Below are 255737 nucleotides of genomic sequence, written 5' to 3' on the forward strand. Positions count from 1 at the left end.
CAACTGCAAAGAAACTTTTGCTCTTGCCTAGGTCCTGCATGGAGCAGACCCACCCTCACCCCAGCAATAAGTCAAAATGCATGTATCCAGTCACAACTCCCAAGGTGTAAGGGGTCCACCTAGTGCAGTTAGAGCAGTACTGCCAGAAATGCAGGCACAGCAAGCCACACATGCAAGCTTCCCTTGCTTCCCATCAGCCCAGCAATGCTGCTGGTGACACTGGTGGGGACCCAAAGTCTCATCCTCTGTACAGACCCTGGGACGGAGGGGCAGATTCTCTGAAAGGGGCAGCACTCCACATGGACAGCACTTGCTTGATTTACTTCATCAGTGCAGAGCGAAGGCAGGTGGCCCCTTTTTAGGTTGTTCAGACATGGCACATTTACATTTAGTAAGAACAATAACCCAAGATGAAGGCTGCATGCTTACAGGGGCTGAAGGCAGACTTTAGTTTAGGGAAAAAAAAGCCTTGGTAGCTGCTGGTTTGCTTCTTCTTCCCCAGCACCATTGCTGCACTTTCCCATACAAGATCCCAAAAGAGACTTGACCAAGGTCAGACTGTATGAAACAGGACCAAGAATGGGATCTGTACTTCCCGGTTCAGAAAGCAATTCCTTCTGCAAACTTTCTTTGCTGTTATCCCAGACAAAAGAACTTGAGTTTATCTATCTGATGTCTTCTACCTACACAAGCTTTTAGGTCTTACAATTTCCAAAGGCACTTCTGGCTGATGTCACATTCAAGACCTGGGAGCTTAAGGATAGGGCCAAGACATTCTGCAGGGGTTTAGACAAGTATTTTCATCATATCCTTTTCTCTGCCTTTTACAAAGTGGGACAGTGCTACATCCTGCTCCCTCCAATATAAACGTCACTAGGCAGAATTTGTTGACTGCAGGAAACCGAAATGGAAAAGGCTAGACCAAAAGAGCTGCTGCTCCAAATCTCATCCATATTTCCCATGTGACAAAGTCACAGCAGTTCACACATAACTCCTGTAATATCCACAGGTGAAACTGAAATTAAGTTGGCTATCAACTGTCTGAGTGATAGAAATCAATAGGCAAAGCAGTGCTGTAAATATGCACTGCCGTTTAGAAAGGCATTTAGGAAGCTCAACAACAAAAATGCCTGTGGCATGGAGTCTTAAAAAGCTTATGGTTTCTCATAAGCAGTTTCCTTGAGACCAGAGTCATGCAGTGGTCCCACACTCACTCGAGTGAAAGACTTGAGTCTTAGACAATTTGGTTATGATCAGATAAAACATAAGAGAGAGAACAAAAATAGCTTCCCTGTCTCTCCTTTCACCCGAAGCAGGTGAACCACTTCAATTTAAAAGACATTTAGTAGCAGATAAAAAGCTACAGAAAACAACTAATCAAAAGGATGCTATTCTGGAAACCTGCAGATTTCCCATTTTATGGGAGTGTCAGAAAGGAAAGGAGTTATTTCATTTTTTCATAAAACCAGGCACAAGGTCAACAGAGATTAAACGGTGAAGCAAGTTATGGAAGAGATTCCGAGACAACTAAGCCAAAAGTACTTGAGGACCCTTAAGTAGTACTCCAGATCCTCCTCTGCATGCGTCACCTGAACTTCCCTTCCTGCTGGCAAGGGAAGGCGGCAGACACACGATGAAACCCGAGAGTTTGTATAACCTAAAATTCCAAGTCAGGTTTAGGAACAGCCTAAAATAGCACTGGGGGATGGAGGGCAAGGTATTTTCATACATATATATATATATACACACACACTCTTTTTTATATATATATACACATATATATGTATATATACACACACACACTCTTTATTTTTTAAATAAAAGAAATAAGTTATTAATTCTTCCTTCCTCAATATCTTCACTTCACTCCATCAATATGTTCGCTTACTCTGAACAAGTAAAAACTTTCATCCCAGGGACTGACAGCAAAACTATTGTAAGTTCCTGGGACCAAGACAAGCCCGCTGGGTAGAGAACAGTGAAGTATCTGAAAAAGCCCACTGTGATTTGGGGAATGGAGAACCAGTATAACTGGGAGGTCTACAGGAGAGAGACCCTAAGTCCCATCCAGCTGGAAGATAAAGGATAAGCAACAGTAGCCTGAAAGAACCCAGATTCTATCCACACAGGAATGCATGAGCAATACCAAACAATCTCAAAGACTTTTTTTTAGTAAGAACTTTCAATAAACACACACGCATATATACAGCCATCTCTCGCAAAGACAAGCAGTTAAGTGGTTCCACATTCAGGACAGGGTAGGTGAGTCAGCACCACCTGGCCGGTGGTTCACAAGGCGCTGAAGATGCTCCCGTGTGCGTTCTCACGGCTACTTCATGTTTCTGAAGGGAAGGCCAACAAGTCTTGGAGACAGCCTCAGTGCAGGCACACACAGCTGGAGTCATGTGTAACAGCTGTGTTACTGTGTGAGGGAGATGAGAGGGAGCAGCTGGGAAAAGAACAAGCAAAAACCCTCTAAAGACTGCCATGAAGGGTCTGCAGACAGTGTCCATCCACAGGAAGTCCAGTCAGAACTTGACTGAGAAAGAAGTCCCACATGAGCAACCCTTCTCTGCCTGGGGGTTGCTCACCACCTGGAAAGAGCTGCGAATCAGCTCCTGGCTGAAGTCCACCATGGAGCCTTTCACAAAGGCGAAGCTGTCCACATCCACGACCACACGGGCGCCACCTTGTTCAAACACCCTGCAGAAAAGCAGCATATTTCAGCATTAACTGTGCTGCAGACATGACAAAGAAGCACAGCCTGAGCGCTTCCCTTATCTCACAGGCTTCCCCCATTCAAAGCAAGATACTATCATGTCACTGTCCTGGTTTCAGCTGGGATAGGGTTAATTTTCTTTCTATTAGCTGCTGTGTTTTGGATTTAGTATGAGAATAATGCTGATAATACCTATTGTTTTAACTGTTGCTAAATGATGTTTACATTAGTCAAGGACGACTTCTGCTTCCCATAGAAGTCGAGAAGAAGCACAGACAGGACAAGCTGACCAAAAGAATACTCCAAACCATAGACGTCATGCTCATTATATAAATGGGGGCTGAGCAGGAATGCATGATCACTGCTTGGGATGGGCTGGGCAACCAATCAGCGGGTGGCGAGAGCGACTTGTTTTATATCACTTTATTTTGTATATTATTTTACCATTATTATTATTTTCCTTTTCCATTACTGTTCTATTAAACTGTCTTTATTTCATCCCATTAGATTTTTTCCTTTCCTCTTATTTTTTATGTCTTCTCTCTACCCTACAGGTGGGGGAGCGAGTGAATGGCTGTGTGATCCTAGCTGCTGGCTGGGATTAAACCACAACAGTCACGCACACCCTTCTTGTCACCTTTGTAAAGAACAGTAACACCTGACCACCACTACACCCCTTTGTCCTTGCCTGTCATCGGGATTGATAACTGTGTCCAAGGAAAACTTGTACTGGAATCCAGAGCAGCCACCTCCTTCCACCTGCAGCCTGAGAAACTCTGAACCTTCTGTGATCTCCAGCAGCCTCTGCAAAGAAGAAAAGGAAGAGGATGAGAAGACCTGCTGAACAAACTAGCAAACACTCAAATGCCTCCCCTATGGGCCTAGGGCAGGCCAGGCAGCTTCGAAGTCCCTCCCAGAGGCACCGGAGCTGCCTCCCGGGGTCCCTACCTTGACGCAGCTCTCGCTGAGGAAGACCTGTCCTTCACTGGGGTCGTTCTCCGTCGGGCCTGGCTGGGAGAAGGACGATGCCCACCGCAGCGGGCGGCCCACTGTGCAGGCAGAGCCCGGCGGGGGCGCGGGCAGCGCTCGTCCTCGGCACAGGGGAGCGGGACAGCAGCTGTGGGAGAGGAGAGGAAAGGGGGAGCCTCAGAGGGGTCCCAGTCGAGGGCAGCCGGCCCGACCCCGCAGCCACCACCCTCTGCCGCAGAGCGGCGACACACGGGGACACTCGGCACCTCCGACGGGTCAAGGGGACGGAGCGGGGCCGCCGCCACCGCAGAGCGGTACCTCATCCGGGTGCTCAGCGCCAACCTCCACCATCTCCTCAGCGACCCCGGCGCCGCCATGTTGCCCCTCACGCCCGCCTCAGCACCGCCCCCCCTCCTCGCCTCCGCCCGCCCATTGGCTGCCCAGCTCCGCCGCTTCCGGCGAGGGCCGCCATGGCGCCCGCCGAGGCGGAAGTGCTGAGGCGGCGAGGGTTGCTAGGCAACGCGCTGCCCGCCCACCGGGCCGGGGCCGGCGGCAGTGGCGTCTCCATCGGCCGGGCCGGCCCGACCTGACCTGACGTGTCCCCGGAGACGGCAGAGCTCGGCTGCTGGCTCTGTAAAGCCAGCAGAGCCGCTGGAGCTTTGCACAAGGTCATGAAGCTGCCGCTCGGCCTTGGGGATGTTTGTTTCCATAAGTGGTGACACTCATGGAAGGACATACACAGCAATAAAACAGTAAAGAGTAATAAAATAACTAACGCGGTGCTCTCTAGCGGGGCATGTTTGCCCTGGAATTAGCTGTGAGGGTTGTTAATACCATGCAGCACCCAGAGACCCTGAGAGGGATCAAGGCGCCGGCCCAGGGGGGTTTGACAAGCTGAGGGGCAAGCACGGGGCCAAGCCGAAAGGGGTTTTAATTTTTTCCCCTGATCCTGGCTTTTCTGGTTTGCTGTCCTTTATCAGGCGGGGGCTCAGCTCAGAAATCCCCACGGAGGCCAGTTTTCCTCCAAGGGGGTGCTTGGCCTCCCGCACACCCCCACCGTCCCTCCCTCCGGCTCCTTGCTTCCCTCCTGCTGGAGCAGGGACCGCGGTTTGGGCAACACTTCTCTCGGTGGTTTCACCTTCTCCTTGGTACCTCTCCAGAGCCATCTCTGCTACGATCTGCTCCCTCCTAGGGACTTAGTGGCTCTGCATCATTGACTCTTCACAGTCAAAATGCCAAGCAAACAAGGAACTCGGGCGCAATAAAAGGTTACATGCCTTTTGTTCAAGGTGCTTTTCCTCTTGGAAAACTTGTCTCTAGAGAGTTGCTGTGGATGTGTCTTCTCTTACCCGGTTGAGTCCTGAGGCTGGCTGGCAGCCCTAAGCAGAGCAGCCCTAAGCTGAGCAGCCCTGCGTAATTTCTCTCTTAAGCCTGATGATCTGACATGTGACAGCATGTCTGGCTGGTTGCTCAAAGGTGCGTCACGGTTAAAAGAGCCTTTATCTCTTTCTTCCTCGTGTGCTTCTGGGGGAGGAATCCTGTTCCTCACCCCCGGCCAGCCCTGTGGAGAGTCACACAGTGGGATGGCAGAGGAAAACCAGTCATCCCAGCAGAAGGGGGTGATTTAACATCAGGGGACCTTGGGCCCTGGTGGTTTGCTTTCTCACTGTTCCACTCTAAGCAAGGCGATGATTTTGCAACCATGTGCTTTTGCTAGTTTGTCCCACCCTGAGCATGTAAATAAAGACTGGTCTGAGCTGTTTACTTTTGCTTCTTTTGGGTTAACTCCAATGATGTTAGGATAAAGCCAGAAAAGTATCACAGGCAGGGTCCCAGGTGGGCTGGTATTAATGTAGGTACCTGCAATGGTAGATGAATCCTCAATCAGGCATATTGGAACACTTAATGTTTAAAAAAAAAAACCATATTGGGGTGTTTCTCCAGTTATTATCAATGTGGTGTCCCTAAAGCAGATGACTTGGGAGAAGCAAATTAAGAACTCCTGGGAGAAAAGGCGGGGGATCATCATGCCTCCTTTCCACATCGCAGTGGCTTTCCTGCTCTCTCCTGCAGGGTGTATTAGACCTATCCCACTGCATTTCCCCGTGTTGTGACTGTATTCACCGTGAACACCTTTTGGAGAATGGATATAGCCCCAAAACCAGATACTCTTACTTTATAATTGCCTTCATTTTTACCAATGTTAAGTATCAAAAGTGTGACAAGTACCTTCCAGGCACTTGGGGATGTTGCTCAGATGGTTAATGCAGACCAAAAGAATGAGAAAGAGGCTAGCTGGCCCCTCTCAGAGTTAATTTAATCTAATTAATAATCCACTGTGCTGAGGAGTGACTCAGGTGTTGGGTGCAAATTTTTGGAGTAGCGAGGAGAGGTGGGTGTAACTGAGGAGAACAGCTATTTTTTAGCACCTCTTTCTTATTGCTGGCTGTTTTTTCATTCTGCTGGCTATGTGGTATGGCGGTGATTTTCTCTTGCACAGAGTTACAGTCTATGTTTTCTTCCTTCCTGGGCTGTGATTTTGTTGGCCATCTTGTTCCTGACAGCTTGATGTAATCTGTTTTTAGGTTTGGTTGTGTTTTGTTTCCCCTTCTTATTCTGGTCTGTGGCATCTGGGTTTGGGGAGTTCCTTTAGCTCCCTTTAAGCACACTGTATTGAAGAGATTTGTCTGCGAGTTGAATTCTCTAGATGTTTCGCTCTATTCTCCTCTGCAATGTGTGTGCTTAAATCATCTTGTGTCTGTTTTGGTGGAAAACTGAGCTTGTTTCAGCGATTCGGGAACTGGCAATAATAAAACCTCTGGTGTGGCATTGAATGTGACAGCGGCTTGCGATGCATTTCAACGTGAATTCTGATGATTTGTAGCAAAAGGAGCATGTTCTGGCTGAAAGAACAGTCAAATTGATTAGTGTCTGTATGTGGATTTTCCCGAGAACCTGATTTGTGTATTCAGTGCTGCTGTAGTGCTTGCAGGTGCATCTTAAACTACCGAGCTGCAAATGCAATGCTGCTGGAGGGATTTGGATTCATTTGGTGTAGCTAGCTCATAAAGTGGAACCGGAGACTTTTTCCTCATATAATAGGGTTGGTTGGATTATGGAAATGAAGAACTCATCTATCAGTCTTGCTGGAAAGAATTTATCTGTTGGCTTTCTTGGCCTTTTCTCCTGGTGTTTCTGCACCTTAACACAAGCTCCCCGTGATGTCGGTAATCTAGGAGGAGTTCTGTCCCCCTGTCTGTCTGTAAAATAATGAGACCAGCCTAAAGTTGCATTGACTGTTTCTGAAGTATTTTGGTGAAATGTTGTGCTCCAAGGTGACCTGGAGGCCCATGTCTTGTATCAGATGTCAAAAGGGGCATTTACCTAAAAGCAAGGTCTGTCAGGCTGATGACGGTTATGCTGCCCTGGGGAATTTAGTGCTTTAGTGCTGTTATTGCAAAACTGGCACGATGGTAATGTGTGATACCAGCTAAAAACCTTGGGCAGAAGGTTTCTGCTTCTTTCTTGTCTAAAGGCCTTGGCTGTAGTTTTACAAACAGGCTTGTTAGGCTTTTTATTAATCCAGTTCTGGGGGGGATAGATGTGTTAATTCTGTTCCTAGATTCAACAGTCATTAGTCCAAAGCCTTTGAAATAGGCATAGTGTTGTACATAAATAGTTGCTGTTATTGCACAAAAGCGTCTGGGAAGCTAAGGCAGCTGGAGACCCGTTTGATGGGGAGGCATCCTCAGTTAATGTATTGTGGAATTTGCTCCCAAGCATGACACTGCTTATCCTGCGAATGTGTGGCGGTAGTTTACGGTGTTGCTCTGACCCGACGGCACTCCCGTTCCCGGCGGTCACATAGCCAGCTTTGTTTATCATCTGTAGGACTTGAAGGATGGGGAGAAGGAAAGCCTTTCTAAGGGCACGCGTTCCCATGCGCAAGGAAAAGACTTTATGTGGGTCGGTTACGAAGAGTGCTAGGTGGGCTTAAATATGTGACTTAGTCTCAGCAGGGCCTTTTGGGGTTGTATTGTTTTGATAGGGCTGCTGTAAGCACCCTGGCCTTGCTTGCTTGAGGCCTCTGTAAACTGAATGCTTATTCAGAATCTTTAAAAAAGTTAATAAAATAAAAGCCCCACCCAGCGAAGGAAGGGATTTTTTTTTTTTTTTGCTGAAGTGCTCAGCAGAGAGATGCGGAAGAGCAAGTCCCACTAACACCTCTGGGGTTTCTGGTGCCACATCCTTTGCGGAAAGCCTGAGCAAAGTGTGGGGGGTTTGCCTCTGAGTCACTTGGCAGCACAGCTGAGGCGGAGCAGGCAGACACCTTACTGGGACAGAGGTCTGAAGGGGAGAAGCTGTGTCAGCTCTGCCGCGTTCCTGCCAAATCAGCGCTCGCGTGCCTTTATCTCCGTTGTGTTCCTGACATGACCCTGTTAAGGGAAACACTTGCTACCACGTGAAATCAGTGAGAAGCCTTAAGGTTTAGCTTGGGTCAAACGCTTGCTGAAGCGTCTTGGACATCCTCTGGTTTGTCTCGGCATCAGCAGGACAAAGCTGGGAGTCTCCAGCGTTGCAAAAGTAGGACTAATGTGTATGTGCTGTGAAAGGCAGCAACCGCAGTGATTACTTAGTACATGTAAGTCTTGGCACTAGCGTTACACAGAGAGTTTTCAACACGCAGAACACGAGGTGCGGGATAAGTAATGAATAAGGATACCAGCCCGTCTACTAGCTTCTTGAGTGTTTTTTTCCCCCTTTCAGTAGAGGCAGCGAAAGAGCTCCCGGCTCATTGCACAGGCTGCGTGAGCACGTCGCAGAATCGCCTAGGCTGGAAGCAGCCTTTAAGATCATCAAGTCCAACCATCAACCTAACACTGCCAACACCACCACTAAGCCATGTCCCTCAGCACCGCATCTATGTGTTTTTTAGATACCTCCAGGGATGGTGATTCCACCACTTCCCGGGGCAGCCTGTTCCAATGCTTGATAACCCTCCTGGTGAAGAAATTTTTCCTCATATCTGATCTAAACCTCCCCCGGTGCAACTGGAGGCCTTTTCCTCTTGTCCTATCGCTTGTGACTGGGGAGAAGAGACCGACCCCCACCTCGCTACACCCTCCTTTCGGGTAGCTGTAGAGAGCGATAACGCTCCCCCTCAGCCTCCCTTTCTCCAGGCTAAACCCAGCTGCTGCCCAGTGCGGCCCAGCACCGCGGGTACTGGAGGGGGCGTCCGTCTGTCCCGGCGCTGCAGTTCCAGCACAGCCCGTCCCGTCCTTCGGTGTCGGTGTCACCGCCGCGTATCCGCTGCCCTTTTCCAAGCTCCGGCCCCCCCCGCCCCGCGGGACGAGGACACGGCTGCTCCCTCCCCCGCCGCTACGGTCCCGCCCCCGGGGCGGGGCGCGCCCCCGCGGAAGGGGCGGGCGGGGCCGCCGCGCTCATGTGACGCCGCCGGGGAGCAGCAGCCGCTGCCGTCGTTCCCGCCGCCGCCGCCATGGTGCCGTCGCCGCTCGCCCTGCTGCTGGCGCTGGGTGCCGCCGCCACCGCCCTGGCCGAGCCCCTCCGCTTCGTGGACTGCGGTGAGCAGCCCGGGCGGTGCGGAGGGTCGGGAAGGGGGGAGTCGGGGGTCAGCAGGGGGAGAGGGCCCGGTAAACCCGGCTGTTCCTTGCAGGTTCCAAAGACGGCAGCATCCAGGAGGTGAACGTGAGCCCCTGCCCCACGCAGCCCTGCCAGCTCCACAAGGGGACATCCTACAGCATCAACGTCACCTTCGCCAGCAGTAAGAATCGCTTCCCCAAGCTGGGTGGCCGGGGGCTTGGGGAGGTCACCTCTGCGTCCCACTGCTTGGGTGGGGGGGAGAGGGGGGATCACTTCTGCATCCCACTCCTTGGAGAGGAGGGGGGAAGCTGGGTGGGAGCGATCACCTCTGTGTCCCACTCCTTGGAGAGGAGTGGGGAAGCTGGGGGGGGGCGATCACCTCTGTGTCCCACTCCTTGGAGAGGAGTGGGGAAGGGTGGCTGGAGAGAGGTCTAGGTGGAAAGAAGTGGCTGGGGAGGAAGAGCGTCACTTAGTTGTGTTCTTACAGGGTACGTCAAGGGAAGGGGGGGTGTAAGGTAGAAACATGTTCCCTGCTCTGGTGCCTTGCTTACGCTTCTCTGTTTTCTGCAGAGATCGAGAGCCAGGGCAGCAAAGCGAGGGTGTACGGCGAGATGCTGCACGTGGACATCCCCTTTCCTATTCCTGAGCCTGATGGATGCAAGTCCGGGATCCAGTGCCCCATTCAGAAGGGCCATTCCTACAGCTACCTGAATAAACTCCCTGTGAAGAGCGAGTACCCCAGTGTAAGTAAGCAGGCAGCTGGTCTGCTCCTCAGGGCTACTGCCCTTCCTGGGGCAGTCTCACCACCTGCCTTTAGAGACACCTTGTCCTGTGGTGGTGGTGAAGAGGTTAGAAGCCTCCTCAGACTATCTGGTGGCACTTCTGCAATGAGTGTGACTCAGTCTCAAAGTCTCAAGTTCCCACTTTGGGACAGACCCAGCGGAGGAAGCAGCTGCTAAGTGGCCTCAGCTGCCCAGGTATCTGCCCGTTCTGTTCTAGGCTTGTATGTAGCCCACTGCAGAGCCTGCTGCGTTCAGCCAAATGCTCCCAAACTGGGGGTGCTTGGCTCCAGGCTGCGGTTCAGCTGGGGGGCCGCAGGGTGTTTCCACTCTCTTGCTTACTCAGAGAGTGGGGATCCGAGTACAGTCGGTAGAGGTCTCCTGTGTCGCACAGCTGAACCCTCCATCCGTGGAAGATACTCCAGGGGTCACCCCATGAGCGTGGCCCATCTGCTGCAGCGGGGGCAATGCCCCAGCTCTGTCCTCTTTGCGCAGAGCTCCCAGGACCTCCTGCCTCCACACAAGTGATAACTTCCCGTGTTCTTGCCGTACAGTTTCGTGAACACTCTCATTTCCCTCTGCTTTTCTCTCTCTTTCAGATTAAACTGATCGTGAAGTGGGAGCTGGTGGATGACCAGGACCAGATGTTGTTCTGCTGGAAGATACCAGTGCAGATCACCAGCTGAGGAGCCCTGCCAGTTGCAGGGCTTGGGGAGGGGAAAAACAGAAGACAAGACAGGCCAAATTCTTTTATATAAAAAGCATTTCTTACTGCTTCCTTCAGAGCTCTGCAGCCTCTGAGCAACCAGTACTGTGTTCCTGCAAGGTCAGCTGCGGGCAGAGGGCTCTTGCCCCATTAGAGCCCTCTGGGGTGTTCTCACAGCAGCTCGAGGGGGAGCAGTGTCTGCTGCAGGAGTGACTGAGCATCGTCCTCCGGCTGCTCTGCGGAGGCGCTTTAGTTGTTTGAAATGGAGCTGTCTGTCCTCACAAAGGAGTTTCTCTGCAATGAACCTGGCTGGTGTTTGAGCTGCTACCTGGTAACCCTTCAGTGCCTCTTCTAGAATGCTGGCTGCATCCACCCTCCTGTGCTTCTCCTGCGCTGGGAGACCCCGGTGTGACCGGGATGCCCCTGGCACCTGCGTTTGCCATCCATGCAGCTGAAGGAGAGGGAGGGAGCCTTTCCTTGAGCCTGCTCTGTCCTGGGCCCCTGCGCGAGCCAGCAGGACTGTAGCTGGGAAAACTTCCTTTTTGTGGATGCAAAGCCAAATGACGTTCATCTCTGCAGGGATGATTCTTTCTCTAACCAATGTTTTGCACTACTACTAACTTGGAGCTGCTGGGAGCTCCTGAACCTCTTTTTATAACTTTCCTTTTAATAAAGGCTAGACAAAATCTGCTTGGGTTGTCTTCTGTGAGTGGAGAGGTGCAGGAGGAAAAGCAGAGTGGCTGGGCATCTTCTAGTTGGGGTTGGGCTGGTCTTCTCCGCTGAAGGCGTGGATGGAGGTGGTATGCTGGCCTGAGTGTGCGTGACCTGTGAGCAGCCAGGTGTCTCTGCTGCTGGCTAGCAGGGTGTCCAACTGGCACTGTCTGGCTGCGCTCCTGCCTTGCTGGTCCTGTGCTGGCCTGAAATTGTTGCAAAGTCTCCCTGAGGAGGTGGTGGTGTAGAACGTGACCTTGCTTGCTGTGGCATAGGTAAAGGCCTTTCTAGTGAGGGCTCTCGGTCTGGAAAAGCAGCTCCCAGACCTGCTTGAGGGCTCTTGCCAACTGCAGAAACCTACGTGCTCTCACGCTTCAACTGCAGCCCACCCGCCTGTGAACAAGGCAGGGTGTGAGCAGCCGCAACCGCTGTGCTGTCTGGGGGCGGGACTGGAGTTGGTTCCTCTGGCTGGTGCTGGGCTGGGGAGATAAGCAAGTATTTGGCCTGGCAAGGGTCTCTGCTCTGGCTCGGGAGAAGGAAGAGGCTGGGTGCCAGCGTGAGAGGGGTAAGAATTGGCTTATGAGGCTGGGGTGGCCTTGCCAGGCTGGCAAGGGAGGGAGGCATCCACAGGGAGGATGTGGCTCTGGTACCCCTTAGCAGAGGCAAGACAAGCACAGTTCTGACCAGCCCCAGTGTCTTGAGCCACAGGGGCCCAAAATAAATGTTTTATTTAACAACATGAGAGAAGTTTCCAGCAGACTCGGTTAAAAAAAAAAAAAAAGTCACCAACAACTTTACAGAAAGGAAGCTGGACCTGTCCCCCTGCCCAGCCAGCGCGGGGCACGAAGGCAAAGTGCAGGGCTAAGGGATGCGCCTGGGCTGGCTGCAGGGAGAGCTGGCCCCGGGGCCCCTCCGGCCTCTCCACCACAACCCAAGGTTAGGCAGCAGCTTTAGAAAGAAGCTGGGGCTGACACCCCTCACTTAAAGCTCCAGCCTGGGGGCTGGATGCTTCCCGAGGAGCGGGGCCAGCACCTGCAGCGTGGGTGAGGCTTGTCGCTACGTCAGTGCAGCGGTGGCAGGGAGATGAACCCCCTTTCTCGGTAGAGCGAAGGGGGCAGAGGCTGGGGCTGGGTGGCAGGGGAACATGTCCCGTGCATCTCCACGGCACGGGGCGATGCGACAGCTGCTGGGGGCCGGGGTGGGCTCTGCTGTGGCAGGAGCAGGGGCTGGCAGGGTGGAGGGTGGGTGCGGAGGCTGGGAGGTGGCAGGGAAGTTGTGCGCTTCGGAGGAGAAGGAGCGAAGAGCCTCGAAGCACCCGCAGTCCTGGGGGGTGGGGATGGTCCTTTCTGTGTGCTCCCAGCTCCTGGGTGCCAGTCACGCGCTGGAGGGGAGCACCCTCAGCCCCCTCACCCCTGCTCCCTTAGAGCTACGCTGCCGCTGGGCGCTGGGCTGTCTGGGGCACGCAGTGGTGGGGCTGGGCCAGGGCCACGTAGCCTGGCAAGCAGTGGCAGCGGTAGGAGCCCTCCGTGTTCTCACAGGTGCTGCCCTGGCACAGGGGCTCAGGGCCACCCACCTCCTCGCATTCGTTGATGTCTGCAAGGAGGAGAAGGACTGGGGTGAGCTGGTGGCACAGCGAGCAGTCCCAGACCACAGCCAGCACCTCCTTGTGCCCCTGCCACCCAGCCAGCCCTCCCCCACAGGTGCCCCATGCCCTCTCCCAGCACCTCCAGGATGCCCACTGCGACCCCACCAGCCTCCCACACCCCTCAGCACATCCACAGAGACCCCTCAGTCCCCAGGGGTGACATCCCCAGCATTTGGCATTCCCCAGCACAGGAGGGAGTCCCTCCCAGCAATATACACCAGATAAGCCCCCCTCCCCGCCCTCCCATGCTCTGCAGCTGGTGACACCCCCGGGTTAGCAGCTTCCGGCTAATAAGTTGTGCTAGCATAAGATCTGGGAGAAAGGCCACCTCCGGCCTTGGAAAATGCCTTTTCCTGATCGGACAAGACCGAGGAGGCAGATGATGGTGGCCCTGAGAGGCTGATTATCACCTCCAGGAGCAGAACACAGAGGGACCTTGCGCTGTGCAAACAAGGACTTGTTTTATTAACCTGCAAACTGTGCCAAAGGGCTCCCTTGGCCGGCTCGCTGCTGGGCTAAAACGTGCAGCTGCCCTGCTGTGATGGACACCCTGCCTGACACTCCAAATTGTGGTGGGGCCATCAGCTGGGCAGAGCATCCCTGTGCACCCCAGAGCCCTTGTTTGCAACCACAGGACCTCCAGAGCCCAAATCGGCACCTGCCAAGGCAGGTCCGAGCCCTCTGACCACAAACTCCATCCTCAGCCCCCCGTGACTGGCAGGTAGTGGGAGTGGGGAGGAGCTGATGGGTTCAGATGGCCACCCAAGGGAGAGCGAAGGCCCCAGCAGTGACCAATGGATCCCACCAGGGATGAAGAGCTTTGCCACCCTGGGGATCTCATGGTATCCCTAGCACAGGTGGAGGGGGCCATCTGGCAAAGAAAGGGAAGTGCAACCCCAGAGAAGGAAGCTGGAAGCAAAAACTCCAGGTGCGGTAGGAGGAAGCACAGCAGCCACGTGAGGAAGAAGGAGGAAAAGGGAAACCTGAGATGAGAGAGCTTGAGGAACAAGTCAGCCTTCATACACAGCCAAAGCAATGGTTGAACAGGCACTGCAGACTTCGGCTAAACCTCAGGACCAGAACTTCGCCGTGGAAGGGATGGGCTTGCTCAGAAGCCCAAGGAGGAAATGTTAGCCAGCACATAAAGGAAGATGTGCTCGGCAGCCTGGGAAGCCCAGGGAGGCAACCTTGCTGGGAGCTCCAGGGAAAGGTAAAAGCAGGAAGGGCAGACCTTCCACCGAATTGAGAGAAGTAAACCAAGCCTACTTTAGCCCAGAAGCACCTGAAAACCAGAAGCAGTAGAGTCACACCAGCAGTGCACATCAAGCTCTGGAGCCTGCCCGCTCAGGCAAGGGTGGGGGCAGACAGCCAGGGCAAGCTTGTCCCCATAGGCAGGTGAGAGGGGAAGCAGTGCAGCAGCTGCAGAAGTACCCTAAAGGCATCAAGTCAGCAAGGTAAAAACATGGGGGTGACTGAACACCATGTAGGAGAACTGAAGGGGAAAAAATTGAGACAGGCTCCAGTGTAAAATGCGTGCTAGTTAGTCCAGGACACGAAAGGCAACAAGCAAAGGCTCCGTAAATACATTAGCAGGAAACAATGGGGAATGTCGGTCTGGTCCTTATCGACAGAGGAAACAAAAGCCAGCCGAGCTGGCTGGAGCAGCTAATGTGGGCTTTGTTCCAGCCATCATAAAAATGCTCGTGGTGACTAGACAGGGCGCAGACCATGTTTGAAGCGTTTAAACGAGGATGCAGGAGTACAGGGAGGGAAAGGCTATGCTGTGATGGAGAGGTTCGACACTCAGATAAAGTAGCTACAGCCAGATTGCTAAAGGCTTGCTGCAACTCATCTTCACATGCTTAATGCTCCCGCAGCCCCTGAAAAGTTAGCAGTTTTCTCTGAGACGGAGGATAACGGAGGTCTGAGAGACCCGAGGAAGAATAAATCTGGTAAGTATCTTCAAAAACAGAGCAGGGAGAATCCAGAACTACAGACTACTCACCCCCATTCCCTTAGGCAGGCCAGGTTTGTGAGTGATTAGGTGATAACCCTCCAAAGCATAACAGGGTCATTAAATAGCTGGTGCAGCTCTGTTAAGGCCTGATTATGTTAAGCCAATCTGGTTCCCTTCGCTGACCTGATAACTGGTGTGTCAGATAAGGGAGAAGCGGCGGGTATGATGTGCCTTGGCCACGGCGAGGATTTCAACACGCTCTCACATGACACACTCAAGCCGACTGAGAAAATACAGTCTAGATGAAACCGCAGCAATTGCACAACAGGCTGCAAAGCCGCACTCCAAAGATAATTAGCAATACCTGGCTGTTACAATAAAAGCCATTTAAAGCATCGCCTGTCCTCACCCCTACTCCATTCAGTGTTGTCATTAAGGTGGACAAAAGAAGAATCCCCACGATTATGAAACGTATGTGTGTGATGCCAGCACTCGGGGTGGGGGTGGGTGTTCAGACTCATTCTGAGCAAGCAGAGAAGCGGTCCAAAAATCAACCAGACAGCATTCACTGAAGGCAAGTGCAAAGCACTGTGGCCAAGGACACTGAGTGCACAAACGCAGAAGGAGAAATAACAGCTCAGGCAGCCATTCTGCCCAGCAGCATTTGGGGAGGCAGAGACCATGGGTTCTGTAGGAAGAAGCTGCATGATCGTGTCGTGCAATAAGGATGCTGAGAGCTGGAGTTAGTGCCGTGCCTAAGGAAGGAGGGGGTTCATCTGCTCTGTTGAGTGCCCGGGGCCTCAGCTGGTTTGGGGAGCTGCACCGTGTGAAGGATGGAGACATGGCATAGGGATGCAGAGGAGATGGAGAGAGAAGCTTCAGAGACCGTGTTTCATCGGGCAGGGTGGAAAGTGAGGAATTTCACCAGGGCAGAGGTGAACGTAGAGGAAAGTAAGCAGGGAGAGAGTAACAGTGGCTGGTGGCGTACAAGAACGTTGTGCGAAGAATGGGGTGATCAGCTGCTCCCCGCGACGCCCTGAGGTAGCTGCCAGCAGAAAGTGGCAGGCTGAACCTCCAGGACGGTCCTCCCAGCTCTGTGGGACGGAAGCAGTCGGAGAACGGGATAATCCTCTGGCAGCTGTCCCGGCCACCACCGCCAGAGAGCGGCAGCCGCCAAGGGATGGATGCCGGGACCGGGTTGCAGCCCCCGACACCCCCCGGGCTGGCCCCGGCCACCACTCACCCACGCAGGCCATGCGGGTCATGTCCAGCTGGAAGCCATCAAAGCAGTCGCAGGTGTAGCCCTCCCGCACACGCACGCAGCGCCCGTTCTCACAGCCGTTGAGGATCCCGCACTCCTCAGCCTGCAGCCCCTCAAAGCCCTCGTAGAGGCCTGGAAGGTGGCAAGACGGTGTCAGAGCAGGGTGACCCTCTGCCCAGATGCCCAGGGGACATCAGGCACGTGGCAAGACAGTGCTGGTGAGGCCAGGAGCGACTCAGAGCAGCCAGGAACAGAGCTCGTTCCAAGCCTGAAGCAATCTGGCCAGGGTGGGATCTGCCACGCAGTCCCAGTGGACTACCTGGGTGGGAAAGTACATCTTTGTGTCTCCCAGTACTCACCAGTTTGGCTGGGCAGGTAGCGGGGCGAGGACCGCCCTGGGCCATGGTGGAGAGGGCTGCCACGAAACTCACTGATGGGTTCCCTCCGAGGGAAACCAGAATCGGGGTTTCCGTATTCAGACTCCAGGTAATTGTAGTAGGGGCCTATATCTGGACCGGGAAGGCCATAGTGGGGGTCCTCCAAGCCTGGTCCATACTCATACCTAGGTCTTTCTCGGAGCTCAGCCCCTCTCTCACTGTCTTCACTGGCCCCATTACACAGGAAAGCAAAATCAGCTGGAAATGGTGAGAGAAAAGGAAGGGTCAGTGCAGCCTGGCTCAAGAGAAGTAGGTCGGCTACAGCCAGAGAGGGTATATCCACACTGGGCCAGCTTGGCCAAGCCTGCGTTCAGTGGCCTCCAAAGCTGCAGCTCTGTATTTTGCCGATAGCACCCCATCTTCGAGAAGACCAGCTCCTGTCTAGGGCCAGCAAGTCCTTGAGCAGTGAGAACCCTGATTCCCAGTGTGCTCCCATGTTGGACTACCACTGCCTCACCTCTCCTAAGCTAAGCAGAAGCAGCAGGATGCACAGAGGAACTCTCCCCTCAGTCACCTTGGACTCACTGCAAACCAGTTTCAGGTACATCCTACCCTCTGGTGCAGCTCAACTCTGGAGAAGGGGAGGGTTCACCCACTCCTTGGGCTGGCTTTGGGGAATGCAGACAACAAGAGGAGCCCTCACTGCAGCCATATGTGGCCAACTCTGCACGACCGGCAGCAGCCCAGCCCATCCCCACCGCTGCCAGTGTGATGCTGGCCCATGCTGGACCACTCACCAGAGGACCTGTGCGGACAGAGCGCGCAGTTCTGTCCCCAGGCTTCGCCTAGCCGGCAGCAGCACTCGGTGTACGTGGTCTGCTCGCCATGCAGCAGGTCTTGGCAGATGTAGTCGGCGACGGTCTGCCAGCAGACATCCAGGTGGATTTCATACTCCTCCAAGGCATCTGTGAGTGCCATGAGCAAAGTATGCCATAAAAATCACCCAGAAGAGTGCTACCCCCTTTGTCCCGAGAGGGATGACCGTGTGGCCCAGCTCCTGTCCCCCTGCCTTGGCTGCACGCTTTGCTGGCACTGGCACCCCTCAGCCCAGCACTGAGCCCCCACCCACTGCTCCCTCCTGGGAGATCCAGCTGCGGGGTGGGATGTGCGGGGTGAAGGTGTGCTGCAGCAGGGGCTCGGGCTCACCTGCCCTGCTGGAGAGGTTCACACACCGGTTGCCGGTGGCATCCAGCACGAGAGGGAGGCTGCAGAAGCAGTGGTAGGAGCCGTCCGTGTTCAGACACTCGCCGTTGATGCAGTACACTTCGTTCTGACACTCGTCCTGGTCTGCCCACGCACAAGGACAGAGCAATGTTTCAGGCTGGCAGACATGGGCAATGCGACCCTTTCCCTGCCACCTCTTCTTTCGTTCCCCGGGAGAGTCCCAGGAAGCCTGTCACCCGGAGCTGGCCCTGTGGCATGGGCAGCAGGGACAACTCTGGGTGCAGCAGCACCGCTGTCCCTCTGCAGACGGTAGGAGCCCCCGCTGCTCTTTGAGGCCATCTTACCAACACACTCAAGCTTGCTGGAGTCATAGAAGTAGCCTGTACGGCAGAAGCACTTGTAGCCCGGCACTGTGTTCAAACACTGTCCGTTGCGGCAGAACTCAGAGCCAAATATCTCACACTCGTCCATGTCTGAGGGAGGGAGGGAGAGGGAGAGCGAGAGCATCTCAGGGAGCAAAGCCATAAAAGCTGGTGGCTTAGTGCTGTGCCCGCAGAAAGCCAGCATGGCACCTTGGCCTGGACTGGCACGTCCCAGAGTGAGCCCCCCGCCTTTCCCACCGGCCACATTCCTGGGAGCAGAGGGGGAAGCACCCACAGGCAGAGCAGGACGAGGGATGACAGGGAACAGGAAACTTTCACAAATAGGAAACTCATGTGTGTTTCTGGAAGGTTGAGAACACAACCCCCTGAAGGTGAAGCCAGCCGGCCACTGGGACATCTATCTGTAACCCAAGGGTTGTGTCTTACTGGACCCCATTCCTGGTTCGATATGGGCATGGGAGGTTTGCACCGAGGACAGAGTCACTGCCAGCAGTGAGGCAGGACTGGAGGAAAGGGCACTTCCAGCTCGGTGATACGGGCAATCTGGGATTTCTCTGGACAGAGGAAAGCAGTAGCAGGATGTTAGCTTCCACCACCACAGCCCCAGCCAGATATTCCTGAGGATGCATCTCTGTGCAGGGCTTTGCACAGCACCTTCTCTATTCCCCCCGGAAGAAATGAGAGAAAATGGTGCTAGTACCTGTGAAAGAGATTTTTCCTGAGAGCAGATCTTCCTGGGGAACATAGCCTTTCCCAAGAGGGCAGATCTCTTGGTACTCCACTGGCCAGGAGCCAGATGCCAAGGCGAGATGGGAAGAAAAGAAACAGCTCGTTAGTGCAACCAAGGTGGAGCTGGTGGGCAGAGCACTGTCCTTGCCCAGTGTGCTGGGTCCACAGTCCTACCTGTGCCCGGGATGGGGCAGGGGTAAGTCTCACAGTTGTCACCCCAGGCTGCCCCCACCGTACAGCAGCACTCCTCCTTGGTGATGTTCTTGGCCAGGACACTGTCACACAGGCGAACGTCACTGATGTGGTAGTAGCACTGCTTGCGCTCTGCGCTGTCAGAGAGGTGGGCTGCGTGTGTCTCAGGGCCCTCTAGAAGACAGCAGGGCAGGGACGGGATGGAGTCCTTGGCACCCCAACGCAGCATCCCACACCTACGAGGTCCCAGAGCACACCCATCACCGGCAGCGTGACCTTCCCAGGTCCCCACTTCCAGGCTCCTCAGCTCCTCCCAGACGAAAGCTTGCCCATGCCTGAGTGGGCTTGTGGAGTCCTGGCAACTCCTCAGCTTTATCTCACCCCAGCCAGGACTACCATGCTCCTGCTCTAGCTGCCACCCATGCTTTTGTCCCAGCTGCCCACTCACCCATGGCTGCTCGGGGCTGGCACTGCCCTGTCTCTGTGTCGTATTCCTCGTGGTCGCTGGGGCAGAGGCAGAGGAAGGATCCCTCCACATTCTCGCAGAGCGCAGTCCCACACACGGCGACCATCAGCTCGCACTCATTCACATCTGCAAAGCAAGGGGCAGCGGTGGCAGCTGGAGCCCTTCCTCTGCATGGGCAGCCTGTGCATGGTCTGCAGCATGGAGTCACTCTTCAGCAGGGAGATGGAAGCTGCTAGGGACGAGCTGAGAGCTCTGTTCAACACGAGTCTGGCAAGAGCTTCCTGCCCTGCTCTCAGTTGATTCAAGGAGCCTGAACTCCAGCTTGCAGTGAGTCACTGGATCACAGGATCATTCAGATTTGAAGGGACCGCTGGAGGTCTCTAGTTCAAACCCCTGCTCAAAGCAGGGTCAGTTTGGGATCCCACCGTGCTGCTCAGGGCTTTCTCTTATTGAGTCTTTAAAACCTCCAAAGGTGGCAACTGCACAGCCATCTGGGGCATCTGTTCCACTGCCTGCCTGTCTTCATGGTGAAAACGTTTTTCCTTGTATTACACCCTGTCTATTCTCTCCAGGCACCCATTAAAGTACCTCTCTAGCACATTCAGTGCCTGCAGCCCCCAAGCACCTCCTTTCCACCTGCACAGAGAAGGGCTCCATGTTCACTGGGAGCCACTCGCCTTTTCATAGAGCCCTGCTCCTTTGCAGTCCTGAGGATCTGCTGTGCTAAGGGGAGGGGTTTTGCCTCCATGAGCTGCCCTGTCCGTGTCTGGGATTCCCCATGCATAGATGCAGTCCCCATCCATGCCCCAGGAGCCATCACACAGCGGGGACACCAGCCTGGCATTGCCGATGGCTCTCCCTCACTGACTGGCAGAGCGACCGCAGGAGACTCACCAACGCAGTAGTGTCCGGAGGGTGAGCTCTCATAGCCACGATCGCAGAGGCAGCGGAAGGAGCCGTCTGAGTTCTCACAGAAGCCGTGGCTCCCGCACAGTGTCTCGTTGGCGCACTCGTCTATGTCTGCAGCAGAACAGAGAGCAGGAATTGCCTCAGACTCCACCTCTCCCAATCGTCTCCCCCTTCTCCTCTGACTCCAGGACACAGGGATGGGGCAAGCATTCCCTTGATGTGAGGGACTGGGACTGGCTGCCCCACTCACTCCCCTGCTATGAATGTGCATGTTAATAGACGCTTCCTGCAACATCCGAAGATGCAAAGAGGCCACATGGACAGAGCGACAGGAGCAGGGTGGGAATGGGAAATGGATGGGAAGCGTGGGAGGAGGCTGGCAGGGAATACTGAGGGTAGCACAGGTCCCTGCAGAGGCATAAAGGCACACAGAGACTCTGGAATCACATCGGCAGGAGATACAAGGGTGCAACTGAAGTGTGGGGGGCAAGTGCAGGCAGATCTAGGATGATACCCTCCTGCACTGTTCTTCTTGACCTAGTCTTTCTCCAACTGCTACAGTGCTAGGGAGTAACCTCTGCCTTGCCCCAGCCCAGTGGGGTTGGACAATCACAACTGGGTCCTCTGCCTATGGAGGGCAGGTTTACAGCCCTGCTGGCTGCATCCCGCTCCCCTCCTAGCTGCACAGGGCAGATTTATTTCCCTGGAGTAGGCAGAGCAGCTGCGTGCCCACAGCCCACTGCTCCCAAGGCCAGGAGCAGCTCCACATGCTAAGTCTGAGTCCTAGCACAGCCCAGAGCGGCTGGCAGCAGCTCCTCCTTGCTGCAGCCTCCCCTAAGCCGGGGGGAGCCTCAAAAACTGCAGAAACCCCTTTGCTCTTTCCTCTTTGCTGGAGCCTAAACTTCAAACCCAGACTCCCCAGCCCAGCACACAGTGGTACCAGCAGCCTTTCCCCTCACCCAGCCCTGCCAGGCAGGTGACTGGCACGGGCAGCAGCCCCAGCAAGCACAGCTTACAAGGGAGCTGTGGTCCAGCCCCAAGCCTGGAATGGCTGTAACCTGCCCAGGACTCTCCCCAAGCGGAAAGCAGTACAATGCGGTGTCTGTTCCAGATGCCAGGAAGAGAGAAGTCTAGACACAAGCAGGCAGCTCAGCCAAGAAAACAAACTCTCAGCATTATCTGCCTCTCCACCAGCCACATGCTTCCTCCTCCTTCTCCCCCCGCGCCCCTGGCAGACACGTCCCACAGCCACCCTGTCCCTGCCAGGAGGAGGGACAGGGACACCCAGGGCTGTACTCACCAATGCAGTCACCCAAGGGGGTCCAGTGGAAGCCGGGCTGGCAGCCCATGATACAACGGTAGGAGCCCAGGCTATTCTGGCACCGCCACGTGCCGCAGATGGCATCCCCATACTCTTTACACTCATCCACGTCTGCAGGGAGGAGGGCAAAGGAATGAGGATGGTTAGATGGGGACCCTGCTTGCTCTACGGCAGCACCTGGGTCAAGTTCAGTTGGCCAGAGACCCTGAGCCACTGCTAGTCCTCCTTACAAGTCTCCAGCAACTTTGGGTGCTGTGAGGAGAACTGTCCTCCCCCCCAGCACTGGCTGTCCATCCCCCCCCAGACCCCAGGGGACTGATCTCCCCAGCGATGAGCTCTCACCCACGCAGTCATCAGTCTCCTGGGAGTGTTTGAATCCATTTTCACACAGACACCTGTAGGAGCCCTCTGTGTTCAGGCACTGGCCTTGCGAGCACCGGGACTTGTCTGCGCATTCATCCACATCTGCAAAATCAGGCCAAAATCGTCAACCCGGATCTCACAGCAGGGGAGGCAGCAGAGGGCAGGTCCCGATGTGTGTCCCTGCCATCCTCCAGCTCACCTTGGCAGCTGACTCCACCAGCCGTGTTCGAGAACCCAGGAGCACAAATGCAGAAGTAGGATCCGTGACTGTTGAGACACTCGCCATTGGGGCTGCAGATCTCGCTGTTCAGGCACTCGTTCACATCTGCAGAGGGAGCAGAGTCAGGGCCATACACCCAGCTCTAGGGAACATCCTTCACCTAAGCCACATGGATTCCCTCTCCCCCTTCTCTTACAGGCAGCCCTTGCAGGGCTCCTGAGCCCTGGTTTTCCTGCCATGGAGACAGAGATCTTCCCTCTCCAAGGTTATCCTGCAGTTGGCTACAACCTTATGGGTGTGCCATGCATGGTGGCATCACCTGCCAAGAAAGAAGGAGGATCTATAGGGAGGCTGTTTGTCCTAGACCCAGAGGGCTGCAGGGATGGGGTTCGTACCTTCGCACATGGTGCCATTGATGAGCTCGAAGCCAGCCTGGCAGTGGCACTCGTAGGAGCCCAGGGTGTTCCTGCACTCTCCCCCCAGGCACTGAACAGCAGGGTCCTCACACTCATCCATATCTGTCAAGCAGAAGGGCACAGCACAGTGAGGCCCCAGCTCTTGCTGTCACTGGAGAAGACCCCCACCCAGAGAAGCCATCACTCAGCTGTTGGCCTGCAAGGTGGGTTTGAGCTGCCCTCCCAGACCATCCCGTCACAGTGAGATGAGGGCAGAGTCTCCCTGTTACTGGGGTGTGAGGAGTCACCCCAGACCCTTCACTCCCCTCCATCACAGGGACCAGGATAAACTGGATCCCAGCACCAAGTCAATGGTGCTCAGTGACAGGACCAGTGGCGATTGGCACAAACTGAAACACAGGAGGTCCCATCTGAAAATCAGGAAACACTTTTTTACTGTGAGGGTTGCTGAGCACTGGCACAAATTGCCCAAAGAGGTTGTGGAGTCTCCCTCCTTGGAGATAAAGACAATTGGGCATGGTCCTGGGCAACCAGCTCTAGGTGGCCCTGCTTGAGCAGGAGGGCTGGACAAGAAGATCTCTAGAGGTCCCTTCCAACCTCAGCCATTCTGTGATTCTGTGAGCACAGGGATACTGCTAACCCCAGTGTCCTGGGGAGCTCTGCACTGGGTACCACAACCACCATGAGGCCAGCGCAGAGACACAGTTGCTGACAAACTGCAAACACCAGGGAAGTATCCCAGCACCAGCCACACCTTCTGTGGCTCTGCTTTCCTACGTGCCAGACTTGCCTACAGTGTCCTTCTCCCGGCAAAGCTGGCTGGGGCCCTACATCAGTTCTTACCCAGCTCCAAAGGTCCACACAAACCCTCTCCCACCCAACTCCCTCAGGCCTTGGCCAGAGCCTGCTGGCACTCTGGGGGTTTTGCTGACAGCAGAGAGAATGGTGCCTTCCCGCTAACAGGGGGCTGTGACATGCCAGCAGGCTGCTGTTGCCTGCAGGCGCATGAGGCAGAGGGAAGCATTGGAGGATGCTGCTAATCAGAAGGATGGGCTGGTGTGCAGGCAGCAGAAGGCATGCTAGTGGAGAAGGTCCTGCTGTACTCCTCTCCCCTGCCAGGAGCTAAAGCCCTGAGACTGGCAGCTCCTGGGGGCAAGGCAGGGACCTTCTCTTCCCCTTCGCAGAGCATTTGAGCAGGACACAGGCATAAATGAGCATTGATCCCTACCACCTTGGGGCAGGATTCCCAGCTGTTCAGCCTCAAAGGGTTGCAAGTAGCAAAATTCTTGAATCCTTCTGGAGATGAACCATAACCTAGTTTACTTATCACAAAACTATCTCAAAACCCTTATCATTTTTCAAATATGAAACACAGATCTACAGACAAGGCCACCAGCCAAGGCAGGGAGGAACGTGCCATCCTGCCATCGGGTCAGCGTGACGCAAACAGTATCGAATCCTGATAAGGTGCCCTCGTGACATGACTGGGGCAAGGTGGCTGAGAAGGGTCTCACATGGAGTCTTGGGAAAGGGGGAGGGCAGACGGAAGTCATCAAATCATGGTTCTTCCATTGCACCCAAAAATCAGATGGAAAATAAGCTCATTTCATGCTGGCTTTCTCAGACACCAAAACAGAGGAGAAGAGAGGGAGGAAAGCCTCCCTCTCCTCCCCCACTGGAGGCCCCCATGCGGGGGGGGGGTCTTCTGAGAGTCACATCAAAGGCAAGATCTTCTGTTTGCCAGCTTTGTGCAGGTTGCAGAGCTCTGCAGTGCTCCAGAGAGAAATCTGCAGCACAGGGCCAATCTTTAAACAAATACCTTTGCTAGCTCTGCCCCCTCCCTTCCCTTGCCCCAAACAGGGAATTTGCAACAAGCCACCTCAAGCCATCTCAAGCCCAGGATGTCCCCTAGGGGCAGCCACCAGGGAGGGAGTTTCCCTGCCTGCGCCGGGGCAGTCAGGCTGTGAGGCTGGGACAGGGCGCTCTCACGTCCTGAGCAAAGCAACCAACACAGACCCATGCTGGCATTAACTCTCTGCCACGCATACCTGCCACAGCAGAGCCCTTGAACTACTCTCTCCTTTTTAAACATGTCCAAGTTACACTAAGGGCTGGGGAAAAAAGAGGACCCCAGGGTGCCCACAGTCTCTCCACTGGCTGTGGACCCAAAATTTCTCCCCGAGGACCTACAGTCGGGGCACATGCTTCCAGACACACAGTTCTGAACTAAACCACACATGGCTCCTCTCTGTCCATGTTTCCAGGCCTCCTGTACTCCTCTGGCCTTTGTCAGCATCCTCCAGGTCACCATTAGTCCAGGAGTCTCATCAATGAGTCCTTGCCCCCATCCCTTTCCTGGGTGAGGAAGATCACCTTCCTGCTGCTCTAGGTGACATCTGCTTGCAGCCCCTCCCTCCACTATCTGCAGATCGAAGAGCTAAAGAGCTGGAGAAGGATCCTGAAGCTGAAGAAGTCCCTGGGCCCCACCAATAACCCAGCTGTGGCAAGGTCTCCTCCCTCATTCCCTCCAGCACCTGATCCTCTGTCCCTGGGAAAGTGGTACCTTCACACGTGCTGCCATCTCTGGACACGGCGTAGCCCGTGTCACAAGCCATGCAGGAGTAGGACCCCTCGGTGTTGAGGCAGAGTCCAGAGGGACAGGCACCCGGGGCAGTGCACTCGTCGATGTCTGCATAAGCACACAAGGGAGAGTGGGATGAGTGGGAAGGATGCAGAGGAACCATGACGAGGGGCAGACGTGTTGAGGGAACCAGCCAACACGGTGGCCAGGACTTGGGCAGATCCAAGTGCTCAGGAAGAGTCCAGAGAAACATCTGGACTGGGTGCATGACACTTCAAAGGGTCTGGACTCAGGGCTCCCCGATACCTTGGCAGCTCTTCCCATCAGGTGCCACCTCGTAGCCTCGGTAGCAGGAACAGCGGAAGGAGCCGTCCAGGTTGACACACTGCCCGTGAGCACAGGTCCCCTCCGCAAGACACTCATCCACATCTGCACGACACAGCAAAGAGCAATATGGAATGGGAGGGTGCTCAGGGCCTTCCCTGCCACCCAAATTGCGAGGGCACTGTGCCCTGGCCACACAGGCTGGCTGCCCGCGGGAGGAGCATGCTGCCCATGACCCTGCTCCTTCTGAGGTTTGCAGGGAGCACTGCCGTGGGGGGCATGGGTGCCACCCAGAGACAGCCCACGTTCCTCACCAATACATCTCCCATTCCTGGGCTGGTAGCCATCCCCACAGCTGACACACTTGTAGGAGCCTAGTGTATTGACACAGTTTCCGTGGGGGCAAGGGCTGGGATCCACGCACTCGTTGATATCTGCCAAGAAACAAACTCCTTTCAGGCTCCCAAAGGCAAATAGTGAAGCCTTCTCCAGGATGTCCCCTCCAGCTGGATCCTCAGAATTCCCCTCTGGGGGACAGCAATGCCCAAGAGCAGGTGAGATGAGTTTTCCAGGGCTTGGGCAACACTTCTTATAGTCCCATTTATCACTCAGGATCCTACACCCACACCCGAGGGCTGACATAATCCAGCAGCGAAACCCGCTGCCGCAGGATGTTGCCAAGGCCAGGAATGTGCATGGGCAGAGAAAGGGATCAGAGAACATCTGTGCAGGGCTGTTTCATCAGGGACTTTCATAACTATGATTAGGATGCAGCCTCCAGCTCAGGAAGTCCTTAAGGCAAGTGCTTTCTGGAGGCCAAGCCGGGGGAGCAGCATTCTGTGCATGCCCTGCTTCCCGTACTGCCTCCTAAAATAGTCTCCAGCTCTCTGCTGTAGATGAGCTACCAAGAAAGGGGGATCTTTGAGCAGGCACATTGTATGTTTACAAGGTCGAACACTCTGAAGGGCCCAGGCCACGCCACATGAGCGGGATGCTGTGGGGACAGGTGTCCTGATTTTCTGCAGCCTGCTCTCCCTGGATTCCACTTGCCAGCACAAGGGTCTGGTGACAGAGCCAAGCTGGCATGAAAATGCATGGGCATCTCCTCCCAGGATAGGAAGTAGGCATGGGCTGGTCATAGGGGATCTCCCTGGGGAGGTGGGAGAGGATCTCAGGAGAACTCCCCTCTCCCATCCCAGGAAAGCCTGTCCCTCCTGCAGCAAAGGACAGGCAGCCCTCAAGGGGAGACACAGGGCAGACAAACGGGGCGGGGGGTCTCCTCCCTTGCAGGAGGATACACATGAAGTGGTGAGAAAAGGAGGTGTTCAGGCCTGCACAGGGTGAGTTGGAGGGCCAGGGGAACAGGGATTAGTGAGCTTCACCTTCACACTGTCCTCTGGGGCCCATGGCAAAGCCCTGCTTGCACTCGCAGCGGTAGGAGCCAGGAGTGTTGATGCATCGCTGTCCCCGGCATGTAGAGGGCTGTTCACATTCATCTCGATCTGGCAACACACAGGGAGACAGTCCCGGAGTCTTCCCCCTCCAGTGTGGAGAAGGCTGGGTGCAGGAGAGGAGCTGCTCCACCTGCAGCAGGCTTTTCCCAAGGGACCCATGCCAGGGCTCTCCTCCATCCCCCATCTGTCCTTGCACCCCCCTTGCCATGAAGTAGTGATCAGAGCTGGCATTACAGATCTCCATGGGCAAGATCCTGCCCCTGAGCGAGCAGAAGAGGGTGATCCCCATGGATCAGGCTGTCCATGGGCAGGCCTGCAGAGAGGGAGGGTGTGCGGGTGTGCATGCGTGTGTGCAGGGGTGTGTGCACTGTGCAGGTGTGTGTACACATGCATGAGAGAGCATGAGGGCGGGAGGCTGGGGAGACCCTGGGGAGGTGGCATCCCTGCGCCAGGCGGACACGACTTACCCTGACAACTCTGCTTGCCCTCCAAGACAGCCAGGGTGTACCCAGAGTAGCAGACGCACAAATAGGAGCCCACGTTGTTGATGCAGCGACCTTTTCCAGCACAAGGACCTTTCAGGCACTCATCTTCATCTGTGCCCAGGCAAGGAAGGAAGCCAGGCAGTCACCACAGCAGCCTCCTGCCAGCCCCCTACCACCCTCCTGCCAGCCTCATGGAGCAGCGGGTGGGCAGGGGCTCAGCAGACCTGCCAGAAAACCTTCCCCCAGGAACCTGGAGGACCAAATGGTCCATGGAGGCCCAGCAGGCAGAGGAGGTGCCAACTTACCAATGCAGCGGAGGTGGCTGGGGTCCAGCGTGTAGCCAGGGTGGCACACGCAGCTGTATCCCTCCGAGGTGAGCACGCAAGCGCCAGCTCCACAGGAGAGGGGTGAAGAGGCACAGTTGCTGACCCCTGGGAGAAGAGAGCACAGGGTTGGGGGCAGCAGTCCAGGGTCTGCCTTGTGTCTCCAGCACCACACTGGGGAGGCTGCTTTTTTCCTTGGAGAGAGATGGAGCAGGCTCAGCTCGCTCCTCTACATCTTCAGGCAGCCAGTGCCCACAGGGATGCAAGGAGGACACTGCAGACCCTGCCACCGCCTCCAGCCCGAGGCCAGCTGGGACCTCTCAGTCCCCTGCACTGCCCCAAAAGGGTGGTGAGGAAGCCAACCAGCCCCACACCTCAGAGGAGGGCTGTCGGCAGAGCCTGGCACCTGTGAGGGGGCTCCTTTTGGAGTGACAGCAGGGAACACCCCTGCCACTGCCCTGCTAAGTGGGGCACAGGCAGCAGTGGGGGGGCAGTGGGGCACTGCATGCCCCTCGGCACTGAGCCGGCTAGGGGGGGCCAGCCCAACCCCAAACAAAAGGCTATTGAGGAAGACGCATTCCTCAGCAAGGTGCCTCTGCCAGGCCTGCTCCCCAAGGTGCTCCAGCCCCCGGCGGAGGGTAGAGGCCGCGCTCCCAGACACTTGAGCAACCCTGGAACAAGAGCGTCCTTGTTTCCGGCACAGTAAACAAGCCGCCCCGGGAGCCACACGCCTCCCCTCGCGCTCCCACTTCCCGATGACTCAGCTCGCGCCGCGGGGGGAACGGGGCCAAAGCCACCAGAGCGGGCGCGTGATCCCCCTCACCCGGCAGCCACCACTGCACCGTGCAAGCAAGCTGCAGGGAGGGAAAGATCTGGGGAGCCAAACACTTTGCTTCCCATATGGGATCACTCTCGTGCTCCACCACAGCCAGCCGGCTTTTCACTGGCAGGCTGGGACAACACCCCAGGGTGGTAGGGCAGGAACTTTTTTTTGGGAAGTTGTGGGGCATGTGGGAAGGTAGGCAGGCTGGGGAAGGGAGAGAGCCCCTGGGCAGAGCTTAGGGCAAAACTTCCCCATAGCACCAGGCAAGGAGAGGAGGGAAGTCCCTGAGAGCAGTGGACACACACCTGAGCCCTGTGCTGGCAGCTGTGTTGGAGCAGCAGCATCCCAGGTGCTGGTGTGGCCAGGCTGGGGAGGACCACGCCAGGACTCCTCTTCCTCTGCTGAGGAAGAAGAGGAAAGGTGAGGCCCAGCCCCTGATCCCAGGCAGAGGTACAGACACAAGGTTTACCCGTGCTGGGTGTCCCTGCACTGACAGCCCCAAGAGAGCACGTGGGAAGGGGCCACGGGGTGGCTGCGGAAACCCCATCATCTTGTTATTTAACACAGCCTCCTCCACCTCACTGGAGAACCACCACCTCCCTGCATGCCTACAGCCCCACATCAGCCACTGCGGTGTGGCAGTGGTCCCCCATGCCACCCTGCAGCCAGCCCAGACAGGAGCCTGTCCTGCCCAGCACTGGGGGCTGCTGTGCAGCGGAGGCAGCTCCCAACCTCCCCGCTCTCCTCCCTCCTCACTGCCCCATCCTCTTCCCCATGGCCACCCTGACCTCCTATCAGCCAGGCACTCACCTCTGCGTGTGACAGGCTCTGCAGTGGTATCATCAGCACCCTGAGGGACAGAAACATAGGACTGCCTCTATCCACGTGCATGTAGCTGGGACGCAGCACCCCTGAGACATTTTCCCACCCACCTTCCAATTCATCTTGCTCCCTGAGACACTGTGCTGGGAGGAGAAACTGCCATGGCTAGGTGCAGCTGGCAAGGCCACGCTGTCCTGAGTACATTGTTCAGAGCAAAACACAGCTCCTGGCCTGCCCAGGGGCTACCTGCAGAGGGGCAGTGGCAGCACGCCATGTGTGTGAGACCCAGGGCACTGCCATGGGGCAGGCGTCTCCACAAGGCAGCCAGGAAGAGCAGTCGGGCACAGTAAATACTGCCACTGTCACTGGTGGCTCTGGAGGGCCGAGGACAGCCACTGCTTCAACCTGTCTCAGAGTGTGACCTACAAGAAGGGTGCTTGGTGCTCAACACTCTTTCTCAGCATCCCCTCCTGGCAAATCCATGGCTGCCAAAGGAGATGTTGGAGCACAACCTGGGTCTCCGCTCTGAGAAACTTTCTGCAACAGATGAAGAAAACAGGCAGCTGAGCAACACAAGTCCCAGCCTAGCTTTGCTTCAGATTTGGAAGCTTTGGTTCAAGTCTCTGCCCTCATGTGTCCTTGGGCAAGTCACTTCATGTCTATGAAGCAGGACAATGGGAGTGCTGTCCCTTCTCTCAGAGGAGCTGCAAGTACGTTCTGAGGGCTGGGCTGCTACAGCAAGGGGGCACAGAGATGATCAGGAAAGATATGGCCCAACTTCTCCTGACAGCAGGGATCAAGAGACACACATTTTTCAAGTGAGACTCATAATAAAGAAGGCCAGTCCTGGGAGAGCCCAGCAGAGAATCGGTCCCCAGGCTACTCCTATCCAGACAGGGTGAGTTCATGCAGCCAGTGTGGGAGAACCCTGCCCCAACTGCTCTAGAGGGGTTTCTGTTGTCCCCATGCCAACATGGGGAGACCTGTCTGCAAGCTGGGCTTAACCATGACACCGGTCTCTGCAAGAGGAGCGCTCCTTGAGCTGTCTGCAGCGGTTCCTCTTCCCCTGCTGCCCACAGACAGGCCAGGCTGACAGCAGCCTGGGCTCCTACCCCAGCCCCAGCGAACGCCAGCTGGAGTCAAGGCTAACCATGAACTAGTGCGGCAGAGCTCCCAGCTCCTGTTGGCGTGAGCTAATGGCCTCTTAGCAAGAGCTGAGCAGGTACGAGGCACAGTGCCTTCAGCCACGGCAACTCGGCCAGCGTGGTAGGGTTTGCAGTTCATACACTGTTCCCTCTGGCAGCAGCTACTTGCTCTCTTCAGCACTCTCTCTGACCACGTTTCACACCTCCCTGTCACCTACTTGCATGACATCCCCCTTCCTGCCCAACAAGCTACCATGGATGCACCCAGACAAACCTTACTCACCTGCACAGCAGGGGAAGCTTCACCTGGAAAATGAAACAGTGCATGGTGAGCAGAGCCAAGGCAGGCAGGCCTCATCCTCAAACCCTGGCTGCCCTGATTTCACCCCACCTCTAAGACACTGACGCTCAGTCTCTTACGCTCCTCTGCAAGAACCATAGAACCATAGAATGTGTTGGGTTGGAAGGGACCTTTAAAGGCCATCTAGTTCAACCCCCCTGCAGTAAGGAGGGACACCTTTAACTAGATCAGGTTGCTCAGAGCCTCATCAAGCCTGGCCTTGAATGTCTCCAGGGATGGGGCCTTCACCACCTCTCTGCGCAACCTGTGCCAGTGTCTCACCACCCTCATTGTAAAGAACTTCTTCCTCATGTCTGATCTAAACCTACCCTGCTCTAGTTTAAAACCATTGCCCCTTGTCCTATCGCTACATGCCCTTGCAAACAGCCCCTCCCCAGCTTTCTTACAGGCCCCCTTCAGGGCCTGTTTGTTCCCTGGGCTTGTTCCCAAAGCCACCACACCCAGGCTCCTCTCCTGGCATGGCACAGACCCCAGGAGCTTCCACTCCAGCAGGTGCTGGCACAAGCAGTCGGTCACATTTCCCTCCAGCTGGGCTGGACAAAAGCCCAAGGACTGCAGTGCCAGGGCTGCCACATAGACCTGAGGTCCGGGTGGAGGCAGCCTGGCCAGCCAGCACCAACTGCAAAGCTGTGGTTGCAGGAACCTGAAACACTCAACCTCGTCTCCAAAGGCTTGAAGACGTGGTGTCTCATACCCCAGGAACACTAGTAGGGCTGAAGAACACCTTGTATATTCATACAGATGTAGAAAGCCCTTATCAGCTAGAAGTCCATCCATGGGGGCATGGCAGGACCTGGGAATTTGCCCACCCTTGCTAGGGGCCCAGATGGAGCAGCTTTAAGCAGCAAACCCCACACTACCCTCACCTGCTGAGGCACCAGGGTGGGGGAATGCCTCCAGGATGCTCCCATGCAGGCTGTCCTGCAGCCGATGTCTTCTTGCTGCCCAGTCCAATGTCCAGTTGCTGCTTTCCCCTTGCTCTTCCAAACTGAGTGGCAGCTCTTCTGCCTCTGCCTTCCTCATCGAGAGGCGGATATCAGAGCTGGAGTAGGTGTAGCCATGTCCTGCTGGGCAAATCTCCTTGAAGGCCTCTGTGAGGGAAAATCAAATCAAAGCTTTAGAGCGTAGAGGTTGGAAGGAAGAGGCTGGTGCAGGAATCACCTGGTTTACCACACCCAGACATGATGGTGGGACCATTGGAAGAAAGAAGTGAAGACGGACAAGCATGTATGTGAATGCAGGTACCAGTTTCTCACATCCTATCATTTTCTGGAGATTTCTAAGGGTTAAATCCTCATAGAAACACATATGGGCTTCAGTGTGTGGATGCTTTGAGTGGAAGGAATCTGCTCACAGGGCAGGGTAGATTTCTAACAGCCACTGGCTGGTACTCCCAGACACCAAACACTAAATCCCTCCCCTGGGTCAGTACTGATAGGAAGGGATCTTGCCACAGGAAGGTCCAAGCCGAGCAAGGGAGCAGATAAAAACAAACCCCTGGTACATGGGCACTGAGCGCTTTGCACATCACTCATGATACTCTGCACAAACCACCTGAAGATTTTTCCCAGCCCTGAGGATTTTGGTGCTTTCCCCTCCACCCTACCCCATGCTGAGATATGCCAAACTGATCCTCACCTGGCTTTCATCCCAGCAGAAGATGTACGAGAGACAAAAGGGCTGTCAAGCAAAGCCAGACACAGACATGGCTGTGCTCTCCCTCTGGTACAGAGTGGTTTCCTATCAGGGATTTCTCTGTCTTCCCAGTATTGTCCAGGTCTGCTCCCTGGGCTGCTGTACCCATCTCACAGGCCAGCATTTGCATCACTCAGCTCTGGGTCCTGCAGTCGTCTGCGTGGTGGCAAGTCCAGGCAAGCCCAGGCAAGCCCAAGCCCCAGTCTAACCAGAGCAGGCAAAGCCGAAGCGGGCACGTCTCACCTGAGCCGGGCACGGGGCACTCCTCGCAATTCTTCCCCCAGCCCTTGCCGACGCGACTGCAGCAGCAGATCTGCTGGGTGATGCGATGGGAAAGGGGAAAGGAGCACACGCCTCCGGCTGCCGAGCGGTAACACAGCCCCTGCTCCATCGACACCGCTTTGTCCGCTGAAACACAACGGCAGGGTCAGTTCCAGAGGTCAAGCTCTACGCTCACCAGCGAGAGAAATGAGGACACTCAGCCTCTCCCCCTCGGGCCTTTCTTTGCCTTTGCCTCCCAGCCTGTCCCGAGGGCTGCCCCATCTTCTCCCCAGAACAATCCCTGGCCTTCAGCCATCGGGCCATTTCCCCAACAGTGACAACCCCAACCAAATCCAGCTCCTGTGGGAGCTCTGTCAACCCAGGAGGCTGCATCCTCTGCTGCTGCACTGCAGGCACGTCCCCTTTGGGCTCCGCAGTGAACAGCAGCAAGGGCCATGAGAGGTCCATGGAGAAGAATGATGGATGAAGAGGGCCTGAGGGATGGGGTCCCATCCTGCACACAAGTGCAGGACAGCACAGCAGGCACGCAGCTGCACTTGCAGGAGGTGTGAAGCACACTGCAGCCTCCACTCAGCCATGGGGACCTGCTCAGGCCCCTTTCCCAAACCGAGCGGTTCCCTGGAGCACTTACAGATGCAATGGCTACGGGATGGGTCCAGCATGGTGCCAGGCTTGCAGGTGCAGCGGAAGCTACCGCGGGTGTTCACACACTCAGCATCTTTGCACAGGCCCTGCATCAAGCACTCGTTGATATCTGTGGGGAGGAGAGAGCCCAGTGAGACGTGGGGAAGCTGAGGGTGAACTGAACTCCCTACCCATTGTCTCCCATTCAGGTGCCACAGACTGAGGGCGTCTCAGCTGGGCTGGTGTCTGAGGCAGCCTCTGCACTGAGCAGCATGGTGGGGACCTCCGTGGCGACAGCAGTCCTACATCTGCAGCGCAGAGCTCACTCGCTACAGCTGCAGGGATGGCTCGTGAATGACTGCTCTGCTCCTCAGTCCTCGTGGAAAGCAGATGTAGCTCCTCCGAAGAGCTGCCCGGGCAGGATCACTCTTATGGCCGTCATGGTCATTGTTTGCAACCCTGCACTGGCAAGTCCTGTCCTCTCACCTGACTCCTGGTCCTGCTCACATGGAGCCATCATCCATGGAGGATCCTTGCTGAGAAACTCAGTGCCAGCACACAGGGAGGACAATGACTGATCCCTGCACACAGAGACCAGTGCTTGGTGGAGGGATGGTGGGCCAAGCTCTGACTTGTTGCTGTAGTGTCTTCTTCTGGGAACTGTTTGAGCAAGCAGGGAGATGCCAAGCTCAAGCTCTGCCTCGAGCTCTGCCTCTGCCCCTGACTCAGCACACAACATCAGACGCAGTCTTCAGGAAGGGAGCTGGGATTATCCCAGGGAAACACCATCAGTCTCATCCATCTGGCCTGCAGCACCTGCCTTTCCTACAGCACCACACAGGAATGTATGAGCTAAGTCGGAGAAGACAGGGATTGGCAAAAGGTCCGTAAGGGGGAGGTGAGGGAAGCTTTCAGAGTGGAGAGTGAGGAGGAAGCCCTCCTCATGGATTGACGTAGCTTTATATCTTCACTAAAGTGCTTGGCACCAGGAAAGTATGCGTGCTGACGAAATGTGCTGTGTCAGGAAGCACCAGCAGTGCAGGAAGAGCTGGATGGGAGCATGGAGCAGTAGGATGAACCTCAGCATCACTCTGGGACAAATCACAGGAACATATGCTACAAGCTAAGAGGTGGGAGCAGACAAAGCTAAGAGGTGGGAGCAGACAGTGGGAGCGACGTGGGCACACTCACTGCTTGCAAGACAGCTGCGAGCGGCCAAGAACAAGAAATGCCAACATGATGCTAGGCAGCATCATGCCAAACACTTTCCAAAGACACAGGGCAGTCCTAATGCCAGTGTACAAGGCCCTGGTGAGAGCGCAGGCACCCTGAGGGCATCCAGTGTTGCTCTAGAGACTGTCTTAAGGTGGAAGTGGTGCAGAGGCGGGCTGCTGGGACACTTGGAAGAACGGAGACAGTGAAAGAGCCTGACTGAGAGCAGCTATGCTCAGGGATGGCTTTCCTGGCACTACCTTATTCCTTGGAGCTGAAGCATCACTGCTTGATGGAAGGGGTGGTATTGCACAGCCAGCTATGACAGCTGGAGTTCAGAGTGAATGACCTGAGAGGTCCTCCCCAGTCTTGTGCTTTAAGAGCTCCTCCATTCACATACTGGCTGCCCTATCCATGGTTGAGACACACAGGGGCCGTCAAGACCAGGCCATGATGTTCAGTCAGTTGGAGGTACCAACTCTACAGGGATGTCCAGCGGGCCACGGAGAAGTAAGGGTTTGCCTGTGTAATGTAATGTTTTCCTGCTCTGTGCCAAGCACAGGGCAGAGTTCATGAGAAAAAACAGTGGCCAGACCCCAAATGTGCTGGGAAGCCCACTCAGAGAAGAGGCTTGGGCTCTCCAGAAGAGCCTCAGGGCTCATCCCTGTCACTCCTGGGCATGGTCGGGGCACTGTGTCATTCCAACACGCCAACTGGATGAAGTGTTTGGCCTCCGCATGAGCAAAGGGATTGAAGGGATTAGAGTAATGAGAGCACAAAACAAACAAGCACCAAGGGCTGGGCTTTACGAGCTTAATATAAAACAGGGCTACACCCTGGCCTCAGTCCAGCCCCCTCTATTCCACTGGCAGCAGAGGACCCACCCGCGGTGGAAATCCCCACGAGGAACAGAAGCAGGCAAGTACGCTCGGGGCCACGCACTCCTACCCCCTGCAGCATGCCAGGGGCAGGGATGGCCCACAAAAAGAGGCCTCAGGGACTGCAAAACCAAGATCTGTAAACTGCCCCAGCTGCTTCCTCCCACCCCATGCAAGCCTGCTACTGCTCCTCAGAAAGAGCCACAGGTCAGGCAGACTGTGGTGGAAAGGCGCAGGCTGGTTTACACTGGTGCTTGGTGAGCAGAAAGGACCTGGGTCAGCAGAGGACACCAAGGATATATGGGCACTAAGGTGCCAGTATGTGTCCTGTGCAGTGACCCCTGTGCACGCATACCTCCCTACCACTGTCTCCAGGCACCCCAGCCTGCAGCCTCCACGACAATCTTTGCCTCATGTCTAGCAACCACATTATCCCTTCCAGTGCCATCCTTCTTGCTGGTCTCAGCAGCACCGGGAGGTTTCCTGACTGGGTCTGCCAGGCACTCTCAACTCAGACTCAGTGCAGCCTGGTTCCTGGTCGAGGGTTTCAGGAAGGAATGGAGAGGAGAGGAGAGGAGAGGAGAGGAGAGGAGAGGAGAGGAGAGGAGAGGAGAGGAGAGGAGAGGAGAGGAGAGGAGAGGAGAGGAGAGGAGAGGAGAGGAGAGGAGAGGAGAGGAGAGGAGAGGAGATCTTGCACAGATAAGCCATTTGTTCCTCTGCTGGAAGGCACCAGAGACAACCCTTTCTGTCCATACAGAACAGGGAAAAATGGGCTGTTGCCAGGGCCCTCCTGCAGTCACTCATCTGTGCTTTGACGACAGCCTGCAAAGCCAGAGCTCAGCTTCTTCCCAGCTCAGCTCCTCTCCTACAGCCAATGACCTCAGGAACCATCAGCTGCTGTACAGTCCCTTGGCTTACCTCCTACCTGGGCTGGCAAGAGAAGGCCCCGTGCAGCCTCTCCCACAGCCTATCAGCCAAATTGCTCACTCTGGACCCTAAGTGAGGTGGCTAGGCTTCCTGACACACATCCCGCTGCAAGAGCAGGGATGGGAAAAGCACCTCAAGGCAACAGACTGTCTGCAGAACAGAACTTCTCCAGCCCGGCTTACAAAGGAGCACACAGAGGCACAAATCTCTAGTTCATTGTTCATGTGCAAAAACTTCTTCCTAGACAACTCCACATCGCTATCTCCCTCTGCTCCTCAGAGCGCTGAGCCTCTCCCTGCTGCAGAGGGGACACAAATGCAGAGAAGGTGCCGCAGGTCTCTGCTCGCTGACATGAGTCCCTCAGCTGCTCTGCTCCTCCGACACCAATGTCTTGGGGTAGCTCCTCATACCCACAGCACTGTCTGTGGCTGCATAAGGGATGAGATCTGAGCACCAAGGAGACAAGAAGCTGTTGCCTTGTTGAAAGTTCTCCCTGAGGACAATATGGGGAGGCTGAATCATTAATTAAGTAAGCATGATGGAAAGTCCCAGCTAAAAGAGATGAGTCATTGGGTTGCCAGCCCTGGGTTTGCATGGCCGGGGCCCAGGCTCCCTGCTGCATCTTCGAGATGACACCTCTCAGCTTATCATGAATCACGAGAAGGGAACCATAAAATTCCACTTCAGTCACAGCACGGAAAAATGCAAGCCCTGTGGGCCAAGCGATGCCAAATAAACATGAACGGGAGAGAAAGGCAGAGAGATGGTGACTTCTTCATACAGAGCTGGGGGACCACGAGAGTGAGAAACAGATAGATAGATCCCAGCAGTGTGGGGCAAGCAAGCCACATGCTTGGAACAGAAGGACTCACTTTTATGGCACTCTCCCACTTGAAAATGAACAAATGAACAAGCCGACAACCTTCCCAACTGTTTTCAGGCAACAGAATTTCTGATTCCTCAGACGATGGGAGAAGTGTTCTTACATTCACACATAGCGGAGTAGCAACATAGGTCTTTACTGTGGCAGTAGGACTTGGTAGGTGAGTTTTCTTGTGCTGGCCCAACTATGCGCTGACTATGCTTATCAGCTGAGTCATGTAGTCCAGTGTTACCTGGTTTTTTTCATGCTTGATGAAAGCACAGGGATTTTTATCAGTCACGTTCTTTGTAGATCTGTATCAGGGAGTTAGATAACTGTATTTTACTTGTGTAGATAATTACAGCTCTGACAGTGGATGTGGAAAGCAAAGAGAGAGAGAGAGATGAAAGCAGCATGCTTACCTTGGCAGTGGCTCCGGTTCAGCCTCTTGTATCCTTGGGGACACTCCACCTGCCCATTCTCAATCACAGGGTGCGCTGGGAAGAAAGCGAACAGTGTGGGACACCAGCAGTAGAGCCAGCCACCAGCATCCCACCTTCTTTCTGCCCTCCTTGCGTAGGGGAAAGGGTCCCTAGGTCTGCCTTGGATGCACCTCTGATGAGAGGGAAAGGTGGGAGCAGCCACATTTCCCAAGCGGCGTCCTCTGCTGCTTGGCAGGTGCCAAAATAGTGACCCAGAGGTGCTGCCTGTGCTTCATATCTACCATTGTGTCACCTGGGCTCCTGCCAGGCCTGCTTGGATAACCAAATGGCACATGACAAGGGGGATCAGCGTGAAAGCAATGGCAGAGGTCCTTGACAAGATGCTGAAATAACAGCCCAGGGCCTGCTTTTTACATTTCCCCCCTTTTTTACTGCATGTGATTTCCTGCCCTGATCACTCTCATCAGAGAATTTCAAATCACTGCTTAAAATAGTTTTGTGAGTTTCAAAATGGCCTATAATCCGCACAATTGAATCTTTCCAAATTATTTAAAGGCAAGTTAAATGTGGCCCGTAAATTCCAAGGAGATCAAATTTAGGCACCACATTTTGGAGCAAGGGAAAGGGAATCCGGGAGGTGATGGGTTGGGAAGTGAGTAAGCACAGGGTGCGGTCGGAAGAAGGGTGCTTTGCCTAAGGATGGGATTTTCCCAGGGTGGGGTTTCTTGTTTCTTTTTAATTTTCTGGACGGTATGCTTGGAAACAAGAAGTGCGTGCAACAGCTAAGTGACGGTCCAGCCGTATTCCCACCACTTGAATTCCTTCTGCCTGGCATCAGTAACTCACACCCTGGTGTCGCACATGGAAAGCCCTCCATGTCAATAGCTGTACTGAGGATCTGGCAGATTCTTAACGCACTGCAGCTTTCGAGAACCAGGGACAAATTGAGACCATCCTTGCGGCCAGAGATGGTCAGAAAGAGCCTGCAAAGGTTAAGAACACAAACAATGCACTGGGGGCAGAGAACAGGTGTGTCCATAACTCTTTGTCCTGAACACTTTGACCCCAAAATGCAGTTTAAAGCCATTCTAGCACACTTCTTGAAATGTAAAAGTTAGGGACCAGCCTCCTAGGATAAAGGCGCTTGGGAGATAAAAGACAGGAGAACAAGCCATTCACCAGCCTGTACCAGAAAGGAGAATAGAAAGTCTGGTTACCCCAGGTATATTAAATGAAGCTACAAGGATTTCCAGGTGCAGAGAGATCCTCAGCATCTGGATGAATGACTAAGATGAAAAATCTATTCACCCCCTTCAACAATTCAGTCGTGAATTGTAAGCAGGAGGTGCTTACAAACATCTGGATGTTAGGGGAGAGGGGGTTGCTGGTGATACTGGGAATTGCTGGGTACATTTCCAACCTTCTGTGAAGGGAAAAACAACCTCTGGCTCACGGGTTCCAGGCTCAGCGCCCCAGTGGGATTCCAGGTCCTCCCACACCACAGCCTCTGGGCTCAGGGCTGCTGACAGGCATTAACTGTGCTTGGAAGCATCTGTCAGCCTCAGCACGATGTGATAACAGACGCTCAAATGAAGCAGCATCGTTATGGGCGAGCCCTCCGACGGGGAGCCAAGCACGCCAGAGATCAAACAGCGATGACATGCGTCGTAGCCCCGCTCCCTCTCCGAAAAGCCTTTGTGGAGAAACAGATCCTGCAGCGTCCCTCTGCCAGATGCTGCTGGGGAGAGGGCAAGGCAGAAAATACCACTGATGGGGGGTGATCATGCAGATGTTGTGCCACCTCAGCACTCGTACGACTCCAGTCTGCAGAAACCTGCGGCTTGTTACTGCAGCAAATCACTCGTGAGGCTGCGGACAAATGTTTTAATTTTGCAAAGAAATTCGCATTCCCTGGAAAGAACAACTGTAATGTAATGTGAGCAGATCCCCGTACCAAGGGGAACCAAGACAGTTTCTGTACTGGATGGAGGCTGCTCTCTTTCTGCCAGGACCTGGCCGCAAGGGAAGACAGCATGTGGCTGCAGGAGGATGTAAGCTATTAACTCTCAGCTTTGTACTTGGTTACTCGAGCAGAGGACCATTTCCTTACACGAGCTCTGATGTTGCCGAACTACAGCAGAGACAGCCAAAAAACCCCTGAAAAAACGGCTTAGGACACCTGAGTTTCCTGCAAAGGGGATCAGCATCCACCCCTCTCCCATGCGGCTGGTAGGAGTGGGAGTCCATTCCTCTCAAGCCCAGCAAAGGGCAATGCCTGGGAAAAAGCCAATCAGATGATTGCAGAAATCCGTCAGCGCCCACAGCCAGAGGGGTCCCAGCCTCCTGTGTCTGTCTGTCTGTCTACACTCTCTCCAGGAAGGGGTGCTCCTAGAGCCTGAGGCTGGGGACAGAGCAGCTGAGCCGTGTCTGTCAGGCAGAGGGATTTCAGGCTTGCTGAGGGTGTGATTTTGGAGCCTCATCTCCCAGGCACCTCAGCCCCACGGGTGCTGCACTGAAGCGATGTGCTCACTGGGTGCACTGAAGCGATGTGCACACCAGGATTCCCCCTCGGCTCTCCTCATCGTTCCCTCCAGCTCTGCTTCATCCCACCACCCAGTGCTGCTTTCTGCAAACTCTGCAGCCACCAGGCATTCCCGGTGTGATCAGGCTCTCACAGAGGAGCATGTGTGCAATAATTCCACAGATCCAGAAAGGAGGAGGTGAGGACAAAGCAGCCACAGCCCAGGACTCCCAACCAGTACCTTTGTCCCCAGCTAGAACAATACTGGAGCGCAGCAGAATGAGAAGGGAAATGAATGCACAGAAACCAGGCAGAGGGGTTTTGCAGCCTAGCAGGATGATCTTTAAGCAGCCAGGCACACTTCAGAAGTTGTCCATCGCTTTCCAGGAGAAGACACCTTACCCTAGAGCCCTTGCTCCCCAAATGTTGTCTGAAGACGGGATAAAGAAGCTCTGGCTGATGGTGAAGTGGAAAGAAACCACTTCTAGTGGTGGTAGCCACAAGGGCCTGAGAGAGGCAAGGTTTGTAGGGTGAGATAATATATTGCCTGAGGCCAGCCAATATCGCTCAGTTAAAAGGGGAAGAGGCAAGCCTGCGGTCAGATCAGAAGTGACGAAATGCTTGGCTGCTGAAAGCTAGCCCATTTCTTTCAACTCTTTCCATTTATCACACAAAAGGCACTATCCCTCTGAGAAACCTTGCCTTGCTGAACTCCTTTGCCACTTTCAGGACTTACAGACATTTCCGGAGACCCTGGACCAGCTCCACAGAAGAACCCCAGCTCCAGATGGACCCTGGGCATCTTTGCATGCCCGCAGTGGGCACAGAGTGTGCAGTCGTGAGGGTGGCTGTGGTGTCTCTGCTTACTCTGGGTTTTCCGGCATGTGGGAGATGAAAGGAGCCAGAGCGCATCACCTTGTGGCATCTGGAGTGCTGGGGGCGGTGGACCCAGTCAAACCTCAGCTTGGTTTAGTGTGAAGCAGAGAAGATCAGCCTCCACTGCAGAGAAGACCTCAGCTGCCAAACTCGCTGGCAGAAGAGCAGAGCAGCTCCGACCCCACAGCAGCTTCCAGAGAGAAAACGTATTGAAGATGCCAGACCAAGAAGTAGGCTGGGGATAAGCTGAGGTCCCAGGCAGAATAGACAAGAGGGAAAGGACATGAATCCTTCAGTTCAGATATGTCATGACTACCCTCCTCTCCTCCAGGTGCTCTGTGGTAGGCAGGCTCCCTCAAGACTTTCTCCAACGCCCCAACAAAGGCAGGGGTGAGGAGGGCATGCACCAGTGCTGTTGTGTGATACGAAACTAAGCCCTCTGCTCTACTCATGGTCAATACAGATCTTCAAGGTGAAAAAGATACTTGAAGGAAAAAAGACTCTTGTAATTACTGTTGGCTTTCGGGGTCATTTCAACAGTGACAACCTCATTCTGCTCCCACAGAAGCTTCCAGCTGGGACAAGGTACCTCTGTACCTAAAAAAAAACACTTCTGCAACACTGTGCTGCTGTGTGCCGAGACCACGATGCTGCACATGAATGATGGGCAAAACAAGCACTCTGAAGAACAAGGCAATCATTGAAAATGCTGCCCTTCCCCAGGTGTTGCTCTCTGTGCTTCTGCCACAATTTTGCAGAGGTTTCAGCTTCTTTCCCCACTTCCAGCCCTTCTTTACTGTCTCGGACAGACTCCCTGTGGCACATGGTGTAGCAGTGATAGAACCAGCCCCCTCCGTAGCCTCCTTCCTACATTTGCAGATTTTTTTTTTTACCTGTGTCCTTCCCTGATCTGATCCCAACAAGAGCAGACCAGGGAGTTGATTTTCAAGGGGCTTCCTGCGGCCGTTTGAATGCCTGCAGGCACAGCACAGGGGAGTGTGCAGCTTTGCGGAGCCGCTCGGTGTTTCTGACGAGGACGGCTCCATGGGTGAGCTGCCACCCCTCTCACGGTGGGAGGTCTGTTTGGGGAGTGCTACGGACGCCAAACCAGACATTACAAGATCCAACTTTCCAGTGAAATTCAGACTTTTCTCTAGGACAAAAAACTTGAAAAAACACGGGGAGTGGGAATAAAAACAAAACAATAGCCTTCAAAGACTTGTTTCTTAATGCAGTTAAAACCCATAGGCAGGAGGAGAGAAAGCAGCCCGGGAAGATCTGCAGTGAGCACAAGCGGTGGGTGCGCAGCCCAGCCCACGCTCAGGCTGACTTCAGCCTGAAAGAAGGGACAGCAGGCAGCAAAAAACCAGGACCTTGAAGATGCAGGTTTACTGCTGCAGCCAGAAAGTCCCCCAAGCCCCTGCAGAAAGCTCCTGTGCAGTAGAGGAGAGGGTATCCATCACCGGTGTGGGATTCTCCTGGAGCGCTGCTGGTCGCAGAGCTGTGTGGTCTCAGGGACAGGGAGGAGGTGGAAGAGGAGGGCTGTGAACCCCTCTGGGCGGATCGCCTCGCCTTGCCTTCAGAAAAAAACTCTCCGCTACCAGCTTCCTTTATCCCCATGTGCCTGAGGAGGGCCAAGGCTCCAGGAAAACCAGTGTCCAAATCCACACCCTCCGTGGGGTCTGCGTCGACCTGCAGCTTGGGTCTTGTTGGTTTTCATTTACACAGACCATCTCTTGACCTTGTTCCAGCATGTTCTTCTCCACAGACCACTGTATACGCAAAACCAGTATCTGGTCTGGCAGGTAAGGGGGAGCAGCTCTGCCCAGAAGCGTGCCCGCTGCTAGCCCTGCACCCTGAGCTTGCCATGGGACATGACATTGCTTCAGTGCAGCTTCCTTACCAGCACTGCTCCAACACCCTGCTGGTCCTTAGGCTTCCTCCCATCCACATCCAAATGTGTCGACATCCAAATGTGTTGGAGGCTGCTCCTCAGCCTCCAATTCCCTTCTCCCTCTATCAGGGAAACTTCTCTGAGTTTAACCTTCCAGTTCCCATGTCCTCTTACCTCTCTGTTCTAGCCTTTCAGTGCGTGCTCCAGCACCTCCTCCAAGTACTAAAGACCCAGGAGGGTCATTGGATGTCTCCAGCTGATTTATCCTGTCTTGCAGTGCAGTACATTTCATCCAGCCATCTCCAGCCGGAGCTGAAGAACTGCAGCTGCACGACAGCATGCAGGTGTCCTGCCACTCTCCAGGGCCCTGGCTCTGGCTCATCTCTTTCTTTCACGGGTTGGGTGACAGCCTTTGCCCCAACAACTCAGGGAGCAAGGTCTCGGCTCTCCCTTTTCTCCCAGGGCTGTCTCTGACATATCTGGGGGATCCCATCTTCAGCTCTCACTTACATGAGCAACAGCAAACTCCCAGTGACTTCTACTATAGCCTGCCTGAATACTCATCTCTGTGCCAACTCCTCTGAAGGGGCCTAACAATATACACCCTCCCAGCAGCAAACCAGACAGCCAAAAGCCAGAGCAGAGTCTAAGGAAACCTCTGAGGCTAATGTAACACCCACTACAGAGTCCTGGCCAGGTCAACCCCACCTCTACCTTAATTCTGAACTCAGCTTTTAACACAATCTCCTTCGGATGCAGACAAAGCATTCAAGTGTCTTGGCTTTTCTGATGCTGGGCAAAACATAAAAAATCGCAGGGATTCGTCATGGCAGGTTCACTCAGACAGATGCCTGCCTCCGATTCTTCTTCTCTGATGTCTTTCCGCACACAAACATGTACCAAACATGAAAGCTGCAGTCGACGGAGACATCCGGACATATCCAGACTCTACTAACAATCAGTGTCTCGGGCAGACAGTCAATCCAAACAAGTTCTCCATTTGTCTGGCTCTTGCCTGGCTGCACTTCTGTACATTTGTAAGTGTTTACACTGAACTAGCTTCTGCCATTTCTGTCTCTGGTTGCTGGAATTAAATTCCCAGTGCTGTCAAGTCTGCTCTGGTGCACGCCTTCCCGAGATGTACGAGTGTAAGGAGAAGTTCTCTCCGAAGACCACAGTGCCAAGAAGAAAGCTGGAAACATCCACTGGACATGTTATCTCTGTGCACGAGACACCAGGTCACTGAACTACAGCCCAGTGACTTTGAGTGAGCACAACACAGACCAGCAAGACTGGGAGACAGAAGGGACGTGAGTGTGGGATGTGGTGTACAGACAGGAACGATGTGGAGCGATGCCTTCACACTGGAAAGGCACGGACCTGGGAGCCCTGGCAGAAGGGACACAGGGCAATGCGAGGTCACAGGGCTCGGTGGCTCCGTTAGAGCAGTGAGACTACAAAGAAAGGACTGTTTCCCTGGCTCCACTCTGGGGTGAGATCTCTTGTCTGTGAAGACAGCATAGCAGAGAAAAGCATGCCAGCGCCTGGGCTTCCCACTTCACAACAGCCAGGCTCTCTTAGGCTGCCTCCATTGAGTGTCTGCCTTACAGCTCCCTTCCCTTGCACTGTGTGGTCTCCTGCATGTGGGGCTGGTTACGGGACAGTCAATCAGAGGTAGCCAAAGGAGGAAGATACTTGCACACGATTAAAGAGGATGAAAACGGCCCCTTCAACTAGCCTGAACTCCTGCCAAAATCAACAAGAGCCATTTGGTCTCCAAGGGGAAACTTTATCACCCAAAGCCAGAGGGACTGAGAATGGGATTTTCTTGCGGCACAGGAAGACAGAAGACCCACAGGGATACATTTTTCATATCCCCATGGAATTACTCTGAAAAAAAGCCAGACAAGCATCTGTCCACTCAATGAAGACCAGCAGTGACAACCTCCCTTGAGTTTCAGCTGCTGCTGGGACACAGGGCATGCTCTGCGCTGTGAAAGTGGGACCTGCTGGCAGCTAGGAGGCATTTCTTAAGTGCATTTGCTTTACTGGCTGGCTGACTGCAAGGAGCACATGGGGGTATTTCGTGCCTGTTTTCATGTCTTGGAAGCCTCTGATTAGAGACACATTTTGAAGCCTGAAGACCTAAGTCCAGCAGAGCAATTGCTGCTGCAGCTCTGGCTGCTGAGTGATACCTAGCATCCTGGCATGGAGAAACAGAAAGGAGGTGCAGAGATTTTGCAGCCATCTGCAGCCTATCTGAAGTGTTAATTGTCCCCCCTGCTTCCTGACGGGGGGATCACAGAGCAACAGGGCAAGTAACAGGGGGACTGCTGTGAGATGGGGAGGAGAAAGCCGTGACTGGGGATGCAAAGGCTGGGGACGAAGAGGAGGGGGCTGAGGTCCATGTGGGGCATTTTCTTGTTTGTGCTGAACCTGGAGACCCTGTGGTCACCCACACACTGCGTGTGCCCAAGGCTCCCTTGGGGCTGGCACATGGACGAGAGCAGGCAAGCAGCAGCGTGGCCCAGAGCCACAGCAGAGCCGTGCAGAGCAGGAAGATGACAGCAATCAGAGCTCCTCAGATCTGAGCTGGGTTCCAGGATGCTGACAACCTCGTCTGTGATTGCGAGGAATTTGGCTCCAGTCATGCCTACCCCTGGCTGAGGAGGAACTGAATCAAGGGAGGACAACCAGACGCAAACAGCTCTTGGGAGCATGCATGTGAGTGAGCGGGACAGCCTCAGAGCTAGAAGGCACCAACACCACATTTGCTTGCACAAAAACCTGCTGCCTTGGACACCACCACTCTCCTCAGGGGTCGAAGTCTCCTGGACCATAGGGTCTGTTTATTTTAGTCCTTCGATCCAGTGAAGGCATGCGAACGAGCAGCCAGGCTGTGATGAAAGGGGCAGGCAGGCGGGCAGGGGAGAGCTGAGCAGCTCCCTGCCCATGTTTCCCTGGACATGTGCACCTTGCCCTGCAATGGACATGGTGAGCGCTGGCCTGCCTCCCTCCAGCCAGGAGCCCTTCAGCACAGCCTCTCCACCGCAGCGTGGGAGGGGGGCTGCGGCACAAGGGGCCATACCCGTCATGGAGCACCCCGAGCAAAGCAGCTGAGGAATCCCCGTCTACAGCTGGATCAGCCCGTCCGGCCCCCAAGTGCAGCAGAAACAGGGCTGGACGCCCGTGCCCCTGGAACGGACCCCGGGTGCGCTCCTGCCAATTGTTTGATGTAGTGTTATTTCCAGAGCCCCTGCCAAGCCCGTGTCGGCCCCAGAGCAAGCCCGTAACTCTATAGGGCCGAGTCTGCAGCCTCCTCCACCGATCTAGGACTGCACCTCCTAAAACCACGGCCGCTCTTTTCCTGTTTCTCCCTCCGAGCGGGGCTGGCATGGCAGGAACCACTGGCTGCACCAGGGTTTTGCAGGGGCTGTTTGGGGAGAAAGCGCTGAGCCTGGGGCCAGCACCCGAACCAGAACACTCCTCGGGGCAGCAGCGGAGCAGGCATGGCCCCATGTGCCGCCCTGGACACACTGCCTGTCCCCAGGGGCCTTGGGCAAAGGAGAGCCACACGGCAGGGGACCTGTGGCTCTGCTCCATGCTTCCTCAGCTGTGCAAAGCAGCCCGACCACTTTTGCTTGCTGAGCGTGCTGTACCCCATGTCGCGCCATCCCCGCCAGTGGCAGCACTCACCTGGCCGGGGGGGACAGGCCAGACACCGGTCCACACCCCAGAAGAGCCCCACGCTGCCGCAGCAGTCCTCCAGCTTGGTCAGCCCTGGCAGGGGGTTGGTGCACTGCAGAGGGAGGACCAGAGGATCAGGCTTCTGTGGGACAGGGAGGGGACACGTGCCCACCCACCCCAGCCGGCTGGCATGGTGGCAGCATAGGTGGCACAGGGGACAAGGGTTTGGGACCAGAGGCTGGCATGGCCTTCCTGGCACAGCTCCTCACCGGGACACAGCGGGACCGGGGATGCAGTTAAAGACAGTAAATAGTTGTGCAGACAGAAAAACACGAGACTCCCTCGACTGCACCCCTTGGAGGGGAAGGGGACATCAAACGGAGCAGGAGACGAACCAGAGATGATATCACCGGGCAAAGCCCTCGGATCAGCCCCGTGCCTGGCTGATTAGCCAGCGAAATGGGTGCACCACTCCAGCCCGGCGGGGAGCTTGCGGTCAGGCACTTTCCTCTGCTTAATGAGTCTCTCTTTCCCACCCCGTTCGCCCCCCCCCCAGCAAGGCCCTCTGGATTACAGGCTTCCCCATTAGAGCGGAGCCGCCGCGGCCCACGGGCCGGAGCTGGCCCTTCTCCAGGCATGCGTGGCCGCCTGCCCAGCGCTCGCATACCGATCGGCTCGGCTGCGGCTGAGCGGGGAGAGGTGAGAGCTCCCCGCCGGGCTCCTCGCCCTCTCCCGGGCATGGCATCACCCCGGCTGGGTGAGGTGCGAGCACAGCAAGGGTACCCCCTGCTATTCCCCCTGCCTCCCTCAGAGCATCTCCCACAGCTTCTCTGGGCATCCACGAGCATCTCCGTGCATCATCATTTGCTCCCAGGTGCAGAGAGCCCCCACCTCCCCACGGAGGAGTGGGGCTTTTCCAACCCCAGGGTTTGATCTCATTTATTTTTGTGCTAAGGGAATGGCCGAAAACATATTCCGGCAGGATGGGAGTGACTGAACTGGGAGCAGCCCCCCGGAAAGGGCTGGGGAGCAGTGGGGAGGGGGCTGATCCCCAGGCTACCCAGCCAGGGGTCTCGCTGAGCGTGAGCTGCTCTGGGGGAGCTCACAGGTGTTCCTGTGGGTGCCAAAAGCCTTCAATGCTTTTCCAGTGACGCAAGAGAAACATATGGGGAAAAGACAAAATAAGAAATTACGATGACTGCGGGACAGGGGTGAGAAAGCCCCTCACGTGCGTTTGCTTCCCAAGGCTTGACTGAGCTGCCCGGGAAGGCGTCGTTCCATGGAAATCAGACTTTCATTTATTGTCTGAGAGGGAAAGGAATTTTCCTATGTTTTATACGTTTCCTACAATAATCGCAGAGCGTGGCTGTAAATGTTGCTATAAATAGGGCACCCTTTTTAAACGAGACTGTGTGTGAAAGCCATCACGTCTGGGCTGTGCTGCCCCAGGGCACAGCCTGGTCAGGGCAAGGCAGTAAGTTCTCCCCAATGGGTCAAAACAAGGGATTTTCATCCCAAGTACTAACGCATTGCTGCCTGTGCCCACAGCACCTGGGTGATGCCCACGCTGATGCTGAAGAGCTTCACACAGTGAAAGGCCATCCTCCCTGCCCCATAAGCCAATGCACCCGTACCCCAGAACAAGAAACGTATCTCCACACACATGGTCTAACGCTTGACGGGTGACTCCTTACCTGTCCATGGAGAGCCTCCCGAAAGCACCTCCCGAGCAGCCCCGGGGCTCTCTGCTGCTGCTGGCCGCTCTCTGTGGCAATGCTGTTGCCGTTCCCGTGTGCGTAGGTGTACCAGGGCACGGCAGCCAGCTGAGGTACCAGGACTGCCTCCACGCTGTTCTCCTCTGACACCTCCATGTCACCCCGCACCCTGGACACCTGGTGAATCTGCACGGTGGCTTCTGGAGGGTGGTTGATGTGGACGTTCACCAGGGAAGGGTTTAGGGAAGCTGGAAGATGAGTTTATACCACAGTTGTGACAATCTGGCAACAATTTGGCACCTGAGGGGCATCTTGTCATCAACAAAGTCACAAGGGAGGAGAGGCAGACTGACCCCACCAGGAAATCTAGAGGAAGACTGCATCTAAGAGAAAATACTTCTCTGTCCCAAAACCAGGACAAACCTGCCAAAAACTTTCCCCAGCAACCTGAGCCCTTCAGGAAACTAAGGAAACCACTTTTCTAACAACCTGGCCCAAAAAGGCAAGCATAAGGAGGTAGTAGCCTCCTCAGGCCTGTTAATGAAGATCTGAGGAGCACTCAAGTAGAAGGACTCAGAAGTATGAGGGAAATGCAGGGTCTGGAGCCCCCGGCCACACTCACCCAGATGGTTGGACAAGGGCAGGGTATAGGTGGACTGCCTCATGGAGCCACCGGCCGGGGTCTTTGGTGCTCTCCCTCCTTGCTTCTTTTCCAGAGAGGGAGCTGGCAGGTGGCAAAACTTCCCCGTGGAGTTGGAGGGGCACCAGCACTCGTCTCGGCCCACGCAGCGCCCTCCGTTCAGGCAGGGGATCTGGCAGAAGTCTGCAAGGCAAAGAGAGGTCTGCTTAGTGGAGAAACTGAGCCACTATCTCTAGCAAAGGGGTGGCTGGGGGAGGCCAGGCAACTGGATCTGGGCCAGCACTAGCCCCGTGGTGCCCAAAGAGCAGACCCAGCACCGGGCTGGGGTCAGCACTTGCGGCCTGGAGGCAGCCCAGGGTCCCTGCTGTGCACCACCATCCAGCAGGCAGCATGCAGAGAAGCCAGGGTCCTCCCTGAGCTCTGCTCAGGGTTGGAGTTATGGGTTGAAGACGATGAGCCCTTCCTTGGGCTCTGGGGCCACGGCCAGCCTGGGGCACCCATGACCTGTGAGGCAACCCACCAGGGCCAAGGTGGTGTTGCTGGCACAACAGGATGCCTCGGAATGGTGCAGGAGCTACAAGAGCCACATGCGGCCAAGTCAGCACAATTCCTTCTCTTCCACATTGCCCCCTCCCCACTTGGCAGGGTTTTTACTCCCAGCCCAGAAGGGAGCTCAGTGGGGATGGGAGAGGCAGAAGGAAAGAACGGGCAGAGAGCCACATCCTCAGAGCCTGTCTCCCGGCCAGCCCTGGCCCTGCCAGCAGCTCAAGTGGGAGAAGCTTGGAGTGGGACAAAAGAATCGGGAGCAATTCGTCTGCACAAGCTCGGAAAAAGCATCCATAGATGAAACCGAAGTCATGTCATTTCTGGCCTCATCAAGATGCTTGGAGCAACCCAGAGCATTTCTCAGTGTGAGCGACACTCAGGCAAGGCACGGGATTTCCTGACAGATCATCCTGACTCATTTTAGCATGAGATGAGACGCTGCTGCTGCACATCCCAGGATGGCTTGTTGGGTTCATCCCAGGGGATGAGCTCCCACCCTGCACCGCGTTCATTTGCTCAACCCCAGCAACCAGTTTTGGAGGGAGGAGACACATCTTTGGACTGGGATCTAGGCAGAAATTCCCATGAACCCTGTATCAGTTGGTGTCCACAACAGCCAGACTTTGTACTCTCTCACTGTTTGAAGAACTTGAGAGTTACAGAGGCTTTCAGAGGACAAGTCCCATCAGGTCCTGCAGGCTGCTCCCACCAATTAGCTCCAAGAGGATGTGCCCAACCCACAGCTGGGTATCCCAGTGACCTGACAAGCAATCCCAGCAGCTCTGAAAGGCGAGCAGAGGTTTCAGCAGCCCTGTTTATAGGAACAGCTTGCAACCTGCAGCCAGCTCTCCTGGCTGCCACGTGAGCGAAAGGAGAGAACAGGAGGAAATTAGGTGATGAAAGGCAGCCCCAAGACTGGATGCCAACAAAAGCAGTGAGCTGGCTCTGAGAAGGAGGGGGTGGCGAGGCTTGGCTGCAGGCCTGACTCAAACATACGCGTCCCCCCTACCTGGGGTGGGATGGAAACAGAAGTTGCTTGCCCAGGAAAGAGAGCAATGAGGCAAGGTCTGTCTTCCTCCCCCAGAGAGAGAGATGGAGTAAGCCCCAAAGATCCCAGGAGACATCTTCCAAGGCACTGGGAGAGGCCATCTCCTCCCATCCCTATAGCAGCCCAAGCCCTCAGTCTGTAGAGGCGGGAGAGGCAGGAGAAGAGTGGGAGAGCAGGCAAGAAGATGGGCTGGGGGCCTTGGGGTGCTCACAGATGCGGAAGCCAGACTTGGGATCGTGGTCGTGCCCCCCTTGGCTATAGAGAGTGGTGGTGTCTCCTTTCTCGCAGCTGTTGTAGCAGCGCCCGCTCCGGCATGTCTGTTTGCAGATGGTGGGTGTGAAGACGATTTTTATCTTCCTAATCTTCTCTGTCAGGTTGGCCCCTATGAAAGAAAAGGACAGTGTTAAGTGGAAACAGCATCTCCAGGCCAGGGGGCTGATAATCTGCAGCTCAAGCTCCAAAGCATTCTCAGAGCAAGGAGGGGTCTGTGTCTCTCCCCGGGGCAGTGTCTCTCCTTGCTCCTCACTCACGCCAGCCTGCTCTCTGCTCCAGCATCAGTAAGGGCTTGTCAACACATGAAAAATGGCCAGCAAGATGCTCTGCCTGGCCAGCTGTATGCCATAACTCCCTACTGACTCCAGTATAAAGAGTGTTTTTCTGCTTTAGACAATATTCCTTCTCAAGCCATGTCAGTAGCCAGCAGACTGGCTGCCCTTAAACCACTAGAAGGCTTCCCACTTGAATTGCCACACTGGTATTCATCAAAGAGAGCATCAGGACTTGGAAAACCAATGTCTCCCTCCAAGCGCCCCCTGACCTCTTGCAGTTACCTGTGGTCCCCTCCTGGTCCCTCACCATCCTCACATTAGATACGGGAGGGTAAATGGCACTCAGAGCTCTTGGGGGCTCATGGAAAATGGACAACAGGCAGAACTATTGTGTAACCATGAACCAGCTGGTTTGACACCATAGCCCTCCATCCCTGCCCAGCGAGACAGCTGTTTCTGTGGGTGCCTCCCCTGGTGTGCTTACTCCCATTTCAATCCCCACTTTCAGATTACAGCTTCAATCAGGCTCGCAGCCGTACTCATACGGGCTGAGATGCCACATAGTGCCTCCTTGTGGAAGAAAGGCTTCAGGGGTAGCCAAGCTACAGAAGACAACTTGCATCTGTCCTAGCTGGGGAAGCTGCTGAGGCTCTGCTGCACGTCTCAGCAGTCTGGCCTGATCCTTGCTCATGTCAGAAGGCACCAAGGGGACAGCCAAAGAGAAGAACTAGACACTGGTTGCACAATCTGACCTTGAGAGCTGCTCAGACTGAGGAGGAAGTTGGGAGACACCATTCCTACAGACTGAGGTAATCTCCTTTCAGGGCAGCAGTGCTAGGGTGATGTTCAACACCTCTGTGAGGCATCTGTCACATCCCCCCTGGCTCCTCTCCCTTGCTGTCAGCATTTTGCTGCCCTGATTTGTCCTCCTTCGGTAGGGTCTTTTTCTCCACCAAGCCCCCAACAACGCTCATGCTGACCTTCCCTTTCCATCCCACCCAGTGCCACAGTCCTGGGAGTCCTGGGTTTCTTGGGGATCCTCAGTCACACCCCAGGACACCCCAAGAAGCCCCAAAAGAGTGACAGCCCTGGAGGCCTTACCCCTTGCTGACAAGGTATGCTCCTGGGAAACGCTGTGTGGCCCAGAGCTGCTCTGCTCATGTCCATTCCCATTGGGGAGTGCATTCGAGGTGAGTTGGCCATTGCTGGCTGGGTAGCGCCGGACAGTCCGTGATGGCCCTGTGTGCTGGGGGGAGACAGGAGAGCCAATTCTGCTCTGAGTCCTGTGGAAGCAAAAAATGAATCAATACTTCTCACGAGTAACTGCGTTGACCCACAGTGCCCGTCCACCAGGATGCCCTGTGGCAACCTTCACTGCCCAGCTCCCTGAGCCACCACCTGGACACAGAGCTCTGCCTATCTGAGCAGGGTCCCACTCCTCACCTGCTTTCAGTCATCACGATGGCACTGTTTCACTCTAGGGACTGTGCCCAATGCCCTGAGCCTGGCAGGGAATAGTGTTCACTGAGATACCCTCCCTGTACCGTCACGTCAGGCTGCCCCAACAAAACTTGGCCCACGAGAGTCACAAACAAGAGAAAATGACCAAGAACTCCCTCCTGCAAATGCAGTTACAACGTTCTGCAGTAACTGCATTTATGGCTTTTGGTGTTTTCTGGGGACTACGCATGGAGAAGCCACCCAGCTCACAAGGTCACACTTCTTACGCTCCATGATAAAGCCATATAGACTGCTAGGCAGAGCTCTTCGCATTAAACTGACAGAACAGCACGTCTTGCTCTACTGCACTTGCTCCCATTCCTTCTTACTGACTGGCAGCACTAAGCCTCCAAGAGGGTGCTCTGTGCTTACCAGTAAATGTCTCCCTCACTCTCACCTGCACCACCTGCAAGGAAAAGGCTTTAGTACACCAGGGGACAAAATAGGTTGGATGCCCATATGCCCCTGGAATTTCTTTGGAAGTCCATGCCTTGGATTCCTCTGCAACTGAACTTAAGTACTGACAGGTCTTCTGCATACCCTGTCCAACACCTCCATCTCTGACCAAATGGCTGGGGCAAACTAGCTCTGTCCTGCCAAAGTGCCCAGAGAGGTCCATCCCACTTTATGGTTGTCACCATTTTCCCTGTCATAGCACAGGGGAGGTGTATCTAAACCCAGCAGGACTGGATGATCCAACGAGAGTTGGCTGACAGCAGCTCTGGCTCACTGACATTGCTGGCTTAGATAGCTTGGAATAATGGTAAGATCTGGGGAGATGGAAAGGGAGCGAATGCTGCGCTGGTATTCCAACAGGTCAAGCGCAATACACAAGGTAACCATCAGCCAGAGAGCTCGAAATCAGCCCTGAACAACAGAATGGAAAAGATGATGAACAGGTCAATGAATTGGGAACTAAAGGAAAGGAATATAGAAGTGAGGTCAAGTCAACAGGTCTATGGAGAACCGCTCTTGTCAAAGGAGTCTGTTTTCATCATTCGCTAGAATTACGCACACACACACCGACAGGCTGAGAGCCCATGCTATTCTGATAAAAAAAATAAACAGGGCAGTACGATGTCAATCAGGCACATGTGAAATGAATAACAAACTGGCTGTGTGACAGAACACAAGAAGCAGTTGTCGCTGGGGAGGGAATTAGATGGGTTCCAGGGTGATCAGTACGAGGCCTGGCACGATTCAAGGATTTCATATGGAAATAAATATTTTTATTTCGAAATAAACATACGATCGACATTGATAATGTGTGCTGCTGACACAAAAATTTGCAATGTGGTGTATCGTGATGAGAACAGAGCAATCACAGAGAGCAGTTTGGATCACTGTGGAGGGCAAATCCATCCAAGCAATATGGGATTTTAATAGAGCCAAATGCAGAATTACACTTCTAGGAAGAAGGAATGCAGGCAGCAGCTGCAGATAGGAGACGATCCTGGAAACCAGCAATGCTGAAAAGATTTCGCGGGTAATGACAAGCAATTAAATATGAACTGTCAATTCAATGCCCTGACACCAGGGCAGTGAAACACTGCAGGAACAGGGAGGTATTTTTGCCTCCCTACACATCCTCACCACAGCGGGGAGTATGTATGCTAAAATATCACATCTAGTTCTGATGTGAAATATGTCACATCTTCTGAGGGATGTTGAAAAACTGGAGAGGATACAAGAAAAAACATGACAAAAGTAATTTGAGGGCTGGTGAAAAAGCCTTTCTGTAAGAAACCTAATGTATTCAATCTCTTCAGGTTAGCAAAAAGAAGATTAAGAGGTGCTCTGATTACAGGGCACAGGTTTGGCCACAGGAACAAAACGCCAGATGTGAAGAGCCTTGTAATTTAACCAAGACAGACAAACCATGAAACAACATCTGCAAACCGAAGCCAAATGATTCCCTAGTAGAAATCATGCCCACACGCAGCAGTATAGCTGTTTTCCTTCTGCAAAAAACACACCAGTAGTGGATTCCCCAACTCCCGATAACCATCGCTTCAGGAGAAGAACGTGTGCTGCTGGGAGATATCACTGGAACAGTGTCAATATAACTAAATAAAGATGCATAACCTGTGCTGCCGTGAAGGCAATTTTAGATTATCTATTGATCTATCGATCATTTCTGGTCTTGAGCTTAAGAATCCAAGAATGAACGATTTTAATGCTAGAGACAGAAGTCCCCTGTCCATATACTCATTACCTAACTGTTTCTAATGCAGGAAAACCTTGAAAATGGGTGGCTGAGCTGCTGAGAGGAGGCATAAACAGGAGACCTGAGAAGAAGCGGCGCAGGTAATCTGTGCTGGAGTCTGGCTGCAGGCCATTCAGCGATGGAGATAGAGCGAATGGGACTGGTCAAAGAGCACAGATGGATAACAAAATTATCACCTGCTGATAAAAATATTTGTTGTCTTGCTAAAATCAAGATCTAAACTGAGATGAGGACAGCAAACAGTGCTTGTTTTTCAATAATCAGCCAAGGCCAACCAGAATAACTGCAGAGAACCGAACTTTATTCCAGTTCTACCTCAGTCCCTACCAGCCCCTTTCAGAAGCTCTCCTGAGATTCTGCAGAGTACCACCTACCCCTGACGGTCATGGGGGCCAGGCATGACCTGCCCACACATTTCTGAGCTACTCATCCATCCCTGCTGCCAGCGAAGGAACTTCTGGTGCTTGTTACCTACTGCTTTGTTAACTGGTGTGCTGCTGCTGGTTTTGTTAGTGACAGAGGAAAAGCTGCATGGAGCTCTAAGGAGACTCCAAGCATAGTCCTATGGGTGAACATGGTTGGGTTTCCAAAGTCTTTTACTGCATAGACGGAAGCACCCCAGGGAAAAGAGGTGAGAGTTCCCCAGCTCAACAACGCTCAGTGTCCTAGTGCTGATCACTTGAGGGCAACTTGAGCCCTGAGTTTTGAAGAATTGCTGGGTGAAGGTGACGGGTGGCATAAGACAGGGAAATATCAGCTCTTGTGCTTGAAAAGACTCACATCACATCTATCCTTGAGGAAGGGAGTATGTTACACACAAGTGGCAGGGCTTGGCTGGGCGTTACCCATTGCCTGCCTGAAGGAATTCCACCCCTTGACTTTATGGACAACTCCTGTCATTCCCAGGATCATCAGATTTTGTAAAAAAACAAAAAACAAACAAACAAACAAAAAAACCCCAAAAAACCAAAAAAACAACATATGAAGGGCTTTAAATAAAATAACCATTAGCATTTCAGTTACAAAGAGAAGTGGAAATTATATGCGCTTACTGTGAGGGGCAGTGCCAACTTCACAAAGGGAAAACGGAGGAGGAACATTACTCCATCGCTTGCAACACTTGAGGAAAAGCTGTGGGGATCCTGTTGGCAAAGCATTCCAGTGTGTGTCGCAGCAGGGGGAGGCAGATTTGCTTTGAATTAATTTGTTTATTTGGTTCTATTCTAGGCAGATGAGCTCTGGGATTTGTAGACTGAGTTGAGTAACACCATCCTTCCCTGGGCCACAGAAATCAATGGTAAAGGGTGTCTTTCCATCTCAGTTTGTCAGTCCCAATACATCCCCAAGTCACGCCAAGTGGCTGGATCATGGTCAGGGAATACAAAACACAGCTTCTCCCTTCCAAACCTTCAGAATCAGTCCATGCTGGGCAGACGGGGACTGGCTTGTTTGAAGGGTCTCAGGGAACGGACCTGAGCACACCACATCAGTACAGACCTAGCCAGAAACCATTAGCAACCCCTAACCATCTGGTGGATCTTAATGTATACGGCCAGAGCTTGTCCACTTCCCAGGAATCTGCATTGCCCTAAGTTCTCTCCCTGGTGTGGCTGTCCTGAGGGTAAGAGCAAGGATGGAAAACAGATGGGGCAGCTCCAGATCAGCAGAGCAGGCGGCTTGGGCTACCACTTTCCATGTCTCCACCGGTTGAGGGAAGAGGCATTGAAGAGGTCGAGAAGGCTGAGACCTCAAGGACTATGTTCTGGGACATTTAAAGTCCCAGGGCTTCACATTCATTCAGCCTCCCCCCATGCAGTATTACTCACTGCCACTCCTCCAGCCAGGCACTTGGCCAGCACAGATCTCTGCAAAGAGGCAGTGGTCTCTTCCTTTAGAGACAACCGCCTGCCAAGCAGCTGGTTTCCCTGCTCTTCATCCGTCAGAGCTGCTGACAGCTTTCTCTGTGTCAGGCACAGCCTGTGGGGCAGAAACAGCGTGCAGACTCCTAGCACACCTCTCCTTCTGGGATGTCCTGGGACGCTCACCTCTGCGGCGTGCAGCTATCAGCAGCAGCAGTCCAGGGGAAACACGGGTCTAGGAGGGAAGGTAGAGGGAGCAGCGTTCTCCTTCCAGGAGCATGGATGTGTGTGTTCCTGCTGATCTTTACCAGGCAGATGGCTGAAAGGTCACTGGCTGAGAGACCTCAGTCACCAGCACATGGAAAGTTACACTCCTGTAAGTATTAGGTGCTAATCAAAATTAAAAGAGATTCAGGATGGGAGGGAGCTGTGCAGACAGAGTGACTCACATCTACAACAGGTCAAAACTACCCAACAAGTACTTGTAGCTGCCCCCTTCTGAGGTGTGGGTCGAGGACCTGAACTCCCCATAAGCCCCTGAGGACACATGCCAGTAGTCAGGAGAACCAAAGGAGACCTGGGCCCTTATGTTCTAGTGCTACAGATCCCTGCAGGATCCAAATGACACCTGTATGATATCCAGCAAGGGAACTGCACACCTACCACTGCACCTTTGCCTGTGTATAAACGCTTCATTTTAAACAGGTTTTGTTACTGGTTATACTCTGCTCTATATTTACTTAGAGACAGCAGGCTAGAGAAGGTACAAAAATGTTGTATTCCCCGCATAGGATGGCTCTCCTGCCCAGTCCCAGATGAACCTGTTCCCTGCCCAGAGGAGGTGAGTGGTATCTCTCACCCTGCTGGGGACAGTGAGCAGAAGACTGAGCTGACAGGCTCCTGGCAACCACACACATGATCATGAGAACCGCGGTTTTTTGAATCAATCACAGGTTTTTTCAAAAGCCTGCAATTTCAAGACTAGGTACACAGAATCACAATAACCAAGTCTAATAACCAATCACAGTAACCAAGTCTGATTCTCTGGCTAAGCAAAAGCCACAGGCAATCCAGGGGGTATCCAGCTGTGGCTTCACCTAATGACCTAAGGCCAGGCATCCTCCTTGGGGCTGGAAGCAAAGGTGGCAAACTCTTCAAAGCACTTCCCTCTCCCCAGCAGCAACACCTCAGTCTTTCCTGGATATAGCTTCTATCGGCCACTCTTCATCCAACTGTTGACTTTGGCCAGATCGCTAGCGAGCTGGGAAATGGTGTTTTTTGCGTTTGCGTAAAGGAAATGCAGAGCCAAGTGCCACAGGAGTATTACTGGCTTTTCATCCAGCCTGCCTCGCCCTCTCCCCAGCCAAAGCCTGGCTGACCACAGCAGGGTGGATGGCCCAAGGCACTATGAAGACAGTGAATCCTGGACAGTGCGGTCAGCAGGGAGGGGTGTTAACTCCAGACAAGGCAAGGGCTGGCCAGATGAGAATCGGAAAGTCACTCTTCCAGCTGGAAACAAATTTTCACCCTGCTGAGCATCAGGGAGAGATGATAGAGACCATAGAACCCTAAGGAACAATTCCCAGGAGGGCAACAACAGAGTGGGACAGCACTGGCCAAAACAAAACTGAAGATAAGAAACCCTCAGAGAAGCAACCATCTTCCCAGAGTCCAGGAACCCCCACCCCAGGGTCCGAGCTCAACAAGCTCCATCTCTCCAGGTACAACCAGCCTGTTGCCTGGGAAGCAACTGCTGCCTCCAGCCACTGAGCCACTCCAGAGGCAGCGGGCTGCCCACGGGGCTGGGAGCAGTGTCCCATGGAGGGGAGCCGCTGCAGCATTGCTAAGTCCACCCCAGCTCCTCCAGCCTGCAGCCTGCGCACATAGATCCAAGGCGAGAAGGCTCAGCCAGGACGGGGGCTGAGTCATGCTCAGCCCCTGATAACCTGCCAGGACAACAGGCGGGTTCTCCCCTGGTTTTTAAACACCGAACAATATACTTGGTGTCTGTCTTGTCCGTCCGCCTGTCCCTTTGGCTAGATGCCCTCCCCGCTTGGGGCCACGGGGACCAAAATCAGTGATTCACTTCCCCCTTTGTAATGCTCGGCAGTTGCTGATTTTCCACTAAAGCATCGCAGAAGAATGGGCAGCCTCAACACCAGCGTCTGTGTCTACAGGGGGAGAGAGAAGCAGCCAGCCTTGGAAAGCAGCAAATTGACCGCAGACCAGAAACTTCCCCTTTCTTGGACTCCGAACAGGTTCCTCAGCAGGCAGACGGGATTCATGGCTCAGGCTCCGGGCCCTGGAGCACAGGGGAGACATTGCTTAGAGAGCACTCAAGTTTATTATCAATTAGCTCACAAACATGCTGACAAGGAAGACAGCTCTTTTAGGTCTCGGGGAGGAGGGGGGAAACCGCACCATACGAGGCACCTGACTTCAAGCCCACCCACATTATGTCCATAAATCCTGGCTCAGTTTATTATCCCCGCGAGCAGCAGAGATAGCTCTGAAACCTGCCCGCTTCAGGCTGCCCACTGTCCCTCCTGCGGCTGCCTGATACCCCCTGTGCAAGTGAGGGAGACACTGAAGCTCAAAGCCCCCTGCTCCCCAGGGTTTGGTGGAAGGCAAGGGAAGTTCTCCTGGCCAGGAGAAGCAGACACCAGCCTCCCTCAGGCAGGAGACCTTCCTGGCTGAGCCAAGCGGGACCTGTGTGCCATGAAGGCCACATGAATGACCATCTGGGTGCCTTTGTGCCTGATTCACAGTCACCTGCAGCCAGTTTTCATGACAGATGGCACACCAGACACAGGCACCTGGACTGTCACGGAGACGGCAAGGCGAGTGGCTTACCACAACAGGTCTCAGCTGCCAGGGTTTCCCCTTGCATGTTCACCTGCCACCACATAGTGCCACAGGCACAGCTCAGGGGGAGAGAGAAGGGGGAGAGACCAGGCAGGTCATCAGGCAAGCAGGAAGGGTGTCACCCAAATCTTCCCTCCCCTGCAAGACCTCGAGACCTCCTGTGGGCAGAGGTGCCACTGACAATGCCCTTTGCCTTGGGCACAAAGAGCACTGCTGAAGCAGGGCTGCAGGGGCAGGAATGAGGGTCAGGCTCCCTGCCCCACACACACACTCAATACCGTTGGCATATGCCCAGTCCAACACCCAGATGCCACCACAATCCCTCACCGCGGCTAGCAAGGGGCTGTCACAGAGTCCTCATGGCTCTCATTTTGGGCTCTCTCCTGTGCCATCTTGCAGTGGTAACTCCAGATCCCTGACGTATGTCCCAGTGGCTGGTCGAGATTTCTCTGAATCTCTCACTACAAACGGCAGCAACAGATGTGCAGGTCCACGGGACGGCAAAGGCACCAGGTGTCTGCCTCACGTCCCTCCTCTGTCCCTCCAACCTCTGCCCCTCCACCACCACCACCCTGGCATCTTCCTTCCTCTGTCCCCCAAAGCGGTCCCGGTGCTGTAGAGCCACCCGAGCTGGCTCCCAGCCCACCGTGTGGTGCATGAGAACAAAGAGGGAGAAAGAGATGGGCTGTGAATGCTATTTTTATCTGCTCAGGAGTTGCCAGACACCGCTTTAGTGATCCTCTATAAGCACATAGACAGTGAACAGGTTCTCTTTAACCAGTCTCTGGGGGTCTAATTTGCTCCTTAGCCAAAGTGGCTGCTCACACGTCTCCACACAGCTCTCTGGTGACATTAAATGCCCTTCCCTTGCCACACGTGCCACCTGCCACTCTGCAAGTGCTCTTCTTTGCTCTCGTGTATTAGGGAGTGAGCAACTGACTCCCTGGAAGCAGTCCAGCTCTCCAAGCATGGGAACAGCACCTGCCTGGCCCAGCAAGGCTGCAGAAACATGCCCTGCACAAGGGCACGGCACTGGGCTGTCACCAGGAGCAGTAGATCAGGCTCCTGGTTGGATCCATCAGATCTTAGGGCTGACCCGTAAAGTGGCCAGAACCACGATCTCCAAGTGCCAGAGCTGAAGTGCAGGCCAATGCCTCCCAGAAAAATCAAAACACAGCCTGCAACCTCTCTGAGCTTCAAGGGGAGCCAGCAGAGGAACCAGGCCAGGCCACTTGATTACAAATGCCACTTCTGGGCCAAACCTTGCACACTCCATAGACTAAAACAGGGATTTAGAGGGAGAGGGAGGCCAGGCGAGCTACCACCCCTCTGGCAGAGCTGCCCAAGCTGGCCTGCGGCTCATGTGGTGAGTGGCAAGTGAGATGGGCGGCTGTGCAGCCCTCCTCTCTGCAGCTTGGCTGCATGCTGCTTTGGGCTGAAGTGGTGAGAAAGCTGCTCCAGTTGGCCCCCCTGCCTGCGTGCAGGGGCTGGTGTCGGGCAGCACAATCAATGGGCACGGCACTGCTGCCAGAGGCAGTCGCGCAGCTGTTCTCACACCCTGGTGAAAAGACACCCACCCACAAGTGTCCTAATAGTCATCACATTAAGGTCTCCATCAATGCCACCATCTCACTGCAGACATCACCCCATGGCCACAGCTTTTGCACCACTACAAAATCAGGCATAAGATGCTGGCACAGTTGGAGAGCTGGGTTGTCTGCCGCGCAACATGACCACCCCACAGAGGGTTCAAGCCACCACCACCAGCCACAGCAATGCCTCCACTGCCCCTCTCCTCCTCCTTCTGCCCGCCAGTATAGTGAGCAGCAGGGTCCTGCCTGGCAAGGGGAGGACCTGAATCTAGGGCAGAGGGACACAAGAGGACAATACATCAACCTGCCCTTGTGCCCACAAGCACACCAAGATTTCCAGCCTAAAGGGGCCTCTGTCTCCACAAGACACAACAGCTGTGAGCTGAGGACCAGCCTCCGTCTAATGAAACCTGCTGCAGAGGCGTTCGCCAGAGAAAAGGTCACCACCGGCCATAGGGAGGTCACTCATCTCCCCCACGTAGCAGGGAGAAAACAAGCACTCTGGAGTTTCATTTCCATCTTGTTGACTAGCAACACTCACCCCCTCCACCAGGCTGCCAACTTCAAAGCCCTGAAAAAACACTTTAGCTTATTCATCCTCACACCCACACGCACCCCGGGGAGTGGGGGGAGCCAGCTGCCTGCCCCCTGCTTTACATGGGACACAGAGAGGGCAAGCAAAGCCTCTCTCATCCCGGGCGTGTGAGTGGGGTGAAGAGCTTGCGGCTGCACACACACACACACAGAGGGCATGAGAGCAAGAAGGTGGAGATGTGTGTGTAGTCCTCTCATCTGGAGAAAGGGAGGCCCTTCATCTACAGCAGGAGGTGCTGGGAAGTTTCCCACTCATCCTGGGAACACTGTGGATCTAAGACATATTTTAATCTAAAATAATAGTTGAACACCCAGCAGGATGCCTGGCCTTTGGTTCTACTAGCTCGATGTAGTCAGGTCTCCTCACAGCTCTTCATCCCCTGCCACACACAGGATTCCCTCACCTGCAGCACTCCAGCCATGAGAGCTGTGTTGGGATGTGACACTCTGCTGCCCACTCTCGAAGTCCTGGCCCTGCCAGGGATTGGGAAACGAGCAACCTGGTGATTTTATTCTGTACTGTTCTATGCTGTCTCCATCCCTCCAGCTGCTCAGTAGCCAGAAGACCAGAGCCTGGCTCGGCACCAGGAGCACTCCTTGCCATGTATGCATGATGCTTGGTGGCAAAGCCAGTGCTTCCAGGGGTACCGTGATCACGAATCTGCTCTCACACCTCTCCCATGTGGCCGTCGATATCCACACCAAGGAGCAGCAGGGAGGAGAAAGTTTCATGGCATCCCTGGTGGGAAGGGGTCTGGAGCAGGCAGAGAGGCTGCGCCTGCCTTGGCAGCACCTGGGCTCCAGCTCCTCAGCGGAGCAGCTCCAAAGCGATGGAGAAGGCAGAGCTCCAGCGTCGTTATCAACCTGTCATTACATCCCTGGAAGTTTGGCACTTTGCTGCTGTAGAAAGCCCCGTAGCTGAAAAATTAGCACGGCCACCCTGCCAAGGCTACAGGCAACCTAATACACCCTGTCTGCCCCCTCCAGATAGCCTCAGCCTCCGAGTATGCTCCCCATCCTCCAAGGCCAGCGTTTGGCTCAGTTTTGCAGACGTGGGTCTGTTAACCATTCCCCTCGGCTCCCTCCCTCCTTGCTTTTGTAGTTCTCAGAATTCCTTCCAATTTGTCAAGATCTTTTCTGGCAATAAAGAATCCCTTGACTCAGTGCAGGACCCCAGGGCGTGCAGGAAAAAAGTCCGTGCGACTCGGGTCTTTTGTCTCCAAAGTCCAAGCACTGCTGGTCTCTCATACATGGCCACGCTGCGTTACTCTCTGCTGTCTAATTTGCTGTTCACTCCTACTCTGCAAAATCTCAGCCTCTCCTTCTTCCAGATTTCTTCCTCCCATGGAGGATTTTTTTCCTTCAGCTGTAACAGATAATATTTTTCCAGCCTGAATCTCTTCTTAGTTCCTGCCTGTATGTTTAGTTTCTGAAGAGAGCCTCCACGCAAGTGAGACAAAAATGGGTTGGTGTGGAGAGCTGGGTACCAATCCCATCCAGCACCAGGCACACAGGGCAGCACTTCTCGGGGTGATTCTGATGAAAGGAGAGTGAACGAGCATATTTTAGATGCTCTACATCTCCATTTCAACCGCTCCCTGTACCAAATCAGCTTCAATTCATCCATTGTGTCCTGCCAGCACTTGGTGATTTATGGGAAACACTCGAAACCAAAGAGAACAGCTTTGATTTTGCTTAAGTACCAGCTTAAACCAAATAAGGCAGCAGACGATCAGGTATGAGAAACTGCAGCGTAATCCATATGCACAAGGGAGCTGAAAGCAAGCTGGACGACAATCCTAATTCAGGCATTAGGGAAAAAACTCTCCAGCATTTGATCATGTGGCCTTAGTGCTCTTCTAACATCTTTCTTTTTTATACAACTGCTATATAAATTGTATTGTCATAAACGTCCCAAATGATATATGTATAGTATATAAAATAGGCTATAAACTGGATTTTCTGTACTACCTCACCTACCACATGTACAATGCATTTGCCCTGCACCCTGCTCTCTTGCATGGAGTCTCAGACTAAGCTGACAGTAGCAGCATTTTTTCTTCCAGTTAGAAGGAAAAGTGCATCTGAACATTTTCTCCCAAAGCCTAGAGGCTGAATTAAGCTGTAGGAATGGCTCCCAAGGAGGTGCAGAAGAACCAGGCCTAATGTAAAGACCATATTTGGAGTTTAAAAGGAGCCTGAAAAGCCAGCTATCCTCCTGCTGCTCTGAAGCATATGCAACCCCCTAGAAAGTAAATACATAAAACACATAAACCAGAATGGTGCTGACAGCTTTAAAACACTAGAAAGTAGAGCAACTGTATCTGGTGCCAGGCTAAAGAAGGTATATCATGTAATTTAAAAATAGAAGTATTTTTATGTAAGAAAAATGACATTTACACTCCTCTTGGGTAGCTTGAGTTTTTCCTTTAGGCTTCCCAGCCAGCTTGCCAAGGGCTTTCAACTGTGTCAAAGCAGGAGAGGGGCCGAGAGCTGGAGCTTATGGAGATCTCATTGCCCTGAGTGGAGTCTCTTTTCGCATATTCTCACACAGACTGGCACTGGCTTTTTAGTTTCAGTTTTTTAACAAGGTTTCAGATATCTACTGAAGTTGGCTCCAGGTCAAGGAACGTAAGTGCTTGGCCACCTTGCGAAAACTATATTGCCAAAGGGAAGCACCTTAGAAAGATGCAATTAGGGCTTATCTGCACTGGGAAAATATGCATAAATACGGTGCAGTGGTGGAAGGCAAGGTTGGCAACAGGGTTTTACCCCAGAAATTCAATGTCACACGCCACGGATGTCCTGAGCTGATCCCATTCCAAGCAAAGTAGGAAACCTGCCACAGCCCATGCCACAGGAATGCACTTATACAGGGGGGCTTCTCAGCCAGGGTCAGTTTTTATTTTCTCTGCTATTTGGGTATTAATAAATTGTAACCCTCATAAATGTAAAGTGAGTGACAGTCATAAGTGAGCAGAAGAGCAGGAGGTGTGATCAGTAGGTTTGTGGCTAGTACAGACCACCTCCTGGAACTATACTTATTGTGGAAAAACAGCCCTGGACGCTCAGCAGCAACCCAAGTAAGGCAGTAAGAAAGCTCCACTTCTCCTCATAGACATGGAAAGTTCAAAGCTGGCAACACAGGAGGCTCCAGATCCTGCTTAAACAATTAGGACAAATCTGTCTCTGTTTGGAGCAGCATCTTTAAAAAGCAAGTGATCTTGCAATGAACTCTCGTTTTATCTGCTAGTCCTCGATAACAACAAGCTAATCGAGATGATTTTGCCAAGCCACAGTTCTCAACATCATGTTTCGCGTGGCCACCCCAGGGTGGAGAGCTTTACATCCACCCATGGGCTCCGCGCTCCTCTGCAAAGGACCATGCTAGACATTTGATTGCCACCAGAACGGGAGCTGGTTTCCGCTAATTTTCAAAACGGGGAAAATACACTTCCTCCACCCGGCAACCTCTGCTGCACACCCAAGATGCTGCCTTCTGCTTGCTCCCTGCTGCTCTCATCCTTCGCTTCCAGGAGAGGGAACAGAGATTTTGGCAGAGCATCCCTGCTGGCATCAGGCTCCCGGTGTCCCCAGGCCAGGAACACTTGCCACAACTCCTCAAGGGCTGCATATAGCCCTTCCTCTCATCAGGAAGGGAGGAGGTGTCTCCTCCAAGGCGCTGGAGAGGAGGCTCTGAGATCAGCAGTCAGTGGGACGGGCATGTTGCAACTCAGCCTTCTTCCTTTCCCATCCCGAAAACACCAGGCAACTCCCAGCAACTGCCTTGCCTAAACAGAGCGCTCTCAGAGGAAGCTCCCTGCCCTCAAGAGCTTAGCCGCATTAAGCTGTCTGCACAGTGTCTCAGCACCTTATACCACAGCTATGTCCTTTTCCCTTGCCTTTTTTGCTGGTAAAATGCTTTGCAGGTCCCAGTCATCTCTTCTTTTCCGTGAAGAGGAAGGATGCCTTGCTTCCCAGGCAGCCCTCATCCAGCACACACACCCCATCTGGGCAGCACAGCTCCCTCATGCAGATGCTGGTTACAGATTTATGCCCTGCAGGAGGGACCCTTTTGGGTGGCAGCAGAGGACCCTCCTCGCACACTGCCCAGAGTCAGAGGCAGCTGGCCGTCCATCCCAACAGCGAGGGGCAGGGGCGCAAGCCCTTTCCACTCCCTGCTAAATAAACAGGAATTCTGCTGGTACTCCAGCCTTAGGAAAACAAAGCTGTTTCCATTTAGCTCGGCTTCTGAGCTGAGGTGCAGCTCCACCCGCACAATCATCCGTCGGGGCTTTGCTTCTCCGGGCAGGGATTCAGGCTGAGATCAAGAAGAGGGAGGATTTGCAGCTAGTCCATGCCGGGAGGGCCTCTAACACCCCCAGGATTTTGGTCTCCAGAGCACTCCCTGTTCCAAGCAGCGCAATGCTGAGGCCTCCCAGCTTCTGCAGCAGCTAGCAAGTCCCCACAGGCTCTCTCAGATGCCCGGCTCTGAACCTCCGCTGAGCCATGGCCTGCTGAAGGGACTTGGGAAGTGGTACTCGGCCTGTATTTTAAGGGATGAAAGCTTGAGCATCACCAGCTCTGGTGTCAGCAAAGTAAACCCAGAGCTGCCCTTCTTCTAGCCATGTCTTCCCCTGGGCAAGTGCTGAGCTCAGATAAGGCTGGATATGTCTTCTTTAGTCCCAGGAAGAAAAGATAATGTGCACCATACGGACAAGTGAAAGATGCAGTGATTCTTCCCCAGTACCCCTCCAAACAAAGGCACTGATGGCTACATGCAATATGGCAGCACTGACACCTGTGCTCAGCACAATGCTCAGGCTGACATCCATGTCCCCATCTTCCCAGGACTGCCAGCGTGCCCAGAAATGAATCTATGACAGCTACACTGGGAACGCCCACAGATCCATTTGCTAACCTTCACATCAGCCAGGTGCGAATACAAACCAACCAGTACAACCAGTTGTGTATGACCAGTACAATCCTGTTGGTCAAGGAGCTGCTACCTCTCACCAAGGCTGAGGGCAGAAGTCTGACAGTAACTTATCTCCTGCTGTCACAGTTGTGCTTCCTGGGCTCTTCTGTCAGGGAAGCTGCAGAGGGCATCACTGTTTCTGCTTCCAGGCATGAACTCTGGAGAGCCTGAGCACATCTGCCAGAAACAGGGCCATGGAAACAGGCAGGTGCCTCTTCGTGCTTTTCACCAAGGCTTTAAAGGCTCCTCCAAATCCCCAAAGACTTCCTACCTTCAGACCAGGCTACTCTCCACAGTGAAGTGGCAGTCATCATAAGCAGCAAGTCCAACTAGCAGAGGATAAGAATTCATTCTAAAGCAGCCCCAACCACTCGGGCAAGTGAGGAATATTTTGGTCCAGGTCACTCCTGAAAAACCCAGGAGGCTGGTCTCCTAACTCTCTCTGAATACTCTCTTCAGAACACACTGAAATCAAAATCAACCCCATGCCTGCTTAGCGAGCAGATCCTTGGGGAGGATTCATGGGTTTTGTTGCATGTTTATATGGCATCTAATACAACATTGTTGTAGTGCACAACTTCAGAGCTTCTGATTGCTACCTCCGTACAAACAAACACAAGCAAGGCCAAAACACACACAAATAAACTAAAGGAGAAAGCAAATTCGCTCATGTGAGGATTGATTTCCTGTCTTGGCACAGCAAGATGAGGCTTAGAGGTCTATAAACTCCAACTCTTGCGCAACTTGTCCTTGTTAGCAATGCGAATGTGCAGGGAGGTGGGGGATTGGTCATTTGTCCTGGATCTCATAGTCTTCTCACAACCACTGACCTGGAACTACCAGTGTCCTCTGTCCACTGAGAAACCCAAGAGCTTCTTCCTACCTCACCCTTATCAACAAATCAGACAAGCAAGCCAGCTGCCGAGGGAGCATGGTAGGCTCACTAGAAAAAGTGTCCCACCAGCACAACTCATCCTTATCCAGGATGAGACCAAGGACTAGAAAACACAAGCTGTTCCTCTCAGACTTGATAGTGAACTGAACTCCAGTGAAGGTAACCCTGAATTTGCAGTGCCTAAGAACTGACCCTTGTAATTGCAAATATGAGCAAGATCTACCTAGTTCTGGGAAGGCCAATATGCTTCTTGCTTTTGCTGCAATTGTATGCAGCCCAATTGTATGGAGAAAGCCCAACACAGAAGCACAGAAAGTAGTTCAGTGGTAGCACAGAAACAGGTGATGTTGTAAGTGCAAGAAGCAGGCTCCAAGCCCAGACAAGTCTGAGAGCAGGGTTTCATGAGACAAATGATCTACCGAATGAGCGGCTTCCCTCAAAAGGGGAGTCCACCCCTTTCCTCCTCCCCACTGCTAGCCTTGCACTTCTGTCTAGTCCTTCTGGTCCTGATGTAATATTTCAATAAGCCAATTTAGCCCACTGGAGTGGCAGAAAATTATCCTTAATTTTGCTGTGTTATTTTTTTGCTGGTTTGTTGAACTGAGTCAACTTAACTTACCCAGGGGCCAGAGGAGCACAAACGCCAGCGCAAAGGAAGCAGCGGGAGGGCACAGCCAGGTGCAATGGCAGCAAGAGCGCACCTTTGGCTGCAGATGCTCACTCTTACAGTGCTCCACAGCTAGCCCAGAAGTTGGCAGGCTGAAGGGGACACTCAAAAATATTTAGGAAACAACCCGTCTAACAGTAGCAAGACTTTCAGGTGATGCTAATTGTATGCCACGTGTTATATGTTCCACAGACAAAACCCAAGCAACTGAATTGTACGGGAAAATGCCCAGGGGCTGAAGTGAGGTGTTTCGATGTAGAACGGTGACAGAGTGCAGGCGGCCCCACACCTGCCTGCACGGCATCGCTGTGCATCGCCCAAGAAGGGAAGGCACAGCACAGGATGCCTCCAGAAGGCAATCAGTGGTGGCCATGTACTGGGGACCTACCTGCAGCCATCACAAATGACGGACGTCAAATGTTCTTGCTGAATCTTGTGGGATAAGGCGACGTCCTATGGCCTCCGTGGGGAGGGAAGGAGAAAAGGCACGGCATGGTCCTTAATGGAGTCCTATTACCTTGGGACAGTGCCAGAGGATTTAAGGTACGGCAGGCAGCTGGGCATTCAGCAATCCCAGCTCAGCGACCGCGAGCCGCTCTGTCTCACTGTATGGACAAGGAATGCTCTGCCAGTGCCTGCACAGCCCCCCGTCCTCTGCGCAGAGCCTGAGGTCATGTTCCTTACTGGGAAAGCCTTCAACAGGTGCTGTATCTCCAAGGGCACTGCTCTCCCTCCCCTCCAGTCCTTGTGCACAGAGCGGTGGCATGGAGGGGTAGGAGGAGGTCATCGCTGCAGGGAAACTCGTCAGCAATGACCAGGATTGCAGGCACGTGAGAGGGCTGCGTGCTCGCTCGGGCACCGAGCCTCGCTCGGGGCAGCGATGACAGGGGCTTGGCCACCTCTCCCTGCCAGCATCACCTCTGCCTTGCCTGAATTTGGTTCCCATCAGATAGTCTTTCATTTGGCCACCAAGATATGCCTGCTTCAGTGAATTACTTCATGTCAGTCAATTCCTCGTCAGTCATTTGAGCCCCTCCAAAGCTGTAGATGGCTGAGCGTAAGTGTCTAGAAATGCCTCCAGCCCATGCATTGCCTCTACTTCAGAAGAGACGGAAAGGCAACAGCTACTTTGAGTGCAATAGACACTTTATAAACAACCTGCAGAAATACAGGAGAACAAAGGATGACCTGCCCTCTGCTCTGGCAGCTCGAAGTGATGCTGACAGAGAAAGTTAAGACAGCTCAGAGAAGAAAAGGAGAAACTGAAGTTACCCCCTCGTGAGGCACCTGTAATTTGCTGACTACAACTGAGGGACTTCTGCTAGAAGCCACATGCAAATTCTCTGCTGTGGTGGCTACCAACAAAACCAGTCTTTCTGTCCCAGCAACTGGGTGAGTAGCAGCAAGAACACCACTGGCCTTTAGAAGTGGTACAGTCTAGACACTTTGCTCCAATGTCCATGGACTCTTACAGAAAAGCAGAGGTAATTTTTTTAAAACACAAACATGTGGGTTGTTGTATAGAAAGCAGTCACCATTCCCATCTCTCCATCCCCACTAGCTGCCAGCACCACGGAGGTGCTTGTCAGGGAAAGGCCCCTTTCCTGCCTTTACTGCCTCCTTCAACCGAAAACCCACAGCTCCAGGGGGACTTTACAAAGCATGAAGTGTGGAGGAGTTCGAGCTCGGGTATAAGAGCACCTCAGCACTGATTTGAGGCAGATGGGCTGAAGCCGTAAACTCTTCCTCACCCAAAAGGACCGGACAATGCCACAGTGGTCATTCCAAGCTCAACACACTCCTCACAGAGTCTCTCCGGCACAGACCTCTGTGAGCTCCAACAGCTGCATCTTTGCTTCCGTACCCGATATACGGGCGCCTGCCTGGGTACCAAAATGACCCACTCCACAGCAGGGTGACAAAGAAATATGGAAGAAATGGCTCAATAATGGCTACAGTCTGCCAGGAGATATCTCCAAGTATCATCACTTTGCTCATACCGGCATTTAATAGCACACCTCATATCTGTGTACTCTCCTGTGGACACTACCTGGACATACTGCTCTAGACACACCGTCTTGGGAAGGAGATTCAGCCCCGACTCCTCCACCCACCCTGCTGCTACCACTACTGCTGCTCACCAACTGGACAAGGGCAAACTGCTGAGCTTTATGGGACGGCCGCTAGCCTGTCCCATTCTTGCATGTGCCTGGGGACCGTGACACAGTGCTGGGGCCAAAATGAGTCCTTGGGAGGGACAGCAGGGCCTGACCCCCTTCCCACAGCCCAGGCAGAAGCCTCCACTGCGTGTCGAGCTGCCCGGTCTCACGAAGCAGAGGTTCTGGCCCAACTGAGCATGGCGTTATCTGCCTGTGGGTTTGGGGAAGTGTCCTGCTGGGAACTGGGTTTGACTTACACAGACGGGACATGCCGTGGAACAGGCGCCTGAGCACCTCTCAGGGAGGCATCCCGCCCTGCCGTGCTGGTCCTCCTCCGGAGGGAGCTTGCAGGGGGCTGGAAGGCGGCAGCGGCACCAGGCGGGTGGTACTCCTGCTCGGGAACGACCTCTTCACACCGGGAGCCCTGGAAGCCCGAGCGACAGGTACAGACCTGGGGTCGGCTGCAGGAGCCCTTGTTCTGGCACGGTGGGTCACAGACAGCTGCGGAGACACAGAAAGGTTGTTAGCGGACACGGGGCTCCTGGCAGCGTGCTCATCCCAACAGTGATGGCACCCAGCTGGGCCAGCACAATCGGGGTAGCCCCATCTCTTCTCTGCAGGCAGGTGGCCTTCAAAGTCTCAGTGTTACTGCTGCTGTGGGTCCCTAACACAGAATCACAGAATCACAGAATTGTAGGGGTTGGAAGGGACCTTCAGAGATCATCTAGTCCAAGCTCCCTGCCAAAGCAGGATCATCTAGAGCAGGCTGGACAGGAATGCATCCAGGCGGGTTTTGGTCACTGCCATCAGAGACTTGTTTCTGTTCCCACTTCTTCCCACTGATCTCCGTGAAGCTCTCCTCCAGCAGCACTCACTTCAGAAAGCTCATAAATGAGCAGTATGGTCTGCAGAGTGTACAGCCTCCAGCACTTGCCCATAGCTCTCTGAGCTCCAGGAGTAGGATCTCAATCCCAGAGCAAGGGAAGGCAATGACTGCCGGACGAGAAGCCAGACAACCATGCACAACAACAGCCTCTTGGGAGTAGTTTGCGTGTTACCTTCCTGTTTTAATCTGTTTTGGGGTCTGATTTGCATGGTCCCCCCAGCTGTCCCCTCCAGAGCTTTCCAGCTCTCCCTCCGCAGCTGATTTTGGAGTCACTGTGCTCAAATTCCTCCGCAGCTATGGGGACTTACAGTTCATTAACTTCATGCCCAAATCACCCTCTGAGCCTGTGTGTGTTCCTAATTACAGCACATCAGCTTCAGTTTGCACCCCAGGAGGAAAGTGCTATTAATTATACGCCAGACCCTAACACTTCCCGAGTCAACAGATGCCAAATCGGGTTTACAGCCCAGCCAGCGAGAGCCAGGAAACCACAGCTTGCTCAGGTAGGACTGGGCTCGTTGTTTTGGGCAAGAGTAATTGAAAAGGCGCTGGAAACAGTGTTGTCCCTCAAAGAGGGAAAGGGCCAGCTGGCCAAAAGGCAATGAAACCTTGTCTGACAACACAAGGTGGACATTAACCTCCAGCCACATGGGAACCCTGTGGATGGGTTGAGGGCCCCTTCCCCAGGATTGTTCCAGGGAGGCTGCAGGAGCATCTGATATCCCACCACCTTCACACGCAGCTGCTGGGCTTTCATAAGCACATCCCTCCCTCTCTGGCTGTGCTCTCCATACCCATAAGATTCAAGCTGCTTCTGGGCAACCAACACAGAGAGCTCTAGCCTCGTGTGCCATCCACACTTCAGCCCACTGTTGCCAAGCGAGAAAAGTCCTTGTACAGGCTCTGAGGTCCTTTCACAGCAGTACAGCCCCCATAACCCTTCCCTCACCCCAAAACTGGACTGCCATCAGCTTTTCCTAACTAGATCAGGGATATCTTGGCTGGAATGCTTCATTTGACCTCTATTACCATATTAACACTCAGGAAGAGAGGGAGACCGCAAGGAAATGGAGAACCCAAGTCACGTAGGGCTGTATAGGTTAAAGCCAGAGGTTTTGATTAAATCCCCCAGTAAAATAAATCAGCCACCACAGCAGACTCTGGAATGGAGACAGGGTCCTAGTCAGGCAGGAATTAACCGTCTCTGGGAAGTCTGGCACTCCAGAAGTTGATGTAATTTATAATATAAAACTCAGCTGTGATTTAAATCAGCTGCCAGTCCCTACCGTTATCTCCCAATAAATGCCTGGTTTAACAAACACCACCAGGCCAGGAAGCCTGCCATTGAAAACAACTGCTTCACGTGCTGAAATACTGCAGAGCTGCGATGCTGGGATGTGGGATCAGAGTGGTTCTCACAACCTCTCGCACTAACAATGTTCATAGTCAAGTTAGACTGTGCCCTTCAAGCAGGAAAGCAGTGATAAGCAACCAGGCATTCTAAAAAGCCCCTAAGGCAGCTGATATAGAGAAGAGGAAGAAGGGAACGGGATTAGTCTTCTGGTCCTTTCACGCAGAATGGATGGGGAGCTGCCCTAGCTGAAATATTCCAGCTCTAGGATTACTCCCCTTCCTGGTTGCCTTTGCAGACTCAGGAAGAACTTGCAAGAGCTTTAAAAAGTCACTGGTTTTCACTCCGTCCAGCTATGCGATGTAGGGAGAGCAGATTGTTCAGCAGAAGTACTGGCAATGCCAAGTGTGTGAAACCACGAATCAGGCCCCCAAAACCATAACATTGGCAGAAGAAACAAGATGGTTAAAAATATACAGGTATTTGGAACCTCTCTCTTTGCTTTCTGGTTTCTGAGTGCAGGGGTTACTCGGACCTGTCTCTCCCCAGCTGCGGGGGCTATAAACAGTTTCTATTAAGATGACAGCCACTCATTTCTTCTCATTGTAGTCTCATGTAATGACCTGCTCCAGGAGCTGGGGCTTTAGGGAAAGCAAAAAGAGTCATCTTAAAACTCTTAATTAAAAGATGAGCTTTGGAGCACTGACGAAGTATCATTAGTAGCAATGTTAATTTGTTCAAGAGCATCTAGCGGTGCTCTCACGGATCAAGTTTGGTGCTGTCTGGTCTTCAGTGCCTGAGGTAAGTCCTCCCGGCAAGGTCACACTGCAGGGGTGACTGCGGTGTGACTCTGACCACCCACCTAGACCAGGCAGGCAGGACCGTCAGAAGGGAAGGTCACCAAATCCAATCTCCCATCACTTTGCAGGCACACCCGGCCCAGGAGTGAGCAATGACATTGCAAGGTGACATTCAATTACTGTGTCCCTCCTGCTCTGCACGTGCTTCAGGTCTAGGAGAATGGTGTAGATCTTCACTGTAAGCAGCTCCTGCTCAGTCCCATTTAAACGTGGGGGAACCTGTCCATCCAGCTAGGCATCCACAGGGAAACTGGGAAGATGCTGAAGGACTTGTACCACTGGGGTGATTTCGTCCACTTTCTCATGGATAAGTTTGCTTATTGATGCAGAGCAATATGTAATCTCAGTTCTAAGGTAAAGCTCTGACTGTGTTAGTAAAGCCAGAAGGGACGGACAATTCAACACAAGCAAGAGCTCTGTGCAGGCTGGCGGGCAGGCAGATCAACAGCAAGGCAGCAATAACAGAGAGGGAAAACAGAACTTCAATGAAAAACAGTCTGGGCTCAAAAAACCCTACAGTCACTGTACAGAAGAGAGACAATAGGAGAGAGCATGTGAATGTCATCTCCATTTTGCAGATGTGGAAAAGCCCCAGGTGCTAATGCGACTGTCTGAAGACACACTGTGAGACCGCAGCAGAGCCAGCGACTCATCCCGGAATCCCTGCGCCTTCATCCAGTATCTTAACCGCAAGACCATCTGTACAAGATTAGAAAGTGCATGAATTTATTTAGTCCTTCCCAACATGATGATTAAAAATGTTTCTTTTAAGCTTTAAAATATCCGTGTCAGAAAAAAACTCACCCTGCATTACCAGCCCAGCCCAGGCTGCTATCTTGGGAAGCAGCAGAGAACCATAGTAAATAATGCTGATGAAAGGGGAGGTTGATGAACTAATGTTGGGAGGCTGAGCAAGAGGATTCCCCTGCTCTGAAGCAGAGGGGAGGGATGATGAGCTAACAGGCAGCAGCTAAATTATTGACAAGTGCGCACTGCAGCGCCTGAGATATGGGCAGTGTAAGGCAGCTTCTGGCCAGCCCGTGTGTACAGGTTTCTTCTCCAACAAAGCCCCCTTTGTTGGGGACATAAGCCCCCAAGTCCTACCCTGGGTTGAAGTTAAACAGGCAAGAGGTTGGATGAACTCCTCGGGCCCAAGTTCAGATGTAGCTCAATATCCCTAATGTCCCCCACTCTGGGAAGACCTCTGGAGCCCCACAGGATGGTTCAGTGTGGTGACCTGGCAGCATGCAGGTAGAAACCAAGCCCATTGCAAGCAGGTGAGATCTTCCTCCTAAGGTCTCTTAGCTCACTTCCACTTTCCCAGGCAACATTGGTGTCCCAAAGAGAGAGATTTCTCTTTTTCATCTTCCCAGTCTGAAAACTCTCTGAGTCCTCACTGCACTTTGGTCCTCGAAGATGGAACAAACCAAAGGGCTATAGAAACCTGCCCATGTCTTGAGCTCATTCCTATGCAGAGACTTTGCAAGAGGAAAGTCCCTGGAAAAGCATGGGTGGAGAAGGAAGAAATCACCCTGCTGGGTAGATGATAGGGCATAGATGAAAGCAACAATTTGGCCTATCCTCTCTCCTGCACCCAGGCTCAGACCCATCAAAACCAAGGTCCTGCCCAAGACCCAAATGCCAACTTCTTTGCTGCTTCATCGCACTAAGAGGTTCCCTCCGGCTGCATTTCTACCCCACCAACTTCCCTGAAACATTCCATATCAAAGACCATGGGATCAGACATTAAACAGTATTACAGTGCAGAAACTAACTGGGACGGGCTGTCCAGCGTGCCTTGGCAGCCTTAAAAACAGCTGAACGTCCCCAGCAGCTTGAAGTCCAGCAGAAAAGCCCAGCGAGGGAGGTAGCTGGGAACGAAATGATGTTTACACATCACCGGTCTCCACCTAAGACCTGCCTGAGATTTACCATCCCCGGTCGCGGGGACACTGTCAGGCCCGATCATGTTGACAGTGTCCATTTAATGAATCCTTGGGACCCAGGGGCCAGCACCTGAGCAATCGCTAGACAGCCTGCGTGGCTGCGAGCCCAGATCGACGGCTTCTACGAAAATCCCTAATGAGAGAAAGATGCTGCCATGGCTGGCCCCGCGCTGTGTTTACAGACGCTGTCTGGCAGCACAGCACGCTCTCTACCGTTTGGCTTCTGTCGGCGGGGGGGGGGGAGAGGGAGCAGGGAGGTGAGTCAGCCCTTGGCCCCCTGCTCCCGAACAGCGATCGCTAATGCAATTATCCCAGCGCGGCCGAAGCATCATGAGATCCCACGGCAAACAAAGATGAGCCTCTTTCCCTGTGAAACATCTGGGCAGCTGCTGCCACTCGAGTAAAGGCAGATGCTCTTGGGTTTTCTGGGCAGGGCGTTCCCGTCCGGAAAGCCGACCCCGGTGCCTGTGTGCTCCCTGCCCCCCAAACTGCCCGGGCCCACGGGTGGGCTGGGTGGTGTAACCCTGTCGTTTAGGGACAGGGATCGTGGCAGGGGCCGGGCTGTGATTGTGGAGCTGCTGAGGATGGAGACGACAGTGCAGCTGCCTCTGGTTATGTGTTGCGCTGGTGCCTGCCCAAACCCCTTCCCTTCCAGGGCTGGGTTGGAGAGCCCAAAATGATCTCAGCCCCCAGGGCTGTGGCAGGGTCCTTCGGAGGAGCAGAGCCCTTATTAACCCCACCGGGGGCAGGCAGGAGGGCCCTGGTCGGGTAGTTTCCGCACTGCAGGAGCACCCTGCAGCCTCCCGCCTTTGTACATGTCCCATGCACCGCACCACGCTCCAGCCCCACCCGTCCCAGCCCTTGCGCCAACTCCATTAATTGCTTTCCTTAATAGCACTCAGATAATTTGCAGCCCTGACTTCCCCCTCAGCGCCAGCAGCGCTCGCCCACGTGAGCGCAGCCCCGCTCTGCCGGTTCCCACCTGCTGGGACTTTCACAGACCTGCCCTTCGCTCCAAGCAGGATGATGAGAGCCCAGGGCTCAAAACTCACCCATAAATGTGCTGTTACAATGCCCTGCCCCAACAAGACCCTGCTCGGGATGGACACTAATAACAATAATAAAGGAAAGCCATAATTATTCAGCGTGCTCAGGCTTAGCCGGCAGGCGGGGGGAGCTGACCCACAGCCCAGCAGCCCCACGGGGAGGCTGTGGCGCTGCTTCCGGGGACCTCATGGTCCATCTCCTGCCCTGGCACAACGTAGGGGACACATGTGGGGTCACAGCAGTACTCAAGTGCTTTTTAGGGGTGCATCACGAGACCTGTGCCCACTGAGACTGTCATACTCACGTTTGATGCAGCGGTTTGTGCCAGGAGCCGTGGTCCATCCTGGGCAACACTGTCTGCCGCAGACATTTGGCCTAAGCAGAGAGACAAAGCAGCGCGGTTAGAAGAAGGGAAGCTGAGGTCTCTCTGCAGCCAGCACCTCTGAGTCACCCGTAAAATTATTTCCTGCAGCATCTGATATTTCCTTCCAGATGGACCAGCAGCTGAGATCAAAACCAATGGGACAAGGGCTGAGTTGTTTAAGTGCTTGGAAAAGAAACCCCTGAGGACTATGTGAATACCGCAGTGTGAGCGACCCCTCAGGGAGTATCTCCCTTTTGAACTGGCATTACCCTGGGTTCCTGGCACAGCGCTCAGAGGAACCATTTTCCTCCTGAGAGCAATTGGAGGCCAGTGGCCTGCAGTCACTAAAGATCTCACGGCACTTGGTGGTATTGGGGTGTAAATCGGGCCTGATTCCAACTTTGGTCATAGCGTCTCGCCTCCGCAAGTGTCCCGAGCTGCTTCAGCCGAAGACAACACTTCATTCTCCGCCCAACTGCTGCCGCCTGTTGCTGCTCGTTGCTCAGCCCCAGCCCGGGAGGGACGGCACGCCAGCAGCCGCATCCGACGCTCCCTGGCTTGCTCTCCCTCTGCGAGCACCCCAGTCCCCCATTTGTTATCTGCCTCTGGTGCAACCACCCTGGGGGCCGGGGACTCTTTGGTGTGACGAAATCTGTGCCTGCTTGATGTGCACGGTGCTATACTAGCTCCAGGATGCTCACATCACTTCCATGGTGGTTAATTCCAGCACTTTGCTGCAACAACTTTTTGACTGCCTTTGCACAAACGATGCCTTCCCCACCTCTCCCTTATTATGTGTTTTCAGGTCAGGATCACTGCCAACATACAGCTCTCAGAGAGCGCTGTGCCTCCAAGAAATGCTCCGCAATGCCCAAGCAGGCAGCTAATCCTGCTCCCTCTGGTCACATCTCCTATTTACACATCTATAATGAAAAGGAATAAGAAGTTGCAGGTTGCTCTCCAAGAGCATTTATTCACCACTGAGGGAAAGTTTTGGGAATGCGTAACTGTTGCATGTCTAGGTAGATGGGAGAGTACAGTCATCAAAAGATAAAAAGTTAGAAATAGGCAGTCTGAAAGCTCTGGAAAGCCTCTGGAAATGAAGTGGGGAGCATGGTTTATTTCTAACACTGGACAAGGCAGTCGGAGCTGCTGACAGAATTTACAGGAACCATGGAAACATGCACATTTGTCTTCTGGATTGACTTTCACATGAACACAGCAGGGTCAGAAGATGATCCTGCTCTGAACCGGCATCCTCATGACTCCTGCGTCCACATGGCATGAGATGAGACTCCAGAAGTGCCAGAGCTCAAGCTGTGGGGCTCACGTTTTAGGAGAGCTAAAGACAGTGGGTAGCAGGCGTGCCAAGGATTGTTCTGGTGCTCATGAATGAAGCTGCCTGTAGAGACACAATTGCTCCACGTGGGAAGGGGAAGTGGTCTGAGAAGCCACATCATTTGTAAAGTGTTATCCAGCCCTTCAGGATCAACGTTTTATTAACCTGGGTAGTTTTTACAGGGAGAAAGCACTTAAATTCCCTTGGTGTGATTTCCTGCAAACAGCACAAGGCAAAGTAACTCTTGCATCCACTGACATCTGCTCTGGCTGGGCTAGAGCACCGATTTCCAGCTTTTTATCTGTCAACCCAAAGAGATCTATGGGTGTCTTCTTTAAAACATTTCCAGAAAGGATCCAAGGAAAGTAAACTTTCCTTTACTTACTGAATAAGAGCCCACGAAAGGCCTTAAACTTTTTAAAGATGTCCAGACCAGTAACGAGAGAAAACCACTGAGATGGAACAGATATTAGGTAATTAAGGTCTGCTGAGGGGCTTTGCTCCAAGCAGCAGCATAAGCATCTTTGCTTAGACTGCCACAGCTCCCGTTCTTCCCTCAGCATGGCTGAAGCACACCTTGCAAGTCATAGTCAGCCAGTCCATTCAAAAAGCAAAGCCCTTGCCCTTTCCCACCTCAACTTACTGGCATAATCAGAAGTTGTTTCTTGTAGGCAAAATAACTGCCTTTTCCAGAGAAGCTGTTTTGGCCTTGAATCACACTATTAGTTCTTCACGGGGATTAAAGTTCAAGTTTTATCTACACCTCTCACATGCATGCCTGAGGGAGTATGCCGCTAGCTGCTCCCAATGCCCGCAGCGAGCCAGAGGTTGTAGGAGGAAAGGTATGAGACTACAACAGACAGGGACAGAAGCCCAAGCAGACAATACCAGTCTTGAAGGCATGAAACCCCTGTTGGATTTGGCACAAGCCTCTCATTAACAGAGGCACTCTATGTCACTGCCAACTCCAGACACGAGTTGCCAACCCCGGGTGAAGGGAGATGATAGTGCCAGGGCAATGCTCCTCAAGGGAGGACAGCCCAGCGTGCTCAGAGGGGAGCAACCTGGCAGGGATGCCCTGGGAGGCAGGGGCAGAGGGAGAACCTGGACAGGAATATCCCTTCCTTCCATACCTCCTGGATGAGAGGATGGGCAGAGATGGAGGCAGGGAGGACCTCCAGGACTGGAAGTGAGCACTTGGGAGAAGCAACATGTAGGTAGTACTGGAGGGCAGAGAAGGACCATGACTATTTCCTGATGAAAGCCCAGTGAGCAGGACCTCACATAGCATGGGTCTTCAGGTGAGCAAGGGCATCAGCAGTGGGGAAATAGCTATGGGGGCTTTGCCGCATGGGACCCAGTCTGGAGCACGTCTGGTTCTACTTAAAACCCTTAGTTGACATCTGCATGGCTTGAACGCCATGTGGTTTTCACTGCCTTACAAAGAATTCAGAATGAATCCCAGGAGATTTAAGGAGCACGGCATGTTTACAGCATGGAGGAACAGTGCTGGAGAGAGCGGTGGCCCCCAGCAGCATTTGTCCTGCTGCGTGTGCCATTGCCAACACTTTAGGCAAAGACGTGGCTCAGGCATGAGCCACCTGTGGGTCACATCCAGTCCTGGGCTCTCCATCCAGCGCTGCTTCTGGAGAACAAAACAAGTGGCAGGGTCCCTCCAGGTCTGCTGTCAGTGTCCCGGGGGTGGCTGCTGGGGAGCCCCTGATCACCTCCCACAGCACAGGGGACAGGGACTTCCAAGGCAGCAGGCAGAGGTGCCTGGCAAGGGGACCTGCTGGGTGCCGTGATGCACCAAGCCCCTGGCAGACCTAACAATGACATGAGACAAAGCCACGCTCATGACTTTGAAGCACTTGGCTGTCGCACAAGGCTGAGCGCTCAGGCTGCCTCCTGCTTACCCACCCCTTGAAACTGGAAGCATGGCAGCAGGGAGAGGGGAGCACTCTCATCCTGGACAGCCTGGGGTGCAGAGGGACCAAAGGATGGTTGGGCACGTGGAGGGGTTAGCAGTTCTCCCAGGTGGAAAGAAGATCAACACAGGCCCAGAGCAGAGCAGAACAGAAGACATGTCCTCACGCAGGTCTCCCAAGCTGAACACTCCCATCGAACACTCACACTAGGTCACTCTGCGTGGCAATGCCCTATTCCAGCCCTGCCGCTGATGCCAAAACAAGCCCTGAGCAAACCATCTGTCTTCCGTATCTCTGTCTCCTTATCAGTGGGATAGGTTAATTAACACATTTACCTTCCCAAGGGCCAGGTCAGCTAGCACAAGTCTTTCCTAGGAAATGAAACGTTGCGGGTGACTTGATTGCCTGTAACACTGGACTGCTACAGGGCTCACGGACCGCTTAGCACCTTCCAAAATAGTTCCCAGCCCAGCTCAGACCAGAGCAGAGAGAGACCATTTCCAACAGCCAGTTTCCCCTTTTTGGGAGAGAAAGGGGGTTGAATAGCACAGGCAGCTGAATAGCCACAGTGCCAGAGAAAGCCCTGAGGCACACCTCACCTTGTAGACGTGGGCCTTCGGGTTTGCCTGTCTGGAAGAACGCAGGGGGAGGCACTGGATCCACATCTCAGCCCCTACCTCAATGCCAGGTACGCCCTGAAGTCTCCAAACAGCACAGGCAGCAGTAAGCGACTGCGAACCAAGCTTGCTCTTCACTCTGCAGCTCGCATGCACCATCCGTGCTCAGGTACAGTCCCCAGCACGTTGTGAGAGCTTGGTGCACAGGAGGTGTCAGGTACTACCCACTGAGCTGCTCCTTTTCTGGGACAGGCATCTCCCTGACACCCCTCACAGAGCTGAAGCCAGTGCCATGAAGCCTCCCTACATCCAGAAGCACCGTCCGTGGCCCTGACTGGAGTCATCAGAACAACCTGCAACCTGGGCAAAGGATCTGCAGCCAGCAAGGCCTTCATCACCTGCTTTGCTGCAGCAGGCAGAGGCCATGGTCAGGATCAGGCCCCCGCCCTGCAAAGCGGTACCCAGGGTGAGACATGCCTGTGAGATCTTGCAGTGTTATGTGAAACCAGAGCCAAGCAACAGCAACAAGCACTAGGGGGAAGGAAAACAAGAAAACAGTAGTAAGATCATGGCTTCACATAGTTTCAGCATGTGCACAGCCTCAACGATGATCGCATACTGTTTCTGAAGCATTCAGTAGAAGCATTTTTTTCAGCATTTATTTTAACAGCAATCTATGCATCATCTTTCAACATCATGCAGCACTCTGTGCTGCCAGATACGCTGACTCCATTCAGGTCATTTACAGCATCCTCGCAGAAGGCCAGGGGGACCATTAGATCATCAGGTCTGCCTTTCTAGTGCAGGACAGTGAATTTCATCCAACTGCATATGAAATATTTGCAGTCAGACCCGATGAAGAACATTAGCAAAAGGCTGCTGGCATCCATGAGCCACTGAAAATCCACTGCCAAGTCCACATCAGCATTAACTGCCTCCGCTCCTGAGCGGTCCTATACACACACTGCAGCGAGAACCTATATCCCACAAAGCCTGGGTAAAGCAGGGCTGTATAGCCGCAGACGGTGTCTACAACAGCAATTAAGCAAGAACTGGGGTGCAGAACACGCAAAAAAAAAGTGGGAGAGAGGAGAGACTGTGGGACTGCCAGCATGTTACCTGGGGAACCTCACATCCCCCCTGAAAATTGTCCAGGCAGGTCCACCAGAAGTGGAGGCTTCACCAGACTACTCCCCCGTTACCCACCTTCCTCTGATCTTGTGCCTGAGTGGGAGGGTCACATCACGGGGGGACACAAATTAGGGATGCATCCGGCACACGAGTACAGCCATAGCTGGTGTATGTCAGGGCCTGGGAGCTCCCTGCCGCACGACACTCGGAAGGAAAACCTTTCCGTGGACCAGAAGCTGCACTGATGAACATATAAACACTTTAAACATCATCCTGAATACACTGGACTGGGAAGTCACCTGCTCCATGGCACTGGGTAGAAATAGCTCATCTGCAGCAGCAGGGACTGGTGTGTGGCTGCATCCAGTCGGGGGGGTGCCGGGCAAACGGGCAGGTTAAGCAGAGCACAGCAAAGCAGAGATGCTTTGGGGGCTGGGTTCTTTTCCTTGCTCACTGTTAGAAGACAATAATTTTCTGTGATATTTGCTGCGGTGTCAAAAGTCACCTCACAATGAGCTATCAGGAGAAAATACGAAACCCCAGCTCTTGCAAGATTTGCGGTTGGACACCCTCATAGCAGGGTGGCAGCAGGTCCCACCTGTAACAAGGTCAGACGTGAGCAGGGTGGCAGTCACATCCAAACGGTCCCCCAAAAAAAAAAAAAAAATCTCAATTTTGGGTATGCTGCTATCAAACAAGGCAAGAAAATAATTATCCAGAAAAGGATACAGTGCTAAAAAATGGATTTTTTCAAGCAAGGATTGAGCGAGGCATCTGGAGGTACCAGCAGAGAATTCTGACTGGGGAATCAGGAAAGGCAACCCACGCAGGAGCTGAGAATTTAGGCCAAAGTAACTGTATAAATAAATAGCACCAGGGTTTAATGCAGCCTGCAAAGCTACCTGAGTAAGGGAAAATGAAGGTTGTCATACTAGAGAGTAGGAAGAGTTCAGTGTAAATAGAAGAACAGAAAATATCCCACCTGGCAAAAAAATGAAACATCATGAAATGAAGTTTTTTAGGGGCCCTGAGTTTCCTGGATGGAAATGTGTCCAGTGCAGCGAGGGACGTAAGAAGATGGATGAGGTGGAAGGATGGAGTCTCACCGAATGGCTGGAGGCAGCTTTCCATGAGGAGTAAAGCCATGCGGTTACTCACAGACAGTTATTTCAGCTAGGCTTTCTCATAAGCTCCGAAGACAGTAGGTCATAGAGAAGTTTAAAAAGTGCCGATTTGGAGCTACCGACAACAAGCCATTATATGCGTGTTCCAGAGTTCAAGTTCTTGGGGATCAGAACAAGCCCCATATTCCCAGCCCCCAACTTCCAGGGCAGAGCGGAGGCAGAGAGCGCAGCACAGCCTGCACGGGGAGCACAGCACCAAGGCACGGCGCTTCCTTCCTCTAAGGCCGGGAGGCAACAGCACTCTTCAATACCCCAGAAAGCCAAATCTACATCAAATCTACATCAACAGAGCCTAAGAGCCGGACCAACCCGTCCCATTTACATCCTTGGCTAAGGGATGAAAGCGAGCTAGTAGCAAAGATGTTCTGCACTCTTCTGAACGTAGTGTGAACCTTGGGGCTGCCCACCCGCTCCTGACAGCGGTGCGGGATGGCTGTTGTCACTGGAGGCAGCTGCAGCCCGAAAACCTGGTGGAGACTATTCAGGGTAGTCACTGAAAAGAAACGGGCTACATCTCAGATGACTCAAATCCAACTGAACTGCCACGTGATCCCAAAGCAATGCTGACAACACTCCAACTGCAAAAAGGGTAAAATCCTCCTAACCCCAAAAGCTCAAACCTGACTGAGCAGAACTGGATCTTCCCAAGACTCATAATGGGAAGAAGAACAAGTTTGGGTTTACTACTTCTGCAGATTTCTTGTAGGAAAACTACACAGAAGGGACACCTCTGTCTTTAAATTTTGCAGGGAGGCAAGTATGTGAGAGAGAAACCTCAGGGATTAAGATGCCTTTTGTATTTTAGTGAAGCTCACCACCTGATGTTAGCAGAAGTTTCTGCCCATGTCAGAGGGCAATAAGCCCAGAGCCTGCCCTCTGTGTTCCCCCGGCACGGAGAGCAGGCACACACGGGTCAGAGAAACTGCCCACACAACAGCTTTGGTAGCCCTTCCCAGCTGGCAAAGGAGCTCATCACGAGAGCCATTAGCCACGGGCATCAGAGAGGGAACTGGAGAGGAGGGGGCCCGGGGCCGAAGGCTACGTCAGCGCTGCGCCAGACGTCCCGCTCGCAGGCTCCCCTCGCAGCGGAGCAGCTGGCCTTGCCATACGATCTCCCCTCCACCTCCACAGGGCTGCAGCCAGAGACTGGAGCTGGAAGCGGCCCTGGCAGGCAAGTCATAGGAAGCCTCCCCTGGCTGAGCCAGCTGAAGCCATGGGAAGCTGCCGCGCCGAGTGCTTACAAGGGGCCCATTATGGGAGGAAGGAGCCAAGAGGCCAGGTACCTGCAGCAAGAGCGGCAGCAGCCAGGCTCCATCCCGCAGAGCCAAGCGAGCCCCTCCAGCCTCTCCCGCCACGCACATACCATGGCCGCTCTGCCTGCCCCCCGGCAGCCCCCCAGCCCACACGCCTTCTGGGATGGCCGTAGGCAGCCCCAGGGAGCGGCAGTCGAACATCGGCCGCCCGCTGCGCCGCGCAGCTGTCTGACCTGCCGAAGCCCCGATGTGTCACCAGAAGGGCATCACATCCAGCACGCTCCTAAGCCACACGTCCCCACGCGATGGGCAGCCGGCAGCACGCCGTTCTGCCTGCACACAGACACACACGCACGACGGATCGTGAGGGCGAGAGCAGCGCGATCGCCTGCCACACGTGTGGGACAGACAGACGGCACGAGAGCGAGCACCGAGCGGGCTCCTGCTCTGCTCCGGGGCCCGGGCCCGGTGCCAGAGCCAGCCGAGGCGCAGCACAGCCCAAGCCCCCCACACATCACCCCTTGTGACTGCCCCGGGCATCCCGCGGGGGACGGGGCAGCGCCCGGAGCGCCCGTGGGGATGGAAGGAGGGATGCACCGGGATGCAGCACGGGGCTCAGGACGGGACCTGGCCCCTCCGCCCTGAGGCTCCTCGGCGCCGGGACCACCGGGGCTCCCGCTGCGGCCCCCCCCCAGCAAGGTTGCCCCGGCCGCAGCACTTACCCCGCCATCCTCGCTCTGCCGCTTGGCTCCTTCGCCCGGGGCACGACCCGGGCTTTCATCCCGCTGCCCTGCCGCTGGCGGGAGGGGTCCAGCCTGTTCCTCTGCCCCGGGCCGGGACCGAGCCCGGTATCACCCGCCTGACCCCGGGCCGCCGACAGCCCGTGGTCGGGACGCTGCCTCCGGCCGTCGCCGCCGCTCGGGCTCCCGGCGGCAGCCGCGGAGCCGCGGTCCACGTGGAGGGCGGCGGGGAGGGGCCGTGCCGGCGGGGGGGGTCTGGGCGGCGGGGACAGGCTGTGAGCCGTGCCCGCCGCCCCCAGGGCAGCCCCCCGGCCCCGCGGCCGCGCCGCCCCCCCGCTCCCCGGCTCCAGCCTGGCCGCGGAGTCCGGCCGACAGCCAGCGAAGCCGAGGAGGACGGCAAAGGTGAGCGGGAGGAGGCTGGCGGCGGCGCCCCGCATGGTGGCGGCCGGCGGCGGGGGAGAGACGGGCGTCGGGGAGCGCTCAGCGCCCGGCTGGCATCCTGCGGCGGGCGCGGGGCAGCGGGGACCGCCGGCTCTCCGCCCTCCGCTCACCGCCCCATCCCGCGCCGGGGCTCCGCCGGGACCTGCCGCCCGCCGGGGCCGGGGGCGCAGACAGCGGGGCTGAGGCAGGGGCGCGGGCTGCCGAGCGGCCCCCGCAAGGAGAAGGAGGAGGAGGAGGAGGTGGAAGGCGTCCGGCCCCGCTCGCCGGGCTGCCAGCGAGCTCCTGCGCTCCGCAGGCAGCTCCGAGCACCTTCGCGCCTGCCTCTGGCACTGGCAGCGCCTGGAGGGGATGGAGGGTTTTATTTTTGGAAACCTCCCCCTTTTGTGTCTTTTTGATGCTGACATCCCCCCCTCTCCAGAGGACACGGCTCGGCCCCCCTCCTTAGGAGAGGAGACATTCCAGCAACACCCACTTTGGCAAAGGGAAACAAACTACAACAGAGAAGCCTTAACCCCTGCCTGGCCGGGGAGACCCGTCCGCCGCCTGCCCGGCAGCCGGCGGGCGGCCCCCGGAGCCCTCCCCGCCGCCCGGCCCGCAGCGAGCCGCCGGCTCCCGCTCCAGCTGGAAGCGCTCGGGGAAGGAAGAGCAGCCCGGGTGTGGGGTGCACGGAGCAGGGGACACGGATGCCGGAGGAATACACCGTCGCCCCCCAGCAGCTGGGGACTTCTGGAGCTGCATTGGCAGCATCAGCCCTCTTGCTGGTCTTGATCGCATCTGCCAGGAGAAAGGCATGGCAATGGGGAGAGCTTTATTTGCCATCCCATCCTGGCTTTGGAGCTCTCAGGTCTCCTCAAATCCAGCTCAGGGCTTTATACTCTTACTTGTATAGACGCAGGCTAGAAAAGGACCCACCTAAAAGCTCCAGGTCCTCCAGCTAAGAGAGATCTTCCAGGAGACATATCCCACCAGCTTAGAGCAGATGTCCCTCCCTCCCCCATGAGCACCTGGAGGTCAAGGGATGTCTTGAAATGACAGCTTTATATGCGCCAAGAAGGACTGAGGGAAGAGTGACAGGAGGGAAAAGGGGGGCAGAAGTCCCTTTTCAACTACACACATCAGCTTGGCCTTGTCCTCTGCCACATCTCTGCTGCTCTCTGCTGCCCTTGGCCATCTCAGGCAGGGAGAGAATCCTCCCAGAGGAGTGCAGGCTCATTCCTGGCCCAGCAACACGCCATATTTGGGGTGGGCTCATTCTGGCCCACAGTGGTGGCTGTGAACTTGGTGGGTGGCGAAAGACCTCTCACTGCATCTCTGGGCACAAGGAGGCAGAGGAGGGCACCATAGGTGCTCATGAGAAGGAAATGCTTGCTGGTGTGTGTCCCTGCAGTGGGACCTGTGGCCAGTAACACGTATCAACCCCTTTTTGTCATACCAAACACAGGCGGATGAAAGGTCCACATCACTGGACATCCCGACCCTGAGCGCTGTGTCTGGATGCCTGTGGGAGAACAGGAGATACTCTGTGTGCACACACAGCGATCCTTTGGGTGCACCCTCACACCTTCCAGAATCCCACTGGGTAGGGGCTCCTTCAGCCAGGTGCTCCAGCTCAGCCACTGGGTTTAAAAGGCAAATTGTCGTATCAGCCCGTGAATTCATCTAATTTCTTTTGTCCCTTTTGATGGGGGGTATTGGGGGGGGGGTGGAGCCTGCAACATAGAGCACTGGCTATCTTACTGTGCCCGCTGCTCCCCAAGCCCCTTTCAGCACCCTGTCCCACTGACATTCCTCTGCCTCCAGCCTCTCCCACTGTAGGTGCTGCCTCCCCTGGCCCTCACCAAGCCGTCTGCTTCCCAATAGGTTCATAGCAGAGGGGTACGGCTCCCCCAGTGCCTCCTCTGTGGCCTCCAGCAGTTGTGCTCCTAAAGCTTCTCCCAGTTGAAACCAGTGGCTCCAGCTCCCTTCTTCCCATTGCCCCTCACCTTTTACTCCTTCTCGGAGCACAGCAATCCCCTTCCTGGGATGGGAGCACTGCTGCCTGCCCTCCGGGGTGTGGAGGAGCCAGGAAAAGAGTGGAAGCACAGGGAATGAATCTCCCAAAAGCACACTAGGTCTGGAGCACAGCAGGACCCCAGCACATCCCTTGTGGCCAGGTCCCTGGCAAGCTAGGGAGAGGGGAGGTCACTTGGCAGGTAAGCAAGTTTGACAGGAGTGACAGGGCTGAGTGGGTTCAGGCTTTGACCTTGGCGCTGGCAGTGGGCTTACAGAGCAGCGGCATCAGAGGAAATACCAGCGGGTGCTTTGGCACTTCCTGGGACGCCATCAGCTCGCCTGCCTGCCCCGGCAGGGCAGAGCCAGCACTTGGGCAGGAGCTTGCATGGCCCTGGATGCCGTGAGCAGTGCCCGATAACAGCCGTGGCTTGTTTCTTTGTTCTGAGGAAGAGGAATGTCCTTTCTATCCTCACCTAATTACTTTCTTATGGAGCAGTGGAAAGAATGCTTGTGCCTAAACCTGACACGAGAAAATTATCAACACCATAAACAAAGCCATAAACAAAGCAGCTGAGAGCCCGGGCAGTGCTCGAAGCTAGAGCAGGCAACCCCAGAGCAGGCTCAGTTGGGGTGCAAGTGGATTCCTGCTCCCCGGAGGCACTGGGTCACCCTGGGGAAGAAGGAGACTTGTGGCATCCCCAGGGGATCGCACCTCCACAGAAGCCTGCGCTGGAGGCCCTGATGGCTGCAGGGCTCCTGGAGTCTGTGCCTCCCCGACAGGGCTGGGGAATGAGATGTGCAAACACAACGAAGCCATTGACGTCTCTCCAGTAACTCTCGCAGCCGCCCCTGGCTGTAGCGGAGCCCGGCGCAGGGAGCTGGCATCCCTCCTCAAATCAGCTTTACTCCGTGTGTACACTAACACCCCCCCAGAGCTGGACACCGAGCTCCTTCCAGCCTCACACATGCAAACGCTCGTTTACTTTTGTAGGGACGTGCCGGCGCCGTAAGCGCTTTGACAGAGCAGGGTCCAGCCAAGGGCAGCAGCGAGCCCCAGCCCCGTGGACACCTGGCACGGGGGACGCAGGCTCAGGTGCTTGGGGAAGGGAGTGACTGCATCCCCGGTGCAGGTGGGTGATGTGCAGGTGCCGGGCACTGGCTCGCTGCCTCCCCGCCCCATGGCTCGCTTCATATACAGCCATCCCTGAAAGGGAACCCACTGAAAATGAGGAAGCACAAGGGAGTTGCAGTGCGGGTTGAGCATCAGCGTGCTGCTCGGCAGGGGCTCAGCGGGCAAACATGAAATACCTCATTCCTCAGGAACTCGCGCAGGCAGAGTTCGGATGGCCGGGCTGCTCGCCACCAAGATCAAACCCAGGCATGGGAAGAGAGATCAGGAGCGGAGAGAGGATCGGGCAGAAAGCCGGTGAGCAGGGTTCGACAGGCCAGCCCCTGGCAGCGGGGAGCACAGGGCTCCTCTGGTGGAGGGGGGAGAGCTGCAGGTGGGCAGCTCAAAGTGCTCTTTGGGGTTTTCACTTCCCCTTAATACACCAGACAAGCTTCTAGGCAGCAGAGATGGCACCAGAGGAGAGACTGAGGGCAGACGCAGCTGCACCACCTCTCCACGTCTACGCTTTCCAGGGCCAGGGCACTGAGGTGAACGAGGCAGACCTGGAAGCCAGCACAGAAAGCAAGGGGCTCCTCAGACCCTGCCGAGGAGAGGAGCAAGGATGGACTGTGCGGACAGCATGGCCCTTCTCACCTGCCATTGCTACAGCAGAGGAGGAGGAGCGCTTGAGCAGCTGAGGATCAAAGCCATGGGGCCAGAGGCAGAGGGGTCAAGGTGGGCTGTGCCCTGGAGAGATGAGTCAGGTCTCCTTGAGCCCTCTTGAAGGACAGGGAGAAGCAAGGTCTTCAGGACTGCGCTGATGGGGGTCCCTCTGCACTAGGACCCCTCATTCCCCTACCCATTGTGTCCACACCACCTCTGCACTAACCCCTCGGGAGGGTAGCACCTGGGAGCCATGCTTCAAGGGCCAGTTGGCCCCCAGATGTATCTCCTGGCACTATATCCCTTAGATTAATTAGCCCCTTTTCTTCCTCTTCAGAAGGGTTCACAACCCACATGTGCTTCTTCCTCCGCTGTGAGCAGACCCCTAACGCGCTGCAGATGGGACACATTCCATGGATTCAGGAGCCGCCTGCAGCTCCCACAGAGGAAGAAGGAGCGCTCCCCCCACGCAGGGCTGAAGGGCGAGGGAAGGCTGGCCAGCCCCACCAGCTTAAAAATGAGGGTGCAAGGCCAGCCTTTCAGAGGCACAAGTCACAGCTTCTCTGAAAAGAGCCATCTTACACTATGAGGGAGGACATGGCAGCCCTAGGGAGCTGGATGGAGAAACAACTTCGAGGCAGCAGTGCAGAGAGACCTCTGGAGAGGACCTCTGTAACCACGGGCATCAGAGAGGCAGGAAAAGAAGCTTCTGAATTTGTGAATACAACCAGCAAATCCTCCACGGACCCCATTCCCAGCCCTTAGCTTTGCCACGAGATACACGCGGCTCAGCACACTCATGCTTACGGCACCCAGGGAAGGAGACGTTCCCACAAGGCAGATGAGCCACTCCAGCCAGACACACACCCTGGCCCTCCAGCCACCTCCACCCATTCTTGGTGTGTCCCTCAGAGCCTTGGGGTACCTCCCAGCCTCTGCCCATGAGGCAGCGGCCAGCAGGCAGCTGAGAACCGTGTAAGTGACAGTTTGTTGTCAGAAAATAGAAGAGAAACTGTCCAGCAGCTCCTAGTCGAAAGCCAATGTTTGCTGGTTTTATTGTTCCTTCTGCTTTCATTTAACCAGCACCATCTCTGAGACGGAGGAGGGAGGCACGGACCAGCCAAGTGGGTGTCCCACAACTGGACTCCTTGGGCGTGTTGTTGTCCAAATACATGTCTATGCATTACCAAGGTCTGAGACCACACGCTGGAAAGGAGGTTACAACAGGAGACAAAAACATGCCGCTAGGAAGAAGAAACCTGGAGAGCAGGACCAGATGGCAGAACCCGAGGGACGGGAGTGCAGAGTGAGGCCGAGCGGAGGTTGCTGTGGGCTACTGCTGCAGAAAGGCTCTGGTGGGGCTGGCTGCAGAGCACAGCTGGTTCCTTATTTATCCATCACACTATTTCAAGCCCCTTCAGCAACTCTCCAGGAGAGAGAAAAAAAAAAAATCTCAGCTACAATGTGACTCATGCAGAGCTACAGCAGCTCAGGGGAACCTGTCCATTTATAATTAATGAAGTCCTGTTTGCAATGATCCAACTGCAATCTCCCCTCTCCCCAGGAGGCTGTCCTGGCCTCTCTGCTTCTTCCATACCTGCGGCTGGAACCGCACGTGGCAGGGAGAGGGGCCTGGAAACCAGGAATGCCTGAGTGTCCCCCAGGAGCACAGAGGCTGCCCTGACCAGGAAACCCATTCCATCACGCTTTCCCTGCAGGAGCAAGCCTGCTCAGGACATCAGCCTGATGAGGGGCTTCAACTGGAGCGCTCATTAGTCAGCTGTCCTCACTAAGGGAGGAAAGGAAAGAAGGAAGCAGAACCTCTTGCCATTTTTAAGGGCTGTGACCCATGAACAGGGAACGCTCCCCATGTGGTCAGGGCACTGTTGAGAAGAGTGTGGAAAAGGCCCCGATAGTGTGAATTTCCATAGCCTTCTCTTTCCCCTTTTCACTGGAATCGTAACGCCAGGAGGCTTTTTCTGCATCAGCCATCAAACATCAGCTTGTTGCAGACTGGAAGGGAACAGGGACGCAGGAGCAACAGCTTGAGGATACGCAGGGAGCGTATCCTCAGTGGAATGCTCTCCTCAGTGGAAAGTCTCCCTTCCTGATGTCCGGTACCACTTCACAGGCAGCACTTCCCAAGGAGCCTGCAACCTGGAGAAGAGGAAATATAAAGATCCGAGCAAGATAATCTGATGGCAAGGACAGAAGAAACCAGGCAATCCCCAGATTGTGCCGAAGAACCTCTTCCTGAGAAATTCCTCCCACACTGAACTTCTCCCCAAAGCACCACATTTCCATTGCATTATTTTAAACAACAAAAAGACCAGAAGAAAACAGACCTGAATCAAACTTTGAATTCTACTGAGTGTTTGGGATTAAAGTTACTTCATTCCTGCTTCTGATTCCAAAGCAATTTTCCTAAAAAGTGACGACTCTCATTTCCTTCAAATTGCGGTTCCTTCCTTAAGACCCTCATCTTGGCTGCCCAGAGCACAGGGAACTTGGACTGGAAGTCCCTCAGCCCATCAGCTTTGGAAGTCAGGGGAAAACTGATGATGGCCACAGAGATCCTGAAATGGGAATGATCAGTGGAACTGATATTATATCTGTATTTTAGTTTGGTTACTCTGCCATCCTGAAATTGCAGGCTCGCTCCCAATCACAGGATTTTAGGTGCTTTCCTACCAGTTTGGGCGCTAGAATGGCTGTGTGAGCAGTGATCTCAGCTCATTACAACGCAGTGATTTCAAGTGCATGTTTAATAGCTTATTAATAAGTGAATCTTAGGGAACTGCAAAAAGTGGCAATTATTAGGTGGCGTGTGTTAGAGCTAAAGTAGTCAGTCACCAAGCAATAGACTAGTTCATTGACACTTTACAGTCCCATTGGGCAATTATTGGGATTAGGCTGAGTACCCAGTTTCCCAGCTATGACTTCATAGGCTGGGAATCCAGCTCTGCAGTGACATCACAGCTCCAGAAGTCTCCCCCAGCAGTTGCCACGCTGACTCTGCTGTCACCCACTCTACACATAGGTGTGGCACACCCGGAGCCTTAAATAAGAATAACGAGGAATGAGAGCTTGACAAGGAAATAAATGCAGGGCAAAGCAAAGAAGATGAGCAAAGCCCCTTTCCATGCTGCGTCGGATCAAGCTGTCATCTTCTCAGAAGAGCAAGGGGCTTGGGATGGGGAAGCATCCGCTTCCCACCCAGACAGGGGCCACGCCAGGCACAAAACAAAAACTCCGTGACAGGATTACAGACATGGCACTCATGATTTTCCTGCCTCTCCCAGAACTATGTTTGGACCTCAGGGCAGAAGCAGAGATGGTATAAGCCTGCCCTCTCTGCCGATGATTAACTCTGCCTCCGTGCTGAGCTCTTGCACACACATTCAGGCCATGCTTCTGCCTTCCCTCCCTCTCCCCTTCCCCTCTCAGCCGGGCTGAGCAGGCAAGGCAGCCCCACACAGCTCAAACGCGCAGCAGTGCCAACAGCCCGGGTGGCTGCCTGCACTCTCTTGAGGCTGGCAAGCCCTGACGGCAGGGGTGGCAGCCGAGAAGGCAGCTGGCACTGCGGACATGGGAGAGACCTTCTCCTTCCTCCCTCCCACAGCCTGGCCCTGTGCATCCCGGAGCCAAGGGAAGCATGTCCTGGAGGGTGCCATGGCTGAAGGAGGTAGGGAGCTCCGATGCCCCTGGGGAACATCCCCGCAGCAGCATCAGGCCATAACCTCCTGCTCCGAGGCTGTGTGAGCTAAGCTGATCTACAGGCAATTCCTGCCGCAGATGAGCAGGAGGAAGGCAGGCAGGGAGGGATGTGGAGCAGGAAAGGTACTTGCACAAGCCAGGAGTGCAATCTGTGAGCAGAGGAAAATGAAGCAACAGCAACAGCTTGCCTTATGACCACCAGAAGGGTCAAGGGGATGCTGAAGGCTCCTGGCTGGGCACAGAGCACAGCCAGGGCCACCCCAGGTGCAGCAGAAAGTGCTGACTGTGGGCGCCCCCTCTCAATGCCACTTTGGTCTCCTGTTCTGTGAGGGGATGGGACTGATACAGCCCTTGGCTTTCCTCAGCACTGCCCGTGGCCTGAGTTACCTCTGCCTTGCTGCCCCTATGGCATGTTGCTTGCTGCTCTCAGGCAGGCTCTGCTTTCCTGCAAGCTTGGCCATCTCTACCGGGGCTCTGGAGGGTATGAACATCACTGACAAAGCCTTTAGGCTACACAAATCACCCAGGGGTACCAGTGGAGCTAAAATCCTACGTGAGAGCAGGTTGGGGGAGTAGAAGGGGCAGGATAGGCCAGCAGTGTGTCTCACCTCTGAGCCTGCAGGCACCATGAGTAGCTAAGGCAGCATGGTATCAGCACTTTGCACCCTGCCTCATCCCTGCCATCTATAGTCTTCCTGCCAGCCTGCACTCAGGGCTGGCTGTCTCCTCTGCAGCCGAGGGCTGGTGCCCTCTTTGGCATCCTGCTGCTGCTGCCTGCCCTCCCACTAGGTCTGTGCTTTTCCCCTTTTCAGGAGCCAGATCCAGGCCAGCAGCAGGACACCTTCCCCAGCCCAGGGGGGGCACCCGCTTTTCAGACCAAAGGCACATGTGAAGTTTGGCCCAAGGAAGCAGCTGCCCTATTTCATTTTCCCTGGCAATGCTGGTGGGGAGCTACTGTGACCCATGGTGCCTCCTGGACCACAGAGCTGCTGGAGAGGTTGAGGCAAACCACAGAAAATACCACAGAGGCTGGTGGCCAGCTCTAGCCCCATGCTTCCTCACCAGGACAGATCCAACCAAGGCTGATGCAGCCCATGGATGCATCCAGGTTGCCCACACAACTAGGGCAGCCTCTCCTGAGACAGCTCCAGTGCTGCTGAGAAGAGACTGGGGGTTGAAGAATATTCTAGCATGTCCCTTTCTTCCCTCACAGTCTGACTGCAGGTTGCCATGAACTACGGCTGACCTACAGCTCTCTGCCTCACCTGTCCCTGCCCCGGTATCCATATCCTATATGGCACCAGCCCCATGGCCCCTGCTCAGCTCAAGCCTCCAGCTGGCTTTGGGGCCACTGCTAGAAACATTATAGCACACCTGTTCTTCAGATGAGGGTTTACAGCCAAGGCTAGCACATCTGGATTGTAAAATAGACATTTGGAAGTTTATCAACATGTTTCCAAACAGTCTGGGTATGGCAGGGACTCTGTCTCGATGCTTTAGTGGAGGAAGCAGCTGGGCTGGAAGGATGGTTCGGTGCCCTTCTCACGCCCCGTGCAGGCCAGGCCGAGCCCCACAAACACACGCACACACCCCAGAAACTGAACTGCCTCTTCCTGGCACTAGTGGTCCAGGAAGCCGTGTCAGCAAGGCTCTAGGAGGGAAACGGGGAAGTGAAATCCAGTGCCCTTCCCACCCCAGAACCCGCTGACGCAGCTGCACCGAGCCTAGACTTCAGCCAAACATCTCCCAGAAACACCGCCTGCTCAGAAAATTGGTTGGGAATCTGCACCATATGCGCTGGAGGTGGGGGGAGAAAGAACTCACTCCATCAGCTCAGTCCTGTGCAAAGCTCAGCCGCCAACAGCCTCCAGGGCTTCTGCTCTCAGCAAAATCCTGATCAGCAGCAGCATCAAGCTGCCACTAATGGGTTTGTCAGCACCAAGCAGATCTGAAGGAGGAACATGGCCCACTGCCCTGAGCTGTTTCACGTGCACAGCCCCTCTCATCATATTAGTTTCTCAGATGTGCAGCTCTCACACCCGTGCTAACAACAGACCTCCCACGCAAGCGTTCAGTAACATACTCTGATTTTGGTCTCTTCCCAGACATCCCTCGCCAACAGAAACACAGCTGATGCTTCAGGGTGTGAGCGACACAGAGGCAAGAGGCACAGAAGACCTGTAAAGCTGATGGAACAGGAGGCAGCTCTGCCCCCAGCTTGCGGAATGGTTGCTTCCCACCAGACCTTCAGATGGCCTAGGTCTAAGTTCACAGCAGCTGATTAATAATCCTTCTCCCGATAGTGAAGCAAAGTGATGCTAGGTACAGACGTGCTCTTCAAAACTGCTCCTCCCCTCATTCTCACCCCACAATAGCCTGGCTGGCAGCTTGTAGGGTCTCCTCATCTCTTTCCATTTCGCCCATCCACCTGCAGGTGAAGGACACGTTCCTGTCCTGCAGTACTGACTGCCATGCTATGCTCTCATCACCCCTGAAAGAGGGACCACTCTGCTAACCCAGTGGCTGAGCACCGTACAAATATCTACAGGAATAGGCAAAGGTGGCACAAAAGGAGACCCGTCTTTCAAGCTGAATCAGTCTCTTCACTTCTCTGCAATGCGGTAGACTATAAATGTATTTATACCTATTTTACAGCCCTTTGAAGGCTTGGGCAGACCTGGATTCTTTCATCAGCTCCACCTGAGTGAATCTCTTCCTCTCTAACCCACGTGCCCTCAGTGATATTGAACTACCTCTTTAGAGGCACTAATTCAAAGTAGTTCCAAGCTCAGAGCACTTCAATGGAGGAGGCTGGGGAGGGACGAGGTGTGAAGGTCAGGGGAGCACCAACCCTTCAAACACTGTACCTGCAGCAATGGAGATGCAAATGCATTTCTATAGCGCTTTGCACTCGGCCAGATTCTTCATCCTTATGTATCTGTTTCAAAAGCCTGGTGCCGAGGCTGCAGAGCTCCCCAAAATTCCTAGGAATAAGAGCAACCTGACTTAGGTGAATGTATGGAAGAGCATCAGCACAGAGAGACCTGACAACTTCTAAACAGAGCCCATGACAATGGGGCCAGGGCACTGCCCCTCAGTGCTGACGCTGGGACCCGTGTTCAGTCCTGGCTCTGAACGCAGGCTGCTTCTGCGATCTCAGATGAACCATCTAGCTTCTGCCCTCAGGTACAAAGTGCAAAAGAGACCACCCCGCACGCCCACTCTGTGTTTGCCCATATCCTTGCTGGGCCCTCTGGCACTAGAGTGAGCCACATTACTTAGAACAAAGGGCATACCGTAGGAGAAAATGTCTGAATTAACGTGAGAGCTGTACGCATGCCACTGCTTAAGGAAAACAAGCATACTTAGCTGCACCTACCACTGAGCACATCTAACATTGTCTGAAATCCATGCTAGGGCCAAGTTTGCTACTGGATACTTCTTCTATGGGACCTGGAGAACCTGCAAAGATGCTAGCAGCAATTCAGGGTGAGAGGCACTGCAAGACATGACAGAGGAGAACAGGTTGGAAAATAAGGAAAGGGGATTCAAAACATCATTTGTATCTCACCAAGCAAGTTTTCCTCTTGCATCTGGATGTGCCAGTGGGCCCATCTGCCCAGACTGTCCCAGACGGTGCATTTTTACCAACAGAGGAGGCAACGCAGCTTTGCGTTTCTCAGTAAATTGAGCTGTTCACCTCTGAGCTTCCAGGTCAGTGGATCTGCTGTCTCTTCCTCCCCTCTGGAGCATAAATCTGACCCCCACCCCAGGCCCTCCCTCCCCAAGGCAGGCAGGTCCTGCTCATGACAGCCAGCGCTTTGTTCAGCGGCTGAGCCAACACTTCCTCCCGAGGGAGAGCGTAACTCCGCAGAGGCAAAGGTCAAGTGTGCACTTCTCAAAGCTGAGGATTTGTCTTTGCCACTTAATCCAGGCTGAGATCTCACAGCCGGCACAGAACTTCTCCTGAGGCCGGGAGCGGAGCCTTTGCGGGCAGAGGAAGGAGTGTGCCTGGGGCACAGGCAGGTACAAGCGGCAAGACCAAATCTGCCCTTCACCACAAGCCTTTGGGGCACTAGCAAGGAGGCAGCTAGAAAAACAAACCCCCACCAGGTACTTCATCACTATTTTGTGAAAAAAACCTGCCCTGGCCCCCACCAGTTCAGGCCTAAAGCCAAAGATGGCCAAGTGGCTGTTGGTGCTAAACTTCCACGTTGCTTTACAGCCCTGCCTCCTTCAGGGAGAAGTGGAAGCAAGGCAGCTTCACCACTGCAGTGCCCGGAGGCAGCAGCTCAGGTAGCTTCCAACATCACCTTGGAGCACTCCTACTCTGCAGGGCTCGGCCGCAGCCCTGCAGGGAGCAGCACGGGCAAAGCAGCAGTGAAGGGCCCCATCACTCTGGTTTCGCAGTGGAGGTGAGAAGGAAACAGACTCCTACTGTCCTCACCTCAGACAGGCATGAGGTTCCCAGCCATGGCCAAGTAGGCAGGTGGTCTTGGCAGTAGAGAACATCCCCGATACTCTTCCATACAGTCACAAACTGGTTGACGTGGGATGGGACCTCTGGAGATGGTCCTGTCCGTCCCCCTGCTCAGGCCAGGATGCTCAGGGCCATGCCCGGTTGGGTTTTTGGACCCCTCCAAGGACAGAGGCTCCATAGCCTCCCTGGGCAGCCTGCTTCAGCGTTGTTCACTCTGATCTGACCTCTAACACAGGTGGCCATTGGCTACCTTTGCTGAAATGGGTTTGGTCACCACTGGATAAGCTGGGGGTGCCACTCAGGGACATGACACCCATAGACCCGCACAACATTCTTGGCTGCACCTTCTGGCTCCAGTCCCCAAGGGGCTTCTTCAATCCCCAAGTTACAGGACCATGTTCAAGACACTAAGCCCAGAGCAAAAGAGGGGTGTCCCCCTCACTCGCACTGACCGTGCAAACACAGCAATAGCAGATCAGCCTTTGCCATTTCCCTCCATTTCTTGCTTTCTGTTCAAAGCAACTGAAGAAGCATGGGGAGGGAGGGGGCGGGGGACATCATTTGGCAGAAAGACTTTCTTTTTTTCAGAGTTGATTGCTTCTGAGATTGAGGAGGATTAACCCTACAGCCCCTCCATAAACACCAGACTCCCCCACGGCCATCCCCTCTGCCGGCCCCACAGTCAGTACGGATCCACGAGGATCCCAGGCCCACAAGCCTGTTTTCACGGATCTGTGCCATTTTACCTCCCGGTGCTTTTCTGGTTCTCATTATCTCTGCAGAGCTGATGACACTTAGACATTTCATCTCCCTGGAGGCTTCTTCTGGCACTTTAAGCTTGATTTATGCAATGCAGCCGTGGCCGTCCTGATCACCCATGCTCACCTCTGGCTTGTTAACACCTTGGCTAGCCAAGGACCCTTCCCCTCCCACGGGTAGATCCGAATCAGGCTGAACCTCTGCACCCATCAGAGTTAAAGCCTTGGCAGCTTTCTCCTCCTTTCCCTTCCCCTCTCATTCATCGCTGGTCATTAATCACAGCAGCTTCTTTCCATGGGGGACCTGCCTCCACAGACCCAGGCCTGCCCCTGCAGCTGCCAGGCAAAACCGCAGGGGCAGGCAGTGAACAAGGGCAAACCCAATTAGCAGTTGTCAGGTAACACTAGCAATAACCTTAGCCTGGCCATTAACCCCAGCTGCTTGGAGGGCATCACCAGTTCGAGATCCTTCCCCAGCCCAGCAGAATGCTTCTGGTGGGGGAAGCAGCCTCTTCCCCAGCCTTGTGTCTTCTGCTCTAGCTAAAAACCAGTTCAGAAACGCAACAGTTTGGGATCTAAACAGCTCTTAACACTTATCGCTGCCAGTCCCCAGAGGCAAATCCAAATGCAAAGTATGGCTACAACACATGTGTATCTGTTTGCAACACCTCATTGGAGGAATTAAAGAGTGACAATGATACTGTACTCGGGACATGATGACAACTGCTTCCATCAAGCCAAACAAGACCGAGGCCAAAGCTGGTCCAGCCTACTAAATGGTGCTAGAGCTTCAGGCTGGGCATGGTACCAAACATTACAGTGGAGCCCCTCTACATGGCCCCTAGACATCTTTGCATTTGCAGGCCTGGCGACCTTTCCAAGCTTCTCTCCACCATCCTGCTATTCCTTTTCAGGCTGTTTCTTGCTCTTTGTCCACACTGCCTGCACAAGCTATTTTGCAGGAGGAAGGGTTGTCTCTTATGAGCTGTCTGCATCGTACATAATGCAAGGAGGGGGTGAACTGCCTCTGCAAGACAAACCTTGCACCTCTGTGTTCTACCTGGACACATCTGTCTCACTTGTGTTTGGGAAGAGCCTGTCCTCTGTCCGAGTCAACAACTCTTGTCACCTGGAGAGGAAGGGCAACAGCACTGAACACCGTAACCTGGATACCCCGCACATTCCCTCTGAGACCTTTGCAGCGCTCGCATCCAGCCAGGCCCGTCAGGGAGGAGGATCGAACCAGGGCAGCTGGACAGGAGCCCTGCAAGTCAGCCAGGTCTCCACGTACCGGCCACAGAATTTGCATTCGAAGCCGCTAACAAATGAGGTGAAGAAAAAGTCTGGAACAGGGACCAAGTCTGGATGTGGTTTGAGTCCTGACTCCAGAGCAGCTGGTGCAGCCTGGCGGGCAGTACACAACTCAGCTGTCCCAAACACCCCTGCTGAGCTGAAACTTCCTCCAGCGTGGGCCAAGGGCACCCTTCCACCTCCTCTAATTCCTGCAGTCTGTTAAAATTACAGGTAAGGAAAGGACCCTCTGCCCCCCTCCCAAAGCAGACTTTATGCATCCAGAGAGTGTGTGTGTGTGTGGGGAAGTCAAGAGACCAGCTGCCCAAAGTGGTTTGCAGTGATTCACCACAACTGAACACCCCGCACCCCCAAACTCAGGCTCGAAGACCCCATCAACACATCATCTAGAGCGCAAGCATTCCTCTGCTTTTGCCGTGCTGTGAGCTCCCCTCATCGTGCAGATGCCCCTTCCTACTATGCTCGCGGAGCTGGGGCAGGCTCTCTTCCAGCTGGATGCCATCCAGCGCCTCCACTGAGGTCCAGAGAAGGGAGCAGGAGGTGCTCGTGGTGGTGGAAGAAGGGACACAGAGGACAAGGCTAATGGGGTTAGGTGGCACTGCAAGAACCCAACACCTGTGGATGGTGGGGTGAGAGGTACCATGGGGTCAGACCTTTCTATTGCTACAGCTTCGGAGATTTCCCTCTTTCCATCTGCCTTCCCACCATCTGCTGAGGCGACTGCAGGGGAGAGGAGATTTGCAAGGGTCACTCTTGGGCCAAAGCAGATGGAAGGGACCTGCTGCGAGCATTTTACTAGAGACGGGCCAGACAGCTGCAACATGCCCTCCAGCTCCGCCAAGGGCTCACTGGATCATCCAGCGCATGGAGAGTACCAGGGCCACGGGAGCTGTCTCACAACTGCACATGCCGCCCTGGAGGCCGGCTTGCAATGACAAAGGGTCTGCAGCTGGACAAAGGAGTGAATTAACAAGCTGTTTAAGTCCTTCCTCAGGGGCCTGAAAAAACAGATGCTGACAGGAGCTGGTCTCTCCCCCCTCCTGGGGACCATCCCTCTTGGTCAGAGATGGTTTTTCACGGCGCTCCCCGAGGTGGGGAACCAGCAGCACCTTTGTTTGCTACACAGAGCTCCAGGGCCTTCTCCTCCCCCTGCGCCTTTGAACCTGCTCCAGACGTCTCAGCCCTGCAGGCCTCCAAACCTGGCTCATTGTGGACCTAATTAACTCCCTTGTTCATTTATGGTCTTTTGTCATTAAAGCAAGTAATTGATGAGCAGAGGCAGCAGGTCATCGTGTGTGCTCACATGGACTCAACTGCTCCCTTTGGTCTGCTGGGGAAGCCCTCTCCGGCTCGCCAAGTCCCTTGCTGCGGCCAGCCACTTCAGGATCGGCTGAGGAGAGCACACTGCCTCCCTCTTTCCAGCAAGCTCCCTCACTACTTTTGCAGCCATCAGAAACCACCCAAGCCTTTTCAGGGCATGACACCTTTGAATTCAAGCAAGAACGTTTGCCTGGACCGTGGATCACACCCTAACCCCATCTTCCTTGCTGGCACCGAGACACCCCTTGGGGTTTTCTCCTCACTCCCTTTTGTTTGACTGCTCTTTTACCCACACCCCCGCCATGTTCCCTCTTACCCCTGGCATCACAAGAATGAGGAGCTGAGCAGGGTGGGGAGGGGGCTCTTTCACAGGGGGATGCCTGGGTAGGATTATCTGAGGGCTCCTGGACCAAACAGGCAGCTTCTCAGCCTTTGGAAACCTCCCTCGCCTTTGTTCTTTGGCCTTCTAGGGCTGGGGGAAGGGATCCCAATGAACATGTTTGTGCTGTTCTTCTTAATAGGGTGTTGTGTAACACAGAGGGAAGTGACTACACTGGGGACCCCAGCTGAGAACAGAGACTTTAATCCTGCTGCTCAGAGAAAACTTGGAAAAAATACCTACATCTGTTCTGTTGCATTAGGCTCATGGCTCAGAGGCTGACAGCTGACCCTGGCTGCTCATGATGCCAAGGTATGGCCCCTGCCAAACAGTGCCAGGGTAAATTACCATGACTGATTAGAAAGGCAAGAGGCAGCCAGAGAAAACTGGGGAGGGAGCTCTGCCTGTGCAGGTTTCTGGAGAAGGGAGAAGGCCAAGCCAGAGCGAATCATGGCACTTTGTCTTCTCCACTGCCACAGTGGCAAACAGAGCAGAGAATGAGCAATAGTGGAAGAGAACAGGATGAGATTCAGGGAGACGGAGGAAGGTGAGGAGGCAGAGAAGAAATCACAGCTGCATTCACCTCTCCATGGAGCTCACTAAGGCTTCAGGAGACAAACCCCCTCCTCATCGAACCTGCGCTAGGCTGAGGCCACAGAGGACAAAAAGATGCTTGTGTCTACAAGCAGAGTTCATGGCTTGAGAACGGTTCAGGGCAGATGTTGGCCTCGCAGAGCAGCGCACACTCTTCCTGCCGTGAGTCTGCCAGCTCTAGGACATGTAAGAACACAGGTGTGGGGCTCCCTCACCCAGCACCACAACACAGCTCCCTTCCAGGCTCAGGCTTTGTCATCACCTCACGTCCCCCCAACAGCTCAGAGAGGAGTATAAAGGAAATTAGCTATCCAGGGAACAGAACAACGCTTCCGAAATTTGGCTAACAGCGGACACTTAGATGCTCTGGAAACATGTCAAAGACTTCTCACCATATTTGGCGGGGCTTTACATTGATAGACACACTGGGAACATGCTAGATGCTGTGCTGGGACCACAGGGCATGAGGGAGAGCCCCTTCTCTGCACAGCCCCTCTTACGGGCACCATCGGGATGCTGAGGGTGGCCCTCCCCTAGATGGGAGAGGGTTTCTGGTAAGCCATTAACACCCAGTTCTGTGAAGGATCTCTCTGTTCCTTATTCAAGTATTAAATTGGCTCAACCCTAATTAGCATGACATCTATGACAGGATTAAAGCAGATTTTGCCTTCCTCTTCCTGCCTAGGGCCACCAGCTGCCAAACACTCCTCCAGGTCAGCATTCTGCACAAGACGGTGGTTAGCTTCATGAGAAGCAGAAAGCAAGCTCCTTTCTAACTCCTGTCCACCAGGGACAGGCTTTGGCCCTAAAGCAGGAAGGTTTGTTTGCTTTAAATCTTATTTAACCATGGATGTTTTCATTATCCATATCCATGTCACACTTTTATCCGCCCTTAGGAGGACAGGGAGGAAAGCTTTTGCTTTCCTCAGTCCATCTGTGGAGCAGACAGCTTTGATTAGCCACGTGCTTGTTGCCTTTCCATCCCTGCTGGCTGTCACTTTGACCTTATTTGACAAGACAAAGGGATCAGGAGAAGCTGTGTGTTTCCTCTGCACCCTTCGGCCTTTTATAAACTTCTACTTCAACACCACAACCTGGTATTGGATGCTGATCCTCTATTGGTTGCCACAGACTACATCTTCACATGATCCTACACCTCCAGCCCTGAACCGAGGAGCAGCAATCCTGACAAGAAGTGCAGCCAGAGAGATGCCTCCTGATCCATAAGCATTTCTGCACTAGAATCTAAAGATGTCTCTCGGATCCAACACCACCAATCTCATGACTCTCTACCTTCCTCCCTCTGCTGTTGCTGTTTGACCTGGTGCCTTTCCCTCTGCTCCTTACACTGCCTGGGAGCAGATCTGCCAGGTCTGAACAGGGCACGGCAGCATCAAGTGGTATGTGGCTCCTCTGAAACCCTGCCACTTTGCACTTCAGTTGCAGCTCAGCCCTGCTCAGGAGGAGGAACCAGAGGGGTTGAGCCACAGCAGAGACAAATCCTAGAAAGACATTCCCAGCGCACCTTCCAAAGACACTTCCAACAGGCCACTGAAGCCACTAACTGCAGAGTGCGAGATCAGATGGGCCAAGTCAGCTCTACTCAAAAACAGCCCAATGCAGAGAGTGTCCAAGGCAGGCACTACCTGTGCAGGGACCACTTCAGGCCAGTTGGCCCCCGATGGTGGTAACAGGGTCCTTTTCGCCCCCTGTCCCTGCAGGTGCTGCACTGTTGCAGTCATCTACTACAACTCATTCAAGCTTGTGTCAACTTCCACTCCCCCAGGCTCTCTGGAAAGGCCAGTGGTGCCTGCAGTTAATAAAAACAGTCCATTTGGTTATAATGAGCCCTAAAAAGAGAATATCAGCTCTCACTGTGCATAAGCTGCATTTTGTTTTCCTGGTCCAGGAAGTTTTCCTGGTGTTAAAACTCCCTCTCCCCTGGCAAACTGATGACTAATCTGTCTCAAAGCCTGAGGGGATACATCTAATCTGGTTAGTGTTACTGCTGTTGTTTGTTCATATTAAGCACATTATTCTTACTAAGCTATTTGTCCTGAGTCTCCTGAGAGAGAGTGCTGCAGGTTAATCATACATATGTAAATCCAGCTTCCTTTCAGGCATTTTAAATGTGTTGCCTGTTGGAGAACAAAAGGCCAAGGGGGTGCGGTGCAAGAGGGACTTGTGCAGAACCACACTTCCTAGATGCTCCCTTCTCATAACGTTCCAGTTTGGGGGTTAGAAACACAGCAAGAGAATCTGCCAGCCGGCTCCTTTACTAGACTAAGAGGTTTGCTGAACCAAAGAACAAAACAACAACCAACCAGACAACAGTAACCCAACCTGCAGGGTTTCAAGAAAGCTGAAGTTGGCCACTCTTAAACCTGACCAGCTCAAGTTGACTATCGGTCCCCCTCTGGTGGCCAACCAGCCACAGTCACCTTCTGTCGGCAGAATAGGGCTGCCACATTGCTGCTACCTGTCCCTGCACCGAGGCACCTTGGGCATCCCTTAGCCCTGCATCACCTTGAGCATCCCTGAGCCCGGGGCAGCACGGCTCTGCTCGGAGGACTGTCGGGCAGCAGACTTCAGGGCACGGAGCTGAGTCAGGGAGCTGTCACGAAAGTCTTCTAAACAGGAAAATATTCATTATCAGAACAGCCAGCATCTGCCCAGTCCTTCCAACTTGACAGCCTTAGGGCTATCTACCACTAGGCCCTCAAATTTTAATAGCAATATTGTGTAGCACTAGGAACCCTCACCTTGAAACAGGGCCCCATTGTGCAAGGAGCTAAACATGCGGACAGAGAGAGACTGTGTGCTCTTTGGGATGGGGAATGAGATGGAGAGAAAGGACAGAAGATGAAGAGAGTGAGCAGAAGGAAACAAGACATAAGTCAGCATAAGTGACAGCAGCCCAGTGAGCTGCTCTCAGTGGGTGAGGACATGCAGCAGAAAGACCTAGGAGAGGGAAGGCTGCAAACCACTGCTGACCTCTTGCTCTAGTCATAGACAAGGGAGAAGGGGCTGCCAATTGTCCCTAAGTAGAAGTTTGAGTCTGTTCCACACCAGCAATAGAGGCCTCCGCAAATCTGAACTCGTCTCTAAACAGCAAATAGCTTCTCCAGACAAATCTGAACCCCCCCGGACCTGGTTCCATCATCCCCCAAGAGGACTGCAAAGAATTGTCTTTCCCTGTGTTTCTTCACCCACTGCTGTAAGCGGCACTATCTCATCTTGAGGCAACCTCACACTTCAGCTACTGAAGCACAAGAGAGCCTCAAGCAGCTGTTCCTTCTGCTAAGAGATGAGATTTCTACAATTACTCAGAAACTTGCATCAGTTTACAGGCCATCAGAATTATGTTAGCATAAATGCCTAAATAAAGGGGTGGGTAGAGGCCAACACACTTCTCACAGCTTATCAGAGAATTGCCTCAAGAGGGAGAGAAGAATTTGGTCTTGGCCACTGCAGAGTCACTCCCCCAAAACCCACCCAAACTCAGTCTGGCCTTCACATGCCTCAGAGAAAACTGGAGCAGCTGTAGGCCAATTCCAGTTTCTCCATCCCTCATATGGTGCAAGAGCTCCGCTTCCTTCATCTGTATTCACTGCAGCTTTATACCAAGGCTGAGAGGTTTGGCTTTCGCCTCACTCCCCACTTCCAACCCCATGTGCAATTGCCCACGCCTCAACATACTTTGTAGCACGCCATCCCTGCAGAAGGGTAGCTGGAAACGACTGATTGGGAATTTTGGGTGAACTTCAGCTACAGCTGTTTCATTTTACTGCAAAAAAAGTTATAGCAAATTGTGTCTAAAAATGAACACATTCATGCAGTAACACCTCCCTCCTACAATCAAGTTTCATGCTCTGGAGAGCAGAGATTAGGGTTTCTCACGCATTCAATGAAAAAAAAAAATCAACAACAAACAAGGAAAGAGGTTAAGGGGAAGATTCTAAAATCTCAGATTCTGCCCCATAAGGCTGAAGCCAAGGGAGGCTGAGGTTCTGGTGGAGTTTGCCATTTCCCATAAGTGTTTTCCTTTTATAGTTCCCCTAATCACACGTTCAAACTATTTCTGCTGTCACGTGCCAGGTCAGTCAGACACAAGATGGTAGCAAAACAGCCAAAACCATACAAAACATAGTAATTCACTATGGGAACCAGGAGTTATGGCCCGGACCAACCGACCAACTCAGCCGTAACACTATGAAAGCAAGAAGAAATCTTATCCAAATCAAGCATCATTTCCCCATTTTCTCGTTAAGGTATCTGAAGAAATTTCTTCTCCACAGTTCTACAACTGAGGCAAACAGAAAGCTGAACAGAGGAGCTGAACGCACAAAAATCCAGTTTCCCAAGCAGCACACCTTGACACATCTCAGGTCAAGTGGCCGTGTATGGAATCAAGGATCCTAAGACACCTGGCAACTCCTTGCTATTGCTGGAGACGCAAGCTGGGGCGTGTAGGATTCCAGCATGAAGTGCATGGGCATGCTTTCTCTCCCAACCCCATCTCTGTGCCAGGATAAATGGAGGCTGTGGAGTCAGCAACAGGTCACTGTCACCACTCCCTCTCCACGACATCACAAGAAACTGGTGATCAGGACAGACAACGTGGGCAGCCAGATCATATCGTGCATCCTGCAAAGACAGGCAGAAACTTTAGAACCTACTTCATGCTAAAGTGATCCAGCAAGCTGAGCTCTCTTCTTCGCACCCAAACAAGATAGTGTTTCTGAAAACTCCAGCCTCAACTTGGCCACCTTCCCACGAGTAATACTGGTCGTGGCATGTAAAGACATGTCCGCATGGCTCGCTGTGTATCATTTTGCTCATGCCAGGTTTGCAGACAGTCACCCACCTTTTAGTGCCCTGATTCCAACTCCAGCAGCTCTAGACTCACCACCTCTGTGATTTCCAGGGGACACCGGAACTTCAGTTTCTGGATTCTTCATAACACTCACCACTGTTTTATCTAACCTCTGTCTCCTCTGAGTTCAGCACAAAACAACTTTGTTCTCACAAGGAGCTTCTAAATAATACCATCACCCAGCACAATGCTACAGAGAGAATCCCTGAGACTTACATACACTGCGCACTCTTCTTTAGCTAGTGCTCATGGTTTGTAAACCAGAATCAGGGCTAGGTGCTGTTTTCATACTAGGTGAGAACATCTGCCTAGCTATATGGTGCAAGACACGCAGCCAGCCAATGCTACGCTGGCTAAAGATGTACTGAATCTTTATACAGCCCAGGAAACAGTGTTTTCATCGCTCTACAGGCAGCAATGCTAATGGCCACAGAATCACGTTGCAAAATCTTCTCAAGCTTTAAAGTTATTATTTTAATCCTTAAGCTACCAAAAAAAAAAAAAAACCTCCAAGGAGAAACAATGATAAATTTAATGCTTTTCATCAGGGCTGGAAACAGCTCAAGCCCAGAGAATTACAGAAATCGGATATTGCCCCTGAAGGCAACAAGCTGTCAACTTACTCATTACTCCGTTGTTTGTTGGTAGAGATTTGCAGGTACGCTGTTTCCACCCTGCAATCCGAAAGCATTTTGTACAACTCTGAAAGGTGCAAAGACTCAGATGCTCCCTCTTCTCCTGGCTTTGTCTAATCCTCTTGATGGTACAGTGAAGCACAAGCGGTAAAAATACCTGCATCTCAAAGAGGCAGGTAATACACAGTGAGATGAAAAAGTAATGGCACTAACTGCATTATTAATTTACATAAGAGTGTCCTTAAAATACATTTCTGGCACTCAAGAGGGGAGTTCAGCTGGGGAGAGGGAACTTAGCTATGGTCTCTACCCGGCAGAAAGCTGTGTCTTCTGCACTTGCCAGAGCAGACGTAGCCACATGGACAGAGCTCCCATGGAAGCATGCAACCACCCACTCACGCTGCAGGGAGTGCCATAACCTCTCACGGCTAATGGATGGTAGAAGGCCATGTTCAAGGGGTTGCAGTCAACAGCTCAATGTCCAAGTGGAAACCAGTGACGGGTGGCGTTCCTCAGGGGTCAGTACTGGGACTGGTGCTTTTTAACATCTTTGTCGGTGATATGGACAGTGGGATCGAGTGCATCCTCAGCAATTTTGCCAATGACACCAAGCTGTGTGGTGTGGTCGACATGCTGGAGGGAAGGGATGCCATACAGAGGGACCCAGACAGTCTTAAGAGGTCGGTCCGTGCAAATCTCGTGAAGTTCAACCAGGCAAAGTGCAAGGTCCTGCACCGGGGTCACAGCAACCCCAGGCACAAATACAATGGATTGAGAGCAGCCCTGAGGAGAAGGACTTGAGGGTGTTCGTGGATGAGAAGCTCAACATGAGCCGGCAATGTGTGCTCACAGCCCAGAAGGCCAACCGCATCCCGTGCTGCATCAAAAGAAGCATGGCCAGCAGGTCAAGGGAAGTGATTCTGCCCCTCTGCTCTGGTGAGACCCCACCTGGAGTACTGTGTCCAACTTTGGAGTCCTCAGCACAAGGACACGGACCTGTTGGAGTGAGTCCAGAGGAGGGCCACAAAGATGATGAGAGGGATAGAACACCTCTCCTATGAAGACAGGCTGAAAGAGTTGGGCCATTCAGCCCGGAGAAGAGAAGGCTCCGGGGAGACGTTATAGCAGCTTTCCAGTACCTAAAGAGGGTCTACAGGAGAGATGGGGAGGGACTCTTTACCAGGGAGTGTAGCAAGAGGACGAGGGGGTAATGGTTTTAAACTGAAAGAGGGGAAATTTAGATTAGATATTAGGAAGAAATCTTTACTGTGAGGGTGGTGAGGCACTGGAACAGGTTGCCCAGAGAACTTGTGGATGCCCCATCCCTGGAAGCATTCAAGACGAGGCTGGATGGGGCTTTGAGCAACCTGGTCTAGTGGGAGGTGTCCCTGCCCATGGCAGGGGGGTTGGAACTAGATGATCTTTAAGGTCCCTTCCAACCCAACCCATTCTATGATTAGCAGCTGCTTCAGCCCATTTTCCAGCCTACCGTGCAGAGACCTCACAGAAGTCTGCGAGCCTTAGCCCAGAGTCCTGCCTCTTCGCAGAAGCTCACAGGTCCTGGGTTCAGTCAGGCATCCTCAAAGGCTGCAGGTGGAGAACCATCCTCTCCCCCCTGCGGCAGACCTCAGCGAGATACCCGAAGACCTGGACAGGCCCCTTGCCCATGGACAGCACTAACCAGCTTGATTCCTTCCATACAGCCCCAAAAGAACACTGAGCTGAGAAGGCAGCATTTTTAAAATATTTTATTTATTATACAAACTATTTACAAAATCAGCTACTACAACCACAGGCTTCCAAATTTTGGCTGAACTCTGCCAGAAATTCACCAGCAGGAACTAGGATTTCACCTGTATCATTCACAGCTCCTGGCTTCTGAGAACATGCAACATGGCCTGCAGGTGCAGGCTGAAGCCAGGCCCTCTGCACCTCAAAGCGGCTTCAGGAAACACAGAACCTGTCTGAGATGATACCAGAATCCTGAGGATTTCTACAGAAGGGCCTCTATTAGGTGCAAATAAATAAAGGGTAAAAAGAAAAGTAATGAACCTCTGCCAGAAGTAACATACAGTATAGGTGACCAAAGCACATCCCCATTGCCAGTGTTAAGGGCAGCATAAAAAGTGACTGCCCTGGGAAAGGGTATAAAGCTAGACAAGTTTAGAAACATTGTGATGGATCTCAGAAACATGGAACCAGCTAGGGGCCTGTGGAAACAATGGGGATGGGTTTAATTGACTAAGAGCACCCATCACAGTTCTGACTGCACTTGTGTTAAGAAGAAAGTCCTTGGCATCTGCACAGCTGCTGGGAAGTATGAAGTGCTGGCTGCAATGCCATGAGAAGCATTTAGGAGCTCTTTCCAGCAGAGGAAGACTGCCCAATGTCCAACTACTTTGTCCTCAGAATAAAAAAGTCCAGTTCAAGAGAAGAAGGGAGAAGGTTCCTGAGGAAGATGTCACTGGCATAGTTGGCCCATAGCTACAAGGCTGGAAACATCCTCACCAGGTGAGACTGCAAGACAAGGCTGCAACGCAGGAACAGCACCAAGCTACACCTCCTAGCAAACAGGAGTTAAGCCGAGCACTGCCACCTCCTCTCAGTCCCTGGAGAAAGCAGTGAAGTGGTGGCATGGAGAACACAGTAGCTGTAACTCTACTGACCATGGAAACCAACTGCAATAAAATAAATAAAATGGTACCACGCTCTCCACCCAAAGGAGGCCAGGACCTTGCAGAATGGAGCCTGCACTAAAAAAGGGAGAACAGCCACTACTAAAGTGATCTGTCAGAGCACAACAGTGGCATCTCTCAAGCTGGCAGCCTCACAGCACCTTAGTGCCAGCGAGGGAATGAATTCACAAGGCAAAGAAATCCCCCTGAGTAGTCTCAATGCTCAGCTGGCTGCTTTTTGGCACCAAAATGGCTTATTTTTTTCTGTACAGAAGCAACACAGCCCAAGAACAACTAAGATGCTGCCTTGAAAACATCTTCTAGGTGTAGAATGTTTCCCCCCAAATTCCCAGTCAATTCATCTGAACTATACTGGAAAAGCACACACAGTTATGTTAAAACATCCATACCATGCAGAAGTCTGCCCAGATCAGCTTGAGGACAGCAGAAGGGGGCTGAAGAGGATGATGTGACTTTTTATCTAATACGGTGTTCTAAAATTAGCTTAGGGATGCCAGTCTGAGACTCCGTTCTGGAAGAAATCCAGCGTTTCCGTAATCCAGTGAAAGTTTACATTGCAGGTAGTGGCAATACAGGTTTCTCACATTTTGACTCCTGCATGCTTTTGACTCCCGACCTGACCTAAGGGACTGCTGAGAACTTGAAGATCTTGAATTTTTCTTCACTGAAGAACTCAAAGATTCTCAGATTCCCCATCCCTTTATTTCCCTGGAAGGGGTGAATGGACTGCCAGCAACAACAAACCCCAATCTTAAGCTTACTTCTCATGCTGGTCTGCCCACTCTTCTCCCCACAAGCCGGACAATGGTGAGTGCAGGCTGTTGAGTGATCACTTGAGCAAAGTTCTAGTTAACATTTTGTGCTGGAAAACCAGCAGCACTGAATGGAACAGGAGAAAAGGAGAGCTGAAGAAAGAAGGTAGGCAGATTGGGAGGACAGAAAGCCAGCTGCTCTCCAGGCACCAGCACCCTTCTGGAAACTCTGCCTGAAATGCAGTAGAGAAAGAGAAGCCTCAGGTTGCTGCATGATAGAGGTAGAAGCCAAGACCCTGTGGGATGCCCAGGTGGAGGTACCACATTCTGCCCAGTACCATCACCCCAACAACAAATGCAAACCCAGTGCACACTGTAGCTGCTTACTGACCTGTCACTGCTACTACATAACATACATACCCTGAAGGTGAATGTGGGATAGGCATTGGTGCTCAGCATTGAGGGATCACGCTCATGCCCATACTCTCTCTCCTGAGGAAGGGAAAAGAAGGCAAGGGCATGGGACAGCTTCCTGTGCAACATCAACTGTCAGAAACATTCAGTGGAGGAGAAACTCCTCTTCCAGTTAATTTGCAGGGGCTTATTACCAGCCACTGCTGGAGAAGGACGCTTCTGCTGCTGGACCCTGGCCGGAGGTAGTACAGGATCACTGTCAGGGCCAGCACTTGTGCTCCGATGAGATTGTTTTCCCCTTTGGGTTACTCCCTCCAGTGGATACTGCCCATTTTTCTCTGTGGCACAGGTGACAGCAGTATCCAGAGCAAGATGGAGAAGAAGAATCAGAAACCCTTCTGGGTCAGGTGCTGAAAGGAAGGACAACCCTACACTCTTCACGAGTCACAGAGTTAGATGAGCTATTGCGGAGCATCACTGGGGGAGTTGAGCCAAGACATGGAAAGTTACTAAGGCTTCCTGTGAGCCAGGTTTCCAGCAGAGCTCCATGCTGGTCTTTCCTCTTCATCCCAGAGAGCTATGATAACAGCAGCTCAGCACATCTCCTGCACCTCACTGTAACTTCTGCTTATGAACTTCATCTTCTCACAGAAGGATGGGTGTACAGGGTACAGGGAAATCAAGTGCAAATCTTCTTGATGAATGCACCGCAGTCCTTTTGCTGTTTCACATTGAACCAAAGGGAGAATGAGGGAAAGGGAAAAGGTGAGCTCTTGATGACATATTTGGGATACGGAAAGGCCACGTGACATCTTCTGGATGACAAATTCCTTTACATGGAGTCTTTACTCTGCCTCCGTTGCCCATGTGAAGGGAAGGAGAACAAGCAGAGGACTGAACCTGGGTCTTGCCACGAAAAGCCAGGAGGCTAAGCAGTCTCCTGGAAAGGGGAAAATCACAGCATGCCAAAGCCCTCACAACCCTCACTGATAGCTAGCTGCAGCATCTTGTGCACTTCTTCATAGGAGTCATAAGTAGGGAGGCACAGCTGGTTAAAACTGTAAAACAAAAGAAAAACTCTGTTCAGGCTGGAACTGAGAGGGGACCGTCCCCTTTATCAGCTGCTTTTAGATGGGTAGACATGAGCGTCACACACACAACATGTTATATATATACACTGCTTGCCCACCACAACTAGCTGGTGTCATTCCCAAAAGCACAATGCAGAAAGTCCCAACGCCCCACGATACTTGCCAAGTGTGGGCTGTTGGCAAAGTACTGTGAGTTGGAGCTGCAATGATCTGGAAAGATGGACAGAGTGCAGCGAACCCTCCTGGGGGCAGCTGGGAGGAACCAGTTGTGAACTGCAAGAGCCTGGCCAGCTCTTCCTGCGTGAAACTCGAGACCACAGTCCAAAACCACCTCATGACCTGTTAGGAAACAGGAAACGTAAAGCCAGGTCAGTCAAGAAAATCAAATAAGCATATAAGCAAGTTGCAAGAAGATCAGTCAATTGCCCTTTGCAAGCAAGTGCTGTACTAAGAGTCAGATATTCTTTTTGTTTTACCAGGGTGACACATAGAGGCAAGTATTACATAGTTTCTTCTTATCAGTTAAGAGATGTCCCACGCTACTACCTCCCACCAGTCCTTTCCCTTAAAGCAGAAAGGCTTCTGCTCTCCCCACAGAGATTTAATTTTAGCAATACCTGCACAGGCAATGAGGTAGGTTTACAATGCAGTTCATTTGATTCTCGCACTATGCTAATCTCTTGCTTTTTCACATCCTCTGGTACTTTTGCAGGAAGGTGGAACCATCAGTGTTTACAGCTGGAAGCTTGTACTCCCAATCTCTTTTTATCTTGGGCTTTTTGGCAGCTTCCATTATTTTTTTTAAATGAAGTTGCTACCATTCCCATACCCCTCCCACTGGGAAAGGGAGGGAGGGATGTGAACAATTACAGGATACAAATTTATGCTACTACATCAGTAGTCTTTACCACAGCACTGAATTCCAAACACTCCACGTAGGCTGCAATCATGATCTTCAAGCATCCCTTAGAGATAATTATATCACTATGAACATCTTCAGTAGCAATAATTCCCACCAATTCCTCCCGATTCCCTGCTGAACTGTTCTTAATTAGTGCTTTGTTGTATTTTTCTTAAAAAGATCACTGCTGATGATTTTTTTTTTTCCTGTTAGTAACAGAGAAGCATCATCTCTAGCCAGCCAGGCTGAAGGATATCTCTAGGGGGAAACATTATTTCATAATGCATGCAGTCCTACTCCTGACCCCGAATCTTCCAGTTTGTCCTTCTGGAAGTCTAATTTCCATCCAAGAAATCTGTTCCCAGTTTAAGTTGTCTTCTGCTGTAGTTGGGCTAGCTGTTTTCAGCAAGCAAGAGGCAGAAATCCTTTCACTTGCCTTTTCACGGAAGTGCCAAGATCCTCCCACCACTACAGCATGTGCCTTGAAGTCACAGACACTGATATCTCCAGTACCGCACATAAGCAACTGAAAGGCAAGAGACTAGTCAGAAAGTCATGAGCGCAGGAAACAAGGCAACAGCTACTGTGCAAATTACAAACGTTCAAACTGCTTAGAGAAGAAACATTTTGGCTTTATTTCAGATACAGAAAACGCTTCATTTGTCAGAGAGGAGGGGAAGTAAGGATAGAGATTGCTTAGGGAGGCAGCAATTACCTCAAGCTCATTCTCATCAAAAATAGCCAGAAGGTTCTCAGGAACTAACTCATTGAGACCTGGAAGAGAAGAGGAGAGAAGAGCAGCAAATGCCATCCCCTGGGAGATGAAGCAGAAAGGAGCAGGGAGCAGACATCATGTTACCTTTCAGGAAGTGATCCACCTCCTCCCTAACCTGATTAGCCAGCCTGTACTGCGCAAGCAGATTTAGATACAAGATTTTGTTTTCATTGGTCACTGGTATTTGAGCGCCTCCTGTCACCAGTTCCACCACCTGAAAACAGGAGAACACTTGATGTGAATGTGACCAGCAGCATTCCCCAAATCTGAACTCCCAACCAGAATAAACCTAAGCAAGGATCTACTGCCCAGAGTAAGCTCAGTTTTCTGGGGCACAGGGCAGAGTTCTCAGCCTCCCCTGCTACAGGCAGAAGGGGCTAAACCTTCAGAAACTGCCTCCCTCACCTTCTCCAGTTGTCCTGTTTTGCTATACTTCTCTTCAGCAAAGACCAGATCCATCTCACTCACATCATTGTTCAGTATGAAACAAACTTTGGATTTATAGAATTCTGGGTCATCCGTTTCAAAATACTGTGTGAAAGAAAAAGGCAGGGACATGGAGGGAATTAAAAAAAAAAAAAATCACAACAAACCACATATATTGTTAACCAGGGCTCTGGATCTGCTTCTACCACACCAATGTTCAACCTCTCCCCAGACCATTACAAGCTTCAGACAAGGCTGGGAAGCTTTACCTTGTAATGCATACGAAGTCCTATGATCTGAGCCAGGAAGGATCGGGTGAAGCGAGCTCGAACCAGCTGTTTGTAAGCACCTCCCAGAGATGATTCATAAAGACACTTTCCTACTAGACGACCTGCAAATTCATACACTTTGAGTCGTAAATATGTGGGACGCCCTGGATTTGGATGCACCTGTGAAGAGGAAGCAAAATGAAACATCCAAGTACCAGACAAGGCTAGAACAAATAGAAAGTATGGGACCAGTTCAAGTCACTGCATCTCTCGGGTTATCCCAGGAGCTTTAGTGTTAATATGTTAAGATCATTAAGTAAAGTTTTGAGAGAGGCACTGGAAGTGACTGTGCAGCCAAGCTACAGAATGAGTAAGGTTGCATACTTAATGAATTTTGCAGCAATATTATTTAACCAGCAGCACGTTGACGCACACAGTTCTGTGCGTTCCGTGTAGGAACTGCAGACTCACCAAGGCCTGGTTGTTATCACTAAAGCGAGTGAAGAGTTGATTGGTGGTATCAAATAATGCCTTACAGATGAGCTCAAACCACTCTCTGCGTGGACCTCCCCAGTCCAGAGCTAGAAGATAAAACAAGCTTGGTCATCTGTGGCTCATCAGTTCAAGAGTTTGATGCACGCTGCTCCGTATTACCTGACATGAGAGCTCATCGCAGTGAACAGCTCCATAGCAAAAAAGCAGTAGAGAGGGACTCCAGAACTCTAGGTTCTCCTCCCAAACCTAGTCTTAATATTTTTTGGCCCTCGGGTCCCTACATAAAGTAGTGATAGAATAGCACCAACAGGATAATTCACTAACATCTATGGGAAAGTGAGAGGGCTGGAAAGCCACAAAGGACAGACATGCTACAAGAAACCAGAATTTCAGACAAACTACTCCACTGTCATTCCTTTCACTTCCTCCTTAAATATATTCACAGGATAACTCACCTTCTTCATCCTGAAAAATCACTTCAAAGTTTTTGCTCCAGTCAGAAACAGAAAAATTTCGCGTTGCTTTAAAAGACTGAAAAAAAATAAAGAAAATAGCAGCAGCTGTTATTGCTTGGCACCCCGTAACCAATATGCAATCCTGCACATGCAGATGGGCAATTTACGCAACACAAAACCCAAGAAACAGTCTAATACTTTAAAGTATAAGACAGAGAATTAGGAACTCCTAAGGTCTAATTCTTCTTTGTCCAAAGCCATGGAAGACAGTTCCTCATTTTCTATTATGAGAGACATTATCCATATAAGTACAGCTCATCTTAAAAATCAGTATGAGGTTTTAGCACAGCACAGATGTATTCCTCTCAAGTATTGTTTAAAGTATTAAAATGCTTGTGGGAAGGAACAGTTTCTGTAAAGCACTGTCAGCCCACAAGTTAGATTTAAAAAAGGAATGCTTCAGAGTGCATTAGAAAATAGCTTGAACAGTTCCCTGAGTTCATACTTAAAGCAAGTCACAATGCAGAAAAGTAACAAAATATTTCAAGCGTGTAGAACTTCCTGTGTCTCAATGCTGGATTCCAATTAAAGAAAATTTCAAAAGCTACACAGCAGTCCTCAGCCATACAGGTAGCTTTGGCTTAGCTTATCTTCAAATAGGTTAGAGTGTCATGCTAATTACACCTCTGGACTGAACACAATGGTCACATTCATTGTGCCAGTCAACCTCGGACACCAAAAGTTTACATTTATTATTATTATGGCCCTTAATTTATTTTGCCTTACACCAGGCTGTAACACCGGTGCTCATGACAGTGGAGGAATTTCCAAAATAGCAGGGAAAAAATAGTCATGGAAATACTGTTTAGAAATGAAGTCATTTTGTAGCAAGCTATTAAGCGAAACATAATTTCGTAAACACTGCAAACTCGTACGTGCAGAAGATATTCCAAAACACAGATTTACTGAGTGTAAATCAAGGAAAATCCCAGCCACTCCTGCTTTCCCCAGAAATGTTCTTTTCCATCTTTATAATATTACTGTTGCGAGACACATGTGGAAACAATAAGTTCGGGTAACTGCCTGCCCTGCGTACACAGTGTTTAGAATGTCAGTTAACAACTGTATTACGTGAATGACTCTCTTTTTAAGTTTGATTTCAGAAACACATCAGCTCAGGTCAACATAGGTGAAGACTTAAGGACTCTACAGAATATTTTATCATCACGCTGAAACACTACTAGAAGCCTGTCGATGCAAGAGTTTCATGCACGCAGATCAGTGACGCCTGACTTGACAGCTTATCTCACCAAACAGCTCTGTACCAGAAAAACAGTAGATAGAGACTCAGGAGCTCTAGGTTCTGCTCCCAAATCTGGTCCAGGTAGGCAGTCTCTCTCTGGGCCCTCAGATGCCAACGTAAAGTGGGGACAGAATAGGACCATCAGATTTCCTGCTTTTACAGGCTATGCATGTATTTACCCTAGACATCTCTCAGGGCTTGATTTACTCTGCAATGAGTTCCTTAAATATTTATCAGCACTGAAGTTTCCTAATTACTTAAGAAATTGATCTGATCTTAATGGCTGTAGAGAAGGAACACAGCATCCCACACAATACCAAACCTGAACACAGAGGAGCTACCCTGAGATTATTTTTTTCCCCCTGCCTTCTCAAGCTGTCTACTGGCATCTGCCTTGAAAGAGGACTAATCGTTTTTAGCACAGTTGTCCTAGCACATGCAAGTCTGGATTTCCTTAGGCACTGAGCAGAACAAGAAGGATGGAGGAAGCATTGGGTTTAAGCAAAGTGACCTGTACACTCACCGACTCCAGCAGACAGTGACGGCTGACCTTCAGTGTGACCTTCGAATGAGGTCTTTTCATATGCACCTGACGTAGCTCTCGCTGAAAGAAGTTCACTTTGTCCTGGAAGGTCTCCGAGCCTCCTGAGAATAGTGACGATTTGGGTTAGGCCTGAGCTGTCAACACCTCAAACATCTAGAAGGTATTCCTAAGACTAACTGCACAGGTCAGCTTTACAGCCCAGGATGAGTTTATTGCAGCAAAGTTTGGAAACAGAACTCTAAAGGCAGTCTGCAGTTAGTCTTGCTGACATTCAGATACTCACAGGTGCGCTTTCAAAGAGCCTGACAGAAAAGCCAAACTGAATAGGAACAGCCGGCACGATGAAATACATTCATTGGAAGCACCAACAGGAACAGAAAATGAGACTCCAGGAATCAGTTCTCATCAGAGGTCATTCAGTGCTGGCCATCTTCATCCCCAAGGGAAACTAGCAGACTCAAGTGCTAACTTCCTGACTACTGTACCCACCTCACCACCCCTTTACCTATGTTTTTATGCAGAGAGCGAATGAAAGTGGCTGCCAAGATGTTCCTCTCCTTGCAGCTGAGCTCCACAGGGGGTTGGATCCCATCATCCACCACCAGTGTCAGTAATTTGTGCACAGGGTCAGGACCAAGGTATGAAAACTAGCAGCAAAAAGACGCAAGAAAGGGTAAACCCATCATGCAGAAGGCACAGCATGTTCAGTAGACAGAGCAACATCACTTGCTCTCTAAGACTTTCTCTGCTTACCCATGCAGATGCAGTTAACATCCAGTTCAAGCATCTGGACTCCAGTTAGGAGGCTGCTTCAAACCTCACACCCTACCCTAGGGGCTTCAGTGGACACAGTCACAGCATTTTAGCAAGGTTATGAGGAAAATAAACAAGAGAAATGCAAAAGAAATCAAGATTTTGGCTAGGAGTGGGACAAAAGGCAGGTAGGAGTGATACAACTGGCTCCTATTCATAAATACTAACAGGATTTAGGCACTGAGAGGGAATTCCAAACTCTGAATTTTACACAACAAAGTGTTGCTCTCTGGGTGGCAGCCCTTCTCTCCAAAATCAAAAATCAGACTATCACTCACAAGGACCACAAGCTAATAATAGGGAGGTGCAGTGACAGCTAGACAGAAAGAGGCTCACCTTTGTGCCAGGACATACTCTAAAGGTGAAAAGGCGCCATGGAATGATCTTCAGGTAGAATTCTTTCACTGAGAATTGCTGAGTAACCACAAGGAAAAGAAAATGTTAAAGGTCACGCATCTGTTAAGGATTGCCTCTGAAACGCGAGGCACAAGACAGATCTGTAAGGCCAGATCTCCCTCCAACCCCAGGGACAAGTTTCTGCAACATTTGGTGACACCCTCCTCTGGCACAATGTGTAAAAACCTTTAAAGCTGTACAGAACTGTAAGCAGCTTGTCAGTAAGACTCTACTGCATGCATTTACAATACACATGGGATACCAGCATGACACAGATTTTACAGCAGTAAGCTGTTGTGTTCAGTAGAACATTACCAGTCCAATTGGAAGGTAAAGTTAAGTGGACTTGAGAGGCTGAATTCAGGACAAGATTGTAATACATTGACAAAAAGGTTTTGGAAAAGGTCACACTGCCTAATAGAACTATTGCTACTACTCCCCGATTTCCACAACCATTTCAAACAACTTTTAAAAAGGATTTGCAATTGCTAAATCCAGGACATCTATAGAAATTTCTTGTCAGTGTATTTCTGCCAGAAGAAATAACTACTAACTGTGGAACTGTCACCCTCTGGAGAGCAAGCTAAAATGAAATTTTAGCATCTTTAGACAAAACACAAAACCATTTCCTCCACAAGCCTGTTTTAGCTGCAATGACTGGAAAAAATGATGAGCAGCATTTCTCCAGAAACTAAGCAAATATGAACAGCAACCCCTTAAAGAAATAACAGCATAGTAACAGTTATCTACTGTACAGGACAGATGCTCTGGGTATATATAGAGATATCCACGGATACAATTACACAAACGTCAGAATCACATTAATAACTTTGGCACTTAAAGGGAACCTGCAACAGTACCCACTTCTGGTGATCTTTTACCAGGTAATGCAATAGAAAAGAGTACAAACATCCAGAAAGATACCCCAAGGATGAAAGGATGCTGAGCTCATGAGGACCCAGCACTCATTCCCAAAGTCAGTTTTCAGAGCCACATGCAGCAGAGATTTAGAAATCTCTAGGAACACCTTCCCTCCCTCCTATAACAGTTTCACAGTCCTTTCTCTCTTTGTCAGGAAAGCAATTCCTGGATTAGTCTTTTGCTTTGATATTTAGCACTGCATTTTTCAGAATGCATTCAGATCGATAGATTAATCATAGAACCTTAGAGTACCAGGCGGAAGGGACCTCAAAGATCATCTGGTCCAACCTTTCTTGGCAAAAACACAGTCTAGACAAGGTGGCCCAGCGCCCCGTATAGTCAAATCTTAAAAGCGTCCAATGCTGGGGAATCCACCACTTCCCTGGGGAGATTCCTCCAATGGCTGATTGTTCTCATTGCAAAAAATTTTCCTCTCGTGTCCAATCAGAGTCTCCCCAGGAGTAACTTGTACCCATTACCCCTCATCTTCTCCATGTGACACCTTGCAAGAAGGGAGTCTCCATCTTCTTTATAGCCACCCTCTAAACACTGGAACACGGTGATAAGAGTCTTCCCTAAGCCTTCTTTCCTCAAGGCTGAACAAACCCAGTTCTCTCAGCCTTTCCTCATACGGCAGGCTTCCCAGTCCTTTGATCATCTTTTTTGCCTTTCTCTGGACCCTCTCCAGCCTGTCCACATCTTTTTTTGCGTAGCAGGGACCAAAACTGAACACAGTATTCCAGTTGTGACCTGAGAAGCGCTGAGTAGAGTGGGATTAATATCTTCTTTATCTCTACTGCTGATGCCCTTGTTGATGCAACCTAGTATTCTGTTGGCTTTCTTTGCCGCAGCAGCGCACACTTCACTCACACTGAGCTTCTCCCTCAGGACCCCCAAGTCCCTTTCCACACAGCTGCTCCCCAGCCAGGTAATCCCAGCCTGTGCTGCAGTCCTGGATTATGTTTTCCCAGGTGCAAGACCTTACATTTGTCTTTGTTGAACTTAAGGTCCTTGTTAGCCCACTCTTCCAGCCTACCCAGGTATACCTGCAGGGTGGCTCTCCCTTCCGAAATGTCTAATTCCCCACTCAGTTTGGTATCACTGACAAACTTCACCAGGGTACACTTGATCCCATCATCCAGATCACTTACGAAGATATTAAATGGCATCGGGCCCCACACCGAGCCCTGGGGGACCCCAATCATGACAGGTTGCCAGTTTGAAAAGGAACTATTTACCACCACCCTCTGGGTAGGACCTGTCAGCCAGTTCCCACTGGCTGACACACTGCACAGACCACTTGTCTAAACCGTAGCACATCAGTTTCTCTAGTAGGAGGCTGTGGGAAACCATACTGAAAGCCTCAGAGAAATCCAGGTAGACAATGTCCATCACTTGCCCCACGTCAACTGGGCAGGTCACTGTGTCATAGGAGGTAATCAGGTGTGTCAAGCACAATTTGCCCTTGGTGAATCCATGCTGGCTTTTCCCAATCATGTGCTTCATTTGACTTGTGACAGCCACCAGGAGGATTTGTTCCATAACTTTCCCAGGGACTGAAGTAAGACTGATGGACCTATAATCTCCTGAATCCTTCTTTAAGCCCTTCTTGTAGATGAAGGTGATATTAGCCTTCTTCCAGTATTCTGGGACATCACCCAATCTCCACGACTTCTCAAAGATTACGAAGAGCGGCCTCGCAACAGTGTCAGCCAGCTCTCTTAACACCCTCAGGCAGATATTATCAAAGTGAATTTAAATTTATTAGTAGATTTAGTGGAATTTTCTTTCTTATTGTATTTATTTATTCTTACTATAAGAGAATCCTTAGTTTCTCTTGAATTGCTTGAATCCTGTTTCTTCTACTTATACATTTACCCTTTGTCCTCTGTCCACTTTTTTCCTTTTCTTTTCCCTGAAACATTCAAGAAACGGGGCAAAGACATTAAATCCGAGAAGTGTCTTCCTCTATGTTCCAATCTACAGGTATCGGAAACTGGGAAAGGGAAATGCAGGTCTGACCTGACCAGAGCAAAAGAAAGGCAAACAGAATATCTACTGAACACTCAGAGAGAAAAGTCCCAATAGACTTTGGATCAGACCTAGAAAGACACATGGAGTCTTAAAACTTCAAGGAGCATTTTAACGTTATTCTCAGTCATGAGCTCCAAGTTTGCTGGCTAGCCTTAGGCAAACCTTTTTTAACCAAATCTGAGGCACCTAATTCTGGAGATAAGATATAGGGCATAAGGAAACTCTTAGTTGCAGTGTACTTTAAACATGCACTCAACAGTGGTAACGTTATGATATCTACCTTAGGTGACACATAGCAGTACACTTTTTTAGGTTTCTTCACTTTCTCAGGGGTTTGGCTGTCAGAGGGAGAATCTTCATCTTCATCCTCAGTTGCAGTAGAAGGACGGCGCTGGGAGGAGCTCAGGTGCGTTGGTGGAAGTTGCCACTGAGTGTTGGTATAACTAGGAGCATCGTAAAGGTAGGCTTCAAAGTAAATACTGACACCTGAGGTGGACACATTGCGTTCTACAATGTTCTTTTCATTTTCTGAGGGAAATAGATATAAAAGAGTTGTGCAAATCTTAATGGAGACCAGAATAAAAAACCTAAAGAATCCACAGACCACCACCAAATTAGTTATTAAGATTTTAAAGAAAAGGCTACACATCCAAAGGAAAACCTGGTCAAGGGAAACTCTGATAAAGAGAACCCAGGAGTGGATGAAAGGATTTCAAGACAGCAGTTTGTCTGTTCTGGCTTCAGTGACTGGTTCAAGGAAAAAAGGCATACAGAACCTCTGCCTCAGAGCACCAGCCTGAAGGCATAGCCATGTGTCAGCCACATTGCAGACTAGGTCACTCCTGAAGAAACCAGGAATTACAAAATTGTGAAAAAGCACACAAGTTACATGCAGTGTTCTTCAGCCATACAGCTTACCAGACAATACATGACTGGCTCACAGTATGGCTCAGATGCCAAGTTAGCACTTGGCAAGCAATAAAAATTGCCTAGTTTCAAAGGTAAGCTTCCTGAGATAGGTGAAAAAACACATGTGCCCTTATCTGCTGATGGAACAGAGAATATCAGCCTTCAGAGATCTCCCTTGTCAACAGCAAATTCATTTACCTCGGCATTTTTAAATAAATAGGCATTTCTTTAGCAATTAGGCATGGCTAGCCTGCAGGGAAGCCACATTTAGCTCTGCTACACCAAGTGTCCAAAGCATCTTTTAAGAGGACACCTGGAGAATGAATACTGAGTAGCTCTTGACTCACCACTTAGAACAATGATGTCAAAATCACCATTGCTTATGGGCTGGTTCTGGTAGGAGATGCAGGCATGGAAACACCCCCTACAGTGCAAGGTGAGTCGGAAGAACACTTCGCAAGTCTGCCGATTGGACACCACAGACTTCTCAAACACAACATCAGAGCTCTCTTCTTCTTGAGGACCCAGCTAAACAGAAAACAAATTAATAAGGTGAGGGTCTCTAGCTCACCTGAAGTCAAGCAGCAAGGGATGAGGTTGCACTCACCTCGTAGATGGAGATATTGTAATTGTGCTCATCTATCAGGGACACAGAATTGCTGGTGGGATTGTCATACTCATCTCTGGGAACTATCTGCAGAGTGTGCTGCTGCCCACAGGTCAGCACCAGGGTGGAGAAATGGCAGACAATTTTGGTTTTGGAGGGAACCACCATCCCTGAAGCAGACAACAACAGTTTAGAGTCAAACAAATTACAAGGTGAAGCTACAAAGAACAGAAGAAAAGCAATCAGGGGCACAATACTCTTGAAAACGGATCAAAGTTAAACACATTCTATGCCCCTACATTAAAAAAACCAAAGTATCTGATCACTGAAATACACAGTGCGGTGCACAGGGTTTGCCTTGGGTCATAAACTTCGTACTGATAAAGCAAACCTAGTTACTGGCCCTCCAACAGATGCTTTTTGCACCACTCTAACCTTCAGCTTAAGAACTTGCTCCCACCGCACATACAAACAACAAGACAGCTGACATCCAAGGAAACCTGCAAATTCAGCTTGCCAAACCAACTTTAGCCTCAAGGGCATCTGAGTTAAATGTAAGCTTCCTCTTTCTGAAGGGGTATCTCAGCAAGCCTTGTATCTATTCACCATGCAATGGAATAGAGGTACTTTCAATGAACACATATGTGAAGTATAAAAGATGCCGACTGGGGTCAAAATACAAAAGTAGAAGGAAACAAATTCAAAATGGATAAAAAGGAAATGTTCTTGAAGACTGTATAATCAAAGATATCAACTGCTCCAGGAGCTTAAAGGAATAGAGTAGGGTGTTGAAGAGTCAAATCATGACAGTATTTCCACAAATAAATCAATACTTTCACAAAAGGCATTCTCTGACTCTTCTCTGATCATGGAGAAGTTACTACAAAATGGAGAACGTGACATAAGTGGTTAGGGAGTTTAAGCAGCACTAATTACTTATTCTGTAAGGCAGTTTCTATTCTGACACGTACTGGTAGTCACAAGTATGTTTTAGTCACAGGTCTATTGCTGGAATCTACACATGGCAGGAGGTAAATGGTGAAGGGTAACCCTTTCCCTGTCACCTACCTATTTTAGCTGGAAACACATTTACCTAGCTGCCTCCAATACCTCCAAATGTATTTTGAATCATTAGAGGGCCACTTAGACCTTACCTGGCTGGAACACCTTGTAGTAGGGGCTGTAGGCCACATTCAAGCCACCAAGTTTTACAGTGATCTCGTATCTCCCAGCCCTGCGCACAGTGAAGGCCACTTTTACCACATTGGAATTAGGCTCCTGAAGAACTTCTTGGGTGACAGGAATATCAATTGCTAGCTCCACATGGCAGATGTGAACTCGCAGCCCCACAGGCCGGTGAGCAGGGAAGGGTTGCCCATTTTTATAGAATAACTGCATGGGAAATGGAGAAGTCCAGGTCAGCAAAAATATGCAGTGCACAGAGGAAGAGAAAGCAAGTCGCCTTGGGGAAACAAGGGCAAGAACTTCAGCTCAGCAAAGGAAAAAAAATTAACATCCAGCACTGTCACACAGGCTGTGTTCTCCCAAGCGAACAGTGCACAAGTGGGTATTGAACAGCCTCATTCTCTTTTGTGCTGGGGTTCAAATGAGTGCCCTGAAAAGAACACGCCTCTAGGCACTTTTTCTCTGCACTATTACTGCAATATCAGAGCAGAAACTAAGAGAACCCGCTACCAAAAGGAAAAAAGCAAAGCCACATCCTTTCAGAGAAACAAGCAGATCTTGAACGTTTGTGCAGCTAAACTCTGGAAAAGCTCTCACCAATCTGTCACATAAAACAGCATGGAGAAGATGCTGACCTAAGGAGCTGAGCCAGTCTGTACTGACAAAAAGCATCAGCATGACAACAATGCGTTAGATAAAAAGAAATCACAGACAGCTCAATCACAGAAGTGATCTGCTGTACAATTTCAGAAGGTAACACACCTTGACCAGTACTTCCTTACAAGGAAAGAATTACACCTTGAAACCCTATGTGTCTGGCACTTCAAGAGCTAGCAGCTTGTGGGCCAGATCCTGCCTGCCATCTGCAATCAGCCTGTAGTCAGCAAAAGGTTACTATGATTCCCTGTTTCTAAATAAGGGAGGGCATGGGGCCTGAAGTAGCATGGGAATAAATTCAAGCAGCAAGAACAGAACAAGTCCCTCTCCCCCTAGCTCTTTTTCACTGCCTGCCCTGGAGTTAGAACTTCTCACTCACCCTCAAGCAGAATGGTTTTCCTCAACTTCCCGAGAGGCATGAGTATGGCAACCTAGCTGAACCTTTCTTCTTATTTTGATACCCTTCTGGGTGGGGAAGGTGGGGCATAAAGGTGGGTGCATGAGCCCAGCAAAACCTGTTCAAACTTTCTCCACATAACTCCAAACTCTCAGTATTCAGGCCCCTCACACATCTTATTTGCATACTTGTCCCATTCTCCTAGACTTGGCCTTTTGAGATTGGAAGGAAACAAGTGTTCTTCGCAAGCTTTTCCAGGTCAAACAGAATAACACTCAATTTTTGAGGAACGAGGCGTGGCCATAAAGCTTTACAGCTCTTAGGTTGGTAAAATGCCCACTCCCACGCTCCCAACTTCAGCTGCACAATCAAAACATAACACCAAGTCTGTTGAAGGCAAGGCTCAGCCCACTCACTTCCCAGTAAAGGAAGCACTAGATTGGACAAGCCTGGTCTCTTCCGGCTCTTCAGAGGATTCTAAAGAGAAGGAGACGAGATTTTAAGGAGCGCCAAACCTCATATGTACTTACAGAGTTCTGCAAGACAGTTACAGGGGGCAGAAGGCATAAACACATAGCTTTCCTACTCCTAAATTACATCCAGCTTGGCCCCAAGAAAAAACATCTGAAGAGCCCATCCCTAACTCAGACCCCTGTTCCTGCCTCCAAAACTGCATAGAAACAGAAATATTCCCTTACATGCACTCGGAAGGCCATGCTGTGGCCCACCTCACAGGGGTCCTTCCAATCCCAGGAGATTTTGCAGGACCGGGGATCCAGGTAGTTGCCTCGCACGTAGTCATAAATAGTTCGCTCCCCTCGACGTTCCCGGTCCTCATGCTGAAGGAAGCTGACTATACGTGCGGCAAGCTCAAAGAGGAACTTAATGGTGAAGAAGAAAGCTACCACAGATACCGTGATCCCACCTGCAGCAAGGAGAGAACAGAGGGTGGTTGCAGCAGCATGGCTAAGTCAGACACCAAAATCCCTTACGCATCAGCCAAGATACCTTTTATTAATGACATTCTACTGAACTACAAATTAGGTGTTTAAGGCAGAAGCTATTGTGTGAACATTTATGGTTTGTGTTATGCTACAAGTAAGGTTAGAGAATAACAAGTCCCTTAAAACTCTGCAAATGACTGCAAACAGAGGAAATAGGTAAAGCTAGTAGAGTCTCAGGTATGGCTAGCAGACATCCCAACAGAAGCACGGAATTCCCTTTGAGTTGCAGATTAGAACTACAGAGATTCCTTCAAGGGAGACAGTCATATAAGCACACAACCCCTGCACATCACATTAAGGCTGGATTAAGAAGCACCACAGAGGCAACAACCCTGCACTAGTTCTCAAAAGAAAAAGTAAGGGGATGGCTTAGGAATGAAGTCAATGGAAGGACTTTAGGAACAAGAAGAATGGTGGAGAGGCAACTCTGCCAGGTGGAGGGCACAGTGCAGGGTGACAGTAACTTCATGTTTGTTAGGTAGACTCTGAACTAACATGAAAGCAGAGGCTTTCAAGAAACCCTTCTAAAGCCTATGGATAGGTCAACGAATACAGTGGCAGCCTTTCCTTCACTTACCAATAATGTAAAACATCAGGTCCCTTCGGTGAGACACACAGCCGAGGATCACAGCTGCATCTAGAACACAAAATAGGCCAAGTCCAGTCCAATGACTCTTCCTCACACACATTGGCCTAAATTTAATCTATGATTCCTCAGACAAATACCTATCAATCATCTATCTTCCTCTCCAAGGACACCCCTAAATCCCATTATTCCATAAGACTGTGAAATATGCAAACACCACAGCATGCTACAAAGAACAGTTCTCCCTTAATCACAGATTCCCATTCAGATTCAGCGATCTACAAGAAGGACAACATATCACCCTCAGAAACCAGCAAGGGCAGGCTCTGGGTACTGCAAGAAGGAGCTACTTTTTGCAGGATCACCAACTTCGACAGCAGCAGCCAAAAGCCACCCATCCAAACTGACACCTGCTTGCTTCTGCAAGTCACAAAGTTAACTTGTAGTCTGCCATGAAAGCACATCACAGAGCCACCACCAAAATGGACAGACGCTGACCCTCAACCAGCAACCTTAGAAGAAAATGCTACAGAATAAAAGAGTTGCAGTCAAGACCATCCCCATTTGTTCAAAATAAACAAAATCCTTCTAGGGCAGAGCTGAATCAATTTTTTTTCCCTGTAGCTCTACTATGAAAATATGAATGCAACTGGAAAATAGGCCATCTGTATTTTCCTACTCAATTCTGCAAAGTGAAGCCTCTCCACTGAAACTCTCGCTGATCAACACACAAGCTAAAACCTTGGTTTTGTACACTATTAAGATTACACCAATTTTTGAGAGACACCAATCTAGAATCAAGTTCTCACTGAGGGGACTGCTAAACAAACATGTAGTAAAAAGACCGCACCCAGAACAACAACACGCTGTTTGGTTGATAAGACAGAGCTGACAGATGGAACAAGAGCAGCAGCAAGGAACGTGTGTGACAATTAGACAAACGATTTGGCATACACTAATGCACACAATATAGCTCGCCATGTCACCATTCAGTTAGTGAGAAGCTACATTGTGCATTCAAGCTGCTTTTGCTTTTTTTTTTTTTTAAACAAACACAAAAGGGGAGTTATTCATCAGTCATCTCAACAGCAGTAGCAATGGACACCAGCATGCAGAAAGCTTAAATGAGGTATTTCCCCCCAACAATAGCCATGACTTTCCAGCCCAGCATATCTCCTTTGCTGGTCCCCACAGATACCCCATCCCTCCAAGGCCTCCACAGATACCCCATCCCTCCAACCAAAAAGCAATCACGTACCTTTACACAAGTGCCCATGTTCTAAAAGCCAAAAGGCGGGTACCCATTCTTCAGCATCCTTCCTCTTTGTGCCCAACACTGGGGCAAACGTCAGCAAGAAGAGGCCATAGAGAAGATTATTACAGAAACTCCTGGAACTCGCAGCACAGAATCATTGCTGAAAGGTGAGGACTTGAGCACAGCAATTTCTTCCTCTTTGTGGAAAAGGGCTGTCCTGCAATGCTGCTCCCTGGAGCCTGTCGTTTGCTAGGTTCCCTGGAAAAGGAAAAAATTGGAGAGAAAAAGGTTAGATCTCTCCATTGTTGTGGACAAATCTAGCAAGTAGAAACATGTGAGAGGTGTAAGATAAAAGAGTATCACTAGATGTCAAATCCGTAGGAGAGGTGCTGTAAAGGTATTGCTGTTGATGAGGTGCTAGGCTTCAGCACATCCTCAACCTCCACCTGTCACAATCGCATTGCATTATATGACCCCTGAAACTAGCAGGTTCGATATGGAACAAAATACATCCTGCCTCCATAGATTTCCATCAGACTCATGGGTTTCATGGAGCAGCTAAGAACCTGTGTGCCACTCATGAGGACTGCTAAGATCAGGTACCACTTCAAGCCTTCACACCCCCAAAAATGCCATGTACTATCCTGAAACTGATTTTGCCCAGATTTTTGCCCAGACTATTTATAGTCAAGCCTAAAAATAAAAATCTTTAAAAGTTCTTGGACCCCAAAGCAAACCACATAAAATTTTTTTGCTGCTGCTGTTTTAGGTATTCAGGAAACTGATATCCTCACAAGGAATTTAAGTTTCAGCAGCACTATCCACTAAATTACAGCTTTTCTGTTAGGATTGACATAAAAAAACCATAAAAATCTAACAAGAAGGATTGATGCAGCCCACAAAAACCAGGACATATGCCAGAAGAAAAGCCACAGAGCCTACCCAGTTGGTATCTACTCATTCAGATTATATAAAGGAGTGAGAATAAAATGAACAGATCCAGGCTCACCACAGCAGCTGTCTGTAAAGACAGTCACCTCTTCTGGGGATGTAAGCGATACGCTCCTCCTGCCTGCCATACCACCACCTCGGCTGCCACTTCCTCCTTCCTCCCCCCTCTACCTTCCTCTTCAGATGGCTCTTATTTCCCTCCATCTCAATAATCATACAGACCTGGCTGCCTTTGCACACTTCCACTAAGCTTTCTAATGCACATGAAAGCCAACAGGTAAGTCTGTGCAGAGCTCCGACTGCGCTGCAGAAGCAGCCAGACTCTCACTGTCTTTTCCTCCCCCACATCTCAAGGAAAATCCCACCCACTCAGCTATTTTCTTCTCTCCTCTGCTTGAGCGAACAGTATTGCAGTTCCCAGGGCACAAGTTCTCATTCTCAGGTAAAGCTTCAGGTTTCTAAACTCATATCTCTGTGCATTAAGAATCACAGACTTCACAATTTCCTTAATATTTTAGTTCTTTCACAGTACATATCCAAGATGTGTGACAAACGCCTGGTTGAAACTCTGCTCCAGCTTGGCCTGGCTGTGGAAGGTGTGTGTGCCTCCTCCCCACAAAGCTGAGGAATTTCACAGAAACTTATCAATGTTTGGGAATCTGTGAGATCTCCCTCCAGCATCTTACAGAACCAGGCTCTTCATGTCCCCAAAAAAAACATCAGTACAGAACTGGCACTGTGGGTTCATCCATCCAAGCTATTTCTGCGTCAATCCATAACCCATTCCCCTCTGTAAAGCACACCACAAGTCACACAGCCTCTTTCTCTCACACTTAAAAAGAGAAAGACCCATCATTTCAACTACAAGGGTTTTTAAGTCAATTGAAGCACGAGTCTCTTGACCTGTGTTGCAGAATTTCAGAGCTCGCTGGACACAGGGAATTAGTTATTTCCCTCAATCAGCACAGCAACTTCTCATTTATTATCTCTACGTGAAGTGGTAAACAAGACACCACGTCAGGTGGCCACCAGAGATGAAGTGGCCATCATACAATCTACTTCCTTCTAGCAGACACACTGCCAGCAGCTTTAAGGATGCTCTTGCAGCTGGGATACACTGGGGTAAAGAACCTAGTTGCAAGTAGGTGGTATCCAAGATATGTTGCCACTCACTTATCAGAATGCAGATCTAAATTAAAATAGTGTCTGTGCTAAGAACTGCCAGCTAACAATCTGGGAAAGGAATTCTGAAAATCAGCAATATAAGGTGCCATCATAGCTAGGCTGGAAAAAAATACTGAATTGTCCGACAGGTCTTAGTGATCTTGATCCAAGGACAGAATAAGAAACTGCCTCCTGCCATCTGCAGGGAAAATAGGGATTTGGAACCCTTCACCTTGGTTTGACTCAAGGAGTAGTGGCATAATTGGGATACACAGCATGGAATCATAAAATAAACTATATTAGCGCCATGCTTCTATCAAGTTAGCAAGGAAAGAAAGACCAGTAACAGGAATACATTTTGTTTGTATTACTGCTGCTGTGAAGGCAGAGGAACACAGTGCAAAGCTCCAGAAGGAAGCACAGCTGTAGCCACACGTACAAAAGGAACTATAACACAGCAGTGGCACATTCATGTGGCTACAGCTACAAAGCCAGCTGGGAGCATGCTATACAGAACTGATTTACTGAGGTCCTAGGAAATCTGTTGTGCCTCTTGGGTTTTTTTGGTGCACTGATAAATTTAACTTCCTTTCTTCTCTCTCAACAAGTTCCAAAATTCAGAAGAAAGATGGGTTTAAAAGCTTTCTGCACGTTGATACTACCTCACCCAACCAAGACATGAGAACCCTTCATCTCTGCACAGAATGTCCTCTCAATCCATGTCCACGAATGTCCACCACCAATGGCACACGTGTCTCATGCCATGCACAAGACAACAATTCTCTGAGTGAAAAGGCACAGTATTTTCTCACATTAATTAAAGCATGCACCAACCAACCAACAGGAATGCCCACAGGAACCTAACTTTAAAATACACCCACAGAAGACTGAAGAGTCAGGGCAAAAGGCACTAAGCAGGCTCCAGTATCACCTGTCAAGGACAAAAGGCACATCAATGGCCAGTGTCCATACAAAACAGTCATTCCTCATCAGGGCTAGAATCCGTCACATGCATTTACGCACAACCCAAATAAAATAGTAACAACAGGAAGAAAACCACACAAGAAACCTTTGCCAACTGCCAACGTCTAAGGACTTTTCATCGCAACTGAACCACCACCAGGGCTGTGAGCTCCTCCTGTCCTCTTCAAACAGAGCAAGTCAGCCAGATGGCAACTTCCAGGCAGGTCTCACCTTGACTCCAGATCTGCTCCCAAGCCAGGACAACGTTCAGCCACTTGCCACCCTACACACCTGTGGGGAGAGCAGATTGTCCCCCCTTCTCCTTGATTATTTCCTTCACTCAAACCACTCAGGTCACCTAAGCAGCACCAAGGGAAATCTACCAACTGCACTTCCTCAGCCAACAATTAAGCCTGGTACAATCAACCAGGCGGAAAGCTCAGCCACCGTTTCCTCGGTGAACCCAATTCTTCTTTCAGGCTAATTTTCTTCCTCATTGTTGGGGCCTCAATTAGAGCTTTACCGAGGCCAGCATTTCAGGAAGAAACTCCTGCATAGCACCTCGCTGGCTGCGTAGCTGCCTTGGCTGACCAGCACACCAGATAAAACTGGTTGCATCTGCAAGATACCGACAGCTACAGGTTCGCACTAATCCCAGAAGCTTGCACAAGAAAGATAACAACGGGGAGACCTCTCTCTCACCCTGCCCTGCCCAGGACACTAGAAACCAACTGCTGGGGACTCTCAGAATTGCCTGGGTTGGAAAAGATCTTTCAGATCATCTAGTCCAACCATCAACCTAACACTGACAAAAACCATCACCAAACTATATCTCTAAGCACTCTGTCTACCCGTCTTTTAAAAACCTCCAGGGATGGTGACTCAACCACTTCCCTGGGCAGCCCGTTCCAATGCTTAATAACCCTTTCAGCGCAAAACTTTTCCTAATATCATCCAAGAACCTGGAGAATGTTACAGGTGCAGAAAAAAGGTACTTTGGGTCAGACTACACCGTTACGGCTGCAGAAGTCAAGCTCATTTGTCAGGACTTCGGGTCACAACTGTCGGCGAGAATTAGGGATAATGACAACTCGCTGCTTTTCACGAAGAAGTTCACGATCCAGAGGGCAGCAAGATTAGGAAAGAGGGCAGAAAACCTCCGGAACCTCCCAAAACCGGAGAGAAGCGGGGAAGGTGGGCGGTCGGGGTGTTACCGTTCCCCACCTCCATCCCGCACCGGCTGTGGCTCGGCGGGGCCACCGAACCCCGCGGCCTTCCCGCCCCCAACCCACCCGACGTGCCGCCGATAACACCACCGACGGTGAAATCAAAAGGGAAAGAGCCAGAGGCCACCACCCTCCCCGCTCCCCGGGAGCGCCGGGCCCACCCGCCCCCACCGCCGGCCCGGAGGCGCCGGTGCTGGGGGCAGGCCCGGGGGGACCGCGGCGGGGGTCCCCCCGCCGCGGTCCCCCCGGGCCTGCCCCCAGCACCGGCGCCTCCGGGCCGGCGGCGCTCGCGTCCTCCGAGGACCCCCCCCCGCTTTCCGTGAGGCGGCGGGGAAGGTGGGAAGCGCCGTTACCGGGGTCTCCGCGGCGTCGGGCCCTCTGCTGCGCGCGACCAACACCGGCTCCCGCTGCCCGTTGCTGGCAGCCGGAAGTGACGGGTGTCCCCCCCCGGCACCTTCCCGGCGAGAAGGGGCGGCACCGGAAGTAGCGGCGGCAGCGGCAACATGGTGAGCAGAGAGCGGGCTGGGGGGTCTGGGTTGGGGGTCTCTCCTCAGCTCATCGGGGCCGTGTGTTTGTCTCCTTGCAGGGGAAGCAGAAGAAGGCGCGGAAGTACGCGGTCATGAAGCGCATGATCAGCCTCCGGGATCAGCGCATGTGAGTGTGGCCGCGGCTGGGCCTAGTCCCGGTCCTAGGCGGGGCCCTGCAGCCGCCCGCGTGGGGCTGTCCATCCCCATGTCCCGGGAGGGACGGAGGGAGGGGATCCCGGCCCAGGCCTCTCCGCCGCTGGCCGCCCTTCCCTGCCGCCCCCCCCCCCCAGGAGTGCCTGTGTTTCCTTGCAGTAACGAGAAGGAGCGGGCGAAAGCCCCCGTGAAGAAGAAGGAGGACCCGAGTGCCATCAAGGAGCGGGAGGTGTAAGTGCTGCCGAGGCTTTGGGGAGGGAGGGATGGAGGGCAGGCGGGCCAGCCGGACATGCTGCAGGCTGCAGCCAAAGGCAGTTCCGAGCAAAGCTGTCAGTAGGAAATGGTGCCCCAAACCAAGGGAGTGGGCTTAGGAGGCCTGACGTGTCACCCTCCCACCCTGCCTTGTGTTGTTTCTGCTCGTTACCCTTCCTTCATTCTGCGCAAGTTGTATATACGTTGTTAATTGCAATTAACTGATTTGAATTCTTTGTCTTCCCGGCAGCCCCCAGCATCCCTCTTGTTTGTTCTTCCAGTATAACACGCAGTTGGGCCCCCCTTACCACATCCTAGTTGACACCAACTTCATCAACTTCTCCATCAAGGCCAAGCTGGACCTAGTGCAGTCGATGATGGACTGTCTCTATGCCAAATGTGAGTGTCTGCATCACTTGCAGCTTCTTCTGGACCCCATAACACCATGATGTGTTGGTGATGTGCATTATCGTCCTCAGGTCAATAGCTGAGGATAACAGAAATCTTGAAAAAAAGATATGTGCTGTAATAATCAAGCTCATGGCTGTGGTAACCCTGGAACTGTCTTTGGTTTCAGTCAAACAATGGTCTTAAATGCTAATGTCAACAAAGGTAAAGCATTAGTAACTTAAAAATCTAAAATGACCATAGCATGGTCAAACTTGGTGGCTTTACATTTTGTCACTTTGCAGCCTTATCAGTTCTCACAAGTTTAAAAATGTAAGTAGTATGTTGTAAAGTTCCATGATAATTAACTGTTCCTGGGCATGTGGCAGTACTGTAGGGGTCTGTAAAGAAATACTGCTTGGCTTTAATACAGGCTTTTTTTGTGTGTAGGTATTCCATGCATCACAGATTGCGTAATGGGTGAAATTGAGAAATTAGGACAGAAGTACCGTGTGGCATTAAGGTAGGTGCAGGTTGTTCTCCGTTTCTAGAACTTAATGTTTTAGTATAAGTAAATGAAAAGCACTGTCCATGATGATGCTCTTGCACTAGAGAGTGGTTAGGTTGTTGCAAAGTCCCAACCTTGCTTTTGTTTCTCTGGCTGTATGAGATTGGTACAATGGTTCGAGTTTTGGATATTTTTTTTTTTAAACTGAATGCTAGGTCTGAGTGCACAATATTGATCTGTAAATCTTTTTTTCCCCCTAAGACTTTGAAAATAACACTTCCTCCTTTTTCTCAATATATATATAGATTTTTTTAATTATAGAAATTTATAAAAATAAAGAAATGGCCCAAGTCTTATGGAACCTCATGTTATTCCTGTAGCAGTAGATAGGACATACTGATAATCTAGAGCCACGTTATTGTGTGATCTGTACAAAACTAGTCCAATGTAGTTCGTGCTCTCCAGGTGTACTAGTCAGATGTATTGTTCTTGGCTTTTTATTGTGGCCTGTTGTGCTGTAAAGTATCCGAGTGCATCCCCTAAACAGCTTTGATGTTGCCCTTCAGAGAGGAGCTAAAGTGTTTCTAGATGCATGGTACGAAAGATCAGATACTAGAAGTTCTAGTTCTTCCCACAGATAGCTTTTTTCAAATGACTTCATTAGGCAAGAGCCTAACATTGTCGGGATCTTCAACCCAACTAACAGGTACTAAGAAATACTTAACCTGTAACAATTAACCAGTCAAATTGCATTCTTTTTTTGCTCTTAATTTCAATTAACTCTTGTGTACCATTCGCTCCATCCCTTCAGCTCTTGTTTTGAGAATAACATACTGCGTTCCTGTTCCTCCAGACTGTGTTACTGTACACTCTGGTCTGGTTGCTGTCACGCTGCCTTGTATGTCCCCACAGAATTGCCAAGGACCCTCGGTTTGAACGCTTGCCGTGTATGCACAAAGGAACCTACGCAGATGACTGCTTGGTACAGAGGGTCACTCAGGTATTTCTGTTTCTGAAATTTTCTATCCTGTGCTAACATACTAAAAAATTCCTGAACCCTCCTAGTTACCGATGACTTAAATTTCCCACAAAGTAACTGTAAAATCTCACTAAGGGTCGGTTTCAGTCCCTAGCACAACTTTATTTGAAGGAAGGTGTAGTCTTTCCTGGGCATTCTTGTTGTGTAGGGCTGCATCAAGGAGCACTTAGGATGGGGAAGCTGTGAGGTGGGAAGGCTGGACAGACGTTGGATATTTCTATGAGCCTATTTTGGTGACTGGAAGGATGTTACTAGCCTGCAGTGGAGTTCTGTACAAGCCCTAGTAATGCCTCGCTAAGGACTCATAGGCCTCTTAGGTTAAATGAGCTGACTGAATAGAAGATTTTGCCCAGCTTTGTGTCCTCTCTGTGGTTCACTGGTGTTGAATCTGACTTGCTTCTTTTTTTGCAGCACAAATGTTACATTGTGGCCACAGTGGATAAAGAGCTCAAGCGGAGAATACGAAAAATCCCAGGAGTGCCTATAATGTATATTTCCAGGCACAGGTAAGGGACCTCTGACAGGCAGGAACACTGCCTGGCAGGATCTGTGTCTGACACTCACCATGTATGACTTCTCTCCTGCATTGTCCGTAGTGCAGGTTGCAGTAAAGGGGCTAATGTTTGCACAAAGGTAGAAATACAGCTGCTGCTGGGAAAAGACTGGTCGCAGACCCACTTTTATTGCAGTCTGCATGTCCACTTGCTTTTACTTGGAAAACAGTTTCCTTGAGGCCAATGTTTCCATAGATCAGTTTTGCTTACCGCCAGCAGCAGCAGGACTACCAGGCAAATGCATTCTACAGGTTGTTGAGGAAAAGAACCATTATTGTTCCATGTTCTATTTGATAGCTTTGTGTAGCCTCAGCTAAGAGATTGGATTTGCTTCTTAGATAAAAAAGAAACCAACTCAGAAGCATGTTAGTGCAGCAATTTCAATGCAACAGATTTTTCCAGTATCTGCAAGTACTGTGTCACTTTATTAATTTTTTATATGCAATAGGACCGGTGGTCTACTGTAAAAACATTTGCGTAAATTTATTTCCTGTTCTTTCCAAAGCACTCATAAAGCCTAGACTAAGAAGATTCTACTCACCTTTGTTTGTCATATCCTGTGTTTTAATATTTCTTCTACATAACGGACAGCTCAGAAGATTTATCTTGCATAGAACATATGCCAAATTGTTTCACAGTGTGGTAGATATGTTTGGTAGCATGGTAAAGAGACATGTCAGGAGGTGGAGAGAAAAGGGCCAAAGTCTTCAGATGGGATGGGAGAGATACTAGAAAGGAGGGAATTGTGCTACCAGTTGGAGACAATGAGTCTAGTAATATGCAGACAGAGCAGTATGTCAGAAATGAGAAGGTTGATTGCTATAAATGTGTAAAGTCTTAACTGATCTGTAATTAGAATGCGGCTCAGAAGATTTTTCTCTCAAAACATCTTTACCCCTTATTCCCTGTGGCCATGAATTATAAGCTGAATGGCCAAAGTTTTATTCTCTGTGGTGGTTTGCTCTTAAATGCTAAGTCAGATCTTATAAAACCACCATGTTTTTCTTTCTCTGGAGACGGTGAGCTTTTGAGATGCCCGATTCCCGAGTTTGAGGTGAAGTATAACAGCAACTTTATGAAGGCTTTTCACTTCCAGAAATAATGTTTTTCTTCCTGGGGACCTGAGCTGCAGATAGAAATGCAGCAAAGCTGCTTGCTGTTTAGTCTGCCTGTAAGCCTGTTGCTGCATGGGGAGGGCAGCAATGTGGAGTAGGTTGTCTTCATATGTTTTCCCTCTTTCTTTCTCAGATACAATATTGAGAGGATGCCAGATGATTACGGAGCTCCTCGATTCTAACCTGTCCAGCCAAGCCATCGATGCCAGGACTCTGAGCCAGGATAAGGGTCCTTCTGGTTCCAACCCTCCTGCTTTCTTTTCTGCTGTGTCTCTGCTCATAGGACTGTGGGTGACATTGGACCAACTTGATAGCCTTGATCTTCTAAGAAAAAGCTACTTGGAAGAGTCTGGTTTTATTCATCCTTGTTCTGACTTGGCCTGATTACCTATAGCTGGGAGAAGCACATGGGAAAGAGAGGCCAGCAGTGCCCAGAACAAGCCTAACTGCCTCTTTGTTGGGGTCATTGGAAAAAGTGATTTCAGCATTCTGAATTCTGGTGATGCAATTCTGGCTGAGAATGAAACCACCGAAATTTTAGAAGTTTCTTACTGCTGTATCTGCAGCAGGACAAGTGTTCCTCCGGGAAACTCCCTCACACCTGTCCCACGAGCAAATTGGAATCTGCATTCTGGACAAAAGCTGTCAAATCTGCACCAGTTGGCGTGTCTTCTCTGGACCAATGGTCTGGAAAATTTTAATTCAGAATTGATGGGCTTCTATTCAACTGTACAATGAATGAAGTTGGGTTAAGTGTTCAGATTCCCGTGTCTATACTGGGTTAGGTGGCAGGTCAGTCCTTTTGCTTATATGGAGAGTGATGGTAGGAGAGCAGGGTTGGGTCGGGACAGACGTTTCTATCTTGTTTGCTTGACACCTGTGCACCTCAAAGGCTTATCCCTTTCGTTAGGTGTCAGGGAACAGGAGGAAGGTATCAGACTTTAACAGGAAAATGTCAAACTGTGAAAGGTATTAACGTAGGCTGGGAGCAGAGTAGGTGGGAGGAATCTGAGCAATGGCTCTGGATCAAGAGAGTCTCTCAGAGACCTGCAGCATTTGCTGCAGTAAGTAAGTGGTCAGCGGAGGGAAGGAAAAGAGATGGTTAAGCCACATGGAGAAGTGGAGAGGAAAAAATACTTCAAAGATGAACTCTGCATTCTCATATCTTCTCCATTACTCTTTAATTTTTAGCAATATAATTTGCTCTTCTGATCTCTGCTCTGTGGTGAGAGGAATTGTCTTAAGACTGAGAGGCAAGAGACAATATGAGGGTTGCCAGGGGCAACGTGCCATAGCGTGCTTCCTAGCTGAAATGCTGGAGTTGGGGTATAGTAAAGGAGGAGAAACTTTCAAACTTTAGTAGAGCTTTTATCCTTTGGTGCCTTACACTGGTCCAGGTTGCAGAGACTAGCTGAACTCGGATGTCTGTATGCTGGGCAGCATACAGTGAAGATAATACCTCTCTTCTGCTAATCATTTCTGTCCTTGGGAAATGCCCTGACGTGCTAATAACTTCTTGCTAGCACCCTGCCTCTACAGATACTGCAGGAAACTTTGGGAACACATCAATCTTAACTCCTCGTACTATCTCTTTACTTGCTGCAGGCTCACCTACTAAACTCATCCCTGAAATAACAGCATACTGACACTTTCAAAACATAGCCTCTTCCAAGCTATCACTGTTGAAGTTTATCTTCTCTGCCTCCAGTCAGGAAGGGGGTAGCCAACAACCCTGAGATCTTAAACTCTGTGTGTAATTGTACATTTCAAAAATAATATCCTTAGTTTTCTTCTCTCAATCCAAGTAACGTTTATTTAAGGTAAATGTTTAAGTGTTGTCATGAACACTTGAAGATCATGTTTAGTCAAATGAGGACTGACACACAGTTGTAGGATTAGATCTGTGTAACTTGGTTTCCAGAATAATTCTCCATTTTGAAAGACTTCTATAAGACAGAGTTAACTAGAATTGTTTCTGTGCAAATAACTTCACTTGAATTAACCTAAATTGAAGGAAAATGGAGAAGAAAGAAATGGAGTCTTATGGTAATACTTGATATCAGTCTTTGTGGTGCTAAAGAAGAGGTCAAAGGCACAGCAACATGATGCATTTGGGGAATGTCTGCCTGCCAGCAGAATGCCTACTGGAGGGACTTAACAAAAATATATGTATGTAGCATAAACTGTGGGTAGGACTCAAAGCAAACGTGCCCATTTAATGAAGTCTTTTACTCCTTAAATTAATGTTCCTTGTAATCTGCCTTGCTTGTTTTAGTAACAGGAGGAGGAACCTGGAATAGGTATAAGGCAATTCCTGAAGAAGCATTAAGAGGGTTGAAGGACAAGTAGCAGGGAGGAGGTATTGGCAGTGAGTGAACCCATCAGGAAATGTTCGTAAATTGAGTGTAATTGGCAAGACAGAAAAACTTGGGTATTAACTCAAAGAGCCTGGTCAGAATAGAAACGAAGGACAGGAAAGGACCCCCTGAGTTACCAAGTGCTTCCCCTGCAGTCCCAGGGAACCTGTGTACCAGACGCTTAGTTCACAGGGAAGTATTTACTCCATGCACACCATGGCATCCCAACCTCAGATCCAACTTACAGTACGTCAAAGGAGGAAAGATCATTATCTGTATAACAGGAAAGAATTTGGTAAGCGAGAATGCTTTGGTGTTCCTACAAATGCAGAACTCTGCCAGTCCAAATCAGAAGAGAAATTTTTTCCTGACCCAACTCTGGCAGTTGGTTTAAACCTGCACATGAGTTAGATATCAAACAGATGCCTGCAATATTTCTCAGTAACTCTAGGGAATCCAGCCTCCCCCTTAACATCCTGTCTCTTGCTGTAGCCAGTTTCCATAGCTTCACAGACAGAGAAAACAATCAGAAAAGCCACAAAAGGAAGGTTTGAAGTTATGCGAAGAATGGGAGAAAATAATTTCTACACCTTTCTGGGGGCTGCCAGAAGGCCCAAGATTGCTGCAGCAGTTCCACCAGATGGAAGTGAAGAAACTTAAGCTGCTGATCCAAGATATGACACTGGTTAATTGAGGGTTAACTGAAATGTGTTAGAATAGCATTTAGAAGCAGGAAGAGCATAAGCTGTTAGAAAAATTAACTAAAACCAGCATGATGACATGCATTAATGTTATGGACTGTAAAAGAATAAGAGGGCACAATGTGAACTTAACAGGGTTGCTTTAGGACAAGGTAATGTTGGGTAAAGCCAATGTATCTTGGCTGGCGGGAATCAACTCCACTGCTGACCGAACCAGATTTGGGCATCGACAAAAGCATCTGTCAAGTTATTTGGAAATTAGATTTTGGCCTCCTCGATGTAGGCTGGAAAACAATTGGTACTAAAAATTGTTGAGTACATGTGTTTCTTCATAAGGGAAGTAGCAGGTTTCTTCACAATATTGAGTAACCACAATAAACAGCAAGAATATTGGGAGAGACCTGCCTGCAGGAAATAACCTTGAGTAGACTGATCACAAGAACTCACTTTGAGTGAATTGATCAGGAGGATAAATCGAAGGATGTTTGCAACAGGAATTCCCTGTTATGAAAGGACAGACTTTCAAAAGCTTAGTGAGCAAACTGGCCCTAACAGCTTGGGGATATAAATGTTAAATATGTGTATGATGTGGAGGCCAAAAGTAGGTGAAGTCATATTCACTGCAAGAGGAAGCTTGGAGGACCACCACCCTAGACAGAAAAGGATCAATAATCATCTCTAGATGAAAAGATACTAAAGAATAGAAAAGACAATTCTATGTGTATTAGAATAATTAAGATGGTAGTTTTCTTAAAGATTTGCATCTCATAACTTGAGCTCTGACTCTACTTGAAGCTTTTCTTGTAGATTCATGGTGCATCACCTCTGTGGATTCCTTGGAACTTAACAACAAATGAACACAAAGTCATCTTTTCCAGCAGAGAGGACAAAACTTTTTTCTTTGCCTAGTAATCTGGTTTTCCTGATTGTTCTCCTGACTGAAGTCTTTGGACTTTAACACCTGCCTTTCTCCACTGGCCAGGGATCCTTGATTCACCAGCCACGAACTAGGGATTGAACATGAGAAAAATTGCTTGGGTTTTCTGCGTTTGGGAAGGAGGACAAGCAAAGAGACACCACAACACTGGTGCACTGCTGACCTAAACTGTAGCCACTAGGCTTCACTGCCCAGCTGGTAGAATTCACATTCTCAAGCCCTCGTGTCTTTTCTCTATAAGGGGAGTTCAGACCTTTGCATAAATCTTTGCTTACTGGCTACAAAATATATTTGTATGTTCAACTCATACTTCAGTGTGGGAAGAGAGAAACGCAAGGAAAAATTCTTTCCCTGCTCCTCAGTGCAGTTGCTTCTGCAGTGGATGAGGCAATTTCACACATCTGCTGCTCCATTCTCATTTTGCTTCTCAGGTTTATCACCAGCATATTCACTGAAAACCAAGCAGAATTGTTCACGTCATTTCTCAGGGATGGGTCACCCAGCACGGCCCTGTCCCTGCGCAGAGGGTCCACACCCCCATTCATGAGGCTAAAGGGCCCCTTGCCCGGGGTGCACCCTTCCCGAGGCCTGGCTCAGCTGGATTTACAGCCGCACTCATTTCACCCTTCCATCGCCAACCACAATTAATTAGCTCTGCCACCGCACTTCGGGTCACTGACACCGGGTTGACCGTAACCCCGTGGGGCTGAAGCGGCGCGGCGACACCTGCCGTGGGCCGCAGCCGCTGCCATCGAAGCGAGCAGTCACCGAAACATGGCCGCCGCCGCCTCAGGGTAACCGAGGTCACCGTCGCCCCCGTCCCGCTCGCACCGCGGCCTGCGGGAGGCCGCCCGCGGCCGTGCCAGCCCCACAGGGGCGCTTGCGCACCCGCGACAGGACATAGTGACACCCGCTTCGTCGTCGCCCCCCACACGAAATGGAGCCTCCGCCGGGGTCGGCTCTGGCTCCCTTCTGCCCTGCGCCTCCCGGTTCGTGGAGGGCGGGAGGCGGCGCTCTGTAGTGGCCTCCGCCCCTCTCTATGCTCCCCTCCGCTGGGTTACCGTCCTCCCCCCCGCAGTGACGACAGCCTCCCGCTAGGGGGCGCGCTGCCGGCGCCGGACCCGCGAGCGGGGGGTGCCCCTCGACGCTCTAGCTCCCCGCTGGCGCTCTACTGCCCGGGAGGGCGGTGCACCTCCCCCCCGCGCAGGCGCTGTGGGCCGCAAGCGCCGCCGCCGCCGCGGCCTGTGGAAGCGCCGCGCTCCGCTCCGCTCCTGCCGCCGCGGCCCCGCCATGTACCCGGCCTGGGGCTTGTACGGGGCGGCGGGGCACTACCCGCCGCCGCCCACCTCCATCCCGCCCCCGCCGCTGCCCATCCCTCCCCCCAGCGTGCCGCCTCCTGCCGTCCCGCCGATGCCGCTGCCCAGCTACCCGCCGCCGGGCCCCGCGCCCCCCCCGGCCGCCACCGCCGCCCCGCCGCCGCCGACCGCCGGTACCTCGGGGTTCCTGAGCCTGCAGGAGCAGCACTTGGCACAGCTGCAGCAGCTCCAGCAGATGCACCAGAAGCAGCTTCAGTCCGTGCTGCTGGGGCCGCCGCCGCCGCCGGGGCCGCCCCCTCCGGGGCTGCCGCCGCCGCCGCTGCCCGGCTCCTTCACCGACTGGCAGCAGCCGCCGCCGCCTGTGCCGCCGCCGGTACGCAGCTACCAGAAGCAGTTCGCCCACCGCGACCCGCCGACGACGACCCGCAAGCCGCCCGCCGCCTCCCGGGAGCGAGATGGCCAGGAGCACGGCGAGTGGGGCGAGCCGGTGCCCTCCTCGCCGGTGCCCATGGACATGGAGCTGTCCTCGCCGCCGCAGTCCCCGCAGCCCGCCGCCCAGGCCTACCTGCCCCCCGCACAGGCCTACTTGCCGCCCCCCCAGGCCGAGCCCTACCTGCCCCCGGCCCAGCCGCCCCCGGCCCAGTCCCCACCGCTCCAGCCCTACCTGTCCCGGGCCCAGGCCTCCCAGCCGCCCCCTTCCTTTTCCGAGCCCCCGCCCAACTACCTGGAGCCCCCACCGGCCACTGCCTCCCAGCCCTACCTGCCGCCCCCTACCCAGGGCTACATGGCGCACCCCCAGCCCTACCTGCTCCCCTCCCAGGCCTCCCCTTCCCAGCCGGCCCCCTCCATCCCTCCCCCGGCCAAGCCATCGCAGGCCCATTTCCCCCCACCCCAGCCGTCCTTGCCCCTGCCTGCCGCTGCCCCGCCGGACGCCACGCAGGGTGCTGCCAAGGAGGCTGGTGGCACCGAGCAGCCAGACCCCTCCACCATGACTCCCCAGGTAAGGCAATGCCACCTCCACACTCACCCCTGCAGCCCCAGCTGGCTGCAGGGTCTGGCCAGGGCAGCGGTGGGGATTAACCACCAGCAGGTACCAGGTGCTGCAAAGGTCTCCCAGTAAGGGCAGTTAATAAAACACACCGTATTTGCATAGTACTTAAAGGATTTGGACACAGCTCTTGGAAATCCGGGAATGGCACGGGCCAGGCAAGGCTCTGTAAATGCTTCTTTATCCAGCGGTGGTTGTAAAGATGTAACAAATTGTCATTTTTCAGGAGCAAATGAGTTCTTTAGGGAAAAGCCTAACTCCTGGCTGAATTTGATTTTGTTGGCGGGTTTATTGGTCTCGGGATAATTGTTTTACAACGTACAGCATGTGGGCAACCTGCACTGAACCTGTGTTGAGTTCCCCCGGCCTGCTGTGAGATACAGCGATCTGTTTGCTTATTGCCTGTTGCAGGATCAGTGCCTCCTGTCTTCAGTGATTTCTTCGTTTAGTTTTTTCTCTTGAGGTCGTGGTTCACTTGTCTATCTGATCGGCACAGCATTGTGACTATTTTAATGTTACCACACATAGTTACAACTGCAAAAGAGTTTCTGTCGTAGCACATAGTTGCCCTTGGGCTTATACATTTTGTGCTACACTGGCTTGGAGTTCTAGTATAAAACTGTATGGGGCATTAGAGGGGAGTGTTCTGAAATGCTCTTGAGGTGAAAAATATTTTTATTATTAATGCGGTGTGCTTTAATGTGTACACTAGGGCCAAAATGCTTGCAAAATGTTCACATGCTTCAATTCCTAAATGTGAGCATTTCCCGTGAACTTAATGTGACCGTTCACATGCAGTGAGTTAGGGACTGTCCAGTTGCTTAAGGTTAAGCGCGCACAAAGAGGCACGTGTGTTGAGGTCCTTGGCTATGTATACAGGTCAGGTTCACTGAGGCTTTTGCATGGTTTTGGCGTCGGCTCGTAGGGATCCAGCTGCAAGAACAAAGCTGAAGTGCGTGCTTTAAAAATTTATTTAAGTTGGCAAATTGATCTTAGGATTGTGATTTGAAGCTAAGTTTGCAAAAATCCTGTTGCATAATATTGAAGTCACTGACATTTTAAATCAGTTAATATTTGGGACACCTTTTAAATTGCATCCATTGAAATTTCATACCCATACCTGAATACATTTGGGAATGTATTATTTTTAAGTTATCACTGTCTAACTGACTAACCACTGCCTAGCAAAGTGGTGCTTTCAGCATGAATTTAATTCTGCAGAGGTTTTGGACAGTACTAGTTGATCTTTTGCAGTGATGGCAATGGGACTTACTGAATTTTCTGTTGACAAAAACCAAAACCCTGAAAAATCAGATGTAGAAAGTGACGTTGATTCACTATCGAGGCTGCTTGCTGACTTCTTAAATTATCAATGTCAAGATCAAACAGTAAACTGTAATTCCTCACCTTTTATGTAGCCTGGAATGTCACTAATTTTATTTAATTGTTCCTCAAGCATTCTGTCCTTTCCAGAAGTCACAAGCATTGTTAGGGTGTACACATAGAAGAAGCAGAATACAGCTTGTCTGGTTTATGAGTGTTTACACAAACAACTTCTATCTTGAGTCGTTTGTTTACTCTCATACACAATTCAGTGTTAATTCAAAAGGAATATTGTAGTTTGCTGGTCATAAATTTGTTGTAGCAGATTGATGTGATTTTGGCTATCTTAGACTGCAAAATTAGACAGGATTTGGAGCAACAAGTCCTTACACAATAGGAATAGGAAAAGCAAAGCATAGTGAGGTTTTCTTGCTAATGATCTTAAAAGCTGAGTAGAGAAATACTGTAATTTGTCATTTGTAAGATCCTATTAAGCCTTTGTTTAAACTGGGAATTGAAAACAATTATTTCTGTTTCCTACAGTAACGGTGGCTGCAGCCAAATAGATCAGTGCTTTTCTCTTAATGTAGAAAATATTAGCAATTTGCCACGAGTTAGTGTTTTATTATTTCCCTTCCCTGTCTAAAGATAAGATACTGTTCTTTGCCTTGACAATATTTTGAGTTTAATGTAGTTTCTCACAGGAGCGTACAGTTGGAGTAAATTGCTGGATTCTTGTGTTTCTCTACAATCAGATGCATCTTTTGTCAAGTCCTGTTAAAATACCTGTGATATTTCATTAATGGTCCACCTGATTTTTGGGTACTGTATACTGCTACTTATTTACAGTAATAAACAAATATGTGTGGGTGCATCCGTACCCATAAATGTGTGTTTATCTACATCTGTTAAAGCTACCTTAGCTTTACCATGTCACCTTTCAGCAGACTGCTGCGCTCTTTAAAAGTCCCTCCTTTGTTTTATGAAGGGTGCTAAACCGTTCTTTTGCTGTCTTTACCAGAAAAGGACTGAGTGTTGCACAAAATAGGCACTATGCTATGGCCTAGGGTCACCTAAATTCATTTTGAAATAGTCTTTCCATGCAGCATGGTCTCTGCATTAATGTTTTTGGTGGAATGTCCTGTGGTCAGGAGCTGATAGTGCTGGTTTCAGTGTTCCCTCTACAATGCAACAGGCACAGTCTCTTGGTCAGCCAAAGATGGAAAAAAGCGTATGTTGATGCTGGTGTGTTTCTTGGGCTTAAGGATTGTAACTGGACTTGAAGAATGACAGTCATCATGAGGAGATAAGCCCTCAAATAACTGAACGTTTCACCATCAGGAATTTTCTACACTAGCACTTCTGTTTTGTTCAGACCAAGCTGTAGAAATCTACCTGTCCACTTTTCTCGTTCTTTCCAGATAGAACCAGCAATACGTGTGTCACCGACTTCATCTGCTGCAAAACAAAGGTGACAGGATATTATTGTAGGTCTTTGTGTGAACCACTGGTCATATTCTGAGTTTTATCCCTTTGTCCGGTTGGTAGAATGAGGAGGAAACAAAATGGGTCCATGGAGACAAGAATTTTGTGGCAGTAGAACAGGTGCTCACCAGGCATAGTATCCAGCACCATCATGGTAAATCACCTTATAATGCCTTTTGAAAGGGATAATTGAATCAGCTTTTGTATAGCGGGGGATGTATGCTTCTCCCTGGTGTTGAAAATTGCATTTATTACGTACAGCGTATTGTTGAAGGTTTCTGAGTGAGTCCATACTGGAGCGTGAATGCGCATTTTCTACCCAAAGCCATGAGAACTCTTCTGAGTCATATTCTTGTTAAAAAGATTCTTGGCAAGAATTATTGCAGGATCAACATAAAGGCCAAGAAGCATAGCCACTCCTTTTATTTACCTCATGTCCAAGTTACAGTTTTACAGTACTTTTTTAAAAAATCCAGCTCCGTGTTTAATTGTGTCTGCTAGATTGCTACCAATAGAAAACATCATTCCGGATTTGAGTGTAGGCTTTTGGAGGAAACTTGCACTTCTTTTAAACCTGTTTTAAGGTAGGCAGAATGGTTCAGTTTTGAGAAATCTCATCAGACAGGACTTACCACTTTGTTGTTCTCACACTTATATTTTAAAATACCTGCATCTTTTTGATTCTTTTCCATTTCTGAGTGGGCTTTATATCAGTGTTTTTTTCTTAACTGTGCATACTTGGATGGAAGAACAGAGAATATGAAAGATGTAGAGCAGTCACAGATTTTCAGCGGTGGTGGAGTTTACATGAGAGCACAAGAATGGTTGCACTAGGTCAGACCAAAAGTACAGTATTTTTATCATTCTGTCTTTGACAGTGACTAAAGGCAGATGCTAAGAGAATAACTTAAAAATCAAGTGTATAGCGATGCTTTCCTAAGATATAGGAGCTGCCTTAGCTGCAAATGGTGCCTTTATTTTTAAAATCTGTAGATTTTTCTTCTGTAAGCTTATGGAGCTGTGTCTTGAATCCACAGAATTTTAGCCCTTGCAGTGGTCTCTGGCAGGGACTTTGGTAGCCCAAGGCCATGTCAGGTGAAGAGCTGCCTCCCATGTATTTTAAATCTGTGTCTTGTTAGTTCTAGTTTGATTTGATGCCTGATATTTCTGGCAATGGAAGAGATACAGAACTGTCGGTTCCTATTCAGGTCTCTTTAAGACACACCACTGCTTCAGTGTTGAGATACTTATCTTTAGTCTTTTGTTATTTATGTTTGTGGCAGCTTACAGTGCTTTGAAGCTACTGTCATCTGTCTGCAGTACTCTAATTCTAGCCTGAAATATTTAAAACTTAAATCATAGAATCATAGAATGGTTTAGGTTGGAACCGACCTTAGAGATCATCTAGTTCCAACCCCCCTGCAATGGGCAGGGACACCTCCCACTAGACCAGGCTGCTTAAAGCGCCGTCGAGCCTGGCCTTGAACACCTCCAGGGATGGGGCATCCACAAGTTCTCTGGGCAACCTGGTCCAGCGTCTCACGACCCTCACAGTAAAGAATTTCTTCCTAATATCTAATCTAAATCTCCTCTTTAAAACTTGATCACTTCTTAAATAGGTACTTTTTTGGATGCAACCATATCTATTTACTACTTCAGCTGTAGAAGGAATCAGAATTAATGAAAATTCAGATGATAAATAACACTCACTATATGCTGCTTCTGATTGTTCTTTTTCCTTTCCACAGCCTTTATTCAAATGTCTCCCACAATTTCTCAGCTGTCGTTTTTGGTCTACTTGATGTCTGTGTTCTCTGTTTGTCCTCTTAATCTTTTCTGTACATTTCCTTTTTGGCTTTACTACTCCTTTACTCATATTTGTCCTCCATTTCCCCTTCATTTTAGCTGAATTAGTCTCATAATAAGTACCCACAGTTGTTAGGAATAAAAAGCACTAAAAATACTAAGTGTGGTACTTATCACGTGTCTGTAGTAATTTGGCTTATTATTGTCCATCTTTCTGCTTTTGGTTATTGTTCCCTTTTGTAAGCTCTTTGAGGTAGGAAATAAATTCTGCTGTGGGTACTGTGCCTCACATAGTGGTTTCTGAGTTTTGATTCAGTCTTCTGACATCCATTGCAATACTGTTTATGATGAAGTGAGTTTTCACAGAATGGTAGGGGGTTGGAAGGGACCTTTGGAGATCAGCTATTCCAACCCTGCTGTCAAAGCAGGTTCCCCTAGAGCAGGTTGGACAGGCACCCATCCAGGTGGGTTTTGAATATCTCCAGAGAAGGATGACCATGAGCCAACAATGTGCTCTTGTGGCCAAGAAGGCCAATGGCATCCTGGGCTGCATCAAGAAGAGTGTGGCCAGCAGGTCGAGGGAGATCATCCTCCCCCTCTACTCTGCCTTGGTGAGGCCGCATCTGGAGTACTGTGTCTAGTTTTGGGCCCCCCAGTTCAAGAAGGACAGGGAACTGCTGGAGAGGGTACAGCAAAGGGCTACAAAGATGATTAGGGGATTAGAACACCTCTCTTATGAAGAAAGGCTGAGGGATTTGGGTCTCTTCAGTCTGGAAAAAAGACGGCTGAGGGGGGATCTTATCAATGCTCATAAATACTTAAAGGGTGGGTGTCAGGAGGATGGGGCCAGGCTCTTTTCAGTGGTGCCCGGCAACAGGACAAGAGGTAATGGGCACAAACTTGAGTATAGGAAGTTCCACCTAAACATGAGGAGGAACTCCTTTACTTTGAGGGTGGCAGAGCACTGGAACGGGCTGCCCAGAGAGGTGGTGGAGTCTCCAACTCTGGAGACATTCAAAACCCACCTGGACACGTTCCTGTGCAACCTGCTCTGGGTGACCCTGCTCTGGCAGAGGGGTTGGACTAGGTGATCTCCAGAGGTCCCTTCCAACCCCTACCATTCTGTGATTCTGTGAAACTCCACAACCTCTCTGGGCAGCCTCCCTCAAAACAGATTAAACCACTTTTGTAGAGTATGATTCTAGTGACTACCATGAATTAATTTTCATGGGTTTTCCTGTGAAAACTGTCTTAGAAAATTTCTGTCTATTGTAGGAACAGCAGCAATACTGGTACCAGCAGCACCTGCTTAGCCTGCAGCAAAGGGCAAAAGCCCATGCTCAGGGACAGCAGCAAATGAAAGGTCCAGTAGTGAAGGATGCATCTGAGCAGAGAGCAAAGTCTGAAGAAGGGAAAATGAGTGCTTCAACTCAGCAGTCTGAAGCTGCTCCGCTTAATGAATCCCTGCCTCCACCTTCCAAAGAAGATGAGTCTTCTCTTACGTCCACTGAAACTCAGGTAGGCTTTGTAAAGTGATGCCACTCCATTTGTTGTGCTAGATGGAACAAAGAAACAGGAAAATAATGCCATCAAATTCTCATGTATACTGCATAACAATAACTAAATATGTTAAGCAATCTTAAAAGAACATTTTCTAAGCCTGCACCAATTAAAAAAAAAATAAAATACACTCCTTGTATATCGACTGGTATAGTCAACCAACACATGCACCAAGTGGGTCCAAGCTTGACTCACTTGCACTTTCCCCAGCGTTGTCGTCTTTGTCTATGAGAAACACTTTGTGATACCTGAGTGCAAAATCAAGTACTTGGTAGATGAGGAATGCTGTCTTTAAGACACTATTTCTTAATTCCTCTCTTGCAGTTTGTCAGTTCTGGCTCCCCTTCGTTCTGCGTGTCAGGGTTTGTCTGAAAGCCAAGAACTTTGCACAGAATATTTTTGTCAGTGTGCTTAATAACAGTTACTGCATAACGGACAGAGGTCATGATTGATGTTTGAACAGACTACTGTAGCATAGTAGATTACCCTGCAGCATGTGCTCCACTTTAACGTACAGTGCGTGGGTTCCTACCAAGTGGCAAAAATAATGCTCTCAGAGTTACTTTACCTCATCATAAAAAAGCACTGTTGCCTCATTATATTTGCTGTGAGCAACAGGTAACAGACCTGCATTAATCTCTTTCCAGTAGGTAGTTTCTGTATGTACGAATACCCTAATTGCCATCAGCCTAACCTTTAGATCAGACTATTCACATTAAGAATAATGAAATAAAAATCAGCCTTCCAGAAGCTGTGGGTGGCCAGAACGTTGAAATATAGAGTGATAAAATAACAAACACTGAGAAAGTTCCTAAAAACTGCCTAGTGACCAAGTGTGTTTTTCTTCTGATAGAAGGAGCTTTCCTTTATTTCTAGTATTTGCCTTTTTGTCTAGCTCAATATTGAACCTCCTGATGACCCTGAGGAAGATTTGAGATTGCAGCAATTGCAAGCAGCAGCAGCTCAATGGCAGCAGCATCCCCATCACCGGGTTGGATTTCAATATCAGAGAATAATGCAGAAGCATGCCCAGCTGCAGCAGATAGTACAGCAGTATCAGCAGATCATGCAACAGCCTCCACACTTACAGGTGAAACACTAAGGAGATGGTGTTTGATACACTCCCTGAGTGACTTAGCACTCATGGTCTGCTGAAAAACAAGTAGTTGAATAATTTGTCATGATTGGCTCATTTATCTACCTACTTTTTCTGCTTGGGTAGAAACCTATATCGCCTTTTCCTACTGTCACTCAACTTCAGAATGAAAAAAGAATTGACAGATGGTGATGAAGCTTCAGTAGGATGAGAAATACAAGACTTTGTCATAAGATTTTTTCAGACATACCTGGGTGATATAGGAGCAAAGCTGAACACAATATTGAATTTACTCAGCTTTGAATGTTTTCCTGCTGAAGAAACAGTTCAGAAGAAAGGTCAGGTAAACAGATGATTGCATGGAGTGATTTGGTAGCTGCTCTTTTTTACAACTTTGTGTAGTACAAAAATAAATATGTACAATGATGAAGTAAACATAGAAGCCAAAAATACGCACTTAAAGTAATTAAGAAAATCACCATCTTACACTATTTTTGACTCAAATAATCAGTGAAGTAAAAGAAAAGGTCTTAATAACAATTTCAGGTAATTGTATCAGTGTTGCAACCTTTAAGCTTTTAAGTAGAAGTTGATTACTGTATTAGAGAGTTGAGTCAGCTTTTTCTGTGTTGGTGGAGTTTGTACATTAAGCATTTCTTTGTAGCTTGGGCTGTCTACTTGTTTAAAAGAAATCTCTTAAGTGTGAACACTCAAAATGTCAGACGAGATCAAGCCATGGATATTGGGACCTGCATCTACACATAATGAAAGACAGTATCTCCTTGAAAGAAGCTTCATTGTGCAAATAAGAAGATCTGGCAAAGGCTTAGAGAAAAATAATTGCTGACAGCTGAAGCAACTCTGAGTGGGTTAATAGCAGAAACTGAAACCTTGGGAAATAGTCATGTACTGTATATATTGAAAACTTGAAGACTGATTTGGGCTTTAGTCATTGTTAGCATCCGGTAACAGTACAGCTTGGAGCCCTTTGATTATAGCTTTCTTCAACTGTCCTATTTAAAAAAAAAAAAAAAAGCCTTTTATACATAAATGTCCTCTAGTCATAAAGCGTGTAAATTGTCACAATTACTTTAGACGTCACCAAATACTTGGTGTTTGCTTTTGTTTCAGTGTAGTTCCTCCTCAAGCTTCTGCCCAAGTCTGAAATTCTGCTATTACAAGCGATACTGAAATATGTGGCTCTGAAAACAACTAAGATGGTATATTGAAGCTATTCTTGTCTTCTTGTTGCAGACAATGTCAGTGGACATGCAGCTGCGACATTATGAGACACAGCAAAAACAGTTCCAGCAGCTTCATAAAGACTGGGAGCGATCAATGAACCAACAGTGGCAGCATCAGCTTCAAACCTACCCTCACAAAGACCAGCTTCAAGAGTATGAGAAACAGTGGAAAGCATGGGATGAACAGATGAAGGTCACTCAGTCCCATCTGCAGGAGAAAGTGAGCTCACTCCAAAATCTGAAGAATCAGTATCCTGCAAATGTTTCGCTGCCACCTCCGTTTGTTCCATATTCTCAATCTGCTCAAGGTGGCATTCCTATTATGCCTCCAGCTTTACCTTCAACTACACCTCCACTGGTCCCCCCGCCTCTCTCTTCGGTTTCTCAGTTATCTAATTCCTCTGCCCCTTCAGGATCCAGTTCTCAAAGCAGTCAGTCTACTGAGACGCCAAGGCCAGCTCTGCTTCCCACCCCTGGTACCTATGCATCAAAAATGGCTAGTTCAACTGTCTATTCACCTTATCATTCTCAAGGAAGTTCATCCTTTGGCTCATCAGACCACGGAAAGTCTCAAGTTCATCTTAATAAACAAACTGTCTCCATTTCATCTGAGCAAGGATGTGGAGACCTGAAAGCCACTTCCGCAGTGTCTTCAACACATGCACCTACCACGCAGGATAAACCAGTGAGGTCGGGTGGATTGCTTCCAGATCCTCCCAGATCAGCACGTTTTGAAGGTCCCAGAGGCCCTAGGTAAGGATGTTTTTGTTGATTTATACATGTTCCAGGTTACGAGACTTTCAGTGATATATTAAGAAATGAAACATATATCTTATTCTCAAATCTTCCTGAGTTTGTGTGAAGTTTGCTTGGTTGCTGGAGGCTTTGTTGTTAATGTATATACACCAATGTCTGTATTTATGTTATTAAAGTGAGGACAGATAGATGCCTTTCACCTGAGCATTATTTAGAGTAGAATGCTTCTTTTCTTTTTTCTAGTAAAATGCTTGGGCACACTGCACCCTTTTCATTACCAGCGACATAATATCCCTTCTGTGAAAATAGGAAAGCTGTTGTAAATATTTTATATGTCTTTGCTATCCTTACTTTGACAATGGTAACTCACACTTGAAAGAGTGATCCTATATGAAAAGTGATCTAAATTCCCAGAATTTTGTCTGGCATACTTGTAACACAGTTTAGCAAAATCTAAAGCAAAAATGTTGAAAGATTGTTTTTAAGGAGTTGCTATATATGGTAGCACTTTTATGTAAGCATTCTGAAAGTGATTCAGGAAAGTATTCAGGTATATATTCAGTTAAATATACTAACATAGCTAATTACTGGCAATTTAGATGCTATTTATTTTTTAGAAACAAGAAACAGTACTCTTTGTAATGCAAGATTTATTGCAGAAAAGTGAAAATTCAAAGCTGTTTAATTTCTAGTGTGAGGGAGTTCTGCAGCTATATGTCATTCAGTGCACTTTTCAAAATGGCTGCTTGATAAGAGAGGTAGTACTTGTCTTAAGTACAAATCAGTGGTTTTCTGCACATGTAGCATTACGTAGCATACAAACAATTATAAACAAGAGAGAGAAGGAAAGAAATTAAGATTTGAGCCTTATGATCCCAGCATTAAGATTCTTTGCCGCTTTTTCTTTTGCATTATATCATAATGGTCTTAGTTTTGATGGTTGCCGTCTTTATCTTTTGGTAAGATACAGCTTTGTTCAAATTTAAATCTTCATTTTATCAGGTGGATGGCCTGCTGCGTTAATGTAAAGCTACTCTAACAGCCAGTGTTCTGTATCTTTTATGTAGTTTTATACATGGTATATCATTTAATCCAAGATCTTGTTTTTGGAATGTTTTTCTTTCATACTTGACATGATATCAGGTTGCAAAAACAACATCTGTTCTGTCTGGTCATTAGTTCGATACTGGTTGATGTGATGCTTACTGAATCAAAGAACAGTGTTGTTCTGTTAAATTGTTTCTATCCTTATGTACTCTGCTAGACATTATAATCGTATCTTCATGTTTATTTCCCTTCTCTTTGCTTCCAAAGTGATCATTCATGAATAATAATTCATGAATTGCTAGCAATTTAAATGAATCTTTTATAACATTGAATAATTTTCTACCTCCTGATGTTTTTTTAAAAAGGGTTGTTTCTGGTCCTGGGGCCTTGTTGGGCGTACAGTTATGAGCAGAATATTTTCATGATTTGCTAGTGCATGTCTTATATGCGTTGGTTTAATGCTCAGTGATGTGCGATGACAAGCTATGGATAATCACAAATTTCTAGAATGCACATGCAGGAGCTCTGGTTTTGAGCATGCTTATGGTACTTAATTAACACTGTAAACCTTTCTGCATTTCTATATTGTGATTGCGTGACCATTCTAGGGTTTTATCGAAGCTTTTCCAAAAACCTGTTTGCTGTTTCTTCTCAATATAGTTAGTAGAAAAGAGAGTGCTAATAAATTTAAACTGAACTTGGGATAAATTAAAATATGTTGTGTGTTACCTGCTGCCATCCCAGCTAAAAAGTCCCAGGTAATGACAAGATATATAAAAAGACACATACACCCTTCACCTCTTTTCAGCAATTGACTTTTCTCAAGAAACTCTAAAGAATGGGCTTAAACTAATCTTCAGAATTTTGGAGATGAAGTGTGTCTTACAGTATGCAATCTTCTAGTTACACCTTCCATGTAAAAGTTGATCCTTCAAATCTAAATTAACTTGCCACTGTGCTTGGTAATGTCTTCTTTTTTCTCTTCCTGTTCATCTTGACCTGCCCCTACCCCACAAAAAGGCGGTTTACTGTGTTATCAGAATGATTAAAATTCTTTGAGGTTGTATAAGTGGTCTTGTTTGGTAAATTGTTTACTGAAATAGTAAATTCTGCAACAAGTCAACCACTGTTGGTAACAAAGCAGTAATGAATGAATATCTATAGAATCATAGAATAGTTTGGGTTGGAAGGGATCTTTAAAGGTCATCTAGTCCAACCCCCCTGCAATGAGCAGAGACATCTTCAACTAGATTAGGTTGTTCAGAGCCCAGTCCAACCTGACCTTGAATGTTTCCAGGGATGGGGCATCTACCACTTCTCTGGGCAACCGGTGCCAGTGTTTCACCAGCCTCATTATAAAAAATTTCTTCCTTACATCTAGTGTAAGTCTACCCTCTCTTAGTTTAAAACTATTACCACTTGTCTTATTGCAACAGGACTTACTAAAAAGACTGCCACCATCTTTCTTATAAGCCCCCTTTAAGTATTGAAAGACTGCATTAAGGTCTCCCTGCAGCCTTCTCTTCTTCAGGCTGAACAATCCCAACTCTCTCAAGCCTCTTCTCATAGGAGAGGTGTTCCGTCCCTCTGATCATTTTAGTGGCTGTCCTCTGGACCATGTCTTTCCTGTGCTGAGGACTCCAGAGCTGGACGCAGTACTCCAGGTGGGGTCTCACCAGAGCAGAGTAGAGGGGCAGAATCATCTCCCTCTGTCTGCTGGCCACTCTTCTTTTGATGCAGCCCAGGATACAGTTGGCTTTCTGGGCTGTGAGCGCACATTGTCAACTCACGTCCAGCTTTTCATCCCTCAGTACCCCCAAGTCTTTCTTGGCAGTGCTGCTCTCAATCCCTTCATCCCCCAGCCTGTATTGATACCAGAGGTTGCCCCAGCCCAGGTGCAGGACCTTGCACTTGGCCTTGTTGAACCTCATGAGGTTCACACAGGCACACTTCTTGAGCCTACCCAGGGCCCTCTGGGTGGCGTCCCATCTCTCAAGCATGTCAACAGCACCACTCAGCTTGGTGTCACCTGCAAACTTGCTGAAGGTGCGCTCAATCCCACTGCCTATGTCACTAATGAAGATGTTAAACAGTTCTGTTCCCAGTATGGACCCTGAAGGACACCGCTTGTTACCAGTCTCCATCTGGACATTGAGCTCTTGACTTCTACCCTCTGGTTGTGACCATCCAACCAATTTCTTATTCACTGAACAATCCACCCATCAAATCCATGTCTCTGATTTAGAGCAAAGGCTGTTGTGGGGGACCGTGTCAGAGGCCTTACATAAGTCCAGGTAGATGACATTTGTAGCTCTTCCCTGGTCTACTGATGTAGTCACTCCATCATAGAGGGCCACTAGGTTGGTCAGGCAGGACTTACCCTTGGTGAAGCCATGCTGGCTGTCCTGAATCACCTCCTTATCCTCTATGTGCCTTAGCACAGCTTCTAGGAGGGTCTGTTCCATGATCTTCCCAGGCACAGAGTTGAAGCTGACGGGTCGGTAGTTCCCAGGGTCCTCCTTTCTACCCTTTTTAAAAATGGGTGCAATGTTTCCTGTTTCCCAGTCAGCAGGGACTTCACCTGCCTGCCATGACTTTTCAAATATCATAGAGAGTGGCTTGGCAACTACATCACCCAGTTCCCTCAGGACTCTGGGATACATCTTATCAGTTCCCATAGGTTGGACGCCCGTCAGGTCCCCCAGTATGTTCAGGTTCCTCAAGTGGTGATGAACCTGATCTTGTCTTACAGCAGGGGGGGACATTGCTCTCCCAGTCCCTGTCTTGTGGTCCATCCACTCAAGAGGTGCGAGAAGAGCCGTTGCAAGTAAAGACTGAGGCAAAAAAGTTGTTGAGTACCTCAGCCGCCTTCTTGTTCGTTGTTACCAGTTTGTCAGTTGTGTTCATCAAGGAGGGTACGCTTTCTTTGACCTTTGTTTTTTTCATTATTATTATTATTATTATTATTTGCATCCTTTGCCAAGTTAAGGCTCCAGCCGTGCTTTGGCCTTCCTGACCCCATTCAGTGAGACCAACTGTGAATCCCAAACATCCAAGCAACTTGACTTCAGACATGAGTTCTGTATTTTCTGTAAAATTAATTTGATTTGTTCTAGTCTAAGCATATGCTTAAATACCGATTTACATAATAAAGATTAGATTTTTTTTTACTAGATCAGCCTTGTTAATATTAATATGCGTGAATTGTTCTTCATTAGTTTGCCTGACCTGTTTCTTCATAATCAAGCAATAGCAGTTGTAGATGCTCTCAAAAGCAACTTAAGCGATGCAATTAAAATGTATTTGGTTTAGACATATTGCATGGAACTGGATGATATCACAGTTTGTTGCACTTTCTGAAAGGATCCACATTTAAAGATTTTTCTAGATGGCATTCATCACCCTAGTTAAGTAGACTTGTTGCATACTATGAAAACAAAAGTTCAACAGGAGTAGCTGACTGCAACAAAACTGTTAAACAAAAGTTGAAAGCTTTTTTTCAAATGAGTTTGCCGTTTTCTTTATCAGTCAGGTTTCGGTCCTGAGATATTTAAGCCATATTTTCTTTTAGAGTTGCATAATCTGCAAGTGGCTTAAACTGGTCTTCAGCGGACAATATTGAGTTGAAGAATATGTCTCTTCTGCTCTGGTTCCGTAGGGATTGATCCTAAGCCACACTAGGATTCATCAGTTAGAAGTGACTTTTGGGGGATGAAACTCTTTTAGAGGATTTTAATTTGGCATTTTCATTTGAATAAAATTGCCATTATGTCATTTATAGATTTGATGGACCTCGAGGAAGAGGATATGACAAATTTGAAGGCTCAAGACAGAGAGGGCCTCGTTTTGACTCCCAGCGCTCAGAAGGATACAGGTCGCGTTTTGACCGACAGAATACAGATGGACAGTCTTCAAGTAGATGGGGGACTATCCCACGAGGACCAGCAGCACAATTTTATACTTCGACAAATGCATCACATGGACATGGTTCCCGACCTGGTGGTCCACGGTGGAGGGGGCCCAGGCCTCATTTGGGGCAGCAGCAGCAGCAGTCACAGACAGATTCTCAGTCAGAAAACAAAGAACCTTTTACAGACATGGCTGGCAGTCAGCAGACTGTAAGCAGAACACAGTCTACTCCCGATGCACAGGGTGCCGGTCCCATTGAGCCAAATGAGGACCTGACAAACACTCAACAGGAACCATCCAAACCTGACGTCAAAGAAACTACTTCAGACCCTCCTAAAAAGTGGACATGGAGTTCACATGATCCTAACCAGCAAGCAGAAGAGTCCAAAGCACCTACTCCACCTATTCAGAACCAGAAATCAACATCCCTTTCTAGTAACTCTGTAGCTTTGCAGTCAGATATTGCAAGAACAGGTGGTGCAGTAACCGCTGTAACAGGAAATCAGGATTTGGATTCACCAGACGACCAGTTGATTGCTTCAGATAGCACCCAGGGCCTACCTGGACCAGAAAGCAGAGGGAAAGGGCCATTTATGCATGAAGATAGAGGCAAGGGACCAGTAAGCAGAGGACGGGGCCAGGGCAGACTGGATGATGGCCGTGGCAGAGGGCAGGGGGATGGCCGTGGCTGGGGAATGGGCCGTGGCAGGGGGATGGGAAGGATGGATGGTGGCCGAGGGATGGGAAGGATGGATGGTGGCCGGGGGATGGGAAGGATGGACGGCGGTTGGGGAATGGGCAGGATGGATGATGGCCATGGCCGGGGAGTGGGCAGGATGGACGAAGGCCGTGGCAGAGGATATGTTTACAGAGGCAGAGGGCAGGCTAGGCAGGCATCCATCCGTGGCAGGGGAATGTTCAGGAGAGCAGGCAGCAGGGAGAGGATGCCAGATAGGCGGTCAGGCAGCAGGGAGAGGATGCCAGATGGGCGGTCTGGCAGCCGAGAGAGGGGACTGGGTGGACGGTCAGATAGCCACGAGAGGGTATTCTCTAGCCGAGACAGAGAGCTAGCTGGGCGAACAGGTGGCTGGGACAGGGGCCAGGCAGGTAGCCGGGAGAGAGGCCCGGTCAGGCGTGCAGGTAGCCGGGAGAGGGAGCCCATGCGGCGGGCAGGTAGCCGGGAGAGGGAACCCATGCGGCGGGCGGGTAGCCGGGAGAGGGTCCCTGTCAGGCGGGCAGGGAGCCGGGAGAGGGTCCCTGTCAGGCGGGCAGGGAGCCGGGAGAGGGGTCCGGTCAGACGGGCAGGTAGCCGTGAGAGGGGTCCCATCAGGAGGGCAGGTAGCCGGGAGAGGGAAGCAGGAAGATCTGAAACAGGCAATATAGATAAACCCATGCACCTAGGAGATGACCCTGACAAATTGCCTCCATACCATCGAGATGAGACGCTGAGGGGTTCTTGGGGTCATGAAGATGATAGAATGCAGGAGGAATTTCCTTTAGATAGTCAAGATGACCCTTCTTTGGAGCACGAGAGATTGGATGACTGGGAAAGAGAACGATACTGGAGAGATCACAACTCTGATTATCAAGATGATTCTGTAGATGCATATGACAGAGATGACAGGTTACAGTCCCACCATTCATTGCCTCCGTTATCTCCCCTGCCACCACTACCTCCTTTATCATCTGATCATGACAGACGAGATTCATGGTGGGATGACTGGAAGAGGCCCAGGGAGAGAGAACTAGAGAGAGATCTAGATAGGACTGGAAGATCCTCAGACATTTATGATCAAGATTTAGACAGAGAATGGGACAGAGACTGGGACATGAGACCTATGGATGACAGAGAAGTGGGGAATCGTGACCTCGATATCCCTCCTCTACCACCATTACCACCTCTTCCACCTCTGGACAGATACCGTGAAGATAGGTGGAGGGAGGATAGGAATAGAGATCATTATGACAGAGACCTCCGAGACAGGGGGGAGCTAAGGATTCGAGAGTATCCAGAGAGATATGACACATGGCGAGAGAAGCAAGACTACCTTCCTGAAAGGAATGATTGGGAGAGGGAACGGTTGTCGGATAGGTGGTATCCAGATGATGGAGACAGACTGCGGTCTTTGGATGATCATTCAGATTCATCCCTTCCTCCACCTTCACATTCCTCTGATATGCTGGGAGCAGATTCAAACCTGGACTCTGACCAGTCGTTGGGAGGAGTGATGGTCCTTAGCCAAAGACAGCATGAGATAATTCTGAAGGCTGCCCAGGAGCTCAAAATGCTTCGGTGAGTTGTCTGGTTCTGTCACTTTGGATAGGAATCCCATTCTGTGGAAATGGTGCTCCTTTCCTAATTTGTTCATTGTTTTATGCACTAATGGCTTCATTTCTTTTCACCACAGCATGATAATAGGAGCTCATGTGGAACAAGTCATTTGGAGTACTTCCATCACAGCTTTTGTGGATGGTCTTTTCTTAAATAGGTGGTTGTCCCTTTCCCCATGAATATGGCATTCCCTGTTTGTTACTTTCCAGGAAAAGATCTGGCCACTTCACCTGGCCAATCTTCTTGTTATCCTCAAATGAGCTTGTTGATGATTGCTTTTCAATCTTTTTATTAGTGTCAGATGAGCTTGTTGGTAATTGCTTTTTAATACTTACCTGTCAAGATCTACGTTAATGTGGTTCTTAATTCACACAATGGGACCTATTTAATTTTTGGGTACTGCTTACTTTTTAATTAAAGCATACATGGGTTTTTTCTTTTTTCTTTTTACAATGCTCCCTCATTTGAAATCCAGCATCATCAGTGAATAATTTTGTCAAGTTTTGCTGGTCCTGGTTCTGAGGATGAGCAGTACAGCAGTGGTAACAATCAGGAGGATATGAATGCAAGAGCTCACCAAGACCACGTTTTAGAAAGCAGCTACTAGACTCCCTAAGGCTTTAATAGGTGTTTATTTCAAGATAAGTGATTGAGTATCCTCTTAAACATCAGAAACATCCTAGGGCTCAGTAAACTTAGTAATACTAGAATGGAGTACATACCATCTATCCAAATGCTGTCTTTGTGATTTGGTGCATGGGTTTAGGTGCATTAAATGTATTTGGGGGGAAAAAAAAAAAAAAAAAAAAACAAAAAAAAACAAACAAAGGAAAGATGAGTTTCTTTGACTATTTTTGGTGAATGAGATCTTTCAGAGGAGATTGTAGAGAAAGGAGGAAGCATCTTAGAGGCAGAGGTTCATGTGGTTTGTCCTATTCATGAATTACTAAGAGACACGTAAGGATTGGTGCCTAGTAAAGATAGGCGTTTAATTTCATAAACAAGATATTATGTTAAAATAGTGGATGATTAAAATGTATGTTTGGTTATCATTATTACATTTACATTAAACAACCCATGTTGAAAGATATAGAGATGTTTTGCACTTTTCTTGAAGCTGTTTTGTTTTCAGATTCATAAGATTGCTAAGCATCTGTCCCATATGGAAGGCCTTAGTTGCGTGCCAAAATGCAAGAAAAATAATATTAAAAAAGGAAGGGATAACTCGTATTCTGAATAATTTAATCTTTCACTGCAATTAGATTAATTCAACAGGTGTTAGTAATTGTGAAACCTGTGTTATAAAGCGATATTTGCCAAAAGTTCAGAGCAATAGATCATTTTCAGCTTCCTGACTTTACCATTGCCTCAGGTTGCTGGGCGTGTGTTTTTCTATTTAATGTGACTAGCTGCAAGCCAGTGGACTTAATCTAAGGACCACAGTTTGGGAATCACTGCCACAGTCAATAATTTTTTACGGCTGAAATATTTAAACACAAACTAAAACATTTTATGTAAGAAAGTATACACATATACCTCTTTTTAACCCGGTAAAAAGGGGAAATATAAACATGACTCTACTGATACTGAATTTTAACTTAATATGAGGATAATCTTAAAAAACAGTTACGCTTGTACTTCTCCTCAGGTTCTTATAAGCAGGTGACTCCAGTCTGAACGGTAGGAACAACTTTAAGGAGATTGCGTATGATATATTTTTTGAGCCAAGAGTTATACCAGTAGTGTGGTGCATATCTGCTTTCATCTCCGAAGGTAAAGCCTTCATCTGGCTTTACTTTTATTGTGTGTAGAACAGCATACTCCGAGCTGAATGCTGTTCTGTATTTGTCATCTGGTGTATTTTTCCTAAGCGAGGTGTAAAGAAGACCTTTAAGTACTAGCAATTGCTCAGTTTACTCTTTGTACTAATGCAGCACTTTGGATCCCTTTCTGTGAGCCAAGTTCCCCTTGCACTGGACACTGAACAGATGGGTTGCTGGTCAGGATGGGCTCTGTTGTGACTAGTACAGAGGGATCCCATCCTTAGTTGTTTTGTGGCCACTATGATACATGCTATTAATATGAGCAAAGAGTTATTAGCAATACAAAAACTAGATTAAAAGATGCAAACACAAACTGAAAGGAAATCGTATTGAAGAGATAAATCTTAGTAATATAGGGGTTGTAGTATTCACTACTGCTCCTGGTCTCTGCTCCATAGACTAGATAGCATTTTGATACATAAAACGAGGAAACAAAAGCTAACATCACTGCTTTATTTTTGTTGGCCTCAATCCTGTTAGTCTGAAAACCAGAGCAAGTCACTGAGAGCACTTAGACACGCATCTCCACTGGGCTTCTGGTTTGCAGAAGGTCTTGTCAGAAGCTAAAATCTAGCTTTGCTCTTTACTGTCAAAGTGGGAGTGGGTCTGACCAAGCACAAAAGCATAACTGCCTGTTGCCGAGGAAATTTGTGATCAGAAAAGGAGGCAGCTAATATAGTTAATACCTCTGTGGTTAAGTGAATATGTAAAGCCTGCTGTGTCCTTTTTTTCTTTGGACTTGGCCCCTAATGCTAGTGTAATACATGGTTTTCACTTCGAGCATTGATTTCTTTAATTTTTCATTTAAACTACAGACTTATAACACTCTTTTGTGATTCATGTGCAGAGAGCAAAAAGAACAGCTACAGAAGCTGAAAGAGTTTAAACCTGACATTTCCACACAGGACTCTCCTAGATCACAGAACACAAGCACAAGGCCGGGTGCCTTTCAGGTAAATTCATCTTGTGTTAACTTAATAACATGCTGATAGCAATTTCTATTAACATGTATGTCAGATCAGTTCTGCACTCTGATGGTCAAACTTGTCTGTGGAATCCTTCCCCAGCAGCCGTTATAACCTCATCAATCTTCTGTTGAGGCAAAGCAACTTCATAGTTTCTTTAGATTTTCCAAAGCCTTTCTTATGCATTCAGTCCACTGCGTCTTCTGAGCGTGACCCATTGGAGACAGTAGTGCATGAGGTTCAACAACCTAGACTGCTGTGGGATAATGTGCAAGAAACAGTGAGCTCTTCCAAAACAGGGCCGTAAGTCCCATGAGAAGACCCTCTTGTTCGCTGCCTAACTAGGTACTGATACTGTCTTTAATTCTGATCTTGCTCTGCTTTTTCTACTTTAAGAGCTCTCTTCTCTCTTGAAGAGGTTAAAGGGAGAAATTTGAGGATTGGTCCATCAGAAACTGAGATATTTCAACACAGAGTGGGCATTAGCTTTCTGTTTGCTGTCTTTATTAGGAATTCTCATTACCTTCTGGAATATCAGAAAGTTCATGGAAGCTCACATTTGTGTAGTTCCATGACTTCATCTCCCATTGTGATGCAAGTTATTACTCTGCTTCTTAATCTCCTTGTTGGTTCTGGGAACTCGGCTCAGCTACTTATATCCGGTGAGAAGCCAACTGAACTTCTGCAGCCGTGTTAACTCAGGTTTATAATTCCTAGAACAAATAAACAATTTTGTTAAATGTATGTTGGAGGAGATACCTGAGCTGATGCAGTCTTTATTCTTCATCACATCTTGACCCCAAAGTTACTGGTACCATTAAATTTAGTTGTACTGACCTCTGTGTCTGACATTTAGCCAGACCAAGCTTTGTTTGTCCCTCCCTCCAGAGAATTGTGAAGTAGTGAACGAAGCACTGCACATCATCTTTTTGCTTCGTTGACCACTTCCCTGTTTACAGTGCTGATAAAGTAAAATAATGGAACAGATTTGCTACCAAGAACTGCAGATAGGTTGATGCCTTTAGCAAGTGACTTTTCTCAACTTTGATATTTTGTATCTCAGACTACTTCACCGGTCTGCCCAGAGGTATTCAATCAACTGTTGTCTTTCTTGGGATTCTTACTTTCAGACTTCTGCTGTAGCTTTGAACTGTTATTAAAAAGTTCAGCTTTGCATCTACAGCCATTCTGCAAGTTTTGTTGCATGTTGCTAATAAGGCTGCCTGTAACTTGGCATCTGCTGTGATGCTGAAAAGACTCTTGTGACACAGCATATGGGGTTCCGTGGGGATGTTTGGTTTATGAAGGGGTTTTGTTTTGGTTTTCTCCACTGGGCGAGACCTCCCCATTTCTTATGTTGATCTGATGTTGATTTCATTAAGAGGTTTCCAGGTGATTCTGCTCTCTGGGAATCTTTCCAGTGACTTCCAGAAAGAAGCTGACCTTATCAATCCTTTTGTGCCTCACCAAGCTGCCCTATTTTCAGACTTTTTCAGCCTCCTCACAGACAGCAGGAATATTTGCAGACAGCAGGAGTCTTTGAGAATAAAACCGTAGACACTTTTGAATAGGCCTACTGGAGCTTAAAAGTGGTAAGGTTATTTTGAAGGAGAAAATAAATAGTATGTAAGTCTTCACATAGTGAACAAACACCAAATTAATTCAGGCCACAAGTTCTTGAAATATTGTCCTCCTACCTGTAGCACCTTGGTGGAGGTACTAGAAAATGCTTATGATTTGATTACCAATTGCCATTGTGCTTACTGACTTACAGAGGATGAGAGGAGGTTAGTTTACAGATCTACATTAAAAGTGCTTTCTGCATCTAGGTCTCTTCTCAGCTATCTTCAGAGGCACCAGTAGAAGCCCAAGCTATTAAACCTTCTCCTGCTGTTATTATAAAGCCTCCCGTGTTGTTCAGACAGTCCACCCCTGTGACAAGAACAAGTGCCCCACTGACAAGGCCTGCTACACCTATGACAAGGCCACATGCTCCAGTTTCTACTCCAGCTACAACCCCAAGTCATGGTCAGTCTTTAAAACCATCACCTTCTGCTGTGGAACAGGAACGCTGGGATGAAGATTCTTTCCACGGACTCTGGGATACAAATGAGGATAAAGGAGCAAATATGGAGTACGAGTTGTGTAAACAGGAGTCAATGATGCCTCCACCCGTCTCCTCGCCTGTGAAAGTACCTGCCGTTCACACCTCTGTTCCGTCAGCTGTACCAGTGTCCCTTCCTCCAGTTATTCCACCAGTTCCTAAAGCACCTGTAATTCAGCAAACGGTGGATTATGGCCACGGGCGAGGTGGGTATTACAGTGTATTTGTTTGATCTGTAACGGAGAGCTAGTCCTCCTAATTCTTTCTAAAGGAGCATGCCATGCGAAGCATGCCGTAGATGTTCTCCAGTTGACCTGCAGGCTGCATACATTGTGATCTAATGCTAAGCAATGCGGGTTTAAGGAGTCTGTAACCTCTGGCCTTGAGTTTAATGTTTTCTTCAATGCTGTCATAATGAGCTATTTCATGTGAACTGCATGGTGTGTAGCCATGTCTGCATCTAATAAACACTAACTGATGTGATCGCATCAATGTGTTATATTTAGATTGATACTGATACTTTCCCTTAATCCTGTTGTAGCTGAGTGGAAATAACTGTGCTAGAAAGTACTTTGGATTGTTACAGTTCTTAGGTGTGACTTAGTAAATTAAAGCAGAATGTGACTGGTGTTTGCATTATTTATATATTGCTTAATGGATACTGAGGTACCCTCTAGACAGGAGGGAGACGAAGTTCTAGTTCTGAAGGGTGTGCTCCCTGAACAGGCATTTAACACAAAAATCATGAAAGGCTCTGATTTTTAGTATTGAGCTTATCGAAGCTAAAATTCAATACTAGTTTTTTTTTTAATAGAATTAATTTCCCTCATTCTTAGTTTTTAACAGGAGTGAAGTCACTCTGGAAAGAAGTTCTTAAATTGTGCACTGTCATTTAAAGAGTGTTTTTTCTCTCTCTTAAGGTGGCATAACATGAATTGAAGCCATATTGATTCCATTAAGTTGATGTTTTACTAAAAGCTGTTAGAAAAATTGTCACTGTTAAGAATCTAAAGTGAGCATTTCAGTTACTAACTTTGACATTACAGTAGGTCTATGAGTTATTGAAACCTTCAGAGCATTTTAATGTTTATAATCTTCTGACCGTGCATGCTACCTGAACTGATCTGAAAAGGCAGAAGTCCCGTTCTTAAGATAAAGTGGTACACATATTACATGCATACACAAGCCCGCTTCAGGCTTCCAAACCCACAGTGTTGTGTATTTATGTATAGCTCTCTTTGCATTAGCCATTAAAAAAAATATGCTAAGTTATTCCAGTCACTTTTAATGCCATTGACTGATTGCTTTTCATGACAAAGGAAAGGAAATGGAAGAGGGGTATTTTAAGACTTTGATTGTTTTTTGGTTATTTTTAACCAGATATAACTACCAGTAAAGTGGAACAGATTCCATATGGGGAGAGGGTAACCCTGCGTCCAGAACCTCTACCGGAGAGGCAAACATTTCAAAAAGGTAGGGAGCGCTTGGCTAGCTCTCAGACAGTTAGTTATCTCTTAAGAAAAGTTGTAAGGCACTAAAAGCTTATTTTAAACTACATAACTCTTGTTTAAGCGAGAACCAGTTTATTTTCTCCAGAGGCCCATAAGAATAACAGTTTATATTATCAAGAGGAATAATGCAGTCAATGACCTAGCTACTTTAAAAATTCAGTTTTGTAGCTTTAAAGAGCATTTCATGGTATGGTTGTCTGTTACAGTTTGGAAAAGAGATTCAGTGGCTGATTAAGCCCATTCTAGCCCTCACATATGTTTCTATATACTCTTCTTGCACTCTTGTTTGTTGCTTTTCTTTCAAAAATAATAAAAAATTCAGAGTATGTTTTAGTAGTTTGCATTTCCATGGGTTTCTACTTTCAGAGCACCCTGGTCGTTACAACAGAGAAAGAGATCGTGAGCCTTATTTTGAGCGCCAAGGTAATTCCAACACAGATCATCGGGATTTCAAGAGAGAGCGGGAATTGCACAGAGACCGTGGTTCTGTGGATTATGAACGAGAGAGATTTGAAAAAGAGCGGCATCCCCGAGATGATAGGTATGTGTTTTTTGGAACACTATTGAAATCAATACAATTCAGGCTGCACGGGGCATCAGGCTGTCCATTTTGCCTGTGAGGTACATGTTCATTTCTTTCTGGAATCCATAGTAGAAATCCACAAAATACTGTTTTGGCAGGGTTCTTCCTACTACACCTTCAAGGACTCAGTCTTACCGTGACAAGAAAGACCATCCTTCCTCCAGGCGAGGTGGTTTTGAAAGACCACCATATGAACGAAAGACAGATCGTCCAGCATATGATCATGGGCCTTCCATGTTTGGAGGTACAGTTTCTCAATCTTGAAGCCATGCTAGAATATTATGAAAAATATGGACTTGCAGAGTTGAAGATTAATTGGGAGAAGATTAATTGATTTACAGTATTTCTTTGTTCAGTGTATATATAATTAAGGAAAATTTATTTGGGCGGTGTCATGTAGTTTTGTTTCTCAATGGTGATAAGATCAGGAATGCAACAGTTATATACTCTGCTTAAAAATGTTTTTGGTTACAGTAGGTTCAAGATTAGAAATTTTAATTATTTTAGGGACAAATCCATAAATGTATCCTAAAATAATGAAGGTCTGTTTAAATCAGCTCAGCTGGGTATGAACATCTTAATTTTTTTATTTTACTGAACTAAGAAAATTCTTCTGTCCAAACACTGGAATTTGAAGGTGATCGTAGAAATTACCCTGAGGAAAGAATTCCTATTTCTGCTCCATCAATGCCTCGTCAGCCACCACCTGCTCCACGAGTGGAAAGGAAGCCAGAATCTAAAAATGTAGATGATATTTTGAAGCCACCAGGACGGGATAGCAGGCCGGAGAGGGTGCGTATGCATTCTGAAAGCAGCAATCCGTTTCTATGAGGTCTGCATTCAGATAAAATGCTCATCAGTTTAATACGTTGGGAACAAGCCTACATTTGAGGGAGCTCTAGAAATTCCCTTGGTTCCTTTTCAAATGCCTGAAGTGTTGTAGCATAGCTATTAGGAATCCACAGTAGATGTAAACTTCTGGGAATGCTAGTTGAAATTCATGTTAGTAGGTAATGTTAATGTATTTTATATTCTTCTAAGATCTTTGCTTGTGTGTTTGAGGTAACAGAGAAGAGGCTTGGCTTTACACAGAGTCCGAGATTTGGCAATGCCCCATATGAAATAAGAAAGAAAAAGATTCAGGCTATAAAACGTATAGACAAATTTCAGTTAATTTTATCTGAACCAGATCTATAACATCTTATGCCATATGAGCTGCTGGGCTGATTAACATCATATACTCTTATTCTGTGGAACTACTACCATTCCTCACAACCTGGTTTGTAAAATAGGCAGGGGGGCATGGTACTGTCTTGGCTTGATGATACGCAAAAGTGCGAGCCCAGAGCACATAATCTTCTAGAGGAAAATTTTTGCAAATGAGATTCTGTTAGATGTAGTACAGTATCCTTCCTGTTTCCTTACGTGATCTTCGTTTCAGATTGTAATCATCATGAGAGGGTTGCCTGGCAGTGGAAAGACACATGTAGCAAAGCTCATCAGGGTATGTAAACAACTGCTGACTGTATAGTGCCGCATGTCTTTTTCGTGCGCTTCCTCTGCTGTTTTCTTTCTGTTTGTCTGGAATTTCAGCCTGTTGTTATTTCATGTTCCATGTCTTCATGTGGCATCTGAATCCCCTCCACTATTAGCAAGCATTAGGGATACTACTCTTGTTTTGAATATAGAGCAGGGAACTGCTGTTTGCCAAAAGCATTTTGAAGATGCTCTGTAGCAGAATGGAGTTTTTACAGCAAGAGTGTATGTTTTCTTTTTGCTTTCCCCCCAGGATAAGGAAGTAGAATGTGGAGGACCTGCACCAAGAGTGCTCAGCCTGGATGACTATTTTATCACTGAAGTGGAAAAAGAAGAGAGAGACCCAGATACAGGGAAAAAAGTGAAAAAGAAGGTAATTTTAAATCAGTTGCTTATCTTGACAAAGAAACAAGACATTCTGAAACAACACAGTGGAAATCAGAATTTCAGTCTGTGGCTTTGGAAGAGTGCAGAGGTCTGTGGCCTGTTCTTCAAAATAAGTCAATATAACTTAATGGCAGAATGGGCAAATTCTTAAAAGTTGACCTGGAAGATGTTGTTCTCATACCAGTGTACTTTGTGGTCATGACATTCAGCAGTTGAACATTAGCAATTTAATAGGTGTCCTCTTTCTTAAATGCTTTTGTCCTTGATAAAGGTGATGGAGTATGAATATGAAGCTGATATGGAAGAGACCTATCGTACCAGCATGTTTAAAACTTTCAAAAAGACCTTGGATGATGGCTTCTTCCCCTTCATTATCCTTGATGCTATCAATGATAGAGTGCGACATTTTGAACAGTTTTGGAGTGCTGCAAAAACCAAGGGTTTTGAGGTAATGGAGCCTACAAGGCATTTGAACTTGCTAGCACCTGTATGCTGGTATTTCTAAACTTCTGAATGCAGAGTCCCTCCTGCATCCAGGAAAAATGCTCTGGTCTACAGTTACAAATTTACCTTTCTTAGAATGTACAACTGCAGAGTGTATCACCAGGCAGAAAAAGAGCTCTAAAAATTGATTTGCAATATTTAATATTACCTTTCTTTTTCTAGGTGTACTTAGCTGAAATGAGTGCAGATAACCAGACGTGTTCCAAGAGGAATATTCATGGACGCAAGCTAAAGGACATCAGCAGGGTAACTGTATACATCTGGAGTTATAGGATTAATGATAAGTTTCATTGTGCTTTCAGGCCTGCTGTTGCGGGGAAAACCATTGACCTCTTTTAGACTACATAGTTCTTACACTTTTCCTCTAAGAAGAGTTGGTAGTTATTTCGTGGGATTGATTGAAATTGCTTTTCCTAAGTACAGATACATCTTGTTCATGATCAGAAACCAAATTTTCCATTGAATCTGTTACATTTTTAGAGGTGTTTCATTTTTACTTGTTTTTGTATTAGATGTCTGATCACTGGGAGGCAGCACCACGTCACATGATGCGCCTGGACATTCGTTCTCTGTTGCAGGATGCTGCTATCGAAGAGGTGAGAATCTCTGTGCTTGTTAAAATTACAAATTATGTAGATGTGACTATACTGAAAATACAAAGCAGAGATGTGTATGATCACAACAGGGCAGTTATATGTGGTGCTGTAGAAAGTGAGAATTGCTGAGTCAGTCAAGTGTATTCCATTATTTTTACCTATTACCCAAGCATGAAGGTACATGTTACTTTTTATTACATTTTTGGAGACCAGACTTACGCGTCTTTGAGGAAGAGTTGAAGCCATATTGCTCTTTAGCAAGTGCTGAGTACGAATTAAATAGGATCTTTACTCTCTCAGAGGAAACTCAGCACTTTTTTAGGTTACTGGATTAATTGGATCATAATTTGAGGAAGTAGTTTGATAAAATAAATAAGTAAATAAACGAATTTGAATTCCTTTCAATCCCTGCTTTGAGAAATACAGACCTGTTGCAGAAAATTGAGAAATAAAAAATAACATGTAGCAGATGATTACATTTGCTGTAGAAGTATGCTACCTTTTTATTGCATTTGCGGTTTGCCATGCCGTGCATCTTTGGTGTGTCAGCTTTCTGTATTGTTGCATTCTCTAGCAGATGTTTCAGGAGCTCTGGGAATAAATTAGAATGTTAATCATACGGTCATCATGAATGTACCATAGCTGGATGTTGCTGTCACAACGGCTCTTGCCACAGCCATAGAAACTGGTGAACTGCTGAAGTAGGAAGAGTGTTTAGTTTACTCTTTGCAGTTTGTCATGAAGTCAACAGGTTATTTCTGAATCTCTGAATTCTGTGTGTTGGAAAATAGTAATCTTTAAGAGGACAGCAAAAGGCTCAGCTCTCAAGTAGGCTCAGAGAAGGGCAGATTTGGGATTCGCTCTGTGTGCATCAGAGTTTTAGTAATGGTATGAAGAACTGGGCATACTCTGATAGTTTTAGGTATTCCACAGTATAGACATGAATCCCTGTTAGAGATGGGGACCCCAGAAAGTATTCCATTAGATGGACAGGGTTAGATGCATGTCTTAAAGCATCCATTTTCTTTATTATGTTAATCTCGGTGGTTATTATTCTTCACTGTGATATTTAAATATATAAAAGATAAATACTTGATAGAGATATCCTATGCAGAGAGCACCATTCCAGTGATGTGTAAATGGCAAGTTTAAGATCTTTGTCTGATATTTCGAGTTTTGAAATGTGATTGTGTGGGAAGGAGGAGAAGTATCTTACTGTTACAGATACTGGTAGTGCAAAGAATGCATGCAAAGGAAGAGAATAAAGGATTGCTACTTTCACACAGTTTGTCACACTATTGGTAGAAGGGAACCTGCTTCTGAGAGAAGCCAAAATGGAGCCAGTATTCATATGTATTGCATCATCATACTTTCCAAGATGAATCCTTTCTTTCCTCTCTATTTGAACTCGGAATCTTCTACTTACTCTGCTAAAAAGATAATACTTAAAAATCAAATAATGCCTTGTATATCCATGCTTGTGCTTTGGAACAGGTAGAGATGGAGGATTTTGATGCAAATATTGAAGACCAGAAAGAAGAAGTCAAGAAGGATACAGCAGAGGAGGAAGAAAGTGAACTGGTAGGAGACACATCACCCATCTCTAACAAAATGTTTGTTAATGTGTCTGAGGGGGAATCTCACTCTTATAAATGCCAACCTATTGCCATTCTTAGCTGTGCGATCTTAATACACACATTTCTAATTGTTTGTCCTTAAACATTTCTAGGAGAACTTTAATGTCGTATTATTCCTAACTGAATTTTTTTAAGAATCTGAGTATATGCCACGAACAGCATTATCAGTGGAGCATGGCAACATGCCTCTTAGAGACATTTATAAATTGCAGTACACTATAGCGCTGTCTTCCACATTATCTGAGAATTACACTAAGTGGAGGGATGGGAAGAATGGACAAAGATTAATTTAGCTTATTTCCTTTCACATGTCTAAAGAACTCTTTTCACCTGGCACAGTATATGACAACAGTTATGAAAAAGAATGTTTTCTCTGCCAAGGCTCACTGACTTTCTCAGTAGGTATTTCCAGGATGAGGGATTAGGTCTCTTGGATAAATGAAGGTTAGAGAATTGCCTGAGGGCTGGTGTTTTTAGGTATGTATTTAAAAGGCTACAGAAGTCTTCCTAACATAACTTCTTGGTATGTGTTGGAGCTGCAGCTGGACGGTGCTCGATGATTTGAATGTGTCAAACCCTAGTTCCCACAACCAAGCAGTTAAACTCCAATAACCAGGAAGTAACCAAAAATGTCTGAGATGAGCAAAGTCCTTTTTCTTGATGGAAATTTCCTGTTCCTCAGGAGTGGCAGTTTAGAAAGCAGTTGAAATACAGAATAAAAAAAACCTAAAGCTTAGGAAAAGTGGTTTTTAATAAACATCTGTTTTTTGCAACATGACTCATTTATTCTCTTTACTAAATTATTCCTTGGCACAGAGTTTGAGACTTCATGCAGTGTGGTTAGAATATTTCAAAGACGCATCCATGTTTACAAGAATATGGCTGCTAGTCTCATTTCTTGGAAATTAGCTATATCTAGAGGAGAAAGTTGTCTTTAGCTTTTGAGACATCTGTGCATAAATGTGTGTCTGTCTGTCTGTCTGTTTATGGTCTCTGGGGAGTGTCCTAATGTACAGCACATACAACAATAGGCCTTTCCTTTATGAGACAAGGAGAAAGCTTGGTGGTAAAAACAACATAAATTATTAATAACTAAAAGTAATCTACATAAAAGGATGTTTTCTGTTCAGATTCACAAGAGATGAAAAATAGCAAAGAATTATCTGCTGTATGTAATCTCTGCTATTAAGTCACATGGCTAATCTCAAGAGAGAGGTATGTCAGACAGAAAGGTGGAACAGAACACTATATTTGGTATCTGTTGCCTTCTTGAGAGCAGTTGGTAAGGGTTCATCAATTCATTTCGCTGCATTTAATACCGTGGAAAAAGAGAGGTCTGAAGCTCCTGCCATCTGGCAGATGTCCTTGAAATATCCAACTGTATCCAACTGCCTTGTACCAAAGGATGAAGTCTGAATTTTTTTTTATCCTATCTGAGAACTGGGATACTGTACAGATTCAGCACACAATAGGCCATTTCACACCATCAAAGTCACTCTTTTATTGCTATTATCAACTCCCATAGGGTTGTTCGTAGCGTTTAGACAATTCTTGCTTTTCTGTGCTTGATGGTATGAATTACTGATGCAATTAACTTAATGTTCTCACCAGTGTATCACACATCATTTTGTTCAATACAGGCTTCTAGCTGTGGTGTAAACTTTTTGAGCAAATTTTAATGTGCAACTTGGTTTAAAAGTATAAATACACATATATGCATGAAGTTTATTTGTTACAAGGAAATATTGCAGCACAAACTGTCTTAGTTATTATTAATTAACAGACTTGATTAAAAACAATAAGATACAGAGCTCTGATAATCTCAAGTTACTTGATATATGCTTGATAGAAAAAAGGTCTTTCAAGGATTTTGGAAGAGCAATGCTGTATATAATCAAAAGCAGTACAGCTCTCTGGAATAGTACACTCTGATTTAGTAACCCTTAGCATTAACAAATACACGTATATGTTTACCACAGTGGAAGCAACCTATAAATAGAGCAGGAAAGAATTTAGTGTAATAAAACTGGTCTGTGGATTGTTTGTTTTCTTGTTGAAATCTTGTAGAGTAGTTCTTTTCCCTCTCTATTAAAAATCATTCTTAAAATACTGAAATTCTCACAGCAGTTCTATTTCACTACATTGAGCTTTTTATATGATTGCAGAGAAACATAAGTAGGTTTTCTACCAAATCTGAACATGTGAAATGAGTTATAAAGGGTTGCTTAGTAGGAATTTACTTGTCCAAGAATATAAAATGAAAAGATAACAAGAAGGTATCTAAAATAAATACATTTTGCTAGATTTAATATCATTATGCTCACTAACAAGGAATAAACTGGCTAAAGATCATTACATGTAAAACGTATGATGACATTACTTGTAGGGGAAAAGTGTTCTAAAAGAATCGTTTAACTAAGAGGGTTATTTTAAAATGAAAAATAACACTTAACTCTTAGCGACTCAGCAGATACTGTCATTTAAACTGAAAAAAAGAATTTTGTTTAGTTGTGGACTAACCACTCATACAAGAATTTAGTATGTTCTTTCAGAAGGATTAAGTGAAGCTCGTGTGTCGTAAATCTGGGAATATATTCTTAAAAGCTTATGACCACGGTAACTTTTTCGCTTGTATTTGTAAAGCTTTGAGTATTCTTTATGCCTGATAAGTTGTGTTGCAATAACTTTGTCACCTGGGATAATATGAAAGAGTAACTGTGCACACAATGCCATTGCTGTCTGTTAGACTCATTCCGGAGTTCTGTGTTTGCAGAGGGCAGCACTCTTGTAATGATTTGCAAGGGCTGCTAAAAATCACTGAATGGGAAGTGGATGCAGAAGTTCTGAAATACCGAGTAATTTGTTTCCTTCATCTGATAACAAGAGTTGTGCCTTACAAAAAGAAATACCTTAAGCTCCCATTATAATGCTGTTTCCAGTTCAAAAGTGATATGCATGTGTGTCTCTCTCTAATCCTCCGAGCTTCTCTCTGTGTATGATTTAGGGTTACATTCCGAAAAGCAAATGGGAGATGGACACTTCTGAGGCAAAGCTAGGTGGGTATTTATTTTTTCCTGTTTCTTAAAGTTGGTATCTGATGATGTTTGCAAAACCTGAATTTTCATTTTTACTATCCCTCCTTACCAAAGACAAATAAATGTATTGAACTCATACACGTGTCTGAAACTGTGAAAGCCTCTATGCAGAAAAGGAATTTGTCTTCTGCCAGAGGCAAGGGAGTTACGACTTTCTAACCATCGCTGGTTTATATGCTCATTAATTGTTCTTCCATCTGTTCAAGGAAAGTACTTTGTCTTTTAAAATTTTTAAAAAGCAGTATTTCTATTCTTTATTCACCTCTTCCGTGTTATAAAAAGCAAAGAGTCAACTTACATTGCACTGCATTCTTGTTCATATTGCATGCCTTTTTCTCAAGCCTAAACGTCATCAGTAACTTCTTACTTTCTTGGAGACATGCCTAGTGGCGAACTGTATTGAAGACATTTCTTGCTCTCCAAAATTGTTACATGTGTGAGGACAAACTAGTGCCATGCTTTTAAGTTGGTTCTGAATGATTAGGCCTTGGTGTATCTTTTCAACAACTTAAGTATTGAAAAATTGAAGTTCGTTATGCTCTTCAGTTCCAGAAGAGTACTAGAATTCTTCTTAGCAGGAAGCAAAATGAACTTTCCCAGAGCACAAGGGCACCATTTTTGCTGCATCACTTGTTCTGATTAGTGCTGCTGGTTGCGTTAGACATAAGTGTTAATACTAGGATTCGGTCAAAGTCTTTCAGGCTGAAATGCATGCACCATGGCTACGGTGGAAGGTGTACACATGGAAAAGGGCTTCTAGTCATTATGATCGGTTTGGGTTTGTTTTTTGATGAATAGTAATGATTCTAAGTTAAGATTTTATCAATGCAATCTGCATAAAACTGCTGTTTTCTGTAGTGCCTGAGAAATAACAAATATCTGAATGGGACACAGCATGTCTTAACATTTGGAGGTTCTGCATCTGCATGTGTGGTACAGCCCTGTGTATCATTACTTTCTAATAACCAAAATTACAATTGTACCATAGAAATAGCATTAGAAGTTCTGCCTTACATAAATCAGCCTTTCATCTTTTGCTGTTAACTGCTTAGTCAATACCTCAACAGCACTCTTCTGCTGCTGTGCTCTCTTTTAAGTCATTTAAATATTTGTGGAAGATATTGATGTTTTGGCACCTGCAGTACAACTGGAGGAGCCTTGTACTCAACGATTCTGGCATATCAAACAGCTAGGCAGCTTGACAGAGTTAATTCAGGTTTGCTCTGCACTTTCGTTATAAGAGTTGATTGTTGTAATATCTCAAGATTATTTCTTAAGTTTAGAATGATTTTTTCCCAATTACATATGAAACAATAGCACTGGAAAACTGTGTTGTTGAACAATGCTCTGATACGTGGTGCTGTATTCCAAATAACACAGACTTCTTTAAGCACCGAGTGGTAGGAACAGATGCGTTGCGCTGCATGTGGTGAATCTTAAGTCATCCTGTGCGTTTTACAAATATCACGGGAGTCCAAAGTGTGTTCTAAAAATATTTAAGTTTTATGTGTAGTTTCTAGCAATGTGGAGACTGTGTCTACAGCAGAAATTTATAGATATCTTTCAAAATCTACCCCTCTCATGATCAAATACTACTAACAAATAGAAACAGAGAACTGTGGTGTTTCTTTCCATATGAAAACTCCGTAATATGAAATGTCTCCACTTAAACGTAAAATGGGGAGCAAGCAGCAGAATCAGTTTTATGCTAAAGTTACTTGCAAGGCTGTTGCAATAATCCTTTAACAGTCAAATTCCGTTAACAAACTGGATGCTAGCATGCTGCGCTACATGGATACAGGTGCTGAGGAGGTCTTTCTATTAAATCTGTATTCACGATTTTACTTTATAACTACCTCTAGATTCATTTTTTATAAATGTATAGAACTATAGATGAAAAGTAAATTCTGACAGAACATACATTTTAAAAAAGCCAGGCATTCCTATGTAACGAATGCCGTTTCTTTGAAAAATTGCTCTGTAAGGGCAGACAACTTTTTTAGCTCAAGGTATGCATTATAAGCACTTGCAGTCTGTGAGTAAGAGTTACTATATTTAATTCACAGTAAGACTTTGTTGTAGGTGACCAATTAAAATTATTTCCTGAAAGGCATGTAAACTGTGGTATGCATTTGTTATTCCAAAGTTGAGTTATTTCCTGGGAGCTGGCCCGCCCATTAGGTTCATTGCGTTAGTCCCTGAGGGCACACATTTGCAGAAGTGATTTAAGAGCAGAATCCAAAAACAACGCTGTAAGTCTTGTTTTGTTTTTTTTTGTTTTCTTTCTGAGTAGATGTTGTTACAGGAAAGCACGGTAAGATCTTACGATTGTAATAAGCCTCAGAAAAGGTCTGAAAAGTTTGAGTCCTTTAGCTGCAATGCTGACTTGTGACAATCACCGTACCGTGCGCCCCAGAGCTCTTGCTTTAATTCAGATTTACTTTGGCAGGGGTGATGCATTCCTCTGAGTGTGTGTGGTATATCATTTCCTTATGTGTTGTGAGTGCACAGCCACATTTTTATTCTAAAGTCTAATCGCTGGTCTGTCTTAGTGCATAGTGCACACAGGTTCTTGTATTTAAATTTACAAAAGTGGACTCACATTTTTAAAATTTTACTGTATTCCAAGTGTTTAGCGCAATACTCTTTCAAAGTGCAGCTTAGTGGTGAGTTCTACAGACTTTCAGGAAAGAAGTGAGCGCTGGCTCAAACCACGACACTGAAGTTTTGATACCGTTGTAAAATTTGCTCTAGAACACAAATAATGTTTTACGTAAAACTTTGTGGCTTTTGTATGAGAAGGGCAAAAATTTAGCGGACTGATTAATTTTGTTTTCGAAGGAGGTAATTAAGTCAGTTACTTTCAGATGCTTTATTGTTAAAATTCTAAAGGTGAGTTTGCGGTTTTTCAGAAATGCTGCTGCTACTTCATTGTTTTTAAAATCGAAATGGTAAAATGATGTTTGATAGTTCACTAAATAATCATCTGTCATAAATATTCACAAGCGCCATTGTTACGAAATGATACCTTGTCTTATTTTCAGAGAAGAATATTCTGAAATGATGCTTTGTGGTAGGCTTTGGACATTTCTGTAGTGTCTACTGCATGGCACGTGTATCTTGAACTGCGATAGTATGGATGAAAGCAGATCCTCTGAAAGGCAATCCAACTTCAAACGTGGAAGCAGATAACATTATAAAATAAATTCTGTGTAGCCGTAACAAAAAGGGACATAGGGGAACCTCATACTCTGAAGGCCTTCTGAACTCCTCTGTGGAGGTCTGAGAGTTGCACTTTTCTTGGCGATGTTTTCAATCGGTCTGCGTGCAGCAGGGAGTGGGAGCCTGAACTCTTCCTTCCACCTTGGTAACGGGATGAGCTTGCATCGTAGCGTGTTGCCTTCCAACAGGAATATGTCTGTGCACAGATTGCCAACAGAGCTCCTGGATTTTCAGTTCTTCCTGTTCCTAAATGCTTCTCAATGCATTTAAGGCATTTGTTGCCCTCCTTTTTCGATGTTTTGGGTTTTTGTTGTTTGGGGGTTTTTTGTGTTTTTTTTTTTTTCTGGAAACCCTTGTGCTACAAGTGATCTACGGTGATGGATCTGAGAGTAATACTGAGGAATAGTGCAAGTACATTATGAGCTGAAGTAACAGAGGAATATTGTATAAATCAGTTTTGTCTGCTAGAAGGAGTGCCGTCTGTCTTTGGAGATTAAGCTTCAAATTTGGCAGATTTAACGTAGAGCAAAAGAAGAACTTTAACTGAATCATGTAACAAGATACCATGTAACAGATACAAATATTCTGTACAGTTTTCTTAAATGTTGGCTTTTTTAAAAGGCAGAGGGGGATTAAAATGTTTTCTTAGAAGAAATTCTGTATCTGTTCCAGGGAAATGGGACAAAGGGTGGAGTCTTTAAAATTTTTAGAGTTGTATGAGGGAGAAATTACTTCACTAGTTTATGGCATTTAAATTATACTAGCATGTCTACATCTCCATTGCCTCACATTATCTCTGTTGTTGCTCTTTTCTCTCCCATATTAAGTAAAAAAACTCATCTCTCAACTGAACTTCTTTAAATAGATACCTTTGAACATCCTCTTCTGATATCCAGAAAATAAATACACTGCCTTGTGTTTGGTTTATTTCTGAGGTGTTTTGGGGGTGAATTTAGTTGCATCAATGACTTATGAAACAATGTTACTGACATCACTGGAAATGGTTTACAGACTATAACTGCCAAGCTTAGCGTTCCTTCTGCGTATCCTTGAATTGTTGGCTTATAAAATGGTAGCATACATTCACAGAAGTACTAGGATTTCCTTTGACTTGTAAAGCTGTTTTTCATTTTCATGCTTTGTTGTTCATAATCTTACAATGAATACTTCATCTCCTTTCCAAAAGCAATTTGCCACATAATTTCAAGAAGGTGTTGTTTTTTCACTGAAAGTAAGTGTCCAAAGACAAACAAAATTTTAGAACCTAGGAATGGAATCGTTTCTCTTCATGCCTTATCGATTCAATAAGAAAAAAAAGAAAATTATGACTGTTGGACAAACGTGCTGCTCAAAATGTTCATGACTGTCCTCTTACACCATGAAACAAAAGATTGAGATACATATATATTTTATTTTTTTCCAGTCCTGGAAGATGTTCTGAGTGTGTTTTCCTTGTGGAGAGAGAAAAAGAAAGGGGGGTGGGGGGGTGTGTGGAATCAGCGTTTCCAAGGAGCGTTTTGTTTAGCAGAAACAATATCTCAAAAACTTGTCTTTGATGCATTAAATTATATCATCACTTGTTTCCTGATACTGCGTGTATGCCATGTTTGACACAGTATTAAACCCCAAATTTGGGAAAAACGCTACAGCTTTAGTATTGTGTTCAAATACAGAAAGGTGGATCTGTGGTTCCTAGCTATTGGTGGCTACATTGTACCTGTGAGGACAGACTCCGTATAGTATGAACACCAGAAGAGCAGACTTTTCTCCCTCATACAAATAAAAAGATTGAGTGTTATTGCCACGCAGTTAATGTGAAAGATCAATAAAACTTGAAAATGCTGTTGAGTCTTCTCTAGTTTATTTCAACTCTCATCATTCCACCTGTCAAGACAAGCTGGATGTACAAGTTCTGCTGCTCATTCTTTTGAAAATTTTTCCACTCTCGTCTTGTTTGTGTGAATAATAGAAAAAAATTCTCCTTTAACTCTGAGGCTCTGTGTTTGTTCTCAGACAAGCTGGATGGTTTGCGGACTGGCACTAAAAGGAAACGTGACTGGGAAGCAATTGCCAGCAGAATGGAAGATTATCTACAGCTTCCAGATGACTATGAAACACGTGCTTCTGAACCTGGAAAGAAAAGGGTAATAAATTTTCAAATGACTTACTGTCCATATATGACCATTTAACGGTCTCTGTGATAAAGAGTTTGTACCAAGTCATTCAGTGTCTATGAATATGACAATTTTACTGACTCACTTTTCATTTTGCTGTTCCATTAGATTCTGTAAGAGAATATTCTCAAGAGTAGGGTCTTCCAGAGGTAAACCAGATTAGTTATGAAGTGAGGAATTGTAGATAATAAAGATTAACTATACATGGCATGGCTTTTGAGATTGGGAATGGAATCATGTCCCATTTCTTGCCGGGGGAGATGACGCGCTTTGTCTTTGGAGCAACCCTCAGAGTCCTTTTCTCGTGCTGTATGTTTTGTGGTGAGATAGTGTCATATACAGTGCAGATTCCAAGACAAGATGATTTTATTAAGCTACTTTTTTGTTAGGTTCTGTAAGAGAGGCACAGAAACAGTACACTGTTCAAAATGATTCAGCTGAGGAAAGTATCAGCTATGTAGGTTTTATATCAATTAAGGCTTGTAGACGTTGCCTCCTGCATATACCTTGCGTAAAGCTAGGGAGATGGTGTACAAGAAGTTGGCTTCAGTCACTTTATATGTAGTTCTGTTCTGAACACAAAATGCTGCATTTTCAAATATGAATGTGAAAAAAGGGGCAAAAGATCATAGAGGAAACTGAAAGAGAGGCAATAGGAAGAGGTAATACTTTTTTTAAAAAAAAAAAAAAAAAAACAACTCCAAAATGGAAGCTTTTGCCACTAAAAGTCATTTGAGTTAACTGTCAGTGTTTAGGCTTTGTTTTGTAATGTGAAATAGAAAACATTGGGTAGTACTAGAGAGTGTGAGAGAGAAATACTAAGGCATCGTCAGTGGAAGAAAGCAGACATTGCTTCTCAGCAGGAGTGTCTGGGGAAATCCAGGTAGAATGTGGAATAGGGAAGTGCTGGCAGAAAGGTGATAAGCCTTGTCACCAAGTAACAAATCAGCCTGAATGGGACTAATCAGTTAGGGTGTCAAGGAAGAAGCTCCTTCATTTACTGTTATTTCTTGTCTGGCAACAGTGTGTTGCAACTGAGGTTCTGGACTGTAGCTCTTCATCATCACCTCCCTCACTCCCTCCTACTGGTGTCTGGGTTTGCGGGTAAGGGAGTGACTCTATATGTTTGAACAGGGTGAATGCAAGTGGTCTGCATGACCATGAAGAGCTACAGAGGAGATGGCTGCAGCTGTAAAGACGGGAGATAACTTCTTCATGCATTTGTTTAGTGTAAAGAAATAGTGAAAAGATTTAAACAGAAATGCGTCAGAGAAGACAAAGAAAACTGTCCCTCATTCATTCATTCATTGCCAAGTTGCTCTTTAACACTGTTTCTGTAGTTTCATAGTTGTCTTCTAGATGTTTCCATTGTGCAATTGAAAGACACGTTGTACAGAAAACAAAGACACTAAATGAATCCTTGATAATTCTTCATGCAGAAAGCATTGCTTTGATCAGAGAAATAATTGTAGTAATTACACTTCAGCTCTCAGAATTATAGCATTGAAATGGAAAAGGCTAATCATCTGTACCTGTCTTACTCCATGGAACACCTGGGATATTCAATTAAAAATAATGTAACTGCTGTATTTTCCATCTTTACCCATTGGAAAACAAATTAATACTTACCCGATGAAATGAAAATGAGTACAAATTAGAATTCTTGTACTCTTATCTGCAGTGGAAAGCCTAGACTTGTCTCAGGATTTCTTAAGAGATTGTCCTACTGATAGTATGTTCTCCATAGGTGCGGTGGGCAGATCTAGAAGAAAAAAAAGATGCAGACAGGAAAAGGGCCATTGGTTTTGTTGTTGGACAAACAGATTGGGAGAAGATAACAGATGAAAGTGGTCATCTTGCTGAGAGAGCCCTCAACCGCACCAAGTATATATGAAAAAGTAGTTAAATGGAATTTTGTGCCTTTAAGGTAGGTATTCAGTCTTCCTGCATGTTTATAGCCTTGATGGTTTTTAGGATTTTTTTTACGAGTTGAGGTTGCCGTTCGTGTCATTGTTAGAGTTCTCCCAGGCGAGATTATTTGATGTGGAGCCTTTTTTAATAGGTACCAGCTGTATCCATGTCAGTGTGCACCCTCCTGCATATCATCTAAAAATAAAAGGAGGAGGATTGTCAGCTATCAATCTCCAAACCTTATGAATAGGAAGATTATGTTTTCATTAAAAGAGTAGTTTAGCTGTGTGCTTAGTCCTGTCTAGTTCAGATTTTGCTTACTGTATCTTAATTCTGACCACACTAATTGCTATTTTACTTGGTGTAACAAACTTTTCCTTTCTTTACAGGCCATTTGCTCTGAGGAGAAGTGAACCAAGGTGTCATGAGCATCTTGCATGGGTTATGTCACTCCCACCTTCACAGTTTTTCTTTGTTACTTTAGTTTCAGCAGTTTTCTTGAGATATTGGCAGATAACCGGTGCCCTCAAAAAACCCAACAAATCCCACTGCACCTAAATGAAAGAGACAGTTTACTTTTTAATATTTTTGGAGGGGAGGGAGGGGGAGGGCCAGTAGTTTTAGCTGCTGTTTGTGGGATAAAGTGGAAGGATTAGACAGACGTTACCTCCACTGTACCGTTACAGAATGTTTATCACCTTTGCTTTGTGGCCGTTCTCGTTTTATACTGTATGTACCTTGTAGCTTATTGTATTAGGAAGCAGAACAATAAATTTCACTATAAACTCAGTGTTCTTGGTGCACCGTATAACATGGGTTTTGTTTGACATTTAAAATGTGGTCTGTGTTCACGTGTTGACAGTGCTCAGAACCATCCTTACCTGGAAGAGGTGCTGTGCTCATATTCTGGAATGTGTCCTGTCTTCTAGGTTTATCACCTGCTCTTCTTCTCGTAGACAGCTCCATTAAAGGCCCTGGGTTTTGCTGGCCTTTAGGAGCCATACCATTCTCATTCTTCCTGGAGAGCAGAAATGATCGTTATTTTTTGGATCCTAGTTTCTCAATTATGTCAAATTTTCATTACTACGTGAGTATAAACGCTGTTGGATGGCTCTGAAATACTCAAGGTAGTAATGTATGAAAAACATTTCTTTAATGCTCAACTTGAAAACGGGTACTACGGAGTTCTCTGGAGGGCAGCCTAGAAAATTCGTTTTGGTCTTACTATGTCCTTTAGTCAACACTGATCCTTATCAGGGTATTTCATTCCATTCATAAGTCTACTGTCGTGTAGAGAAACATCATTGAAAGAAGCAACAAAGAACAGAAGTTATACCTTTCTATTCATTTAATAAATGTGTTTAGCTTGCTAAAAAAGATAAACTAATAGCAGTCCACACTATTAAAAGTGGTACAAATTCTTCATAGAGGTTGGTATATCGCTTCTGACACAGCATCAGGTTTGCTGATGAAAACTTTCTTTTGTCCTCTCAGGTTTTGAAGCAAATGCCTTGTGTTAACAATGTTGTAACCAGGCAAGGTGTTAAATCTGAAAGTAATTGCTGTTTTACTGGTGAATCGAATTTTTTTTTCTCCTGATCTTTATGAGGGAAGAAAATGGAGTCCAGAATTTCCTTCTCTACTATTTGTTGCTCTGCTGAGTAATTACATTGCGGTTTGCATCCAGGTTGGTAAATGAATTAGTTCTGGTGTGGTGGTAGTTCGTGCAGTTAAAGGAGAGCCGTGGTGCTAATAGGTGGGTTTGTTTGCCATTCTCATGTTTTGGTTTATTGGATGTTTCTCAGCCTTGTCTGTGGTGCATGACTGAAAGCTCTTTGGTAAACAAGGGGAATAGCTGAGCTTGTGTTACGCCCTGAATGTGTTTAATACAAGAAAATCAATCTTCCCTGAATGCAGCATTTTTAAAATGGAAGGTAATAAATGCGCATTTTCTGTGTACACGTACTATTATGTAGCATTATATATTTTTATTTTTTTAAATGTTGCTAAATACTCTTTGAATTCTGACTGAGAATTGTTGACAAAGGGAAACTAATAGTTAACAAGAAAAATCAGTATTGTGTATTGCTGTGGAAATCGAGGAAGCTTTGCTTCAGAGAAGTTACTCTCAGGTACGTTTAAAATGTGTTTCAGTCTATCTTCAATTGTCCATAACAAAACTGGAATTCTTGTGGCATGCCATTGTTACGAGTTGATGCTGTTTCTTGACTTTTAAGAACTGATAATGGTTTTGTCTGTATTTTTGGTAATGCATCCGAACCAGATCCTTTTCTAACATTTTCCTTTACAGGCTAAACAATATTTCTGGAGCATGTAAATGGATAGCATGTGACAGAACTGATCATCTAATTTACTGTTTTTAACAGTTTTGAAAATAATTTTAGCAGATAACACCCAGAGGGGTCACACTGTTTATTCTGTGGTGCACGTGTAATTAGAGAGAGATGAGCAGAGAATACGCATAAAGTTATACTTTGAGAACAGAGAGAAAATGTATCATTCTTCAAGTTTAGGGCAAAATTTCAATTCTGAAAACATACTGTTGCAGGCTGTTTGTCAGACTGTTTGCTCAGCTGAAAGGTTTAGGGTATTTTTTGTTGTTGTTTTCCTCTTTTCACTGGAGTTCAGAACTTTTCCATTTCTGTAGTACAGAAATATCATTCCATAATCTTTGCCATTTCTTTCAGTTGGTTTGAACGTTTAGCAGGTCAGTCCTCATCTGCTTGATGAGAATTGGCTCTCAAAGAAAATAATTTATGCCAGCACTACAACCTGTAACAGATTCTACATACTCCAGTCCTTCAGTGAATGAAGAAATTGAGCAAAAAGGAAAAATTCATCATTGCTGCTGACAGAACTGAGAATAGCTAGGTAGTGCCATGCTTGGCTTTTAGTCAGGGGTTGGTGATTAGCTGTTTTGCTTTTGTCTGGAAAATCCTTCACTACAGAATCCAGTAAGTTTTTATCCTGATTTAGTTCTTACTCATCTTCTGCTTGCTGATATTGGCAGTAGAATCTTTCACAGTGCTGAACGGAAAGAATACCCACTTGCGTTGATGTCTAAATAGGAAAATATGCATCCAGTGCTCTCGGATAATGATCCATCTTTGACCATGCGTGCAGTTGTGCTAACTCTGAGTTGGACTGTTTCTGTGCAGTGCATCGCACTTAAAAATACAACTCTGAAAAAATCATCAGCTGCTGCAGAACAAAGCTGCTGCCTCTTGAGCAAAGTTGACTGTTAAAACAGTATTTTCTGTGAATTACAATTTCTTATGGCACTTCATTTTTTTCTCAGGACCAGCTGCTTTTTAAAGAATATTGAAACTACATGTCTCATGGTAGAAGTACATATGCTTTTTCCAAGGGAATGTGCAACCCAAGACATGCTGCTACTGTGTGAATAGAACTTAGTTGTCACCTTCACTCACCTCGTGGATTATTGTAGGATTGCGCGTTAGCGTGATGGTCTGACTGTGGTATGAAAGAGTGACTATATAGCATAGAATACTATGTTGATTCTGGAAATGTCATGGTTTTTCTTAAATGTTTACAACAACACAGATAAACAACTTACCTTGCATTATTAATTCTCAGTCTTTAGAAGGGAAGAATTGGTGTTGATACAAGTTAAGAGTTTCATTTTTCACCCATCAGGTTGGGTTTGGTATTTTTTGGACTTTGCTTCAGTCATCTTTGTGAACCCTGTCCATTAATTGTGCCTTGCCTGTCTGTTGGTAAACAAAATACATCACTGTTATTTTCTGTTTGTAAGGCGTTGTTTTAACTATTTTCTGAAGCCTTTTAATCTCTGAACAACCATTTAGATACCATGAAGATCCTGAGTAGGATTTCACTAGTGGCTCTTATGAAAGGATTGAATTGGAAAAGTAGAGTTGTAATATTACACTGAAACAAATGTATTAACCTATCCCCTAAAAGCCGGCATCTAATCCAGTTGAGTAGTTAAAAATGATGAAGAATTGTGATTTGCAAGTCACATTAGAAAGTACGCTTCCTGCAGAAGAATAGTCTGTCATTACTGTGTTTTTAAATGACAGAGAAGAACATGACCTCACTAGCCAAAATCTGTTTTCTCACAATTTAAGATTGCAACACCATTGGAACACTGTGAGAATCCTTTTCAAAGGAATGAAGTAATTCAGCCTGTGGGACAGCTTGTTGCCACCTGAACAAATTTACTGTTACCAGAAGAAAAAAATATTCTTTGTCTGTTTATTTAATGCAGCTGTCATGGCAAATCATTTCATACCCTTCGGACACAATTTTCCTTAGCAGACTGTGCCATTTTGTTATTAATATTGCTGCCAAGACATTTTGGAAACCCACACAATATTCAACAGACCTCAGGACTTGAAGAAAACGTGGTTGATCTGGGTTTGAAGGCAAATAGTGCTCTTTGCTATGAAGTTCCTAATGTCTCTGCCAGCGTGCATCAAGCTAACTGTGAGCTGACTGAACCAAAACCCAGGAACTCTTGTTGTAACTCCACGTACATGGACTGGAAAGGGGAAGCCACATACTGATGGCTACGTGGTTCCTTTTTACTATGCCTCTCTTCGTTATTTAATGTTTCCCATATTACTTCTTGGAAACGAGGTCTCAATACTGACCTTGAGGTCCACTGCCAATCTGGCACCCAACTGCACCAGGACAACCTGCATATTATGAGATAATGTATTTGAGGAGCAGAGGTGGCCATCTCAGTTGAGATCTGCACATTTGCAGCATGAACTCTAAGTGGGTAAAAAAAAAAAAATTCAAGTTCTTACAACGTGGTGGTGTAAGACTGATTATACTTAGTTTTCTTAACATAGTAGAAATGAGAAGAGAAATAACAGAAATTTCCTAGAATTTAAAATATGAATGTCATAATTCTCTTCCTATTTTGAGTCTCTAGGGCAGACCCCTTTATTCTCTTATGAAACTTGAATCAAAGTTGTTTTCTCTTCTCCTGCTCATCCGTTCCTACGGGTGCAAGTCAGAATCTTTCAACCAACTAAAGGAACACCAAATGACTCTTCTGATTTCTGCTTAAGATTTATAACTTTCTTCTTCATGGTGAAACTGTTTTGTTTCATTCTAACAGTGGAGTGTTCCAACAATTAATGGTGTCTCTTTCTACCACTTCCAAATTTGCATGGTACTGGATCTGCAGCCTCGCGCCTTAGATCTTCCTCATGCATGTAGGTTGGAAAATTGGTAATGACGGTATTTCATTTAGGTGGATTATCACTTTCTAGCTGTTTGGAAGCAGGATGTGCTCTTTTATTCATGGTTTTGCTTAAACCAGGTAAGGGCAATTACTGTTACCAAACAAAAAATACAGCAAGTTTACTGGAAATGGAGAGACAAAAAAGTGAAGTCGCTTAAGTTTTCCATTCAGGTTTCTAGTCAGGAGCCTCTGGTCTCTTTGAACTGTAGGATTTAGAGATTTTAATATGCAAAACCTTAAAGCTGCCTGGGTGGAAATGACAGTTTCATTTTTTTCCTGATATTTTTCTGGCTTGTGCAACTCTCTGATGGAATCTCATGGGGAGGGGAGACCTTTCCCTAGGGCTTGTGTCCTGGCACACTGCTTCCCTTCTATGTGTGTACAGGGACAAAGTTTGTTTCCTTAACTGGTCAAGGTAAATGTGTATGAATAGGTGTTCAGCTTTACACAAGAAATTTCTCGTGCTTTTTATTAGGATGGCATCTGAACTGTCTTCTGTAACCAGTATATTCATATATGAAGTTGCAGCGTTTGAAGTTAGTACTTTCAGGGGAATGCATGAAGACTGCAAGGTTGTTATCACTTCACCAATTCCTGTGACGTTGCTGTCTTTGGAAAGAAACTATAACTGCAGTGCTCCTTGCAAAGAGAAAAAAACAAAACAAAACCAAACCCCAAAACAATACAAAAAAACCCCCAAACAAATCTGAGAAGTGGAAACTCCATCTAAGTGAAGAAAACACGAAACCAAAAAAAAAAAAATGGGAATTCAGTTAGTTTAATTATCTGAACTGGAATCTATCTTTGTGGCTAGAATGTGGTAACAACTCCACTGCCTGAGGTGTCGGCTTTAGCAACTGGCTGCAAGTGTGTTTGTGGAGAAGAATCTGAAATTAATCCCTGCCATGTCAAAAGCATAGAGGTGAGCAAGCTGATTTAGAAAGCAGTTCATCTTGAAAAAGCCTGTGAAGGGTGATTTGAAAGTACTTTTAAATTCTTTTTAAAAGCAGAAGCCGTAACAGATTACATGTAAACTGAAACATTGGCCGCAAAAAAATAGAAGCATCTTTCAAAACCTAAGGTTTTTTCTGTTTAAATCTTGTAGGATGTTACTTTTCTTCTTTGGGGATTAGCACAGAAAGGGAACAGACCTGTAGTTCTTGCCTGTTGCAGAGTCTATATGGCCTTAAAACACACAAAAACCTGAATACTTGTTTTCACAGGTAGGTAATACAGACAATGACTTTAATTTGGCACGACACCATGCGTGGATGACAAGGTGTCTTAAGCAGCACTTAAAAAATACCTTTTTGTTCTGTTTTGGTAAGTCTGATGCAGATAGTAATAAAAGTTTGGTTTAATCACTGTTGCTGATCCAGGTACTAGCCTTTGTACATGTAGCTTCTGGGTTTTGAGAATACTATATTACTCTTTGAAGCACAGAAAACACAGCTTTACCAACACCTACATTATTTCAACTTACTCATCTGTGGATGCTCAGAACTCTTGTGCAAGTGATGAGTCTTTATTGCTATTCTTTAAGGTGTCTGTTTTTCCATTTCCTTTGAACTGAAGTTGCCACATTCTTTTCTTTGAAGAAAAGGTGGACAGATTAACTTGTCTGGTAGCAGATCTCATTGTACTCCTCAGTTAAAGTCACACAGAAATCAAGATTTTTTAGGTAATGACAACCAGATGGCACTAAAGCTTTGATTTTGTGTTAGGATTAAATTGGAGAAAAAACAAAAGCTTGAAATTGTTTCCACTGTAATTAAATTTTTGTGGTTTCATATTGCCCAATACAGTTTTAAACCGTTAACTTGTACTTCATGAAAGGAAAAATGACCACTTTTCTGTGGGAAAAAAGTTCAGTGGATTAATGTTGCGCTATTGTGTGGAGTATCACTTGCAGTTCACAGTCAAGATTTTGCGCTCCATTGAACCTACGTGATGCATAAATATGGAACAAGATCTTCCTTTTGCCTTAAGGAGAGGCATGAAAATTAAAAGGTCTTTTTATATCCTGCTAAAAAGCTTGACAACTGCTGACATCTAATGGAAAATGGGATTTAACTTACTAGCGTCTGCTTTTGGATTCTAGAGTATTTAAATATATTGTAGGAAGAAATCATTCTTTGAGAGCCTTCCAAGGTTTCTTATTGAATCTTGCTTTTTTCGTCTTGGAATGAAGAAAAATAAGGATGAATAACCAAACCAAAGCACTAAAGATTCTTCTGGCAGAAGAACCCACTGACTTCACTCTGGCTAAGAAATCTCAGAACTTCAGGTTCATCAAAGACTATACGGGGAATGTCTCGCAAAGAACCGTACTTGAAGCTCTAATGTGAATGGTCCAAACAGGTTTGCACAACGTGTGACGTGATTACTGCACGTTTTGCAGTAGGTGCTTTGTAGATAAGGAGGAATGGGAATACCCTTTTCCAAGGAGTTTACAATCTACGGATTCCTTTATTAGGAATATAGTGATTTGTGTCTCCTTTCCCTTCTCCCAGCAGGCAGAGGGAATCTGCTGTAAGGCTGAAGGGATGGTCCTGAAGTAAGCTTGGGTATAAACTTCCTCATTTTTCCCTAGAAGTCTGCCTGTTGTAGCCTCATTGCAGTGAATGTGTTTCAGATGTAGCTTGAGAAGAATGTTCAGATACCCTTTAAGCAGTTTACCTACAAATCTGTCGGGGGGAGACGCTAACATGGTGAGTATGCTGCACTGCTAGTAGTATGCCAACAGTGCACATCTGTACCTCCTACATGAAGATGAACTTGGAGCAGAATAAAAAATCTGGCTAAAAAGCTAGATTTACCTTCAGTAAAACCAGATGTGACTGTTCGGCTTTGGATCAGTTTGGGGAACTGATGAAACCTTCAGTAATAAGTATTTCTCCATCACCTCCTTTGTCAGTTGTGTCCGGTACTGGCTTGTAGAAGATTGTCTAGGTCCTGTGGATTTCCATCCTTCTCTTGTTCCTAAGCTAGACTTACGATGTGCTACGTTGAAGGAAGGGACTATCTAGAAGTTAAGACTGGCACGATTTATGTTTTGCCAAATGCAAAAATGCTGACCATGTCGTGTTGTCACGTTGCACTCTGCTTTGATAGTTTCTTGGATTCTGCGTCTAAATCATAGACTTGAGTTTCATTTGAAAAGCCACAGTTGTCCAGAGAATTTTAGTCTCAAAGGCTCTTCTCCACTACGTACCCTGACGCAGCAGCATCCAGCGCAGTCAGAGTTTTGGAGACGAGTTCCTCAGCAGCATCTGTTACAGCTGGGAAGTCTCGTAGAGATTGTCCTTTCTGAAGGACTATTGCAAAATTTCTGTCTTCGGATATTTCTTCTCAACGTCTGACCTTTTTGACGATAAGTTCTGTAAACAGAAAATACGAGTGCTGTGTTCTTGTTCGTGGACAGTAGTTTACCATTCCTAGTGAAACAGAATTTCAGAAATACAAATTACTTGTAAATCTGCGCGATTGATGTGAGCTATGGGGTTGGTGATGAGGTGACTGCATTTTTGCAGGAGTGTAATTTATGTATGTTGTTCATCTGGGTGGTTTTATTCACAGAGGGATTGATTTCAAATGTCACTGCGTTGGAAAATGCTCTCTGCAGCAGTTCCATATCAGTCCCTTATTTAGATGAACGCCTTAGGTTGAGACTTTGGTATATTAGTTCTTCCAGTTTAGGGGGTTTACCTTTCTAGGATAAAGATATATAGCTTATCTCTTGTAGTACACATTAATTTTTCCTTTTCTGGACCATTGTGGCATTTCCTTTTATCTTTATTTGTCCTTGGCTACATGCATCAAGATGAGGGAAATCCAATTTCAAGAGTGGAAGCTACTTGTTAGCCGCGGTGTACAGGAGAGATCAATAATGTACTTCTTCTCTCCTTGTGATAATTAGCATAACGGGCATCTCTTTTTCTGTGTTTTCTAGCACAGGTCATCAACAGATCTGTAATGCGCCTCATATGTATATTATGTAAAACTTAAATAAATGTGTGATGCTGAAATCAGTTTCCTTTACATTCAGTTCTCCAGCTAGATTAGTCCAGTCCAGCAGGGATTTAAGACCTGTACGTGGCCTCCAGACCCTTCTGCACTGCTATCTTTCAAGTTTCAGTCTTTGCTGTGATTTTTTTTGTATTCTCTGTGTTTGTGTCAAGTAGTATAGACCTGGTGAGTACAGAGTTCAGTATAGCTGAATGTATTGATGGAGTCTGTGTATTGTAGAAACATTGTTAACTTTCTGCGCTATCTTGGTTGCTTTCTTTATTTTAATATGACTGCTTTCGTTGTTCCCTACCTTTGATACACCAGCTGTGGAGAAGGAAGACCTCTGGAAATAGTGGCACTAAAATTGCATTGAGTTTAGTCATTAACGTTATTAAAATATTTTACAAATACCCAGTTGGCATCTTCCCTGGCAAAGAGGATATAAATCAGCAGCAAAATCAAGAGTGGACAGTGTTCTAGGGCATTTTGGAAAGTATAAAAGGGTAGAAATACATTGTGAAACAGTAAGAATTGGAGTTCAGCATTCAGTGTCAGAGTCCTTTTTTTTTCTTTTTTTGCTAACTTTTTTTTCTCTAACTTTCTAACTGTGATAAAAGACAAAGGTTTGGAAAATAGGGTAATATGTAAAATGCTGCCTTTGGTGATCTCGGGGAGAAGAATGTTCAGTAGCAATGAGGCACCATTTTTTGACTTAATGCTGTTATCAGCTGGGATTTGGCTTTTTTGTTTGGCTGGGGATTTTTTGCTGATGTCATTGTCATGGAGTTTGGTTTATTTTAAGAGCGGTTTTGCCTTTGGGAGCAGCAGCCTACCTCCAGCAGCGTCACTGACATGTTGCCCTTGAACCCTATGCACACAGGGATTCCGTGCTGCGCCCGGGATGCGTCTGAGCCAAGCTCTCAACAGTTAATGTGGAGCAGATAAGCCCTGTTACCAGAGAGGGAAAGGCACAAAGATGCATGTCGTCAGTGATGCTGCTCAGAATCACCTTATAACTTCTCATAGACTAATTAACTTGATTTTTATCTAGGGGTTTACCCTTATGAATCGGTCCTCTTCCATTTCGCAGATGGGCTGGGAAGGTGCTACATCTTTAATGTGGGATGGTGGATGAATCGCGTGTCATTTTGAACTGTTTATGGTGTGGATTCATGTGCTGGGGCACACTGAATGTCCAAAGCTACGCTGCGGTCGCATGTATGGATAAACATACCTGTGTGATAAACCTTAACAGTGCAGAACTGAGTGGTCACAGCAGGGGATTTTCCCAATGCTACAGTTCTGTTTCAGTGGCTTATGGGGAAAACAGGCATTGGAGAGGCATCTGCATAAAACCTTCCTCCCTATTAATCTCAGTGCTCCTTTATTTGTACCAGGATTTAGGGCTATTGTATTTAGATCTTTCACGTGTAGGGCCTGATTTTTTGTAACACCATATTTACCTTGTCATTACTGCATGATTTTTTCAATGTGCATTGTTGTGTTTTGGACACGGGGCTCTTAACTCCATGGTTTCTTTTCAGTGGAAAAAGCCCCTGAGTGCTTGCAAACACATGGGCATTCAATAATATACTGAATAAAGACAATTGAACTGGCACCAGAAGGCTTACAGGAGAAGCTTTGTGAGATGGTGAACTGAATTTTGCAAACTGGTGAACTAGCAAGATCCCTGGATTTACCGGAGTGCGTCACAGGGACCGTGCAAGGGCCAGTAAATTTTTCTGAAAAGGCATTTGAGACATTACACGCTGCTTTCAGGTGATGGCGGTGCCGTGCTCCTGAGGAACACCTTCCATGCAGCATCATTTGCAAAGAGGGGAGCTGCTCTGCAAAGGATTGCCGCTGCTGCTGCTAGTTGCTACAGAACAACCTCTGTGGAGGGAAGAGCCGGATGGCTCCGAGGCTGGTGGTGGGCTGTGGTGGACACAACAGGCCGTACAGTAGTATTAAGAGAGGTAAGAGCTTCTGATGGCACCTGCCAGTCTGCTGGCTGGCTGAGGCCCTAATGTTTGTTATTTGTTAAGAAACAAATCTCGAGAACTGAAGTTAGGGTGTTCCCACAGAAGGGTTGGCCTGTGTTTTATGACGCGGTCAAAAGCTAAACTTGCTTTTGCGCAACCAGTAAACTTGGGGGCAAATGGTCACAGATGGTGGTGTGGTGATCTGAGTAAACCAGTAAATACCACGAGGAGGTGGTGGGCTTCACTAGGAGTGTATTGGTGCAGACAGACCGTGGGCTGTTAACAGAGAACAGGGTGGCCACTGGTGTTCCTCAGTGTGTGAAGGAAAGGAACGGCTGTCTTTTTGTTTGAAATACAATTTTATGGAAACAAGCTTACAGCAACTTGGGAGAAAGAGGATTCGGTCGTTTTGTCTCAGCTGTTCGAGAGTTGACGCGGCAACAGTTTGTTCGGCACCAAGCAGGTGCTCTGTGCCATTGCAGTCTTCCCCACAGCAGCTGCTCAAGAAACACTGGTCCAAAGACAGCGGTCCTTCTGGCGTGAGGTGGCCCCTTCTGAAAAATGAAATGCAATCATCTTTATGAGCAAGCCCAGGATCTGCAAGGATTTTGTTTCCCTGATTGGTGTGACTCTTCAAATGCAGACAGCGTTGCCGCCACCATCATCCCGGTCACATGGAGTTACGGAGGATGCTTACACAAGCAAATTGTAAAGTATAGTGTTAATGGACATTTCTCCAGTTAAGTACTAACATATGGGTGAGTACAGTATTGTCAGTCCTTTACATTTCAATAAATAATCAAAGCTCCGTGAAGTTCTTGAAATAGAACATTTGTCACCAGATCAAACACCCGCGCCTTGGCTTGGCTTGTTACAGCCTTGGGAAGCCAAGACCCTGTGCCATGAGAACGGAGACCTTCGCTGAGCGGACCATTACTGAGGTGGTGTTTCCAGCTTCCAGATGCTGCCAGTTCCTGCAAAGATTGCTCTGGTCCTTCGGATAACGTTGCTCATTAAACGTTTAGTCAGAAACGGAGGTGAGAGCGAAGCTCAGGGGTTAGAAATAGCTGCAGAATAAATGGTATGCTTGAAGTCGCAGCACGATGAAGAAAAACACGGTTTAGGAGCTTTACCTGAGCTCTGACAGCAGCGGTGACGCCGGGTGCCACACAGGGGCTTGCGCTCTACCCAGGGGTGATTCAGAGTTCACTGCCAAGTAGGAAGCCCCTGGTGTTCCATGCTGGCTTGGAAACGCCGTGCTATGGGCACGGCCTTCCACGAAAGAAACAATGAGCTAAAAAAATCTTTGTGCCAGCAGCTGTCAGAGCTGAGAACATCCAGCGTTGCTGCTGCTTGGCGTAACGCTGCCAGCTGCAGCCCGGGACACTTCTAAGCATGAATAGATGATATTCTGCCTTATAACCATTGCTCGAGAGAGGAGGGCACCGTGGCTTTTAAAAATACCGTTTCTGTGGCATTATCTTTTTTGTAACTGTAGCTACTATTTCTAAAGTGTTTTATTTAAAAACAGCCTTTGTAATTGTTTTTATTTGAACGCCGGTTGTTCTGCCCATCATGGGGTCTCAGTAGATGCAGAAATGCGTAGGGCTGGCCCCCCTTTTCCCTTGAGCATGAATTCATGGTGTTTTCAAAAGTTGTCCTTATTTCTACTGTTTCTTACTCACAGACCTGGAAATTAGAAATTGAAAACAATTACTTAAGCTGTTGAATATTCTGTGCTCACTCTCTGAGGACGGGTTTTTTATAGAGATGTATAGATATGTATATACACATATGTGTCGTCAGGTATTTTTGCTTAGTTTTTTAAAATAATATGAAGTATTTTTCTATAATTTCTGTTCTTTGTGTAAAGCTATGGATGACATGTACGTGCTTCGGGAAATCCAGTAAAATATTTTCCTTGAAGTTTCAGGTTTTTTCCTCTATCTTGTGTTTTTCATAATCCCAGCTTTTCACTTCACCACTTGCTTTTAGCTGCTTATTTTCCATGATTGCGATAAGACAAAAAGATTGATCCTGTTGGGTACAGGCTGGCACTTCTAAGGGTGATCCTTGTGTTAATCTAGTAGAACAACTAGTGATAAAACAATAAACGCCGGAGCAATAAACACCAGGAAGGAAGCTGCCATGTTTGGCTCATGCCAGTTGGACTTTATGCTGTGTCATTAAGAGTTGCTTAGCAGGTAATGGGAAATAGCCACAGAGAGTGTCTAGTGCCCATTTTATTGGAATAGCAAACCCAAGAACGGTGCTGATGCCAATACACACGATGAAAATTATCCTATGAACTTTTAATCAAAAGCCAAGTGCTAAAAAACCAAATTACTAAATTTGGGAAGCCTGTAGAAGTACTGCAGAGGCTGACAGTAGGTGTGATTGCTTACTGTAAATATGCTGAAAGTCATCTCAAAATGAGAAAACAGGAAATTTCTCAAATTTTAGGTCTTGGTAATGTTTGTATGTTACCAAAAAAAAAAGTTGATCGTGGCAGGGGACTTAATGACATGGGACTTCACCTGTGACTTGGCAGCCTGTACACTTAGCTGAGAAGAAGTGAGTGTATAAATATGGGCTGTGTCCTCTCACGGGGTGTTGAGTGTTGACCTAAATCTGCTTTTCCTTGAGATCCATGGCACAACTCTCCTGAATAGCCGTTCTCAAGCATTCTAGGTCAGGCCCGCTTTTAAAAATGAGTTTGCTGGTTTGGTATTTGTGCATGGACACATGTGCTTGTTCTCTGTCAGCCTGCCTCCCATCTTCTCCAACCCCAGCTGCCTCCCCTCCAAGAGGAGCATTACTGCTGGCCAACCTGCTGGTTTTGGGTGGTGGAGACGAGTCTGAGGTACCCTCTCGCTCCTTGGTGCACCCTTACTCAGAAGTATCTTCCTTGAAAGCCCCTGGGCTACACGATGGCCTCCCTGTCATGATGGCTGCCTGGTCTGGGCAGAGCTCCCAGAGAGACATCTGCCTTCATCCACACCGCTCATCTCTGCACCCAGCCTTCCATGCTTGCCCCTGAGCTGCTGCAGGCAGGCTGGTGAGACGAGGCACCCGAGAAGGGAGCACGCAGGCCCCCGCTGTGTGCTCCATTGCCACTGTCTCATCAAAACGGGGCTTTTCGTTGCGTAAGTCAAGGGAGAACAGCCCACCCGCCTGCTGCTGTGAGGCTGGTGTCTGGCACAGCTCCGCTCCCCAGTTCCCATCCCCTGGTCCGTGGGTCTCACTAATGTGGTGTTTTGTGGTGTGCAGAAAGGAAGAGTTTTGCTGCCAGCTGGGAGGTGTCAGTCTGTCCTGAGGGACCCCACAGGGAGCTTTATCCTTGACCCTGATCTCCGCAGTCTCTCCGTGCATCCCTTCACCTTCCCCTGGAGTGGCGCCAGGTCTGCAGAACAGCAGAGGAAGGGGTGAATTCTCCAGCTGAAAAGCGACCTCGGGTGTTTGTGGTATTTGTAACTGTAACCTGGATTAATCCATCCTTACAGTGCATGTAATGGGACAGCAAATGTTGAGATATTTCATGAGCACAGGCCACGGGCTCACCTGGGGATGCTTACCTGGAGAGACCTGCCCTGATGCCAAATACACATCTGAGATGTATTATTTGAGGGAAGGTCCCTTTCAAAAACATTGGCTTGAGCTAGGGTCCTGTAGGGCTGGTTCACTCACTGCAGACAAGATCAGCAGGAGTAAAGAAACAAAACAGAAATGTTTTATTGCTTGTCAGAGTTTCCCCCCAAGATATTACAGCACAGGGATGAACGTTCACTAGGAACTTCCTCAAGGTCTAATTAGCTGTACATGAGTAATTAGGGCTCTTAAGGTAGGTAATTACTTTCAATTACTTTACTGAAAGAGTGCTCAGGCACTGGAACAGCCTGCCCAGGGAGGTGGTTGAGTCACCATCCCTAGAGGTGTTTAAGAAACGTGTAGATGTGGCACTTCAGGGCGTGCTCTAGTGGCAGAGATTGTAGGTTGTTTGGTTGGACTCGATGATCTCAAAGGTCCTTTCCAACCATGAAGATTCTATGAGAACAAAATGTATGACTCCATAAGGGCTCTCGGGGCCTCGCCAGCTTGGTCGATGTGGTCACATCTCCCTCTTTTGGCTGCTGCAGGGCACCACCAGCCTGGAGGCAGGAAACAGCGATTTTTGGTGCTTGGCGGCCCTTGCTGCTGTTTAGCTGTGCGGAGTGAGTGGGCGCATTGCTGTGGGTGGGTCATGAATGCAATTGGAAACGTAAAAGGATAGCCCTGAGGAATTGTTCCCAGAGGAGACAGTTATGGGTGGCTGTGGGCTTTTTTGCCTATACCACAGAAATTTGGATAGAGTAAAGGAAAGGATTTTTATTTTTTTTTCAAGGTGCAGCTGAGTCAGCAGTAGGTGAGCGTGCTACCCTCATTGTTTCCTTGGGTAATTAGTGGGAAATGGTAAAGCAAGAGCCTACCCAAGCGTGAAGGTGGCGACCATAGTCACTGTGTGGGCAGCAGCTCTCCCTTCTCCCCCCAGCCCCCCAAGCAGGTGCACTTTGTCAGTAGAAATCTCCCTGTGACAGGCACACTTTAGTCTTTGTATGAAAAAAACCCGCTAGCATGAAATGAAATTACACACCATACGCTGCACAGCACAACCAGTGAAACCCTAATTTCTTAAGGATTCACACCCTATTGCCCTTATGTTTCAGGCTCCCTCGCTCCTAGAATAACCCCAGCTCTCCCCACGTCCCAGCAGACGTGCCGCCCTCTCTGTATCGGTGCTCCCGTGAACCTAGATGGAGGGAAGGCAGCGTGAATGCCCCCCGCTTTCCTTCTCTGCCAGCCGGCTGCTGTTTTCCAAGGCTCTCGCAGGAGCGTGGGGCTGCCATTCAGCCCGCCCTGCACTCAGCATGGCGCAGCAGAGCTAGTGCCTGCCTGGGGGCAACCAGATGAGCACCCCCTGAGGAGGCAGCTGCACCCCCATGCTCCCTCTCCAGGCAGGAGCTCTGCCCGCAGGGGGAGCGTGGGGTGGGCGGCCAAAAGGTGGGTAGATCCTCTCTCTGTGACGCTTGGCTGGAGGTGGGCAGGGGGTTGAAAAGCTGCTTGGGGAAGATGCCAGGCAGACAAGCGCCCTGTGCCCTTCACAGAGTCTCTCTCGAGCCCTGCTTTTTTTTTTCCTTTTTCTGTTGGATGGGAAGTCTACTTGGGCAGAATTCATCCCATAGATACGAGGGGCAAAGCCTCATCACAGGCAAAGGACAACTGCAGGGTGCTGTTTGTCGTGGTCTTGCAGGTCCGCGTTTCACGGAAGCCAGTGTAAAACACAGCTCTGTAGTTCCTGCTCCCTTGCAGTTATATGGCAAACGCTGGAGCAGCCAACGCTGCTCCAAACACTGCGGCCAGTCTTGTTCATCATCTTCATTAACGATGGGGGTGTGGAGTCTCCTCCTTGGAGATACTCAAAAGCTGTCTGGACGTGGTCCTGGGCAACTGGCTCTTAGTGGCCTTGAGCAGGGGTGCTGGACCAGGTGACCTCCCGAGGTCTCTTCTGTCCTCAGCCACTCTGTGACCCTGCGATTTGCGGCACTGTCTTGCCCTCAGTCCCCCAACCTGCCGCTTTGCTGACACCCACAAACTTGCGTGTTAGCAGAGGAAGCAAGAAACTGTTCCTCCAGGGACTGTCTGTAAAAGGGCTCTGTTCCAGCCAGGATGTCTTCAGCAAACCTGTTTCTTATGTCCCCTAATTATTTAGCTACAGCCAAAAGAATTTCCTAACCCCTTCCCTGAGCCGGGCTGTTCATTTGCTTTTGCAGCAGCGCCGGTTTTGCCTGCCTGATGCATTGCTTTGGCTCTGCAGAGGTTACTGCTGGCAGGAACGGCACCGCCCTGTCCTTCAGGGTGCCACCAGCAGCACTGCTCAGGTGCTGTTCGTTTGAGTCCAGGGCCTGTAAAATTTGGGACGTGTCTCCCTGTGATCCTCCCGACAGCTGCTGCACTTGCCCCGAGTCGCAGTTCCGAGCGGACTGACCGGAGGCATTGGGATGAGGGTGGGGGTTTAAGTGAGGACGTTGGTTAGTGGGGGCTGCTCGGCCCCGCAGGGACGCTGGCAGGAGGAGTGAGCCCTTTTGTCACGGCGTTATTCTTTTCCCAACAAAAGGCAAGAAATTCCCAAGGGTAACATGTCAGAGCAGACGTTATCAAATAGGTCTCTAGGGGTGTAAAGGGGTAACTTAAACTTTGCGTTTATTTAAAAATGGATTGAGTAAATTTGGTTTTGGGGATGTAAAATATGCAAACCTCAAGAAACGAATATACAAATGCAAGCAGGAAATCTGGCTAGCTGCACTCGTGATGGGGAGAACCACTGTAAAACTGCCTCTATTTTGGAGACCCCCACCCACCCTGGCATTATCCTTCCTTACCCCTGCAGATGCGCTGCCTGTGGATCACCCCGTGTGCTCGTCTGATGCTGGAGCTGTGTTTCCTCTCCCGTGTTTCTTGCCATGCTCCACTACCCAGCTGTCACTTTGCGGCACATCCATCATCTCGACTTCTTCCCAATCCTCTTCTCCCCGAGCATTTTGCACCGGGATGTCATTGCTTATCCACAGTTAGACACTGCCGCCCTCCCAGAGCTTCCCTCCCGTGCCTTTCCCAGGATGTCGCTCCTCTTCACAGCCTTTCCCTCCCCAGCGCCGCCTCTGACAGGATGCAAGAGCCCTTAACACAAAACACTTTGCCACGCTCTGTCGGGTGGAAAAGTGCCCACTGACTCCTGGCCACAGGGAAAAGAAACCTCCCTGGGTTTACATCCCTACAGCAAAGGGGCTGCAGACCACAGCGCCAGCTCCTCGCCAGCGGGAATAGCTTGTGTCCATACCCCACAGGTCCCAAATAATGCGCTGCCCTTTCACCATGGGCAGGCTGGGGGGGCTGAGATGTTTGGGGCAGTTTTGCCAGCAGAAGCACAGTGTAAAGGGCTGACGGGGGCTGGTTGCAGGGCCGAGTGGTGCCGGCTGCGTGCCCTGCTCTCCTCTAGCATCACGGACAACGCTGCTGGTGAGCGGTCGCTCCTGGGATGCTTCCACCAGTGCACACTCACCTGCTTGGCCCCAGCGTGCAGCTGCATGGGGGGGCTCTTGCCAAATAGCACAGAGGAGGCGGCGGGAGAGGACTGGGGGGGAAGTCGTTCGTGCTGACTATGACAAACACTGGTTTTACATCTCCCAGTCAGGGTCAGCCATCCTCATGGGGTGCTTGAAATGCTGGAATTCACCAGCTGTTTTCTTTGGATACCGGTGTGTTGTATCTGGACAGAAACCGAGGCGTGCTGTTGGACCAGGCACATCCACCGGTCTGCTGCGCCAAGAAAACTTTGCCCGCTGCTAGGACCTCTGCCTACTTTATAAACAGAAAGGCTGTTTGCCCTGACCCGTGGCCCTCTGGAAAAGAGAAGGAAGGCAGGATCACGGGGAGAGCTGGGGCAGGGCGATTTCCCAGGCTCCAACCTGATGGTTTCATCTCCATCCCTCCCTTCCGTGGGTCTCCAGCAGGACCCCACCGGCTCTGAGCAAGGCAATAAAACACACAGTATAAAATCCCAGCCCCAGAGGCAAGCAATATAGACCTCACCCAAGGATCTGTCTCACAGGACAGAGAGAAAGTAGTCAGAATAATGGATGCTGTACAGAGTGCCCAGGAGGTGCTTAGCACATGGCTGCACACAGGACCTGGGGCTGCTTTCGTGGAGACTCAGCTGCGGAGCAGTTCCTGGGAGCAGCTGGTGGCTTTGAACCCTTCCGGAATGTCACTGTCCAGTTTGGAAATGATTTTGTAAATGGGTTTCTTCCAGGAAGGGTCGGCATCCTTGCCCGCCCTGACGGCGCTGAAGAACTCCCGCAGCGTCAGGCTGGCCACCTCCAGGAACCGCCCCGGCACCTGCAGCGAGATGGGCATCAGCCCACAGCACCACCAGGTCCCCGGCTCCCCCTCACCCCAGTAAACCCCACCAGCCCCACCGCCCCTGCCCCCTGCCTCCCCCTCCTCACCTCAAAGTCGTTTCCCTTGTTATAGTGCGTGTTGAGGGCACGGAAGAGCTCCGAGTCCCGGGAGACCCGGAGGGCACCGGCATCCACGACACCCTCCAGCAGAGCCTGCCGGGCAAACTTCTCCACCTGGATGTAGTAAAACTCACGGAAGTTGCTGAACCACTTGATGAGCTGGGAGGTGATGCAGCGGCTGAACTGCCAGGGGGGAGAGCCGGAGGATGGGCATTACACCAGCTTGGAGCCTCCTGACCCACGAGCCCCCACAAGCCCAGCCATGCGCTGCTGGCCTGGCCCCAAACCCAGCCCTGCCCCAGGGGTGCTAAAGCACCAGCCAGGACCGTGACATGGGGGTGTCCACGGTGCCTCTCCTTTCCGAGACTGGGATCCCATCAGCCCTGTGGCGGGGAGGCACGTTCGTGATGTCCTTTAATGCCAATGCCTCCATCGCACAGAGCGAAGAGCTGGCAGCCCAGATCTGCCGTGGCACCGAGCAGCCGCTCCAGGGCAGCCCGTGCTGAAGTGTGTGCTGTCCCCCAGCTCCCGCCAGAGAAGCGCTGGGGGGACACACTCGAGAGCGTCCCCTTCCCTGAGGTTCCCCAGCAATGCAGGCTGGGTGCCACGCCGCCTGGGAGCCCTGCCTGGCACCAGCACCGGGTGCTGCCATTTTACCTGCACGTCGAGGAAGTAGGTTTTCAGCAGAGTGGAGCTGGGGTAGCGGGTGAAGAAAAACATCAGCTTGGCCTTCTTAAGGTGGCCGGGGGTCAGCGCCTCCTGAATCTGCCTCGGGGTCAAGGAAAGCCTGCATGCAGCAGCCCGACCGGCTTGGCGCATCCCTGAGCACTGGCCCTGGCACGCACATGCCTGGTGCCTGCGATAGCCCCTTCCCATGGCCTGGCAGCAGGGTGGAGGGGGTTTGTCCCTGGCTGGGCTTTTCCCTTCAGCGTCCCTGAGGAAGCTGACGCTCCCTATGGTGCTTCCCAGGATGGTAGGAACAGGGATATCCATGAAACACCTGTTCCTGGCATAGGATGACAGGACCGCCAGGATAGCCTAAGAGCAGGCTTGGGAGCTCCTGACTTCTACCCTACAGCATCTAACCAACCCTGAGGAGCAGCAGTGCCCCTCCATTGCTCAGGACCCCTTTCCTGCCCACCCCTTTTTAGCCCCCTGTGGAGCAGGTAGGACCCTATCCCTGGGGAGACCAGCAGGGGATGTGCCAAGCTGTGGCTCTGGAAGGCAAAGGGAGCACATCCAAGCCCAGGGACCTCTCTAGCTCCGGCTAAGTCCAGGCACCTCTCCAGCTGCCCCCAAAGGATATATGGATGGAGGCAAAGGGTGCCCCGTCCATCGCAGCCTGCAGCTCCCTGTGGCCATCCCTGCCAGCTGGCAGCAGCGCCAGGCTCTCCACATCGGCAGGGCTCAGGGGCAGGGGATGTTGCTGCTGCGGCTGTCTCACGACTGACGACCGCAGTTTGACGGTTCCCCAGTGCAAGTTGAGGGATTCTGGAGGACCCCTATCTGGAGCAGGGGGGCTCCCGCAAGAGCTGTTGCCCCAGGGGCCATGCTGGTCGTGGCCCAGCAGCTGGCTCAGGAGCTGGCTGTCCTGGACAGGGGTGGCCAAGCCCGGAGGATAACCCATGTTGGGTACGTGACAGGGTTTTCTGCCCCCCTTTGAACTGAAGGAGCCAGCATGAGAGCCCGAGCTCTTCCCTGAAGTTCCTGACAGGGCTGCAGCCTGGGGTGAGCTCAGCGAGCCCGATGCACTCACGGGAGATGGCTTAGCAAGTGGCTTTCTGCATTTCCCAGCAGCAAAATACTCCCTCCTGGCACCTGGCCCCGGCACCGGGAGGCTGCAGTGCTGCTGCAGAAGGTGGCTGGCTGCCTTTGGCCAGATGGTCTTCAGGACAGAGTCCACCACCCGGGATGTCACCCCGGCCAGCTCGTGCTTCAGCGCCTGCGAGAGGACCCTCGCTGCTGAGGGCAAGCCACCTATGTCGCCTCTGTCCTCGTCATCCTCTGGCCCGTGCACCTCCAGGACACTCCTCCAGAGAGGTGCTTTGCACAGGTCACTGGTGGCAGTGGCACTGTTCTTGTCCGGTCTGTCTCCAGGCTTCCCAGGCAGTGGATGCACTTTCTCAGCACCTTCCTGGCTTTGGGCAGCATCCCCAGAGTCACAGACCTGGGAGAACTTCTCCTGAAGCCACCTGAGCTGCTGCTCTAAAAAGCAGAGCTGCTCCTTCAGCTGCTGGCAGCCCTCAGCATGAGGGCTGCCCACCATGGGGGCCACTCGCCCAGCTGCCCCTGCACCCTGCTGGGGCACCCTCGGCTTCCTCTTGCTCTCCCGGGGCATCTCACCACCTCTCTCCCTCTCATGACCAAAGGCTGCCTCCAGGCTGGTGCCAAATGCCGGGGGGGTTGGTGGGAGACTCATGCCTTGGATGATGCTCTCCACTCTGGCCCGCTTGGCTCGTAGGTGCTGGTCAGAGAGCTGGTCCCGTAGGTGCTGGTCGGAGAGCTGGTCCCTGTCACCAGCACAGAGCACGGAAGCTGGGGCACGGGTTCTGGGGAAAGGCAGGGCTTGCGCTCCTTCTCCAGGAGAGGCACCACACTCGTAGTCCTGAGGCAGGGCCACTGCCTGGGAGGAAGGGAAAAGGATGCAAGGATCCAGGCTCCTGCCAACCATCGGGTGACTGAGGAGCTGTGATATCAGGGATGTGCTGGTGGAAGGCAAGAGAGAGTTGGTCTGGAAACAGGGCTCTGTCTTCAGCCCCTGGCTGTGCCCTGAAGTGGCACGGTCTCTGTTCTGCTCAGAGGCGGTGCTGCCATCCATTGTCCCTTCCTCCTGCCTGGACACCAGAGGGCTGACCCTCAGCTGGTTTGGGATTGTTTCCAGTGATGGACTGGCAGGCTTCAGAGGTGTTCAAGGTTTCAGCCTGATAGAGGCGTGGAGCTGGAGAAAGAGCAATGAATGTCAGCAGGCAGGACATCATACAGCAGCTCTGCATGCACATGGCCAGAGATTTTCCTCCCAGATTCTCAGGGCATCCCTATCCCCAGACCATTCCCTGCTCCTGGCACTGCCAAACCCATGAGCAGGCTGTCAGGAGTCGCAGGACAGCAGCAACACCCTGGACATTGTCACAACTGCCACCTACCCGCCACGCATTCATGGTGCCCAGACTTCATTCCCATGGTTTGAGCCCCGGATGGGCCCAGCAATGTGGACTTCCCACACCACCAGCTGCGCCTGTGCCGGAGGCCTCTGGGGAAACTCCCCTCTGGGCTCCTGGACTCAGGTACAAGGGTGGTGAGCGCCAGACGGAGCCCTCTGCCACGTTCACCTGGGCAAAGGTGGGTTTGGGTGTTCCTGGGTGCTGGCAGGGCACGGGGACGGCAGCTACATCCCTGGAGAAGGCATTCGTGGCAGGTAGCAGTGAGGCCAGGGCACGGATGCTGCATGCTTCTGCCGGCACCCAGCACCTGCCACCACAGCCCCGAGGGCACGGCGATGGGCAGCAGTGCTGGGGGGCCAGGGAGGCACAAACAGGCTAGTGGGAAGGGGCACAGCGAGGGTGAAAGCATGACGTGACCTGCTGTGAGCAGGATGCACTGGGACGTTCAGGCTAACGCAGCACAGTGCTCCTAAGCACTTGTTAAAACGCAGAATAAAAGGAACGGGGATGAGGATGGGGATTACCGGGGAAAAGAAAATCCACTGAGCCAGCAGCCCCCGGCTTAAAAATGTTATGCTGACTCCAGGCAGGGATCCACCCCCTCCGCTCGCTCGCTTGCCCAGACAGCTTTGCTAAAGAAGGCGCAAAAGCTCATACCCTGGGCAATTACAGAGTAAATGTCCCTCTGGGATGCTTCTTCCTCATCAACATTAATTAGCCGTAGCTTTAGGTTGCTAAAGTAGGACGGTTTATGTCTTTTCCACCTTCAAAGTGTCTGAGATTCTTTTGCTATACCCAGAAATGTCTGATCATTTTCAACACCATCTCTTGTCCCCACGACTGTCTGCCCCACGGCGAGTCCCAGGGGCTAATAAGCAGTGTAGAAAATGGGTTTCTACGCACTGGTTTTTAGCAGGTTAGCTTTCATCAAACACCCAGGCAGGTATCTGGCAGAGCTCTACCTTTTGCAGACCTCCAGTCTTGACAAACCAAGTATTTTCTGGGTTGTCCGACACCACTTGTTGCTCTCCCGTGTTGTCTCCCCACCCCTCCCAAACATTAGGATTTCATTTTCCTAACAGTCTATCATGAGGGACATTCAAAGTGTTCAGTTTACCCGTGGCCAGCGCGAGGCCGGGGTGCTGGCAGTTCTCAGCATCGCCCCCCACCCTTCTATCAGGAGCTTCCGCACTGCCTGCGGCTGCCTCTTCGCCTGCCAGCGGCTTCCAACAAAGCCACGCAGCAGATGCCATGCCGTCAGACATTTCATCCACCCTTAAGGCCTTCCGCATGCCACAGGCACAAGACAACTCGTCCTGCAGCCTCACTTTTAGATGCATCAATTTGTTACAGAAACGCCTTCTTTTGGCGCTTGGTCACAATTTCTCACCTCCTCCGTGTTCAACAGCAAGGTCACAGGGAGCTTACCCGTCCCCCGTGCTGAGGCTTCCTGGTCTCAGAAAACCAGGGTGATACACCCCTCATAAGCAGATCGACAGAGCTGGCAAGGAGTCCTCCACTTGCCTGAGGCTTCCAGCACCACCACCTTTCTGCCAGAGATTTGGAGAGTGGGAGCAGAGCCTGCGGTCCCAGGCCATGGCATCCTGCCTTGGGCAGCCTTGGCTCCCCCCGGCAGCCTCCCCAGCGCTGCAGGGCCAGGAGGTCCTGCCCCAAGCAAACTGCTCCTGCTGCTGCAGCCCTTTCCCCACTGAGTTAGCAAATGTACTTCGGTTCCTTGCTACCAGCCTTTACCAGTGCCACCTTCCAAAACACTACAAAGCAGCCGAGGCTCCTCTTACCTGAAGAAAAAGACCGAGGAATGAAACAAAGATGCTCAGAAGAGAAGACAAGCGTGTCCTCTCCAAAATGAGAGCCACCCAACATAGGGTCCCCAGGTGCTCCTCAGTGGGAGAGCCGTGCACAGAGCACCCTGCCGCTCCTCCTGCACTGCAAACATCCCCCCCAAAGCCTTCCCCAGCCTCTGCATCCCTCTGGCTTTACCGAGCAGTCCCCGAGCTGAGCCGCTCGCACCTCTCTGCGCCACTCACCTTGGCTCCAGGGGCGCAGGGAGCGCAGCGTCCCGAGGGCAGGTGGCCGGGGGCCGTGGGATGCCGCAGAGGCAGCGCGGGCGCGTCCTCCCGCTGCGCTCAGGTCCTTTAAAGAGGGAGTGGGGAGGCCGGAGGCAGCCAACCGGCTGGGAACGACTTCTGAATATGCAGATGGACGTCCAGGAGGTCAGGTCCAGTGCCAGAGTCCAGCCACCTTCCCTGACGCTCCCCAGGCTCATAGCCCCTGGGGTCAGGCAGGCAAGGGCTGGTGCCAAGCTGCCCAGGCGGGCAGAGGGCCAGACGGGCAATTCCTCCCTACAATTTGGCTTAGAAACCCCATCCAAGACAGTGAACCGTCGGTGAGATGATGCAAATACACCAGGCTAGAGGCAAGCAGTGCCACAGGCAAGGAAGGAGCCAGCCCAGAGCTCCAGGTTCTGCCCAGCTCCCACGGAAAGTGCCCAGGCATTTCCAACATTCCCTGCCATTGGGATACCGAGGCATTTTGGCTGTCCTGGAAATGGAACAACACAGGAAAAGCAGCAAAACTGAGTCCCTTGCACCGTGGGGTGCTTTAGAGGTAGGTCTGCAGCCATCAGAGCACGCCTCAATGCCAGCCCCAGGACAAATCTACCTGCCCCAGGGGCACACGTGGTGGTGAGATGCTTTGTGCAGGAGCTGTGGGGTGGGGGGACAAAGCCTAGCCACGTGTCCAACTCCTGGGGATTCATCTGCTTTGCCTCCACACACTTACTGAACATGGTGATGTTTGGTGTATTCATTTGGTAGGCAGGATGCTGTGGTGAAAAGCAGTTGACATCGGGTGGTCTTGTTCAAGGATATTAGACCTCGGAAGACAGAACGCAGAGAAATCCCTGGCAGAGAGCCTTTCTGGCTCAGTTGCCTTTTGCTAAAGCAGTCAGCACATCCTCAAAGCCTCAGAGACTATCCCCTGCTGGGTTTTATTCAGCCTCTTTTCTTTGAAAATGATTCCAAGGATGTTTGTTGCAAATTTATATTAGGAAACTATTTTGGAGGTTGCAGTTTACCATTCATATATTATTAAGCAATGGCTAAATTAAGGACATGTGCATAACCTGGACTTGGCTCCTTGAGATGCCTGGCTGCCAGACAGCCTTTTATGACTATCTAAGCTAATTCTCCGATTCTGTGAATAGGTTCCTTGGGTTTTCTTACACCCGTTGTTCTCCACCTGGAAGAAGGCAGAAACCAGAAGCTATCTGGGGGATTCTAAAATGTTAGATCACATCTGAGCAACAGGGCTTATCTGTGCACTCATTTGCCTGTTTCCCATGGTGAGATGTCCTTGCCCATTTCATAGAATGGTTTAGGTTGGAAAGGACCTTTAAAGGTCATCTAGTCCAACCCCCCTGCAGTGAACAGGGACATCTTCAACTAGATCAGGTTGCTCAGAGCCCCGTACAACCTGACCTTGAATGTTTCCAGGGATGGGGCATCCACCACTTCTCTGGGCAACCGGTGCCAGTGTTTCAACAGCCTCATTGTAAAAAAAAATAATAAATTCCTTATATCTAGTATGAATGCACCCTCTTTTAGTTTAAGACAATTCCTAACCATGCAACACCCCACTGGCTGACGCTTGTAGCGGTATCATCCTGCATGAGCCCAAACCCATGATGTCTCAAGGTGAGCAGGAATCCAGAGTTGGTTCAATGAAGAGCATCATGAAACGGCACCCTTTGGCAATATGTAGGGGCATTTACGTACCAGGAATCATAGGTAATGTAACTCGTACATAACGTAACTCGTAATGTGAAAGCCCCAGTGTGTGCTTGTGCTGGGGACAGTACAGCCTGTGGACAGGCAGGGCCCCACAAAGGCACTGACAAGGAGGACACAAGGCACAACCGAACCATCTGCTGTCCCCTGGCCCTGCACAGGGCTGTGGAAGACATGTTAGGTATAGTTCCACAGGAGGCTCTTGAGGTATCACGATCTGCTCCTGCCCCAGACCTGCCCCACAGACCCGTCCCCAGCCTGTCCCTTCCCCACAGTCCCTGCCTTAGGCCTGTCCTCACCCCACGGCACCACCCCCACGCCTGTCCCTGCCCCACAGCCCCTGCCTTAGGCCTGTCCTTGCCCCACAGCCCTGTCCCCAGCCTGTCCCTGCCCCACAGTCCCTGCCTTAGGCCTGTCCCTGCCCCACAGCCCTGTCCCCAGCCTGTCCCTACCCCGCAACCTCTGCCTTAGGCCTGTCCTCAGCCCACAGCTGTATCGCCAACCAGTCCTTGCCCCACAGCCCCTGCCTTAGGCTTGTCCCTGTCCCACAGCCCCGTCCCCAGGCCCGTCCCACTGAGTCCCCCCCCACTCCCGGCCCGCGATGGTGCCGCCCCTCCGGCCCCGCTCCCCCCGTTCCAGAGAGGTTGGTCGGGCCCTGCTCGCTTCCGGCTCGCGCCGGGCCTGCTTCCGGTGTCCGCCCTCCGGCTCCTCCCGCCGCCGCCGCCGCCGCCGCCGCGATGCTGCTGCTGTGGCGGTCCCGCTGCCTGGGCCGGGCGCTGGGCCGCTCGCTGCGCGCCCTCCGGCAGGTACTGCCCGCCGCGGGCACCGGCCGCGGGCAGGGAGGAGGGAGGGCGGCGGTTGGGCGGGCGGGGACGGCGCCGCCAAGGGCACCGGGACGCGTCCGTGTTGTCCGTCCCCCCTCTCTTCCCCCCCCCACCCCGGCCCGCCGCCCGCCGCCTCGGGGGGGGTGAGGGCGGGGGAGGGGGCGGCGGAGCCTGTGCCGGATCCCGTCGGGAAAGGCGGCGGCTCGCCTGCGGCACCGGGTGGAGCCGGCTGACGGGGAAAGCTTCCGCCGTCCCCGCCTGTCGCTGGGCCGAAGCGTGTTGGCGTGGGGGGAGACGCTCTTGTCGTTTGGCAGCCGCAAGTCGCCTCGCATCGCCACACACACCGGCAGAGACCCTCCCCGGCCGGGTGGGCCCGGTGCGGAAACGGCAAATAAACGCGTCTCTGCTGCTTTTCTTATTTAATTCCCGTGCTCGGTGTTCAGAGCAGGCGTTGAACCCATGCAAACGGCAGCAACCTGCGCCGGCGGTAACCTGGGCTTTGCGGAGTCTAATAGCCAGAGCCAGCTGCTGAAACCAACACTGGGGCGGCTCTTGGCCAGCTGGTTTCTGCGGTTTGCTGACTTCTGGCAACATCTTCCGTTTAAATAGCAAACTTGCAAAGCTTTATGCGCTTCCATGTATATATATGCATGCGTTTATATACAGATATATGCATGCCTACAGGAGGAGAAAGATCACGTCTCTTCCAGATGACCAGCTGAAGCCTTAGAGCATGAGATTTGATTTTGGCCATCATGTGAATGTAGGCGAGCGAGCATTGACAGCTAATTGTAATGTTGAATGTTTAACTATGTCATGCTTCCCCACAGAGCTATTGTGTGTTAAATGCTTGTCTCTGGGCACTACAAACACATTTGTGTTTATAAATAAGTATGTATATATATAAAACCGCACTATAAACACTTTATAACTAACTGTATAATTACGATTTGTTATACATATATGTAGATACAAATGTATTATAGTACAGTTTAAAATAAGCTTATTTAAGTGGCATTTTAACAGTATTTAAGCTTTGTCAGCTCTCGGTGGTGCTGTGTAATTATACGGAACAGGAGGGAAAGACAGATGGAGTATTCAAACCTTTTACAAAACTACTGCAAATCGGAAAGTTACAGGAGGTTATAGCTGAGTGGTAGGAAAGGGGAATAATTTTAGTTAGACGTGCTAGAAAAGTTGAGAAGTCAAGATAGTGGTAGTAGTTTGATTTCCATTTGAGTAAGGATATGGGAAGTAAGTTTTGACAAAGGGGTAATACAGTCTTTTTGGAGAGACAGGAAGAAACACCAGAACTTGGCAAACATCTGATGGAAGAAGTGAGGACAATAGACATGAACAAAATTCATAATGGAAGAACAGTGGAGTCATCAAGAAACAATGAGGGTAGGGAAGGGTTGGCTTGATTTTGATGATCTCGTGAAAGAGAGAAAGGTCCTGGATTCATATATCGAGTAGAAATCATGAATGTGCATCAATAGCGTGCATTCGAGCATGTAAGACTCCGGGGCGGGGGGATGACAGCTGTTGAAGGATGACCTGAAAAAGTCCAGAGAAAAGCTAGTCTGAAAAAGGATGGTTTGATCAGGAGCTGCGTTCAGCGCTTTGTGAATCAAGTCTTTCTATTTATCTGTGGAAGAGTTTGTAGGGCACTTTTTCTTCCCTGTTTGATCCTCCCCGCCTGCTGGAGGAGTTCTCAGCCTGTCTTCTTAGTAACAGTATCCTGTATCACAGCATTGTTATCTTCCTCTCATCTTAGCATCTGCCCTGCCATGCTATATATAATTGCACTAACATCCATGAAAGACGTGCAGTGAGTCTTTTGTGTGTAGCAGTGGTTTACGCTCATCCTCGTTAAAGCAGCAGTTTCTTTGCTTTGAAGAAGCCGGGCCTGGAGAACCGATTGCTGCTTTGCCTGTCGCCAGAGCTGCCCAGCACTCAGCTTCTGTTTTGCCTCTGTTGAAATTAACTGTACCCTCCTGTTCAGTTAGTGGGAACAGGGACCAGTTCAGGTAATGACACTGTTGGAGAAGGAATCTGTAGGTGTACAGGCTGTCGCTTCAGCTGATGTAGTCCATAATTTATTTCAGTGTGTAGTGACCCTACTGGAAGGTGAGGGCTCCTTGAAAGCTGTGGCCTGGGACACTGTGTGCCGGGGTCACTTTGACATAATAACATTTACAAAAACAATTCCAAGAAGTCATGTGAAACATGGGGGAAAAATTAATCACTTGGTACGTGAGTCACAAGCTAATTAGTCCAAGACTTATTTCTCCAAGTGAAGGCTGTCTTTTTAAAGTGACCCAAAGTACTCATGCCAGCTAGCAAAACATAAATGTTTCCATTTTCACTGAAGAAGTGCCAAGATCAGGCAGAGGGCAGATTTAGCCAGGTGATACCAGGAACAGGTGTGATCGCAGTGATTCCTTCAGGGAAAAACAGAACAGGAAACAGCCCAGTTCAGGCGTCTCCCGGGGCTGCACATGCATCTCTGACATACTGTAGTGAAGAGATGGACACACAGCGGTTCTGCAGAACACAAGACAGGGGAATCTCAGTATCTTTTCTTAGTGGTTTCCTCTCCTCGTTAAAGCTCTTTCCCTCGTTTCTTAAACCTAAGAGGCAGAAGGGTAGAGCGATACCAATTTTTTCCTTAATTTTACAGCAGCTGTGGAACACAGACTTGGCACCTCTTGTGGAAGAGGGCTGCAGATGTGTTTTCTCACAACGATTTATTTTAGGACAGGCCTTCTGAACTTTTTTTCTAACCTTACAATAAACTGGTTCTGAGCAAATAAAATTGGCTCTTTCTGCTTCAGTCTCAGGCTGTTGCTCTTTCTTAACAAGTTGATGTCTGGGATGCTAGGAACACCTTTAACCACTGTTTTTTTATAAAGCACCCAGGAAAACATTAATGGGCAGAGGAGAACTCAGGTCACTTGCTATTTTATTTGTGATAGACTTCATATTATCTGGGACACTAGGGAAAGTGGGAAGACTGATCAATATGGGAACTAACATATATGCTGAGGATTGTGGTGCTTTAGATGTTTGACCAAGCTGAGTTAAGTTGAAGTTTGTCTTGCTGATCCCAACTTAGGGCTGGCTCTACACAAACCTGATCTGAGTTAGCAGGGGGCCAGTGCTGCACCAAGATTAAGCATTGTAGCATTCACGATGACTTTGCAAAGTCCGCTCAGTGCTTCCTGCTTTCCCTTCCCCAGCTAGACATGGGGCAGGGGCTCCAGCGGGTCCTGCCGGAACCTGGTTCTGCAGGCTTGTCGATCCAGGATTGTTGGTCCGTGCAGCAGAGCGGCGAGCAGGGTACCTGCATGGCACTGTGCTGGAGCTCCTGAGCTCTGCCAGACCCAGACTGGCTTAGCAGCAAGTCAGCCTGGCTGCCTGCATCCTCGGCACAGCTAATCATAACCCTGTTGAACTGCCCATCAATCATTGGGTTGACCGTGGGTTAATATCCAAGAAGCCACATCCATCAGTAAATTTGGATAGGTAAACTGCCAACGGGTCAATTCCAGGCCTGTTAATAGTTTTGATGATGTTAAGTGCCCATAGAAAGTATTTTCGCATGCTATAGCACTCAGTCCTGTAGACAGTGTGACAAGCTTAGGTATCTCTTTGGTCCTTGATCTCTATGTTGTCTTAACACACACAGCTCCACAAATTATTTTGATACTTAAGATCAGTTATATCCCATCCTCCTTGCTCTGGTGAAGCTGAAATCAGGTTTTATACTCAAACTTCCCTTCAGACACCTAAGATGTGAATGAAGTCTAATTTTTACCTTAGCTGCTAGAGAAGGGTGCTTTGAGCTGTTGAGTGGCTGTTGTTCCAGGCAGGTCAGCTGCATTCGAATCACAGTTACTGTGATATTTTGCTATGGGTTTTAGGTTTTAAAAAAACTGTCTAAACTATCTAAAAAAAAAAAAGCGCTTTTAGAACCTTAGGTTCTCCAGATCTGCAGGTTCAATGCTAGAGAAATGTATAATAGCAATAGGGAAAGTAACTGGAGTAGCTTGAAATGTCTTTTACTTTTGAGGAATGTTATGCTGAGCTAGGAATGCAGTCAATGATTACATGGGTATGAAGTGAAACGTCACCAGAAGGTGGAATTCATGGCTCACTGAAAGCAGTAGAAATTTTGCCTTCTCAAGTTCAAAGGCTCCATAGCCTTAAAACAAATGAACAAAAAACCCCTTAGGTGCTGCATTCATGACTGTAGGAGTAAACATCATGGGATGTTTTTTCATCGTATCCAGTAGCTACCCTTGACCTTCTCATTCATAGCAAACTTTTGTGAATGAGTCTTTAGAAATCTGTTCCTTCTTAAAGAGGAAAGTGTGCATGAGAAGGTCAAAACAGCTGAAGCCACAACTGACAACAAAGTGCGTCGGGTTTACCATCACTCCACAGGACAGCATCCTGGAAGGAGACAAAGCAAAGAGAAGGGTGTAGATGCTTTCACCATCTCCCGCTCTTGCACACTATGGGAAAATAGTATGCCTGCAGTCTGGAGCATGGGAATGGTGGGTTCTTGCTCTGATCCAGGTCTCGTGGGAAAACCAAAGCCCTTCTAGGGTGGTTTCATCTTTTTGCAATACTGATAGTTCATCTTCTCTCTGACAGGGGAACTGTACTCTGGCAAGATGCTCTCTGTCTGGTGAGTGTTACGCTTTTATTTCATTTCAAACTACCTAGACAGGACAGAGCTGATGATGGAAATTTGTAATAGCTTTGACTGGGGCTTGTTTCTGTCAATCATGTAATGAAGAAACAGTTGGTGGAATGAGCTGTGTTTCCATGTGAGTGCCCCCCTTGCCTGATGTACGTGCTACCGATCCATTCAGTTCTGGTGAAGGTTTCACAGCAGCAGCACAGTGTATTTCAGGCATTGCAGTGCTTAAAACACATGCTGTTGCAGAGCCTAGTTCTCTAATAAACTCCTTTGAAAATGATGGGTGAATGTTAGTGACATGTCAAATCTAGTATGCCTGTGAACTCTTCAGTGCTTAAACTGGATTTTCCCAGAGCTCTGTTTTTTCTAGCTGTAGTGTGCTTATTTAGCATTATATCACTCACTTCTGATTCCACTTTGAGAAACCAGTTAAATCTGCTTACCTTTTCTGGTTTCTGGAGTTCCAATATCAGCTCTTTAGTATGGGATGGTGTCAAAATTGTGTCACTCTCTTAAAAAATTAAGTGGGGAAATGGTTCTTCCTTCTGGCATTGCGTAATTGAGATCATTATGGTCTTCAATTGCTATGCTGACTCTCTTTAAGATTAGTCTGGAAAACTGCCCAGTGCCCTGAAAGAGACAAAGGACAGGAGTTCAGTTCGTAATAAAAATTGCAGTGTCAGGGTATGTGAGCAGAAGGGAACAGTGGGGTATGTGAAACCGAGGAGCTATGCAAGTACCTCCCTGCTGTGTGTTCTGGAAAAGAAGTGTTCTTGGGACAGGGGGTGGACAGAGAAGAGGGTTGATGGTGGCTTGCTACTCTGCCCTACACCCTGTTTTCATTCTTTTTTTCCTCCTTACCTGTCCCCACAACTGTGAGGCTTCCTGAGGGTGCCTCACAGGGGACTGATGCCTTGCTCCTATTAGGAACCCCTCTGTATTGGTGAGGATAACTCAGCAGCAACTGAGGTTTTAGCAGTTCTGTAAGTGTCCCTTGTAGCTGTTCCCTGGTTTTGTTCTGACTGGTGTAGTTGCTGCTTTGTTTGCCCTTTTCAAAGTTATCCTTATTAGCTTTAAAGTCAAGATATAACTGTTTTTCCCGTCTCTAAATCTAGATGAAGACAAGACCGCTGTTCTTGGCAAGCTCTGGGCAGGTTTGATAGCACTGAAGTGCCTCTATATGGCTGTGTTCCCCACTTAGTCCCAAGCTTCTTTCAGGGTGGACACTGGTGTCCTCTGCACTCTTTTACCTGACAGGGACACTTGAGGGCTGGACAGCTGGGTAACGTTCCTGTGGGGTAACACCATTCTCATTCACAGGTGTGGCTGGGAGCCAGGGACTGGCTTACACCAACAGCAGGAAGCTTGTGTAAGTATCCCCAGGAAAGCTGTGATGTGGAGAGACTGGGGCTGCTCTAGCCCTGGTAAGATTTGGGGGCTGGGAGGCAGAATATGGTTGGCTGTCATGCTTAAAGAAAATAAGCTTTGTCTGAAGACAGATACTGAGGCAGGGAAGGGACGGGAATGAGGAGACTAGTGATAAATGCATCTCTACCCTTTGATTATCTGACTAAAAGTCCTGTTTGCTCTATGGTGGCCTCCTGGTAGGATTTCTGTCAGGAGAAGTGGGGTGGTTCAGGGAGCTGTTGTTCATATGGCAAGGTTTGCATTGCTGAGGTGGTAAAAATGTATTTGGGGAAATAACTTTAAGAGTGCATCCATAAAAGCCTGAAATGGTGGTCGGTTTGCACCAAGTAGCTTTTGTTAGAGGAAATGCTAAAGCATGTTCGCTTCAGGTTTCCAAAGGTGGTGTCAGTAGGTATAAAAAACATCCTTTGGAATGCTCGGAATTGCCAGCTCCCTGTGAAGGGACGTGGTGGAGCGAGAGTCTCTTGGATGTGTTGCCGTAGGCAATTTATGGTGCTTTCTCTTTTTTTGAAGCAATCTAGCAAATTCGGTAGAGATGACAGTCCTGATCTGGAGGTAAAAAAATGTTTACTGCACTAGTCTTGGGCATAGGGTGGGCTGGCTAAGTCAACCTTTTATCAGCATTTAAACCACAGGGGTTCTGTTGGGTTGTCTCCCTAAATTAAAATTTCATAAATTTCAGTTCTCACTGAGTTTCTGAGAGCACTAGTAAGTGCTAGTAAGCTGTAACATTTCCTTTCTTAGTGGGATTGTTGCAGCTTGAACAGTAAGTAGGAGTCCCTTGGAAAAAAACACATCAGAACAGCTGAGCAGCCTTTCAGATCAGTTAAGCAAATGTAAATTCTGTATTTGAGCTTGGTGCCAGCAGCCTGCAGAGGAACATATTTCTGTGTTCAAATCTTTCTCTCTTTCTGCAGAGTAAATAGCTCCAGTGTCTTCACTGTCCGTTACTTCAGAACCACTGCAGTATGTAGTAAGTAAAAAGTCTGGAGTCAGTGGGATGGCTCTTGTGCTACCTACTGCTGTCCTGACAACAGCTGAAGCTACCTCTTCCATCCTTGGTCTAGGCCCGCTGCTGTCTCCACCTCAGTGAATGGCTGAGGGTTTATGTCCCACGGCCCTAAAGACTTTGTCTGGCATGCCTGTCACAATGTGACTTTCAGTCAGATGGGAATTTCTCTTTTGTTTAAACGTTGATCAGTGTTGAAGCAAGGAGAAGGCCAACATTTGATGTCTGTTGACCTACACCCTCTACTAGACTCCTGATGACAAGAATGAAGCAATGCTGTAAGTTTTGAGCTCTGCATGTATTCCAAGTCTGTGTGTCTCTCTCGCAGGGGATGACGTGGTTACGGTGAACACACCAGCCTTTGCAGAGTCAGTCACAGAAGGAGATGTCAGGTGGGAGAAAGGTAAGCAGTTGCCTGAAATTCTCAGCACTGTTGCTGCTGCACTGGACAGCTCGGGGATGGCTTGTAGTTCACTGGTTGACAGCCTGCTCTGTGCCTTTCAGTCTGTGACAAATGAAGTGGTTAATTGCAGTTCTCCTAAGGGGTAAGGATTGCAGTTGCTGTGTCGGCACCTTTCTGTCATGGGTGATGTTGGGGGAAGGGTGATATCTAAACTGGAATCAGACTCTGTGCAGTAGATTGATCACTTGAGCTAGACTTTTCTTTAGAAGTTGTGGAAAACTGGGATGAGAAAATTCTGGGTTAATGGGGGAGACTGCTGTGGGTTAAGAGGGAAGGCTGGAGCACACCTCCCTCCTCACGGTGGTCTTCATATCTGTCATTCAGCTGTTGGAGATACAGTGGCGGAAGATGAAGTGGTGTGTGAGATTGAAACAGACAAGGTAGGAGTTTTCTAGACCAAAACTTTTTCTAGTTCTGTAGCGAGTGCTCCGTATGGCTCCTCTCCTGCTAAGAGCTCCGAGAGCCTGCAGGCCCTGCCTCTGTCTCCTTCTCCCTTCATGGAGAAAAGCTTTTCTCATCTAGTGTGAAAGCTGGCTGTGCCTGAAGTGAGAATTCTCTGATAACTCTTCTTTCCTCATATACTTGATTAAGCATCAGTGGTGCTGATATTTGTTGGAACTTCAGTTCCCCTCCTCCTTCCAATTTCAGTGCTCTAAGCTTTGAAACCTGTTTGTGTTTAAACAGAGGAAAAATTTTGCAGAGCCACAGGATGTGTTCAGATTGTTTTAAATTTAGCCTTTAAGTTTACTGATTCTTTAAAGGACTCTTACGCTTTGAAGTTCTTGCTAAATCTCCATGCCAAGTTCTGCTTCTGGTGTTACTGTCAGGAAGATGCTGGCAGCAGGTCAATTCTTGATTGTACCCTGGAGCAGGAAGATCAGGTTATATGTTACACTGCCAGCATCTCCTAAAACTTCTAAGTATTGGCACAAAATCCTGGTGGAGGGTGTGAAAACTGGTGCAAATGGTGCGAGACAGAGCCACTGTCTGTGCCAAATTACAATGTGTGTCTGTGCTTATTGGCATTTTCTCTTGGACATTTGTTCTCCGTGCAGCGTTTGGGGGAATTTCACTGATTTTCCTCTTTGCAGACATCAGTGCAAGTTCCAGCCCCAGCAGCTGGTGTGATTGAAGCCCTTCTGGTACCCGATGGTGGCAAAGTGGAAGGGGGTACACCTCTGTTCAAACTCAGGAAAACCGGAGGTAAGTCAGAAAATGTATAACTTGCACAGGCTTTCCTGTTTCCACCAGTCTTTTTCTGAAGATGGAAGCAAGGCATTTAGAGGGATCCTGAGAGAGGTGAAATGGTTCCTTCATCTGCCCCTATTCTGTTGTCCATTAGAAAAGCATAATTTTAGTCCTTCTGAGGGGGGAACATTCCTTTTGCTCCTTCTGCAGAAGACTGCAGCTCTAAGCTAAAATTAGTTGAGAATTCTCCTGATATAACTCCCTTCTCTGCCCTTTTGTCTTTAGCACCCAGTCTCCTGCACAGTGAGGAGATGTAGGGTATCAATGAATAAAACACTTTCACCATGGGATCCTCTAGTACTGGCTTCTATCAGTTCAGTAGTGCTGAGAACATAAAGGCACTCTGCCAGAGGGTTAACTTTTATCAGGTTGGTTGGACCTGGAGATCCTTGGCAGTGAAAGCTGTGGTTGCCCTTACTGTGGTTCTTCCTTGTCTTTCAGCTGCTCCTGCCAAGGCCAAGCCAGCAGCAGCCCCTCCTCCTCCTGCAGCCCCTGAACCTGTTGCTGCTGCTCCCCCTCCCCCTGCTGCAGCACCAGTTCCCACTACAATGCCACCAGTGCCACCTGTGTCAACTCAGCCCATCGACAGCAAACCAGGTGAGGCAACAGCCATTTTCTCCTATTTTCAAGCCTCTCTTCCTTGGGGAGAGTGTGTAAGGTTAAAGACAGCAAACTGTCTGGCATTTATGGTGAAGGCCTCCCCACATTATTGCCCTGCGTGCTACAGACTGGAGAGCTCAGCTATGCCTGCTACCTGTGCAGCCCAGTTCAAGGCTGCTTCTGTACTGTGTTGGTTGAGCAAGGCGCTCAAACAGGCTTTCTGCCTTAGGGAGTTGCAATCAAGCCCTGGCTTCCATTTTTGACTGATGTGTTCTTTACCCTCCAGTGTCTGCGGTGAAGCCGGCTGCAGCCCCAGCGGCAGCCCCTCCTGGGGAAGCAGTGCCCAGCAAAGGTGCCAGATCAGAGCATAGGGTAAGCTGCGGGAATAGGGGCCTTGCCAGCACTTCTCTTGCTGGGTACTAACTTGTTCTGGCATAAGCCTTGAGCTTTCTGGATGTGTACATATCTACCTGTTCACACCCAGCTTGATGGGGCTGTGACAGATGGGGAAATGCTCTACATGAGGGCACCGCTTAGGGGTGGGGTGGAAGAAGAGCCAGGTCCAATCCAACACAGGTCTTTTCTAGGCAGAAGTCTTGTCTTGAACTCACCTAACTGATCACAGAAGGCTCAGTGTGATCTGCTTGGTCTGTCCACAACCCCTCAGCAAGGGACGGAGGCTGCTTCACCTGCCATGTGCGTTCTTAAGAGAACATGGTTGAGCAGCCTCCTTTCTCAGCAGTCTTGCTCTTCTCACATTAACCTCATGCTGGAAACTGTGTTAAGCTCGGGAGCTCCATAGTAAAAACAACTCCTCAGCCTGTTGTGCTCCGCAGGGAGAGCAGGAGTGAAAACCTTGGCCCTAGGCATCCATTACCAGTCAACCAGATGGCAAGAAAAAGGGCCTTTTGAGTTTCTTCTGCATTTCGCCACTTGTATGAACTTGAGGAAGCTTCTGCTTACATCTTTTTAATTTTCAGGTGAAAATGAATAGGATGCGTCAGCGTATTGCTCAGCGGCTGAAGGAGGCTCAGAATACTTGTGCCATGCTGACCACTTTCAATGAGATCGATATGAGGTGAGGAGCGGACCACCTTTTCCCTTTACAAGTAGAAAGAGATGCAGACAGTCGTCTTTAAATAGCAGCCAAGACCTTGCTCATTCTTTTTGGAAAGATTGGCAACACGTCTTTTGGGACGTCTTTTTTACGTGTGTACCACTGTCTGCACAGCTTCATCAGGGCCATGTTGGTGCTGCGGTGTGAGAAGGGTTTCATAGCTTCCTAATGGCCTGACATTCCTCGGGAATCATCTGCTGCTTGTAAAAGGGGCAACCTGGTTCCCTCTTCCTCATCTCTGTGGCTCTTGGTTGAGAACTGGTAGATGGTTGAGCAGAAGAGCAGGAGTGACTGGTGTCTCTTGTATAGTGCTTATTAGGAGACACCAAAGTAGAGCATCTGATTTCTGACACCCCACCAGATTACTGCTGTTGGAGGTGGGCATATTTAGCTCCCCATGAGGTGGTTCCCCAGGGCTCATCAGCCTTTCAGGTGAGCAGTACATAGGTCTGAGGCTCTTGCTGTCAGATAGTGCAGCTTTCCAGAGACAGACTAGCATCCTTCCCCATCCCCTGCTGGCGGGTGGGGGTCTCCTGACTCAAGTGCTTGCACGGTCTGGGCGCACTAATGGCTTTGGAGGGTGGGCAGCTTATGTTACAGTGCATTAAGGGGAAATTGTGCCCAAATCAAATTGCCTTGTGAAATCCTATTCTGCTCCTTAAGACAAAACATGTAAATATTTGGGTCTCAGAACAATAAGGTTGGCAAAATAGTCTTGATTGGAGGGGAAGTGCTGCAGCTTTATCTGCTCTCAGAGGCTCGTTGAGGTGTCGATTTACACTGGCCTCGGGCTCTCATTGCATCTGGTAATCTGGTTTGGATTGATTGCTGTGAGGTTGACTCGAGAGGGCCTATGCTGGGGCCTCCTGCTTCCCGCGGGGGGTCAGTGTCTGAAAGGAGGAAGCCATAATGAGCCAGTTTCGTAGCAAACCTTGTCCTCATTGCTGCAGTCCTTGTGCCTTGGGAGGCACTAATGTCTTTGGACGGTAATCCTAGCCCTAAACAAGGTTAGGCGCAGGAAAACAAACACTCTAAACCATGGAGACCCCTGCCCCTTGCTGGCACTGTCGCTTCAAAGACTCAAGGTCTCTGGAGCGGGGAGGGATGGGCCATGCAATTTGACAGCATCTGGTGTTAGCCTGGAATAGGCAGAGCTTGTAGCCACAGCTTGGTTGACTTTTTGTAAATGGCCTCGGTTCTGACAAATAGAAGGAGTGGGGAAACATGATTAGTCTGGGTGAGCACTGTGGGTGGGCTGGCACCCACTACCATAGCACTTGGGAAGATTTTTTTCATATTTGCTCAAGTCCCAAAGCCAAAGAGTTGGGTAAGGAGGCATCGTCATGCTGGCTAGTGCTGGACTTGCACAATGGTTGAAGTCTTTTGCCCCAGTCACCACATGCATCTTTTCTGCTCTTGGCATTTCCTGGTTTTCCACCCTTCCCGGTATGGCCCAGCCACACCTGGAGTTGCTGTCTGCTGCGCCACGCTGGTATTGGCAGTGGTGTCTCCAGAGAATCGGTAGCAACATCAGGCCTAAGCAGGAAATACGCCGTGCCACATCTTGCTTTTGTGCTTGGCAGTGTGGACCAAGCAGATAACACTGTCCTGTTGAGTTTGTGGCCCAGGACCTGTTCCCGTTAGATCCTTTGGCAGCGTCCTTAAGAGCACCCTCAGCCCATTTCACCTGTCACATCTGAAGGATTTTTCATCAGACTGGGGGTTTGCCAGTTGGTGGTGCAGGTTTGCAGTCCTTGGGGCTGGCACTGAAATCTATTATGGAGTGAGGGAACGGTGTTTTCTTGGACTCCGTGCTGACCAGCGTTATCATGTGTTTTGCAGCAACATCCGAGAGATGAGAGCTGTACACAAGGATCCCTTCCTGAAAAAGCACAACCTGAAGCTAGGTTTCATGTCAGCTTTTGTGAAAGCTGCAGCTTTTGCTCTTCAGGACCAGCCCGTTGTGAATGCAGGTGAGCGGTGACCCTTGCTGGTGAGTTGCACATCTCACCAGTGGATGTGGCAGTGGGTGAAAGCAGGTGGCCAAGTCCACAGCAGGGCTAATAGCTTGGGCAAGCGAGTCAAATATGCAGAAAAAGTGGGGACAGTCCTACATGCCACAGCTGATTTTGCTAATGCCACTTATGTAGGTAGAGCACAGCTTACCAAAGGGGCTCTATTAGGAAGGGGTTGCCAGGAGTGGGGCTGGGGCCATGCCTAAGCAGCCTGCAGAGGGAAGAGCCTGCTGGTTGGTGTCGAGGTAGCTGCTGTAGGTGCGATGAAGTTCCTGGGGGGTGTGAGAGGTGCTTGCTCAAACTGAGAGGAGAATAACCAAGGAGATGTCTGAGGGGGACTGACCTATCAGGACTGTGTTTCCTTTCTGTCTGTCCTGATGCTTCTCCCACAGGTGCAGTGAGGGCTCATTGTTCTCTGGAGTTATGTTTAAGCTAGAGACAAGCAAATTGTTATGATTTTGTGTCTGCTTCTGGCCTCTTGAGCCCTTGATCTTGGGTACTGCATGTGTAACACAGGTTTTTTTTCCCCTCATTCTAGTGATTGATGACACGACCAAAGAGATTGTGTACAGGGACTATGTGGACATCAGTGTCGCTGTAGCAACTCCCCGGGTAGGTATCTTGGATGCTTTGTCTGTGGTTCCTGCAGCCTCAGGTCTGGGATGGTCGTATATTTTAAGCCGACTCAGCTTTGACTCCCCCTGCAGCAGAAACTTAGTGATGAGACTGATCTTCTGAATGAGACATTCGGTACATTGTGGACTGCTGAGATGGGTTTTGGGAGAAGATGGAGGACCAAGAATATTCTACCACTGTATGAGGAGATGTAGTAACAAGGTCAATGTAGATCTCAGTGGATAATGAGTAAGGCCAAGTTAAGAAAACCTTTTTTTTCATGGACCCATGAGGATATGGCATAGACAGTATGTCTTGTCCTTTGCATGTCCTGTCCTTTGGCTAACCCTGCTGTGCTGTCCCACCATTTCTGTAAATCACATTGCTGAGTCAAAGAGATGTTCCTGTCCAGGGGAGAGTATAGGATGAAGATAAAGATGTTGAATTAGTTGGTCTTGTTGTGAGGCAGAGGTTTGGCCAGGACTGAAGTTCTATCACTGCTCGCAAAGTCTAGGGGAGGTCCAGCACAAAGGGACTCCGCTCTTGTCACCTAGAAAGAGGTGGCAGCTGAACTCTGCCCAGTGCCTCACCTGCTTTTATGGACACAGAGCTGGATCCAGACAAGCTTGGTTGATTTTATGAGATGGGCTCACAAAGGCAAAGATGTCGTCTCATTTATGGTGTCAGCCCTTGGTGCGTGTTGTGCGAGGTTTTCCGGACGGCTGCCAGGGCATGAGACAGCTCTGCCAACCACCTGCTGTGGGCTGAGGAGGAGGCAGGAGCTCTGCTGGGCTGAGGCCAGGCTCCTGCCCAATAACGGTTGTTTGTGTGTCACTGCGGTGAATTTGCTGATCATGCACTTTGCTTCTCCCTAGGGTCTTGTGGTCCCTGTCGTTAGGAATGTAGAAAACATGAACTTTGCTGACATAGAGCGTGCTATCTATGAGTTGGGAGAGAAGGTAAGGAAAGTTGGAGGTTTTTCTGAAAAAGGCTGGGAGGAATGGGAAGAACCGGGGGTGCTGGATAGGCATGAATTGATTCAGTCCCTCTGTGTCGTCATCTCTGACCTCTGACACACTGAGTTGTGCTGTGAGGAGTGATCCAGTTACAGCTGTAGCTCTGCCTGTGCCTTACAGGACAGATCTATCTACTTGTCCTTCCAGAACACCGCAAACTATGCATTAGTGTCATGGTGTGTCTTCACCTTTGTCTTTAGAGGCCAAGGCTGAACTGCCCTGGGGTAGAAGTCCCTGTGTCTGTCTCCTGCAAAAGACAGAGTTGAAAGCAAAGGCAAGAGAATCCTTCCCCAAAGCCAGTAAATGTTCAGATGTAATGACAGGAGCATTTTCAAGTAATTCGTGCTGGTTTTTAGCTGAACAGATTAATAAGTGAAGCTCTTGCCATCAGCATTTGTTCCTGGAGAGGGTGAACGTCCAAACCCTTGTCCTTTGCCTTCTGTGGTCTGTGTGGCTTTCTAAGACCTTACTTATTCTTCTAGGCAAGGAAAAATGAACTGGCAATCGAAGACATGGATGGCGGCACTTTCACAATCAGCAACGGAGGGGTTTTTGGGTCACTCTTTGGGACACCTATCATTAACCCACCCCAGTCTGCCATCTTAGGCATGCATGCCATCTTCGACAGGCCTGTGGCTGTGGGAGGCAAGGTAGGTGGAGCTGCACAGGAGGTTTGTGTGAACAGAGAGGAGGGCTCAGTGAGATGAGGACCACAGCCCATATGCTTTTTCTAGGGGGTTGGTGTCAACTTCTAAAAGGCTTTACTGTGAAGGAGGAGCAGAGACTAATAGGTGTAGGGCAGCTTTGCTGGCGCTGGTAGTTGCCTGAGGTGTGCAGGGGGCCTTGTCCTGTCTGTGTGGGGGAGAACTGGATAATCTGCTTAGGTGTGGGGAGGAGGGGGAGGCTGTGGCCTTTCCGATAGAGAACAGCTCCAGAAAGGGACCTAGTCTTGTGTGCTGTGGACCCAGCCTGGGTGGTGGTCAGTGCCTGGGTGTGTGAGTGTGGGTGGGTAATCCTACCAGGCAGGGCACATCCAGGAGAGCCTGAGCCCTGGATTCAGGATAGGAAAAAGCCAGGTCTTCCCTGAATTCACAGGAGGGTATCATGCAGGCAGCAGGGATGAACCGACTAATGCCTGTCTTATTCTTCCCCTTCAGATCGAGGTGCGGCCCATGATGTACGTGGCGCTGACGTACGATCACCGGCTGATTGACGGCAGAGAGGCGGTGACTTTCCTGCGCAAGATCAAGGCAGCGGTGGAGGATCCCCGCGTGCTGCTGCTCGACCTGTAGAGCAGCTACACCCCCACACAACTCACCCAGGGCAGGGCCGCAGCACCAGCAGGGACGATGCAGGGCATTCAGGAACTGGCAGAGGTCATTCCAGTCTCCCTCCCTCCGCTGTGATCAGAGCTGTCCTGGAGGGAATCGTGGGGATAGCTCCTACCTCCTTTCCTGTTCTGTTTAACGAAGGTTCAGTTTCTCACGAGGATTGCTATGCAGTGGGCCAAACACTGAATAGCGCTGCCTTTCTAGAGCCATCTATATGGCATCCTCTCCCTCCCAGCACCAAACTCTCACCTCTAGCTTGTCCTATACCAGTGGAAAGTGCTTGCTGCTGCTGTGCTAGGGTACCTTTCCCTGCCACTCCAAGGTGGGTTCAGCTTTATTTCCTAGCACTGAGGTTCCTGTGAGGGAGAGGAGAGGAAAGGCTACTGTTCTGTCCGTGTTTTGCTTGAAAATATTTCATTCTTGTCTGCCTTGCAAGGGCAGTCTGGGGACCCCCAGGCCACCTGCAGCAGAGGTTTTGATCAGAGCAGGGCTTGAGGTAGGTGTCACGCCTCCGGCAGTACCTTAGTTACACTCCCTCCACAGACAGGAACACAGCGGTGGCAGCTTCCCTGCTTTCCCTTGGAGATCGTTTGTCTTTTTTCCAGCCTGGTCACTGTGGCGTGAATGTTCATGTCTGGGTGGGCAGAGCCCATGACCTCTGTGGAGGTAGCACTGTTCCTGGGGGAACAACCATTTCACTATTACATGCCCGACACGGGGGTAAGAACCATCCCCCAGCAGCTGTCCTTGAATCACGGCTCACTGACGGTGGATCTGACTGCTGGCTTCCTGCGTGCGAGGGCTTGGCCTGCTACCAGCAAAGAGACAGCTGGGGAGGGCCAGGTCTTTCAGTGTAATGTATATCCCAGCCCAAGGCTGCTGGTTTTGGGGGGAGGGGGGCAGTCCTTAATCTGATAGCGCACACATGTATGGGGGAGTGAGGGGGTTGCTAGTGCCTGCAGAGTCTATTACCCTCTACACAGAAGTTGTAACTAAAATATTTAACACAGCGGATTTTAAATGAAATAAAACTGGGCAACGACTGCGAGGTGGGGTGTGTTTGAGGGGGGTGAGCAGTGCTGGGCGAGGACTCAGGCAGCAGCAGCGTTCCTGGTGTAGCGTGAGAAGCCTGTTATCTGATGGTGAGAGAAAAGAAGGAATGGGAGCTGGGCCTGTCCCTGGGGGTACTAACTTGTGGCTTCTCTGGTTGTGAATTCTGCTGTCCTCAAACCCTCTTTGTCACAGAATTGGCTTTTCCCAGCAAAGATGAGGTTTTCAGGGCTGGAAATCATCTTTTCTTTTTTGTGGTCTAGCAACAGAACTGTTACAGACAGCAAGGAAATCCCAGTATTTGCTAAATGGCACGATGGCCAAGAGGGAGCACTTGGGACAGGCTCTTAAAAGTACAGGTGTGGAGCCGGTTTGTTTTTTTTTCTGATAAAACGGGAGTGTTGTAAATGGTGAAAACGGAGAAAAAGGCCGTTGGGGGCTGCGGAGGGAGCGGGGGGCGGGAGCAGAGGGCGGGAGAGCGGAAGCTGTCCGTGGTGCTGAGCGCGCCTCCCCGGGGAGCTCTCCCGCTTGGAACAACACGAACTGGTTCCTGGATCATGGCAGGGTTTTTCCAGCTCTGACATCAACTTCAGAGAACGGCTTGCCCTTCCCGACTGCGGGTGAAGGCGGCAGCCCCTTTTGACAGCAAGCGATTGCGCTCACAGCTGGCTCGCATGTCGGCAAGAGGGAGAGCAGTTCCTAGTACTGGTTTCCCACGGCTTCCTGGCAGCTATGGACAAAGCTGCGCGTGGAGTCAGCTTTCCTCTGAGTGTCCCTGGTTGAGGTGGAAGGTTAGGAGGAGAGAGAGGAAAAAAACCCCTTGCCCGTGCTGTAAAGGGCAGAGAGTCTAGCTACTCTTGCACAAATAAATTGAAAAAAGAGAAGGTTCTGATTAAAAAATGCTGTTAGCACCCAGTCCCCCGTGCTGGTTTAGGATACAGAGGGCTCACCTTGACTTTGTACGTGAGCCTGGGGAAGGGTAGTGCCTGTATTCTGTCTGGAGCTGCAATAAATGAGGCCTTTGAACTACCCGGGGAGTGAATGTACAATCAAGCTATTTAAATGATGCAGCCTAGCAAACTGCTTTAGTTAATCTGCTCTCTTGGGGCTTGCTATAGGAGGGTCATGCAGGTGCTCTGCTTGAAGCTTCCTTTTTGACCCTCCTGTACGATGCCTAGGACACTTTATGGCAAGAAGTCATGCTGTGGCTTTGGCCACAGGCCTAAGAGTAGGTCCTGAACCTCCCCTGAAGCAAAGGACTAGGAGGCTGGCGGCCAAGGGGGGAGCCTGCTGCTGCTGGAGGGTTCAGCCAGTGCAGGCTGCCTGAGTGAGGAAAAGCCCCAGGCTCAGCTGCTCCCAGCATCTGGCCTGCTTAGTGGTCTGCTCCTTGGTTAGTCCTCTTGCTTCTCCCAGCCTCTGAGGTGTCCTCTGCCTTTGCTGGGGTGGGAGATGAGTTTCTCCTGGGCTCTGCTTCCCTCTGGTGGACAAGTGCTCCTGCTGCTGCCCAAGAGCCAGGCCGGGTCAGCAAGGAGCAGGGTGTTACTGCTGTTTGCAAGCAGGAGGTGGAACTAGCTAACCGTAGAAGTTTTAGTGGTGCCAGTAATTCCTTATTATCGGGGACAAGTGATCAATGGGAGGGAGCGCTGAGAGAGGAGAGCCAAAATTACATCCCTGCCGCTGCTAGCTTGGCCTTCAGCCTTTGGCTTTGACTTGCACAAATGAGCACAGCAGCTTCTGCCTCGGGTTGTGAGCAGACAGCTTTTCTTCCATCCTGGTTTGTATTTGCTCTTACCCTCCTTCCATCAGTGCTGGTTCTTGGCGTTCATCCCTTTAAACCCTCGCTGTTTGTTCTACCAGGAATGACCCTGCTCAAAGCACAGCAAGGAGGGCAGCGGGGCTGCTGCCCTGCCAGCGGAAAGGAGCAACCAGGCCTGGGAGGCTGGAGACAGAATGGGTATCGACGACAACAGCCAAGGCTGGAAGAAAACACGGGCACTCTGTGCATTTTCCCAGCCCTGAGCTGCAGGCACATGGCCATGCAGATCCAGGAGGCCATGAGGCAAGCAGGGCACAAGGGGAGATGGTCAGGCACTCGGTGCCACCTTCTGGGTTCTGGCTGCAGGGTGCTGATAACCAGCGGGTGACACCAACCTGGGGCTCCCACGAAGGTTTGAGACAGATTTGGGGCCCTCCCTCGATCAGCACAAGCCTCCCTGGTCCAGCTCAGAAACAAAAGGATGCTACTTCTGCAAGCGATAATGAGAGGTTTATTCTTTTCAGCAGCCTGGGGGGAGGGCGGAGAAGAGCAGAAGGCTCCTTCCCCTCTCACCCCTGCAGCAGGCATTACCCACACACACACATGCAGCCAGGGATGGGCACAGGGGCCGGGCTCGGGCACCAGCCAGTGGGGCCTGGAGGAGATGCACTTGAAAGCCACAAAAAAATAACAGGGCAGGGGGGAGGTCACTGTGGTAGCAGCAGAGATAAAAATCATAGGGAGGGAGTCGCAGGGCATGGGGCTAAGCTGAGCAAGGTATGTCCCAGAAGGGGAGCATGGCCTCTCACCAGGGGTGGGCACCTGGGATCCCTTTCCCACCAGGAAGGACCTAGAGGAGAAGACAGCCTGGCCCAGACCGCAGCCTCCTCTCTCAAGACACGCCAACAAACACAAGCAGAGACGGAAGAACATGTAAGGCTGCAAAACACCATGCGTACCCCACCCTGGGGCAGCCCTTGCACGCACCCCCCCCCGCCCCAGCAGGCAGACCTGCCAGTGCCACCAGCGGTCACAAGTGCCTGGGAGAGCAGCTCTGTGCCCAGCTCCCTGGGGGAAGGACAGCCTGCCTAGCCCACCAGCTTGTTCCACGGGATGGTGCTGAAGAAGGTGTGGGACTTCAGCTTTGCCAAGCCACCTCCTCCAGAGCCCAAGCGCCGCTTTGGGTTGTACTGTAGGAGCTGCAGAGAAAGGGGATGAGACAGCAGGATGGAGAGGTGGGGACACTGTAAAAGCTACCCAGGTTGGACCCTCTAGCCCCATCCTCCCTCCCATCCACCCAAGCCCCTCACCTCAGTGAGCAGCGACGTAGCGGCCAGGCTGAGCCCCTCCGGCAGATGCAACTGGGTGTGAGGCTGAATCCCTGAAGGGTGGTTTTGGGACAATGGCTGCAGGAGGCAGAGGGTGATGGTGAGCGGAGGCGCTGAGGAGGGTAGGAGCACCCTGCTGAGCCTCCATCGCCACACAACCCCAGCTCTACACAGCAGGATCTAAAACCGGGTGTCTGAACACCCAGAAACCATGTGCAGGCGCTAGGAATCGCACGCCTGAAGTAACCCGGCACAGTGCTGAGGTGCCAGCAGGGCAAGGCACCCTCCCAGCCCCACATGGCAGGGAGCTCTTGTGCTACGTACGGCGTCACCTCCTCCTCCCCACCTTCCACAGCTCCTCTGCCTCTTACCACTCCTGTCAGCAACTCGTACAAGAGAGCGCCAAAGCTCCAGCAGTCAGCTGCTTCGGTGGGCTCCGTGATCCCCCCCACTTCTGCAGAGAGAGCCAGAGAGGCGTTACAGCTGGAGGCAGGGAGCACCAGTGGCTGGGCCACGCCAGGCACATCTCGCTGCCTGCAGAAGCCCCTTCTCCCCCGGTTGGCAGCACTGGGCTAAGGGCAGGAGAAGGCAGGGGACGCGTCCCTTACCTGGGGCACTGTACAGCTCTTCCCGTGCCTGGCTGCAGCACTGGGGCTCCACCTCTGTCCACTGGCCAAAGAAGGTGAGACGGACGTGACCTGCAGAGCAGCACCAGAGCCAAAAGCAGGGAGGTTAGGACAAAGCTAAGGAACTTTGGTCAGAGCACAAAGCCGAGCCATGTCCCTGCAACTGAGAACAGCCAGGGCACTGGGTCCCTGCTGTGCCGCGAGCGCAGACACTGTGCATCCCCTGGCACTGCGCACCCCCCGGCATCCCATGCAGCTGGTAAGACTGGTTAAGTGGGCTCCAATCTCGCAGACCCCAGGGCAGGCTGTAGTGAGGAAAGAAGCAGTGCCAAAGAGCGGAAGGTTAGCTTTCCCCTTCCAAAGCTCTCCGCATTCTTCTTTTCCTAAGCAATTTCCAGTTTGCCCCAAATGAGCAGGGACATGCGCTCAGCTTGCACTGACAGTGGTACCCATGGCCTGGAGGGACGGGCAACCTCCAGAATACCCCAGCGAGCAGTAATTACGAGCAGGGAAACGCTGCAATCCCACTAACCTCAGGCACAGTTCAGCCGGTCTCAGCTCCCCCATGCTGGGATTCCCCAGGCAGCCAGCCCTGACATGGGAGCAGGAGCAATGCATTCCTGTGGCTGCAGAGCCATCTCTTGTAATTACCACTTGGAAGTCCCAACTGAGGCCGCACTTCCAAACAGCCAAACCTCCCCAGACTCCCACCCTCCCCCAAAACAAACCCAAGAAATTCCGTGTCCCTGGAAATGGGGCAAACAGCAGTCTCCCAGCCGAGAGGCCAGTCTCCTTCTCCTCGGGGCAGCGGCCTGGGGCACTACCTACCGGCTGCATCAAGCAGCAGGTTCCTGGGGTTGAGGTCCCGGCACAATACACCCTGTTGGTGAAGTCCCTCTAAGGCCAGGAGGATTTCCGCTGCCCACAGCTGCACCTGCTCCTCCTTCACAGCCCACGCTCTCCGGCCGTGCCCATGGGAAGCCAGAGCCTGGCACTGTCCTGACAGCGGCTGCTCTCTGAGCTGGCCACGGGTCAGGTTTGCTCCCCGCGAGGGCTCCCGCGCCGCTGGGTCGGGCCCATGGGGCTTGACAGAGCTGGAGGGGGCAACTCCTGCATGAAGCTGCCGCTGACCCAAGGAGGTCAGGAGAGGCCGAGCCCAGGGGACCTCAGACACTTGCTGAGACGGCAGCTCCCCTGCCCCTGGCTGGTCCCCTCTCACAGTCTTTGGTACGGGGCCGGGTGTCTGGGGAAGCCTTCCACCGGCACATGGTCCGGGGTCTTGTTGGGAGGCTGGTCTCTCCGATACGCAGCCCGTGCTGCTCCTTAGAGCGTCCCAGGGATAGATGACCAGGGCCTGGTTGGTAAGGTGGCTGGGGCCTTTGGCTGATGCTGCTGGAACATGGTCCATGATGCCAGACGTAGCCTGGGTGACGCTTAAGTCCTGCCCTCCAGGTGTAGCCCTTGTGCCACCAGCAGGAGCGGGGTGAAGCCGGCAGTGGTTCCCTGAGTCGAAGTCCATGGGGTCAGGGGACTGCTCCCGAGGGGGCAAGGCATCCATGTTTCCCAATACTCGGTGGGTCGTAGAGCATGGGAGGTCACTGCCCATTCGAGCAGAGAAGACGGAGACTTGGCTGCTGCCCTGGGAGCTTCCCACACCGTCCTCTCTGCCACGGTTCCTCAGGGCTTGAATGGTGTTTGCATCGGCAGAGCCCTGCTGGACACGGTACTTGGAGCGGAGGTGAGACCACAGTGTCTCCCCTGGGAAGTGGAGAGAAGAGCAAGTGATGGTGCAGAAAGCATCCCTGGTTCCCCTGCCGTGGACACTGCCCATTCAGGCACAGGCCAAGGCCCGCAGGCTGGGGACATGACCGAGCATCTCCCCAGCAAAGCTCAGGTCCATGCAGAGTATTCCCCAGCCCTATAAGCACACCATGCTCAACGCCACACCTCCCCCGGGACCTGGCACACCAAAGGCTCATTCCCCCCTCCTTTAGAAGCCCTGATCCCCCTTCTGCACAGTCTCCTTGGTCCCAGCTCTGCCACTTCCATGTCAACGGTCAACCACATCTTCAAGCATGCCCCTGATCCCACCGCCATTCACACTTTCTCCTGAAAACCTTTTCCTCTCCATGTGATGGTGATGTTAGAGAGCTCCCCCAGCATGGCACAGACCCCATGGGTCAGCAGTGGGCCGGAGCAGTGAGCCCTGGAGCCCACAGCACACTGCCGGGGCTTCCCAGTCTCCCCACATTCAGCTGCTGGCTGCTTTCTGCAAATTCATCCTACAGCAACGCATGAGGAGCTGAGGCTGTTCTCCAACACACATCAGCCTTCATTTGTCATTGCTGGACTCCAGCTGCTGCTCCCTAGACATCCGTGCAACCAGCAGAGAGCAAAGAAGCTCCTTGGAACAAGCCTCCACCTTGTCACACTTCTTCACCAGGATCTGGGACAGGCCCCAAGCTTGCCTCCTTGTTGTACCCAAACCTAAATGTGCTCCCTGCCCTTTATGCTCCGATTCTCCATCTCCTCTCTTCGGTCTGATCTCAGAATCCAGTGTGGCCTCTTCTTTTGTAACCAAAAAATGTTTTATAAAGGTCTTATCAAAAGTTTTGTTCTACAACATCCAGGTGAACTACCTCACTTGGTTCTCCTCCATCATTTTCCTGTCATGGACAAACAATTCAAGTAAAACGAAGAGGTTTTTCTTTTCAAGACACTGGACCACATCAGCCTCAAGGCATGGCCACTCCTTCCCACAGGACTCAGTGGTCCCTAAGGCGAGTTTCCACATAACACCCCTACACACACAACCTCTTTCTCCTTGTAGGTCTCCACAGGCCCATTTCTAGGTTACTTCCCCAGCTGGCTCTTACCAAACCTCCAGAATCCCCAATACAGCTGAGCAGTTCCTTCCACAAAGTCTTTAAGCCCTGGTACCCATCACCCTTCTATGAAAAAGACAGCTTGTGCTGTCACTATAAAAAACAGTCCCAAACCAGCAGAAGAAACATATTTGAGACTTTAAAGAAAGGGAGGCTGGGGATAAGAGCGGGGTGCTCCACAGATGGGAGGCAACGCTGTTCCTACTCACCCTGCACGTGCTCCAGGTGGAGGAAGATGGAGTCCTCGCTCACGTAGTAGCACAGCAGCTTGACCATGAAGGGGACCCCATGAGGGATGATGGTCTGTCGCTCACGGGTCTCAACATGGGATTTGGGGAGGCTCTGAGGAGGTACAGGTAGATGGACATTACAGCACAGTAGAGGCTTGGATTCCCTGCAACCTAGCACCTGGCAGGGCAGGAGGCCAGACAGAAAGGCAGTGTGCCATCTGCTAAGCCCCACGGCTGTTCCCCTGTGTCACCTGCAATGGAGCTCCCTGTCAGCCCCCAGCTGTGACAAGGCAGAGCGGTCCCCACCTGCACTGCGGGACCCAGAGGACGCTGCTGGTCCAGAGCAGTGGCCTTCCCCCACAACTGCCCCTGCTTCCCGCAGATGGGAATCCATCATCCCAGCCCTCTCTCCTCTCCCCTCTGGAACTGATGCTTCTCCTTGTCATGCCTCCTTGTCCAATTATAGAAGTCCTTTATTTTTAGTTCCAAGGGCACTGGAAAATGCCCTAGGACTTGTACTGACCACACCTCACCCACTATCTGCTTCAGGGGTTGACCCAGATTAACACGGGCGTAAGGCTTGGCTTGCAACTTTACAAGGCAGAGGAACGGAGGACCAAGGAGAACGGCTTCCCTTCCGATCACAGAAGATGGCAGAGGCAGCCAAGAGAAGCTTTATGAACACCGAACTTCCACTAACACTTCTGTGATCTGCTATTTTGCAGTCCTCTCACCTGCCCCAGCCATATGCTTGGACAGGGAGAAACAGGCAGATGAAACTGAAAACACTCACCTTAAGTATAAAGGTCCCACCAGTGGCTGGATCCTGGACGATCTGCACCTGGGAGCAATATATACAGTACCGGTCAGAAGCGGTGACTGCTCCTGCCCCAACACACACCCAACGCACCCAGGAACGACCCAGGGACTCAACTCTGCAACAACAAACCGCCACCCAACTAGAGGAGTTTGGTGGTGCACAAACCTCTACTCTTGAAAGACAAAACACAGGTTATTAGCAATGACATAGCCATGGAGCCAGGGAGCAGAGCTAATTAAGACAGAGGTGACTCCCACACCATTTTTGATTCCTTCACAACGAAGGCTTTTCACTGCTCCTTCCTGGCTCTGTGGGGTGCGCTGGGCTGCTCACCCGGGCCTCTGCAGGACAGGGGGACCACATCAGTCCTGACAAACTGAGATGTGAACAGCAGAGGAGAGCAACGTGCCAGGGTGCGTATGGAGATGGTAAGCCATCTTCACTCCAAGATCATGAACTACTAATTAGTTGATACACCAGTATAGTTTATCTTCTGCTGAAGTTTTAGTTATCCATAGGAGCCCACCACCATGGTAGCTAAGCATCAAGCATGATTCCATGCATGGGAAAGAACCAGATGCATCAACCTCCTTGTAAATATTTTGAGACATCTTATAAGCAAAAGGAATGGGGACATTAAGAGATCTCCCAACTAACCCCTAAAGGGTCTTCCATCCTCGCCTGCAAATTTTCCATGGTGGGAATGGTGTGGATGGCAACCCTCATATTCCCTCACATTCCTTGGTGGGTGTGCTGGGGGCTGGCACCCCCATCCCAGCTGCCAGGACCCTCCAGGTCACGCTCCCCTTGGTCCAGCCCCAGCCTCACTCCCCCCACATCCCAGTCCCAGATCAAGTCATTACCTTATCGATCACTCCCACAACCTTACACCGTCTCAGGTTCTCCACCGCCGAGCTCAGCGTCCTGATCGGCCGGAAGCGCAGGCTGCTGTAACCCTGCAAGGCAGTGAAGGAGAGGATGAGGGACCTAGAGATGCTACTGTCCGTGAGAGCGGGTGGAAGAAGTCCCCGTGTTTTCCAGAGCAGGCAGCAATACTGCCGGGCTGGTCAACACCCAGAGACAGCTCTCCAACCACCATAGTTGATTCCTAACGTCGGCTGGGACATTTTCTCGGCCAGCTCCTGGATTTCTGAAGATTTCAGGTAAAGCTTGCACCTGCAGCGGAGGTAAAGTTACTCCAAAATTTACACCTGGACCTGGACTGCCTCAGCGCTGATGGGATCTGTACGGAAGGCAGCTGCTGTTCTCCTCTCGTCCTTCTCACCAGGCCCCGACCCTGCCCTGCCTCGCTCACCTCTCCCTTCATTAACCATCTGCTCCCCACCGTGCAGCAGGCAGCCATTGTCTTGGGTTTCCACCCAGATGGGAACAATGACAGGGAAGATGACATTTTTAACATCTGACAAGGTGGTTCCCCCCAGTGGCTTCGGTCTCACTGAAAATGGCCATTTTCACTACGATGCCACAAGCTAAAACGCTCACACATGGGGGAATGCACCCCATGCAAGCTGTGCCCACCTCAGCTCCTCGCTCCAGGCAGGGTAAAGGGCTGCCAGCCCCCCCACAGCCCCCGGCATGCCGGGACACTCTGCAGTTGATGCGTCTGCCATTTTCTCTATGCCACCTTACTGTGACATCTGGCAGAGGTGGCTGAGGAGGCTCAGCGGGGCTGCTTTATGCGTCCAACCCACCTCCCCCCAGGTTTCTCAGTGCCACCAATCCACTGCCATCCCACCTGTGCCACCCCACGCCAGCCCCTCACCGTGGCGGTGGGGTTGCCACCCCCCGCAGCCCGCTGGAGGTGGCAGTTGAAGATCTCCTCCGCACGCCTGAGGTACTGTGTGATCTTCCGCTTCACAGCCTCCCGACGCTCCTTGTTGGGGTCAACTGTGGGTGGGGCAGAGGGTGGGCGTGAGGGGCCTGCTGTGCTCCCTGGAAGGATGTCCTGGTCCCCTGGCCATGCTCCCCAAAGGGATGCCCCTGTCCCCTAGCCATGCTCCCTGGAGGCATGCCCCATCCTGACCACATTCCGCAGAGGAATGCCCTAGTCCCCTGGCCAGGCTCCCTGGAGTGATGCCCCAGTCCCCCCGCTGGTTTCCCCTGAGGGATGCCCCAGTGCCCTGGCTGGTTTCCCTGCGTGGATGCCCTGGCCCCAGGCTGTGCTCCTTAGAGGGATGCCCCGGTCTCCTAGCTGTGCTCCCTGGAGGCATGCCCCATCCTGACCGCATTTCCCAGAGCAATGCCCCAGCCCCCTGGCCATGCTCCCCAGGGGGATGCCCCAGTCCCCTCGCTGGCTTCCCCTGAGGGATGCCCTGTTCTCCGGCCGGCCGTGCTCCTTAAAGGGGTGCCCCAGTCCCCTGGCTGTGGTCCCCGGAGGGATGCCCCATCCTGACCACACTCCCCATGAGGATGCCCTGGTCCCCTGGCTGTGCTCCCCGGAGGGATGCCCTGACCCTCTTGCTGGTTTCCCTTGAGGAATGCCCCGGTCCCCTGGCTGTGCTCCCCGGAGGGATGCCCTGACCCTCTTGCTGGTTTCCCTTGAGGAATGCCCCGGTCCCCTGGCTGTGCTCCCCGGAGGGATGCCCCATCATGACCACGCTCCCCATAAGGATGCCCTGGTCCCCCGGCCGTGCTCCCCGGAGGGATGCCCCCGCCGAGGCGGCCTGGCGCACCCTGCACGCCGCGGAGCAGCACGTCCACGCCGTTCTGGTAGTGGTTGAAGGCCTCCTCGTAGTCCTCGCTGACGTCCCGCTCCAGCGCCAGCCGCAGCTGCCGCGCCGCCTCCACCAGGTAGTCCCGCCGCCCGCCGCCCTCGGGCCCCGCCGGCGAGACGCGGCTCCGCAGCTGCCCCAGGTAGACGCGGGCCTGCGCCAGCGCCCGGGAGCAGGGCTCGGCCTCCGGGCGGATCATGGCCCCGCACCGCCGCCCTGCGCCGCCGGGAGACAGGGAGCGGGGAGGCGCCGGTAAGGCCCCGCCGCCGGCCGCTCACCGGCGCCGCTGACCGGTTCCGGTGACCGGCATCGCCCCGTCGCCCGTCCCGTCCCCCCACTCCCCTCCCCGGGCACCCACCTGGCCGAGCCCCGCCGGCAGCATCCCCCGGCGCCGGCAGATGCGGCGGGGCGGCACCGGGCCCGCGTGCCGCCGCCGCGCGCCCCCGGGGCGGCGGGGCGGCGCTGATTGGCTGCGGATGAGGTCACCACACACCCCACCCACCCCCACCCCCACCTCCCGCCGCCCCGCGGCACCGGGGACGCACCCGAGGGTCCCGGACGGGGCCGGGAGGGTCGGGTCCCGCCCGGGGTCGGGGATCCCGGGGCCGGGGGGGGGCGGTGTCTGGTCTCCGCCGGGGTCGGGGGTCCCGGTCCGAGGGGGAGTCGGGTCCCGGACGGGGTTGGGGGGGGTCCTGGCCAGGGTCCCCCCGCCGACCCCTCCCTGCCCCAAGGGAGGTTCTTCATCTCTCCGTTAACGTGCAGTGAGCATCACCATCACCCACCCCCCGCTTCTTGCTTTATTATCATCGTTAGTCACCATTAGTTGTCCTTAATTAATAAAGCTCCCGTTCATTAAGGACTGCCCGTGCTACTGTGTTTCCTTCCTCCCGTAACACGTAATTAGCCGTGTTTTAAATAGCCTTTGCCTCTACCTGCATCTGGAAGGGTGCACCCGGGGAGCCGCTGGGTGACCTGCCTCTTCTGCACGGCCCCCCCCGGGGCACTGAGGGCTCCCCTGGTTTGTATCTTGCAAGCTGGTGTCGTTGCCTCCCTTCCCCCGCCACCCCCCCCCAAACCCTGGGCTCTCAGCTGGCCCTTTTACCACTCGTTTACCAGCCTCCTTTGTTTTTACGAACTGATTTCAAATAGAGAGAGCAGGGGAACGTCAGCACAAATGCATTAAGGCACAGCGTAGCGAAGATCCCGGCTGGTGTTTTAACGAATGCTTTGTACGTGGAAAATATCCGCCTTTGGCTTAGCCTAGAAGCCTGCATTCTTGGCCCCCTGGTATGGCTTTTTCTCGGAAGGCCGGGTCTGCAGGGCCCGCCAGGTCACCCCAGCCACCAGTGCGGGAGATTTGCCGACTCGGGAGCGCTCAGCCAGTCGTGGCTCAGGCCAGCTGGTTTCCTGCGTCTGCGGAACGGTCAGTCGAGGTCCAAATAACTTTCTTTCTGGAGGGTCGGGGGGGGGGACGACCTGCAAAGGGAGGACAGCTGGCAAAGGGAGGACAGCTGAAATCCCAGTGATGCTCTAGGAAAGACTGCGCTGAGATAGGTTGGGAAGAAGGAGGCACCTGCATTTTTGTCCGCCCCTTGCTAACTGCCAGGCACGTCCCACTGCGACAGCAGATGTTTCCAAAAAGGCGGTTTTACTTCGTTGGGAGCTGGCCCCATCGCAGCCACACCGGCCTGGACAGTCACTGCGTTCAGCCCTAGCCGGAGCCAGTACTTGCTGTGGGGCTGGCCCCAGCCTTTCCCAAGGAGGGACCAGATGGCACCTGAGCTTGGAGCAGAGCAGAGGCCCCAGAGCTAGGCTAGGATGCCCAAGGGGGCACCCATTCATGGCTGCCCCATCACTTCGTACCCTGCACACACCGATGGCGGGGCATCTCCCCCAGCTCAGGTCACCCAGGCAGCTCTTTTGTGCTTCCCAATCTTTGAACAGCAGAACAGGAAAAGTAAATCCCGTGCCGGCATCTCAGCTCAGCAACAAAACACCCTCTTTCTTAACGAAGGCCATTTGTTTAGGAGTGCGAAAGGCTGATGCTGTGCCTCAGAGGGCAGGTCTGGTAGGATGCTCTGTGAGACAAGCCTCTGCCCAAACATAATCCCTGTGCTTGGTTCTTTGATTTCTTCTCAAAACACTTCCAAGTTCCTTTTTCCCACCAATCTCTACCTAACAGAGCCCATTTTTTTCTGCCCAGCCTGTTTAAAGCCCCCAGTCTATAGGTTTTTTAATTCCAACCAGAGCCCGGAGTCTCCTCCTTCAAGAGAAAAGTCTGAGCAAGCAAGAAATGAAGCGGGGCCCGGGATGAGGACAGGGACTCTGCCAGCAGGACTCCCCTGCCTGACTTCAGCAGATCTGTGTGGGCCTGGAGAGGACAGAGAGCACAGGTAAACTACAAAACCCAGTGTAAGGTGTCTGTAGAGGAGGTTGGATATCAGGGGGATGGTGACAGAGAGATGTGTGATGGGACGTCACCGGCAGGGGAACAAAATTCCAGTTGAGTTCATTGCCCAACACCTCCTGTAGCCCTTTGTCCTGGTTTGAGCGACACAGGACTAATTTCTCTTCCAATGCTTGGGAAAACGGCACTTTTAGAAGACTCCAGTGTCTGAATTTGTGAAAATATTTACTTTATAGACAGCTATTGTATGGGTTTCAAGGTCTCAGTGTTTTCGAACTCGCCAGGTGCAGGGATGAGGAGGAGCGAGACCTGGGCACTTGACCCCGGGCTGGCCAACAGCATTATTTCATACCATGAACGTTGCATTCAATATAAATTAGAAAGTTTGCTGCACAGTGCTCTCTCTCCCTTGATGGCGGCAGTCCAGAGAACTTGCCCCAAACCCCCGAGCCCTTCTCTTCCCCACGAAGCCGCAGCGCTGGCAGTGTCCGGCGTTTGCTGTCCCCTGCTGGGAGTGCACAGCTTCCTGCTGATGGAATGGGCTGAGAATAATCCTCCTGTATTTTATATTGGTATCGGGATCAATATTGGTTCTTTAGTATTATTAATGTTAATAATTAAGTCTTATTCTATTAAATTTGTTTACATTTCAACCTTTGGGTTTCCTTGTTTTTCCCGATTCCCCTTCCTGGGTGGGGAGGGCTCATCGTGTGATAGAATAATTGTCTAAATGACAATAAATTGTTGTGGGTTCTTCCAACCATAACACCCTTGTAGAGATAAACCGGCCGTTACTCAAAGTCACATCAGGACGGTATTTAAAGTTGTTTGTTTTTTTTTTGTTTCACACAATTAAAGCTGTGTCCCCTCTGGATGGGAAGGGAGGAGCTGGAAGATGGTGGTTTGGCTTCCTTTTGGGGGCCCACGGCAGAGCTTTGCAGGGCTGAGCAGGGCCGAGTCTGGGCGATGGCGGGGTGGCTCAGCCCTGCGCAGACAGGCTGCGGGGCCGGTGAGGCGAAGGGGACACGGGGCAGCGCAGAGGAGAGTGAGCCAAAGGCATTGGCGAGGAGACATGCCCCAGGGACTGGCCTGCGAGGAGGAGGCTTGCGGGGGGAGAAGATGCGTACCAGCCCCGAGGCACAGCGGCCCTTAGCTGTGGGCTTCCAGTTTCCCATGTCAGTGCCGCTTGGAGGACGTTAAATTTGGGTGATTATTTTTAGATTAACCTGCTGAAGAGCTTGTGGCCCTTACTGGGAAGTGCAAACTTCCAAAGAAAAAACCAGCACCAACAAGTAAGAGGGAGGGGAGTGAGAGCCGCCCTTTTTTCTCACCGCCTAAAATAGCCGCATGAGAGCTGACAAAAGCTTAAAACAGGCCGAGGCTGCAAACACTGCTGGCTGCAGCAAGCCCAGCTTTGTGAGGACGCAAAAATCTTGTAAGTCACAAGCAAGAAGAGGCGAGGACCTCCGCGCATCTTTATTTGCCCCGGAAACACGCAGGAGACGTGCAGGTACAGGGAGAAGCTGCTGGGAGGCAGCGCTCTGCTGGCACCCCAGGGTCTGGGAGGCTGGAGGTTACCAGCGCAGCGTTAACAACAAGGCTTCATCAGCTGCCATCTCTGGGCTCATCTCCTCCTGGCCCTTTCAGGTAATTCCCCCCCAAAATACGTGATGTTTTGTTCTTAGCGCAGCCTGGAGCCCAGCTTATGTTTTGTCTCCCCTAAAACTCCCCTTCTAAACCATCTTGCTGCAGCTCTGGCTCCTAAAGCTTTATTAAACAAACCTTTGCTCTGTAAGGCTGGGAGACACAAGGCAGGAGCGCAGGGACGCTGATAACCCAGCGGCGTGCTGCTCCCGCGGGAGAGCTGCCCGTCTGCGAGGGGTACACAGGCAGGAGAAGGATGGGGGATTTGGGAGCAGCGGGGCTGGGGCATGTTTGCTGCCTGTCCGTGGAGGACCAGCATGGGGTCGTTCTGCTCCCTGCTGGCTTTGGGACTCGGGGTCTGTCCTGGTCCCTTTACAAGGGAACCAGTCCCTTCCTACGGCCCCACTCGGCAGTGCTGGGGGAACATGGGGGTCCGCAGATGTAGCTGCCCCTGTCAGGGTGCTCAGGGGACACATCTGCTGTGGCCAGTGTGGGCTGACAGGAGCTACTGATGTAAGCCTCCAAAAAAGGCACAACTGGGAGCAACACAGGAGGACAGACAGCGGCTGGTCCCCTTGGAAGGGAGCATGGTTGGTGGCCAGAAGCCTCGAGGCCAGGAGCCCCGCTCTTCCCCTCTTGGCAGCAGGTCCCCAACCTGACCCTCATGTCACCATTGGGCGTGATGTCCTGCTGGAAGTCCCTGCCACCCTTCAATGAGGAGGGTCCCAGAGGCCCCAGGGTTCTCCCCTCTGGTAGGGACACGCAGGGGCAGGGGAAGGAGCGGGTCCTCCCCCGGGCGTATCATGCCTGCAGCAACCCCAGGAGCTTTGGAGAGTTGCTGGGACTCATCAGGTTCCCCTCACTGGTGAAGCCTCAGTAAACCCCCCCCCCCCAGTGCTGGAGGGAGTCCCAACACCTGGAGATGCCACTCCCAAACCTCCCATGCTGGTGGTGCCACATCCTTGCTGTCCACCCTGACACCCCATGCCAGGGGAGGAGAATAGATGCAGCACCCAGGGGACTCAGGCGATGCAGGGGGAGAAGCGACACAGGGCAGCCGTGCGAGGCAGGCGCCCAGCCCCACGGGCTTTGGGCAGAGCTGCCTGAAAACTCTCCGTGCCCAGCAGCAGCCAAAGAGGTGACACCCGACACCAGGAACCGTTAGGAAAAGCCACTGGGCAGGAGCTTGTTTGATTTTTTTTTTTTAACCCTAATCACCACTCTTGACAAATTTATTTTTTTATTAATTAACATCCTTGGGCTTATGTAACTTCCTTTTTAAAGGTTTAATACTACCACAGTGAAAATTCTACTGTTAAAAACAATATAGAAACCATCACACACATGCCTCGAGTGCTGCACACAGTCCTCCTTCAGCCTCAAAGTGTAACCAGCCAGGCTGAAATGGCACACAGGGATGGGGAGAGCCTGCAGGGACCAGGACAGGCCACCGGAGCTAGGGTGCCACGTGGCCCATGCAAACCCCGAGCAGCACGGGAAGGGGAGCAGCGAGTCCCCCTCATCCATGAAGCAGCCAAGGAGGAGCTTCATGGGCTGTTGTTGGGACAGAGCCCACATAGGCTGTGCCCCAGAACACTGCGGATGCCAGAAGTGGAAATGGGGTCCAAAGGGATCCAGACAGGATCCAGCTGCACGGGTACACTCACCCAGTCTACACCATGCTGCATGTGGCAGCATGGAGGTTCACGTCATCTCAACACGCGCCACCTGCTTCCCCTGCCAGGGTACCACTGCCACAGGACCTGCCCTGTCCCCGTGTCCTTGTGCCAGCCCCAGGCAGCACCAGCATTAGGGGTCTGAGGGATCCTGCCCCAGCTATGGGCTGCCCTGTCAGACACGGGGAGGAGCTGCCGCCTTGGACCCCAACACCTGCTACGTTGGGCTCCACTCTTGCTTTTTAGCACAGGATAAACCACAGGTCATCTCATTCGATGGTAACTTTAGAGCCTTTGCCCATCTTGCCCTCCAGACTTTTGCTTGAACCTTTCAAGAATAACCCTTGATTTTGTTTTAACCCCATGCCCGGGATGCCCAGCTTGGCCTTAGGGTTTCCAGCAACGTGTGCTGCTCCAGGGCACAGCACAGCAGGGGATACATTTGGCAGCCAGCCCCAGCCCCACCGCAGCAGGAGTGGGAAAGGGGAGAGGGAGAGCCCCAGGGGCACCACTTAAGGCACACAGAAACAAGGGCTGGGGCTGCCCCACAGACCTGGGCACAGACCAGGCTGAGTGGGGAAAGCAGGAAGCAACAGCACCCACAGCCACCTTGACGAGGACCACCAGCCCCCTACACCCGCAAGGATGTTCCCAGTAAGCGACGGGGCTCCCAGGCCAGCCTGTCCCCATGCTGGGTGATATGAGCTTTGATGGGGTGTTTCTTGGGTGGGAAGGCCCACGGGCAGCCTGCCCCCCACTGCTCCAACCTTGCATCAGCCCAGCCACAGGGAAGGAAAGCCATGGGACAGTGAGCCAGACATTTGGACTGGGGTGAGAACAGGATGGGGATGGTTAACGGGGGGGGAGGGTACCAGCCCCACGTCACGGTGTGGAGGAGGACAGTTCCCCCAAGGGTCTCCCAGTACCCACCTGAGCTCCAGCACATGGGTAGCCCCCAGCCTGGGGAAGCAGCTTAGTCCTGACCTGCTGGTTGCCCATCTCCAACATCGCACCAAGGGAACCCCTTGGGTCCTGCAGGAGTTGGTGCTGGGGACAAGCCCCGGGCCACCACAGGACTGCCCTCCTCCAGCCTGGGTGCCCATGGGGAAGAGCGCTGCCTGCAGCTGCTGGAAAGCAGAGAGGAGCGCTCGCACTGCCAGCTCCTGTGTCCAACCACCAGTTTTATTGAGCAGGGCAAGGCTGGGACGTGGCTGTGAGTACGCGAGGAGCCCCGGCAACCCCAATTCCCTCCCCTTCCCCACCAGGGGGGCTTCCCAGGCAAGTTCCCTGGCACCCTCCTGGGCTGCCCCATGCCAAGGCTGGGACGGACGCAGCCCTGCAGCCTTGCCTGCCCATTTCCTTCCTCCCCAGCTGCAGGGCGCTGGCAGGACAGAGCAGTTTTGCAGCTGCAACTCTCCGATCTGTCTCTGTCCGCGCCCCCCATCATGCTGTCCCCAGCCAGATCCAGCAGCACGGCCACCAGCTCCGCTCCTCGTTGCCCCCAGGATGCCCTCAAACACCAACACCCTGCTTGAGCTGCTCATCTTCAGCCCCGGGTCTGGTCATGGGTCCTTTCGTCCTGCTGCCAGCAGTGCAGAGGGGGCAAGAGAGTCCTTGGTTCCAGGCTGCACTCCCGCCAGGGCCAAGCAAGAGTCCAGTCAGCTCTTCCCTGCCGGAGTCCTGCTCCCCACTGCTGCTTGGAGGGACACGGCTCCACACGTCCCCCACACCATGGGGGAAACGCAGCTGGCTCAAACCCAGGCGGCAGGAGCGAGGCCGGGGGCAGAGCGGAGGCTACCTGCGTGGCGTGCCACATCTGCAAAGAGAGCACGGCACGGGGTGAGTGCTGCCAGGATGGGGGGACGGACACCAGGACCTCCAGGATCACCCACTCTGCCCCACGCCCCCACAGCACCAAACTATGGGGTAGGGACCGCAGGCAGCCTCTTCACGGGGAGGAGTGAGGGCAATGGGGCTGAGCCCCGAGCAGCAAACTTCAGACAAAACAGGGAAATACAACAGGAAAGTGCCAGCCACAGGCACCGTGTCCCAAAACCGTCTGCAGGAAGAGTCCAGCCTGTCACAGCAAGCGGTTCGAGAGAGTCAGCTAAATGTAAGGAGGGAAAGGGTAGAGTAACCCAAACAACGACTAGTCAAGGACTGCAGGAAGGACACAGCCGGCAGCAAGATGAGGCTGAAACTGGAAATTCAGGGATCCAGGAAACCCCAGCGTGGTCTGTGATGGTGATAGAGCTACAAACCATCAAGTCACCCAGCCCATCCATCCCCACCCTGGGTGGGACCGGCCAGCTTTGAGCAGCTGAGCCTGGAGACTACCCAGAGCACCTATTGAGCCTTCAGGAAAAGGCCTGTTTCCCCAGAGCCGCCCACTGTCCCCCCCTTGTCCTGCTTTCTCCTGTGTCTGCTCCGCACAAGCCCCTCACAGCATCAGTAAAGACCTTAAGGCTTAACGAAGCTGCTCTTCCCAAAGAAATAAGACACCACCCATACCTGCCCCTTCTCACTTACAGTTCACAGTCTTTACGTCTCTTCTTCTCTTGTCTTCTCTTACCTCGGCCCTTGGACCTCCTCCTTCAAAAAGGAAAGTACCACAAGACAGGCTGATGTGTGGGAGATGAGACCCCCCAACCCCAGCCAGTAACGCCACCCCTGACATCGCTTACCTTCCCAGCCTCATCAGGTCCTGCCGGGGCCTGCGGGGTGGGAAAAGGACAGTGAAGTGGTTACTTGGGCAATGTCGTCTGTTGAGCTGCTGTTGAGGTGGTTTATCAAGATGCCCCAGTGCGCAGCATGAGCTACCTGTTACCATTCATGCTTAAAACAGACCCAATACAACTTGTCTCCATGTTATCAGCTCCTCAGCCGGGACCTGACTGCAGTCGGCAGAGAGAAGGCAGACACAGCAAAGGGGCAGGGGATAGTCAACTTTGGTGACTCCCCTGGGGATGTGACATGTTGCCCATGAGGCCAGGAAGCACAGGTTCAGTTTCAGCTGCTCTCAGTGACAGCTTCCATAGCTCAGCTGGTTAAACAAGATGCAACGTCCTGAGTAACACGTGGGATCTGCTGCAAGACACCAGCCACAACATACTTGGCTTAAGCATCCCCGAGAGGGGGCAAGGCCAGGACATCCACCACGCCTATGCTAAACTTCAAAGCAGAGCCATGTAAAGGTGTGGAAGGCGGCTTACGGAGAAGCCGAAAGGTGCTGCAGAAGCAAGAAGTTTACACAGATTCAAAGGCTGTCTGCACAAGTACTCATAAGAGATCCCCTGGGAGTTACCCTAAGTAGGAAAACCACAACAGGCTCAGGAAATTCCCTGCACGGAAAATAGCTGGAAATGGACGGGGGGAAGTAACACATGTGCTTCTTCCCATTCCCTCTTCTGCATCCACCGACAGATCCTCCAGAGACGCTTCCAGAGCTGGACAGGCCTTGGGTCTGCTCCAGCACAGCCGCTCTTAACAACTGCAGGGGAATACCGATCTGGGGATCCTCTTCTTCCAGGCAAAGATCACATCTCACAGCTGCCCAGCAGGACCCTCAATCCCCAGTTTTCGCAATACTAAATCACCCTGGGGTCACGATGGAAAGCAAACGCCAGGACCCCCATGCAGACAGTGCCGGAGAGCTCTGTGGCAGGGACCAGCTCTGGGCAGCACCGGAGTCGCTCCCTGCTCCCACAGCACTGCAGCCCCTGGGCAGAGGCCCTGTCCTGCCCAAGCTCTCACCATTTCTGGGACACAGTGAGCACCCTGAGGGGTTAAATGTGTGCCAGGAGTTTGCAGCAGGTTGGTGCTGCGCATCCATCCTGGGCCAGTGCTGCGTATCCCTGATCCATGTCAGGTCAGCGCTGCATGTTTTAAGCTTTCATTTGTTGGCTTGGATGCAAACCCCTGCTCCCCGGTCCTGGATGAGGCAGCCTCCCTTAAATGGGAGCCCAAGACCCAGCCCTTCAGCTTTCTCTTTGAGCCACGGTCATGCTCAGGTATGCCAAGCCAGGGAGCCCCCTGCTGAGCCACCACCTTGGGCACACTGCTGCACACCAAACACCTGCCTCAGAGCCACCAGCCTTGCTCCGTTACCCAGAGGAGCACACACCAGGCATGCCAAGGTGTCCACAAGGATAGGGGGCACAGACATCCCTGCTGACAGAGCTGGGGTGCCACAGGTGCCACAGCAGCTCCAGCCCTGTGGACAATGCCACGCACCCCCTTGGCTGCAGGGAGCAGGCTGCAGAGATGCGGAGCTGCCTGCAGCTGAGCAAGGGCCATAAGCACCGGCAAACCCCAGCGCGGAGACAGTGGGGGTGTCGCAGCATGGCCGGGGTGCCCCCAGGGCATCCTTGTCCCACAGGCAGAGTGAGCTGGCAGGGTCGCTCTTGCTGAAGGGGCACAGAGGTGGAAAACAAGCCCGGGGGTCCCTACCTGCACTCGCACTGCTTGTGCTCGGTGAACGCCATCTCCACGTAGGGTGCCTCCCCATTTGGCTTTATCTTCAGGAGCTGAAAGAGGAGCAAAGGTTACCTCCCGGCCAGCGGCAGGAGGGGGCTGGAAGGAGTCCCACGGCACTGCCTCGACACCTCAGCCTCTTGGGCAGACGCGTGTCTAACCTGTTCCTCGGGACCTCCGGCAGCGGAGACTCCACCTCCGCACGCAGGCAGTGCCGGCCAGGCCCGGCCGCCCCAGCAGCTTGGGAGGCTCTGCTAGTGCCGCCCTGTGTCTTCAGGGCTGTAATTTAAGCGCCGTGGTCCTGGGATTTCCCAGCCTTAGAGGAGATTGTTCTGTCTCTGTCTTTGTGGAGAGCTTTCACATATTTGACCACTTTGCACATCTCCCGTCTCCGATGGAAATATCCCGCTAGTCATGTTTTCCAGACCATTCCTGTTGCTGCTGCCTCCTCCTGGCCCCCTTTCCCATAGCCCAGAGCCTGGAGTCAGTACCACGGTGCCTCCCCAGCCCATGGGGTGCAGGATTTGCCCTGCCACGTGTCAGTCCACAGCTCAGCCCAGAGCTGGAGTTGGACATCCAGGGGCTTCACAGGGTATGTCCATCATTGGTGTGATCCACACTAGCCCCCGCAGAAGTGCCTGACATTGTCATCCCACTCACGGCAGCAGGATCCCTGCCTTGGAGGGAGACTTGTGCTTGGGAATTTGCCTCCTGTTCCTGTCAGGCCCTTGCTCCACCTCAGTCAAGTTTTTTTGGAGACTCCCACCCTGCCTTCCAACACGCTTTCAACCCCAGAGGGACCAAAATCACTGGTGATTTATTGCAGGCACTCTCTAGTCTGTCATCCACAGCAAACCACAGCTTTTCCCTGCTCCCTCCAGCAGTGCAGCACAAGGGCTGCAGTGTGAGGACAACGGCTGCCCGACGCACGGGGAAGAGCCATCCAGCAGCTTGTTCGCAGCCCAGGATCTCCCACCCCACTTCCCTCAGCTCCCACACTGGGGACTGGAAATGCAGCCGGTGCAGCCCTTTGAGCCCCCAGCACAAGTTCACTGTCAGCACCACCGACCTCTCCCTGCGATTCGGGGGCAGTACCTGCTTTGCCCCAGCAGGCAGAGTCACAGGCAACTGGGAAACGGGCAACTGGGAAACCTCCAGCCCCACTGAAGGACAGGGAAGGTCTGGAAAGGCAGCTGGCAGTCAGCCAGACAGACCACGCAGAGAGGAGAGGGCAGGGAAGCAGGGAGTGAGGCCAGTACCACCAGGGGTGTCACCTGGCCTCAGGGACAAGCCCAAAGAGCAGGCAGAGGGACCCTCCTGATTCGGTGTGCATTTGAGCAGTTGTGAGTAACCCCCCCTCCCCTGTTATCCATGCTGCTACGATGTCTGGGAGATGAGAAGCTGCAAGTTCACCCTCCCGGCGCTTGGCAAGTAGCCTACCACCTCCCCAGCGCAGCCACAGCCCTGCAGTGGCAGTGCTTACCTGCATGGTGACCGTGCTTGTCTCCACGGGGACGCAGCGGAGACCCTCGTCCCCGCAGCAGCCTCCGCAGCGCTGCAGGGAGACGCAGGAGGGTCTGAAAATGTACTCCACCTCGTTGGGGAACTCGGTAATGACATCCACCAGCTGCTCCAGAGGCCGGCAGAAACTACGATTCCAGATCTCCCGAAAGGTCAGGACTGCAAGAGACCGGGGTAGGGGGGATGTAAGGAGGCACCCCGGAGAGGCTGAACCCAGCGGACCCACTGCCGGGGCAGGTGCACCAGCCGCGGTGGGGTCCTGCTCCCATCACAGGGGCACAGGGATGCAGAGGACCCCCTGGTGCCCCCAGTAAGCCCATCACCACACTGGTGCGACGGCTCGCACAGCCACCACAGCCACCTCGATGGGCTCTTTCTCCACCTGCCCGCCAGCTCCGTCTCCTCCTTCTCAGGCACCCGCTTCCCCCCCGCACCCCCGTCTCCCCTCACCCCTCCTCGGCGGGCGCCGAAGCCCAGCCCCGCAGAAAACCGTCCCCTCGGGTTTCCCAGCAGGAGGGCCAGAGGGGAGCCAAAGCGGAGCCTTTCTGCCCGGCACCCGGCACCGGAGAAGCGGCAAGCCCGGGGCAGGGCTGCGCTCCGCTCCGGCCCGCGACGCTGCCCGGTGCCGCAAGCGCCCGGGGCGGGGGGGACGGGCTGCTCCGAGCCCCGGCACTGCTCCCCGCTCCCCACCGGGCATCGCCGGGGGGATAACGGCCCCGGGGGATACCGAGCTCCCCCCGGCCCTGCGCGCAGCCCTCCCCGCGCTGCCGCCCCCTCCCAGCCGGGATACCGGCGGCCGCCCGCTGCCAACTCACCGGGCGGCTCCGCGCTGGCGGTCCCCCGCGCCTCCGGGGCCTGCAGGGAGGGAAAGGCGGGCGCTGGCGGGGGCGGCACAGGGGGACCCGCCGCCGCCCCCCGCCCCAACGCCGGAAGGGGCTGCCCCGGTCGCCACCGCCACCGGGGGCAGCGGCATCGGCGGGGCCGGGCTGCCCCCGCTCCGACCCCCCTCCCGCCCCCCGGCTCTCACCGGGGCGGGCGGCGCCCCCAGCGCCCCGGCCACCAGCAGCCGCAGGAAGGCGCCGAGCAGCCGCATCGCCGCTCCCGCCGCCCCGGCACCGACTCAGCGCCGCCGCTACCGGCTCGCCGCCCTCGGCATGCCGCCCCGCCGCCGCCGGGCCACCGGCCCCGCCGTGCCGCCTCCGCCGCCGCCGGGCCATGGGAGCGCGCCCCGCTCCGCCGCCGTATTTCACCGCCGCCGCCCCGCCCCCGCCCGCCCCGGCCCCGCCGCGGGGCGGGAGCAGGTGCCCGGCCCCAGCGGACGCGGGGACGGCCGGTGCCCCCGGGAGCGCCGGGGCCCCCCGCCTCCACCCCCCACACCGGCAGTCTTTTCCCCGTCGGGCTGCCGTGGGACGTCCAGAAGCCGGCCCGTGCCCGGTGACAGTCCGGGAGGCGGGAGACACCGGGGCTTTGTCGGGGCTTCTCGGCTCGCTGGGGTCCCCCGGGTCCTGTCCATCTCTCCCAGGGTGGGCGTGTGCTGCCCTGTGCCCGCCTGGCCGCCCCATGCCCACTGTGCCCACCCAGCAGCCCTGTTCCCATCCATCCCTCCCGTTCCCCTGCTGTTGCTCTGCCCCGTCCCTCCCGGGCACCCCATGCCTGTCCACTCACCCTGTCCCCACCCAGGCACTCTGTGCCCGTCCACCCACCCCGGTCCTCCTCAAGCCCACCCTGTGCCTTCCCAGACAGTCCCTGCTGGAGCCCTGGCAGGGCGTTTCCAGCCCACTCAGGCCCAGAGACACCATCCCAGGGTCCTATCTGCCATGGGGGGTCCCTCCAGCTTGGGAAGGAAGGGGGCACAACAGTTCCCGGGAGAAGGTCTGAGGCCAAACCCTGCTGCCGAGGGTAGCCCCAGGGGAGGTCTGTGGCCTTTTCTGTTCTATTTTTAAGCCCCAGTGGCCAGGAAAGCTGGAGCTATGGGAGGTGGGAAGGGAAGAGATGCCAGCAGGCAACACGATCGCCCGTGGGCTGCAGGTCCCAGGGAAATAACGGGCTCTGTGTCCCTGACAGGATTCACGTTTGTGTCCTCCTGGGAGAGCAGGGAGGCTGCTCCAGGACTTCCCTGCCCACCTCTGTGTGAGGTCCATTCCTGTGGTGTGAGGACACTGCTGGCCGGTCCCCAGCCCCATAGCGCCTGTCCCCAGCCCTGTGGGGTCTGTCTCCAGGGGATGCGGGATGAGCCAGCTGCCTGTCCCCATCCCCATAGCGCCTGTCCCCAGCCCTGTGGGGTCTGTCTCCAGGGGATGCGGGATGAGCCAGCTGCCTGTCCCCAGCCCCATAGCGCCTGTCCCCAGCCCTGTGGGGTCTGTCCCCAGGGGATGCGGGATGAGCCAGCCACCTGTCCCCAGCCCTGCCAGGCCATGCAGGTGGCAGCAGCTCGGCCATCAGTGGGAGCTGGGCTCTGGCTGGAGCTTCCCAGCATTGGTACCACTGAGCGTGTGAGAAAGCTGCTGGAGCGGGGCCTGGCAAATTAGCAGGGAGATGCTGCAGAGATAAGCACACAGAAATCCCGGCCCTGCCGGGGGGCCGGGTGTGCTGCGGTTCATCACTCAGCGGCACAGCACAGCACGGCAGCTGCCGGGGGCTGCTGTGGCGGCGTTCGATATCTGTTCATGGTCTCGCCCCTGGCTGTGCAGCAAGGAGCAGGTACCATCCCCACTGCGATGGCTGGAGCATGCCTGTGCTCTCCCTCTGCTACCCCACGGACCCTCCTGTGCCAAGGGGACCTTCCCATCTCCCCAGGGTGGGTTTTGAGGTGGAGGGGGTGAAGGGAATGTTTCCGCCCACCAGAGAGCCCGGACCAAGAGGCTGCCCCGAGGAGCAGCTGCTGCCAACTCGCTGGACAGACAGAATCCTGTTATTGCAAAGACCGTGACCACACAGGGCCTCACGCCTGTCCTTGCAGGAAGGTCCCTTGGGGCCACCTCTCAGACACAAGGCCAGCCTCTGGCGCTGGAGCAAAGGGCTCTCCCGCAGAAGCCGTGTGGCTGGGGAGACCAGCCCTTAATTGCCGAGTGCAATCCTGTTCCTGGTCTGAAGCTATTTCCTCAGAGGCCTTGGGCAGAGTTTACATTCCTGGGATGCGCATCCCCTTTCTAGGCAGCATGGAGCAGAGACAGGAGCAGAGAAATAATATTTGGACACTGGTAATCTGTGACCAGCAACATCCTCCTGCAAATGGGAGAAACATCCAGCTGGCCGGGGCCATGGCCACTCGCTTTCCCCTCTGCCGCGCTCCTTCCCCGGGGACCGAGCCTACCCTTCCCCAGCTGCAGGACAGGGCTGGAGGTCAATGCTATAAATGCACCGGCGTGTCCCTCGCATCGCCTCCCACCAGGCTCTAGGGAGCAGAGTTACGCACTTTGGGAACAAGGGACAGAGGAGGCTCAAGGGACGGGCCAGGGACATAAGGCAAACAGAGACATTTCCTTAAAGGGCAGATGCCTCCCCTGCTGTGAGCCCCATGCGGCGGCTGAGGGCTGAGAGCATCGCCTCGAATATGCCACCGCCTGCCTGTGCCACCTCCCTGCCCTGCTCCCGGTGCTGGGGAAGGAGATAGCGGGGGAATGATGGCACATCCCTGTTGCGGGTGAGCCCTGGCAGTCCGGCGGAGACAGGCAGCCCCAAGACCCGGTTGCAAACAGGCCACAGTGCAGCCCTGCCGGAGAACGGGCTCACCTCCATCCCTCCTACGCCTTCTGGGTGAGGGGCAAGAGCAGGGGCCCCGGCTGCCTGCGAGCACTGAAGAAGGCCAGCGCAGGCAGCCGCTCTCCCCCACGAAACCTCACCCTGCTCACTGCTGGCGAGTGCCCTCCAAGTGCCCTTTTCCATAAAACAGCCCCATTTGAGCATGAAAATCCCCTCGCAGGCGTCTTCTCCCTGGCAAAATCCCACCTTCAGCATCTCAGATGAAAAGAGCCCAACAAAACTTGTCCCTGTGTGGCTCTTAAGCCAACTGTACCCAGGACTTCCTTTGTCACTCGCTGAGCCCTTGGTGAACACCCCTGAAATCCTCAGGGCGTTATTTTTGTGCTGCTGCTATTTAGGACACCAGAGCCAGTCTGATCAGGGCTGGAGGCTTCCGCCAGGGGAACTGCCAATTCTCCCGTGCTCCAGCGCCCGGCACTGCCACCCCCTCAGGCTGCTGCTGCCACCTCTCCTGGCGGGCAAGAGTCCCCACAGCAGCTCCCTATGTCCCCCGCTGTGACGGGACTCCCAAGGTCAAAGCAGCACAAAGATGTAAGGTGCTGGACTCCTCGCGCCCGCCTTTCATCCCAGCGTGCCCATGTTTCACCCTCGGTGTTCCGTTCGATTGCTTTTCCCAGCGCTGCGATCCGGCTCTTAGACTCTCCTAAGCTCTCCTATCAGTGAGAGCAGACGACTTGGTTCATAGAGAATGTTGAAATAAACCAGCTCAGTGTCCTGCAGGTTGTGCCTCCACAGCGAGGACGGAAGGCAAAAGGCAGAGGGCTGGAGACTGGCTGTTTGGAGCTGTGTGTACCTACATGTCAGAGTGGCAACGGGGATGGGCAGGATCCCCATGGATCGGGAGACTGGCATCAGGGATGAGCATGGTCTGGTAGGGGCTTCCCGGGCACCAGCCCCACTGCATGGGGAAATCCAGGCCTCTCTGCCAGGAGATTGCTGCTTTCTCCCAGGAAAAAACAGGGCTCTCCAGTGCCCTTGCAGGCACATAGGGCTGCACCCTTGGATGATAAGCATTGTTCCTCAAGGAAACAACCTGCAAACAACCTGCCCGGGAACCTGGGCCCTGAAGGACTCCCCAGAGCCACGCCATGGTGGCTCTGACTCTGAGAGATGCCGGCGGTGGCATATCCCTGGCTCCTGGTGGCTGGTTGCTGTGGCGTCAGTGCCTCCTCCCAGCCCAGGTGCGCAGGGGGATGTGTTTGCCGAGGGGGAGCCTGACAATAGGGGGAAATGGGCCGTGCCGTGCACCTCGATGGCGGTGGCTCATGGCCCCAGCCGCTGCTGCCCGCGGCAGGCGGAAGCGTCCGGCCTTAGTCAGCCCCGGCCGCACGTGGCAGGAACTCTGCTGTTTGTTTTGGTTCCTCGGGACAGGGGGAATTTGGCCTCCCTGGGGACCCGCGACCGAAACTGCAGGCACCTGACAGCCCAGCCCCGCGCCTGGGGACAGCAGGGTCTGGCCCTCCTGGTCACAAGCACCAGGACCGGCCCATATCAGACAGGAGTTTTGGAGAGACATGGGATGGGCACCAGGGCTGCTCAAGGCAGGAGACCTGAGCGAGGGGAAGCCACGGCAAGTCTGGCTGCTGCTCCCAGGCACAGTTTAAATCCCTCACAGGGACAGGGATGACACCACCAAGGAGTGGGTCCCTGATATCCCCAGACCCAAGCCCTGGGAAGCCGTGTCCCTCAGCCAGCCAGTGCTTGAGGAACAGGGTGGTGGCTGGCAGACCCAGTGCCACTCAGCTTAACACTTGGTCCTTCAGCACAGGTCTAGTTTAGGGCTGAGGCTGAGCTTGGGGCAGGGGACAGTGTCGCCTTCCCACCAGGGCAAAGCTGCGGGCAGGCAGCAAAGCGATGCCAGCAGCGGATGGGAGGGTTAATGATGACCAGCCATCTCCCAGACCAGCCATCAGTCAGCTGTGCCCGGCAGGGAGGTGATGGAGAGCACGCGTTGCCAGGCTTGGCGCTTGGTGGCCAGCCTGGCCGCCCTGCGTGGCAGGGACCGGCCGGACCATGGGTGTTTGCAGGAGAGCACAGCCCCGGCGCAGGACGAGGCACCGGCGAGCCGAACCACAGCCCCAAGCATACGTGGGTGCCTACAGGTAAGTGTTGCGTCAGCAGCCTCTGCAGCTACTGCGCCAAAACAACAGCCCCTCGCACACGAGGTGCCGACAGTCTGGAGCAGGAAGCAGAGAAGCAGCACCCAGGGCACGGCTCACCCCGCTCTGCCCGCGCTCCTCTCCTGAAGCCCTGGGTGGGAGTGGATCCCCCAAGCCCCAGAAAGCCTGCAGGAATTTCCCCTCCGGCAGCTGCAGAGCGCTGCACTTGGGAAAGCCCAAACAGGCTGCGCCCAGGACAGACTGATGCAGCAGCCTGTGCATGACCCTCCAACCACCGGCAGAGACGAAACACCCCAGGCCCCCGCGGGGCAGGAGGACGGGGTATATGGCAGCCCCAGGAGGGACAGAACTCTCCCAGCAGGAGCAGAGCAGCCCCTTTCCCCAGGAAAGAGATGGAGGTTACTTTTCCACTGAAGAACCAAGCATATCCTGCACATCTATCGTGATTCATCTCCCTCGGGAAGAGGGCAGCGAGCACTGAAGAGAGAGGAGAGGCGCGCGGGCGTGAATCGCCTGCTGCTCTGCTGCTGCCCCTCGCCTCCCAGCACTCCCAGCCCGGCCAGCCGGTGGGCAGGGGCTGCCAGGCGCGTTTCTCCCCTGCCAAAATCAAACCTGATCCATGCCCAGCCCAGAGCTTCTGGCCGCTTATCATGTGGATGCAGTTCTCCTGCTTTGAGCTGTCATAATATTGACACAAAGCAAAATAATAGTGACGGCGAGACTCTGCCTGGCTCTGGAAGGCAAACAGGCGAGGAGACAGGGAGCAACAGGCTCCGCTATTGTGCGGGACGGGGCAGCAGCCTGGGCTGCTTCCAAGCCCTGCTCCCCGCCATCACGCCTGCTGATAAGAGGGGGAGATGTAGACGGAGCAGGGATGCAGGCTCCGTGGCACGCTCTCCCCATCAAGGAGCGAACGTGTGCATCGTCAGGGCTTCATCCCGGAGGCTTTCCCAGAACGTGGGCGGAGGAGTGGCTCATCTCTCCCTTTCCCTGAAACCTGGCAGCCGCTGAATAGCTGCCATCACCCGCAGCAGACAATGAGCAAAGCGAGCCCGGGGCCAGCTGCAGCGCCGGGAGCGCGTGAGCGGAGGAACTGCGGGGAGCTGGCCGGTGACCAGGAAGCAGCCCAGACTGCTGGTGTCACGGACCCCTCAGTGACCACAAAGCGGCCGGGATGCGCTTTGTCTCACCCTGAGGGCCTGGCTTCCTGCAGCCGCTCCAGGTTTGCTCAGGGGCTTCTCCGAAGCCAGCCTGGAGGGACAGGCCCCCGGCGTCACCTCCTCCCCGGCCCGACCAGCCTGCCACGTGCCCTCTGAGCAGGGGACAGAGCCACGGCCAACACCTGCGCAGTGCCACCCAGATTCCTGAGACACTTGTGCCTTTGGTGGCACCGAGCAAAGCCAACGCCTTTTCCGGGTACAGAGGCCTGGTGCTCCGTTAGCGATGC

At 50.6% G+C, this 255737-nt stretch overlaps 10 protein-coding genes and 1 long non-coding RNA gene across 26 annotated transcripts; 4 read left to right on the forward strand and 7 right to left on the reverse strand.

Moving 5' to 3' along the window:
* Positions 1-2132: 2132 nt before the first annotated feature.
* ISCA2 (iron-sulfur cluster assembly 2) lies at positions 2133-4132 on the reverse strand. Its single transcript, XM_074582444.1, has 4 exons — positions 4007-4132; positions 3668-3836; positions 3408-3523; positions 2133-2703 (listed from the first exon to the last, which is right to left on the reverse strand). The coding sequence occupies exons 1-4, from the start codon at positions 4063-4065 to the stop codon at positions 2529-2531; spliced, it is 519 nt and encodes a 172-aa protein (XP_074438545.1). The 5' UTR covers positions 4066-4132; the 3' UTR covers positions 2133-2528.
* Positions 4133-9101: 4969 nt separating this feature from the next.
* Positions 9102-11464, forward strand: NPC2 (NPC intracellular cholesterol transporter 2). The gene is made up of 4 exons (XM_074585261.1): positions 9102-9270; positions 9363-9470; positions 9860-10032; positions 10668-11464. The coding sequence occupies exons 1-4, from the start codon at positions 9186-9188 to the stop codon at positions 10752-10754; spliced, it is 453 nt and encodes a 150-aa protein (XP_074441362.1). The 5' UTR covers positions 9102-9185; the 3' UTR covers positions 10755-11464.
* A 698-nt stretch (positions 11465-12162) lies between these two features.
* Positions 12163-111831, reverse strand: LTBP2 (latent transforming growth factor beta binding protein 2). Of its 6 annotated transcripts, none has more exons than XM_074585266.1 (35): positions 111789-111831; positions 77395-77465; positions 71258-71501; positions 52766-52947; positions 51328-51498; positions 49505-49705; positions 48862-49130; positions 47177-47279; positions 38169-38243; positions 33875-33997; positions 33205-33369; positions 32133-32357; positions 31189-31211; positions 29749-29788; positions 29244-29339; positions 28098-28223; positions 27775-27903; positions 27236-27355; positions 26168-26287; positions 25836-25958; positions 25512-25637; positions 22928-23050; positions 22512-22637; positions 22292-22414; positions 21929-22060; positions 20614-20739; positions 19702-19845; positions 19236-19427; positions 19033-19113; positions 18294-18422; positions 17932-18072; positions 17523-17690; positions 16708-16983; positions 16331-16480; positions 12163-13078 (listed from the first exon to the last, which is right to left on the reverse strand). In XM_074585266.1, the coding sequence occupies exons 1-35, from the start codon at positions 111812-111814 to the stop codon at positions 12912-12914; spliced, it is 4836 nt and encodes a 1611-aa protein (XP_074441367.1). In that variant the 5' UTR covers positions 111815-111831; the 3' UTR covers positions 12163-12911. The 6 variants fall into 6 exon arrangements, with proteins under 6 accessions (XP_074441367.1, XP_074441366.1, XP_074441363.1 ...); XM_074585265.1 differs by lacking the exon at positions 111789-111831 and adding an exon at positions 85629-86402; XM_074585262.1 differs by lacking the exon at positions 111789-111831 and adding an exon at positions 85629-86230 and having other exon boundaries at positions 29244-29336.
* Positions 90876-97027, reverse strand: LOC141742598 (uncharacterized). The gene is made up of 3 exons (XR_012586758.1): positions 96947-97027; positions 96435-96551; positions 90876-92007 (listed from the first exon to the last, which is right to left on the reverse strand). It is a non-coding gene; the product is annotated as an uncharacterized LOC141742598 (long non-coding RNA).
* Positions 109653-133587, reverse strand: AREL1 (apoptosis resistant E3 ubiquitin protein ligase 1). The gene is made up of 20 exons (XM_074585268.1): positions 133463-133587; positions 128809-129063; positions 127542-127601; positions 126659-126885; positions 124876-125113; positions 123722-123891; positions 123462-123642; positions 122486-122733; positions 119191-119268; positions 118547-118688; positions 118021-118142; positions 116195-116270; positions 115716-115825; positions 115245-115424; positions 114955-115080; positions 114634-114763; positions 114490-114548; positions 114211-114300; positions 113037-113212; positions 109653-112840 (listed from the first exon to the last, which is right to left on the reverse strand). The coding sequence occupies exons 3-20, from the start codon at positions 127555-127557 to the stop codon at positions 112738-112740; spliced, it is 2472 nt and encodes an 823-aa protein (XP_074441369.1). The 5' UTR covers positions 127558-127601; positions 128809-129063; positions 133463-133587; the 3' UTR covers positions 109653-112737.
* On the forward strand, positions 133371-138406 carry FCF1 (FCF1 rRNA-processing protein). The gene is made up of 8 exons (XM_074585270.1): positions 133371-133615; positions 133696-133763; positions 133949-134020; positions 134292-134440; positions 134879-134951; positions 135849-135936; positions 136387-136481; positions 137778-138406. Exons 1-8 carry the CDS (start codon positions 133613-133615, stop codon positions 137824-137826), a joined length of 597 nt encoding a protein of 198 aa, XP_074441371.1. The 5' UTR covers positions 133371-133612; the 3' UTR covers positions 137827-138406.
* A 4451-nt stretch (positions 138407-142857) lies between these two features.
* YLPM1 (YLP motif containing 1) lies at positions 142858-183399 on the forward strand. 11 transcript variants are annotated; one of them, XM_074585271.1, is made up of 21 exons: positions 142858-143955; positions 149893-150135; positions 151073-151267; positions 152528-153270; positions 158102-160522; positions 163232-163337; positions 165179-165659; positions 166834-166926; positions 167331-167505; positions 167646-167791; positions 168152-168339; positions 168989-169051; positions 169337-169456; positions 169742-169918; positions 170137-170220; positions 170487-170570; positions 172065-172151; positions 175212-175263; positions 180538-180668; positions 182446-182625; positions 182999-183399. In XM_074585271.1, exons 1-20 carry the CDS (start codon positions 142930-142932, stop codon positions 182590-182592), a joined length of 6762 nt encoding a protein of 2253 aa, XP_074441372.1. In that variant the 5' UTR covers positions 142858-142929; the 3' UTR covers positions 182593-182625; positions 182999-183399. The 11 variants fall into 11 exon arrangements, 7 of the variants coding, with proteins under 7 accessions (XP_074441372.1, XP_074441373.1, XP_074441375.1 ...); XM_074585272.1 differs by having other exon boundaries at positions 168185-168339; XM_074585274.1 differs by having other exon boundaries at positions 165416-165659.
* An 18206-nt stretch (positions 183400-201605) lies between these two features.
* PROX2 (prospero homeobox 2) lies at positions 201606-204815 on the reverse strand (the record flags this gene model as incomplete). The annotated part of the gene is made up of 4 exons (XM_074586812.1): positions 201606-201791; positions 201902-202096; positions 202571-202678; positions 203220-204815. Coding segments are annotated over 4 exons (2085 nt in total), but the record flags the coding sequence as incomplete, so codon positions are not given.
* A 4701-nt stretch (positions 204816-209516) lies between these two features.
* On the forward strand, positions 209517-227341 carry DLST (dihydrolipoamide S-succinyltransferase). Its single transcript, XM_074585279.1, has 15 exons — positions 209517-209689; positions 214370-214403; positions 215739-215787; positions 216764-216819; positions 217184-217258; positions 217643-217698; positions 218410-218521; positions 219008-219163; positions 219453-219538; positions 220147-220244; positions 222126-222256; positions 222837-222910; positions 223789-223872; positions 224412-224579; positions 225087-227341. The coding sequence occupies exons 1-15, from the start codon at positions 209621-209623 to the stop codon at positions 225219-225221; spliced, it is 1383 nt and encodes a 460-aa protein (XP_074441380.1). The 5' UTR covers positions 209517-209620; the 3' UTR covers positions 225222-227341.
* A 1215-nt stretch (positions 227342-228556) lies between these two features.
* RPS6KL1 (ribosomal protein S6 kinase like 1) lies at positions 228557-237127 on the reverse strand. The gene is made up of 11 exons (XM_074585280.1): positions 237046-237127; positions 236649-236903; positions 235739-235863; positions 234819-234911; positions 233929-233976; positions 233115-233247; positions 230849-231778; positions 230003-230092; positions 229766-229848; positions 229377-229472; positions 228557-229265 (listed from the first exon to the last, which is right to left on the reverse strand). Exons 2-11 carry the CDS (start codon positions 236884-236886, stop codon positions 229155-229157), a joined length of 1947 nt encoding a protein of 648 aa, XP_074441381.1. The 5' UTR covers positions 236887-236903; positions 237046-237127; the 3' UTR covers positions 228557-229154.
* A 3541-nt stretch (positions 237128-240668) lies between these two features.
* On the reverse strand, positions 240669-249610 carry PGF (placental growth factor). Its single transcript, XM_074585281.1, has 7 exons — positions 249436-249610; positions 249224-249263; positions 248371-248567; positions 246864-246940; positions 245099-245128; positions 244944-245006; positions 240669-244230 (listed from the first exon to the last, which is right to left on the reverse strand). Exons 1-7 carry the CDS (start codon positions 249499-249501, stop codon positions 244209-244211), a joined length of 495 nt encoding a protein of 164 aa, XP_074441382.1. The 5' UTR covers positions 249502-249610; the 3' UTR covers positions 240669-244208.
* Positions 249611-255737: the final 6127 nt, after the last annotated feature.

This window comes from Larus michahellis, chromosome 4, assembly GCF_964199755.1.
Source record: "Larus michahellis chromosome 4, bLarMic1.1, whole genome shotgun sequence".
NCBI classification, from domain to species: Eukaryota; Metazoa; Chordata; class Aves; order Charadriiformes; family Laridae; genus Larus; species Larus michahellis.

Coding starts and splice junctions, on each gene's coding strand:
- RPS6KL1 (XM_074585280.1), bottom strand. CDS start 236,886: ATGATCCGCCCGGAGGCCGAGCCCTGCTCCCGGGCGCTGGCGCAGGCC. Junction 235,864..236,648: donor GCTGCTCCGCGGCGTGCAGG/GTGCGCCAGGCC, acceptor CCCCACCCACAG/TTGACCCCAACAAGGAGCGT. Junction 229,266..229,376: donor CTACGTCGCTGCTCACTGAG/GTGAGGGGCTTG, acceptor CTTTCTCTGCAG/CTCCTACAGTACAACCCAAA.
- FCF1 (XM_074585270.1), top strand. Junction 134,952..135,848: donor AAGTACCGTGTGGCATTAAG/GTAGGTGCAGGT, acceptor ATGTCCCCACAG/AATTGCCAAGGACCCTCGGT. Junction 135,937..136,386: donor TGGTACAGAGGGTCACTCAG/GTATTTCTGTTT, acceptor CTTTTTTTGCAG/CACAAATGTTACATTGTGGC.
- PGF (XM_074585281.1), bottom strand. CDS start 249,501: ATGCGGCTGCTCGGCGCCTTCCTGCGGCTGCTGGTGGCCGGGGCGCTG. Junction 245,007..245,098: donor GACCTGATGAGGCTGGGAAG/GTAAGCGATGTC, acceptor TCCTTTTTGAAG/GAGGAGGTCCAAGGGCCGAG. Junction 244,231..244,943: donor AGACGTAAAGACTGTGAACT/GTAAGTGAGAAG, acceptor CTCTCTTTGCAG/ATGTGGCACGCCACGCAGGT.
- ISCA2 (XM_074582444.1), bottom strand. CDS start 4,065: ATGGCGGCGCCGGGGTCGCTGAGGAGATGGTGGAGGTTGGCGCTGAGC. Junction 3,837..4,006: donor GCGCTGAGCACCCGGATGAG/GTACCGCTCTGC, acceptor CCTCTCCCACAG/CTGCTGTCCCGCTCCCCTGT. Junction 2,704..3,407: donor GTTATCAATCCCGATGACAG/GCAAGGACAAAG, acceptor GCTTTTCTGCAG/GGTGTTTGAACAAGGTGGCG.
- LTBP2 (XM_074585265.1), bottom strand. CDS start 86,083: ATGCGGGGCGCCGCCGCCAGCCTCCTCCCGCTCACCTTTGCCGTCCTC. Junction 29,340..29,748: donor AGAGCCTGTCACACGCAGAG/GTGAGTGCCTGG, acceptor CTTCTTCCTCAG/CAGAGGAAGAGGAGTCCTGG. Junction 22,061..22,291: donor GGAGACTGATGACTGCGTGG/GTGAGAGCTCAT, acceptor TCCTCCCTGCAG/ACGTGGATGAGTGTAAAGAG.
- AREL1 (XM_074585268.1), bottom strand. Junction 123,892..124,875: donor CTACAAGGTGTTCCAGCCAG/GTAAGGTCTAAG, acceptor TGTCTGCTTCAG/GGATGGTGGTTCCCTCCAAA. Junction 114,301..114,489: donor TTGATGAGAATGAGCTTGAG/GTAATTGCTGCC, acceptor CTTGCCTTTCAG/TTGCTTATGTGCGGTACTGG.
- NPC2 (XM_074585261.1), top strand. CDS start 9,186: ATGGTGCCGTCGCCGCTCGCCCTGCTGCTGGCGCTGGGTGCCGCCGCC. Junction 9,471..9,859: donor CAACGTCACCTTCGCCAGCA/GTAAGAATCGCT, acceptor TGTTTTCTGCAG/AGATCGAGAGCCAGGGCAGC. Junction 10,033..10,667: donor TGAAGAGCGAGTACCCCAGT/GTAAGTAAGCAG, acceptor TCTCTCTTTCAG/ATTAAACTGATCGTGAAGTG.
- DLST (XM_074585279.1), top strand. CDS start 209,621: ATGCTGCTGCTGTGGCGGTCCCGCTGCCTGGGCCGGGCGCTGGGCCGC. Junction 209,690..214,369: donor CGCTGCGCGCCCTCCGGCAG/GTACTGCCCGCC, acceptor TCTCTCTGACAG/GGGAACTGTACTCTGGCAAG. Junction 222,911..223,788: donor TCGCTGTAGCAACTCCCCGG/GTAGGTATCTTG, acceptor GCTTCTCCCTAG/GGTCTTGTGGTCCCTGTCGT.
- YLPM1 (XM_074585271.1), top strand. CDS start 142,930: ATGTACCCGGCCTGGGGCTTGTACGGGGCGGCGGGGCACTACCCGCCG. Junction 153,271..158,101: donor GAAGGTCCCAGAGGCCCTAG/GTAAGGATGTTT, acceptor TGTCATTTATAG/ATTTGATGGACCTCGAGGAA. Junction 167,506..167,645: donor CGGCATCCCCGAGATGATAG/GTATGTGTTTTT, acceptor CTGTTTTGGCAG/GGTTCTTCCTACTACACCTT.